Source organism: Carettochelys insculpta, chromosome 6 (genome assembly GCF_033958435.1).
Source record: "Carettochelys insculpta isolate YL-2023 chromosome 6, ASM3395843v1, whole genome shotgun sequence".
Lineage (NCBI taxonomy): Eukaryota > Metazoa > Chordata > Testudines > Carettochelyidae > Carettochelys > Carettochelys insculpta.
Window position 1 is genome coordinate 56346760 of NC_134142.1, and position 288358 is coordinate 56635117.

Genomic DNA, 288358 nt, shown 5'->3' on the forward strand with positions numbered 1-288358 from the left:
GATTCACAACAGGGCTTTTCCAAGTGTGTACTTCCATAATAATATTTTCAGTATTTTATGAGTATTGTGCTTTTGAAGGTAGAGTCATGGATGAAGGGATTGCATAGGGATTACTTCGGAATCTTTACATAACTATTGACTGACTGGAGGTCAGAAAGTATTTTACACAGACATACAGCAATCCTGAAATCATGGACTTCTACAAGAAATCTTCAGAAATAGTGTGATTTAGGGGATTGAGATAGATTATGTCCCTCTGCTATTGACTAACTGTTGACTATTTGATATCTATGCCTCAGTTTCCCCCAACTACAAAATGGAGATAATTATGCTTATTAGCTTTTGTAAAGCATTTTAAGATCCTTGCATGATATGTGCTAAGTATTATTATTAGTATTACCATTGTAAAATATGAAAAACCAAAGCAATCTTCTAGAGGATTCATTCAGAGTTCTGTATTTAAGGGTTTAAAAGACACACACTGTGATCTAATGTATTATAGGAGTTGTACAATAGCAAGAAACTTACCTCCCTGTTTTATATATATTAGACTTTTCTAACAATTTATTGTGTGTGCCCCCAACAGCAATAACTATAATATGCTATACTTGGACAACTGCCAAAATTTGCTTGTATTTATTAATACCATCCTAACTATAACACATCCTAACTATAACACAGCTGGAGTTCTCTGGGTAGAACATACAAATTGTCACCATTTTAGACTTTGTTATGGACTGAAATTTTCCAACAAAGCAAATAGAAGATCAAATAATTTACCCATGAGCCAGAAGCTTGTTTTATTGCTTAGCTGAAATAAAAGGTTTCACCTTGATGAAACTCTTTGTACTATTCTTGAGTGTTATCTGGAATAGCAGAAGGATATACATGAATTTTCAGGTAAACAGAAATTAAAGAACTCATAAGTTATGCAATCAACATTAAAACAAATCTGAATTCAGCAAGAACAACTGTACATCTCTTCTTCATAGGCTTCAGAAGGCGTTAGGAAAGGCTCATCATTGACCGAATTGTTCTACCCTATTCAAAAAGGTTACCCTTTGTTTAGATTTTTTTGTGAGTTCACTGCATATTACTGACTGGGATGCAGGCTGTTATATCCAGAGGTCTGAACAGGAGTCAGGCCTGTAGTTAGAACTGGAGCTGATAGCCAGAAGTCAGAGCCCAGGAACATAGGACCAGATTCATTGTCCGTGCGCTTCAGCTGAAGACAGGAATCAGAGACAAGGGCTGGGACCGTTTCTTCAGGTGTGAGGCAAGGCTATGTCTAAGGCAGGAGTAGGACTGGGAATAAGCAGGCTTAGCACCAGTCATAGCCATGGACAAATGCTTTGAGCAGCCACGGAACTGCTTTTGCTGTAGAGTTTAATAGCCAGTCTGCTGACTCTTTCAACCAAGCAGACACTGTACCCAAATTAGGCAGACTACTAAAGGCCTGATCCACCTGTTGGGTTGCCCTGAGATGGATTCTGCTGCAGGCCCTGATTCCATCCTGTTAGTGTGTAGGATGTTCAGAAGACTGAAAAGAAGGCTCACACAGGCAGAAATGATGCATGCTTCCCCGAACTGGTTCCTCAGTGGTGTATCTCAACCCATAACTAAAGGCAAAACAAAAAAGCAGTCCAGTAGCACTTTAAAGACTAACAACATAATTTATTAGGTGATGAGCTTTCGTGGGACAGACCCACTTCTTCAGATCATTGTTTTGATAGTATATAGACTAGCACAGCTATCGCTTTGTTACTATATAACTAAAGGCAGTGTTTGAGAATTGGAAAATAGTTCAGTTTTCAGACTCAGGTACATTCATTTCTTGATCTTTCTACTGAGACTTGCAGCCAATGTGACAGTAATTAAAAGTGTTTTTCTTAAAAAGGTGGTCTGAGCTTATGAAATTATCAAAGGTCTCTTAGGTTTCTAAGGCTCAAAGGGGCATTGTATTTGATAAAGTGGGTCTGTCCCATGAAAGCTCCAAAATATCTGTTAGTCTGTAAGGTGCTACAGGACTTCTCATTGTTTTTTCAAAGGGACATAAGCTCCTATGCACCTGTCACCTTTGAAGATAAGACTGTCACCTAAATCATTTAGAATGGGGGAGGGAGGAAGGTTAACTCAGTGGTGGTTGGTTTTTGTAAACCCAGGGTTGTGAGTTCAACCCTTGAGGGGGCATTTAAATGGTCTGGGGCAGGTTAGATTAAATATATATCTGTCAGAGATTATTATAGGTCTTGCTGTGAGTGCAGGGGACTGGATTCAATGACCCCTTGAGGTCCCTTCCAGTTCTATAAGATATGCACATTTTAGATAAAATTTTCAGATGTGCCCATTGTCTTAATATCTGGTGTTCAGGACCACCAATTCATTTCCATACACTCCTGAATAGCCATCTGTGATGGCAACCACTTTCAGCCATTATTTATCTATGCCATATTGGTGACCTAGAGGTGGAAAGCTCTTTTTCTATTGCAAGTGCCCAGAGCCATCCAGTTCCCCAAGTGCCTGTATTGTAGCTTACTAACATGGATTCCTGTAAATAAGATGACAGGCGTGCCATCAGATTGCATGTAGTTATTCGCCAACACCTCCTTTATCTCCCTCCTTGAGTAAGCCAGAGGTGATTACAAGTGTTTCAAGAAATAAGCCTAGCAGAGCCTAAAGTGGAGCAAATTCACAACGGTACCTTAGGTGGTGAAGGGGGCATTAAAATATAAATAGAAAGTACAGCATCAATTCTAAACAAATGCTCTCAAGATCTTTGTGTTCATTGACAGCTTCAGATGTTCAATGTAAATTAATTTCGCTCTCCATACCACAGACTCTGTGGTTTGTGGTGGTAGTGTTGCTTTTCTAAACTTTCCCTCTTTTTCCTCCTAAAGAGGAAGCAGTGCCTAATTTAGATGTATGCTTTTGCTTCCCATTACTATGACTGTCCTCAATAGTTGATGGTCACTGTTAACAGATTTTATAAATATATCTTTGTATAACAAGGTAATATTATAAATAAAAATCTAAGTTAACTGTCATTCCTACCTAGTCTCATAAGCACACAGGAAAAATGATCAGCTTTAACCTCTTGTGGGGAAAAATACTAATGCTATTCTGAACTGATATCTTTTATGTAATAATTGATTTAGGTGAAACTCACAAGATTTAGACATTTGTTTTGAATGAATCATCAGAAGTATAGCAGGCTAATCCAGATTTCTACAGAAAGGGTGAACTGGTTTTTATTGAGCCAGATCATTTTTAAAGATGGAAATGGTTGATTTTTCTATTACTTTTCATGTGCACATTTCTTTACATCCTTGATCACATTGGAAGCAAAATGTACAAAAGATACTTCTCTTTGGGTGCGTCTACGCTAGGAACTAACTTTGACATTAACTTTGAAGTTTGGGGCTACTTTGAAGTAGCCTGCAGAGCATCTGCACATGTTTTCCCTTACTTCAAAGTTAACTTCAAAGTAAGGGAGCCCAACTTCAAAGTCCTTTCTCCATTTCCAGGAATGGAGTAGTGCCCTACTTCAAAGTTTAACTTAAAGTAGGGTGTGTGTAGATGCTCAAAGTAAACAACTTCGAAGTTATTTTTGTAGTGTAAACATGGCTCTGAGATGTAAGTACTGAAAGTACAAATACCAGAAACTTCACAAGGGAGCCTGGCTTTACAAATAGAATAGGACCAGATACAACAAAGCATCCAAACTTCAGGGTGCTTGTATACCCACTGGGTCATGTGTTCCCTATAGCTCCATCTGGGCATGACCCACAGAATATTGGAGGCTGTTACACCTCCAATTACAAGTGCTTGGCTCTTTAGCTGAAGAAGAGCAGACTCAAGTGTTTCATGCTGGAAATCAGTCCTTGGTGTGTTGGCCAAGATGTTGGCTTTCATACTTGTGCTAGCTGAAGTTTTCACCTTGAAGTAATAAACTCATGAGGCAAATTTAAAACCTAATTCATTTTATGAAAGAAATTTAATTAAATAGATCTGAACTGAAACATCATGAGCAGGAGACAGATTTTTACTTCTCGTTAGTTTCATAAACGTTTTACCCACTTTGAGAGCTCTAAAACAGTACCAAGTTACAAACATCAACAGACCAAGACCTCCTATTTTTGAGGTGCCTTTATCTTCTTCTTTTTTTTCCCTTCACCTTTCTCCACAACCTATCCATCTTTCTTGCTTCCTTCCCTCACTTTAACTGACATGCTCAAATGTACTTTCAGCTTCTGAATCCACTCATCCCCCTTCTGATTCTCAGGGTCCAGATCCAGTGAATTCAATTATGTATTCCTAGAACTTAAATCCCATCCTTAAAACTTCCTATCAGACAGACCACCAGGTTCATGGCATTGAGGGCTTAGTGATTCCTGGTTGTCTTTTGTGCTACTTTCAGTTTTCATCACATGTGAATTTTCCCCATTTCAGAAACACCTGGGAATAAATAATGTCTCTTCTACCCAGGGGAATCTCAGAGGCACAAGCTTTGCGAACAAATAACTGCTTAGCAGAAATTGTTGTTATGGGTGATATTGTGTTGGAGATAACCAGAGAAAAGAAGGAACGTGCCTGGGGATGCTGAGGGAAAAAAATCTCTCATCATAGAAGAGGATGCTTATCCAGTCCTTAAAAAGTATGGATTCCCCAATGGACTGAATTTATGGCTATTTTTGAACTAGCTTACCCAAGCCTAGTCAGAAGCTGTGATCTTGAGCTGTTGCAATTTGCCGGCTATTTCAGCCTTGATGAACAAGCCCCTCTAGCTCACTTGGCAAAACTTACAAATAAGGGAATTCACTGCTGCTCATCTGCTGGCCTTGGGACAAAAAACAAATATGAAAGCTGCCAATATTTTTATATTTGCTCAATCTGTTGGAGTGGGACCAATGCAATGACACAGAAAAAGAGTCGGAGCCCAGAGCAAAAGTAACATAACTAAGGTGTTAAATGGATTGGTTCTACAAGATTTCTTCAATGACTTTAATGGAACTTTGTGAACTATCTGTGGCAACGAGTTTAGCCGATGGCTTTCAGCCTTTTTTTTTCAGTTTCCAGATTGTTTGCTAATGGATTTGTTAAATTTATTAGTTATTATGATTGTTCAGGAACTCACTACTGAACTGTTTATCCCATATAGTTCATATTCGTTACTGCCACAATGTATTGTCCTCTCTCCAGTCACAGGATATTGTCTCTGTAGTGTGAATAGTTGACTGTAAGTACAAAACAGGAGGAAAGGTGTGATCTTGGCATAGGAGCAGGGTGAAATCTGGAATCACTTTGTGATATTTAGAGCCAGGCCAGGAGGATCAGAACCTGTTAAATTTTATCCTTTCCAGTACAATGGAAGAGGGCCTTGCCTATGTGACCACTTCTTGAAAAAAATAAAGTAATTATGGGCAGTGAATGGTTTTAACATGTGTCTCAGAATCTTTTAAAGCACTTGTGTATGGTGCCTACATGTGCTGTCCCACCCCTACTGACTGAACTCATGTCCTCGCTTGGTTTATTGAACTGCCTTGCTGCTAATGCTAAAAGGGATTGTAGGTCCTAGCTACAAAGGGTTCTGTGATACAGCTTTGTCCATTTCACTTAACTACATTAGGAGCCTATCCAAAATCTGCTGAATTGCGTCAGGAGTCTGGGGATCATTTCATCAAGTCTATCCCTCTGCTATTTTAATGAAGCATTGTTCTATCTGTAACATTCATTCCTGGTCATTCATTCACTCACTGTAAGGGAGGATAGCTGGGGGCTGGAGAGTGAAGGGGGCAAGGAGTTTATCAAAAAACCAGATGCCATGGGTTCCCCTCAGGCAATCACTCATCACCAAACCAGCCAGTGTCAACCAGACTACCAGTTCCAGCAGCGGTCCAAGTAGGCCCTCAGACCAGGGGTGGTCTCGGGGAAGGTAAAAGGAGATATTGCCCCAGAGCCTGCCATTTCAAATGGCCTGAAGCTCTGGCTTCCACCATAGGTACTTTCTGACCCAACCTCCCAACCTTCTGAGGATCCTCACTAACAGCCACAGTCTATACCCCAGGAATACCAGTCCTGGAACCTTTCCTTGCAACGAAGCCTGCTGCCAACTTTGTCCGCATATCTTCTCTGGAAATACCATCACTGGAACTATCCAGGTTACTCACAGAATCACGGGCACTTTCTCATGCTCCTCCACTAACATCATATATGCCATCATGTGCCAACAATGCCCATCCTTCAGTCTGCATAGACTATGGATTACGCCCTTTATAGTTTCAATTGAGGACTTCATTTACAGTGTCTACTGTGACTATGAAGACCCACACGAGAGTGACAGTCCTTGCTGCATCTCTTGAAGATGTGGTGGGTGTCTGGCAAGTCCTTAGCGTGCTTTCAATGCCCAGATGCTTTGTATATTGGACAGACTTCTAACTCCCTTAGACAAAGGGTTAATGGGCACAAAACAGACATCAAAACACTCCAGATCCACAAACCAGTTAGTCAACATTTTAATGGAATGGGGCATTCTATTAATGACCTAAAGGTGTGTGTGTTACTGAAAAAGAACCTTTGCACCGTTCTTCAAAGAGAAACAGCCGAGCTGGCTTTTATATTCAAATTTGGCACATTAACACGTGGTTTAAACTGGGACGGGAACTTTCTGAGTCACTATAGGGGCTTGTCTGCATACTTAGCTTAATCTAATTCTTGACCTTCCCCCACAACCCCTGCACCCTCTGATTTGCTCACCTTGATTATCTTTTTCTGATTTGTCCTCCTTGCTTACTGTTTTTGGTTCTCTGTGCCTTAAATATTGAGTCTGTTCTGGTCTGGCTATGGTCTGAAGTGGGTCTGTCCCACGAAAGCTCACCTAATAAACTATTCTGCTAGTCTTTAAAGTGCTACTTGACTGTTTTTTTTTCTGATCCAAGTGAGTCCAAGCATTTAGCACTCAGAACCCAGCCACCCATGTTCTGTCAGCCTATCCCCAGTGAAACCTCAACTGCTAGCAACCAACCCCGTGCATCCACTCAACTCACACAAACCCACCCTAGAGCAATTCCAGCCAGCTCATGACTTCTAGCTATGCCAGGGCTCACACCACAACCCCCCTACTTCATCCTCAGCTAGTATACAAGTCAGAGTTTTGTTCCAGTGAGAAAAAAGAAATAGCACTTTCACTTTTTTATTGTTTTCCAAAATGGCTGGATAAAAACCACTGTTTTTCATTTGGCACCCTTTATTTCTACTGTAGTAAAATAGTAGAAATATGGGATTTTTCCTCATCAAAATAAAAGAAAGAAAATGTTCAAAATGAAAATGGAGGAAAATTTTGAATGAGAACGGAAAATGTTCACTTCTTTCTAATTTTTTATGCACTATAATTAAACTTTTTGATCTGTGCTGCTTGGGTGCATGCTCTTAACCACCCATATTTCTAGAGCTGTGTGAACAAAGGATTTGCCATTTCACTGGCAATTCGAAAAAATAAAAAGTTAAACTGAAAATGATTTTTTTTTAAATTTGCAAACAGAAAAGTTACATAGAAATGGAATCAATAAAAGTCTTACTTTGACCCCAAATGAAATATTGTGTTTTGATTTAGAATATTTTTGACATCTTTGACTTTTTAACAATTAAATTGAAGGAAATTTCTAAATGAAAAGCTGTTTTGAATCAAAAATTGAAATGTTTCATATTACATTTTTGAATGAAATGTTTAGATTTTTTTGTAATTTTTCCCTGACACATTAGTGAACTCTTTTGGTTCTGCTGAATCTGTCTCTTTCACACCTACAAAAAGCTTTTTGGCTGAAATATTTCCTAAGCTTATGTATAAGTATGTTTGAAATGATTAGATTTTATCGGTAAATGTTGATTTCTCCATACATACACAAATAGAAGAAAAACATTTACATCAATAATAACTGAAATTCACAGAGAGGCAAAGACAGACATGCTGCTTGAGAACTTGTAAGAATTTGATTTAAGGATATTTACTTTGTGTATTTTGAGATGTGATGATACAGTTTGTATTTTAATGGTTATAAGCACATAACATTTTTGAATCTCATGTTGTAAAATACTGTCTTGTATTCTTCCCCTCAACCATTTTCCGATTTCTTTGCAATTTGCCACAACTGTGAAAACTGAAATTGATAAAAATTGTGGTGGGGGGGGGATGCTTCAAACACGTAATTCTGAGCAACTGTGAAAATTTACTGAGAACAAAAATTTATATTATCCATTGAAATTATATGTAAAAATCAAATTCAGACAAAACTACATGTGTGTTTCTGTAGTAATAGCCAAATAAATGTTAAAGGCTAACTGAATAACCAGTTGGAGGGGCAGATGGGGGTGGAGTGGGAATAGGGAAATACAACTTCATGGAATTGGTTCTCCTCTTCCCACGTGCATGGCAGCAGCATAAACAGTATCTTGGCTTAGCTCTACTGACTGCAACTGAGGAACAATAGTCTGCTACCAGACTATGAGCCAACAGCAGGTAAATGCCCTCCTGAAACAAGAAAGAAAACCCAGGAGGATATCGGAATTCCCTACACTGATCCTACTATGTATCATCCATGCTTATGAAATAGAAAGTCAATGAAAGAATAATTTGGCCAAGTCTTTATCTCACTGCTACTTTAGTGATCTTCTTTTGAAAGTTCTTTAAATTTTCACACCACTATAATAGGGAAAAAATAGGCCTGAAATCCAACTGATAATGGAGAAAAACCAAATGTTCTAAGAGCAACCTGTCCATCTTTTCCTGAATAGCAGGGACTCCCTTAAATCTGTGTTAGATTGAACCTGTAGAAGGTTATCCTTGGCACTGGCAGCCTTATAACTGAACTATATTTTCACCTGTCAAAAAATCAATAAAATATACAGTACTTAATCTTTAAATGTTACACTATTAGGATCATTTTCTGATCCCTCTGGATTAATGCATCATAAAATAGAACATTCAATTTTACATGCATAAATTAAGTGTTTTTCAACTTACAATAATGAGGTAGAGCTGGCTCATACAACTTTATAAACTGGTTGATATTAATGTATTGTTATCTGTGAAGATACCTTTGGGAGCTGCCAGGGCTTTTCTTGTGCCAGTACCTCCACCGCTGTGGCTGTGGGATCCCAGCTGGGGTGCAGACCTGGCCGGGCTGGGGAAACCCTGCAGCCTTGGGCCTGGGAGCCAGCCAGGGCAGAGTCCTGCCAGGAGCTCCAGCCCTGGGAACACAGCTGGGGGTCAGGGGGACCCAGCTGGGGGATTGGAGGTCCCTGGCAGCCCCACAGCAGGGAGCCAGCTGGGGTGCGGGACCCTGCTTGCAGTCCCAGCCGTGGGTGTGTGGGTGGGGTGCATGGATGTGTCACCATCTCCTCTCTTCTTACAAAAAAATCACTGGTGGCTGCAGTCCTTCATCAGACCAAACAGTTGATTTCACTGGGAATTCTACCTCAGCAATGACTGCTTATGTGACCCCTGAACAACTGCTCAGTCTTAGCCTGTGATTATTTCATGTATTAAAAGGTTTCCCAGAAGCCTTCCTGACTCTTCATTATTCCAGTTGCTTCCCAGTATTATAGAAAAGAAGACACATTGTAAAGAGGGCCATGTTAAATTGCTCTTCATTTCCTGGAAAGACAAGCAGAAAGCATTCCTCTTCTACAAGATAGCCGCTGATTCCAGACATACATCTTATAAGAGAGCAAAGGGAAGAAGTTAGCATACTGTATTTTAAAGTTTGATGGCAAAGATCTGTCAAACAATTTAGAAATAATTAATGTCAATAAATATGCAGTTGCTTGAAACAAATAGAATGGGAATGAGGAAGGGCACTACATAAAGTTTTCCCCAAATTAAACATAAGTTTAAGCGGATGAGGCAAATAAAATGGGTTACTTCTGAAGCAGCCGATTTCCAACTGAGAGAAATGGGTTATGCTCTCAGAGATTCAGGCAGAGGAAGCAGAGCCTTGTGGTTTGGGCCCTCATCTGAGAGTCAGTAAATCAGTGACTAGTACTTTGTCAAAAATTTTCAAAAGTAGCCTCTGATTTTTCAATAATTGGAAGGAGTTGGTGCTCACTCAATACCAGTGAAAATCAGGCCCATGGCATTTCAAGTTGGGCAACACTGGAACACTGCAAAGCAGCTGTTTTTTATGAAAATGTCTTTAAACCCTCTATGCTACAGATACACACTTGCAAACGTAAGGTCAGCTCCCAGGGGGATAGAGAAGTGTGGCTGTGAATACATTTATGAATGGCCTGAGGTATCACCATAGTAATTTCATGGAAAATTTAGTCTGGGCTCAGTGTAAAACACTCTGGAAAGCCTTTTGGTGAATCTAGAGAAGACTTGACATTTTGTTCTGAAAGTGTCATTCATCAGACCTGAATGAAACAGTTCACCAAACTGAAAGTTAAAAAAACTCAAGTGTGTCTGAAAAACTTTTCATTTTTGGTGAGAGTAATTAGAAAATACCTTGCATCATATTCCTCATTATTATCCTCCTCCCCTTGGCCTTAAGACTTCCTCTAAAAATATTATGTAGAGGATAGATTTTTTTATTATTATTTGTACCCATGTTAGTTTATATTTTAGCTGTAAATAGAAAAATACTCGAGTCAATGACAAAGACTGTGGAATCATTACAAACTCAAAATAAATCCATGAGGGTAGGCATTGTTGGTGTAATTATTTCTAGCCATCCTTGTTTTTACTTGCCAGTACATCCCTGTAGTCTGTCTCAGACCCCCATGTTATCAAAACTAGAGTGACTTGCCTGAGTATAAACATGATTCATGCAGAGAAAGCTGTAAAATACAGGGAAATGGTGGCAAAGGCTGACCTGCTAACAATTACAGTCATTTGATTTGAGTGATATTGTGGGGTTTTGGATATTTTTTCCACTCTCTCCTCTACCTGCCTCCTAGTGTCAAAGAAGGAGGTTCTCTTCTCCTTTGCACTAATCATCTCTGACATGCTGTTGGCAGCCTTATCCTTCAGGTTCTTTGCTTGTATTCTAGAACACATTCACCCCATGGGAGAAAAAGCAAACATGATGTCTTTAAAAAGGAAATCTAAAAATATAGCTAGGAGATACTTGTCTGTATTCAATGCATTGGCATCTGCTCTGTATATAGGATTCCTTTTACCAGTGCATTTACCAATGTTTAAGTGGGTTACCTAATTTCTAAGGCAGTAAAAGGTTTTGTTTAAGCTAGGGGTAAGAGGATGAAATTATGAAAAGATAAATGTGGCCTATTGTGAGGGTTTGTAATGGCAAGATCTAAGAAAAGGTGCAAAATGTGTTTATTGAATGATGCAAACCACAGTGCCTGCAACATTTAAAACAATACCAGGCATAGTATTAGAAAATAAAGTAAATGGCATAACCTTGTTTTGCCAGAGGATTGGACTCGATGACCTAATAGGTCCCTCAGTTTTCAGAATGGGAAGTAGGTAGAGAAATGTACACAAGTAGGGAAAGTAAGGCAAAGCAGGTAAGTGTCTTGAGTGGTGTCACAGAAGAAATATCAGAGAGGTAACCGTGTTAGTCTGTATCTTTGAGAACAACAAGAAGTCCTGTGGCACCTTATAGACTAACAGATATTTTGGAGCATAAGCTTTCCTGGGCAAAATAGGTGGGTTTTTGCCCATGAAAGCTTATGGTCCAAAATATCTGTTACAGAAGAAATAGTTCTCTCAGTCAGGATTCAAATCCAGATATCTGCTCCCTCCATTAAACTGTTCCTCTCTATAAAAAATATAAAATCTAGAAATTGCACCAAATCTTGCTATGCTAAGATTAAAAGGAGAAAAGAACAGTGGATGAAATCCTGGTTTTACTGAAGTCAGTGGGAGTTTTGCCTTTGACTTTAGTGGAGTTTGGATTTCTTCCTGTATTTTCAAAGATCTGTGTAATCTGAATATCAGTTGTAGTCTGCTCCTTAAATTTGTACAATGGAACATACTTCACACATTGGCAGAAGTAGGAGTTTACTTGCTTCTAATCCACAGGATCAGACACTTGGACTCTTTCTTCCCCAATACATTTTGGTTGAATATAAGGATATTTGGTTCTTACTTTGGGGATAGGTTTACTTTACTGGGGTCCTTAGTGAATAATACATCTAAGCCGTGTCTACACGTGCACGCTACTTCGAAGTAGTGGCACTAACTTCGAAATAGCGCCCGTCACGGCTACACGCGTCGGGCGCTATTTCGAAGTTAACTTCGACGTTAGGCGGCGAGACGTCGAAGTCGCTATCCTCATCAGGAGATGGGGATAGCGCCCTACTTCGATGTTCAATGTCGAAGTAGGGACCGTGTAGTCATTGCGCATCCCGCAACTTCGAAATAGCGGGGTCCGCCATGGCGGCCATCAGCTGAGGGGTTGAGAGACGCTCTCTCTCCAGCCCCTGCGGGGCTCTATGGTCACCGTGGGCAGCAGCCCTTAGCCCAGGGCTTCTGGCTGCTGCTTCAGCAGCTGGGGATCCATGCTGCAGGCACAGGGTCTGCAACCAGTTGTCGGCTCTGTGTATCTTGTGTTGTTTAGTGCAACTGTGTCTGGGAGGGGCCCTTTAAGGGAGCGGCTTGCTGTTGAGTCCGCCCTGTGACCCTGTCTGCAGCTGTTCCTGGCACCCTTATTTTGATGTGTGCTACTTTGGCATGTAGACATTCCCTCACTGCGCCTATTTCGATGTGGTGCTGTGCAATGTCGAAGTTGAACATCGACGTTGCCAGCCCTGGAGGACGTGTAGACGTTGCTACATCGAAATAAGCTATGTAGGCTTCACGTGTAGACGTAGCCCTAGGCTGGCAAAAAACATTTACATGTAGTTTGTTTGTGTCCTTCTGCTCTCCTACTTGTTTATGTTCATTCAGAAAACATGTTAACAATATAGTGAAGACTGATACATTCAGAAAATAACCATTAAATACAGGTATATTGAAGAATACTTCTATTTGAAATTCCATTTCTAAATGCAGTAATAATCTGCCTAGTAGCAGTTGTTTGTGTGTGTGTGTGTACATAAAAATATCTATATCTGTATCTATAGATATAGATATTGACTTAAAACATTTATAATTTGTTTTTACATTAACAACTATATTTTTTTATATAGAAGAGTGCTTTTGAATCTATGTTGATTAATTCCCAGGAACGTAAATGTATTTACTGACATTCTTTTGTGTATCTATAATTTATTATTTTGTCATGAGTGTGTGGCTACAACTGATCTGAAACGTTTTACTTTGCAAGTAAAAAAAAAATCCAAACTGGACAAAGAAGAGTTCATCTGTATAAATAAGTGATTCTGTCCTGTCCCTTCAATTCTCTTTCCCCTTCCTCCAAACTCAAATAGAGGACTTGAATTTAAACCCTCCTGTGCCTCATGTAATTATTTACACTGGAAAGTAGGCACAAACATCATGGAGCTGAGCACATAATAGGGCTGAATCTGACCTTCTCCTTGCAGGGGGAATCACTGTGCTAGAGGTTTGCTGGAAAGATCTTGTTAGGCAGAAAAGTAATTTGGAATAATGTCATCTCCATCACAGGAGGAACAGATACTTCCTCTCGGTCACCTGCATTCTCTTTCTTACTGGGCTGGTCTTGAATTCAGATAATCTGATTTGCAAGCATGCCAGTAGAAGGCTCATGGCCCATCCTGCTGTACAGTCTGGAGACATGGCCACAGTAGAATAACCACAGACTTTGGTAGATTTGGCACTTATGCAATATAAATGTACGGTGTGGAGAATAAGCAAGATGTTGAAGGCACAAAGAACACTTCACCTCTCTTTAAGGAGAAGCACCCATCAAGATCCAGGATTTAATGGCTAGCAGCTCCATGGAATGTAAACATGGGGCAGAAGGAGTGCTGCTGGAAGCACAAATGGGGGACTCCCTTTCTCTAAAGTCATTTACATACTTGCTATACAGAAGTTAAGAGCTCCGTGCCACAAGGGAGGAGTAATATGGGCTGCATTGGTTAGCTGTGAGTTCTCCTGAGTGAGACGTCAAACTATTTCTGATCAATACCTTGAACAGTGCTATAGGGAATGCGTACTGCATTCTTGTAAACCGACAAGTATGCTGTGGCACCACCCACGGTAAGGCACTGAGTAGCTGAGATTTATTTTTATTTATTTTATTTCTGTATTTCATATCTTTGTTACAGGGCTACCTGGAGGACCCCAAGTAGGATCATTCTGCTAGGCCATGTGCAAAACCCATACAAAGACGTGGTGCCCAACTGAAAACACCTGGCATTGAAAAAAACAAGTGTCTATCTATCTATGTATCTATCTCAACTCTTCCCAGCCCCTCCTCAACCAGCTCCTCAATAGTTGGAGATTATGACTGATTAGGGTCTTTAGGGAGAACTTGATGAAGGGAAGGGGCGTGGACTTGTAGAGCTGTGTAATGGGCTTACCATGCACAATGGTCAGAAAGTTCAGAGACATTTGCATGAGAGGCTGACAAATGGGTGGATTAGGCTGACATCATTCCTGGAGCAGAGAAGAGGGATGATGCAGTGAGACCCTTCTTTGTATGCTCAGACACATTTTTCTGTCAGTGGCCGGCCTTGCCCTCATTTTTCTTTCAAGTGCTGTTTTAATTCCTCAAACCAAGCTGTTGCCCCTGGCTAGTGGCAGGAGTGACTGAAAATCATGAATTGGCCTCTACACACTTTGTTTGCATCCAACTTATTATATTTTTGCCAGCTTTTATGTTCTGGTGAAACCCCCTTTTTTGTGTTACAATACATCCCTATCCTCCTGTCTTCTCCTAACTCTCAGCTCAGTGCAGTAGTAGCTGTGTGTTCATATTTCTGAACCTGGTGCACATTTATCTGCATTGACTGGAAACCTCTACGGATGTGAATCATGTCCACAGTGCTACTGCCTTGGCTGTTTGTACATCTTTTAGCTGACTGCAGGATTGAGCCCTAAGTGACTCAGAAAAGTCTGTTGTGTAAAAATCAAATGCATACTTTCTACTTCCAAGTCCAGAATACTCCCCTATTGCATATGTATTCTCTAAAATGTTTTTCCAGATGACAAGGTGACAAGCACTTTTAAGCAGTATGCAGTACAAATTAAGTCTTTTTTTTACTATTAAGGCTATCATTATGAAACATCTAAGGACTAAATTTATTCCAATAATCATTACAATGATGAAAAAATTCCTTGCTTCAATAATTGATTTATACTTCATTTAAATGTACAGAGTAGTACCAATATCTTTTCTTATTAGCTCTAATGACAAATTTTAAACTAGCATGACTCTGAAATAAAGATGAAAATTTGCCTTACAAGTTATTACATTTAAAGGGATTTAATATTTAATATTTAAAAATCATTTGATGTAAATAGCCATCATGAATCACTGCAAATATGCTTAGATGTAATTAAAGTTTTTTTTTCTTTAGCTGTATCAACTTGTTTCATAACAAACTATTTTCCTTCCTCTCTCTTTGAGATGCACAGGTTACATTCAACATTTTTAATTGTGGAATAACATTAGTTTTCTTCAGAAGCAGAGTTGGCGCTTATTCAAATGTTCACTCTTTTATTTTATTTTATTTTATTTGTGAGAAGGTAGGTGCAGTAGCTAATTTATGTTTTCTTGTTTCCCTGTTTATGCAGCCACCTACATAAATTTTGTATTCCCAAATAGAGGAAGACAGAAGGTACATAAGAATCTGAATGACAGGTAGCTATGAAGATTTTAACATATTTCAAACTAAAAACTTTTGCATGCTTGAAAATCTATTCTTCACTTGTTCCATATTGCCAATTTTGCTGTATGATATTCAAAGACACAATTTATGTGAGAAAAGACACTACAGGTTTGGCCACAAGGCAGCTAGCTAACTTTTGAAACACACAAGCACAATTGCTATTTACATACGACGAAAGTCCCAGTTCAAGTGACAACTGTAGTAAGGTATGGGATGAATGTACACTGAATCCATCCAGTATATTTGAAAAGCAATTCAGATCCTGATCCAGCAAGGTACTTAGTTACTGAACAGTCCCACTGTCGTGTTTAAAATTAGATGTGTTTATATACTTTGCTGAATCAGGGCCTAAACTGGGACAACCCATGGTCAATCACAAACAGAATATAAAATTACCAGGCCACCAGTACCAGTGCTGGGCAGTTAGTTCAACTTCATTAGCCCATCAGTAAAAAAATGCGCACAAAGCCAAGAGAAAGACACAGTCACATGTCTGCTTCAGAGACAACATAGTTTCATTTCTGACTGATTAAGAAAATTTTCTCAGTTCCCTGCAGCATTGTCATAACTAGCTAAAGACTTTATTTCCGTACTGCTTAGGAAAAAAATGTTGACATGAAAGACCTGAATCTCTTATCACTTAGTATGATGTAAACTGGGACTAGTTCCATTAATATTGGCAAATAAGACCAGATTAGGTTTGCCAATTTTTGTTAAATGTATTCCTGAAGATTTCATCATGGCGGTATCTATACTAGCACGCCCCTTGCAAAAGGAGGATGCTAATGAGACACTTTAGGATATGTTAAGGAGATGCTGCAATGAACATGCAGCTCCTTATCAGCATAATGGCGGCTGCGGCTCATTTTCATGGGGTCCTTTTCGAAAGGACGCCACACACATCCAAATCCCCTTATTCATATAACCAAATAGGAATAAGTGGATTTTGAAGTGTGTGGGGTCCTTTCGAGAAGGACCCTGTGTAGACAAGCCGCTCGCAATTGAAAGTGGCACTTTCGAAGTGCCACAGCTGCCATTATGCTAATGAGGCGCTGCATATTCATTGCAGCATCTCTTTACCATATCCCAAAGTGTCTCATTAGCATCCCCCTTTCGAAAGGGGGGTGCTAGTGTAGACACAGCCTGTATGACATACATTTTAATAAATTATCTTGAATTCCTGGAAACTCCAGCACTATCCTGGATGGTTGGAAACCGTAGATCAAAAATCAGGTTCCATATATTTTCAGTTTAGAGAATCTTGGTGGCTGAATTCACACAGTACTGAAAAGTCAGTTGTTCGCAGAAATGAACTCAGTTGATCTCAGTGGCAATACAACTTCATGTAACAATCACTGCTTAGGTAACACTAAGTATTATTTACAAAGAACGAATGAAACTATTTGCATTAAAATGACACTATCTACTTTTTAAAGTATTTTTTCTCCATTTATTATAGGTATTTCTTTATGGAACCATCACAGCTACTTCCATGTAACAATTATTTTCCTGTATTTTTAATGCAGCAGACACCAGCAAAACCATTTTTTGTTTGTTTTTTTGCCTGGGCACCAATAATAGCATCAGGAATTTGCATTAGGCATCACATAGCATTCAAGCAGAAACTCTATTTTTCAGTAATCTAAAAAATCCATGAATGACATTAATTAGTATAGTGGCAGACTAGTTGTTTTCTAAAGGCTTGATTCACAAAGTATATATGTCCACTATTAATCAATCACTACCTGTCATACTTACAATTTTTGCAATGAGTTCCATTCACTCTAACAACATTAGTTTAACAAACAATATTTCTGGGATTTAGGTATGGAATTGCACATAAATGTTTCGAAAACAGTAGCAGAATGCAGATTGGTGATCACCGCGTCCATTTTCCCCTGAAACTTGGAACTAGTCTTATTTTGCTATGAGTTTCCATCTTATGCAAATTTTAGAATTATAGGGTTTTTTTTGGAATGAGATTTATTCTACTTCTAGTGAATTATTTAGTTGAAGTAGAAATAGGACTGTACAAATTTTCTTATGCAAGTACTAGTACTCTCCCCAACTGTATTTAAATTGTAAGGTCCAAATCCAATCTCCAACTAACCTATACTCTCTCATTCACTATCAAAAAGATGGCTCCTCTCCTGTCAGTCCACAGTACCAGTTTGCATCCCTCAATTCTTAAATTCCCAAGCAAGTGCCTCTGTGTTTTCTCCCATGCAGCCCTTTACATTGTGGACCAGCTTCCAGTAAATATTTGCAAAATGAATTCATTATCCTCCTTCACAAACCTCCCTAAAAATCTCCTTTCCCATGAAGCCAACAACAAGTAGGCTGCTTGTGAGCTAAAATCACTGCCTACCACATTAACTTATATTGTTTCATTTTTCCTGTTCACCCCCATCTGTCTATATGCTGTTTTATCTTGCTGTGTACTCCAAACATAAGCTCTTCAGTTCAGGGACTCAGCATTTGTACAGTGCCTGTTATAATGGGCTCCTGAACCATGGCTGGGGCTCCCAGACACTATGGTTGTGGCCACGCTTGGCCAAAACTTCAAAATGGCCGTGCAAATGGCCATTTCAAAGATTACTTATGAGGCACTGAATTGAATATTCAGTGCCTGATTAGCATTAGGACGCTTCCAGCAGCAGCACTTCGAAAGCGCTGCTTTTGAACGCACATAGCTCGGCATGGCTACATGGGCAGCTATTCCTCCAGCTGAGAGGAATAAGGGGATTTCAAAATGTGTGGGGTCCTTTAGAAAAGGACCCCTGTGTAGCCACACAGAGCTGCACGCATTCAAAAGCGGTGCTTTCGAAGCGCTGTAGCTAGAAGCATTAATGCTAATGACGTGCTGAATATTCAGTTCAGTGTCTTATTAGTAATCTTCGAAATGGCCATTAGCATGGCCATTTTGAAGTTTTGGCCAAGTGTGGCCAGGGCCTATGATGATTATGGTAATTTGTAATATTTCCATAAAAAGTTGTGGAAGTATAGGCAGAAGAGATATTAATATTTTGTTCCAAGCATTCACTAGGCATGAGCATGTGGACACAGAAGTCAGAAATATGTTCAGATTAGCCATCAGACAAGAACATTATTCCATTGCCTTTATATATATGATAAGTATTTCTGTTTTAGGTTACCAGCAAGGAGCCATATAGGAAGATACAGCCGAAAGAGAATTTACTGCAGAAGGTTATACAATGGAACTTACGGCTATTTGGGCATATCTGTAGAATGAATGACAAATGAAAAATCAAGGCTGCTATTTGGCACAATGGACAGTTTGAATAGGAGAAGAAGATTCCACAGAGAATGGGTAGATGATATAGTAGATTGGTGTGGAGCTAGTTTACAGAAACTAAGCCACGCTGCACTGGTCAGGGAAAGATGGAAAGAAATCATGAGAAAGGCATCAGACACCAATGGGCTCTGAGTCCATGGTTGTTGTTGATGATGATGATGATGATTTCTGTTTTAATAAAAGCTTGCAAATGGAAGATGATCATGGGCAAAGCATAAGAAAAAAATCTATATAAGAGAAAATGATCCATGTTGACAAGTAACATGAGAAAAGAGTAACGTGATACTTGCGTAACACATATTGAAGCATATATAACAAAGAGTAGAAACAGCTGAAATGTTTACTATATCATACGGGATTAGTGATGGGGAAGATCAGCTTCATACTGGCAATGAGAGTGTTGTGACCCCAGATGACATGCACCCAGGTACCCTTCAGCTAAAGTCAGAAGAAGGAGGAGACCTAGCCCAGTTGAAGGCTGACCAGGAAGGAGAGCAAGTTTCTGTTGCTTCCTCCATCATTTCACCCTAGAGCCTAAGGCAGCTTGGTCCCTGAGCAAGTCATTTCATACATGGGATGTATAGGCCTGTGAAGACCAGCAAGAAAGGACTGGCCTCATTGACAGAAGCCTGGAGCACATGAGTGTGGCCCTGCTGATGAATCTTTAGATTACCCTGGTTTTCAGTGAACTGTTTTTCTTTTTTTTTTTTTGGACTCTTAACATCCTGGAAGCCAGTCAGGGATCCACAGCAAGGGAGTCATGTCCTGATGGGCCACATGGTGATGCCACCGAGAAAACCCAGTTTTCAGGATTATTTAAAAAATCTAAAAATAATGGCCAAATGCATCCCTGTTGTTATTTTAGTCCATTGTTTATATTACAAAATTATCACTTTTTGTAATTAATTTGTAGATATCTTTGAATTTCTATTTTCCAAAGTAAGAAGCACAAATTCACAATCTTTTTAAATAATGAATAATATTTTTAAAATATAAATATTGTAGACCTTATTGGAAAGATGAAGCCACTTGTCTTTTTTCAACTCATAAGTCTAGTTAGAAAGTTGAAACGTAGATTATGTTCATTAAAAGATTTGCCTTGGCTAACATCTGGTGATGTGGTGGGAAGTTTTCAAAACATGGGCCAACATGGTTTTATAAAAAAAAAAATCTGGAATTCATAGCTTTATGTGATTTTTTTGCAGAACCAGGTGAAACTCATTGCTTTTGACTAGGCTTAAGAAAATTAAGGAAGGAATGGAAGTGAATAAAATGTTTAGATTGAACTCCTGCACTGATGCATCTGAAAAAGTAGATCTTTGCCCACATAGTTTATGCTCCAAAAAATCTGTTAGTCTATAAGGTGCCATAGGACTTCTCTTTGTTTTTGCAGATACAGACTAACATGGCTACCCGCTCTGATACTGATAAAGTACTTAAGGAAATTTTAATGTGTATTTAAACTTTCATCTGTAGAAGCTTTCAGATCACATATATGTGTAACGCTGCCAAACTAAAGTAAGGGGAAAATATTATAGTAATACTTAAATTAAGTTCCTTTCTGCTTTTGCTGTGCCTGAACATAAATACATTTAGCAGCATATTATAAAGCGATCATTTTGTGTGATATATTTTATTAAAACAACGTAACAGTTAAAACCTATTTCAACTGCAGTATATAGGTTTGACTTGATAAAATAATTTGAAAGATGTCAACTTGAATCACACAACAGTGATTATTTACTAAAATAAGATATAGACACTTTGATTCTAATAAGAAAATGCCCGGCCTGAAGTCACACCTTCATATGCACCTAACAGTGCTCTCATTTTATCATATTTTAAAAGTCCACACCTCGTGTTTTCTCTTTCCTTATATGGATGGTGCTAATGGCACACATAGTAAACCTTCTATTAGCTTTGTACTTCAATAGGATTTGTTTAATTTCAGCTGTCAAACACTATGGAGGCCCCACATATGCACATTTTTTGATAACCCCAGGATTTAAAATACATTATCAGTATGATGGCAGACAATGTTTTCCAAACAATAGTATTCACTGACTATGTTCCTTCCTAGGATTGATACAAATCTGTGCTTGTGAAATCCCTCATATTTGTCTACCACAATTATATGCATGTTACCAATATATTTGTTGTAAAAGTGCATTGGTTGGGTGGGGGACTAATCCAGGGTGTTGGCAATGTGATAAGTAACATGCTATCTACAGCTCACTTATTCAAATTGGACTCTCTGTACGTCATTACCAGATGATGGTTATTCAATGCCCAGTCTTTGTTTTAGTGGTTTAGCACCCATGTCATATATGAAATATCTACCAAGACATCTAGGTCTTAACCCGTAGACTTGACCCTCCTCAAACAGAGGTTCTCAAACATGACCTCTTCCTGACACCAAAAATTACTGCATGATCTCAGGAGGAATGACAGAAGCATAAACTTGTCTGGGCTAGTGAGCCTGAAGCCAAATCCCAAGGGCTTCAGCATGTGTGGGGGGGGAGTGGGGGGGTGTGAGGCTGTAATAGCAGCCCTGATGCCCAGGCTGTAAGTCCTTACGATTTGGCCTGGGCAGTGTGGCTCAGGCTTTGGCTCAAACTGTGGAGCTCAGGTTTTGGCTTTGGCCCAGATTCCAGCAAGTCTGGCATCAGGTCTGACAACCCCATTACCACAGGTTCAGGACTCCCATTGGTGTCCCAACACATAGTTTGAGAATCACCACCCTAGAACAATGCTGAAGTAATCTGGTGGCAGTTTGGGAACCACTGTGATTGCTTTTGGTCAGTGCAGCTGACAGACTTGCCAGGCCCCTGGGCAAGATGGGGTGTGGGGACGCTCCATGCCTTGGGGAGGGGCAAGCCTTGGGCAGTAGGGGTAGGGCTGGGCTAGCCTCCCCAGACAGCCCTTCCACTTTTCCCAGAGTGTGCCACCTCAGTCTCTGGCAGCGATTTAAAGGGCTCTGGGCTCTAGCCACTGCCACGGTATTGTTGGCAGAGGCCAGAAGCTCTGGGCCCTTTTAAATTGCTGGGCCTCAAAGCAGCTTCCTCCTCCTTCCCCATACCCTGTATGGACAGGCCTGTCTTCTCGCTACCATTTTTCCAGAAGACGGGAGAGCCATGATTTACATTGGGTGCTTCACTGAGACTACCAAACTAAGTTTATATTTGATTTAGGACAGACTTAAACCTTCCTGTGAAAGAGCATTTAACTGAAATTTCTGTGTAACCTGGCTGCCAGCAAAGCTCCTTTCCTCTCAAAACTTTCACTTTTCATTTCATGGGTGCTGTGTTACAGTATATAACAAATTTTAGACTTTGCCTCAATGTACTATTCAGTTATATCGACCTAATATATTTGTGCTATTTCCAAGTGCAATATGCAATCTGACAAAATATTACTTGTATAGCATAATCATAATACACAAAAATAGTATTTAACTCTGAATTTACTCTTTTTACATTATATTGTATTTCCAGTGCCAATATTTATATTGCCTCCTCACCATGGTTCCTGAGCACCTGACATTACGCTAATGTCACATAATAACTGTAATTATAATTTTTAAAAATTAAAATAATTATCTTGCATTGAAACATTGTCAGTTTCAGAATGCCTGACATCCATACTTCTTAGACTCTGACAGATCTGACTAATCTGTTGTTATTACAGCAGTTAGGTTTGTTGATGTCTGATATGGTTTTAGCCCATGTCGGTCATTCAGTAGTGAGAAAACAAGGTTTTCCCACAGAATGCTTCTGATAGAAGAGAATGAAAATATGTCATCTGCCCTTAGCAAAAATAATCAAAATGCCTACTTACAAAATATATTTTCTAAGCCTTCCTTTTCTGCACATGAAGAACCTGAAGGTACACTGTAAGTCATCAAAAGGATCTTACCATCTAATGCAGTACCTGAGAAGCTTCCAAGAGTAGAAGTCTAGTTACTAATATGGGGCTGACTACACAAATAAGACGGTATAATAGAAGTCAGCAACCTTTCCAAAGTGGTCTGATGAAATTTCACCTTTTGACTTCTCTGTACGGGCCAAATGCTGGTGATACTTTTAAAAGTCACCAGTAGTCCTGCTTACAACAGCTTCGTTAATAAATGCATTATGATTCAGAGCTTTACCATTTAGGTAGTGGTTGGTAGCATTAGCTAATCTTTTGTTAATACACAGGCAGCATGGCTTTAAGCAAGCTCATGGCTGTATGTGGGAGGAGGGACAGGGCTGGGCTCCCGCCCCACATGCTGATGAAAATCAGCTTGTGTTCCACTCTTGGCACCTGTGCTGGGCGTTGTTGACCCCTTGTGCTATACTATTTGGAGCAGCGGTGCTACCATTTTTTTAATTTAATTTCTGAAGTAGGTTCGTAATTCAACAGTCTATATCTATTTCGCAAAGCACTTAAGCACATGCTTAAATTTAAGCTCACGGTAAAATCCCATTGAAGTAGTTTCTTTGCTGAATAGGCACAGACCAAATAAAGCATGTATTGAAATGCTGTGCTATCCAAGGGTCAGATGTGTCCAGAAGCCAGAGCACTATCAGTTCTCAGCTGGTTGCTCAAACACTTAATACAAATGCTACCACCTGAGAATGATTACTGCACTTCCAGTTGGGGAACAGGAATGACCGGCACAGTTTGTCAATGGAAGATGGTAAATGTTCAGCTTTTCTGGTGTGTGGGATGTTTGGTAATATATCTGCTTTGGTATGAGAAATCAAAACCACTAGCCTTCACCATTTTGGATTTTAGTCCTGAAAATAACACACCCTAGCTGCGTCTGCACGTGCACGCTACTTCGAAGTAGCGGCACCAACTTCGACGTTAGGCAGCGAGACGTCGAAGTCGCTAACCTCATGAGGAGATAGGAATAGCGCCCTACTTCGACGTTCAACGTCGAAGTAGGGACCGTGTAGACGATCCGCGTCCCGCAACGTCGAAATTGCTGGGTCCTCCATGGCGGCCATCAGCTGGGGGGTTGAGAGGTGCTCTCTCTCCAGCCCCTGCGGGGCTCTATGGTCACCGTGGGCAGCAGCCCTTAGCCCAGGGCTTCTGGCTGCTTCTGCGGCAGCTGGGGATCTATGCTGCAGGCACAGGGTCTGCAACCAGTTGTCAGCTCTGTGGATCTTGTGTTGTTTAGTGCAACTGTGTCTGGGAGGGGCCCTTTAAGGGAGCGGCTGGCTGTTGAGTCCGCCCTGTGACCCTGTCTGCAGCTGTGCCTGGCATCCCTATTTCGATGTGTGCTACTTTGACATGTAGACGTTCCCTCGCTGCGCCTATTTCGATGTTGGGCTGAGCAACGTCGAAGTTGAACATCGACGTTGCCGGCCCTGGAGGACGTGTAGACGTTATTCATCGAAATAGACTATTTCGATGTTGGCTGCACGTGTAGACGTAGCCCCTCTGACCCTAGAAGAAAGTGGATATTTTTAGTATTAATGAAATCTGATCACCTTATACTGATGAGAAACTTCTAAGAGTAACACACAAATGTGCAAGTTACCATTTGGTTCAGAATGCCATGCAAACAGACACTTTTGGGAGGCTGTAAAAACTCATTGAGATGTTGCATATAACCCATATCTAATTGTCATCTATTCCCTACTTCCAGTGCACTTTTGCCTTTTTGTGCTCTTGCTACCTGTAAAAAGTGAAATTGAATATACAATATTGATCTGGCACTTTCAAAAAAGTGTTCTAAAAGTGTATTTCAGCATGTCTTTTTAATGATTCTAGAGAGAATGGCATGTTTGTGACAGGTCTGTATTTTTTTACATGTTTTGAATTTGATTCTGAAAGTGCAGTGCTCAGCTTTTTCAAGCTGAATTTTATAGGTTCTGTGACTTTGTTTTTCGTTATGGTAAATATAGAGTATACATATGTTGTTTTCCTTTGGAGTCTCAAAAAACTATAATACAGTCACTGAGAAATGGAATATTTTATCCCTACAATCATAACATTCTTGGAACAGAAGAGTTCAGTTTTGCATGAACATTTTTTCATCTTTCCATAGTTGCAAATTTGGGTCTAACCCACTTTTGATGTTACAATTCTGAAGTCAAACCCTTAACAGGCATAAAACTATCAACACATTGTCAGCTCCCAAGTTATAGTTTTATGATGTAAACCACACTGACCAAGAAGTTCCGATGATGCCTTTAGCAACCTGAAGGTCATGCAACAGAGCACAGTATGAACTATAGCACCTGGCTTGCATGGGATAAACTTTAAGGTAAGCATAATACATGTGACTTTACATACTTCTATCAGCTGAAAGTGTTCTTTTAGCTCATTGTACAGTATGTCAGATAAAACGGATTTCATGATCTTTTGTATAAATGCACATTCCAACAGTCATTTCAGACGTAATTTATTTCTTTAGAAATTCATTCATCTTTTGGTGCCCTTTTTAACCATTTTGATTTGACCCAATGCAAGCTAAATTCTGTGCTGGGATACATGTGCATAAGTCCCATTTAATTCAGTGTGGGGTATGTTTGTGTACCATATCCAAAGCCCGAATTTGGCTTAGAGGTATTTGTGATTCTCTCAGTGCTGTGTTGCAGCACACACCAGTCCATGATTCTGGAAAATCATTCTTCAAAAGCTGTGTCTCACTTAATAGAAAGTGGTCTTTCCAGTTGAACTAGAGATGCTTGTTTATATTACATCATTTCCAGTTCATTTGCCCATTGAAACATCTAAGCTACTTAGATAGCGTTTCAAAATACAAATGCTTTTGTGATTTGTAGTATTGGTTGCAAATATACCGTCCCTGATATCCTGCTAAGGAATCAACATATGTGTGTGATAGTCTGGGTCCTACCTGCTAATCTGACTCGGCCCATTGTAAAGGAAAGAGTCTATCAGACAAGTGCAAAGTGGAACTAAATGCAAGAAGAGGTGCCCCACCCTGGGGTATTGTAATTCCCCCCAAAATTGGAGAGTGGAAAAAAATAAGAGAGATTTAAGTAATGTTTGTGGTGTGACAGCATGTTTGTCTCTTGGTAGCAGGGAAAGATGCCGGAAGGTGGTCATTCTTTAGCTCTGCTGCTCTTAACACTGACGCATTCCTAGGAGACAGAGCAAGGAATAGCAAGCCCAAGGAGAGGGGAGAGAAGAGTGAACTTGCTTTTGAATCAGTGTGGCTGGGGACAGCTGTGGGGGGACAGGCTCTGAGAAACAGAAGAGTTGGAGAGGCATAAATAAATAAAGTGTCCTACTTTCCTCACACTCCTGGGTAGAGGGGATGCAGGAGGCAATGCCCGGTAGGGGCAGGGTTTGCGGGGGGATTGCTGCCCCTTCTTGCCCTGCCCCCAAATGACACACCTGCACACACATTGTGAAAAGTTAGAAAGGAAAGAGAACTTGCATAGTAGATCCCTGTAATGCTTTAGTTTGCCAATATGTTTCTTGACCGTTTCCTAGTCTACAATGAAACTGAAGAGTTGAGTGTTCTTTCTCATTCTAAAATAAACAAGAAACTATTCTAACCATTTTCACTGCTGCTGTTCTAAGGACATTGCCATGGGGATAGAATGGCATACAATATATCTGAACAAAAAAGTATGAAGGATGGGCAGAGAAAACTGTGCCATTGGTTGAATTTGGGAGAGGAACTGAATCACTTTGATCTATAAAGGAGAAACACTAAACAAATGAAAATACACAGAATATCTTTTAAATGCCCAATTGTGATTATGAATGTAATTTTAAAAACTAGATTAGTAAATACTAATTCAAATATTACATCTCCTGACCAAACTTTGAAAAGGCTAGTTTAGTTCTGAGATACTTAGATCCATCATATTTACATGGGATAAACATGTTAAGAAACTCTTCCTGCTCCTTTAATTAGAAAAAAAATAAATAAAATCAAAATGAAGGGGAATGAATTGGAATTTTAGCTGGTTTACTCTCTAAGTTGCCATACTTTACCTGCCAACAAGTAAAACTCTGGTTTCTTCAGTTTCTATATCATTTTATTTTTAATTTTTATTTCCTTTTTAAATTCCCTCCACATAACTAATTCAGCAGCACCATTGCTCTGTGCCTCTCGCTCCCCTTGATGATGGCAATGGCTCATCACCAGCTGCTGCACAGCTAAAATTGCCTTCCTGTTAGCACTGTTTGCTTTTGATGCCTCCTGAAAGTGGTACATTTTGTTGTATGTCGTGTCAGCGTTGTTACACTTACATAATGTACTTAAGTATTGTTTAGATTGACACAGTGTTAGTACTAAACTTGAAAATAAAATGTCATTATTGGCAAGAACAGCTGTTTTCATGCACATCATTTTCTGAGCTTCAGTTTATTAATCAGGCTAAACGGGAGTTTTGTACACATGGTAGTTTTATTTCTTGAAGTATTCCATGGACTTCAGATTTCCATCATAACATAATTGAGTAGTATAATGTTAGATGTGATTAAAAACTGTTTATTCCGGGTTTGTAATTGATTTAATTGTAACATCTAGAGGGCTGCAATTTTGAAAAGTTTCAGCCCTGATTGCCTATTATTCACATGACAACGCTGAAATAAAATGACACTCTGATAAATGAAAACATAACAAATAACCCTTGTGGTTCAATAACATTTTGAAAGAAAATCAGTAGATGTTCTACAGAAATCACCTGCAGAAAGAAAAGCCCTTTTAATCAGCCTTTGTAAAAACCTGCTCAGAATGACTATAAAATTGTTGCGGAAACTATTACAATTTTAATAAACGCTCAATAGAACTATTTGCTTTGCTTTCTACCGTCTGAGACTATACCTTGTGGCTGAAGTTTTATGGGAATTTCACCAATATTTCTCCCCTTTTTTGGATATTAACAACAGGGGACAGTTACATAAAAATATGCTCCATTTGCTTTGCCATGTACACTTAATTAAATCTCTACATTCATAAGGGTTAAGGCTCAAATTCTGTCCCCATTGTTTATAATGGGTAACACCACTACTTAAATGTAATTTGGTTTTCAGAAATGTGCCCTAGGGTGCAAACAGAAGAAACTCATTAGCTTCCATTGGCATCCCAACACTCACATGGGCAAAATCTGTGGGGAAAATTTGCTCCTGTGTATCTATTAATTTTCATATATCCATAGTATTATCTGTATTAATTATAGTCAGTTGAAAACTCTGTGCCTGCATCAGCTGTCATTCATGTCAGTTCCATGCCAGAGTAATTTCATTGGTTTCAATAAACTTACTGCTGATTTACATCAGCATGGGAGCAGAATCAGGCTTCTGTTTTCTCATTTTATTCTGTTATTTAGGACTGGAGCCTTCCTGAATGCAATGGATGGGGTTGCTGAAGATGGGGCTTTATTTCAGTAATGCTGACTCCCAGCATTCCAAGATCACATGAGGCTTTAAAAAAATCACAAGATTGGTTTAAAAATAATGAAATTCTAGTTTTGCTTTCTGTATTCTGAGCCTATAAACTGCATTTGGCTCATAATTTCCCACTTTTCAGTCCCATCTTTCTTTCTTTCTTTCTTTTTCTTCAACGAAAGCTGAGATTCTAACATAACCACTAGATTTAAAGCTGAAACTTTAAGAAAATACGCAGTTACTGTAAGACTTGTGACGTAATGATGAGAGGTGGCAACACCGTATTTCTAAACCAATCACAGGAGAGAGCTGGGACTGTACAGGGGCATAATGCTGTGGTCAGTACAAGTCACAAGGCACTGAGCATTTGGTTGTGAGAGGTTCTCTTTTCTTACATAGACACACTAATGGCTGTCATTGACTCATGGTTTTCCAAACTATCAGTTTCTTGTAGGTGTAGTTAGCTAAGCACACCTACATGTCCTGGCTAGCAGTCCCTAACCTGAAAGTGGCTGCTATAGATACCATCTGTAATAACTGTGTCCACATGCATTCTCTCCCCACCCACTTCAGCCCTCACCTTCTTTCTCTGCTCAGCAGCACTCTTTCCCCTGTTTAGCCTAGTTCTGAGCCCGGCACACATTGCTCCACACTCCGAACAATAGGTGCAAAAGCTCTCAGTGAACCGAGAGAATAAGTAACAAGGTACCCAGGGGGAGTTACTTCAACCCGCGCTCCCAGCATTCCTTGGACCTAGAACTAGATACACACTCTGGAGAAGCCAAAACCAGGAAGATGTCTCCCCTCCCCTTTGCCATGTAACATTGGAGTAAAATTGCTACAGGCTGGATAATAAGAGCAGGAACAGCTAAAATATTCATACTTTGTATTTTCAAACAATTTCCTATAGGTTAGACTGTTTCTACTCTGTGCTGATTGGCTATTTGCTCTAATCCTCACCCTGACCTCACAGCCTCAAGACCTCTGCATCACTCCCCACCTGACATGCTTAACCTCTTCTCCCCTACTTGGATTATTTCTTTTGTATTTAGCTGAGCCACTCCTAACTAAGCTGACCTCCAAAAAAAAAAATCATGGGACTCACATGCCACTTGCTGCATCACATAGTTGACTCTGGTTATATGTCCTACCCCTTTTGCTCCCATGTCTGTCTTTTCTATTTATTTGGTAAGCATTTCATAGCAGAGATTGCCTGTTACTCTATGTTTGTACAGCTCCTAGCACAATGGCATACAATTCTGGGTTGGCTTTTAGGCACTATTGCAATAAACATGATTAAATATAGTAACTAGACTCACTACAGAACTGCTGAGCACATACTGACTTCAATGGCATCTCTGCAGTTCACTCAGCTGCTTGCAGGCTCAAGCCCCTTAGTTTTGAACATTTCTTGTTGATTAAATGGGTCTGTTATTATGGGGAATCAAGAGTTACCATCTATTAGGATAATGATATTGAACCAGCCTGACTTGTGTAGCATCACAAATCAAGCTATATGTCTCGAAAGAGCTGAATGGTTTATGTGAGTAGATTTTAATTGGTTTTATGAAGCATCTTGTTAATTTTTCTAAAGTAATTCTGTTGAACATTTTGTGTAGGATTTTAAAGATGTTCTGCAGAATTTACTTTGTTTAAATGAGAGAGAGATTTAAATCAGAGAACTGGTTGAAGATTCCTATGATTTATGTAAAACTTTGATAGATTTACCATGATTTATGGAATCTTTCTAAATCCTTTTCTTCTTTACAGGGATGGGGTTCACAACCAGAGGATCTAATAGAGGCTGAACCCTTCTAGTAAGGCAGTCTCTCATCCAGCAACATCCGAATCAAGCATGATCTTAGTTAGCTGTACAACCGCTTATGATGGGAGTGGCCGAGTTTCCTGTGGTCCCATAAAGTTTGTTTACAGCCAGGAGGCTTGGATCTCAGCATAAGTCCTTATAAAACATGACAATGGCCACACTGTGCCAGAGCAAAGGCCCATTCAGCCCAGTATCCTGTCCTCTTACAGCAGCTAGTGCCAGATGCTTGAGAGGGAATGAACAGAATCAAATGATTCACTCCTTATCATTCAGTGTCAGCTTCTGGACATCAGGGGTTGCATCCCTGACCATCTAAGCTAATAGCCATAGATGGGCCTAGCCTCCATGATCTTATCTAATTACTTTTGAACCCAGTTATATTTTTGGCCTGGCAGTGAGATGCAAATAACCCTTCCTCCATACTATTAATAATTGTATAGGCTCATATGGAAGCTCTTCCATACCTCTAATCATCTCATTGCCCTTCTGTTTCCTTTTTCCAATTCCAAAATATATTTTGTGAGATGGGCTGACCAGAAGTGCATGCCGTATTCAAGATGTGGCTGTACTATGGCTTTATATAGTGGCATTATGAAAGTTTATTGTCTATCTCTTTTCTAATGGTGCCTTGAGATGGCTGTATGAATAACTGGAGTACAGTAATAAATAAGAGTATGGGATCTACTCTTTCAGGGATTGTTACAAACATAGGAATTATTTCTAGAAATGCCAGGATTTTCAAATAAGTTAGGGCCCTCATCACCCTTAGATGTATTTGTTAATTAGTGATTGTTCTGAATGAATATAAAGATTTGTTATTAACGATGAAACTTGCAGCACTACAGATAAATCTGTCTGTGCTATGCTTTCTAGTGTAAGATGCTATTTTCGGTTACTTATAACTAGACTTGGAAGGATTAGATTTTTATCAATTAACATTGATTTTCCCATACACACAAACTTGTAATATATATATATAATGATAGAAATTTAGCAATGGGAAAAGTAAGAAAATGTGTAGTCAGAATTCATTGATTTAAGGATTTTTTTATTTTGACATATGATATTTTGGCAATTTTGGTATGTGACATATGGTGGTATAATCATTATGAAGCTTTAACTTGCTGAATCTCAGCATCTACCATCATAAAATAATTATTGTTTGATCCCCTTCACTTAATTTTAACCAACTGAAAGTTCTTTGGCCTTTTTTTGGTGGAAATAGAACTTGTAAACTGTAATGCCCAGGAATATGAAAGTACCAGTTTCATGCACATTTCTCTAGGCCATTTGGCCTCAGTAGAGCAATGGTATGGTAATACCACAGTCTCTTCTTTCTCCTCACTGAAAATTCTGAAGTGCAAATTTCTACATGATTATCTTTATATGCCTTTATATCTTTATTTTTGCTCTACTAACTACCAGGTGACCAAATAGACACCTTGGAAGGGAAGAAAGAAGACTGCTCAGACTGGGTCTTCCAAACCCTTTGACTAGCAAAATAGAAGTAAGGGATTGAGGAAGAACCCTAAAACTAAGAACTATCTTATTAAAATGATGTTATTCAATTAATTTTATGCCTAGTTCTGAGTCTACATTCAGCGGCAGGTACAATCCACTGCACTCACAGATCAGAATATATGCTATCAGAAGATAATGCTATTTCTCCAATAATCGACTGCAAAATGGAAGAAGTAGAAACTGGATTAATACCCTTTAAAATGGAGATTAATTGATTTTTAATTAGCCTAGGGTTTGAGCTAGAGTTACTACTGTTTTATTCCTCCCTGTCTCAGCCCAAAATGACATTCACTGTAGTATTAGAAAGGTACTAATTGGTAGTTCCATTCACCTCTGTAGCTTTACAAGTAGCACTGGCTGCAAATCCTTTAATGGATATATAAATCAAATTTTGGTCTTCTAAGAAATCACACAGTTGAGGAAGGACTTTGGAATCCTGAGTGGTGAGGCACAGAGGACTTTGGAATCCTGAGTGGTGTTCATAAATATAAAGCTACAGCTCCAATTAGAAACTGGCACAAATGACTGTAAATGCTGAACAGTTGAACTGCATATAGGCTGTGTCTACACTACAAAAATAACTTCAAAGTTGCCTACAAAAATAACTTTGAAGTTGAGTGCCTACACACTCCCAGGAATGGAGTAAGGACTTCGAAGTTGGGTTAACTTCGAAGTAAGGGAAAATGTGTCTAGTCTCTCTGCTGCTACTTTGAAGTGGTGCCTAACTTTGAAGTTAACTTCAAAGTTAGTTCTTAGTGTAGATGCACTCAAGGGTGCGTCTACACTAGCTGGCTACTTCGAAGTAGCCGGCACAACGTTGAAATAGCATGTGTCGCGTCTACACGTGCCGTGTGCTATTTCGACGTTGAAATCGACGTTAGGTGGTAAGACGTCAAAATCGCTATTCCCATCCAAAGAGGGGAATAGCGCCCTACTTCAACGTTCAACGTCGAAGTAGGGCATCTGTAGACGATCTGCGTCTTGCTGCTTCAAAATAGCAGGGTCCTCCAAGGTGGCCATCAGCTGAGGGGTTGAGAGACGCTCTGTCCAGCTCCTGTGGGGCTCTATGGTCACCGCGTGCAGGAGCCCTTAGCCCAGGGCTTCTGGCTGCTGCTGCTGCAGCTGGGGTCCGTGCTGCATGCACAGGGTCTGCAACCAGTTGTCGGCTCTGTGGATCTTGTGCTGTGCAGGGCAAGTGTGTCTGGGAGGGGCTCTTTAAGGGAGTGGCTTGGGGCTTTGCTGGCCCCTTATTTCGACGGGGAGAGCTTGTGTGTGGGGATGTTCTGCATTTCCTTCCGGGGCAGCTCCTTTCAATGTTCCCCATTGCTACTTCGACATTGAATGTCAATGGCACCAGCCCTGGAGGATGTGTAGACAATACGTGTCGAAGTAGCCTATTTCGATGTCCTAACTTTGAAATAGGCTACTTCGACGTAGTGTGCTAGTGTAGACGTAGCCCAAGAGTAGTAACAGAATAGGAAAAATGTATGGTCACATGACTGTCCTGTTGTATAGGAACTTTGGCTGATATTAAAAGCTTTATTGTACATAGCAGATGCACTACATTACACAACATTTGAAGTGTGACACTGATTCTGTTGTGGAAGCACAGACTCTCAGAATCTGCTTACTATGGCTTATCATGCAAACATTTATTTTTGTAGACTTGGAATTACAACGTCAGTGCTCCCACTCAACAATGAATTTCATACTTCAGAAACAAGCACTCCCATGGGGAAAATGTGGAATTGATCCCCGGTACTATACATTAAAATTAAATTGAGCAACATGTGCCAAAGGTATGTCAAGCCACCAAACAAAAACAAATGCATTATTATTATTATTAAATACGAAAAATATCAAGGGGTGATATCTTAAGCAAGTGGCCTTGTTTAGCTCACAAAGGCTATGTCTACACTAGCCAAAAGCTTCGAAATGGCCATGCAAATCGCCATTTCGAAGTTTACTAATGAAGTGCTGAAATACATATTCAGTGCCTCATTAGCATGCAGGCGACCGCGGCACTTTGAAATTGACGCAGCTCGCCACCGCGCGGCTCATCTAAACAGGGCTCCTTTTCAAAAGGACCGCAGCTACTTTGAAGTCCCCTTATTCCTATGAGCTCTTGAGTTATTAAGTTTTCTACTGAATTGGAAAAAATGCCTCTTCTTGGTATTTTGGTTGCTGACCCCTGGCCTAGAGTCTTAGATGAAGCAAGCAGTCACCAGGGTAATAGGCTTAGGGACTAGAATTAGGCAGAGGGCAGGAGCAGGATAGGGTAGCCAGAGATGAGACAGAAAATCAAGAATTGGGCAATAGGATCTATAGGAGCAGCAAGCCAAAATCCATCTTGTTGCAAAACTTCCTGTCTCTTTCTGGCTTAAACGGTGTACTCAGCCCAATCAGGGATACTGGAAGTCCTCCAGCTGGGTTCCTGTGGGTGGTACCTTTAGCGGAGCATAATATCATAGGGCTTCTAATTCTCCAGTCTCTAGCAGAGCCACCCAGTGGAGTCACAGATGCAGCAGTGGTTGAATGGGGCACATTCAAGACCTTTAAACTCTTACACACACAGTTTTCATTAACATGAACGAGAGGTTGGACACACACAAAGAGCAGAGTAGCAGTTTAAGTGGTAGGATGGCTTGCTGGGAGAAAAGCCCTCTGACTCCCTCCATTGCTGAAAAGGGAAAACAGAAGAAGTGTGCCTACCTGCTGCCAGATTTATTTTGTATGATAAGCAAACTGGCCTCCTTACAGGTGAAAATATGAAAAATTTAGAATAGAGGAAGCTCTTGAGTCAAACATAGCATCATCCTGCTTCTGTAAATTGGTTTTGAGCCTACCCTCCTTTTTCAGTGCTGTTCTGGTCTCATCAGCTCCCTCTGACACAAGAAGACAATTGCTACAGATCTTAAAATCAGATGTCAGCCCAAAACTACATCAGAACCAAGTAACAAAGGAGCCAAAGTAAAGATTAATATTTACAGAAGATAATTCATTTGTGAAATGGATTACTACATGGAAAACTGGAAGCAATAGACTAGCCATCAACAGTTTTTTAACAAGTGTATTTTATTCTTTTTGGCTACATCTATACTACACATCACCGGTGGTGTGTTGTGTATGGGTATATCTACATACGGTAGAGAAAAAATGGCTGAGCACCCATTGCAGTGTGTAGGTATCAGTGAAAGGTGAGAAAAGGCTCTGGGAGAAGAGAGACAGCAGGGACAGGTGAAGCCCAACTGTCACCGTGCACTGGGAATAGACTGCAGCAATAAAGAGCTGATAGGCATTTTCCCATGACTGGGCTCTTTCACTGTGGCATGGGAAAACCCCAGCAGTGGAGAGCCACCAAAGTTTTTCCCTGCTGACTGAGGCTTTACCTGCAGTGAAGTGTCCAGTAGTGGGCAGGTAGGGGGAGGTTACACTGTGAAAAATAGCACCACAGACAGGAAGGCCAAGCATGGGTGGGTAGTGTGTGTATATTATGTATTTACATACGTACCCACATCCTTCAAGCATGTCATTGCTGGATACATGGACTGTAAGATGGATAGAAATCTGTCTAGATGGTCTGGCCGAATGGGTAGTGATCAATGGCTCAATGCCTGGTTGGCGATTGGTTTCAAGTGGAGTGCCCCAGGGATCAGTTTTAGGGCCTGCTTTGTTCAACATCTTTATTAATGACCTGGATGAGGGGAAGGATTGCACCCTCAGCAAATTTGCTGATGACACTGAGCTAGGGGGAGAGGTAGGTATGTTGGAGGGTAGGGAAAGGGTCCAGAGTGACCTAGACAAATGGGAGGATTGGGCCAAAAGAAATCTGAAGAGGATCAACAAGGACTTGAGACAGAAGAATCCCAAGCATTGTTACAGGCAGGGTGTCAACTGGTTAAGCAGATGTTCAAAAAGGACCTGGGGATTATGGTGGATGAAAGGCTGCATATGAGTCAACAGTGTGCCCTTGTAGCCAAGAAGGCTAACAGCATATTGGGATGCATTAGGAGAAGCATTTCCAGCAGATCTAAAAAAGTTATTATTCCCCTCTATTCAGCACGGTGAGGCCTCACCTGGAGCATTGCGTCCAGTGCTGAACACCCCAGTGTAGAAAGAACGTGGATGCATTGGAGCAGGTCCAGTGGAGGGGAACAAAAATGATTAGGGGGCTGGAGCACATGACCAATGAGGAGAGGATGAGGTACTTGGTCTTATTTAGTTGGCAGAAGAGAAGAGCGAGGGGCAATTTGATGGCAGCTTTCAGCTTCCTGAAAGGGGGCCCTAAAGAGGATGGAGAGAGACTGTTCTCAGTAGTGAGTGATGACAGAACAAGGAGAAATGGTCTGAAGTTACAGAGCGGGAGGTGTAGGTTGGATATTAGGAAAAACTATTTCACCAGGAAGGTGGTGAAGCATTGGAATGCTTTACCTAGAAAGATGGTGGAAGTCCCAGCTAGATAAAGTCCTAGCTGGGATGATTTAGTTATGATTGATCCTGCTTCAGACAGGGGCCTGGACTAGAAGACCTCCTAAGGTCCCTTCCAGCACCAGGATTTGATGATTATATAATTCCTTATTTGCCTGAACTATGCTTTGCTGCTATTTATACGTATGCTAGAAAAGCGATGTGGATGGCTCCAAAATAAGTATGCAGTGTCGATATACCCTTACAAAAAATACATTATTAAACATGTGCTAGGTATATTGCTTGGCCTAGAAGAAACAGATACTTATTCCTTCTTTCCAAAATTCTGTTAGTATGAAGTTCTTGTGCAGTCATTGCTGTTCTCAGCCATCTTCCTTGAATTATGGAGACAGATGACACTGCTAACATGGAGAAGCAAGTTTCACTGAGAATAGTAGTAGAAAAGTGTACTGCAGGTGGTGATGCCAGTTTAACTAATATAATTATTTTTGCTGGACAGTTTGAAAAAAATGTTTTTCCCACCCCACAAAATATTAATAGGAAATTTTAGGGAGGCATAGTTAATAAACAAAAACAAACCCAACTAAAATATGTTTTCATTAAAATAAAAGTTGGTTAAAATGACATTTTCCATTACAAAAGTTATGAAGGAGAAAATTTTAACCAGCAGTAAAAGGAAGATGAATTAGCATCAATTATTCACTTCACTGGATCTATTCAAGGAGGAAGGTAGTGCTCAGAGTGAGCAATCTGCCCCGCACTAGGGAACAGTTTCTGGCTACTGAGATTCCTCTGGCAGCAGGACAAGTGTGCTTCCAGTATGCAGAGGTGGTCTGAAGGAGATGCAGGAGCGTACACATTCCCCATATGACATGGAACCAGTTTCATAGTGGCTCTTAGCCCCAGCTCACAAAGTGAGGCGATGACAGATCCTCAAGGCCTATATTAATGCCCTCTCCTCCCAGAAGATGCCAGGTTTGGACTGTACCAGCCCAGAGTAGCTCTGCAGCTGTGCCATAGCCAGAACAGGAGAATTCTTTCCACTTCTGGGCAGCCCAGCAACAGAAGCCTGGGAGATCCTTTTGCTGCTAAGATTTGTGTTTGTGAGTTTTTGGTGCGTAGAAAGAAGAAATTGTACTACGATGGTGATGCCAGAGACCAAATGGCCTAGAGAAATGAGAACAGAGCTAGGAACTCCTAGGGGTGGTTAGTTCCTAAATATTATTTCTGCTTTCCCATGAATGACCTTCCTAGTCCTGAGTCCTTTGTAATGCTCACTGACACCACACCATTTAAAATTGTGAGAATATCGTCATTAGCTTAGCAAGAGCAAAATCAGGTTCATAATTAGACACAAATTCTATGTCTACACAGCTGTTTAACACCCATTGCTGATTCTTGTCAGCTGACTCAGGCTCATGGGAATTCAGTCTGTGAGTTTGTAAAATTGCTGTCTATGAATGTTCATGCTCCGTATGGAGTTCGAGCTCTGGGACCCATGAGATGGGAGGGTATCAGAGCCGAGTCTCTGTTTACTTAGAAATGTTAGCCCCAAAACCCAAGCCCTGCAAACCAGAATCAACAGACCCAGGCCAGCTGTGACCATGCTGTGAATCTTTTATGCCAGTGTGGACATACTCAAATAGGCTAAATATAACATTTAACTCTTAGTTTGTTTCTGGCTGAACTGTAAGTCTAGGCTTGCCTATTGCTGGAACAATATGTATTATAGTTCAGAGTTTGTCACCTGAAATGGCTTGAGCTTAATTACCGTACAGTATCTGCTGTAAAATAGAGAAGGATGGGGGTTTAGAAGAAGGAAACTAAAGGCTTGTTGGAACACAACAGGAAAACAAAGTAAGGAAAAATTCTAAGATATGGTACATTTACACATTTAGAATTCATCTCTTTTTAACAAACTCAATTTAAAGCTACCTTTTGTCTTTGATTGCAGGAAAAGAACAAGAAATTAATATTTTTGTAATATAGATGTCATTTTATATTTCATGCCTGACACTTGAAAATGTGGATTAATTTGCAAACAGTTTAGAGAGGCAAACTATTGAATTGGGTCCTCGAAGATTTAGGATTTGTCATCTTTTAAAGTTGACACCCAGTGAGAGCTTGTCAATTACAAAGAAGTGAAATGAAGTGAAAATAAGTCTCATCTTCATCTTCTCGTTATATGCTTGGTTGGTTATAGATAGACACCATTTATAAGCTCAGAACAATTATTGCAAAGTTACATTTCACCTTAAACCAAAATTATTTATTATTTTATTTTATAGCACTATGATTTAGCAGTCATTGTAATTTTCTAATCTTATAACCCAAATAGTCTATCAGGAATGATGCAGACATCTCTATAGTAGGTTAAGAATAAAAAATTGTATATATCTTGCAAGTGTTTTTTACTCAAAAGTGAGAGTTTCTTTTGTCATGAGTTATTTAGAATGTTATCATTTTGTAAACATGCAACAGCATGTAATTTAGTAAACATATTAAAATATACATATATTATAGAGGGAAATGACAGCGTTAGAAAACTTTTCTACTTTTACAGAAACAAATCAAAATTTTCCTTCGGCTTCGTTGTGTATTATATTACCACCATTTCTGCTTTTAGATTTGATTTTTGAGCAGCGTTTCTTTCTGCTCTTTCCATTTGCAGTGATTCGGCTTTTCTGAGGTTTAAAATGTTCTTTTGGCTTTGTCAGGCCTCAGAAGAGTGTGTATGGAGGCCATATTTCCTGAGCATGCTAATTAACCTTTCTTTCCCTTTCAGTTTCTCCGTTACACCATTCATAGTGTTGGCTATGAAACAGTTAAACTTAACTGGATCACTCTGTTTGTGTATACTTTGCATTTTATAAAACTGCTATACATAATGCTAGTACATCAGAATATCTTTGGTTCTTTGCTAAAGGTTATTTTTGAGACTGAACAACATATTCATCATTAGATTCCTGAAGTCTTATTTCCTTTTAATAGGCATATATTTTTACAGCAATTGTCTGCTCAGCTGCACTATTTAGCTTTAAATGAGGTATGTTATTTTTAAACACAATCTTCCAGCAGGATTGACTGATGCACGAGGTAGTCCAGTGATTTGCCCAAGGTTTTAAGTCCCGGCTTGACAAAGCCCTTGCTTGGATGATTTAGTTGAGATCATCCCTGCTATGAGCTGGGGGTTGGACTTGGTGACCTCCTGAGGTCTCTTCCAACTCTGTGATTCTATAATTCTAAGGTTACACAAAAAAGTCATTAGCTCAGCTTAGATAAGTACTAGTAACCTGGTTCCTACTTCTTTTTTTATAACACCCACCCACCTAATATGGAGCATATAATCTAAACTCTCACAAAGGCAACACTTAACAGCATTTTTGGAAAGTGGAAATTATCCTTGACCACAGTCAGCATTTAATATAGATGCATTCTATAGCATATATTTAATAATACATTCCTTGGTGTGTACATACAGTACTATTACCAGTGTGCACAGCAGTTTCAGATGTGGTTGATGTGAATGTTTGGATGACATTTAGTTTTTCTGCTGCATAGTTGTTTCATATTACTGGTAGACAGTTTGGATAATTCTATTAGTTTGTGCATTACGCTTGCACTAGGCAAAGCATGTAAAATCCATTCTGCAATTCCCATTTTTGTTTCAGTAATCTTACTCTTCCCTAGTAAATACATTTTGGTTGTACTGTTTAACGATGTAGCAGAAATAATTATTCCTTTTATTGCAGGAGAATGCTTTGATCTATCTAAAAATTTAATTGCATTTCACTGAGTGGTTCCTCTTTTCAATTAGGTGCATGTATGGCATCTACTAAGATTTTTCTTTCATGTTCTTTCATTTATTTTAAGTAACTTTTCTGTTACAACAACATACTGTACTGTACACTAGAGATTTTATCACAGTCTCAGGTAGCACTAAACTTCGGGTGGCTGCACACATATCTGATTTCCCCCGTCATTCATGAAATGTTTTAGCAACTTTGCCCTTGATTGTTTTAATTATTTCTTTCCATTTTGTGATAGACTAATTGATAGTTTGAGTTGTATTTCTGCCTTGGAACAGAGTAACTCAAAGACCAGCAACAGTGACAGAAATAATATGACATGTTCACCACATATAGCAGTTACTGTAAATTAAATGTTGTAGTCCAGATTGCTACCTCTGTTGATTGGTAAAACCTGCTGGAGTAAGTAAGGAAGACTATTTTGTAAGGCCACCTTAGGTTGTATTCTAAAGTTTTGTTGATTTCTTTTTAATTTAGAAAAACGTGAACAAGGAAACCATAAAAAGTGCCCTGTTAGCAAAGAGAAAATTCCAAGAGAAAAAAGAAAGAAAAAATCAAATATATTTTTAAAATATACAGTTAGGAGTACATTGTCATAATATTCTTACACTGTAGAAATCAGTAGGATTACTTGTGGAGTGAGGTATAATTTATAGTTCACCATAGCCAGCACAAGCTTCTTGTCTCTCTTCTGGTGCAAATGCCTCTACTAAAGTAATTTTTTAAAATAAAAGGTGAAACTTACCGCGTTTGCTAACTTAAATGCTAACTGAGAGCATAATGTACACATTGTGTATATGTACACTTTGACAACTGCACAACATGAGATTTAATCAAGACTTCGTGTTCCTAAAGATTCTAGTTCTCCAACCATATAGCAGAGAAGATAAAAAATGTGACAAAGGAAAGCAGTACTGCCATGTGACCAGAAAATTGGGATTACTTAACATATAAGGGGCAGGGAATACTTTCCAGTTGTTCAATACGCTGAAATTGGATCACACAAAACCTTCCAGGTAAAATTCATCCCCATCTAGATGGCTGCATGCTCTGTTTTGAGGAGATAAATCCTGCATGAATCTTGTGCTGACGCTCTGCAAAAGGCCAAATTTCAACTTTATAGAATAATTTCAATTAACAAAGACCTCTGGAAAAAATCTGCTCATCAATAGTGTGGGAAGGAAAAGAGAGCTAAAAAAGGAATGAAGTCACTCAAACAAATCAGTGAATGAAGTGTCCAGGCTGGCGGTGTTGGCAAAATGGGATGGGTGTGCCATGTTATGTCAGGAGATTATGTTTCTTACAGAGGAACAGGTGGAATTATATGGATTCTAGTATGCCTTGTGTTACTCAAAATATATAGAAACTCCACAGGGCTGGAAATGTTTTAAAGTGCTGTATACATTAGCAATACTAAGCTAACAATGAAGAAGAAGAAGAGGAGTAGGAAGAGAAGTAAATCAAATGAGAGATGAAACTTGCTGTACAGGAGACTAAATGGTAGGTGACAATGTTGAGCTGATGGTTACTGGGATCACCTCCCTGATTGGGTGTGCAGGCTATTCTTAGGCACAATTTCTGTGTATATGTGTATCTGCATATACACCTAGCAGGCCTCAGTGATAGCTGGAAAATTAGCCCTTCCCCATTGCTTGAAGACATGGAAACCTTGGCAAAAGATGGATAATGGTCAACTGTAACAAGGTCAATATTTGTCTAACTCATCAACCTAGAGGCTTATATAAACACAAATTGCCAGTCAACATCAAGCCTTACACAGAAAACATGAAGACACCTGGCACTGAAGGGCTGGGAGATTTAGTCTGTACTAGAAAATACACTTTCTTCAAAAACTTGGGCTATGTGACTTTTCCTGTCTGCACACAACAAACATGACATTACATGCAGCCTCAGGGACATTTGCTGCTTCTGGGAGGTTGGGGACAGTGACAAAGCCATTTGAGATGTAGCTAGGCTTGAAAGATTACCTATTTAGAGGTAAGTATTGGCAAGCATCAATTTCACTGCCATAAGGAGATGCTATATTTAGTAGGGTCCAGCAGTGGGTTAGTTCTGGCTCCAGTATTAGTCCATATTTTCATTAATAACTTTGAAAATGTATATGCATACACTCCATTCCATTATCAAAGGATGCCTCAGTGGAAAAGGTTACAAGCACTTTGTCATAGTCATTCTGAATTGTAATCCCTTTTCTTCAAATTAGAGAACTGGTCTAAAATCAATAAAACAAAATTAAAAAAAAATAATTTGAAGTACTACAATTAGGAAGGAAAAATCAAATGCACAACTACAAAATGGGGAATAACTGATTAAGTGCTAGTATTGCAGAAAAGGATCTGGGGCTATTATGGATGGAATATGTGAATCAACAATGTGATGAAGTTGCAAAAAGGTTTAAGGGGAGTATGTTGGGGTTGTCTGTAAAATATACAAGGTAATTGTCATGCCCTACACAGAATTTGAGAGGCCTCAGCTGGTATAAAGTGTCCAGTTCTGAGTGCCACACTTGAGAAAGCATGTGGGTAAATTGGAGAGAGTCTAGAGGAGAGTAACAAAAATAATAAAAGGTTTAGAAAGCCTTACCTGTGAGGAAATGTTAAAAAATAGGTCATGTTTAGACTAACGAAGACAAAGAGAGGGACCTAGTAAGTCACCACATACTTAAGGGCTCCCATCAAGAGTAGAGTGATCAATTGTTCTCTGTGTCTATTTAAAGTAGGATAAGAACTATGGTGCTTAATCTGCAGCAAGGTAGATTTATGATGGATGGTAGAAAAAAACCTAACCATGGTGCTGAAAACAACACAATCTTTCGTTATGGGTGGACATTTTAATATGTATTATTTTACCAGCAATACTTAGATATAGGGCTAGTTATTACTCAAAAAATACAGGATTTCCATGCATTATAGCACCTATAACTGGATTATCATTGGAAGGATGTGATGCTCCCTATCTATGCACAATTGAAGCATATGTGAAGATCAAGGCCTTGATTAAAACTGTTTTAAAATTGTCAGTGCAACAGTTTTTCAATGGAATACACTGATTTGCCAGAAAAAAACATTTTCCCTTCATGCATAAATTTTATTGAAGATCTGATAGGAAATTATTAAAATGTTTCATTTTCATAAAAGCAAAACCTATATTTTAATTTACATACAGAAAGTTCTGTATATTAAAGTCAAAATGTTCTTCAAAAAGATTAATTTCAGTAACTTTATTTTTTAAATTTTAATTTCGCAGAACATTTTGACTTTTTGTTGTAATATGGAATGGAAGGAAATCTTAAGATGTCAAAATTTCTTGTGGAATGATGTTCCTTAGCTTGAGCAGTTCCAGCCATGTCACTGTCTCTCAAATTATAAAAAGCAGTGAGTTTCTATGACTTTCATAAAAATGGCAGCTTGACTAGCTGTTGCCTTCTGGCCAGACGGAAACAGTGATGAATGCACTGTCCAAAGCACTTCCCTTAAGAGAGGTGCTGTAACATTTAAAAGAAAACCGTAATAGTCTTACAGGGTTTTAGAAGCATCCTATACTATTTAATAAAAACTGTCTCTCTATTACAGAGTACTACAAGATGTACACAAAACCTACAGACAGGAGTTGATCCTTGAGCACTTTGAGCACAATGGATGAAAAGCAGTATACAAGAGCTAGGTAGTATGGTACTATTTAGTAAACTCTATAGATGTTTAGATTAACTTCTATTCACCATTACTGAATATCTATGTAAACTTACTATTTTTGTAACCTACACATGGAGGCTACATCTACACTACAGCAATCTTTCAAAAGAAGTTCTTCCAGGAGAACTCTTCCTAAAAACTTCTTTTTAAAGATCACATCCACACAAAAAAAGTCTATTGATCCGCTCTTTTGATAGAGAGCATCCACATGGCTCTAAAGAATGGGCCAGGGATCAAAAAATCTGGTGCCAAGAGGACTGTTCCTTCAAAAAAAGGGCCTGCTGAGGGTCTACCCACTCTTTTTATTTGAAAGAAGCTTTCAAAAAGAAACAGAGAGGGAGCCGTGCTAGTTTATACACTGTCAAAACAAAAAGCAGTCAAGTAGCACTTTAAAGACTAGCAAAATAATTTATTCGGTGAGCTTTCGTGGGACAGACCCACTTTTTCAGACCTCTTTCAAAAAGAGGCGCTCTTCCTGATCCAGGAGCAGAAGAGGGTTTCCAGAAGAAGAGCCACATTCTTTTGATTTCAGATTGAAAGAGTGTATTTTGTGTGTAGACGCTCCATATGTTCTTTCAAAAAAGGGCTGGGTTTTCTGAAAGAACTTGCTAGTGTAGACACAGCCCATCTGAGTGTAGTTCACTGTCCCATGTAGTGGCACCTAGATCATTTACATAGAGAAACAAGTTTCCTCTTCAGCCTTAGCTGAGAGGCACCTGGCTTTTACCTCAAACTGTAGAGGCTTCTGCACTGTACTCTGGAGGTCCCAGGCTCAAGTTTGTCTGTGAGTAATTATGCTTTCATCCCTTGTACATTCTAAAGACCTTTTCCATGTTTTGTAATACTTGCACTCATTAATTTCTGGTTTATAAAATTTTGCTGAAGTGACCCTAAAGTAAGATCTTTGGCTGCCACTACGTTAGGTGCTATTGGTGAGCTATGGCCACAAAAAACAAAAAAAAGTCCTGGTATAAGATTATAAAATATAGCAATAAAGCAACTATCAAAGAGAAGCATAAGTTTACATCTTAGAAGAAATGGAAGCAGTTCAGAAGCCCACCATATTTTTCTTGCACCTGATAGAATGTTTCTTATCTTATTTTGCTGAAATAAGATCTCCTAGAATTTTACACAGAAAACTCAATCAGATCTGAAGAAGTGGTTCTTACCCATGAAAGCTCATTACCCAATACATAAATGTGTTAGTCTTTAATAGTCTCTAAGCTGCTACAGGACTGCTTGTCTTTTGTGAAGCTACACACTAACACAGGTACCCTTCTGAGAAAAATTGATGATTTACAGTATAAGTGGAAAAAGTCTTAACACAGGTGTGCATGTGTGTGTGTGTGCATGTATACAATATAGTTCACATGCTCTAGTTATAATGAAAAGGAGGTGTAATATTTCCCTTTTTTGGAATCGGGTATGTTAAATATTTTACAAAACATTTTATCCAATGCTGCAAGAGTGTTATATATTAACTTGTTAAAGTGTGTTCCTTATATGAACATATATTTGTAATTTCCCTCCCCACTTTCAATTTTCCTTCCCAAATTGCAAATTAGGCTTCTCAAACAGCTATATATTCATGCAAGTATTATTTACTTCTTGATTGAAAATACAAAGTCATTTCTATTTATGAACATTTTCTTATAATACAACCTGGCATTTCTCATCACTATGGCTTGCAGTCTAGTCTTATAAAATTTAATGGATGTCAAAAACGAGCCCAGTATGAAAAATAAACAGACAAAAGAGAAATCCGTTATATGTGAACAAATGTCACAAAAAGGTCTCTTAAAGTTAAAAATCCCTGTGGAAAAATAGTTTGGCCTAGACCAGAAGAAACACCTTTTGAAATATATAGCCAAGGGAAAGCACAGATCTCTTATCTTTTGCAGAAAGCATCTTGTATTTCGGTGTCCTCCCAAACTATGCTTCAATTTTATTAGAAAAAACCCTTCTTTTCCACTGATTTTAGACAGATTAACTAGCCTAATTGGACGTAAGCTGCTGTGAAGAAAGAGGGGAAAAAAGGTGGAAGCACAGGCTCTCCAAGTCCTCAAGTCACATCCTCCTGGTTGACTGGTCTGCTTAGCCAAGCTGAAACTGGTCTTATTGTCATGTTGGGTGCATTAATTGGAGTGCAGACTAATTTGCAAGAATGCTTTAGTGCCCTTTAAAAGGTGATTTAAAATTCAAAGTGATAGAAATTGTATAAAAGCATGCTGATCTGATAATTACCCAGAATTCAGTTTGACATTTCTTCTATTTATCTGTTTTTATTGTTTAGACTTTGAGTATACTGTGAAAGACTTAAGTGTGTGTGTACAACAATACTCTATATACCCTGCAATGGTTGCTAATTTCCTTTCAGTTTAGATGAGAGAATTCAGTGAGCATAGACTCTTGTTGCTGGTTAAAGTGTGGAATATTTTTGCTGTGAAAATATAAACTAAGGAGTATATTTTCTGTGTGATATTTCAATAATGATTACAGCATTATGTCTGTCTTTGTTTCAGCCACATAGCTGAAAACTCACTTTCCAGAACATTCTTACAGACCAGGGCTATTAATATGTCAATAACATAGACAATGGTAATGAAGACAATGAATTTACTCTTTTTGAGCCCAAAGGATACAAATAATTTGAGCAAACTACGAAGGAGTAACTTTACACACCAGTGAATTCCAGCCACTTCTGGGAGTGAAGTATAGTAACAAACAGAACAAAACAATATTTTACAATGGTTTAGAATGGAAAGTTGCAGGTACTTTAACCATTAGAATATTCTTTGGTAAGCCACATGTAAAATTACCAAAATTAGGATTTAGCCAGGGCAATTCAACTAACAGCATTCCTCCAGGTTAAAAAAAAAAAAAGACATTGTCTCTTCCCAAAGCCCGGAGAATAGATTCAGCCCTCGTGTGCAGTAAATGATTTGAATTCCCAGTGAAGTGCTTGCAGCAGAAGCATAATTCTGTCTAATACCTCCGGCAGCACAGCACCTTTATGTTGAGGATTTAATGTTCTTAAGAGGTGTTGCTTTTCCCTCTGGGGCAGTATCATTAAACTAAACCTGACTCAGTTGGAAGAGTATGGACTCCTGAATAGCTGACGCTACTTCTTGGAACACCTGGAGGCAGTGTCACAACAAGTCCTCTCACTTGAAGGAAACCTCCTGATGCAAACTGGTCTCACTAGCTCAGTAAGCATTGTTCTCAAAAAATTACTAACTAAATATAACTGCAAGAGTATATTCTGTCTGGGAGACCCACCTGCAACTTCACTGAAAATAATGGGCTCCATGATAAACCTTGCTGTGTGCCCATGCCAGGAGTAAGTAGGGGGAAGGCATCAGGAGACTCACCATACATCTCTCTGTGCTGCTTTCACTGTATGAATCTGTACCAAGTCGACAGCACCTGCAGCCAGGCTGCTACTTCACAGACCACACAAGAGTGGGCAAAGGCAGGAGCTCTCCCTGCCCATGCTTCTGCCTGTACCTTGAAACCAGTGCAGAATATTTTTCTTTTGGAGCAAATTTGGTTCCTGTCCTCCTCTTGCAGTTGTACAGCTCAGGGGTGCTCTCTACAGTGCCTGGCTTGTACAATGACAGCCCCATCCAATGATACCAATTGGTGGTAAGTGAGGGGATCGTTTTAAGACGTTGGTGTCAAATGGGCATAACCAAGAGGTGGCCCTGGTTTGCAGAACTTTCATTACTGGAGATGGGACATGCAGAAGAAAGAATGTAGTTTGATTTTCAGATCCTAGTTTCATGATGTCTGGGTCTCGTCATTTAGTTGTCAATCATGCAAATGTAGAACTGGAAGGAGCCTTGATGGATCATCTAATCCTATGGCTTCAAAATTTTCTAGAACACTCCTGACTGGTTTTTTTTTTTCTGTTTTTGTAAATGTCTGATGACAGAGATTCCATGTACTCCCTAGGTCTTTTCATCCGGTTTTTAAGTTCCCACTCAGTTGAGAATTTTTCCCTAATGTCTAACCCAGGGATAGGCAATAAGTGGCCTGTGGCCTGTGGCCTGGACATGATTTACCATGGAGGGGCAACAAATGAGCCCTTGTGGACTGCCAGATGCTTTATTTACCTGCGTATCTGTAGGTATAGCCACTGACTGGTCCTATTGGCTACAGTTCTCTGTTCTCAGCCAATGGGAACTGCGGGAAGTGGTGCATGCTTGGCCACCATTTTCTATAGCTCCCTATCATTGGGAAGAATGAACTGCAGCTAACAGGAGATGTAAGCAGCTGTACATAGGGAAGCTCAGGTAAATAAAGTGACTGGCAGCCAATGTTGGTGAATCACATCTGGCCCATGGATTACTGATTGCTCACCCATTGTATAACCCAAATATCCCATGCTGCAATTTAAGCCCATTACTTCCTGTCCTGTCCTCCAGGGAGCAGAACAATTCATCACCCTTCTTTTTATAACAACCTGGCTGTGTCTCCACTAGCATGGCACTTTCAAAAGGGGCAAGCAAATAAGGAAATTGAAAATGTAAATGAGGTGCAGATTTACATATCTGACTCCTCATTCGCATATTCTCCTTTCGAAAGAACATCTTTTGGAAGAAAAAAAGCAGTGTTTGAGTCAGCCATTTCAAAAGAACTGTATTCCTAGGTCTTTTAGGAATAACGTTCTTCTGAAAATGAGGTTTGCTTTTGAAAGACCCACGTCTACACTGCTTTTTCTCTTCAAAGGAGAATATGCAAATTAGGTGCCAGGCATATCAGTCATCACCTCATTTGCATTTTCGATTTCCTTATTTGTATGCCTCTTTCAAAAGTCCAGTGCTAGTCTAGACACAGCCCCTTTTGCATACTTGATGACTGTTACCACGTTCCCCCTCAGTCTTTTCTCCAGAGTAAAGAAACCCATTTTTTCCAACTCTTTCCTCACAGTCATGTTTTGTAGACATATCATCATTTTTGTTGCTTTCTTCTGGACTTCCTTCAATTTGCCTATAACCTCTTCCAAAGTGTGGCGCACAGAACTGGATGCAGTACTCCACTTGAGGCCTTATCAGCACTGACTAGAGTACAAAAATATACTTCATGTCTTGCTTTCACCACTCCTGTTAAAATATCCAAGAATAATATTTGTTTTTTTTTTAAAGTACCACTTGTTGACTCACATTTTGTTTCTGATTCAATATAATTCACAGATTCTTTTCCATAGTATTTCTTCCTATGTAGTCATTTCAAATTTTGTTTTTGTGCAATTGGTATTCCTTCTTAAGTGTAGCTATTTTGTGTTTGTCCTCTTTCAACATCATCTGATATATTTCAGACTATTTCCCCAGCTGATAAAGATCATTTGGAGTTTTAATCCTCTTTTCTAAAGTGCTTACAATTTCTCCCCACGTGATATAGTCTTCAAAATTTATAAGCATACTCTCTATGCCATTATCCAAATCATTTATAAAGTTACTGAATAGAAGCAGATCCGGGACAAACCTCAGTGGCACCCACTTGACATGTTTGATCTGATAAGCAGGTAAACAGTGACACTGTGTCTATACTACAGTGATCCTTCAAAAGATCTTCCAGAAGAGATCATCCAAAAAAACTTTTGAAAGATCATGTCCACACACCCAAAAAATATCTCAACCATGAAGTCCCTGCTCTTCCCAAAGAAATGGTCAAGGATCAAACAATCCAGTACCATGACAACTGCTCTTTCAAATGAAAAGCCTGCGGAGCATCTACATGGTTTTTTTTTTTAAATCTTTCTGAAAAAGGTGCTTTTCCTTATCTGGGAGAGGAAGAAGACTGATGGAAAAAGGGCTGTGTTCTTTGAATTTCAGATTGAAAGAGCACATTTTGTGTGTAGATGTTTGTGAGCTTTTTTGAAAAAACTTGCTAATGTAGATGCAGTCTGAGAGAAAACCACAGAACATCATGATGTTATTTTTAGACATATTTCATAGTAAAACTTCACTTTAAATAGTGAAATACTGTCTTTTGGGTGATAAAATAGTTGAGTCAATTTGGCTGAGTCAATTTAGCATTTATATGATGTGTTATGTACATTCTCCTGGACTCCTACAGCAACTTTTTCCTCATTTTTTCTATTATGGTGCACCTGAAGAATTTACATAAAAATGTAAAGAAGGTCAATAGAATAAAAATAATCTTGGCTTATTTCTACAAACTATACAACAGCATTTAGAAAAGGACTTTGAAAGACTGACATGGATCTTAATGCTCAAGATATTTTTCCTCAGCATTTGTTTCCTTCCTTCATTTCATACACTGGGTGCATTTGCTCTTTTCACTTTTATTTAATCTGTTCTAAAAAAAAGTTTATCACAGCAACCTTTCTTACCTATAATGTGTCATTTGCTCTAAAAAGCATCTTTTTTGCTTTCTATTCCCTGAAGCTACATCTACGCTAGCACTCCTCATTTGAAAGAGGCAGGCAAATGAAGGAAATCAAAAACATGTATTATAATTATATATTTATATAATTAATAAAATTATATCATAATTTATAATTAATCAAGAATTTATTCTTCTTTTAATACTTTACTTTCTGCCCACAAGTAATTCCAGGCAACTGACAATAAAACCACATTGCATGATTTCAAAACATAGCAAGCAACAAAATTGAAGCTGTGTCTACACCAGCATTCCTCTTTCAGAAGAGGCGTGCCAATTAAGGAAATTAAAATATCCATTTTATTGGGTCTTAAAGCCACCATGACTATTGATTATCCAATAGCTTGAAAGCATCTATTTTATTTGAAAGGGACTTCTCATGCCTGAGACAATGGTCCTACTATATTTTTATTTTCAATTATTTAACGAATTAACATTTAAGCAAACTTTTTTCCTGTTTGGGACTAACCCTGCCATGGTATTAATCCTTTAAAAAGGTATAGCTTCACTTCAGATCTAAAAGATCACTTCTTTATAAGTGTATAACATTTATTTCTTTGCCATATATAATACAATCTTAAATAATCCATATAAAATAAAGAGTGGAAGGTAAAAGAAAACAGCTCTTATCCAATAAGGAATTAGAAAGTCTTTAGTAAATTATATAATTTCAGAACAGTTGTCACTTAAAAGAGTGACCTGTGTTGTTGTATTTTGGTACAAAAAATACAGCATTTACACACTTCTAATTTATACAGGTTTTTGGTGGAAGTCAAAGCAGAGATAGGGTTAGAGTTAAATTACTGTAGGATTTATTATGCTCTGGTGAGAAGAAAATGTGGGAGTTGTACTTATTTATTTATGATACTATTGAAAATGTTGTATGTATTTGTATTTATCTTCCTCAGGCTAAAAGTGCTGCTGTAGAACTCTGATTTTTTTTAAAGCTACCATAATTAAGCAAACATTGGTATGAGTGAGAAGTGCAAAATAGTGTTTAATGGATTATTCACATAGATCTCTAATATTGTCATGAACTGAAATTTCAGAAAAGCAAGTTTGAAACCAGTTAAGTGAGAGGAAACTCGGGCACTGTACTGATATGATTCAGTAAGTCTGAGTTACCTGCTCCCTTACAAAGTTAAGACGCTGTAGAAACTCTGGATCCAATCCTTTGAAATGGAGAGTGCCCCCAACTCTTAAAAAGTGGAAGTGGAGAGCATTTGTACCTTCTGTATGTTTGAACATTAGCACTTAAATCTTGAAGTGATTATTAATTAACCCAAAGGAAGAAACACCACATAGCACACATGGCACTTTTAGACTAATATTCCACATGAAGACGGATTACAAGTGATCAGGAATACCATTCCTGATATCACCACAGCCAGTCTGGTGTCTGACCTCTGTAACTTTGTTCTCACCGACAATTATTTCTGATCTGGGGACAACTTATACCTCCAGATTAGTGGAACTGCTATGGGCACCCGTATGGCCCCACAATATGCTAATATATTTATGGCTGACCTGGAACAACGATTCCTCAGCTCTCGTCCCCTATTACCCCTCCTCTACTTACGATACATTGATGACATCTTTATGATTTGGACCCATGGTACAGAGACTCGAGAAGAATTTCACAGAGACTTTAACATCTGCACCTCACCATCAACTTATGCCTCGACTACTCCACGCAAGAGATACATTTCCTTGAAACTACAGTACAAATCAAGAATGGCCTGATTGGTACCACACTCTACTGGAAACCCATTGATCTCTATACTTACATACATATTTCTAGCTTCCATCCTGCATACATAACTAGATCCATTGTTTACAGTCAAGCCCTTAGGTACAATTGCTTTTGCTCTGATCCTACTGACAGAGACCGAAAACTCCAAGATCTTTACCAAATATTCATAAACCTGAATTACCCACCAGGAGAAATAAAAAAACAAATCAACAGGGCCAGATGAATACCCAGAGACCAGCTACTCCAAGATAAGCCCAAAAAAGCCAAGAACAGAACACCACTCATCATTACCTACAGCCCCCAAATGAAAACACTGCAACGCATTATTAAAGATCTACAACCTATTCTTAATCAGGATGCCACACTCCAGAAGGCCCTAGGTGACAGGCCTGTTCTCTCCTACAGACAACCTCCTAATCTTATGAGGATTCTAACCATCAATCACAGTCTATACCGCAGGAACACCAGTCCTGGAACTTTTCCTTGCAACAAAACTTGTTGCCAGCTTTGTCCACATATCTATTCTGGAGATAACATCACTGGACCTAATCAGGTTATTCACAGAATCACAGGCACATTCTCATGTTCCTCAACTAACATCATATATGCCATCGTGTGCCAACAATGCCCAGATGCTTTGCATATTGGACAGACTTCAAACTCTCTTAGACAAAGAATTAATGGGCATAAAACAGACATAAAACCACTGCTGATCCACAAACCGGTCAGCCAGCATTTTAAAGGAGTGGGCCATTCAGTTAGTGACCTGAAGGTTTTTGTCTTACTGAAGAGGAATTTTCACAACAAATTGGAAAGAGAGGCTGCTAAACTCTCTTTTATATTCAAATTTGACACATTAACACGTGGTTTGAACCAGGATGGGAATTTTTTAGGTCATTATAGGGTCTCTTTTGCATACTTGGCTTAATCTAATTCTTGACTCTCCCCCCTCCCCCTGACCTTCTGCCCCTCTACTCCCTGATTTACTCACCTTGATAATATTTTTCTGATTTGTCAATCTTCATTACTATTTTTCATTCTCTGTGCCTTAAATATTGAGTCTGTTCTGGGAAGGCTATGATCTGAAGAAGTGGGTCTGTTCCATGAAAGCTCATGACCTAATAAATTATTTTGTTAGTCTTTAAAGTGCTACTGGACTGCTTTTTTGTTTTCATAGTATATAGACTAGCATGGCTTTCTCTTTGTTACCACATAGCAAATGTACTGTACATACATACTTAATGCAATGGGCTGTTCTGAAATTTGCAGTTAAGGTGTAGTGTGTGTGATGATGAAGGGCACATAGTGATAAGACACTCAGCCTACAGCTGCACTACTGCAGAAGATCAATCCTTTCAGGGTCAATTTTCCCTAGTTTCTTTTCAGACATGCATGAAACTGTACTTTCTGGGGTCAAAGTTGATCCCGAAACTCCTCATGAGTGGTGAGAATTAAGAGAGGTCAACTGGAGAAATGCTTCTGTTGCTTTCTTCCTGGTAGACAGCCATTGCAGTCGACTACTGATAAGTCAATTTTAGCTACACAATTGGCATAGCTAAAATTGCATATTAGCAATCAACCGCTATGGCTAGTACAGACATGCCTCAGAGCAGGAGCACATTATATGAGATATGCACTGGGTGGAAAATATATCCCACATTATTAAAAAGAAAGGATTACAAAGAAAAATAGATGACATTCTTAATGGTTGTATGTGACCTTTCACATATCTTTGTGGACTTTAATGGGGGTATGCTAACTAAACCTGCTGAGGAGCAACCCAAGATTCTTCTAACCAGCATCCAGGGTGTAGGACAAAAATCAGTGTATATAATAAGGGAAATGTAAGAGATTTCAGAGTTTGTTTAGTTTAAAAAAGCATCCAAAAGTTCAGAGTCTTATGCAAGGTTTATTGAAAAAATGTTTGTTTCTCCTGAGAATAGATTTTCTTATGAAATTTCAGCACTTTTGGTTCTATCACAGAAAGCAACTCATTGCTAAGAAGCCCGTTGCTTCTCTTCACTAAACAAAACAAACCTTTTTTTTTTTCAATCTTCTTGCACAGGTCATATTTTCCAGACTTTCAATAATTTTTGTTGCTCTCCTCTGGACTTTCTCTAATTTGACCACACCTTTCCCAAAATTTGGTGCCCCGAACTGGACACAATACTCCAACTGTGGCCTCATCAGACCAAAGTAGAGTAGAAGAATTATTTCTTGCATCTTGCTTACAATATTCCTGCAAAAAAATCATTCATATATAACTTCTGATCCACTGTTACCCCCTAGATCCCTTTCTGCAATACTCCTCCATTGGCAGTCATTTCCTATTTTGTATGTGTTCAATTGATTGTTCCTCCCTTCACTTTGCATTTGCCCTTACTGACTTTCATCCTATGTATTTTAGACCATTACTTTAGTTTCCCCAGATCATTTTGACTTTCAATCCTACACTTCAAAGCGCTTTTAACCCTCCCACTTTGGTTTCAGCTGCAAACTTTATAAAAATGCTCTTTATGCTGGTAGCTCACTAATTAATGAAAATACCCAACAAAACTGTGGGACCCCACTTGATATGCCCTTTCAGCTTGACTATGAACTATTGGTAAGTACTCTGATTTTATGGGAGAATGATTTGGATTTAATCTATAATATACACTTTTTTTGTAGAAAGTATGTGACAAGGACAAACTGTATGAATGTACGATCAAGTGTCTAAGGGTTTGTCTACACTTACAGTGCAGCAAGGCTGCAGATATCCAGCTGGAGCACTTAGTGATGATACTACCTATGTGGAAGGGAGAGCTTAACTCCTAAGTGTGGGTATTCTATCTCCTCAAGAAATGACAGCTACATTAACAGAAGAAGCCCTCCCATTGACATGGTGCTGTCTAAGCCAGGAGTGAGGTCTGACATATGTTTGTAGCTGAGATCAGGGCTAAGAATACAAGAGAGTGCTCAGCAACCAATAGTCAGGACTGGCATTTTGTTACTCATGCAACTGTCTACCTCCCATCATGTCAAGTTTAAAACTGCGGCAAATCAAATAAGCAAGTGTCTTCAAGGTGAGAGATCAAGGACATTAAGAAAAAAGACTAACCAGTCATTTTTAGGTTATTCCCCAAGAAGTCTTACAAGGTAAAGGAATGTGTTAAACTAATATAAAATTTCACTAAAAGGTAAAGAAAAAATGCTAAATTGATATGAAATTTTACAACAAGCCAGGATGAAGAAGTCAAGTTATAGCATCTGTAAGAGGTGTGCCAAGAGATGCAAAGATGTTTAAAGATATCTGCAGCTATTGTAAAAGTGGTGGACTGAATTATTTTCATATTTTAGTCTAAAAAGAAAAAACACTTGCATAACACAGTTTTGTAAATGTTTAACATATTATGTCAGGCATGGCTACGTAAGATCACAGAATTTGACAAGTGATATAACTCCATAAGACAAATGCAGTATGCCAAAAATTAGCAGGTACTGTGTTCATCTCTGTGGAATATGTGGACTTCTTGTATTAGCATTTTTGGTTGATTTGTTTTTAAAAAACAGAATATATCTTTCTACCTATGTTCAATAAGATGCATGCATAGCAACTAAAGTAAACAACACTGGCAAGATGCCCTTTACTCTATGTCTATTCTACTTACTGGCTAACTCCCAGTGGCACAGTAGAATGGAGTAAAATATGACACAGCAGAGGCAACTTTTGAAGGTATTGGCATTGGTGGTCATAAACATATAATTTACTTAGATAACGAGTTAATGTTACCTGTAGAGTGCTAGGTCGAAAGCTCATTGAAGTTAATGGAAAGTGCACTTTGTTTCAGCTAATATTTGCAGAATTTCCTATAGTATATATGTGTATATATATGGAAATAACTGAATCCATGTAGCTTTTCTTTTACCTTAGATATAATTGGACATTTTTAAACTTACTATTATAATTTTGAGTGAGCTGAGAAAAAAGGGCCAATTGCCGTGATTAATATTTTAGAAAATATAAATACAAAGATTTTCAACCTTCCTGTAAAAATCCTACAATCTTCCGCAGATATTACAGATAGCATCAAGCCCAACTGATGGATAATTTGATAATTTAATTACTATGAAATGACTACAAAAGTACAGGCATATGTTAATATTAATGATCCAAAAGTCAGAAATGGAATATGTTAATGAGAGAAAAGGATTTCTGATTAATTCCAACTTGTTCAGTGTCTTGCATTATTCAGTTTTACTTTTCAAGTATGGCTAGAAAATTGGCTAAGAGACAGATAAGAAATAATCTACAGAACATTAGATGGGCCACACACTGAAGAGTAAAACCATGGGATCTCTTTTGGAATACACTGGTGCGATAATAGGGATTATTGAAGGCAATGAGAATTGTTATTGATATTTCCTGGGAAGCAGAATTAATTCCAAAGCTAGTAAGTATGAAAGTTCTTTCTTTGGAAAAATATAGCAAACAACAGTGACTAGCTAAATCTCCTGTTCACAGCACATATGCGTCCCGTATAGATGGATTCACTGCTCTTTCATTGGTTTCCTTTTGTTTATGAACTGGCTTTGAGCAGGCTGTAAGATGAGATTGAATCTGATTCTCTTATTTAAGATGGTGTCAGTCAGGAGTAACTCCACCGAACTCAATGGCACCACAACTCTGTGAAATGCTGTGGTATAAAAGGAAGAAGAATCAGGACATGTGTAAACCATATTTTTATGCAGTAGTAATGTGGGCTGATAGGACTGCCTATTAGTAAGTTTGCCAGACACTTCCAATGTTATATCCCTTTTTACAGCTGTTCATAACTTTGCCAAAGTTTAAATATTTTGTTTTAAATCTTCCATGCTATGTCTACTGCAGGATGAATTTTTGAAAATTTCAGTCAAAGCAGTAGTAATTTCTGAGAGTGAGGCTAGGCAAAATACGTTGTCTTGTGTGTGGTAAAAATTATTGAAACTGTGTCTTTCATATGCTATGCTGCCTTGTGTTTTGGAGCCAGGTGGAAGTCTTTGTATCAGGCATACATTTTGTGATCTCTGGTGAAAGTCCACCCTAAGTTTAAACAAGGCGTAAGCCTTTAAAAATCACAGCTAAAATGTGCAAAAAGTCCATTCTCGCTGAACCTCCCACAGCTCTTACTGAAAAAGTTGTATAGACACCGCCCTACGGTATGACTGACGAAGCCCCATCCCCTCATATCCCCTATGAGTCACTGGAACAGGTATGAACCTTACCTACAGAGAGATTATGTTTCATGCAAGATCAAAGAATTCTCAGAAGGTCTCTTCAAATAATCATCACTCACTGGTGCTCTGGACTGGGGTGCAATCAAGTCATCTAATTTGAAAGTAGGTAGTTTGTCATTAGTGTATTCTTAATGAATCACCTTCTGGCACCTAGGCGGCATGGAAGAGGAAGCTGCCTGATTTGAATGCAGAGGGGACAAAAGCTGGACCTGGAGGAGGAAAAATAGGAGTCCAGAGAAGCTGGGCCTGAGCGACTTGGGAGAGAAACTGTAACTGGGATTTGGAGAGGGTGGAGACTGGGAATGGCTGGGCAAATAGGTGGCAAGCCAAGGCTGACTGTAATGGGGTCTGGGTGAGGTAAAAAAGTGGGACGTGGACAAGGATCCACTTCTCTGAAGAGGAACATTGAAGCTGGCTATGGAGATAGAGTGCCAGTAAGAAGCAGGGATTGGCTGGTTAAGAAGACTGGAGACAAAGGGTTGAGGTGAGAGGCAGAAGCTAGGACTGTCTGGGTAAAATGATTGGGACTGGGTCAAAGAGCCATGTGCAGGGAAGGGAAACATGACTGGGACAGGGACAGATTGGAAGCGGGGAAGGTATGGTCAGAAATCTCTGCCCACTGTGCCCACAGCATTTGGAGTGAAACCCAAAATTACAGAGTATCACAACTCCTCCATTATCAGCAAGGATTTGTGAAACCTACTGGCCTAGCATATCTCATCTCTCACTAGTGCCAGTATGTACAGAGGATGACAATTTGCTGTTACCATCAGTTATTCTATTAGCTCAAGTAGCAGAGGTCTGTTTGGTGTAGCTAAAGGTTTCAACCCTTTGGTGTGACATGTGACATGCAGCTAACAAAGTGGGTCTTTGCCCATGAAGCTTTATGCTCTGATACACCTGTTAGTCTATAAGGTGCCTTAGGACTTCTCATTGTTTTTGTGGATACAGACTAACACAGACACCTCTCTGATACTTACTACATGCAAAGAGCATGTTAAAAGAACACTAAGTTCGAAATGTCAAGCAAACAAATGTTCAGATATGCCAGAAGTTCACAGGAGGAAGAAGAATTGGATTCCTATTAAATTAAAAACACTGATATTTCAGTTTGATATCAGAAATATTAATAATGAGAAACATCATTGCTGTGCAAACAGTCCATTTAAGGAATTCAAGGTGGGGAGGGAAGAAGACATAGTACCAGATGATAACAAATGAGTGCTGTCGGAGATAAGGGGGAGTTGTTAACCTCTCTACCCACTCTGGGTAGCTCCAGCTAGCGCTAGCGGAGGCAAGGCTCCCACTCCAGTCGTTCGGATCCTCAAGGACCTTAGGTGTTAAGGAGGGACAGCGGAGACCCAGCGATGTCTGGTCGCCCCGCCCCTCTGCAGACCGCCCCACCCACCTCTGGCAGGAGGACCTGGGGTCGTGGACGTACCCTTAGCGCTGTGAGATGGAACTTTCCCCCTGGCAGACAGTGGCTAGCTACGAGGGCGAAGTCAAGGCAAGGAGGGAGGCTTCAGGTACAAACTTAATGAAATATTTATTAAAAGGTCAGCAAGGGGCTGACAAGCAGCAACACTCAAGACAATTATAATAATGATATCTTATCTAAACACTTACAAATAATATTAAAAGATCCATGAAGTTAACCTGTATTTTGTGTTTATTGAACCGGAAAGCAAAGGAATAAGGTTAAGAAAAGACTCTTAAGGTAAGAGAGTAAGGAAGGTCTGAATTAGTTTGATTCCGAGGGGGAGAAGGGCGCTACTCCTCCTCCTATACCCTCTGGCCGGGTCACTACTCTGGCCTATTGGAGGCCACAAGGCTATACCTCTAAGGCTCCCTTACCAGCTGGGTGAGTGCACCTGGCCTCCCCAGCTGGAGCTTGGAGATGAGGATAGGTAAAAGGAACAGGATAGGTGCAAGGTAACCGGGGAACCGGGAGGCTATACCTTCACTGTATTGGCCCTCCTGTAAAAAGGTAAGTGTAACTAATTTATTAACTGCTTATCTAATCCTATAACTAAATAATTAAAGTATAATTGTTAACTATTGAATCAAGTGTGTAGCCATTGAATATTTTAGATTTGGGTGAATTAAGCCCGGCCCTGGGGTCGAGCCCCGGGTGCAGCCCTTCCCTGGCCCTGGAAAGGGCGCGGCTGAGGTGCGACCCCCAACCTCCCTCCTGTAAGGGGACCCAGTACCCAAGCTAGTGTAAGAGAAGAAGTGTCTGTAAGCTCCATGTAAAAAGGTGGGCTGGTGAGCAGAATAACTGGATGAGTCCAGTGAATTAGTCGCGATCAGGTAAGTTGAGGTCCAATCCAGTGGAGTCATAGATGGCAGCTGGTGATGACAAGATGGCAGTCCCAGGTTCCATGACCGGGCACGCAGTACCCGCCGCCTAATGGTGACGGGCCAGTTCGCCACCCGGTCACTTCCTCGTGAGGCCGCTTGCTGCTCCTGGCGGTGATGAAGGGAAACGCTGCGGGCAAGCGAAGGCACCGCTGTGACAGGGCGGCGCTGAGTGATTACAGGTCTGCCCAGGTGAGATCAGCTCTGCTCCGATGAATCTTCGCAAAGCCTTCGCTTGAGCAACTAGCCTGAGGGCTGGTGGATGCCACAAGTGGCCAGGTTGTACAGGTGACAGAATCCTGTCTGTCCCAAGGGCCGCAGAGTGCTGTGCTGCACCTGTTTTTATTCTGTGTTCTCATACATTATTCATTAGGCAATTTAAATATTCATGATTCTACCTGTGGTTCTCAACCAGGTCCTCCGGGCCGTGGAAGTTACTAGAAACTCCCACCTGCGCCCAATCAGAGGCCTGGATTTTAAATCCTGGATCATGAATTATTCATGAGTTCAGGTTACCGGAGAAACCTACTGACACAGAGTGACCGTTGCAGGGGCTGCTAAATGGCAGCCTATGTGACTTTAGATTTTACCTGTACCTGTACTGATGTTTAATGGCCAAAGGCTTGTTTCCCCTGTCCTACAGGGACAATAATGCCCAAGGGATAAAAATCCCTGACAAGGGCCTGCTAGGGACATCCCTACACTAGAAGAATCATACGCTGGGGAAGGCTGTTCAATTTGGACCCTTTTTGTCACCATAATGGAACAAAGGGGACAGAACACACCTAAGAATCCAGCTCTGGTAGTTAAAGACATTTCTTTAAAAGAATAGTCATTGAAAATATATTTCCAGCACTAGAAAAATTGTTTAATATGACTCATAGTTCGGATAGGCAATGATTAATTAAAATAAATTATCCTTTTGTAGCCCCCGAATTCTGCACAATAGCCTGCAGTAAAAGCAAACTGTACTGACTGGTAATGTATGGAAGCAATTAAGAGTCTTTCTTCCTCCAGCAGGTCTTAGCAAGGGTTAGAATTTTGTTTGAATAAAGATATCAGATGATAAAGGCAACAGTGCTAACAAGAAATTGAACAAATTTTAGTTATATCTATCCTAGAGTATGAAAACAAGTGGAGATATTAGAAATCAGTACAGCACTAAGGTCCAGTCCTTCAGTCCCCTCGGACCATTGCCTGGTCAATGATTACAGTTTTAGTTTTCTAATGTAATCAGGGAGTTAAACGATTTTTATTTTCACATTTGTAAAATGTTATTAGTTTGCAAAATCTTCATCCTAAGATTTTGCATATAGGGGTATGGAGATTTCAGTGGGAAAAAAGTCTCAGAGGGCTAATTGTGTTAACGTATATCATTTGGATATAGGAAGAAATGGGAATCCTTTGAATTTCTTTTGTTTTGCTTTTTGTCAAGACTTTGCCTGAACAACTCCTTTCATCTAAGCTCTGTCCAGAGTTGCATTCCTCTTTCGAAAGAGGCATGCAAAGGAAGGATATCAAAAATGCAAATGAAGCACTGATTTACATATCTGGCACCTCATTTGCATAATCTCTTTTCAAAAGAGTTTCTTTCCAAAGAAGAAGTCAGTGTAAATGGGTCTCTTTCAAAAGGAAACCCCATCTTTGAAAGAACCCTTTTTCCTATTTTGTTTCAGAAAGAAGGCGTCTTTCAAAGATGGGGTTTGTTTTTGAAAGATCTCTGTCTACACTGATTTCTTTCGTTCGAAAGACGTTCTTTCAAGAAGAGATTATGCAAATGAGGTGCCAGATTATGCAAAATTAGGTACCTCATTTGCATTTTTGATTTCCTTCATTTGTATGCTGCTTCTGAAAGAGCAATGAAAGTATAGACACAACTCTACAGTCCATAATAAAAAGATAGTCACCTACTACTACTGTGGATTACTGACTCTTGCAGAGTGGTATTAGCTAGTAAGATAATGGTAACACTTTGACATAAGAAAGAAGTCATAAATGCTTTCTTAATATTTATTGATTACAAGATGTAGCTATGCATCTTCATAACTCTGTATACACATGTAATAAAGTGCACTACCAAAACATTTGTCATAAAGGATGCTATTAAATTGCTTTTTTAAAGAATGTTATAAGAAAGCAGTTCAACAGTGGCTCAAATCTGCAAGCACTTCAGCCTCAAGTAACTTTATGCACATGAACAGGCCTATTGAAGTCAATAAGTAACGTTACTCATGTGCATAAGTGTTTGCAGGAAATGAGCCAATGAATGCACTAATGTAAGCATTACGCAAAGTGCTGTTGAGTTTTTTTAGATAATAATTTGGTTAAAACATCCTGGGAATTATTGCGTATCAATAAAATTCAATTTTTCATTTTTTTAAAAGAAAAAATATTACAAATAGACTCTTAATATAAAGTAATAAAAATAATAAAATAAATTAGTAATAAAATCTCCCAAACTATTTAGGCCACAGAGTCTAAGTCTCCAAATGTACCTTTATGGATAATAAAATATAAAAGAAAGTATAATTTTTATCATGAAATATAAATGACCTTGTGGCCTGAAGGCATAACCTTTAACCTCTAATCCCTATGGTAAGTGAGCTCATGCTCCCCCACTGCCTCGAATTGTATTGTTGCTGTTAGGGAATTATTACTCTGGGGAAAATGTCTTTTCTAGTGGAAGAAGATGAAGTTGGCAAACTGAAATGTTAAATGGTAATGTCAACACTTTCATCAGAGTTACATGCTTCATGTTAATAACTGTGTTTACCAACCAGTCTGAAATCTGCCCCTAGCCCAAACGGTTGATGATTTGATTCACATGAGTTAATTCTGCACTAACATTTGGTCCAAGGATACTCTGAATTTTGTGAAAAGTGACTGTGATAGAGTGGACTATATTTTATTTAACAGTCATTCAGATTATAACATCAATAATAATACAATAGAACTAATGATATAAATAACTTGGAATTACCAAAAATAACAATGCTAACAACCTAATCATTAATGAGAATTACCAGCCGTGTTACTATAGAAACAGAACTGAAGCAAATTGAAATTATGTGTAATTTCTCATCCCCAAAAGTGACACATATTATATCATTACCATATTAATGATATTATTACCAAAAATGTATTAAACTGAAAAGCTCCATACCCCAAGAAGATACCTCCATACTTGCTGTTGATGTAGTGTGGCACTCTAAACATGAAAAGACAGAAAGTTACAGCCCAACTGACAAATGTGAAAAATAGTGGTCATAGGAAGGCAATCCTACATCATAGGCTGATGATTGGCTGATCTCATGCCAGCAGCCAAAGTCAAGCTTCAGTTGTAGGATACAATGGAGGAAATCAAAGTTAAAATTTGCACATCTCTGTCCTTTTCTTATCTGATCAGTTGCAATTGCGGATATGAAAAGCGGAGTACAGAGCACATTTAGCAGGAGTAGCAGAGAATTAGTAGGAGAAGCAGTTGGCAGATTTCTGGGAGGGGAGGGTTGTTTGTGCTAACATTTCCTTCAATTTATATTTAAAAGCCCAAACTGAGCATTTCTCTGGGACTGAAGGAGGAACCGTGTGATGCTTTGGGATAAATGTACAGGAAGCATTTTAAGTGAGGATGAATCCGGAGGCGGAAAATGAAAACAGGGAAAAGCCAACCACAGCAAAAATGAACCCCTGGGTACTGTACAAGCTGAGTAATGTCAGCAACTGTAACATCCTCTTCTCATATATATCCTACATTCACCATCAGAGTCTCAGTCCTGCATAGTGCTAGCTCTCTGGACTAACTCAGTGAAGGGTTTAACACATATGATGTGAAATATGGAAAAATCCCATCATTCACATGCTTAACATATGTATTTACCCGTTTTGCTGGATTGGGCCAGAGATCTCAGGGCATTGCAGGGTCAAGCTCCATGAGATAAGAAAAATTATGGTAAGGGATCCTATTTCAGTGCTCCTCTCTGTAATCCCTTTTTCTAATATGCTGTTCTCTTCAGAGAGGTGGAGCAAAACTCAATACACAAAACCCAGCAATCGTAGCACAGCAGCTGCGGAGGTGTGTGTGTGTGTGTGTGTGCACACGCACATGTGTGTGTGCGCATGCAAGAGTAGTGGGGTGGTGGTGGTATCAATAAAGCCTCTCACAGTAGAATGGGAATAAAGAAAATTCATATATTTGTAATCCTTATGTATCTATCGTCCATATGTAATCCCAGGCAATGGATTTGTTGTTATTCTTTTACTAAGTTGTGTTAAGGTTCCTTCATAGCTTCATTCAATGGGGACCTTCTGTTGTGATAGAAATTACATAGAAAATTAAAATGTTGACTTATAGAAGTTTCCAAGCTCATAACATCTGACACACCCTCTGCCAGCATTCCTTGCCTGTGCCAGAGGGTCATTTACTTCTGTACTTATGTTTTCACAAATTGTCATTCTCCTCATTAACATTGCACTCACATAATTTAAAAAAAACTGTATCAAATCTGTAATGCTAATTAGGTGAATACAAGATTTTACCTCCCCAGTTACCTCAGAACATTTTTGTTACCTTTGTCCTTGACTTGTTTCAGTTCAGAGTTGCTAATATTATCAACTTACACTTGTCATTCCTGTGATTTTATGACCTCATCCTTCAGCACAGAGTGCTGAAGAGGCCTTTGCTCTAAAATTGGTTGCTTAAGAGCAAGGAGCATGAATGTTGTATATCTGATACAAAATGGTGAAAATTGCCAGTGCTGTGAGTGGAACTATGTTCGTAAAAGACAATAATAATGGCTTAAATGGAGCATCAATCCAAAAGATACCATTAACTATGCCTAAATGAATTTGCAAGGCCGTTGTTTTTTTTTTTTTGGATGTGGCAGAGATAATATAAAAAGGGGCACAATTCTATGTCTCTCTTTTTAAATTTATTTTCCACAGAAGGTCTGCCAGTTTGTATGCAGACAATCTTTGAAAAAAGAATTTGCAAATAAAAAAGACATGTTTAGAGAGATTATACAATATATCTACAAATGAAGATGCTGATTGTGATGAGATAGACCAATTATACAAAGCATCCAGATGTTTTCTGCTGAAAGAATTACAATTTCATGTTTTAATATGCCAGAAGATTTAAATGCAACTTGAGCAACCGCCCTCATGCCTTTATTTGAACAAGTAAATGAAGCCCTTACAGTTCTGTCTGATGCAACAAATGTTCAGTTTATAAATGCATTGTCTTCTACATTTGGCATACCACATTACTCAGCTTCTAAGATTATAAATTATGCTATATCCAGTAGATTTTAGATGATGATCTATAAACTTTACATATGTAGAGGAACTGCAGTTGTTTTCCTACAGTAGTAAGCTTAAAATTAATGAAAGACAGCTTTGCTTCCCAAAGTGAAGTTGATCTATTTTATTTTTCTGTTATACTATTGACATTTCTCACCATTAGCTCTGACCCTGGAAAGCAATGGAGTAAAGTGAATGAGAAAAATGTTGCTATTGCTAAGCGCACAGTAAGAGAAGAAGCCAACAACCCAGGCCCAGAACAAGCAATCAACATGTAGGATTCATTGTGCACTACCAAGTTGTGAAAATAAGATGGGGAATGAATGGAACATTGCCATGAACAGAATTTGGAAAAGAGTTGTGATGACTGACACAGAACATTATTTGAATGAAAAGATTACAGCTCAGGAGACATTTTTCATGAAGACAGTTTTCGTGCTGTATTCTTCCACCACTGCTCTTGGCCACAGAGCCAAGTGGATAATTAATGGAGCAGCAATTTCTGCCCAATGGCATAAACACTTGGTCAGTCTCTTGAACAAAATTTTGAGTTTGATTAACTCAGATCTGCTGTTTGCATCTCCTAAAACCATATCTGTGAACAATAATTGATTTACTCAACTGCCCAGTTGGCTCTACTGTACATTGAGGAGCACTTCAGTGGATAAGTGCTTCAGATAGACTAGTAATTCACAGTGAATGACTGACAAAAAACAGAGACTCCTGCTCTGGACTTTTAGGATAATGTTACATAATCAGAAATGTCTCTTTTTAATGAAAAGCATTTTAAGAAGGTCTAAATCATTACCTCAGACCTGAATCCTGGACTGATGAGATCACATGAGATAGCTTTCTGAGGCAATGGTAAAGCTAGAATCTGTTGGCTAGTTAGCCCTCTTAAAGCAGAAAAGAGGACAAGCAGACAGATAGCTGCTCAGATGAAATGGACTCTAACTCACGTCCATGTTCTAAAGTATATTTTCTGCTTGCTGTGTCTTTTCTTCAAAGACAGTCATTATAAATATGTGCAAATAAGCTGATTTCTTGTCCTATATTTTAGATCAATAACTATTTTGGAAGCTTTTAAAATGCCTTTTAAAATAAAATTTACACTAGCAACTCCTTCTTTCATCAAATGAACTGATTTAAGCGTGCATACCATTGCCTTTTATATTAGTACCCTGCTGATGCCAAGTAAATCAACCACTATGATTCACCTGTATGAAATGTGCAGTCAAAGCCATGTAAAGACTTGTTTCTAACTGATAAAACTTCCATCCACAGTCGGATCCCTTGCATCAGAGAGGCTCAGTTTGTTTTTCTTCTACTGACTGAAGCTTCTATTCTTTACTTAGAAATTTAATGGAGAGGGTAGACACATTTCCTATTTGGGACATTAGACTCAATAAAGCACAGAATACTAGGTCAGTGTGAAATAAGTAGGGAACGCATCCATAAAATGAAGGGAAATAGATAGACAGATAGATAGATCTATGAACATATATTTTATTTCTATGGACCTATTTCAATCTTGCAAAGCTATCATTAAAATTTAGCAGCACAAGCACCAGATCTACTCACCAACCCTTTAGGCTACTCCTAGATTACAGCAGTTTGTCAACAAAAGTTTTTGTTGGAAGATATCGTCTAACAAAACTTCTGTCAACAGATCGCGGCCAAACAGCCAAGTGGATCACAAGAGTAATCTCTCAACAAAACAACCAACTGGAAGCACATCAGACAGAGGGCCCACTCGAATGTCCAGATCTGCTTTCTGTTGACAGATCTCTGTCGACGGAGGTGTTATGCCTCATCAGGAGTGGAAATAAGACTGTTGACAAACATGCTGCATTCTGTCGATTTACTGTTGATAGAATGCCTTGGGAATCTGGATGCCTCTTGGGTTTTGTCAACAAAATGCCAGTTTTGTTGACAAAACTATCTAATGTAGACATAGACTTACTGTGCTGATAAATGATAATAAGGACCTTTTTGTCCTTATTATAAAGCCAATGCCTATCAATAGTTAAAATGGATTTTATTTGCCCACTAAGAACTTTTGACTGCAGTTCCAGACTGTTTCGAGTCCTGGACTTTCAACATTTTTATGCCATTTCTACAATGACAAAACACTGAGGTTGCAGAGCCAAAATTCTGATGTTAGGAAATGCCAGTTTTGCTGTTGCCTGAGAAATGTTAATACTGCTTCATTGTGTATGCATTATGGCTCATTTTTTAATAGCAGTCTCACATGCCAGTCTTTTCCACAACATACCTGCCATCTTAATTTTGATTCTAAAACATTTTGAACATTAGCTGCCTCCCAAATAATTGTGAAATGTCTACAGCACTTTCAATGTCTTGCAGGGACTTTTTGTTCAGTGTTTGTGCAATTCCTAGCTCTATAGAGTACGATCCGTGAATAGAGATTCTAGGTACCACCACAAAACAATTCAATTAATTACAATTCTAATTAATTAATAGGTAGCTGTAGTACTTAAAATAAAATTTGTTTATATTTACCTTTTTCATAAATCTTGGAATCTACCAGAACCAGCTACTTTTGATGATATGGTTTCAAAGGGCTTGTTTGTGTGGGTGTTTCAAAATGGATCAAATTGAGATAATGTGATTTGAAAACACTTGCATACACTTGACACAACCCATCGCTATGCACTAATTCAGCTTTTACAGGAAACTATGGAATCTCTTGCAAAGTGGATGATGTTTGCTTGGAATCAGATTGCTTCAATCTTTTGTTTGTGGGCATGGAATAGACATGTATGACTTTTTGCACACTGTCTTCAGCCATCCCATAGTGCTTTTCAGGTTGACCATAACTGACCTGTCCATTTAATGTATTTGTCCTCCTGGGCCTGGTGTAAAGTTTCCAAGACAAGATTTTCTCTTTAAAAGTGGTTCACTGTCAGATTTCACCTGGTATATCCAGAATCTGAGTGTATCATATTCTAGTAACATGAGGACTGCAGTCAGGGAGCCCCACAATGGCTGCGTCTACACTAGCCAGCTACTTCGAAGTAGCTGACACAACATCAAAATAACGCGCGTCGCGTCTACACATGCCAGGCACTACTTCAATGTTGAAATTGACATTAAGCGGTGAGACGTCGAAATTGCTATTCTGATCAGAAGATGAGAATAGCGCCCTATGTCAACATTAAATATCGAAGTAGGGCATGTGTAGATGATCCACATCCCACTACTTCGACATAGCGGGGTCCTCCATGGTGGCAATCAGCTGAGAGGTTGAGATGTGCTGTCCAGCCCCTGCGGGGCTCTATGATCACCGTTTGCAGCAGCCTTAAAGCACCATGCACCTGGATTTCCTATGGCAGGAAGCTGGGAGCGTGCAGGCAGCAGTACATGCACATGCTAGCCCTGCACGCCCTTCAGAGGCCCCAGATCTCCCAACCAGCACCATGGCATCCAGCTAGCCCCCTGAGTTCCCCAAAGGCTCTCCCCTGAGGGGACCCAGGGACCCCTGGCAGCCAAACAGGGGGTAAAAAGCAGTGGGGCCCCTCCTGGTCACTGGCTGAGCTCCGAGACCTGCTGGGGCTCTGGAGTGAAGAGGAGGTGCTCCACGTGATGAGGAGCAAGTGGTGGAATGCAGAAGCATTCACCTGACTGGCCATGGGCCTGGCCGCCCAGGGTCACCCTGCCCACAATCGGGATCACGTCCAGAGCAAGGTGAAGGAGCTGTGGTAGGGTTACACCTGGGCCCAGGACTCAGTCAGCCAGTCTGGGACTGCCCCTGCTGCTTGCCCCTATTACAGGGAGCTCAGGGCCTTCCTGGGCCCATGGGACACATCCTCCCCTCCCCCCGGCCACACTGGACACCAGACCCCAGGCATTCCAGCAAGCCTCAGAGCTGGAGTCCAACCCAGAGGCAAGCCCCACACCCAGGATCCCACCTGAGGAGCCAGCCCTTGGGACAGTGGAGAAGGGGTCTGGCAGCAAGGAATGGGGGGCTTCTCATAGACCTCCCCTCTTGGAGCACCAGCCGGGCATCTGCCAATCAGGGTTCCCCGACCATGGCACTGGTCAGTCAGGTATGTACTCCACAGGGCACACACCCCTGGACCATGGAACAGGGGCACCAGACATGACCGGGGCCCCACACACTCCCAGCAGGCCCCGACCCACAACTGCCCAGCCACAGCATGGCCCCAGGACAGCAGCATGGCCATCAGCACCTGTCAGCACCCACACCCATGGACAGCACTGTGCCGTAACCCTGAGGGGGGGACCATGCAATGGGGCCACCAACAGGGACACCACACCCACAGATGGGGGATGGAGACCCAGGGATAGAGATGGGGGGCATGGGCCATGGGCCAGGGTACAGTACAAACAGCCTTCCCCTCCCCCCTCCCCCTTTCTGCAGCCACACCGTCCGATGCCTTAGGCAGCCAAGCACACTCCATTGCCCCTGAGAGCCTGCCAGAGGTCAGGCACCTCCATCGCCTGGGGACACCTCTGAGGCCAGGACAGGCACGCCACCGCCAGACCCAGGAGATGGCCCCCATGGACACCCAGCCCTTGGTGGCTGTCTGGTGGCAGGCAGAGGTGGCCAAGGAGAGGCTGCAGTTCGACAGGGAGGAGACCACCTGGCACCGGGCAGCATGGCAGGAGGTCATGGGGGTCTTCCGGGACATAGCTGGGTCATTCTGGGAGGCCGTGGCCCAGCTCCACCCCCTGCTGCCCCCCCCCACCGCCCTCCCTGCAGCCTCACCTGATGCCCCACCAAGCCCCCTCCCTCCCAGGCATCCCTCCCTCTTCAGCCTCACACCCAGGCCCCCACTCCCTGGCAACGCCCCCCAGTGGGTGCATGCCCAGGCCTCCTTTCCTCCATGACTATGGCCCTGACCATGGCCTTTCCCACTACAAACTGGTGGTCCATGGAGCCGCAGCTGTCTGGAGTGGCCAGCTTCCAGACAGCTGTTGCGACCCTTTTCTCAACGGGGAGGACGGGCCGTATCTGGGTGCCTCAGTGCATGGGTTAGCCACTGGCAGAGCTCCAGGAAGGTCTGCTGGTGCATGCGGAAGTTCTGCAGCCACATGTAGTCGTCTCATTCCCCCATGACCAGCTGCTCCCACCAGTCAGAGCTCATGGGGTAGCTCCAGAGGTGGCAGAGCACCCATCGGGGGGAGGAACAGGGGAGCCTGGTGGTCGGGGACATTTCCATCTGCCCACGGGGAGGGCTCCCATGCCAGGAGATGCTGGGTGGCCTCCTGTGCAGCACCTAGCAGGGTCATTGCTCCCTGAGTGACAACCTGGAAGGCTTCCAGATGATGTTGCTTCTGAGGGTCCATGGCTGCTGTGACTCGATCTGGGAGAGTGTGGCTAGCTCTCTGCAGACCATGTGCTGTGCAGGCAGGGTTTGTTTGGGAGGGGCTCTTTAAAGGAGTGGGGTGCTGTTGCCCCAGAAGGGCTAGTCCACCCTGTGACCCCATCCACAGGCTTTCCTGGCCCTTTATTTTGAAGGAGGGAGCTTGTGTGTGTGTGGACGCTCTATTTTTCCATCTGGGGCGGCCCCTTTAGATGTTCCCCATCACTACTTCGATGTTGAACATCAATGGCACCAGCCCCGGAGGATGTGTGGATGCTACGAGTTGAAGTAGCCTATTTTGATGTCATTTCTTCAAAACAGACTACTTTGACATAGTGTCCTAGCGTAGACATAGCCAACATGTTTCACACTGCTGCTTGGTATTGCGCTGAAACACAATTGGGCTAGATCTCATCTCCATGGCCATCTGAGGAGAAGCATTCATTGAGGATATTCCTGGGGCCAGCCAATTTTTTATAGATTTGCAAAGTTGATATCCATCAATAGCTGAACGCAAGATGGTTAAAAAAATGAGCAGCTCAGGGGAAGGTATGTTGAAATGAGGGATAAAGAGAGAAAAGTGAATAGTTGATACCTGACTTGTCCATTGTTTAATGACCTGGGCAGGATTCTACATAATTACAGTGTGACTCATCTCTGGCCTATTGGAGGCCTGCGGCCTGCATTCTTCCTGCACTGAGGACAACTAGCTTGACCCACTGAGGAATGAGCAGGAGGATGCCAGATAGCAGTTTTACCCTTCCATCCAGGATCTTATTGGGACTCAGAACCCCAAATGTTGGCCAGCTGGATAGTCATTCCCAGTCCCCGATACCTGCCCACCATGCTGTGACCAAAGAGTCAGATTCCCTGGAAGGAACTGATCTTTACAATTTATTATTTATTGTTATTGGGGTTTTTAGATGTGAGCTAGGAGTACCTGCTGTCTCACACTCTCCCACTTTCTGCTGCCTCAAAAATGGCACCTGCCTGCCCCTGTGGTCTGTATCTTGCCCTTCTCTGCCCCTCTTCCACAGCTGATTTGTACAGCAAAAGTGCTCATTGGCACAAAACTCAACAGTTTATTAAGAGAGACATTTCTGACAGGAAAAGGAATTTGGTCTATTCTTTTTTTGTTTGTTTGTTTACATGAAGCATGAGTGCACATTGCCTTGTGAAGACACACTCCCCACTGAGGTACAAATGTCCACAACTTTCTCCATATCTTTATGGGAGGTACAAGAGGTTAGGACTAAGATGTGGCTCTGTTTTGTTTAGCATGTTATAGTGAATGCTGCATGTTCATACCCACTAGGAAAGCTTGTAAACCTCTTGCTCTCTTGCAGCATTTCTGGGGGTGACAACCCAGTAAATAACTTCATAACATATTTCATTGGTCTTCCATTTTGCCTTTTTGAATCAGACCATTCTTTGCTTCCCGGTCACCTAGCTCAGCATAACATCCTGCAGCATCCCTGAAAGTTTTGAGTGTCAGCACTTAACCCCAGCAACTTTGAGGTCAAGATGAACAAAACACAAGGTATTTATTTGCCTGTAACTTTCTGCGCCCCCTCTACATTATTGTACTTGAAATGTTCTGACTGTTGAACTTTGAGATTTGTTTGCACTTTTGCAATAACTAAACATTTGTATATAGTTGGTTATGTGAGAAGATTGGTTAGTTAAATGTGTTTCCAAATACAAAAGTATTATTTTTCCATTGGTTTCATTAAAACTTTATTATTGTTTTTTTATTGTTCTCTCATAATAAGACAGTGTACAATACATCCATTATGAACCATCATTGCATTTAACGCAGAGAATCCTTTAAATAAAGGCAAAAAAAAAATCATAGGGTTTTACAAAAGCACATTGGCAACATTTCATTTTTATTTAAAGGATTTCCTGTATTAACTGCAATGATGACTGCTAATGGATATACCGTGAACAGTTTTCATTATGAAAGAACAATAAAAAAAACAATAACGAAGTTTTAATGAAACCAATGGAAAATAATATCCTGGATTTGGAAACACACATCTAACTAACCAATTTGTAAAATAAACAAATATACACAAACCATTAATGAGTGGAGTAGCACAAACAAAACTCACAGTGCAATAATAAGAAGATTTCAAATACAACAATTTTTGGGAGGCGTATAAAGTTACAGGTGAGCACATGGCTTGCCTCCAGCTCTTCCTGTCACTTTGGATTTTGGAGGTTAGTGCTGAGGAACCATTTGCTGACGTATTACAAGGCTCAAAAGAGCTGGACTCCCAGCGCAAGTGTTCTTGATGTGCAGTGGTTGGACCTGAGAGATAAACAAGAGCCACTAAGAGCACAACTGGAGAGATGTGGCAGTGAGGGTTTACTGCTGGTCCTTGCAGCCAACATTCACCAGGGCTGAAGGCCAGCTGGATCTCAAATTATAGGGCACCATGGCCTCCTGGCCTAGCAGGAGCACATTTTGCAGGAGGACTTTCTCACTCAGGATAGCATCCAAGAGATGCCTCTGCATCTCTCTTTTTCCATTTACTCCTTCATCATGGTAATGCTGTTGCTGGCCCCAGACACTCTCTCCCTAGCCTCTTTGACAGTAACATGATCTTTTTTGGACAGCTGCTTTTTTTCCCTACTAGTTCTTATGTTCAGGCTCCTTCTCTCAGCCTGCTGGATTTCCCACAAATCCACTGCTGTGAATATTCTCTTTTCTGCCCTGAGATTTATCCTGTCAGCAGCAGATAGAGGCCGTGTCCTTGACCACATGGCTGTTGTAAGGGATGTGGCTCTGGGAGCATGGAAAAAAACTATTGCTTTTTGTTCATATCCCAACCATATAATGATAGCAGGTTTTGTGATAGTATGTATGTGATGGGTTTGTGACATGAATGCAGGTGTTTTCAGACTGGAACAACTTAATTTCATCTCTTTTAAAACCCTTGTGTAGGCAAGACTTAGAGGCTACGTCTACACGTGCACCCAACTTCGAAATAGCTTATTTCGATGTTGCGACATCGAAATAGGCTATTTCGATGAATAACGTCTACACGTCCTCCAGGGCCGGCAACGTCGATGTTCAACTTCGACGTTGCTCAGCCCAACATCGAAATAGGCACAGCGAGGGAACGTCTACACGGCAAAGTAGCACACATCGAAATAAGGGAGCCAGCCACAGCTGCAGACAGGGTCACGGGGCGGACTCAACAGCAAGTCGCTCCCTTAAAGGGCCCCTCCCAGACACACTTTCATTAAACAGTGCAAGATACACAGAGCCAACAACTAGTTGCAGACCCTGTATATGCAGCACGGACCCCCAGCTGCAGCAGCAGCAGCCAGAAGCCCTGGGCTAAGGGCTGCTGCCCACGGTGACCACAGAGCCCCGCAAGGGCTGGAGAGAGAGTATCTCTCAACCCCCCAGCTGATGGCCGCCATGGAGGACCCCGCTATTTCGATGTTGCGGGACGCGGATCGTCTACACGTCCCTACTTCGATGTTGAACGTCGAAGTAGGGCGCTATTCCCATCCGCTCATGGGGTTAGCGACTTCGACGTCTCGCCGCCTAACGTCGATTTCAACTTCGAAATAGCGCCCAACACGTGTAGACGTGACGGGCGCTATTTCGAAGTTACTGCCGCTACTTCGAAGTAGCGTGCACGTGTAGACGCAGCCAGAGTGTCTGTGAAACTATGAAGTGGTAGTAGTTGCACCAGTTCAGGTTAAATTAGTTCTTGATTGTAATAACTTAGTAATAGAGTATATTTATGCACATTACAAGAGAACAAAATTAAGGTTTAATGGGAAGGTATTATTTGCATGGGGTGATAGTAAATCAAGAAGGAATATATAATATAAATGAAATGGCTTTATTTTTCAATTGTACTTTTACAGATGTACTTCTTGAGTGTTTTTATGAAATATTATTTCAGGTAGATCCATTATTCTGTGCAGATATATTTTACCCTTAATTGATTGAGTAGATCAGAATACTCTATTTTCTTTACCTTTCCTTGTAACAATAGTATTAAAGTAAGTAGTAGTTATTGTTTGTTCATCTTGATAGTCGTTACTGAGGTGTTCTAGGGACTATCTAGTTTTATAAAAAACATTAAAACTATGCAAAATCAAAGGAAACCAAAAACTATCACACAAATAGCTAGATTAAAATATTTTAATTAGATTTGGGGAAGACAAATTGGATTCGAGAGCATGAAAATTAATTCTCAGACCTCATTAGGACTCAGAAAAAAATAATCAAAATAATCTATTTCAAAAATACTCAATTACACTTGTAATGTAGTAAAAATAATATGTCAAGTACCATGGTCGCTGTTAAAAAAAATCAACATTTGACAAGAGACTGTCAAGTCTTTTCAGTTACTTCCTAGCTTCAGCATATCACATATTACTGTGTGACATAATAACTTAACCTGTAAATGACCTTCTAACACCAAAGAGCCTGTCTTTATAGTCAGTGACCTAAAATGGAGTTCTTGTCAATTGTTTAGTTGCCTATATCAGCAATCAGAAGTCCTATGTATATAGTATTGTTTGGAGAATGTGGAAAGTAGGAGCACTACCCATATCGGTGGTTGTTTTCTCATTATATTAAGTTTTTCACAATGTTAAAGAGTTTTACTGTGGTTTGGGGAGGAGCAATGGTAAAGTTTGAACTGGGGATCTCTAGCTCAACTGTGAAAAGATGAGGACATACCTGTAAGTTTTATGTATAAGTCTCCTAATTCACCAGCTCATATAAATTGAGTGAATTTTGTATACTGTGGTCTTCCCCTCAAAAAGCTACCATCTAATGTAAGAAAACACCAGAGGCGCATATGGCAAACATTCCAGACTGGTTCGATTTGAAAAAATCTAACCCTTGTATTCTTTTTCTGACAAGAGAATAAAAGCACCACAAAAGGCCATTTTCATTTTAATCACCCCACAAATATTTTTTTTCTTTCTGCTGACTGCTGTTAGAAATAATAATACCAGATATCAAAGAAGGGGAAGAAACGTGTTGGGCATGCTTTTAAAAAAAGAGACATTATATTGTATGATCCAGATTCTTATTTTCTTTTCCCAGCTGGTTTTTATTTTAAGCACTACTACAGGGATAAACTTAATAATCTCTCTTTTCCACTCCCAATCAGACAGTCAGACTTATTCAGTGCCAAGAGTGATCTAGAAAGGGCACAAACAGGAGGTTCAGGAAAAATGAGTGAGGCAAATGAAGGAAGGAAAGGGTCATTGTTCCTGAATAGCGCAAGCAGTGATAGAAGTTGTATAACAGATCCTATGTAATTGAATTCTGGATGAGACAAAGTTCAGTTATGATAGTTCATTCTCTCACTCACATGCTTGCTCCTGCTCTCTCTAGGTCTCCAGGGTCTTCATTGTACACTGGAGGCAAGGAGCCAGGCCTGGCTTAGATTATTTAAATATCACAAGTTGGCAGGATTTTCATTACATCCCAGTCTCTCCCTTTCATACTAAACACTATATATCTAAAAATTTCAGATGTCCCTGGATATACAATAGCCTGTGTGGTGTTTTAGTAGGCAGTAGATAATCGGGGTCAGAGTAGGGCTGATTGAGAAAACCCAATGGGCTTGATTTATGCACCTTCATTCTCCGGTGTAAAACTCACTTCAAAGTTCAAGAGAACTATTCAAATGCCTTTTTTACTTTTGTGTTAAGAACTAAGAATATGTAACTTTGTCATCAAAGAAGCTTGTGATATTGAAATGAAATTAAATTTGTGCTTAAAATGCCTAGACAGTATACAAGAGTTTCAAAAACAACCCCCAAAGTTCTCTTCTCTTTCTTCTTTACTGTAAGCAAAGGACAAGTGACTGCTATCAATGGAGCTTATTAAAATCCTGTAATATATTGAAAATGAAATGCATTGTGACTTAGTTTTCATAATAATGACAACAAATACACTGCCTTTCTTTCTTTGTTTTTCTGTGTCAAAGACATAAACTGTCTTTTTGGCATCACAAACTGTGAATAATGTATGAAATAAAAAATCTATGCAAGATAAAATAGAGAGAATCTCTATACTGATACAGGGTGCCCATATGTACCTGCTATTGTAGAAGTCTAATCTAAAGCCCATTGAAATCAATGCAGAGATTTCCATGGAATTCCGATGGTTTTGGACAGGTCTCAGATGGACGCATACTGACCTACCAAACCCACAGGAACAAAAATACACTTGCCAGTCTTGGCTAGTCTTTACTTTTCCATACCTATCTCTTCTGGGACTAAAACCAGACTGACTTTCTGATTGGGATGGCTTTTCCCACTTGGTCAGGCTCATTGAGGAAGGCTCAGATTTCTGTATATTCAACTATAGTACTAATACAGCAATTAGCATTACAGAGAGCTTTATCAGGTAACCGCCTACTTTAGGTGGTTATTCTGCTTTTTCCATTGTTCTCTGTTTGCCCATTTTATGGCATTTTGACATTGCAGGCCTCCCCCTCACTTCCAGGGAGCAGAGAGAATTGCCCCGCCCCTGGACAAAAGTGGGGGTGGTAGCTCCACTGGTGATTTAAAAGGCCTGGGGCTTTGGGTCTTTCCCTCCTTTATCCCCCTGCCCATCGGCAGCCCTGCCTGCTTCTAATAAATTCCATAGGAATTTAGCCCCCACTCATCCAAATGGGCTACAGACATATGCAATGGCACTTGAAAGCAACATATTTGCACAAGACTCCTGTCCAGAGCTGTGGAAAAACTAATGAGCCAAATATGGCCTAAGCCAGAACTGCTGGTGGCTGAGAGGAAGTAAAACAAAGAGAAACAATTAGATTTCCGTAAGAGGATTCTGTCCAGTGGAAATGTCTCTCAGACCCCCATAAAGTGTTTGTTTGAACCCCTAGCAATTCAAGAAATCTCACTTATAACACGTAAACCCCCAAGCATATTCCTAGGGAGGAGAGAGCAACAGCTCCGGTGGTGTCAGAATCACCTCAGCTCAGCAGGTGATCCTTCAACTGCCTGACACAAGAGGAGTGTACATATCAGATGGCATTTACAGTCCCTTCCACACAGTCAGAGGCTGTGATGGTGGGACACCCTCGAAACCATATGGAGATTAGCGTCGCAAATTCTGATTGGATGTTCCTGGAGGTTTCATCATATGACATAATTCCTTCATTAAAGATTCATCTTTAATTCTTGGAGACCCCAGGACACTTGTGAAGGAATGGCAAGTCGAACAGAGCTACAAAATGTTGAGAAAGAGGACTGCCTTCTCTCTCTTGCTCTCACACACATCTGCCAGAATCTACCACTAAGGGTCCTTCATAGCTCACTTATGCCCCACACTGTTGAATGAGATAGGTGTTCCGCATTTGGTTAGCGTTGACACTTAGTCATACAAGAAATTATAATGATATGAAATTATGTTGTTGAGCTTTCCATATGATGAGGCACTACTTTCTAATGATAATGTATGTAAAGCCACACTTTGAAGTCTCCCTCTGTGTTATGACATATATGGTTGTATGCATCTGTAGCAGAAAACCAGAACTGACATTTAAAATATTGTGTACTTTCATACAGTATTCTCAGTGAAATTTAAAATTTTGTATCCTCTTAAATATCTGAACAGGAGTGCTACATAAATTCAAACTACAGTGGTACAAAAACTTTTAATTTTTAAATCGGCTCCTGGCCATTCAGTTGCCCAGCAATATCTTTTCACAACACTCCTGAAAAAGGAGTTGCTATACATCAAAAATTGCAAACTTCAGAATGTTTTAATAGGATTTTTTTTCCAAGTAAAATTTCAAATTCTGAAAAGGAAAAGGCTGAGGTATTCATTTTAATATAGGATCATCCACAGTTGGGAGTTCTTGTAGTTATTTTTTAAAACAGTACCACTTTCAGAAATTTTAAAAAACTATCTACTGTAGCACTACAATGAGAAGCTGAGACATTCTGACAGGTGACTTCTTGATATCTCAGATAATAAAACATTTCTAATGACAACTTTATTCACAAAGTCAGGGAAATTAGATTTTTTAGATCATCTAGGCCATCTAAATATGAGGGAAATATGCAAGGAGATGTTACGCATTGTGTGAATTTGAGCTTATAGAAATTAAATTTATTCTGCTCTGTGCCCCCTGTACCTTGAAGATATTGGGTTGAACGAAGCCAACTTTCACAGTTTGCAATATCCATGGAAGGTTCCGGAACAAACTCAGTAGTGATGTAAATATTGAGGTAGATGCTGAGGCTAAGAGAAATTGATCAGATGACAGTTGCAAGTGGGAAATGAGGTAAAGTAATGCAGCTTGTGCTGATTTGGCATTTGATAGGGCATAAAGGGATAACATACACCCTGAGATGCTGGAAAAGGGATGAAGCAGGACAAGCAACAAATGGGTTATAGCAAGATTCCCACTTTAGCTCTGTAACATCCCCAGTGCTCCTTCGATCCTATTCAGTCTTAGAGTATTTCGAAACAAAAAACCTAAATGGGACAATTATTTCATACATTAAAGGAAATATCCAGATGTATAGATGATGAACAGCATGTAGACATGCAACTGCACATGAGAATACCCACTGGCCTTAAAACACGATCAGTTTATAAATATAAGTATGGGCCTGCCTCATGAAAAACATTTAATAAATTTAGCTCAATAACGATCTTAAAAGTAGTACAGAATATCATAAATATATGTAGCACATACGTGATGTAAGCGGGCTAGTCTACTGCCTTCAGTGGAAATGTACTCCCTTACACCATGGCTGAGTTTGATTCATATAGAAACTTTAACCATGGGTCTTAGGCTTAATAGGCAGGCAAAGGAAGTAACTTAGGGTTTGTACAGAGCAAATGTTCAGTCAGTATTTACGTTAAATTCATAACATTTAGATACATTGTGCATTCATAGCTCTCTAATGCCCAACATGAATGTTAAATCAAACATTGGTGGAGGATGGTTTTTCCTAGCATATTTTAAATTTCTACTGATGAATTTCATATCTGAGCTTAAGTATAGACTAGGTCAATTTTATACTGACTGTACTATATGGCTGCATCTACACTACAAAATAACTTCAAAGTTGCTTACTTTGAAGTATAACTTCGAAATAAGCAGATTCAAAGTAGAGCATCTACACATAGAAAGCACCTGGCTTACTTCGAAGAAGGCTCCCCCCCTACTTCAAAGTAAAATATCTACACACTCTTAGCCCCTACTTCAAAGTAAGGGGCCAGGAAATGATGCAGGCATGGGGTTGCATGGCTAACAAGGCCTTCCAGGCTTTCAGAGAGCTGACACCTTAAAGGGCCCCTCCCAACACCCCCACCCTGCACATGCTCAAGGTTGCCAGGCTGTGGACATCAGCAGAGCATGTGCTGGGGAGAAAAGCTGTACATCATGCCCGCTCCCATCCTCCCCGAGGACAATGTCCCTTTCTGGTTGTCCTGCTCTTTCAGCGTTGCGGCCGGGTCACCCACATGGGACCCAGCCTGCAGGCCCTGGCCACAGTCCTGCTGCCCCTCTCCTAGACGCACCTGATCTGGCACCAGTGGGCCTTCACCACCAGCACCATGTGGTGGAACTAGCTTGTGCTGGAGGTCTGGGATGATGAGCAGTGGCTGAGGAACTTCAGGATGACCCCCCAGACATTCAAGGACCTCTGCCACTGGTTTGACCCAGTCCTCCAGCACTGGAACACACGGATGCGGCCAGCACTACTGGTGTGGAAGAAGGTGGCCATCGCATTGTGGAGACTGGCCATACCTGACAGTCTCTGGTCTGTCGGCCACCAATTCGGTATTGGCAAGGCCACCATTGGCATAGTACTGATTGAGGTAAGTCTGGCCCTCAGCACAGACCCACCCTGGGAGGGGCCACTGGGCAGGGGGAAGGGGTCCCTGGCAGGGTGAAGGCAGGGGGCGGGGGAAAGGGCCACTGGTGGGGAGAGGGGAAGGGGCAGAGGGAAGAGGGCCCCTGGCAGACATGGAACAGGGAAAGGGGATGGGGGGTGGTCCTGATCAGTGTTCATGGACATGTCTTCCTCCCGCCACCCACAGGTCTTCTGAGCTGTCAACATAGTGCTCCTATAATGCGTCATGATGCTGGGGGACCTGGACTCCACCCTCACCAGGTTTGCGGACCTGGGCTTCCCCAATTGTTTCGGAGCCCTGGACGGGACATATCATAGAATCATAGAACACTAGGACTGGAAGGGACCTTGAGAGGCCATCAAGTCCAGCCCCCTTCCCCAATGGCAGGACCAAGTACTATCTAAACCATCCCTGATAGACATCTATCTAACCTGTTATTAAATATCTCCAGGAATGGAGATCCCACAACCTCCCTTGGAAATTTATTCCACTGTTTGACCACCCTGACTGTTAGGAACTTTCTCCTAATGTCCAACCTGAACCTCCCTTGCTGCAGTTTAAGCCCATCACCTCTTGTTCTATCCTCAGAGGCCAAGAAGAACAAGTTTTCTCCTTCCTCCTTACATATGTGGTGATCCAGGCTGTGGACCACAGTGGGGGTGCCTACATTAACAGGAAGCGGTACCAGTCAGTGGTAGTCCAGGCCCTGGTGGATGCCAGGGGCCATTTGCTGGACTTGTGCATGGGGTGGCCAGGCAGGGCACATGATGCCCAGGTGTTCCAGAATTCATGTCTGGGCTGCTGAAGGCAGGACGGCACATATGTCCTCCGTGTTCCCTCCCCCATCCTCAGGTGTGTGGGTTACAAGGCTGTTCCAGGGGGCAGGGTGGCGGCTCTGGCCCTTGGAACATCCCGCTTACCCGATACATACCTCCTAGGGCTCAGGCGAGGCAAGGCGAGGCTCAATGACACACTGCTGGATGTCCTGGAGGGGAGGGTGATGACAAGGGTCCCATTGCTGGAGCGCTTGTCATTGCCCTCAGTCTCAGTGGGCCACTCCTCATGAGGGGGGCTGGTGGTGCGGAGGGACCTGCCTCGTCCTCACTGTCTGATGCTGCTGCCAGTGCAGTCAGGGTGGCCTCGGGTGGCAAGGCTGCTGGTCAGCTGGTCAAAAGCCTCAGTGTTGCATTTCTGGTTGCTGCTTTGGTGAAGGACCTTCTCCCCCAACCCCCTCACAGAGCAAGGAAGTCCTTCAGCTCGGCCTCAGACCAGGAGGGTCCCTCCTGGCACAGCCCTTGCTCAGGCACTGTGAACCCTCAGGCTCCTCATCTTGTGGCACAGTGTCCGCTTCCCTCCTGGGGTTGCCGGTGAGCTGCTTCCTTTAAGGTGGCAAGTAGGGACCATAGAGCCCTGCCTGGGCTGGCCAGACTGTCTCCGTCCTCTGGGGGGGGCCACCTCCTAGGCAGACCCCTTACTTTGAAGTAAGGAGTGCAGAATGTCTACATTCACTTTACTTCGAAGTTAAGCTTCAAAGTAAGCCACTATTCCATTCCTGGGATTGGAGTAGTGACTTTGAAGTTAGCCGCCCTTACTTCGAAGTTAACTTCAAAGTAAGGAAAAGTGTGCGTAGACACTCTGCAGGCTACTTCAAAGTTATTTTGTAGTGTGGATGAAGCCTATGGGTAGTAAATGAGCATCTTAACTAATGCAATGCTCTTTTTTGTTTTAGTTTTAATGTAGTTCTTTGTGGTAAGCTTGTTTTTTATAAATGAGATGTGGACATTGGAATTAAAACTGAAACACTATTAATACTCACACTCTTTATCTTGCTTTATTACCAGTGCATTGAATATATTGTACTATGCAAGGAACTGTTATTCACCATGCAAGTCTGAGATTATATGCACTAAATCTACTTTGCAGCAGGTAGGTTTAAGTCATAATGAATGTGGAACACAGTTAAAGTAATTGATAACACATCTATAACAGCATTTCTGTTTTTTAAAGTGAAAATTGTTAATTGTTTCTACTTAACAAGCAAATATATACCCCATCTACTGGTCCCCAGGTCACAAAAGAGGGTTATCCTGTCACCACCACTGATTTTTGAAAAGTGTGACATGTATTTAGTTGTCAGTTCCTATCAGCAGCATTCACAAATCAACATTACATCAGTAGCAAAGCACACCATTTTATGCTCTTTTTGAAGATAATTAGAGTTCCCTTTTGTTGCAAATAAGATGTAAAACAGCTATAACTGCTAGTGAACATGATTAAAGTAACCTCTATAGAACCCCATTATTCTAGACAGATTCCTTCAGATGCATAATTTCCCCATTTTAAGAAAACATAATGCATGCATATAAAATTCAAATTGTCGAGACACCTCTAACAAAAATTAGTTCTCTATTAAGGCATTCTTAGTAGCTGGGTAACATGTAAAATTCTTTAAGTGTATTTTAAAATAATCATGAAATAATAGTACGTGTCATGAAGGTAAACATTTTACAGTGAGAGGTTTGTTCAGAGAAGAGCTGCATATTTAACTTTTATTCATAAAACTTCCATGTTAAACGTATGAAGAATATAAACTATGCCTAGATCATACACACTCAGAGACCTACATGCACTTATCTGTATTGGACTGCAGTATATACTTCACTCACATATATACAAATATACATATATATACTATTCACATACTATATACTTACAAAGGTTAGCATGTCCTTTTATTTTAAAATGCAAGTCATAGATGAAATATTTTAATTAGAACTCATCAAATTGTGTAAAAATTTTGTTCATGAAAAAGTATTCATCAATTGATGGACAATATTCATGACTAATTTATTTTGCATAAATTGAGCATCTAGAGAGCTCGTCGAATAGTGGAAAAATTGCATGTGAATAATTCATTCAGCAAGTGAGGGGAAAATTAATCAATAAACTAGTGAATATTAGTTTCATTATAATCCTATTTTGCCATTTTAGCAGGTACTGTCTTTTAAAAAGCAAAATAGCTTTCAAATGAAATACTTGTGCTTCAGTGGCTCATGGAAAGGGAACTTCTATATATATGCTTAAAACATTTCTAAACCTACGGTATGTAATTATTCTTAGGCAGAAGATAAATTCTCTTTATTGTAACCATTTTGTATGAAAATGTGTTTGTGTGTGTTTGGATGTAGTGCAAGACTCTGCATGATAGGGCCTGATCCTGAAAAGTGCACAGCACCTCCAACGAAGTGCTAAGCACCATATTTTTAAAGGTGTAGAGGGCATTCAGATCTTTGCAGGATGAAGTGTTCTGTGGTTCACAGAATCGGGCCCCTGTTAGTACTTTACCTCTCTATATTACAGATAGCTGTTTATTTGAAAGAATTTAATAAATATTATTTTAGGTGGCAATAAGCTTCAATCAATACATTAGACAAAGATTGTCCATATAGTGACCATCTTTTTTTTCTGAATAGCTATAATTACACAATCAAATCCTTGGTTTGCTCTGTTGGGTACCTCAACATCTAAAGGAAATGTTATTAAAGAACTTACAAATGAATAATCATTCCCAACAACTCACAGCAGCACTCACAGCATGAAAGTGTAAGAAACAGGGAAAGTTTTCAAGTAGGGGACTGATTAGGATGAGGATGACTCTCTGTCAGGAGAATGCATTGTACAAGTGTCCTCAAGAGAAAAAATTGTCACCTGAACCTCCCCACCCCCAAACTCCCGCATTATGAGTACTATAGAATTGTAGATTGCAGGACACTGATCTTATTAAGAACTAATGCTAATTTGCACACTGTCTCCTGCTGAACTAGAAGCAAGTTTACCACTGGGTTTGTTAATTTACACAGGACACCATTATCTTTGGTTGGACTTAATGTAACAGAGTAGAGGTCATTAACTGCTGGGTTCATGATTATCCAGCATGAATTACAGACAGTATCACAAAAATATATTTATTCTTAGGCTTCATTTCTCCATATGTGATTTTTTCCCCATTGACATTTAATTTCTGTTTCAAAACCCTGCACATTATACATTACATGTGCACATACACAAACTGTTTTGGGATTTCTTCATTAACGTTTTGGAAAAATAGTGTAGTTATAAATAACTAGAAATAAAGAGCAACATTGTGATCTCTGCATTTCATATGGGTACTGGAATCTAATTAATATTTTTTTTAAAAATCACAGTACTGTAGCATTTATAATTGCAGTTTAAGCCTTTGATCACCCATTTTAGGCAAATCACTGACATGAACTGGTCAGTTTGGGGAAATTACATGGGCTAGTCTCTGCTCTACATGGATTTATATAAGCCATTCATCACACTTCTGAACCTTGTATTATACCCTAAGTTGAACAAAATAATTTGTTGAAAAATGCCTACACAAAATCTCACTAATATGGTCATTTTAAACTTGGGTTAAATAAAGGCAAATGTTCATGCAAATACAAGAATTAGGAGTTAAATCAGGATGCAAATTTAATAGAAATATATGCATTTTCTGGCTAAATAAACACATTTTCATAAAGATGCACGTACAATCTATTTTATTTAAATGGAACCAAGCAACTACGAATTCATTTACAATGTTTAGATCTGTACAAGCACATTTCTAATAGCAGGGAATGCTTTTGTGTCTCTACATGATACCTTTAGAAAGAGGTGGATTTTCATTTATTTAATGCAAATATTCATACAAGGTAATTTGCTTCGCCCTATATAGAGCATGTTTTCATGGAAGCTTTGTGGCAATAGGAGAATAATACGACATAATTGTACAATAAATGGAATGCTGCCATTTCAAAATTGCTATGGTGTGGTGAATAAAGAAGAATATAGGAAGAATGAGATATTATTTGCAGGTTTCTGAGGTGCTTTGCTTATAAATAATTTCATTCTAGTTTTATGTGTATTTTTAGGACCATCTCATTTTTTGTACTAGAAAAATACCAACCAGGGAAGACATATCTGATCTTCTCGGAATACTTCTCAAGCTGTGGTTACTAAAGATTATCTGCATTGTTATTGGAGCTATGTGAGCTATATGCTGTAAACAGTTTTTCAATATATTTAGCTCCTGTTCCCTATTCACAAAGTCTTAGCAAACAGGATTTTATACGGGTTCATTTTTCTCATCTGGAACCCTCAGGACCTGACTGGTGCCAGGCGAGAGAATTTACTGGATGACAGGTCAATATTTTCTAGCACATTACCAACATGTCCACTGATTACTGGGCTGTTAGAAGACATTTTGGGGGGAAATTAAGCTAAATAACAACACAGAACACTGAGACCAAGAACCGGTGGCTGTAAAAAAACTTTATGGGATCACAGCAAACTTGGCCACAGCCATGATAAATGGTCGTCTGGCCAACCAAAATCATGTCAGATTACAGTATTTGCTGGATGAGACTGTTCTGAATTAGAGAGGTTGAACCTGTACTTTCAAACTGATCATTGTTTAAAATTATGTGACTGCTTTAAACAGAAATATTAGTCTGTGATTTGCTGTGAAGTATTAGGTAAGACTATTGTTTTGATTATTCACTAGTTAGAATTTGTTATTTACAGGGACATTTTGCTCACCAACTAACATGATATTTTTCCTCTCTCTGGTTGGATCATTGAAATTAATATAAATAAGAGAGGGTGTGAATACAGTGTTTTGTGAGACGCGCATTTTCAGGCAAGCATTCATACACTTTATCTATCCTTAAATAATCTGGGTACAAAAAAAAAATCTCTTGGAAACATATTTTGTGAAAGGGAAAAACATCTTTGCAAATAACATCAAATTCATTTTGTAGCTTAGCCCATGAAGCTTAGGCCCTCTTACAAGGCCAAACATAGGGGACATTCTACAGTACAGAAGTGGTAGTGCCATGGCGTACGTTGCTATGGTCATTCTGAGTAGCATCCAACTGGAGTTCCAAGCAGGACTGTCATAACTTAGCCTATGTCTACAGTGAACTTTACAGTGAACAGTACAGCAAAAGGTCCAGTTTAGAAGGTTTGAAACACAGCGATACCTTTAGTACATTAACCCATCACTGAGCATGAGCTGATTACTAAAAAAATGAAGAGATATAGAGCAGCAAACTTAAAATTTTCCCACCGAGCTTAGTAAGAAGTTACAAGCATCTTCTACTATTCTCCAGATCAGGTATTTCAACTGTCAGTAGTCCATATTGATTGGGTGCAGATATTAGTTACTTTGATGTGTAGCTAGATGCCCTTAAGGATAACTAGAAGTTGAAGATAGCCTACACTTTTGCTAAGAGAAAAGTAACTCCCTGTTGGCCTGAAATAAAGCACATGCAGTAAAGAGGAGAAGGGGATGGGACAGGATTTAGCATTATAACCTTTTTTTTAAATGGAAACTTGTACACCAGTATGTGATAAAAAAGAATGGGGTTGTCCCATTATAAGAAGACAATTTGTCCTTTAAGTCTAGTATTCTTGTCCTACAGTGATTAATAAACTGATGCTTGAACACAACCTATTAATCATAAGGCCAGTTTTTCATAGATTCGTGGATTCCTAGGCCAGAAGGTATTACTGTAATCATTTTGTCTGACCTTCTGTACACAACAGGCCATACCATGTCAATATAGTATGATGTGGAGTGTAGCAGTAGAGAGAAATGTCTTCCCAGTGCAGGCAATTGGTTTAGAACTTGAATTATGAGTTCTGATTACCCTTATCTTTGTCTGCAGCTACAAATTTTATAGCATAATTCTGTCTGATTGACATTTCCATCAGGGTGTTGTGTAAGAAAATCAAGAAAGAAGAATTTTAATATTATAGATTGGCTAAGAACTGAACACAAACCTAGTCTACTGAAGCACCCTAGTCTCCTTATTTTTATTCTTCTCCCCTCCCCTCAACCTCCCTTTTATTTGTCTCATACACTTATTAAGTAAGAACTTTTACACTGTAATGTCTGTGAGGCAGGATCTGGTTTTGTTACTTCTTTGTACAGCACCCAGCACAAAAGAACCATGACTGCAAAAGAGCAAGGTTGGGAAGGCCACACTACTTAAACACATGCTACTCTGGCTCACTATTAAAATGGACTTTCAAAACCTCCCTATAGCTCAGTGCTCATCTCGTCTAATAGCTCTTGGGGGTAGCTGGTTGATTAAATTCAGTAGACAGTCACTTCACTTCCACAGTGGCAGAGGCTGTCCTCCTTTTGCTTTATAGCTATTACTCAGGACACAGCAGGCATCTATAATCATTAGGATATTTTTCTTACTGAGATCTAAGCTCATAGTTAAACAACACCAGCACCCCTTCAAATAGCCAAGGACACATTCCAGTATAATTGTGCTCTTTTTGGAGCCTGTAGTTTAAATGTTCCTGGGTGCTGTTGAGATAGCCAGTGATTTGCTGTGGCTTCATGAACCACAGGAGCAAGGACTCCCATGAGCACTACTGGCATTTCAAAATTTCCAATGGTAACCTGTTGGTGGGGAAAGAAAGTATCTGCCTGCAGCTTTCTGAACAGTCCTATAGTCTTTGCATTCTTTTCTGATATACTTCTTTCCCCTACAGTCTCATCCCTGAAATCTTTAACTTAAGTCAATATGCTATAGGAAGCCAATAAAGAGCCAATAAGCTTATGTTGGCAAACACTCATTTGGATTGCTACGAGAAGTTCACCTAAGTATGGTTCTAGCAGTACTGAGTCTATAGCATCTGCCATTGTATGCATTTCTAGTCTTTTTAGGCACTGAGCTACAGCTGAGTAATGACCCAGGATGAAATGACTGGAATCAGCTATGTAGGTCTCTGGAGCTTCCCTTCAAGCTGTCCTGTGTAGTGGCTTTCCTGACATCATTCTCTCTAGCTGCTTCCTCAATAGGGCTTGATATACAGCCTTGACTTCTCTGGATAAGAAGAATGTTAGGCACACATTCAAGATTTCTATAGCCCATGCTCATGGCTGCCCATTCAAAAGCTGCCATATATGCCTCAGGTTTGTGATTGAGCCCAGTGTGCCTAATGGCATGCCAGGTTGTGCCTCTGGGTTCTTGGGAAAGGTGGGGCAAGCAATCGCTGGATCTGCAATCCTGGTACTGTTGTTGTTGGTGTTGCAGCTGGAGTACCTCAAGAATTACTACTTCTTGTTGCTGTGATGTCCACTTGATCTCATTGCATCTCAGCTAGTAGCCTCTGGATTTTGATTGAGACCTATTGCTGCTGAGCTAAAAGACTTAGGCTGTGTCTCCACTACAAGATAAAATCAAAGTTCAAGGAGTTAGTTCAATATTAAAATGTCACTGCCTTCACAGTTAATACTCTTATCTTGATTTATTGAGCCATAATACCAATTACAAAATATCGATGTTACAGGACAGGTATAGCATCACATTCAAACTAAAATCTCAAATCAAGGCTAGTGTGGAAGTGCCATATCATTAATTCAAATTTATTAGCCTCCAGAAGTGTCTTGTATGTATCCCACAAAGCTACTGGGTCACCCTGCATGTATGGCCTCTTTGTTGTATGCTGCTCTCCATCCAGGTGTGCAGGAAGAAGGTCACAGGAAACCCGCAAGGTTTTGATAGAATTTGAATTTGTATTTGAATTACAATTTGAATTGGAATTTAGCAGCCCAACCCTGCAACTATAAAGGGTGCCCATTACAAAAAAATTCCTTTGCCTATCGCATTGCAACACACCACATCAGCAGCAATTGCATTGTTAGCCCTCTACAGAACTCAGGGGAGTGAGCTGCCTCATGCTCCTCAGGGTCACAAGACAGCCCCAGCATAGACACACTAGGAGGTTCCGTATCTTATTGCAATTTGGGGAGACCAATCGGCGGTGAGTAGGCTTCAGGTGCCCAAGAAAAATGCTGCAATCTATGATCAGATGTTGCATCAGATGAGTGCCTGAGGTTACTCCTGAGACTCAGTGCAATGCTGGGTGAAGGTGAGAGATCTCCATAGGCCTATCAAAAAGTCTGGGAAGCCAGCCAGTGGTTGGGGCAGCTCCACAGACCTGACGCTATTATCAACAGCTGCACATGCTTAGGGGGAGCAACTCCACCACACAGCCTGGTCTGAATTATGACAAAAGTGGAGGCCATGGTATGGAGTTTGGGGTGAGCCTGGAGGAACTGGGTCACCCAGAGGAAGAGGTCAATGGAGAGGAGGAAGGGGGCAATGAACAGGGGACAGAGGAAATTGTCCCAGACAGCCCCGAGCTCTTCACCATAGACCTGGAACTGGTCCCCTCCACAGCAGGCCCCTCCATGGTGTTTCCCTCTATGCTTGACCTCTCCACAGCGGTCCCCTCTACGCTGGTCCCCGAGCCTCCTGGACCAAGTGGTTCAGATGAATATATATTCTGCATGCTAGAAGCAGGTTGGGATGGGGATAGCCATAGGGTTGCGTATGGGTACAGGGTTGCCAGCTATGTTTCTGTGCCCCTCCGAACGGCATGTTAATCTTTCTTGGGATGAAGCCCTTCTCTTTTCTGGTGATCTCCTTGAAGGCCTTACAAGGCACTCTTGTATTTTTTTCACAAGGTTCTTGGGCAGGCCAGACTTGTTGTGGCTTCCATGGTAGCACACCTTGCCATGCCAGGCAACCAGATACTGACACTCAGCATTTTAGCAAATTGTCCAGGCTTTTGGTCACACAACAAGAATAATTGTTCTTTCTCCATATCTGTTAGTTTTGGGAGGGTGATGTCTTCTTTGGCAACCTGCAGAAGCACAGGAATTTGCATATGTTTTTTTTTAACATGCTTCCTGCCCCTTCACATTTGCCTCCAGCAGCCAGCAGGTGCTCCATTCCCCATCCCCCAACGTGGTTTGCAGGCTCAGCAGGGCTTATCTCTGCCATGCCCCTCTCCCAGCCAGTGTTCATTTTCATTTTTCAGGACCCTCTGGTGCCACATGGCTGGCATGCACTGCTGAGTTTCCCCTACCATGTTCCTTTCCAACCATTTTCTTTACATTTCCTTCTTTGTACATTGCTGCTGTAATCAAACCCTTCTTCACCACCCCCTCCACACGGCTTGATCATTGGGGAGGATTGCTCCAGGAATGGCTGAAAAAAATTTCTCTGCCAGATGACACCCCAGGACACTTGGCCAGGACACCTGGGAGCTACTCCTGCTTTGCAGCCCTCCCCTTCCCCCGGAAAGCAGACAATTGCTTATAACTTTCCGTGTCCACAAAGAAATGTGCTGGATAAGTGATGGCAAGTGACATACTGTGAAATGCTCGCTTACTGTCCCATACTTAGTAAGCCATCAGTACCCTCAAATAGTTAACTTTCCCTGATAGTAGACACAGAGACCCCTTCATTGCGCTTCCAAACACATTATGGGAATAGTATCTTTATTTTGACTTTCATTTTCCAGAGCCAATACCCAGCATAGCAGAGAAGAACAGAAGACAAAAGAAGTGCAAAGAAGAACTTATCCTGCAGCATATGGTAAAGACTGAGGAAGAGCACACCAAGATGACAAAGGATGCTGCTCAGTGGAGTCATAGTGCAGCTAAGTAGCATCAGAGTCAATCTGAGCTTAACCAGAGAATGCTTCTTTTCCTGGCCACTTAAACATCTCGGCTACGTCTACACGTGCAGCCAACATCGAAATAGCTTATTTCGATGTTGCGACATCGAAATAGGCTATTTTGATGAATAACGTCTACACGTCCTCCAGGGCCGGCAACGTCGATGTTCAACTTCGTTGTTCAGCCCAACATCGAAATAGGCGCAGCGAGGGAACGTCTACACGTCAAAGTAGCACGCATCGAAATAGGGATGCCAGGCACAGCTGCAGACAGGGTCACAGGGCGGACTCAACAGCAAGCCGCTCCCTTAAAGGGCCCCTCCCAGACACAGTTGCACTAAACAACACAAGATCCACAGAGCTGACAACTGGTTGCAGACCCTGTGCCTGCAGCATAGATCCCCAGCTGCCGCAGAAGCAGCCAGAAGCCCTGGGCTAAGGGCTGCTGCCCACGGTGACCATAGAGCCCCGCAGGGGCTGGAGAGAGAGCATCTCTCAACCCCCCAGCTGATGGCCGCCATGGAGGACCCAGCAATTTCGACGTTGCGGGACGCGGATCGTCTACACGGTCCCTACTTCGACGTTGAACGTCGAAGTAGGGCGCTATTCCTATCTCCTCATGAGGTTAGCGACTTCGACGTCTCGCCGCCTAACGTCGAAGTTAACTTCGAAATAGCGCCCGACGCGTGTAGACGCGACGGGCGCTATTTCGAAGTTGGTGCCTCTACTTCGAAGTAGCGTGCACGTGTAGACGCAGCCCTCCTCTCCACAAAATAAAATCATTCCTTTGAGCTCGGTGTAATTTCATGGCATGCAGTAGTCGGGTGGAAAATACAAATCAAACCAGGTGTGTGTGAGAGGGCTGAAGGCACAGCTGCCCACTGATTACTCCAGTGGTAATCAGTAACTCCAGTGGTAACTCCAGTGGTCCCCAGCAGATGAGCAGCTGAGGGAACTGGGTGGTTGGGGAAGGGCTGAAGGCACAGCTGCCTGCCACATGTATTCTACTTACTGCAACTTAACCCCCTCCCACCAAGTAAAAGCATTCATTCATTAAGACATGGTATGATTTATTGGCATTGTATCAGAGAAATACACTGGTAGCATGTGAGTTACAGATCATTCATGCAGCTATTTTTAAAGTGTCCCTTATTGCTGCTGCCTCAGCATGGCTAAAGGTGGATGGTTGTGTAGGCAGCTGCAAGTAAGCCCTGCCTATGGCTTCTGCTTTGGAATTCCAGATGGATGGGAATGTCTCCCACCTAGATTCACATATATTGTGCAAAATAGTGTACACTGTAATCATGGTGGGGACATTACCTTCAGAAAGGTCCAAACATGTCAACAAACATCTGAACCTCACTTTTAAATGGCCAAAGGTGCATTCCTCCACCATTCTGCACCTGCTGAGTCTGTGATTAAAGTTTTCCTTGCTGGGGTCCTGGGCTCCTATGTAGGGCTTTATAGGCATGGGAGCAGAGGGCAAGCAGGTTCTCCCAATATAACAATAGGCATCTCCATATCACCAATCGTGATTTTCCAATTGGGGAAAAAAACCCTTCCAAGGAGCTTTCTGTGCAGTCCAGAATTTTGGAAGATGCCCACGTCATGAACCCTCCCTGATCAGCCAACGTTGATGTCAGCGAAATGACCTTTGTGAACTACCAACCCCTGCAACACCATCAAGAAGTACCCCTTTCATTTTATATACTCAGAGGCCAGGTGGTCTGGGGCCATGGTGGAGATGTGCATGCCGTCTATTAACCCACCACAGTTAGGAATCTCCTGGGCAGCAAATGCATCCACTATTGCTTGTACACCTCCCAGGTTCACAGTCTTCCTGCAAAGATGCCAACAGGTTGTATGTGCCACCTCCTTCACCACAGACCCCACTGTAGATCTGCCCACTCCTCACTGATTTGCCACTGACCGATAACTCTCAGGCATTGCAAACTTCCACAGTGCGATTGCCACACACTTCTGAACCATTAAAGCCAGACTCATTCTTGTGTCACTGTGCTTCAGGGCAGGCACCAGCACATCACAAAGTTTCGCAAAAGTGGACTTGCACATACGAAAGTTCTGTATCCACTGCTGGTCTTCCCAGGACTCCAAAACAATATGGCCCCACCAGTGTGTGTTGGCCTCGTGAGTCCCAAACTGCCACTCCACTCTCAGCAATGCATCCAGGGCAGCCAGCATTTGTGAGTTCTTGGATGGAGGTTGGGAGATTTGCTCTTTCAAAACGTCATCGTCATCAGCAGCAGCAGCACCATTATGATATTGAACCATCACTGAGCTTTGTAATTGAAAGAAAAATTGCACAACAGCCAGCGTGGTTGCTGAAATGATGTGGACTATGAGTTGAAGTACTTGGGAATCCATGCTTGTTCTGGAATGCCACAGCAAGAAACGGCACAATCTCCAGTTTGTTTTTCGCATGGTTACTGTCACTGTGAATTCCGGGACAGTACTTGGAATTCAAACATGAAACACTCACAAGCAAATGGGGCTATGTCACTGTGGAATAGGCACCCACAATGCACTGCTCATGCTGTCAAACCTGCATGGGGCAGTGGGGATGCTGAGACTTGACATGGAAAAGAGGTAGGTCAAATTTCAAGAAGCTTTGTAGGCACTTAATTAGAATTCATAATATTGTGGTTAAATAATTGATTTTATTAAAAATCAAATTTAGCTCGTAGTGTAGACACAGCCTTAATAACTCCTCCATTGTACCTGGTAATAAGGGAGGGCTGATTTTGCAAACCAACTCTGGTCCCAAGTTATGGGAAGTTGGACTCATCTCTTGAGCGTCCCTTTGCGATTTGATAGTGACACTGCCATTCTTTTCAGTTACCAGAATCCCCTGCAGGCTATCAGCATACATCTCTGGGGCTTCTGTGACTCAGAGCTCTAGCCTGGTCAGACCCTCTTCTAAATAAAATTCAAAAGACAGAAACACTTCCTCTTCCTTTAGGGTCAAAAGTAGAGTCTAATCCTTTCTAGGTTATGTTCCCTCTTTGAGACTGAACTGAACAGGGTTCTTAGTGTGACTCTGCCACTGACTGTGGCCAGTAATAATCCCTGTCCTGGCTTGGTTTCTCAAGCTACAGCTTAGAGAGAATCTCTCCAGCAGGGCCTCCAGTAGGGGGCCTGAAGGCCTGGTACATCCTGTCACAGAAAGGCAATACAGTAAGGAAGTAGGTCAAGTAGCCATGGTGAGGCAGATCTATGCAGACCTGCAATGTGATTAGCCCTTGTTAATGTAGGTGGGGAAAAGCAGATAATGTAGTCCTGTCATATGATAGCACTTTTTTTTTCTATTCTACTGGCATCCCAAGAGTTAGACATTTTAAAATCTACAGGTCTAAAAGAGCTGACTGAGGAGCTCACTGGACTATTAGTGTTGATTTTCAGCAAGTCTTGGGGCAATGGGGGAGTTTCAGAACATTGCAAGAAAACTAACATTGTGCCAATATTTAAAAAAGATAAATTGGAATGATCCATGTAATTAAAGGCCTATGAGTCTGACTTTGATCCCAGGCAAAATAATGGAGCATCTGATAGAGAACTTGGTTAATGAAAATGTAAAGGAGGCTTATATAATTAATATTAATCAACGGACATTTATGAAAATAGATGCTGTTAAACTAACAAGATATCTTTTTTGATAAGGTGACAAGCTTATTCAGAAAGGTAACAGCTTTGATGTAATATATTGAGCTCTGTAAAACACTTGACTTGGTACCTATGACATTTTGATTTAAAAACTAGTAAGGTCTAAGTCTCAGAGAGGCAGCTGTGTTAATCTGTATCTTCAAACACAAATAAAAAAACCCAGTCCTGTAGCACCTTAAAGATTGCCGATGAGCTTTACACTGAAATTTTAACACCAGATTACAAAGGGAGACATCTGAATTAGAATTTATTTTCAAGTTTGATACTTATCACTTTGGACTCAACAAATATATCAATTATCTCTTACATCACAAGACCAAGTTTCCCACCTTTGATATTCTCAGTGACTGCAACCATCCCACATAATAGATACTAGCAGAGGATTTTTTCTTTTTCCTTCCTCACATTCCTTCCACCGTATCTAGCTGATTTAGCAGGGGCTTTTTTTTTTCTTTCATTTTTTTCTTTCACTTTTTTCCTATCTTTTTCTTTACATTCTCTCCCTCTCAATAATCAGTTATCAGCAGTCTCCAGGTCTGAAGAAGTGGGTCTGTCCCATGAAACATCACCTAATAAATAATATTGCTAGTCTTTAAGGTGCTACAAGACTGATTTTTTGTTTTTTAGAAAGATATAAAATTAACTTGGAACACATGAATCAACTGAGCAGGAGCTTCTAGGGCAACGCTATGGCCAAAAGGCTTGATGTGATTCTCTGAAGCATAAACAGCAATATTTTTAGTAGGAACAGTGAGATTTTTATCTTGTATTGGGCACTGGTGTGACCACTGCTGAAATGCGGTGTTCAGTTATTGTGTTCACACTTCAAGAAGGAAGGAGATGAATTGGAAAAGGTTCACAGGAGAATCCTGAGTAAAGAATTAGAAAACCTGCATTACTGTGATGGACTAAATAAGTTCAAGTCTTAATTTAGCTAAAACAACATTAAGAGGTAACTTGATTACAGTCTGTAAATACCAACACGGAGAACAAATACTTTATAATGGCCTCTCCAGTCTATCAAAGAAAGGCATAACATGATCCTATTGCTGAAAATTGAAGCTAGACAAATTCAGAGTGGGGAAAAGAGTATACATTTTCACCACTGAGCATTATTAACCATTAGAACAATTTACCAAGGGCTGTGGTGGATTTTCTGTCACTCACCATTTTTAAATCAGGCCTTGTTTTTTTTCTAAAAGATCTGTTGTAGGAATGTTTGGGGGTAAACTCCTGTGGTCATTGTTATACTGAAAGTCAGGCTAGCTGATTACCATAGTCTCATCGGGCCTTAGAATCTCTGAATATATGTATGTTTGGTCTTGTATTGGAAAACAATCCTGAAGCATTGTTAAAGTTGTTAATAATGGAAAGAACACATTTGCCTGAAGGAGAAGGTGCAGATGCAAAGGGACATGCTAGGGACACAGACAGGCTCCAAGCAGCAAAACTGAGATCAGGATTTCCAAACTCTTCAAAGTTTTGATGGCATTTTGATGGTGTTTGTAATTCTGTTTATGGTTTGGGTCCAGCTCTGCACTTGAGACAGTTAACTTGGAAGTAGGATTAAAATGAGAAGACAGAAGAAAAAAAAAACAGTAGAGAAATAGGTTCTTAACATCTCAAAAATCCAACCAATTGCTCAGTATTTAGATTTGTTGACTTTGGGAGCCTATCTGTATTTTCTCATGCCCTTTCAGATATTCACATGGACAAAATGAATCAAGGTGCATTATATAGCCTAAATATGTCCTTGCCCATCAAACAAAGGAATGTCCAGGTTAACTGAACTGTGCTGAACTGTCATCAAGGCTTTTAGTGACCACAACCATTCCGATACTGATTTGAAGAAGAAATTCATCCCATGCCATTCATTTATTCAAATCCTCCATTTCAAGAGCAGCAATTCATAACTGATCTTAGAGGAATCTTTGACGGAAAAAAGGCAGGAAATGCCACAAAGAGATCTAATAGCAGAATTGTTCAATTTACCACATAAAATGGCCCTATAAAGACTTTTCTGGTATTAATAGACTCCAATATATCTGTGGTTCCCTGGCAACATGAGGCATAAGACAGAGTGCCCTCAATACTTCCCTTTTTCAAACACAGCCAAATCTGTTTTGCTATGGTTATTTGACCCTATAAAAATGCAAACTGCATTGCTGGCCAAAAATGATTGCCAGAAAAGCTATATCCACCTTGTGTTTGTGATTTTAAATATAAAGAGATTATTAGAAGCAGTGCTGAAGAAGTGTAGGAAAATGCATAGGGACATCGGGGGAGTTGCAGACACATTTTGTTCCATTAGACATGGACAAAATAAATAAATAAATAAATAGGTAAATAAAATTTCTGACATGAGAACTTGGAAAATTATATTACCATCCATGAATGTAAACATAGAGGACTTGAGCCAAATGATTTATACTGTAGCACATGAGAATGACATCATTCTTCATATGCAGGAGGAGACCGCTGTACCTGTGGAGGAAGTGCTGAGAGGATGTTTACACAGTATTTAAGTTAGAGCTTATTTGAGAGAATGGAAATTTGCAAGTATTAAACCCCTTCACCTTTTTTTATTTAATGTCCATTTTCTTTTTCTTGCAGCTACTTTCATACTTGACTTCTACGAAATCTCCAGAGGAATCTTTACCTACAAAAGACTGATAAAACAGTAACAATTAAATTGCTCCAGATACATCAGCTAAATTTATATAAGCATCACATTTTGCCACCCCCATTCAATATTTACATTACGTAGAAAAATGTAAGTTTAATTGCTGCTGTCTTTTGGCTTCAGTGACCTATTGCAAACAGTTATATAAGTTTACCATATCATTAATTGTGAGCTTAAAGTGGTGCTTTTTAAGTATAAAAGATGACATTTTATATAACATTATCAGCATTCATGTTAGAAGAGTGTAGTGAAGATTTGTTGAGAATGATTTTAACTCTAGTCACTTACAAATCTGATGCTTACTGACATAGTGCCCTCAAGTAGTTACAGTAGATAATAAAACATGCAAATGTAATGATAGCTTTGTTATAGATGAAGAGTTAGAGGGGGAAAGAGTTTTGTAATAATTATAATACCTATAATGAAACCATAATGTTAGTTTCCCCCCATTTAAGTTTGTTAATTTATTTATTTAAAACATACTACTGGAAAAATGTTGAAGGCATGATTTGAATTTTAATGAAGATTTTGCTCTGCATCCAGAAAAGTATACTGCATGGTGATGTGAATAATCTGTTGAGTTACTTTGAGAGATAGCACACACACTGAATAAAACACGAGTTATTGTGTGACATCTAATGGCATTTTGAGATATATCACTAGATCTGGTCAAATTATCCTTTGCAAATAAATTAGTGAACGAATGTCACCCTTTTTACTCTCCCTGAAATCATTCTGATCTTTGTAAATATATTCATTATTTCAGAGTGTTTACAAACAATTTATATAAACAATGTTCATCCTATCTGGTGCTCATTGACTGTGCATTTTGACTGTTTGCTGAAAGTTGATTGGTCACCTAAACCACATAGCTTTCTTTCTGCTCTCCAATTGCTTGACCAAACATTTTAAACAGAAAATTTCAGTAAGAGATGAATAGTGAATAGGCAACTCACTCCAGATTGCATATGATGTTAAGCATCTATACAAAGAAAAGTCAGCCCCTATAAACCTTCAAATGAACAAAAAGCCATTCACACAAATATTTTGAGATAGGGAATAAAGTAAGACTGATATATGTTGGTTGCACCAAAGATCTATTCAGAATTTCAGTGGAAGTTTGCGAACCCTGAGTGAAATCTTGGTTCCATTGAACTCCAACTGACTTCAGTGGTGCAAGGATTTCAACATCTGTCCTGAAAAGGAAAATTAAGTGGATGCTGTTTGTTTCTCTGTAGCTCACCTTTCCCTCCCCCACTGCCTTTCACATAAAACAAAACAACAGTCATATAGCACTTTAAAGACTAACAAAATGATTTATTAGGTGATAAGCTTTTGTGGGACAGATCCACCTCTTCAGATATCTTCAGACAGATGTGAAGAGGTAGGTCTGTCCCACAAAAGCTCATCACCTAATGAATCATTTTGTTAGTCTTTAAAATGCTACTTGACTGCTGTTTTGTTTTTTTAGAACACAGGCTAACATGGCTACTTCTCTGTTGCCTCTCAGGTAGGTAATGATACTATGCTGGTCTTTAAAAAATGGATTTTTTTTTCAGTAAGCAGCTGGAAATGAGCACATTGGCACTTGATTTTAAAAATTAAGCCTGGATCATGCAACATGAGATGCATGAGGGACCCCCTATGGTCTTCAGTGGAACTCTTTATAAGTGTCCTGGTCCACCCACACAAATCTGATGGCAGGATCAGCCTCACATTTCAAGACAAAATATTCATCAGAAGAAGGAAATCCATCAGTGCTTTCTTGAGCAAAGTGCATCTTGTTCTCTCAGTTTGTGTAATGAATCACTTAAAAGATTTATTTGCCTATGCATCTTTGATTTTTTTATGTATTCCACTTTCATCTCAATTCATTTCTATACCATCTGGATTTACTCATTTATGCTTTCATATCCTTACAATCATTTGCCTGTGTTGCCATTGTTTGATAACTTGTTAAAAATAAGGTTTGAACAGGGAGTAATATTTGACTATAATTTGAACTGGAAAAAAATATTTGAAGCAAGGTGCTTTTCAATTCTGGGAGCAGAAACATAGGGTAAGATACTAGCCCATACTATGCAAGCTTACCACAAGGGAACCGGGAAGGTACTGCAAGTGGACAGCTGAGAATTTCCTTAGAGTAGAGGGAAATCAGAACTCTGATGTAAAGCCAGCATGGTCAACATGAAATTACTCAGCTCAGGTAGAATGCATGAGGAAGTGTAGCCAGAGCACATGGCGCCTGGGCAATCTCCATTCCTGTGGAATGCCCCTTTGGAAACTCTGACTGTTGAATGTAATTTAATTACATTAAAGTTATACTGTAGTGAACTAGGCAACCAGAAGGCCCAGAGATCAGGAGAGCACTTCCAAAACCACCCTTACACCATTTTCTCTCCTGCCCCTCCTCTCAGCTACACTGAGCTCAGCTCTGGTGCAGATAAGGACTCAGTCCACAATGTTACTTGTATCAGAGCTAGAAACAAATTGAAGTGTGGCTTGGTCTGCACTAGGGAGTTAATTTGATTGCAGATATGCAATTCTAGCTATGGCTATTATGTAGCTAGAATTGACTTATCTACAATCGACTTAACTGGCTGTCTACATAGGAGAAACTCCCCCACAGACCTCCCTTATTTCTTCTGATATTGAGGAGTACAGGGGTTGACTGTCAACCCCAGATAGTTTGATTTTGCATATCTTTGCTAGGCTTGCAAAACTGAGCTTCAGAAGATCGACCATGACCAAGTCAATCTTCCCAGTAATGTGGATATACCCTGAGTGTAATAAAAAGTCATAACAAAGTTATCTGAGAAAACGGGTGTGCAAGGAGGAGCGAATAATAATGAAAAGTAATTCTCATGGCACTTTGTATCAGTAATGGGTGCATGTATGTTATTGACTTTGAGTGCAAATAAGTGGTTACTCCAGTTTTCAAAGGTTTTAGAACTTATTTGGCATAGTTTGCTGTGATTAATGACACGGAATCTCAGCTCAGTATAGCATGAATCAGTTAGGTTGGGTAGAGAAAATTCATATGAAAGAGCAACTGATAAAATTAATAATTCTAAGGTTTTCTGAATTTTTGACCTTTATAGATTCTAGTGGGGACCAAATCTTACACTCAGGCAAAATTTCCTTTAAGTTCAATGCAGGATCACCTTCAGAACACAACAGAGACACTTAAAAAGCAATTTGCTTTCTATGAGCTCATGGAAAGATATCTTGGATTAAATCCTGTCCACTTTACTTGCATGCAAAAATCCATGTAATTTACGTGAGACTGTAGTCAAGTAAGCAATATTTGCTCTTTTTAAAAGGATCTACTTTTTAAAACCAAGCTTAGAACATTAGAAATGAACTGTAGATAGGTGAAATCAGTGTAACCAGTCATATACACAAGGGTTTGAAAGACTGATCTGTTGATCTATTTAAAAAGAAAATAGTGTCATGTTTATCATCCCGAGTATGTTTCGTGGAGAAAAAAATTAATATATTTTAGAACGCAAAGAGTCTTGCTGTATATTAATTATCTGGCATCATAGCTCATTATGAGGATTTATACACCAAAAGACACAACCATTTGCTACAAGGAGTGCATGTGTATTTAAACACTGGACATTTCCTTTCTCCCCCGTTAATAACAAAAAGAGCCTAAATGCCCTTTTAGTTTCCAACACTTGTGATGAATTATTTGTAAATGTAATGAATTACATTACTAGAGACCTGTCAAATTATACATTGATAATGAATTTTTGGATGCATCTGCTATGTAATTGTTCCCAGCAGATGTATATTCATCTTCACCTGGCATTATTTTCCTGATTTTTGTTTTTTTATTATGCATTTTTATCATATCATAATTGTTACAGCGATCCCTGTTCCTTTGTTGTAATCAGGTCCCTTTAATGGTGTTGCACATTTTGAACAAAAGAGGAGGGGAAAAACACACAAGGCTGTTGGCAAAACAAAACACTGGCCTTTATTTGTTACTTTGTAACTGCCTGTTTGGCCTCAGAAGGTTGGATGGTGTTGACAGGGACCAGTTGTTTTCCTGAATGTATCTGCCAGCTGCTGTAGTTGTGTATTCTATAACATAGTAGGTGAATAAATGTTAAAGGCTGCTCCGATGACAGACAGGTACATGCTGTTTCTTCTTAGTGTATCTGAGATTTTAAAAAAGATAAATAGAGCAAATTGGTAGCATAAAACAGTCTCTCTCTCTCACACAATGCTTACAAAATGCTCTCAGTGAAAATATCTGTCATCAGTTTATGGTTACAATAAGCAGTCCTGCTTTAATTGTGTTTACACAAAGTTTCTGTATAATATGCTGTTTGCCATCTATAGTCATTTTTACTTTGCAAATCAAACTGGTCTCTCAATAACAATATTTGAAACTGCTGCCAAAACCAACTGATCAAATACTGGGTTCATGTGTGCACAACTTATTAGTTTTTTTACAGTCTAACAAATATATTTTTAAAATTCAATACATCGTTTACAGTGTCGGACCTGAGACAATATTTTACTTTAAAATAGGTCTTTATTATTTGTTTTTTTCTGCTTAATTCTCATTTGAGATATATATTGACACGTAGCAGCTGACAGGGGTCTCTCTCTCTCTCTCTCTCTTTTCTTTCTCTCTCTAGATTGAAGAGATCTGTTGCCAAAAGATACAGAAATTGTGCAATGCATTTGCATATCTGTTGCTGACAGTTCTGTCTGGAGAGGCTTTCCCAACATTTGGCCTGTCTACACCTCTCTTCTTGCTCGTGGAATGAGGATGACTGGGATGTCTGCAGACTAGCTTGCAATCTAGACACAGCCTGAGAGCATATCACGTGAACAGATAAAACAGTCAGGCTACGTCTAGATTGCTGAGAATTGTCAGCAAAAGATACGCAAATTGTGCAATGCATTTGCATATCATTTGCTGACAGGTCTGTCGGAAAAGGCTTTTCCAACTTTTGGCCCATCCACATAGGACCAAATGCCAGAAAACCCCTCTTTTGAGCCATCTCTTCTGCTTCACTGAATGAGGTGTACAGGGATGTCAACAGAATGCTCCTAACCAGTAGATCTCCTCTGACAGATCTGCAGTCTGGATATGTCCTCTGTTGACAAAACTTCCGTCGACAGAAACATGCAGTCTAGACATAGCCTCAGAAACAGATGTGGTTCTGAATGTCATGCAAGTCAAGGGTAGTCATTTCCAGGGTTTTGGTTCATTCCAGTCTTGAAAGGTGGGACATCAGTGAAATTTTGATCTAGGTCTGACTTTCTTAAAATTCGAGCTAGCTTGGCTGCAAACAGATGGGTTTGGGCTTATTGCTGATAAAAAATCTAGAATTTAAAAATTGTTAAAAAAAACCCTTCCTTCTCCTCTCTAGTAGTCTGAATTTAGCAATTAAATAATCTGTGACTGCTATATTCCCATATGCACCATTCTTTTGTGAAAAAATCTGGAAGGTACAGATAAATGTTCATGCTGATTGGGCAAAACTCATAGATGCTTTATAATTTATAATGTTTTCTCTTTGACATTATGTTACACTGTTACATTCTGGCCATCATTATAATCCTTCATACTCTTGAAGGATATTCAAAATATTTGGCTTTCTAAGATGAGTTTATAGTGCAAGGGTACTGTATTTAGTGATCTTTAACCATCTAATGAACTGCTATGCTTAGAATAAATGGTATCTACTTTTTGAAAGTTTGACTCCAGTTTCAACACATACAGTGCTCAAGCTATAGTATTGCTTTCCTTAATTTTCAAATGCAAGAGAGATGCTAAATACGGCATCACAGGAAATGTTTGTTTGTATTAATCTTTTCAGGCAGGATGAGAGGATGCGCCCATAGAAACAATATCCCGTGAATGCATATCATATTGCACTGTAATCACTTTAAATTGCTGGAAAGTGTCCATTATGTTAAAAATAACGTAAAAAAGCAGATGCTTATTTATAAAGCTGAACAATAATAATATTGTAACATTCTGTACATGTAGTGGCTCTTACCAAAAAGCACTCCTAAAATCATTGACAAATTAAATTTCACAGCTAGGCTGGGCTACATTCTGTGTTCTGTCATACTAGGACAAAGCAATGAAATTGATGGACTTCTTGCCGCTGTTCATTGGCATAACCAAAAAAGAAACACACACACACTCACACCAATCTGGCCTAATGTGAGGTATATAAATAGCACTAGTAATTTTGGTCTCATTTGGGATGTACCTATGGTAAATGTGTAAATGAGACATACAAGTGCAGTCATTGTGTTCATCTATGACAATCTCTCTACCTATGTAGCTTTGTAAGAATTCTAATAATAATCTTTATATTAAAGCAATGTTTTCATCTCTACTTATAATGTACAACTTTTTCCCTGTTCAAACTTTGGACTCTGGATTTTTTTCTCCAAAGGATCTGCAGCATAAAATTATGTTTATTCCATGGCCAGCTGAAACAGTAAGAAACAGTATACCTGTGATGCTAAATGTATTACATTTAATCTTTCCTTGGACTGGATACTATCACTAGTCTGATGGTGCAGAATTTCAAAAATAATCAATTAGCTTATCCTTTAGAATTAAAAATCCACAATTTTCATTTATTTGGAAATTTTTCAGTTGTCAAGTGAAATTTGGCCATTTCAAAAATGCTAAAAAGAAATATCAAGTGGCTCCATTTACAAAAGCTCTAATGAAATAAATGCTACTTTCTTGATTATGCTAAACCAATTAAATCTAATTTCTCTCCTGTTTTCATACATAAGCAACAGCTGTACATGCCATCCACGGGTAATTGATTGCTTCTAACTGCCTGCCAATGAAAGTGGTATTTCTTTAAATTGGTGGCATGACATGAGCCATTGACTATATCAGAGCACATCATACGATGCAACATGTTCTGACAACAGACTATTCATGGTTCTGCAACACCTTCCTCTCTACTCTATGCTACAAAGGTGTATTTTGTTAACTCCACTCAGTCTGCTGGTAGAATGCTTACTGGTGCCAATTGCAGGTCAGTGCTTGGAATTAATATGCAGTATGTCTTAGAGAGCCACAACAGAGATCACAGGGTTGCAACACAGAGCAGAGTACAAAACAAACGTGGCACTCTTTCATTGCATGAGTGCACAGAGCTGCAAATAGCAGGAAGCTGTTGATCTTGAGGAGTGATTCACTGTAGAGAAGAGCAGGCAGAAATTGTACCCCTTGGCATTCTTTTACAATGCTGCTGAATGAGAGCAGCTTTAAACCAGAGCTGGAATTTCATGGCAGCGCTACTGGTGGTCACCGTCTAAGGGAGTCAGCAAATTGCTTGGCTGTCCTAACTGAGCATCTTCAGACTTCTGTGGGAATTACTACTTGCTGGCTACTGGCCTCTCTGGAGATAAGGTGTCTGGGGAAAAATGTACCACAAATTTTCTCTTGTTGGGTTATTTACAGCTTGACACTTCTTTGGAATAATTGGACCATGCCCAGTATGCCTTTTATAGAAATGCGTTTACATGACACAGACAGCAAAATAGCCCCACGGCTGATAGTAACAGATTCTCTTCCACCCCCGCATCATTTCAGACATTCATTATAAGGATTGTCTATAACAAGAGATTATTTCTTCCTGAATTTCCATTAGGGAATAAATGGAAGATGTTTCGGGGGAAATAGCTTTTATTCCTTACACCTGAACTTCAAAAGAAGCAATGTATGTACTAAGCCTTTGTGAAAATAACAAATAAACAAGTCTTGTGAAAATGTCAGAAATTGTAAGCTTTTTTTTTTAAGGTTACGTTGTTTTTCAGACTCAAGCCACAGAGGGTTAAAGCTCTGAATCTCTTTGTCTTGATATATTCTCTTTTAATCTGGATTTCCAGGAGATAGATAGATAGATAGATAGATATTTAAGACTGTAATAAAGGCCTGATTCTGCTGTCGCTTAGAATGATATAAACCAGGAGTAAATATATGAAAAGACAGTAGAGGCACACCACTATAAAACTGGAAAGGTGACAGAAAAATTAGCCTATAGAATAAAATCAAGATGTACCTTGGAAATCAGTAAAGCTGCAGTGCGAATTTGGGTAGGGCTTAGCCACAGATTTGTACAACTCTCTTGGTAAATCACATCAGACATGTGCTTTCTGTAGTTTATATGTGAATTATTCCCTTCTTTAACATTGTGGGCATTGTTTATTATTATGAGGCCATTAACCCTGTATGATGTAGATAAGTCTTTTACTCGCCAGTTTGCCTTTACAGAGCATACACTGTCACATAAGTACCACTGATTAAATATATTGTGACAGCAAAAGCAGTATTAAACAGGACTCGGGCATGGAAAGATTTTGGTTCATGCTCCTTTGTCTACACAGTGCATTTTCTGTCTCTAGGGTCCAATATTCATTGCTTCATCAAGTAATGGGAGTTTTGTTCTGTAAGGAGTACAAGTTCTGGCATCCCTAAGATACTTTTAAAGGCATGATATTCTTTCTACCACAAATAATTTTATCAACATTTTGTCTAAAGAGAACTTGGATTTCCATAAAAATTGTATTTAAAAATCATATTACAGGTTAAGTTTAGTATTAGTGCTCAGGGTGTCTTGATTCTTCAACCACAAATATCAAGGTTTTTCTTTTAATACAAGCAATAAAACCAACCTCTGGCCTTCCCCATGACAAGCACTGACAGGCTGGTCTTTCTGAAACTTTGTTTATATCAAAGAGTATAATAGCTATTTTGGTAGCCTGTGTATGCCTCTGTATGTATATATTAATTACAGGACACATGCATTCTAAAAATATACTTACTTTCACTATAAATTATCCTCTGTGCACACAGATAAGCCATTGCAATTTAGTTATTTACTGTGTATTACAAGAGCTGTAAAATGCCACTTTCTAAGAATACAACTGAGGCTTAAGTCAGCATTTTTATGTTATCATCTGCACTGGGAAAACATTAAAGGCTCAATATTTAATAAACATAATAAACATCCCCATGAAACAAATTGTTCATAAACTACCTGTTTAATTTTTCAGGGTTTCTGAACCACATATTTTCTTATTAGTTGTGAGCCTGCTGGGTTGCAGGATAGATAGGGCCTGTCAGGGATAGAATATAATGTAGCGGTTTTATGAATTATTTCTGTGAGGAAAAGCCTATTATAGCTGACAAGAGGATGATGATATTAGCCCATCATCATTCAGATGGCACCACCCTTCCCCCTTTCATCCATCAGGCCTCTTATATGGAGGCTGAAAGCCATGCAGTCTTTGCATTGCCAACACAAAGACAAATACTGCTCTTTTTCTGAGTCCATGAAACATTTAGTATTTCATTTTGAATCATGGCAGATAACAGTAACAAATGGCCTAATGAATCTCCCTTATTGTCCCCTGTGAATCTGAAGATGAGCTAAAAGTAAAACCTGTTTCTTTTTTTTGGACATGCTCATTTGGTATGAAAAGGTTTTTGCTGCTTTCTAAATAGAATTGCTGTACTGATGAAAATTAAACCAATAAACAAACAAGTAAAAACCCAGCTGCCTTGCTTGCAGACCCCTTGTCACCTGTACCTGATGGTAACATTTTGGGGAATGATTTCACATGACATTGACACAAACATTTTAAAAAAATGTACATGATCCCATGAAAGATCTGTAAAAGCAACAACACAGATACATAAATGAAGTTCGGTATTAGGAAATAATGGTAATAAGTCTACAGGCATCATGCATTATAGACCTCATTAATGAGTTTTTGTAATATTTAAAAAGAAAATACATTAAAAATGCCTGAAGTTTTCAGCAAGAATGTGGCACAATCTATATTACTTTAAATAATCTGATTTTCAAAACACATTTTTAAAGGGAGGAAATCTTTGAATATGAATAAAACAGAGAATTTTTCCCCCTAAGATACCATAAGAACATATTGTGTATCATGGGTCATTTGCTCACAGAAATACTTTTAGAGGCAAAAAATAACAACATGGCTTGAAATAGTTTAATGAGCATTCTGTGGCAAAGTTTGCGCGCTACATAGATTTTATCCTTTATTAATTGGTTAAATGAGATAAGAACTTTTCTTTATCCATGAAACTAACTCCAACTGCCCCTGTGTTTGTCTGGTGATGAACTTGCTCTGTGATGTTAGCGGAATCTAACCAAAATGCTCACTGGTTGAAGTTAACAGGATTTTGTTATGAAACAACATTTTATGTTGGCTTCCCCTTAACTGTAGAATTGATTTTGAGCAGGTACTGATGCTTTTATTGACCCTGTTTACATATCATCCTGCTACTTAAGCTTTGTTTACTCTGGTGTGTTTCCACATTCATATGTTACCAGCCCTTCTGCAGTTGCTGTATAAGCAAGTGTTTGCTCTGGGGCCGCTATAGAGTGGAGTATATGTATTGAAATCCATTTAATTTAATCCCTCTCCACTTTTACAATGCACCTTTAAAAACACTTTTTTCTTCAAAGTTCCTTTTAGAATGGCAAATAGTGACACCACATTTTTCTCTCCCTCCCAAATATCTTGTTTCTTCTAAAATTGCTCTCCTAACCCTCTATCCCATTTGTTTGGGTGAGCTTTTCAAATTGTAAGCAAGAATTACTTTAGTCTGCATTATAGAACCTCAAGCCTTTTGAAGGAGTAAGGAGGAGTAGATCTGTTACAGAAATGCTATACAATTTGGATTATAGTGTTACTACACTTTCCAAACTGGAATTTTTACTGCTTTTAATGTTAATATTATTATGTTCAGCACATATATCAAGAAGATAGCATGAAATAGCTATGGTGTTATTGGATAGGGGTTTATTCTCACTCTCTTTAACAATGTGATTAATTGAGATTTCCTGTTCAGTAATGTCTACCTTGTTCTCTCCACACACCACCCAAGTTTTCCTTTAGCACAGCACACAGCAGTTGAATGGCAGAAACTGCTTTTCATTTATAAGAAAAACTTGTGAAAAGTACAGCAACAAGAGGCGCTTGTTTGGGGTTGTCAGTGAAAATCATCATTATCAACAACAAGAACAAAGGGCTTGATTTATTTTTGCCCAGTTCTGTTTGTGTCTACTGTAGGCACATGTGCTTTTTTGACATGACAGACCATAACGACTCTTTCAGAGCCATTACAGTTGCCAAGTAAATCCTTCTTAGTTCAAGTACATATAATTGATTCCCATCCACCATAATAGCTCCAAAACCAAGGTAATACCCTTGCCAAACATAAAACAGTGGCACTACTGATGTATAATAGTAGTCGGTTTTTACTAGCATGGTACTAGAAAATGATACAGTGCTAACTATGTGGCTCTTTTATTTGCTGATTTTTCTGTGGCTTCATACTAGAGCAATAATTCCACAGTATTACAGTAGTCCACAATGGTGAGGTGGTACAATTCCTGCACATTCCTGGCAAAGCTGTAAATCCAAAGGTTCCTCGGTGGTACTCTTAATAATCTCCACATGGGACTCAGATTAAACACTTGATTGTGAAGATAGCATGGCTCACTTTAGCAGGGCTACTTGAGTAAAAATTTATTCTTGTCAGTTAGGGCAGAATTGGGCCCATACCTTTGCCAATGCTTTGAATATTATAATTCAGTTATAAGTCAGAAAGCTTCTAATACAGTTTAAATTACAATTAAAAGGATAATAAACCCAGATTGTGCTATATCAGCCATAGCACACAATGAGGATGGTGCTCAGATGGACTGCTTTGGGAGGGATGATGCAAAATTCTTTTCCTATGAAGCCTATTGTGCAGGGCGGGGGTGCGGTGGGACTGTGCAGGTGCTGCCATCTTTCTAATGAAATAGATATTTGGCATGTCTGAAGCTAGCTGTAGAGAAGTTAGGACCATAGACCTGCTCTCTTCCCTCTCTGCACATAGGCTGCTTGGTGTGCAGAGAGATACAGGTTATGCCAACCTTTTTGACAAAACAGTCTGCTCCAGTCACCATGTCTGCTAGATATGTCTGCTATAAAGGGGCTGTTGCAACTCTCCTCTAAATGGAGAATACAAGAAGGAAGTAGGGCTCCAAATTTTCTATATTGCCACCATGTTCCTCTCCTAATAGAAAATAGAAAAACAAGGGAGGCAGGGTTATTATTTTTGAAGAAAAGACAAGTTTTTAATATTTTTTGTTTTGAAAGAGTTTATGTTGTGATGATAAAAGGTGCTGTAAACTTCTCAGAAGCTAATGTACCTTCTGAAAAGAACTCTCACCAGACATCTTAGAAATTTCACGTAACGCTTATATGTTAATAATGTCTTTGAATATAAAATCCAAATTAAAAACTGGAGCTGAATAGAAAGCTTTTGTTAAAAGTAACATTTTGAAATGCTGTCAGTAACTATCATAAATATTTGAGAAGTTAATATTTTAATCTTCAACTATAGCACTGAAAACATTTTTAGTGACAGACAGTGCTTCATTAATAGAGTTCTGTATGTCTAATTGCTTTAGGCAAAGTGAGTTGCATTATTTTGACACATGACATGCAATTAGTACATGGTCACACGGCTAAAGGGAGATTTTACACCTTTTTTCCTTCTACATTCAGAGTGAATAATTAGCATATTTTCTCTGCTTAGAATAATCATCAGAGCCTCAGATCAGAAATTGCCTAATGAGGTAAAATTCCAGTTGTTGACATTAATACGTGACATTTTTTTTCTGTTGTAAAAGTAAACCTACCACTGCCACTTCATTTACCCTTTTCAAGGTGTTCTTAAGTTTCAGCATGAAGATTTTTTAACATGAAGCTGTTGAATAACTGACTCTTTTGAAAAGGGAGCGATGAATGATTGTTTTATATTTCCTAGTGTTTGCTTGAGTAGTGTTATTTCAAAAGACTAACTTTGGTCATAACATCAAGCCATGAAAAATACCTTTTTTCAGTTGTCTTAACACAAAAGGTAAACAGTGATCACACAGTTATTGTATGATTTTTGTGCAACATTTATATATATATACACACACTCACAAAATTAAGTTACTCAGCTGAGATATTTTATAGCATATTTCAATTTGAAAGTCTATTAATGAAAAAGCTTTCACCAAGAAAAAAATTGTTTAGTTTTTTGATACAGGAGAAACAAAACATAGTTTATTGCAAGAAAATTGATCTAAATGAACTTATTAATGCTTAGAGTTGATGACGGCTACAGTTATAGACCTGCTTATTAGAGACAATTTAAGAAATGTTGGCAAAGAAAATATTAAAGAATTCTTCTGTACATCAAGTTTTTTTCTTTTTTAAGTCACTATCTCTCCTAAGTATCTGTGGATTGCCTGTTTAGCTGAGTTTGCAAGATGGATATCAGCTGGATGGTTTGGGGCTCTGAATCCTTCACTCTTTACTCATGAAAAGTTTCTATTGAAGAATTTTGCCTGAGTTGGTGGGTCAAGGACTGAGCCTTTAAATAAATCTCTTTTGTTTCTTTCCATGGCAGAAAACATAAGTACTTCTGAATACCAATGTTTTCTGAATAAATCTGTGTGTAAAATTCATATATTAAAATAGAGCAAAGGGGAAAAGAACTTGAAATCTGAGAGAAGTATTCTATAGCAGGTATAAACAGAGCACCTCAAAAGTATTTGCTACTTTAATACTGCTATTCTATTGTATGGGAAGGCTCACTCAAGAAATGCATCCAAAATTTAGATGGGTGTACACACACCCGCTTCTTTTGAAGGGGGCATGTTAATGTGGCAATTCAGATTATGCTAATGAGGTGCTTACATGAATATGCAGAACCTTATTAAGATAATGGTAGCTGTGAGCTTTCAAAGTGCTGCTTTCAAAACACACGCTGCCTGTGTAGATGGGGCCTTTTGAAATGACCCGCTGATTTCAAAAGCTCCTTCTTCCCATTTGGTTTTGGAAAGAAGGGGCTTTCAAAGTCCTGGGGGTCCTTTTGAAAGGCTTCTGTCTACACGGGCTGTGTGTGTTTCGAAAGCAGCACCTTAGAATTGCACGCAGCTGCCATTATGCTAATGAGGCACTGCATATTCATAGGAGCACCTCATTAGCATGTGCTGAAATCTCTCATTACCACACCGCTTCCAAAAGGAGGGGCTAGGGTAGTGTGGCCCTATTGTTTTGCTTTATTAATAAGCAAACACAATGCTAATAACATTAACTGTAGTCCCAATCTTCTCTCCCAGCATGGTTGTTTCTGTTTCTAGGGTTCTTCTTCTACAACTGCTGCGGGCAAAACCTGCAGCAATCACAATTAATCAGCAGAACTCATTTTGCATCTCCATATGTGGTCAGTATGGTCTCCACATGACCCTGACACTGCTACCTGACCTGAACTCCTTTTCTGGCCAGGGAAAAAAATCCACACCAATCTGCGAAGTAAGGCCTCCAAGTCTAAGTGTAAACTCCTGTAATGTATAGATTCTTACGTTACTGTGATGAGGACAAATATTGGGGACAAACACATATGTATATTTTCACAATGACCAAAATACTGCAACTTTTTTCAATTGAAATAGGATGGGACAGAAAATGAAAGGTGAAGAGTTGGTTGGAATCCCTCCTTATTACTTATAAAAGAGAGTCTCCTAACTGTCCATGGCTGAAATTCAAAAGCATGGGCCTAATTACCAGGGCCTGGAGTCCAACAGAAGGTGCTATACAAAGAAATCCCTACATGTCTCAGAGATTTCGTGGCTATAAACCCCACTGGCATAGAAGAGACGACTGAGAGAAAAGGCATATTCTCCCTCTTCCAATCACCATTTTACACATCATTCATTTTCCAGCCACCACACTGTCAGACTGCAATTATTTTATCCCACTCCAAGATGTACATGTGGAAATAATGCAGACCGTTCTGTATTCTGCATTGCAGGGCGTACTCATGGTAAGTGGATCTGGTGGACTCATTACTATGATTTAAGAGCTCACCTTTCCTTTGTTTGTTTGCTTTGGTATGTTTATCATTAGACCCAGACCATGCATGTCATGATTTCAAGACAAGGTTGGACTGACCAATTGCACCAGTTGTAACAAAGACTGTACAGCATTGGCTGGAAAGGAGTGCAACACGGCTTAGTGTGTAAAGTCCCATCATGTCAACCAGGTAGAGTGAGAATTACTTTGTTACACTGCTGTGCTGTGGTCTTCCTTGTTGTAGTCATGCACTGATGGCTCTAATATTGAAGGAAAGAGAAGAAGAAACTATAGGAGACCACATTTCATCTCCTAGCTGTTTGAAGTGTTTTGCACTCGTTATTCCACATATCTTTCAGTGCATTTTGGAATTGTACTATATTTCTCTCTGAAAATATGCATCTTCTGTTAAGAAAAAGACTTTTCTAGGCATGTCCTGCAAATTTACTCTTGCAATGATTGGCAAGATGCAGTCATTCAGGAGCAAATCAATGGAAAACCAAATGCCCACACATTGCATTACTTTACCAGAAGCTACCACATCAGAGTAGGGCAAACAGCAGTGTCTCACAAGTCCAAAACACCAAAGAGGGTATCTTAGGGATATTTTAGGCAGTGTGTATCCACTAGATCTTATTTATTATGCAAAAGGAAAGATAGATTGTTTGCAACAGTGATTAAAAAATCATGCGTTAATCCCAAATGTACGAAAATTCTTCTACCTAAGAAATGTAGCTGAAGACAAACTTTCAAGCTGTCTGAAATCAAACTGTAAAAGTATTATAAGGGATGCAGGCCCCATTCTCCAGCTAGGACTATGGGGCATTTTTTAAAGTCAATTTGCTAAAAAATTGGATTTGGATAATGTAGATATTTTTCAACTACTACACTACTAAAGTGCACCACATATATGGCTTTCTTATTAGTGATGAACATAGTCCATTATTACTTAATTTACATGTGATTATCATTGCCATTGGTTGCTAGTATTTGAAATATTAGTGGACTACTAGCTTCTAGATGACCTCACTGAGACCAAGGGGAGGCAGATTTCATCACCCCTTTCATGGTCTCAAGTAAAAAATTGGACCCTCAGCACACATTAGGGCATCTCTCAGAGGAGTAACTGAGACACGAGACCACTTCAGCCAATTTTCTTGTCATTCTCATCTATTCCCCTCAGTCCTCTGGCATATAAGCAATATATCCCCAACCTAAAACCGTAAAATAATTCTTTATGGCGGAGTCTTCTGCAGAAGCAGTGAAGAGTTTATGGTTCCTACTCCATACCTGGCATATAGTTTCTCCCTGCTACTCCTCTGGCAGGCTTTATACCTGCTCTTTATCCCTTGCACGCTGGCATAGCCAGTACAAAGAGAATGTTGAATGTGTTCCTTCATATTCAGCTAAAACACAACCCCAGAAAAATGGTGAGTTGTACTAGGGGATGCCTAATATACTTGATCTTAGGTCTTTGAGTAGAAGATTAGGATTGCAGATGGAGGGCAAGTGATGGATGCCAGAGAAGCCATGCTGTAACTAATTCTGCTGCTGCCTCTTTTGGTGTCATCGCACAATGTCATTTTCGAAGAAGTTTCAGGAGGACCGAAATGAAAATAGTGAATATCGCCTCGTGAATTAAATAAAAGTCTAGATGAAGATATGTACACACATATGTATTAAAGTGGTCTAATCCCCCTTAGTACTTGTTTGTACGACTGGTTTGAGGAATAGTGCTGCAAGCACTTGATAAAGATTAAATTAAGCATTCATCTTGCAGAAGACCCTGAATTATAGTTCCTGTCTCACTCTCAAGTTGTCTTGCTGATTAAGCTGTTCAGAAGAAAGGTTGCAGCAGTAACTAATATAACATACATCTGTCACTTTATTGCTTTCTGATTCCCCCATAGCTTCTCTTTATGCTCTTCTATACAGTGGATGATGAACTTGATTATGGGTAAAACACAGTCTGGGGCAGATACTGTGAATCATCACTTCACGTCCTGCATGACTTCTTTAAATTGCTCATAGCACCAATGAGTTAGGTATGCAATAGATGTGCAGCTTGGCAGCCCAGGGCTGTGCCATCTCACTTTGTGGGCAAAATATCTGCAACATACACTGCGTATGCAAAGAATCAGATGTTTATATGCTCATGACTCAACCAAGTAAAACTGAATTTCATTGGACATCCACCCAACAATGGCTTTTTCAAAGCCAGGTTTCAAAATTCTAACACAATCAGATGAGACATGAGAGGTGCTGAATGCAGAATCAAATACTTTCTTTTTCGCAACACCATTCTCCTCATGCTAACATACTGCTCAACCACTTTAGTGCAAAATTTCTCTCTTTCTCTCTCTCACCCACACACCACTTACCACTTGTATATCAAGGCTGAGATTTACCAGCCTGAAAAGTGAAATCTTTAGAAATTTCAGCCCAGAATCACAAGACACTTCTAAGAACATATCACCTTAGAGATTGAACCCCAATAAGAAAGTGAAGAAGGAGAATTAGAATACTTTCTTATAATATTTATCTCCTGGCTCCTACAGTTGTCAAGAATAATCCCTGCAGTGTATAGATAGGTAAATAGATATACATATACACACACCTTTGAGACTGTTTTTCTATCATGTCAGTACTGCCATCCTTTAATATTCCTTAGAAATCAGTGTTACTTTAAAATACACCTGGTAATACACATACATCAGCAAAGCAATTGTGTCCTGTGTCAGAATGCACCTGGAATATTGCATAGAAGTCAGGTGGTTAATTCTGAAGACCAATGGCCGGAAAAGCAGGAAACAATGTTAAGAAGAACTGAAATACTGATATTATCTCAGTCTGGAATTTCATTATTTTTAAAAGTAACAAATTCATATTTACAATATTTCTAGTTCCCTATGTTGACTCCTGTCTGCCACAATTGTTAACTGAATTTATACTGTAGTTATCTCAACCAGAAACTTAGATGGTTATGACTTTTTTTTTGTTTCAAAAGTCACAATTGATAACTGAAGGGTCTATTTTGCTCACAAGGAGCGTGTATAACACTAATTAATGGGTAATGGGAGTGACAGTCATGTGCTGAGAGCAGAAATAAAAGCTTAAGATTTCAAGAAGACAGTTTTTAGCAACAGTAACAATCATTATGGCCCTGATTCAGCAGTGTTAGACCAATGCTGACTGCTTTTGAAAAGCCCACCTTTGCAAGCTGAGCCATAAAGAAAAATGAAGAGAGATTTAAGTAAGAGAATGTTGAAGCCTTTCACAATAGAGTAGGTGAATGCATTCAATACAGAAATACATTTTAACTGAGCTCCTCAAAATTCCTGTTTCCTCTGAGACATTCTCTTGTTATTTCTTACTCTGCTAAAGATACTAAGAAAGATGACATGATAGTGACACCACAGCTACTACGCTCATTGCACAACATGCAGTCCATGATACCTGGTGTTACACAATGGCTGTGTCTACACTACCACCTTCCTTCGAAGGAAGGATGGTAATTAGGGTGTTGGGAGTTTACTAATGATGTGCTGCCATGCATAGGCAGCACTTCCTTAAGCAAATTCCCTCACCCCCCACACCACGGCAACTCCGAAGTTTTAAGCTTCGAAGTACCGGCACGTGTCCAGCCGCAGCGCACCCACCGGTACTTCAAAGTGCTGGGGCAACTTCAAAGTCCCCTTACTTGCTCTGGCACTTCAAAGTACCAGCGGGTGCACTGCAGCAAGACACGTGCTGGTACTTCAAAGTTTAAAACTTCGGAGTTGCTGCAGGGGAGAATTTGCTTAATTAATTCATTAAGCGGCACTTCACTAGTAAACTCCCACACCCTAATTACAATCCTTCCTTCGAAGGAAAATGGTAGTGTAGACAAGCTCAATGATTCTTTTTGGAATACCTTTGGCTGAACCATGATGTACCAAGAGAGTGCATCAGAGAAGAAAAAATTTAGTTAAAACTAACTTCTGCACTCACTGCTACTCACAGTCTGCTGAATGCCCCTCTTTAATCTGAGCTTATTTGGTTGTCCGCATTTTGTTCTTTACTTTTCACTTTCAAATATTTGCCCTGAAAAGTTAAATCATCGTTCTATAATACTCAAACAGGCACAGATTTATATAGTTTGGATTTATTTTCCTTTTTCATAATCCATCAATTATTTAAGGACAGGTTTTCTGTTTTGTGCTTGTGTACTTGTGACACTTGCAGACTAATTGCCAGTTCACACAAAAGCCCCAAGGCCTCACTGACCGTGGACAAATGCATAGCTGGAAGCCTGTGTATTGCTGTTGTTAAAATAGATGTTAAGTTTATAGGAATGTGTTTACGGTCTGGACTTAATGAAATGCTTGTGAGTTGATACATCTATTATACTCTCTATACCCTATGTTACAAGGTACTATTGCAGTGTTTGCTTTGAAGCAATAAAGGTATTTATTACGAAGCTGGAAACCCACATTGTCAGGAGAGAGGCATTAACAAGTGTGAAATACTAGTTTAACATGTGAGGTGTTATTTCCTGCCTAACAAAAGAATCCATGTAGATGAAAGGGGGACATGCAAAACACTCATTCCATTAGAGCTTTAACATTAGTGGGGCTAGAAGGGAGTAAAAATCCCCTGACCAGAAAGAGCTGTATCACTATACTGCTTGGAATTTGGAGAAAGCATTATTTCTAAGCTTAAGAAAGTGATCCCAAGGGATCTAGATAATTCTAAGGATAGTGTGATGGGCCTCACCTGTTCTTTATTAAAATTTGCTTATGAATATACATATGCATAACTGAAAGATGGTTTGGACAAATACCTCATGCAGCCAGCTTTAATGTTACAATCTGCTAGATCTGTATATTCGGTACTGGAGGATGCATAATTATTCTATGCGAAGTTAGAAATATAAATTGTAAGTTTGTTTACTTTTTAAATGTGGTAATGAGAGCCATTACTCCTGCCCTACCCCTAATGACTGGGTGATCAACTTAACGACTTGTAAACAGTCATATTTGTCCTGTGAGACTAGAAGTTGGTTGGTGTAAGAAATACATGTGATCACACCACCTGGTAATGAAAGTCATTTTGGTCCAGTATTTGTCCATGGAATGGGTGGATTATAGAACAAAGATTTTCCACACTCTGAAAAAATACTATTTAAGCAATGGGAAGCTGACAGTTCTTTGTTTTCAGCCTGCTTTGGAATGTGCCTGACACACGCTAGTAAATAAAGAGGTATGAAAGGATGTTGACCCAAATCAGAGAAAAAGAGCAGCTCTGGGTTGAAGATTTTAACTGATAAGAGAACTGCTTTTTAGGATGAGAATCTGTATGTAATAAGCCTCTTAGGGTAGTTAGAACTAGCTATGCATTTTCTTTTCATTTCATTTCAGTAACTTACTTTGATCTGCAAGTTTTCACTTACAATCACTTAAATCCTACTGTTTATGCTTAATAAAACTCTCTTTATGATCAAGCCCAGTGTAAGTAACTATTACCCAGAGGTGGCACCACTGTGCACATCTCCCTTTAATTGATAAAGAGGGCTTATCTGATGAGCCCTCTCTGTGCAAAACTTTTGCACAGGGAAAGATAGATTTATTTGGGGGGGTTGATCCCTTTTGGAGGATGGTTTGCTGGGCATTGAGCCTTACAGCTGTATCATCTGACAGCTGAAGTACATCAGTGTTTGCAGTGATCTGCTCTGCTAGGAGGAGGTAACCCCAATTCTGTGCCTTGGCTGGGGGAGACCAGAGGATCTGGTCCAGCAGGACAGGGTAGTGGGGGTCCCCAGAGAGCAAGAATCTGGGTGTCAATGCCATGATGAGCACATTGGTGAACATTCCAAAGGGGTCTTCTGTGACAGCACGCCATCACACATATACAGATCTTCCATATTTCAGTAGCTTCCACTTGACTGTAACTCACCTGTGTGGACATGCTTACCTACTTTAACTGTGTAAATGACTAGTTTATTTCTTTTCCCTATTTAGTAAAACTTTAGTTCACTTTTTAGAGGATTGGCAGTAAGTATTGTGTTTGGTGAGAGACCTGAGGTCCAGTTGACTTGGGGTAAGTGACTGATCCTTTGGGACTGGGAATAACCTAAATATTGTTGTAATTTTATGGTGTAAAGAACCATCCAGAACAAAAGCAGGCTTCCCTGTATGGTAAAATAAACCAGAGTACCCAGGGCACTGTCCATGATAGCATGTTAAAGCTGTTAGGGTGCTTGGGGAGCTTACACTTGATTGGTGAAATCTAAATGATGGAACACACACCCAGTTTGAGATTTATGCCCTCATTTGTATCAATCTGCCCTGAGGTTGGCACACCTTTGTGAGCCACTTCCAGTCAGCATGACAGTATTTAAGAAGTTTTTGTTAAATACAGTGTTTCACTCAGTAAAATCTTTTTTAACAAACCTTGAATAATTATTTACCTTGATCATTTTGGAAACTAGCCATAATTCTGATGAGTGGTTAATTAAAGCTTCCACAGAACTTGACAACAATGCTAATAAAGCCATTGAAAAGGTGTGAGTAGTTGATCTGACTTGGAAAAGCTGATGTTATTTACAAGAATAAATAACGATATCTAATCTCACTTACATAATTATCAGTGATGGACCAACATCAAAAGATGTGAACGTGCTGTTCAACTGTAGCTGAGACTCCCAAATATGTTTGTATATCTAGAGGCTACCTGAATTATCCACTTATCTGAATTGTACATGTAGTAGTTTTCTATACAGAAGGAGGACTGAATGGGTCCCAGAAACTGGAATAATCAGTGATACCAGAAGAGGAATGTTTATGTTACGGATGTAATGGAAGATATGCTGATGCAGATGGAGTTGAAGGTGTCCATTTGCTTTCAGAAATGGCGGGAAGGGACCTAGTAAAGCTGGAGGTGAACTCCTAGAGGTAAATGTGGAGAAAGAAAAGAAAAAAAAAGTGTCACGGCTGCTGTTGCTTCAGCCTACCCATGGTGTAGCTGAACAGCTGCTACTCACTCTTCTAACTACTAGAACTGATCCCCACATCTTTTTTTTCAGTGTAACCTCCAGTCCTTCATCCTTCTGATGAGGCATGTAAGGCCAGACTGTGGATGGCTGCTGCATAGTTGGAAGGATGCACATTCTGACCTTTCCACAAACTCACTGTCCTACTGAGCATCCAGATACAATTGTAGTTGCTGTCCCTTCTCTGATTTCAGCACATTGACTGCTTCTTCCTCTGGGGCATGAGTGGCTTTGCCCCCCTATGATAGATTTCCTCCAAAATCTCCTTTTGGGGACACACCCCCAACACAGCTGGTTCAGTGAAGCCCTTCAATGAGAAAAATTCCATCTGCTTAGTATTTCCTAGATGATTGTTTCTGCTTATGTTAGATTCAGAAAAGTGTATCATGCATTTCTGTCAAGAAGAGAGAGAGCAGACGTTCCTGCTATGCTTTTCTCTTGTGATGTTTATTTTCACCAGTATGAATAGCACAGACTGATTTTAATGTGGATACTAGCACTGAGGACGTTTCATCAGCGATCTTGTACACAGGTGGTTACCCCATTGTATAGATGCACATGTACCCTGAATAGCTGATGTTGAATTGCAGTGAGCTGCTTGGCTAAGTACTATAGTTATGTCACAAAGGAAACCCCATTGTCTGAAATTTTACCACACAATGTATGGGCGGAATTATCCACACATGCACAAAACCACAAACATTGCTAACCTGTGACTCAAGCTAGCATGAATGCTATTTCACTGTCTCTGAGAAATATAAAAGAATCAAAGAACCAGTCAGCAGCATGGGAAATGGTTTTTGAGCAATGTCAAGCAAACATCTTTTAATACTATCCAACATGCCTGTTCACTGACTTGATTTATAGGGAGAGAGGAAGCCAGAGACATCACTCTCTCATTTTTCCCTACCAAACTGTCTCCTCTCTGGCTCTTAAGCTGTTCAACAGCTTCCCACTCAGAGAAATTATTTTTCTGTGGTTTGCGTTATCAATTTCTAAACATATCGCCACATGTTGTTTACCTTGGGCACAGATCTGAGACCTTTGTGAGAGCCTTATGGACTCCCCTCCCCTAGGATTAAATCACTGTGCTTATTGCATTGCATGATATTCATACTGAATTACTTCATGTATCAATTATTGTATAACTGCTATTTTTATACCATGGGATAATGATATGGAGTTTCCACAGCATCCAAAACAGAGCGCAGAGCAAACAACACTGCTGTCAGCTGAATGTGAAAATGAAACACACTGGAGCATTCAACAGCTGTGACATCCATGAATGTAGAGCCAATACTTACATCATTATGAGAAATGATACAGTTTGTCTTATTGACAAATATTGTACAAGCTGGTTGTACAGCATCATAGCAAATCAGAAAGGTACAAGCACAGGATAATAGGCCTAGATCATAAAGGAAGTTTCTTTCTTGCCATAAAAGCTTTAAAAAAATTATTTAACTTTTTTGTTGTGTTCTTTTTGTTGCTGATTGTTTGCTTCATTGACAGTAAATAGTTGTTTAACAGTACAGAAATCACCATAACCAGTTTTTCCAGGCTTTATTCTCTGTGGCACCGCAACTTCTGAATTGTTTTCATCAGTGCAAACAGAGAGTAAAATGCCACCATCCCAATTTAGTAACATTTATATACACTTTGCACTGCTTCAGGTAACTGCAAAGGGTGCAGTGCAATGGACAGTCAACCCAACAATGTATTGTGTAAGGGAATCCTGTTCTGATTCAACCCCACTTTAAAACTGATTTAACATTTAAATAGACTGTGGACAATTATGCTTGCTTGATTTCTGCAGCACCCTTATGTGTACAGTGGAAGTCCTGGAGCCATACAAGTGTGTTCCACACCCAAAGAGTTAAGTTTAGTAGCACAGTAATGTTCAGTGTAACACACAGTTGCATTCATTAAAAATAGTACCTATATTTTAGAAGGTGATAGTAACAGACATAATACTAGTCATTGATTTTATAGGTTGAGTTTGTATCATAATATATTGACATCGTACTTTTATACAAGACTTGCTTGAGGGTGTAGCTGCATTCAGCATTGAATAACAGGCTAATAAAAACTGTAGCAGAAACAGCTTTACGACCCTCCATTGACTTGTGTTTTACATTATATTGTCTTATTGCAGACATCTGAATTAAAGGTTAACAAACACTATTTAATGGGTTGTCGGAATGAATGTACAGTGCATGAATACATGCCTAGCAATGTCTATCAGTTATCACACTATATGTGCATTGTGATTTGGGTTAAGACAAGATTGTAAATGGGTGATGGCTCCTGACTGACTCTTTTTAGTAGTATAAAATAGCACATTTTGTTATACTTCCTCCAATTAAGTGCATATCTACCATTAAAGCAATCTGTCATCATTTTTACACTGGCATTAACTTCTACAATGTCTCCCAGATGCTTTGTTCTTCTTTGAAAATTAGCAGCACGTACATTTATATAAAAACTATGAAATGCAAAATAAGGAAAACAAGTGTAAGAAGCCATCATCTGTAAATTATATAAATAATAAAAAAGTGGTTACAGAGGAAATGTGACGGGTTTAAAAAGAAAAAGTACAAAGTACTTAATCTGCAGAAATTGTACAGTAATAAAAATATACTAACCATATAAAATATAAATTATTTTTCTCTCTTTAGTAATTATAAGGAAATATGGTTTACCATCCTATAAAAATGTACTAGCTGAACAAAAATATACTAAATTATTTGTCTATCTATAGTAATTATCAGGAAATATGTTTTACAATAGAAAAATATACTAAGCCTATAAAATACACTAAATTTTGTTTTTAGCTATCGTAATTATTAGGAAATATGGTTTATAATTCATACAAGAAGCATTTTAAATATGGTAGGGCTCACAACAACATCAAAAAATGAGATGTCTTTCCTTTCTATGTTCAAGCAGGATACATTTACTTTTGTTGGTTCCAGTAAACAGGAGATTACCTGTTAAGTACTCTCTCTGCAGTGAACCAGATTAAAATAAATTATGGGTGATACATGAAAGCATCAGAACTTTTCAAACAAGGTTATTTATTTCTTGATATTTTCACAGTCAAATTAATAGTAGTATGTCACACTGATAAAGTATCAGCTCTAGTAGCTCACTTTGTTAATGTTACACTATATATTTTCTAAATATAGTTAAATTGTCCTTTTAAATCTAATTTTAAGCTATATAAATGAAATATCCTGTTTTGTTAAAACCTAGATTGTACTTAGTTCACCTGTATTAAAATTTAAATTCATTTCAACTGAAATGTGGTAAATGTACTAGAGTCTACTTAAAATATACTGCATTCGTATCACTAATATGTATGATCGGTAAGATTCATCAGGAGTAAGATTTTCAAAAGCCTATACATGATGAGGGATCCTAAATCTAAATTACTGAAGAGATATAAACAGCTAGGAACATCATTGTCTTTGGAAGTTATTCAGTTATAGTACTGAGCAAAACTGTTACTTATGGATTACTTTTTTATTTGACTTGCTTCTTTAAATATTTTTGTTAAAAGTATTGTGAATCTTGATCCCACAACACAAGGCTCTTTTACTGGCATTTTTGAACCTGTGGTACTGTATTGTTATCTCATATGAAAACCATCATTAAAGTGGCTCTTTCATATTGTTATTCAGTATATATAGAATGGTTTTTTTTCAGTGGTGAATTGGTGTAAGAATTACCTGATGTCACTAGTAAGTTAACTCACTGTATCACGAGACAGAATTTACATAAAACAAATTGTGTGGAGACTAAATGTTGAGTTGAGCTATGCTTCTGATTCAGAGAAGAATAGTCATGATACATTTTACATAGGCACTTCAGTTGGGATTTTCTCAGAATCTGTACTTAGCAATAGGCCATTTTGCGTCCCTAAAGGTTATTAGGAAAAATAAGGCGCAAGACCACAAATGTCCCCAGTCTGAGACTAGTTAATGCAGCAGCTGCAGAAGCATGTTGATTCCAAATGGATACAAACTGGTTGCGCACTGAGTTGACCAATATTGGACATGGGCCAAAGTATGCATGGAGATAGGGAAAAGAGGGTTCACTATCAGCTCACATTTTGAAAGTGTGAAGATATTCAGCAGGAAGAAACACATGAAAATGAGCTCCCCAGTCCTTCTCTAAACAGCCTTATGTAAATCCAAGGACGTACTCTTACACCTGCCTGGACTTCAGGATTTATTGCTCCATAAAAGAAGATGGAGCCCATATTCATATGGGTTTTTTGTGGGAGGGGATGTTTCTGAGGAGGCTCTCACTCCCGCTTCCTCCACCCCAAACAAAAAAGTGGAAAATCTTTAGAATGGTCTGACACATTTCCTTCCTTGTGATATATTCTTGGTTGTCAGTTTAACAGCCAATGTTCCAGAAAGTATTGTCCCTTTCCTCCCCTGCTCTGATAGCAATGGAGGTGCTGCCATACTCAGTGGACCTCCTGATGTTATTTCATGTTATGACATTTATGCATATATTTATGCATCATTTTCTGGGAAGAAGCAAAAGATGAACAATTATATACGTCTTGAGTAGACACCTGTGGGAGTGTTTTTACCTAGCAAGGAGGTATAACAGCCCTTTATTTTCCTTTCTTAGGCTTGGAAGAGCTCAGTTCCCAAGTACTCTTCCCCCATCCTACCTCCTTTAGCTGAAGAAATCTGGAAAGAGACTCAGCAGGAGGAGCTGTTATCTGTCTGGGAAATTTATGGCACTCTCAGCCTGTCTCAGAATAGGAGTGGCAGCACCAACCCTAATGTGAGGATTATCCAAGCTGTGAGCCCATTATTCACCTCCTTTCTTCTATCAGGACACCTGTCCCCAGGATGACTAGGGAGAAGAGGGGAAACTGTGACTTCCAGCTCTTTCTTCTCTCAGCTCTCTCTTACAGTCATGGGTCCCAGAAACATATCCTCTCCCACAGACGACTAGGCAAAATGCCAAGAAACTGGGCAGGCAATTTGTCAGGAAGCCAGGCAGGTTTGCAATGCAAGCCCTGCCTTTGTCTTATCAGAAGTTCAGTGAAATCATGTTGACTCCAAGAAATATTCTGATTCAGCACATTTCAGAAACCAATTTTTCATTGGAATTTTCTGCCCAGTTCTATTTTGCTTTGATGTCTTCCCAGCAATCTATCTGCATTGAGCTAGTGACCTTTGAGAGAGCTTTCTTGTAATATTAATCCCACAAGACTGATGTTGATCTACAAAATGGCCATCAACTTTGTATAAAACATCCCTGAAGATGGTGGCTTGACATGAGTACAACAACCTAGAGCATCTCAGTGGGTGTGAAAGTAATGGGGGAAGTGTGGAAATGCAGTTTGATCTCTTTTACTAAAAATTTAGGGGTAGTTAACCCCTCTTCTCTTTCTTGGAGTTTAGCAGAGTTCAGCTTGCAATCCCTTACTTCATATTTTTCCCTGCTCTGGCTCTTGAAACGGAGATACTCTTCAGGTAGAAGAATTGAATTGGGATCAAGAGAAGATGCTGGTTCCAGATTGGGAAGTGTATAAGATGCCAAGTCTTCTTATCACTAGGGTGGAGCAATATGAGCTCCTGAAGGGAGCAGAATTACCTTAGCAAGGACTCTCTTATCTGCTACGCTTCCTCTACAAAGAGATCTGTGCACTTGGTAAATTCGCTTCAGGGGGCCAGAGAGGGGAAAATGGGCAGGCATTTGTGAATCTTCCCCACTTTTGTGGAGTAAGGGAGACCCTGCAACCCCAACTCTCATGAATCAAAATGGCCACTCAAGTTGCTACTACCCTCCTGGCATCTATGGAGGTGTGTGTGGGTGGACAGTGTGGCTAGGAGCAAAGTGGATGTTGCCCAACTTAGTTCCATTGGCTTCTAGACATGGACACTTTTCAGATTTATCCTTTTGTTCTCATTCTATTCCCTGGGTCATGTGCTGTGTGCCATATGATGATGTAAAATTAACTGTTTTGATCACATAAATTCAAAACCTGTGACTCCATGCCTTCACCTCATTTGGTGAACAAACTCTCTAGCTGTGATGGACTTCAGTGTGTCACAATTTTTTGACTACCTTATTAAGTAGTTTAGGATAGTCCACTTTGTTTCTTCCTGTTGTGACTCTATGATGCATTGCTTGTTGTGAATTATTTTAGAACACAATCCTCTATGAAATTTACCTATCAGTTTTCATAATTGGAAAAATATGCTTAAATATATTTTACCCATGTTACAGACTTTTCAGAGCAGATTTCCAGTGAAATATACAGTTTCTGAAGCAGCTCCACTTCCTCACTGTCACATGTGGAAGCAAGGCATCTAGTAGATCATCTGACCAAATATGACTTCACGTTAGGGCAGAAGGAGGATATAGTTAACATCACTTTTTCACCTGCCCATGGTCTTTTGCTTTTGGGGGTGGGACTTATCTGCAGAACATGGTAACCATTAAAAAATGAATATAAAAGATCAGCCCATCACTGTGTGACTGCCTGTGAAATCCTTGAGGCATTCATGCAACTCCATTCCATTACACAGATAACAAAATAGGCAAGGACCAATTTCTCAAAGAGGACCATTTTGGAGCTCAGTCTATTCTCCGTACACAATATCCACATCATATATGGTTTGAAAGTATTTGTTTTTACATTTAAATGAGCTATAATCTAGAACTCTGAAGTGGTGCTGAAGCCTGCAAGTGAGGCTAAAGATTGGTACTCAATATGAAAAAAATGCCTTTTTTCCCCCATAGTTCCAGAAACACTGCAACATGCTTATCATTGCAGCGTTCACTGGTTAAGTTAGTTTCAACACCTTAATGTGGTGTTTCTTGGTGAAAGCTACCAAATGACAATGTCTGAAGCGATGTATTGATTTTGCATAGGCAAGTTTTTCAGAAATGATAAAGCTGTTTAGCACATGGCAAAAATCAACATTTTGCAATATACTAGTAAGAAATGTTTTCACATGACATATGCTTAATTGGCAATGTGCCTCCCAAGTGACTGTGATAGTTTTTTTACATTTTCATTTGAAGTTTTGCTGACCAAATCAGTCCTACACTAAAAGCTGTGCACCAGTAGCAATAACCTACATGCCCACAGCTTGTTTTACACAGCGAATTCATAAACAAAATGCTCCTGCATTTGTAAACATTTGTATATACAGTAGAGCATCTAGTCTGCCTGGTAGAAAGCTTTAATCTGTAATTGCACAGGTCATGATTATTGTTAGATAAGACCAGTGCCTTTTTTGATCACCCCCACCCCATATGGCTGGGGCTGATGAGGTTCCAGTACTCAGTATGAGAGAAGGAAGTGGCCATACAAGAAGTAGTGAAGTCAGCCCACAAATAAATACTCGCCTCTGTGCTGAAGAACGGTGAAACATGTTTCAGCTCTTACCATGCATGCTGTTAACAATATGACAAACCCATTTGACCCTAAATCACACCCAAAGGGTCATATCAACGTATCTAATGGACTGTGTGTAACGTCAGATGTACATGAATCACTATGAAAAATAGCAGACATTAGCGAAGAACAAAAATAGAGATCTGTGAGAGGTGTTTTTGATTCTGCTGGGACATGTAGCTTATGGAGCCTAGACAAGAAAGCAGGCATAAAAATATTTGCTGACCTGACCAAGAAGACCAAATTTGGGTCTGGCAAAGCAGGACAATTACAGCAGCTGTTAGTCCACAAGTTTCTGCAGAACTGTCTCTAGCAAGATACAGAAATGATGTTTCAATGGCAACTCTTACTCCCCACCATTTCCTATATAAACTCTGGGTTCTTAGATAAGCTTTCACGGTCTATGTATCTGGTGAAGTGAGTCTTGTCCCATAAAAGCTTGTGCTCCAATAAATCTATTAGTCTGTAAGGTGCCACAGGACTTCTCTTTGTTTTAGTGGATACAGACTAACGTGGCTTCCCCTTTGACACCTGGATTCTTACTATCCACTACAAATCTGAAGAAATGTGTCTTACCCATGAAAGCTCATTACCTAATAAATAAATTTGTTAGTTGTTAAGGTGCTATAGGACTCCTTGTTCTTAGTCACCCAATAGGACTTGTGCCTAAGTCCTCCTTCCATCTGGATGGAACAGTGAGAAGAACAGTGAGAGAATTTGGGTACCAGTCAGAAGCTCTGACTAAAAGAACAAAGAAACTACAGTGTACATGAGAGATGCTATGACTGTCATACAGATGGTCCCTGGAGATAAATTCCACACATTTAGTGAATTGGGATAGGTCCTAAAAATGATTTGACAAACCTAATTCTGTAATTAAAGTCTCTGACAGACATGAAACTTGAAAACTGCAGACAGACAGAACTTGACAGGATCTAAATGTCAGATAATTGGTGGAAACCCTACACATCCAGGGGAAGAAATTGTAGTGTGGTATCCACAGAGCAGTCACTGGTGAAATTCCTCTGTTAAAATATAGTTCAAAATGCTCCTGAGAGTGTTGGATCATATCCGATACAAACTCAACTTTCTGGAGGCCTTTCCAATGGTGAAGTAGCAAAATCCATCATTTTTAGGGGTGTTGAAGAAGAACAAGTCTTGTACAGTACTTAGGAGGAAGCAAACACAGGGATACTGCTGCATGATGGATGTGACAATACACTTTTATAGGTCTCTTGTTGTCAAAGAAACCATAGTAATTATGTCACTTGATACAGACATTTTGGTCTATGCTGTTCACTACTTTCTAAAAATGGAGATGGTACCTCTCTGGCAGTTCCACAGACCTTGATTTTAGGCTTGTGGGGCTTTGTCCAAGGGAGTCTGAGCATTTTGCAAGACCTTTCTTAAACCTGTATCAGTCGGAGTCATTGCACAACCAACTGTGTCTGTAGTCAGAATAATCTTCCCTGAACAGAAATGTGTACATGCTAAAGTAACAAAGACTGTGGTAAACAACACACTTTTAGACATTATAATGGTGGCCCAGATAATGATAATGATGTTGACTAGAAATGTCCCAGGAGTTATTACATTTCAGTGATTCCTGTGCAAATTTAAAATTATATTTTTTAACCTCTTAGATTATTGTTGTGATGCTTTGAAGTCTCAAACAAATCCAGTTTTATGTCTTAGAATAATACACAGAATTATAAAACTAACAAAAGAATACAATATTTCAAAGTGGTCATTTAACGTGTTGATGGTATCATTGTATATCCCCATTCCTATGAAAATGTCTCCAATGGACAACTCCCCATTGTCCCTCATCTTAAAGTAGACAAAATGGCTGCATCTACACAGGTACCTTCTGTTGACAGAACTGGGCTTTAGTCGACAAAACTCACTGAGAGTCTATAGTTAAAATGCTCTGTTGGGAGTTTGTTGACAAAACTCAGCTGTTCAGCCAGCAGAATTATATCTCTCCCCGTTCAAGTATAACGCGCCTCTTGACAGTGTTGTGTCGACAAAACAGCCGTGTAGACTCTCCAGAGCACTTTTGTCAACAGGGCTTCTGGTTCACCGAGCAGCCCTGTTTGCAGAGCTTCCAGTCAGCCATTCTGTTGAGAGAGGGCCAGGCAGTTTGGCTGCTCTCTGTCAACAGAGTGGATTGTGCTTTCAATCAGCTTTTATGTATAAATGCAATCTGTCGACAGAATTTTTACCGGGAAATCCCTTCCAACAGTGACTTCTGTTGACAGAGGCTTCTCTTGTAGACATAGCCAATATGTCTTTAATGGATGTGTGGTGTGTGAGTGTGTAGAAGTAATAGGGTAATTTATACAAGTAAGTGGTGTCCGCCACTTGCCAAAGTGGAATAAGGCCACAAGCAAACATTACTGTATTTTTGCTTAGGATATTTAGTGCATCTTGTTTATGACTACTGAAAAAATCATTGAGTGCCACATGAACATGGAAAACAACAATATGACAGCAAAATGGAGACACTATGTTTCATTTTTATTATATTAATTATATGCATATCACAGCATACAGAGGCATGTACATGAAAGGGCCAACTAACTGATTTCAGCTGTAACATGTTGTGTTGAGGATGTGGTGTAACAGTCAATAATAAGTGATTTATGATCAGCTTCAAAAAGTCAGGCATCACATTCTACTGACTGACATGCCAAATGCTTGGCAACTTAAGAAATTACAGGCAATGCAAATTGCTATCTTGCTGCAACTTCAATTAAGCATATTTATGTTGATATAATTAAACTGCAGTGGCATCTGAAATTTATCAAGCAAATGATAGACCTAATGGGGTGTCTGATTAAAATTGTAAATGATTTTTGAAATTGCATTTAGTAGCTTCTCATTTGTAAAACATTGCTAAGTTTACGTGTTATCTATTTTATGAATTTGATTTGTTTTTGTTGTCTGGAATTGATAGATATTTTTAGCATTGCTTAGATTTAAGGGATAACACTGGATTACAAAACATTTTTTATTTGAAGGATATGCAATTAGTAAAATATCTGCTACTATTAAAATATCTCACAGACTGCCCAACTGGTGGATTACATGACTCCCTGATTGCCACGAGATTTCAAACATCCAATGGCTCTGCAATCACATCAGCCAACTCTCTCAGCATTCTTGGATGCATTAGATCTGGCCCCATGGACTTCTACATGCCTGTAATTTCTAAATAGTCCTTATCCCATTCTTTCACTACCAAGAGCTGCTCTACTTCTCATACTCTATTGCCCAGTACACGCAATCTGTGAAGACCAAGACAAAAAAAAGCATTGAGTACTTCAGTTTTTTCCATATAATCTGTCATTAGGTTGCCTTCCCCATTAAGGGCTTATCTGCACTTCCGTGGAAAATCATCACACTGAGGGTTTGATTTTGTGTGTGTGTGAAATGGAGCTCTCAGGGGTCATAGTCAACCCCTGTACTCCTCATGAGATATGAGTAAGAAAGATTGACAGCAGAAACTTTTCCCATGTTAAGACAAACAAGTTAGCCAAGCACAGGTACGCAATTTGGTGTAGCTAAAATTGCGTATTTGTGGTTGACTTCTATGTCTAGTATAGACTTAACCTAAGTCAGGGATCTCACACTTTGCCTGATCTTCTACTACTTGCTAACATACTTGTAGAAGTCTTTTTTGTTATCCTTCACATCCTTTGCTAGCTGCAATTCCAGTAGTGCTTTGGCCTTCCTGATTACACCCCATATATTCAACCACTACTGTAAGAAATATATTTTACAAGGAAGATATGAAAAGCTATAGCAAAAAGTTCACAATATTGTGGTTAGCTTCATAGATTCCAAGACTAGAAGGGATTATTGCAATCAACTAGTCTGACCTCTTATATAACACAGCCCAGAGAACTTTCCCAAAATAATAACTAAAGCATATCTTCTGGAAAATAAAATGACATCCAGTTTTGTTTTTTGCAATTGCCAGTGATGGAGAAGTCATTCGTGAGTCCAGAAAATTGGCTAAATAGAAGTGATTCTGCTTTTTTTTTCATAATCTTAGATGAAAAAAAGAAAAAAATTATTGGATTTTTTTTATTTTAGGAGCTGAAGATTTCAGTACTGACCCATAAGAAAATCAGTCTTAGAAAAGTCTTTGCATCTTACTACAACAAGCATAACGTCACGTGATTTGGAGTCCGGAAGACCATTCTTCCGGAATCCAAAATGCCATATAGAAGCATGGCCATGAGGGGACTTCTGGAAGGAAGTCCTTCTTCCGGAGGCCCCTTCTTCCCAAAAATTTTTGGGACTCCAAATCATGTGACATTATGCTAATGAGGCACAGGAAATTTGCATCCATACCTCATTAGCATCTTTCACTCTGTGTATTAGCATGCCACTTCTGAAGGAAGTGGCCTGTGTAGAAAAGTCCCATGACTCTACCCAAGAGCTACCATTGCTAAACGAGATCGGGAAAAGGAAGAGGCACAAAAAGAAAATTATCATATTTAAAAGTTAGATTTCTTATTCCAGGATCTGTCCCAAACATATTTAAGGTTTCTGTGTGACATGTCTCTTTTTGGTAATTCACGTTGGCTATGTCTGCACTAGAAGAGTCTGTCAACAGAAGATACTGGCGACAGTGAAATCTCGATAGAACCGCTGTCAACAGATTGCATCTACACACAACTTGCTCTGTCAACAGAGAACTGCCAGACTGCAGTGCCCTCTGGTGCTAGAAAGCGGAATGGCAGATCTGAAAAGAGGGCTTCCCAGCAATCAAAGTCCTCTCTGTCAACAGAAGTGTCTACATTGCACTTCTGTCGATAGTACTCAGTCGAGAGATTTCTATGCCTCAGATTTTTGAGGGATAATACTGTCAAGGCAAATGCAGAGTTCTGTAGAGAATCTCTCGACAGAATGCTTTAAGTGTGTAGATGCTCCCTGAGTTATGTCAACAGAAGGCCCTTCCGTCTACAAAACTCTCTAGTGTAGACCCAGCCATTGTGTATCACCATGTAATGGTACCAGTCCAGGGATGTAGATCATTCACTTTAGTTTGACTAACTACTCTTTTAGGTTAGATCTCTACTAGGCAAAGTAAGTTGACTGCAGATATGCAATTCTTGTTACAGCAATTGTACAGCTAGAATCAACATATCTGTGCTCATCTTACTTGGCTGTCCTCTCTGAAGAAGGTCAATGTGAGAGTTTTAAGGCAACCTCTGTACTTCTCGTGTCTTGTGAGGAGTACAGGGATTAGCTGCAATCCCAGAGAGGTCAATTTTGCACATCCCTAGCAGACATGTGAAATCAAACCCTGGAAGATCGACCCTGACAAGGTTGATCTTCTGGACTAGTATAAACATAGCCTGAGAGTGCAGAGCAGATTGAAACATTTCCTCTTCTGAAACCTTAAATGAAAGTAATTATGTAATGGTTTCATACATCCCTACAGTTATCCTCTTTCAACTATAATGAAATTATTAAGGCTTTAAAAAATACAAGTTTTGATATATATGAATTGCCTAAGCACCAAGGCCTTTTAGAAAAGGTAGGACATGGGGCTGAGAATAAATACCTCCAAGTCTAGAAGCTAAGATTTGTCAGGCTTTTCAAATAGTCCAGAGGAACTTGTGTTTCTGAAGTTTTTCACAAGACAGTATCACTGATGCAGCTGAAGACAGTTTTCTCTTGTCTGTGAATGTATTATTTAATAGTTGATATTAATATTAATATTTGATAACTATATTTTATTTTGTCAGGTACAGTAGTGAGAAAATAAAGAACTAGATTGAAACAACACCTGTAATTAAATGAAGGGGGGGGTGTGTGTGTGTAAAAGGAAAGTCAACAGTGAGTAATGTAGCTTTGGACAAAATTTTGTAAATGTTTAATGATAATGCTAGCCTCCTGGGTAATATTGTTAGGCAAAGAAGGAGACTGTAGTTTTTTTTTAGATTAGTGATAAACAGAAGTTAAGTCTGATATTTGCAATCAACCATACTTGTGTTTTCAAGTTAGTAAAATATACCTGTTCTGAAAGAGGGCAGGAAATAAAAGGCACTGAAATCAAGTAGAATGTTATCAGAACACATGATCATTGAGTGCAATAATCAGAATAGTAACTGTTTGTTCAGTAATGCACAGACACAGCTCAGCCATACGTGCAAAATAAGGAGAACAGAAATGGACAATTTATACAGCTGTTCCAGTCTGTTGGAGAACAACAGTTCTTGGAGTGACTTTGCATTTCATGGCAAACTGTTAAAACAAATTTAAAGACTATCAAAGGATACAGCAGGACTTTGTACAAACTATGAGAATTGTAAACTGGGCTTTTCAGCAGCTAGCAGAGTACTGACAGAGAAATTGCAACTTGAGTATGCAAAGTGCAAAGTTAGCCAAACAGATGCACTGCAGACAGGCCTGTGGAAAGCATCTTGTGGAGGGTAAGTTACCAACAAGAGTTGCCCATGATGAACTGGTATGTAATAATTGACCAACATGTCTTGTGCTTTAGCTCTGGCCTGTTTTCCCTCTGTTTTGTTACCCCCTGAAGAGCTGATAAACAGTGGTCACCAGTGAGGCTGTTGTCTGAGGGACTCAATAAAAAACTTATATAAAGCTATCTTTACAGGAGAATAGTTAAAACTAAGTATTATGTTTATTGTGATTGTGTTGCATGATTCTAACTCTAGATAGTTACCAACCAATTTTCTACCATTTGTTTGCAAAATTGCAGTCTAATACTATATTGCCTACTTAGATTTTATAATATTAATTCACTTTCTTAGTAATAGTCAATAAAATTCTATAAAACCAGACTTAAATTTTGATCCCTTTATTGAAGTTAAGCAATGAAACAAAGAATCCTCAGAAAGGTGGCACCGGTAACCAGCTAAGCTGCTTGCTTAATTAAGATTCACTTGGTACACTGTGTTTCATACCAGAAACACATGAAAGGTCCTTGCTTTTTGCATGAGGAGCCAGAAAAATGCCTACTGAAGTCGATGAGCATCCTTCCATTGAGTTCAAAGGGCTTTATAGGAGGCTCTACATTTTTATAATGTTTCCAGCTTGCGCAAGACATAAAGGTTCTTGTTTGCTCACAGTGATAATGTAATCATGCTTTTTTTTTTTTGTGGAAAAACAAAGGTACTACTGGCAATGTTTAATTAAATGCAGCATGTGCCCTTGTCTTCTTGTGACTGCATCTGGGATTAGCATTACCTAGTCCAGTGTTTCCCAATTTTATTTGACCACAGAACCCTTTTAAACTTGAAAGAATTTATGGAACCCCAAAAAACAGTCTTACATATGGAGACGAAAAAAAAATAGATCACAAATAAGTAAAGATAATAATAAACAAATGCCAAACAAGGTCATGAGATCAACATTTAGTTTAATTGAACATATTTAAAAACAAAAATCACATTTAATTAATAGATTTAATAGTGAGTACAGGGATTTCTGGTGGTCTAAACCGCAATCACACCACTGACTGACTGCATGTGCAGCACTGACTGGTGACATCGTTGGCCCCCTCTCTGGCTACGTTGGCATTACACAGGGACACTTATCATAGCAAACACCAAAGAAATCTGTTTTTAATAAAATTCATAACTGCTTAAATATTAATTTTTTAAAAAATCTTAAAATGTTATTGTAACGGAATTCTCTCACAGAACCCTTATTTTTACTTCACAAAAGCCCGGGGTTCCATGGAACACCATTAGGGAAACACTGGCCTAGTCTGATGCCCCTTTCCTTAGGTCATTTGCACTGCAGTCCCTCACGCTGTCACAATGCTCCCTCTCCAAGGCTTGCCCCTCTGGCCAGGTCACCCTAAAGATTGCCTCTTCCAGGGCGACAGACTCACCAGAATAGTTCCATGGGTACCTATCCAGGTAGTCTTCCTATTTCAGACTCTGCCACTCTCCCCACAGCTGGTAGGCAAACTCAAGCCAATCCATTACTCCAGGTTTCAACCCAGGAATCCTACAATAAGAAACCAATGTTAGCACATTCTTAACCCTTCTGGCTGCTTCCTATTCTAGCTTCTGCAAGCTTTCTTCTCCATCCCTTGGTGGCAAGTTAAATGGGCCCCAGGTGCTTGACAGCCATGAATATTCATGGATGGGTGCTCAGCTCCAGCAGTTTTTGGAGACCCAGTTCTGAGGGTGGCTGCTGCCTCTCTCCCCAGAGGGTTTGAAAGCTGCTTCCTGCAGAGAGGTAGGGTGAACATCCATCCCATTTTTGGGGAGACAGTACCATATTTGGTGGGACAGTCCCATATTTGGGATGCCAAAAAGGTGTCCCTACTTATTTTTTAGAAGGGCTTAATTGTCCCTATTTACCATGCGAGGCACTGTATTTGCCATTTGGAGTGGAAATTCATCAGTACATGAAAACACTCGCATAGATACAGACAAAACAAAATAAAACAAAACAAAAAAGCAGTAATGTAGCACTTTAAATACTAACAAAGTAATTTATTAGGTGACAGACCCACTTCTTCAGATCTGAAAATTCTGAACTTCTAGAATTTCCTGACTTCAGAATTCCCAGATCTGAAGAAGTGGGTCTGTACCACAAAAGCCCATAACCTAATAAATTATTTTGCTAGTCTTTAAAGTGCTCTTTGATGAACACAGTGAAAGGAATGCAGTTAATTAAGACTTGTGCTGTTCCATTACAATTTTTAAAAGAAACAGAAAATGGTCAGTTCTTGCTTAAAAATATTTCAAGTATGTGGTCAGTGGAAACCTCCAGATCCTAGCGTGCATATATGCATTTTCAATATGATTGTTGACAAATGTATGTAGCCAGCACACCTGCCCTCTGAGGGGACACACATGCATAACTCTGTTACTTAAAGAATATGTAAACAGTTTCAAGCAGAAAAAAAGGCAGCCTATCCAGCCCCAAAGTAATCTTATCCAAAAGGCATCCAGAGGACTGGTTAATAAAGAGGCCATAAAGCTGGCTTATAAATATACCCTTTCTTTTTTAAACCATGCCTCCAAACAACTAGCATGTCTTTTCTGTTAAAAAAACCCCATCATTTCTGGCACTCAGTAGTCAATTTAGGAGTGCTGAGACTAAAGAAGCAGTATTTCTGGAATAGCAATAATAGACTGTTACCTGAGGGGACCTGGGTGGCAAAATGTCTGTTCAATTCCTGGCTGCCTGGAAACTCTAGATAACTTGAAGATAAACTTTAGTTGGCTATATGCAACACAGCAAATCTTTCACAGGTATAAATGGTCACAGTATCATTGAATTTAGTGAAGCCATTCACCCTAGTAGAGGACCTGAGCCAATATCTCTGGCTCTAAGTGCAGGGTGGGGCTGGGGGGACCCTTCTTTTTTACAATGCCTTCAAAAAACAGAAATTGGCTTAAAGTGAAACCTTGTATTCAGAAACCTTTCAACTTTGTAGCTTTGTAAATGTGAATCTGTATCTTGCATCCAAATTTTACAGTTGCCCTTCCTCCACAATGGGCCCAACTAAAGCCTGATTTGTGTCTGATATGTAGTTTATAGGATCCAAATGTTGCAACTTAAGGCCATATATATTTAAAAAGCAAACTAAAAAGTCACTCCAATCTGTCACTACAGTATAGTTTTGGGAGAGACAAAGAGACAGAGAAGTGACCCTCAAATATTTCTTTCACAAATGATTTTTTTTTCTGAATGCCTCAGTTGTCAATAGGAAAAGAAGCATTCTGCTTATACATTATTCTCAGTTAATTTTTCTCAAGAATATATGGATTAGATCCCTAAATGTTGCAATTCACCATCTCTCAGCTACATGTCCAACACACTCCCTCATTCTAGCCTTTATTCAGTGGTGTGGAATTCAAGAATTCGTGTCCCACAAATTTCTTCGCTTCCCCTACAGAAAAATGACTTTCTGACAGGAAAGTAAAGGGAAGCTTTAGTGTGCCCCTACCCAGCAATCTGGAAGCATTGTTTCAAGCACTCTGGAGATGGTTAATCACCACGGGGGTTGTGTGGAGGAGCAGCATTTGGGAAGCTCTAGCTGGTGTTTCCTACCCATTGCTGGACCCAGCTGCTAGCCCCAGCTCAGCTGGGAGTGAGGAAAGAGGAACTTCCTCTTCCATTGCAAAGACGGGGTCAGGGCTGGATCAGCCCTACTACCATAAATCTCTCCCAGATGTAGATAGCTCTGCTCACATACCCTACACCCATACTCACATCCCTGCACTCAGACCTCTCTGTGCTCAGCCCGATGAGCTCCACCCCCTACCAACAGGACTGCCCCATCAGAGCCCCATTGGAAGGAGCCCCAACCAGCAGCATCAGGACCCTCACTCCACCAAAATATACTTCCCCACTACCCGACCTCTCTGCTGATTCCAATCCACCTTCACCTGGATCCCCAAGCAGAGGCTCATTGACCTTGGCCCCATGAGCACCTGATACCCCTCACACCTGGAACCACTGCTAAGCTACCCACACTCAGATTACCCCTCCCACCCCCACACATTAAGCTTCTCCACACTTGAATATGGCTGAGCTGACTCTGCCTGCCCATACGTGCTGTGCCCAGCAAGGAATGGCAGGGCCCTGTGGTGTTTCTGAGACCCACCCAGCCCATGTTCGGTATCAGGGTCAAGTTCAGCCTTGCCACCAAATTCATGTCCTGAGGGGTGAAAAGTGGGGGTTCTGCCTTGTGAAATCCCATCTTCCTGCAGCCAGTGTTCTGTGCTCCCCACTGCCATGCTGGAGCCCACACATTTATTTACTGACAAAAATTTCAGAAGTTTAAAACATTGTGTGCAGAATTGGTTTTATTGTTGTTGCAGAATTCCCTCAGGAGTCTCCTAGCATGCATGATGATGTGGTGTTTCAGGTATCGTGGAAATTACTGAAACCTGGGTGCTCAGGTTAGTGAACTCTGCTTTTATTAGTACATAACAGGTGGTACATTCCAGCAAAAGAGGGGACAGCCAACCACAATGCTGAAGAAATCTAATATGTACACACAAAAAAGTAATCATGTGTGGGATACCTTCTCTATGTGAAAGATGCTAAATGAATTAGCTGGTCTATCTTTTCCTATTTATAACCAAACTCCACTTGTGGAGTAATTATGTTGCTTAAGTCCACCAAGGGAAACATTACAAAATAGGTAATCTGCACTTACACCAAAATGGTGCAAAATAACCGTTTAACTACTAATACAAACCACACTCCAGTTGCATTCAGCATGTGATTAAGATTACTAGATTCATACAGAAATGGCTTGCCAAATTAATCTTTAACTCGGCACCTGCAGTGATGCAAGAATAACATCTGAAAAAAGTTTTCCCACCCATTAAAGCATTTCAACTCAGCCCTAGGATCTTTTAATCTCAGTTAACATTTACATTCCCCATGAGACTTTTTACTGGGGCTAGTTGCTCATTTGAGTTTAGATATGCTTTGGTGACTGTCCGATCTTTACCAGCAGACCAGCTGAATGTGGGTAAGAGGGCATCTTGCCTGAATGAAGATAGATGGATAGATAGATGGAAGGAAGATAGAGCAAGTGGAAGGGGCGTGGCCAGGCTGTGTGCTATTGCAGATCGTGACTTCTAATGTCTAGGTCACAGGACGAAGGCAAATTCTCTCTCTTTGTCTGTATGAGCACATTGGCTGAAAGCCCTGAGCTGAAGACCATGAAAGGGGAGAGAGTTAGGGCAACAGTTCTAAAGAAATTCTGACTTGAAAAGGGAAATCCCTGTGTAATCTCATAAATAAATATTTCTGGATTCATTCCTTCCTCTTGGGTCTTCACTCTGCAAATAAAGAATATAGCTGTCCTTGAGTTGTCAGAAGGTCCTGATTTAACTCTTCCATTTAGGGACAACTGGGGGAAATTGTCAGGTCTGGAAGTGAAGAGGGTCATCAAAGTGTCAAGAGACAATGTAGCTAAGAAGCTTTGAGGTTGAGTGCTGAGATTATAACATCACATGCCTTCTGACTCTCCATGGCTTCATCATCTTCACACTGCTGCCTCTGAGGAGGCAGCGTTTAGGAAAAAAACTACACTGGAAGGAGGATAAAGATGAATGCCACAGGCACAGGTGCATGGCGCCTCTTTTGCTTAATGCACAAATGGTCAAATCTACCAATGAGTTCTTTTGAAACATAAATACAGTCCCCCTTGCTCCACTCTTTAATTTCAAACAACAGAACTGCACCATACAAATTAACTGGTGAATAATGATCATAAGTGGTTAAATTGCTTCTGATGTCACCTGTTCAAGAATTACACAAGCTATTGACTTGACCTGGAGAATCATAACCAATGTTCCCTGTAAACTGAGTGTTTGGACAGCCATCCAGGAGAGATTCAGGTGCCACCCAGCTGATTAACAGATCACCCACAGCCAGCAGCATATGTTTCTACCTGTGGTGCACATCCCGATAGGCCTTGGTGCACATAAAATTTATTCCACTCATAGAGGGAAAAACTAGAGGAACTTCGATCATGACAATTAGTAAATAGCTTCAATTAACTGCTACCTATTTTAATAGGTTTTCAATTTATTTAATAGTTAAGTAAAATGCAGTTTTAGGTGGACAAAAATGAAAAAAGATGAGAGTCTCAACACAAATTTATTAAAGAAACTAATACAAATTTTAACTTGTAAACTTACTACAATCTTTCCTTGTAAATCTTCAGAAAACTCCCTCAGAAATGGTATGCTTCAAATTGTGTGCTGCTCTATTTTTCATACAAATGGAGAATCTGAATCCTTACTTAAAATGAAAAATTCAAGATAACCTGCACCCTGGAGTTACTGTGAAGAGTATGGGCCAATTTGCAATGTATGCAACCTGTATGTGATCTGCTTATTGGGATAATTACTATGTGGCTATATTGGTTTACTGTTTAATAGCAGGACTGCTGGGAAACTCAGGAGAAGGCAACACAATAGTGGTAGATAAGTAATCTCCTGGGTGACAGTGTTCATCAAGAGACAATGCCTGAGGTGTTAACAGGGCAGATGCTACTTCCAGATTCTAGACAAAGTCGTGTATTAGCAGCCTGGCTTGGTCATGTCTGGAAGCCGAAAGAAGGGAGAGCGAAAGGGAGAGGGATTCTCATGGAAAACAGATGTCATGAGAGACTGGCTTTACTTGAAGGTCTGAAGAAGTAAAATCTGCCTGACCCACTACCACATGTGGTAAGGCTTAGTGTAAGATAGGTATGCAGGACACGTAAGGTTGGACCTTCTGGGTAACAACAGTTGCTACGTAGGGTACTGTAGCCAGAAGCATAAGAGGGTCCTAGAATGAGAGAATCATGGGGCTGAGCCAGGGGAGGAGATGAAGGCCTTACACCTGAGAGAATGTGCTTAGGGCAGAATAGAGGAGTGAGGTACAGCTAGCCCTGTAAATGTGAGAGTTTACTACCTGTGCCTCCACAGTATTGCAGTTCAGATTTTAATAAAGATGTTCTTTACTTTAAAATTCAAAAAGGATTTGAAAAATGGGAAAGAGAAATCATTTGCAGGCTTTCTTCTAGAAGAACAGAAATACTGTTATTCCATGGCTGTAATGAATGCTAAGGAGACAAACACGGCCTCATTGCCAGAAAGAAGGGGAAATTATCACTTGATAATACAAGTAATTATTTTTAAAAGTTTTTAAAAAGATAATGGTGAAATTAGCAAACAAAATGTTGCAAGACAGTGTTGAAATTTTAATTGTTTTTGTTTTAAAATAATCCTCTTTAGCCCTTATTAACGATGCAGTTGAACAAAAATTGGCTACGTCTACACGTGCACGCTACATCGAAATAGTCTATTTTGATGAATAAGGTCTACACGTCCTCCAGGGCTGGCAACGTCGATGTTCAACTTCGACGTTGGGCAGCACCACATCGAAATAGGCTCTGCGGGGGAACGTCTATACGCCAAAGTAGCACACATCGAAATAAGGGTGCCACGAACAGCTGCGGACAGGGTCACAGGGTGGACTCAACAACAAGCCACTCCCTTAAAGGGCCCCTCCCAGACACAGTTGCACTAAACAACACAAGATCCACAGAGCCGACAACTGGTTGCAGACCCTGTGCATGCAGCATGGATCCCCAGCTGCAGCAGCAGCAGCCAGAAGCCCTGGGCTAAGGGCTGCTGCACACACTGACCATAGAGCCCTGCAGGGGCTGGAGAGAGAGCGTCTCTCAACCCCTCAGCTGATGGCCACCATGGCGGACCCCACTATTTCAATGTTGCGGGACGCGGATCGTCTACATGTGCCCTACTTCGACGTTCAACTTTGAAGTAGGGCGCTATTCCCATCCCCTCATGGGATTAGCGACTTCGACGTCTCGCCGCCTAATGTCGATTTCAACTTCGAAATAGCGCCCAACACATGTAGCCGTGACGGGCGCTATTTCGAAGTTGGCACCGCTACTTCAAAGTAGCGTGCACGTGTAGACACGGCTATTGAGTATTATATCATAAATCCATGTCGTAGTTGCTGTTCTGATATTACCATCGTTCCCTTATCTCTGCATATTCTTATATAAAGATCAATGGTGTTAACTGTTAGGGGCTTTGCTCTATTCTGATAGCAACATAATATCTTATTCAATATGCCAAGTCAGTGCATCAGTCCTCTGCATTACTCAATTTTCCTTTACTCTCAGTGAGAAACAATTCAAAGGGTCCAGACCAATTCTACCACCTAAGGGGACATGTTGCAGCAAGCCGCCACCACCAGCTAATGTGAATAGTACTGCTGACTCCAGTTTCTCCAACTATGCCAGACTGTTGCTTAAATTCCACTGACAAGGACTGAAACTGCTGGATTGCCATCTGGTAATATTTCTATTGGACAACAAGGCAAGTTGAATTACTGGATTATATGTAAAGTTGGGCAGCAAGATGAAATGGGGAAAAAGAGCTGTGGTTTACTTTCCCAGAAATCACACTAGTGATCAACACTAAAATCATGAAGCTAAAATATCCAGATATTAATAATCCCTAGCTTCAAAATATTACTTGTAGATGCTAGATTTTGCTTATAAAAGCCAAACCAAGTAACTAAAACTTTTTAATGAATTAAAATGTCTTTAATAAGTCCAGAGTCTGTCATTCTAATCTAAAAAGCTGCTAATTAATTTAAAGATAACATACAAGCCTTGTTTTATGTAGCATGTCAGTAGAAGCAGTCAAAAGAGAAGTTTTTGCAGTTCTACTAGAGGTAGTAAATGCCAGACTCACAGAGACCCAGGGTTGTATTCACCAGAAAATCCTAGAACAAGCACAAAATGAAAAGACATGTTTTCTAAGCATAGTCAAGAGGCTGTGTTTAACTCCAGACGTAACGTAGGTACCCAAAGTTTAAAGCTATAGAGCTGTTGGCTGGTGATAAAGTTACTACAGTTGTATATTTTAATTGAATATAGTTTGGGTAGCAGGAGAGCATAAGAAAGCATAAGAAAGCACCAAAAGCTTGAATTAGAGATTAACAAGGAATGGTAAAATGCTAAACTTCATATAAAATATAAAGACAAGCTGAAGTTTATTCAGACTTCTTTACATCACATGTGATAACTCTTCACTTAACAATACATGGGGCTTTTTTTCTGGTGTAATGCACTAGAATGCAGTTCTGGCACCTTTTTTCCACTAGAACATCAAGAAATTATCACCGCTGATCCTCCAGCAGCGCTGGGATGGGGGCATTAAAATTGAACACCCCAACCTCTATGAGAAATCATCAGACTTGAGTTCCAGCACCCTTTTTTCAAGGAAAAAAAGCACCAACAATACATATGCTGATTTTGACCTTCAAGAGGTGTGGAAGCAGCTTATTTATGTGCTTCCTGAATCCCCTAGATATACAAACTCAGTGATTGGATATTATACACGATCACTACAACTTCTAACTGTCCTACAGATAGGTCTGTTGGCAGTCTAAAAGGTAAGTAAGCAGGTTAAACCTGTAAATACTGCAACACCTCCACTCAATTTCTAAACAGTATTTTGTAACTGGGAGAGGAATATTGTCCGAAATGTCTGCATTTTTAATTGGATCCCACCCTTGCCTCCTCTGCCTGTTCTGTAGGGCCCAATCCTGCATTTCCTGCATATTCAAAGTTTCCACAGAGACGGATGGGGAATTTGGGTGTGCAGGGAATACAGGGTTGAGGTTTTATTGCTTTTAACTGCTGTAGTACTGGTTTTGTCCCTCTCTCAGGACTCTCTGAGATTTTGAAAATTGCATGTGCTCTGGTATGAAGGCCATTGGAGCAGTTTGAGGGCTATGTCCATTCTGTCTCCTACTTATTCTCACCAACGGAAAGTTTATTCAGTTGCATATTCTATCCCTGGGTGCTTTTTTTTTCTCTCTTTAACAACATGGTAATATCAGGATATCAGTGTAAATACACATGCAATTGTCAGTTAACCTTATGCTATTATTTTCAGAGTGCCTGCGGCAGTGTATCAGTACTGTCAGAAGGAAGAATAACTCAGAACAAGGCATTTCCACATTCTTTGCCATGAGCCAAGACACAAAATGGGCTCATTATCAACATGTGGTTGTCTGCAGTTCAATATTAATATGTCTTCAGCTTATCCAAAAAGCACTGCATATTTGTGTAATTTAGTGAAATGTAAACATGCATTCCTGAAGGAGCAACGTGCTGCCAAGCTAATGAGATTTTTTCTCTTTAATCAAGTGTGAAGAATTTTTGTGTGAAACAACTTTTGAGGCAGTCATTGGACTCAATTCAACACTGGTGTAAGCAAGTGCAAATCTATTGGCTTCAAAGGAATTGCAACTGCTCATGACAGCTGTATATTTGGCCAAGTGTTGCTCAGTAATCATTCATGTAATATGGTCTAGAACTAGGTAGGAGAGAAGAAATCCCAAGTTCTAATTCTTACAGCTGCTCACTTGCTGAGATGACTTGTTTTAAATTCTTTATGATGCTTACTGGGTCTGGCCAACTGCATCCCAGGTGTAAGTCACTGTGAAGCTGGCCTTCCATGTCACCTGTAAAATGGTGATGTTTATACGCACTTACAGGGATGCCATCCATATTCATTAGTTTATGCCTGTATGTGCCTGGAAGTTGTTAAAGCTGTATAATGTAAAATGTCCACCATATACATATATCCTCTCTTGATTCATGTATAGGGTAACAATCTGTCCTGTTTTAGCCAGGACTGTTACTTTTTTTAGCTCCCTGGAGAGCATCCTGACATTTAAACAAAAAACAGGATAATTGTCCCGTATGTTGCAAAGCAGGGACCTGACTTTTAAAGAGACAGTGCTTTAAGCAGCAGGAACTGTCTGTTTAAAGAGCCAGCTGGAGGAGGTGTGTGGGCTCTTTAAACGGGTTGTTTAAACACACTGTTGCCAGCAGCCCCTGAGGCAGTGGAGAGGTCGGGAGGATGGAGCACAGAAAGGTTGTCAGAAGCCAGAATTGGGCTGCTGTGCGCTCTTTTCTCACACTGCCTGAAAAAAGACAGAGGAGACTGTGTCTCAGATAGTTCCCATCACACATATTACTGGAAGGTAATAGAATTGTAGTAAGGAGGTCAGGGGCCTATGGTGGGGAACAAGGAGGCAGCCACTTGAGGTAAAGGAGGGGCAGCTGCTGGGAAGTTGCACTCAGCTTGGTAGCCCATAGGTAGCTCAAACAGGCAAGTCTCTGGAGTAAAGGGCAGCTTGACTCAGGCCAGGGGTTAGATGGGGGATCCTGGGCTTGGAGGAGTCCCATGAAGGGTGTGGGACAGGGCTCAGGAAGGAACGGAGATGGGAAGAAGGGGGCAAGGAAGGTGAATCACAGATAAGGGCTGATAGGCCTGGATTAACTCTTATAGAAGTGAGGGCTATTAGATTTTGTGAGACTCCCTAGGACTGGGGAGAGCACAAAATCATGAGTTCAGAATATGGAAGCGGGCTTGGCCAGGAGGCTGGAGTGTGAGATGGGGTGAGGATGCTCCAGCTAGGAGTGCACGCTCTGAGGTGGTGCCTGGGTTGAAGAGAAAGCTCCAGGCTGGGGCCCAGTGGTTTGGAGTGTGGGACAGGGCTCAGTATGACCCATTGACAGATGGGGCAAGAGGTTAAGTGCTTAGGACCCCAGACAATTTAATATGGCCTTGGAGCCCCATAAGCTTTTAATTTGTTCAGGCAGGTGGAACGCCGCCTTTGGTGAGGCTAACCCTCTGCTTCATTCCTTTCTGCCCATGCCTTCCCTCAAAGGCCACAGCCACACAGCCCCCGCATTCCCCCCAGCTTTGAAAGGAAGAGAAAAAAGGTGAGGTGATGGGAGAAATAGGGTGGGGGTAGGGGGTTTGGCTGCTCCACTTTGCATAGGAGTTAATGGCTTAGAAGGGAAAGAATTTCATTTACAACATAATTCTTTGGGAGTTTTGTTCCTACTGGAAACTGATCAATTTTTCTTTAAATAAATCGTGCGTTATTTTACTAATTGATGTGTGGTAAATTAAAAACTGGAAAAACTTTACCATGGATCCTGTTATTTGACATTTCAATTAGAGTTGGATTTCCAGATATGTGATTTCCATCAACTTTTAGCATATGTTTGGGAGGGGATATTTGCACCATTAGGCTGCACCCCTTATCTTAATCTGGCCCTGCCCTGGGGAATGGAAGAACTACCTAGGCCAGGACTGTAAGGTGGGAAAGGAAGAGGTGACCCAAAGGCAGCAACTGGGAAACAAACAGGCACCATGTGGCCTGGGCATCTCTGGTGTGGAGGGGGCAACTGAGCCCAGTGGCTAGGTGGGAGATTAGGTCACTGTTTGGGAGAGAGAAACGTATGATGGGAAATTTCAATAGGAGACTGCAGGCAGAAACATCAGGGCAAGGGGCGAGGATTTCCAAGCCTTTCAGTGCTGAACCTCTCATGGGGGCTTATAAATTACAAGCTCTGAAAATCCTGCTTACAGAGTGGGGTATTAGTATGTAGGTCTGTTGTATACAGACTGGTGGCAGGTTGGAAGGTTTGGGAATGACTTTGGTATAGTGTGTACGGATATTAGAAGCTATGCTGTGCTGTATTGAATACAGTGAGGTATTGAAAGGTGTCAGGTATGGAACAACACATTGTTTTGCTTTGAAAGCTTGGGGTATAATTTACCTGTTGTAAATCCACTGATTTCAGTGGTGGGAAAGTGGCCTGCTAGGCTTTATTCTTTTTATACTGATGCAAAAATACCAAATGGCTTACATTATTCCTGCCCCCCAGCCCCCTCACCTGGCTCCTGCCCTCCTGTACACACACCCAGCCCTGATTCCAGTAGCTCACTCCCATACCCCTAGCTCCTGCTCTGGCTCCTCCACCTCCCTGTCTCACGTTACCAGTCCTCACACGACCAGCTCACACTCTGGAGGACAGCAAGTTGAGGACAAAGCACGCACTTCTACAGAACAGTAACTACTTAATTGTAAATATATATTTTGAATTTTTACCTAATTCTGTGATAATAATGCAGGATCTCTTTTAAATGGGTGCTCAGTCAACGTAATGTTATTTTGAATGTTTGCACTGCACAGATGTGATGGATTGCAATTGAACTCACTTAACTCGAAGCAATTTTACCAGGTGTCCTGTATTTCACATAGGCCCTAGCTACCCTAGCACCCCGCTTTCAGAAGGGGGATGCTAATGAGCCACTTCGGCAGATGCTAATGAGATGCTACCATGCATATGCTGTGCCTCATTGGCATAACGGTAGCTGACAGTGTTTCGAAAATGCTGGTATAGATGGGGTCTTATCGAAAGGACCCCTGGATTTTGAAAGCCCATTCTTCCCATTTGGTTTTGGGAAGAAGGGCCTTTCGAAATCCAGGGGATCCTTTAGACAGGCCCTCGTCTACACTGACAGTACACGTTTTGAAAGCAGCACTTTCAAAACACATGCAGCTGTCATTATGCTAATACGGCACTGCATATGCATGGCAGTGCTTCATTAGCATCTGCCAAAGTGGCTCATTAGCATGCCCCTTTCAAAAGGGGGGTGCTAGGGTAGCCACAGCCATGGGGAACTATGGTCACCCTATTCATGTACACAGCTCCTCATGACAGTAACAGGTGATACTCATGGGCACGAAGAGGACAGTAATATACACATGGACTTAGCATTTAAGAGCCTGATGGTCTTCCCAAGGAAGGCACTGAAAATTTGTTCTCATTATAGTTCAGGTGTGAAGCCTAAACAGAAATGCAGAACGTCCCAGAAGAAAGAACATATAAGCACATGAGATTTCACATTCATTATTTCAGACTCAGTATATACAGATTGTTTGGCAAAATCCCCAAAGCACCCCAGCATTTACATGTTGACTTGGAACACACCAAAATGCCATACATGTTGAGGTTTTACCTGTCAGTAGTTAAAATCTTCCTATGTAGACGTGTGGAGCTAGTTCTTTTAATAATACACTTAATCATGGAAGATGTCTGTTTAAGATGTCATTTCAAACCTATAATTTGAATGGGATATTTACTTCTATTTTCTATATTTCTTCATCCAGTAAGATGCTATTTCCATGTAAAGTATGATAGGTTTGACAAGTGGTGCTCAAAGATAGAATCTTACTGTTCATTCAGAGGTGATTAGGATATTCTTGTAATTTATACTAGTTCTGTGCTAAAAATGATGGTAATATTAACTATATTAGCACTTATCTTTTCATCTGTAGGCCTCACAGTATTTTGCAAAGTTAAGTAAATATTATTTCTCCCTATAAGTCAGATGAGGAAAATGGTATAAAGAAAGAGTTAATGACATACCTAGACCAGAATTTCTGATGAGTAGCCTACTGTCTTATCCCATGGTGGTAGAAATCTAGCCATAAAGCAGCCCCAGTGGCCAGTGAAATCATAGCAGGAATAACAGTGACGAATCCTAATTGATAATTTTTTGTGATTTTTTTCTAATCAGTGATCTATTGGGTATCACATACACATTTAATTATACCTGAGGAAAATCTCACTACATTGTAGATGCCTTAAAAACTATTTCTCATTTTAAAGATATCAATAACCAGTGTCTGAGAGAACAGGGTTTTGCAAGCACTTATATAAAATAAGAAAATTGATCCGCAATTTACAAACACTGCATGCAGTACCTTTTAGAACTGCTTTCTATAACAAATTGATTTATTTATACCTGTTGATTACCAGTTGACTACAAGTTATACAGACATGTTATGACATGGTTCTTAAAGCATGTACATTCTATTTGCAAATACAGGACTTGCTACATTTTTACTGTCAGAGTGCACGCTGATCTCTGCAGTTTTTTTTTAAACATCCTCGCATGACCAGCATGAGAACTCAAGTGCCTCTGAGACAGCATCATTTTGACTCCATGAGCATTCTCAACTATGAATAGAATTACCTACCTGTCAGTCAGTCAAGGTGTTTTAAAATACCTGTTCTCCAAAAGCCTATATGTCATCGTAGATTTAACAGTACTAGCAGCGTTCTCTGTGTCAAACAATGAAGCAATACAACTAATTAACACTCACAGGGGAATCTGAAATAATGATCCCTCTCTCTTCCTGGAGCCAATTACCCCAAATATTCAGATTAGCTACCTACTATTTCTCTGAAAGAAACGTCTTGATTTTTTTTTAATTTAAGGCATTATGTAGCATGTAGTATCATGTTATATGATGTTATGTCACATCCTGACAGCTTACAACTAGGCATATGCTGAATTTATTGGATGGTTAATACCTGCCTGAATTAACAAGACAACCAACTTTCCAAAGGCAGGAAGTCGAGGAAATAGCTACAGTTCCTCCTGCCTTTTCAGTAGAGAAAACACATCTCATTTCATCAGCCACAGTGTTCATTATTACTTCTCATTAAGACATATTTAAGAACACATGGGATTTTTTTTCATTTAGAAAGATAGTTACTGCACACAATATAATTGAATCAACCCAAACATACAAGACAATCCAACCATCCAGCGTTGGAAGTCCTTCCTCAGGAAGATGGTACTTCCAGGAATGTCATTATAAGCCAAAATGTGTTTAAATTGAGGGCTTGTTTGGTTTGGAATTGTTTAGTTTGGAACAGAGAAGATTGAGGGGGGACATGATAGCAGTTTTCAGGTATCTAAAACGGTGTCATAAGGCAGAGGGAGGGAACTTGTTCTTCCTTGCCTCTAAGGATAGAACAAGAGGCAATGGACTTAAATTGAAGCAGGGGAGGTTCAGGTTGGACATTAGGAAAAAGTTCCTAACTGTCAGGGTGATCAAACACTGAAACGAATTGCCAAGGGAGGTGGTAGAATCTCCAGCACTGGAGATATTTAAGAAGAGGTTAGATAGATGGCTTTCAAGGATGGTCTGGAGGGTGCTTGGTCCTGCCATGAGGGCGGGGGGCTGGACTCGGTGGCCTCTCAAGGTCCCTTCCAGTCCTACTCTTCTATGATTCTATGATTATGAACTGTAATGGTATTCCCAGAAATTTGTCCCAAATCTGTTATGCGGTAATTCCAGTAATGACCTAAGAATCCTTCTGGTGTCCTAACAGAACCCTTCTAGTGTCTGCTGGCCAAATATCACCTCCTCTATAAAATGATCAGTTAGATTAATTAGATGGAAAAAACAATGGTACTACAATGATTGGCATAGTAAAAGAACTGGGTTCAGTTCCTTCCTGTGTAACAGAAAGCCCGTATGACCTTGAACATATCACTTCGCTTCTATAGACCTCTGCTCCCCGTCTGTAAGATTATGGAACCATAAAAGTGCCTAATACAGATGATAGCAATATAGTTTTAAAATGCAAAGCTTCAACGTTCTAAAGTCCTAGTGAAAAGCACTTCAGCACATACTTGACATTAACCATGCAGGTAGTTCCAACTGAGTTCAGTGGGACCCTTCTGGTGCTTAAATGATTTGCTAGCTCGCAGCGTAAAAACAAATGAATTCAGATACAGGTACTCTGGCAGCTGGCACTCTGGGCTGCTAGCAGGAGTGCAGTTAGGCTGTATACTTATTTGTTGTTATTATTTAATGTATTGAGCATTGGAAATATTTTTCTTGACAAAAATGGATTTGTATTTTTTTCTGGTAAAAACAATTTCAGCCAAAACCTGAAATTCCCTTTCTCCCCTCCCACCACCCCCCAAAAAAACCAAGTTTTAAAACCCAATCTTTTTTAAAAGGAGAATGTATGTCATTTTTAACCAGCTGTAATAAGAATCAGCATGTACTTTACAATCTTCCAACAAATAAGATAATGTGACATGAGCCCTCAAACTAGTTGCAGTATAGATCAGACTAAAGGTGAGTGTCTTGAAAGACCAGATACCAAATTCAGAATCTCCCCCCACATTCAGCAACTCTTAAAAAAATCAGATCTAAATCTTGATGCAAACTCTCTTTCCCAAGGCTGCCTCTTAAATTCACACACAGTAAGAATAGAGGAGAGGCAAACAGTCCATGATGTACCACAGACAGCTGGAGATGGTATAGTACAGAAGTTGTGGTATATTGGGAAAGCTTTGAAAAACTTTGCTAGTGATTAATTTTCATTTTAGTGGAAAGTTTGACATATTGCATATGATATAAAGCTATGTAACCCAATGCACCTGGTTCATTTAAGAAAATATTTCTTTCTGATGGAAAACATAAACTCATAAATATTCTTATTCCTGCTACTGGGTTTGAATTACTGCACAACACTGTTATCTGTATGTACTTAAGAGTTTGCCATCTTTCCATTATGTTATGAACTTCTAGTTTAAAGTGTAAAACTTCTGTCTGAGATGGAACTTTGCAAACATGGTGTCAACCTGTGCAACACAGATATGCACTTACACATACACATGCATATTTGTGAGTGCACATGTCGGTGGCAAGTACATTGGCTCTAAAAGTTGGAGGTTGAATGGCATATGTATAGAGCAAGAGCTTTACAGCTAATATTTAACCCATTTGGGGTTTTAATTCAAAAATAATTTCCAGGGCAGCCTTTGAAAACAAAGTATTTGGACAGTTTTTAATTTCCTTTCTACTTATGCCTGAGAAAAACTGACAAAGATTGACAGAGGTAGTGACACTGGGGTGACATGAGGCTGTCAAGTGAGAAATCAGTTTAAGAGAAAAAAAAATAGGGAAATGTTTTGAATGTCTGGGGGATGTTTCTAGGAGCCAGCCAATATAAAAAGCCCCATGTCATTTTCATCCATACCCACTGGCAAAGCAGTACTGTACCTTAGGGGGGAAATGAGCGATGTTTTGTATTTTTACTAAATAAATCAGGGTAGGAAAATCTCTTTAAAATGGCTATATAGTCCACATTTAAAACAATATGATTTTGAAAGAACTTTGATCCACATGACACTTTTACAGTGACTAGAATTTTATCGTTTTCTATCATTCTGACACCGCTGCCCAACTCTGATTTACAACACCCCACCTATGTTCCGTGTTTGTCACCTCCACCAAGACCCTCATTTGGGGTGTATAGTACCACTGCTCTGCTGTATTGCTCCATTCTGCAGTACTTTTGTTATACAGGCAGGCCTGCACCAGGCACTGGAGAGAAACCAACAAATTCCTTTTCACTACTGACATAAACTGAGACTGAAGAACCTACATTTCTACTAATAAAGGGATTATGTGTTGTGCTACCTAAATTGTATTATTAATTACTCACTATTTGGACCTTTCGGAACAAGTTACATGTAAAACTTTGTGTAACTGACATGAGTTCAGCCTGCTCTGAACTTTCCAACTGCTGGAGTATCTTACTACCAAGCTGGGGACTAGACAGCTAGATCCAGAATTCTTTCACTGTCTTTATACATAACAGGTTACAGGCAGCTGTTTACTGGCTGACAGTGTAACAGGAATACTGATTTGATACAGCTTCAAGACATTGCTGGTGCTCCCGCAGCTGTCCTCTTCTGAATTGAGAAACTTCCTTGATAGACAATGAAAACAGGATAAAAAGAAAGAAACGTATTGGTTTTATTCATTCTCCTTCTGCATCACATTACCAACATTTAGGTGACAGAGTATGTGGTATAACAATGTACTTATAATGAGAAGTTCCTCTAATATTTCAGATTTCTGAGGCTTATTAAAGAGATAGCAGTTTTGTTTGTTCATTTGCACAGCACCATTCACCACTATGACAGTGTTCCTTTGGCATCTCCCCTTTATGTTCTGTTTTACTTTTGTTTTCAAATGTAAGCATTGTTCCAGAATTGCAGTGGTCTTCAAATAGCAATAGACAGCGGAGGCTGAAGCAGATGCACAAGCTGATGCACACACATTTAGTAAACAAAATGCTGCGGTGCAATGAAAATGCCCCAGGTGAGTGGTGAGAGTGTTTGGCTTCTTTCAGTACACCAGGTATGCTGCAGAATCTTTGGCATGCATGGGCGGCCAGAATCAGTAGCTTGTTATTGAGTTAAGAGGACCAGGTGTCCCCACTGCTGGCTCACTCCAGTTCACAAGAAGAGAGGACAAGGAAAACAAGAAATTCCCATGCTGATTACTGCTGTTGTTGAACGTATCATCTCTGTCCTTACTATCTCAACAGTTGCGGCTATGATTACAGCATTTGCCCCTACAACCTCTCCTGCTCAAAACAGTTTGCTCTACAATAGTCTTGTGCTGGTTTTCCCTGTTGGCTTATGTTCCCTGAGGTGCTGCTCCTTTCAGACATTGTCGATGTCTATGAGCCAAGTCTTTTGTTGTATTTTCCTGTGTAAAAATGTAAACCCTATGACAGAGTTTGTGCCGCATATTGTCCCCTTGTAGAGTTGACTGCTGTAGGAGGTCATCGATTTTGTAGCTGGTTTTTCAAGAGCTGAATAATTATATAAACATTATTACCGTATGCATTTATTCAGGGTGAGATAAGGGAAAACAGATCTCGTGCTTCAGCATAGAAGGTGATCTCCTGCCTACAGGGGTCAGAAAGGACAATATTGCTCAATCTGAGTGTGGGGATTATGAGATACTGCTGACTACCTTTGAATACATATGTACTGGTTACTGCAGAATGCAGAAGATGGTACCTGAAATAAATATATGTTGGAAGAGACCTGATTTGCTTGTGCACCGTTTGGTAGCTATGTGCGTCTAGAATTCTAAAAAAAAGGAAGTGTGTGGGCTTTTCATTTTCATCTTTATATTGCAGTTGTATGTTGATTACTAACATTTCAATAAAAATATTTAAAAGCACATTGTGCCCACGAAATGGCTGACAGATGGAGAGGCAAACAAGAGTCCTGCATGATGTAAAGTTTTAAGTGATTTATCTTGCTCAGGCTACATATTTAGTGCAGCTAACCTCTTCAGTTAGACTGATACAGTCATTGTTTCAGTGCTTGTCCAAATAGCCTTTTATGTTGCAATCAAGTAACAGATACAAGATTGACAAGTTACAAAGAAAAGGAGCTTTCAGTCAACAAACAGACTAAAATCCATTATTGTGGAGTGTACACTGTGTCTTGGACCTGTAAACACATCTTCATTGATCCCATAGAAAGATAGAAATATCTCCCCTTGTATGGTTCAATCAAGCCCCTTTTCACAAAGGCAAAGTGCAAACAATATTGAAAAAGCAGAAAGAGACTGACATTACAGTCAAACAGTAAATAATGGCTGAGCTCAGGAAACCTATCTATAACACTTCAAACTCCTGTCAGCTCAGATAAAATGTATAACCTCTCTCTTACAACCCTAAGAAAGATCAAAACATAGGTATCGTACATTCCTCTTATTGTCGTCCTCTCTTTACCAACTGACCAAATCAATAAGAACATCATTTTTTAGTTTTGCATTTTTATGAGTGTCTTGAGGCTGGATAAGTCCTTTTTGAGAAAGCTCTGCTCTTTGAATGTCTTTTTATTCACATTCTGTTTTAAAAAACAACTGCCCCAAAAGTGTTCAGAATATTTATAGACAAAGTTTTGTGAAGTATCTGGTGTTTTGGTTCTGTAAAGATAAAGGGAGAGAGGACAGTAGATATGATGAGAATGTTCTTTGTAATGATCTTTTTTCTTTTCTTAAGACTGTGTGATATTACTAGATAGTTTCATTAGTAGTAAAGTGTGTACTTGCAGATATTTAGGATAATCTATAACCCAAAATCTGCACAGAGAATGGAATTTACAAAGGGCCAGCTCAAAGTCTCTGCATCTATGCCCCACTTAGACCCTATTTAGAGAGCTTAAGAAGAAATGAAGTATTACACAGGGTTGTATTTTATCCATACAATTACAGCAGACACTAACATGAAGATATGTGTGCCCAGAGATAAACATGGCACCAGCCTATGAGAAGATTAATCTGTTATCTAAAGTTAACACTATTCACCTCAAATTATAACCTAGCTGTTATGAGCCTGATCCTCATTTACTAGAGAAGTGCAAGGGGGCCTGAGTGTAAATGGTAATCAAACTCTACCCCTAGAGGCTGGATTTTTTGGGTGGGGGGAGTGGAATGTTTGGAATTGGCCATTTTTGGTAGAAATCCAGTGAGAAATTTCAGGAAGCTGTGATAAGATTTTTTTTCTCCAGCTACGACAAAGGACTTATAGGCCACATCTACATGAGCAGTTTTTCTTGGGAACACCAGCCATTTGTCAGAAAAAAAAAAAAACACGGAGTGTCTACACAGCAAATGCACTTGGTTGACAGTTTGTTGCCAAAACCTGGCACATCTGCCAGCAGCATTATACCTCTCCCCCTTCGGGTATAATGCCTCTCTTGACAGTGTTCTGTCTACAAAACAGGTGTGTAGATGCTCCGGCGCCCTTCTGTTGACAGACAGGGCTTCTGGTTCACAGGGCAGCCCCATTTGCAAACCTTCCAGTCAACCTTTCTTTCGAGAGAGGGATGGTCAGTCTGGCTGCTCTCTGTCAACAGAGAGGATTGCTGTTTCAATTTGCTTTTGTGAGTAGATGTGATCTGTCAACAAAAGTTTTGCTGGGAAATCCCTTCTGACAGTGATTTCTGTCAACAGAAGCTCCTTGTGTAAATGTGGCCATAGTGAATGCTTCATAAAATTAAGGCAAGGAGCTGGCTGACCATTTCAGAAAAGAAAAATAATTAAGAATGTATATTAGCTAAAATGAGCACCAGGTCAATGTTCACTCACAGGTCAAATTGATCAAACGTCTTTGATAACTGTGGTTTCTATTTTGATTCTCAGTAGCGTTTTAAAGATCTCTGTAAACCAGAAGTAGTGGAAATCTGGAATTATTACTCTTTTATAAAATTTCTAGTCCACTCTTTGCAGAACAAGATGACTTAGTTGTTTAAATATCTTTTCGATGAACATGTAGCATGAAATCCTGGCTCCATGTGAGTCAATGATTCAATGTAGACAAATGATGCTGTTGATTTCAGGGAGGCTGAGATTTCATTCCTAAACTTTTGAGTGCTTATCTGAGGCCAGTAAGGCGGTATCTTGTACTGGAGCAAGTTTTGTTGGTGGGAAAGACAAGCTTTGAAGCCACACAGGAGCTCTTTCTAGCAAAGGCTTACATCTCAGCAAAAAACAAGGTGGAACCAATTGGTTAGGGAAGCAGTTAGCACATCTTTAAGAGACCATTCAAGGTAGTGGCCACTGTACTGAAATAAAAAAGCAGATGACATGGTCAATAATCAATCTTCTGAGCCTTTATAATCTGAATTAGTCCCTGATCTTTCTTTTCTTGAATTTTGCCATGGGCGGACAGCAGTCTGAGGGAAAAAAAAAAAACTGCTTCCTATTCTTAAATCATTACTGCTTAGCGAAGCTTATTAATTCAGCACCAATACTTTTACTACTACGAAAGGGTATTTTGTCTCCCACTTACTTTCTCTGATGGCATGGCCTTGGCAGAACTCTAGGTCAGCATTTTTTCTATACTGGAGTTCTCATAAAGCATGACAATTATAAAAATTCTGTCTCTATCTCATTTTTAACTCCAAAAAGTAAGAATAGCAGAATTATCTTGCCTTAAGGTGTCTTCACACAGGGATTTTGCAAGCTCATTCATTGAAGATAGTGGTTTCTGATGATTTCTATATAGAAGTCCTGTAGATTTTTTATGGGTAGGCTGTCTACATGGTATATGTATTAGCAAAAGCATTTTCCTAGGAACAACAGAGGGTTCCCTACATTTTCTAAAGTCCTGATGCAGGAAAGCATTTACACATGCGCTTACCTGTAAGCACGCAAATCATCCCGCTGAAATGCTTAAATTTCATACTGGATTTACTGCCTACAGCTCTGGATCTCTGCTAAGTGAGCCATAGTCAGTCCTAGTATAAGTGGAATTAACTGCATTGACTTTTCTGGAGAAATGATCATTTACCGGGACTTGCTGTGGAAACACTTGTCTTTCACCATCTGTATAAAGTTGTGCTGTGAGGCGATCCTCATGGTCAGAGAAGTTGTGAGACTTAATTAATGTTTGTAGAGTGCTTTGAAGATATGAAGGGCTATTACTTTCAAGTCTCATATTATTATAGCTCAATTCTGAAAATTAACCAAATGAAAATGGCACCTCTTACTCAGATCTCTTGATGTCTATTCAATCACCTTTGCTTATGCCATTGATTAAAATAAGTTTTTACCACTTACAACTGCTATTGCCATTGCAAAGTCAACACAACTCTGGGACACTAATCTGGATCCTATTTTCTCTCACATGAAATCAACAGGGCTATTTTTGTTTTCCTTGAGGAAACTTTTATTATTGAAAAGGCCGAAGTCTTAGGACAAGGCATGTCTTAGGACAAGGCGTGTCTTAGGACAAATTTACTTCACTGATAACCTGAGCAGCATGATCTGGGAGAAAGGAAACAATGAACAGTCAATTTACAACAAGGCAGAAGGCAAAGTTTGGTGCCCAAGGACTCTGTAATAAGATTGATTTATTATATTTATTGACATTTTGAAATGGGGAGCTGACAATGAGATGGCAAGATTTTCAGGTGACAGAAAAGGTCAATCACAACTAGAGAAGAATGTGAGGACTTAAAGGGGACTTAACAAAATCAGATAAATAGGCATCACAAATGCTGACTAACTGTTGCTGACAAATTCAAAGCAATAGTTATTGACCTAGTGGTGCATATTCTTACGCTCTTAGTTAACTGTACTAACAAAGGGGAATGACCTGTTCATCAATATTGGGAGTATAATGAAAAGCTCTGTTTCCGTAACATATGCAGAGGTGTTCAGTGAAAGGTGATATTTTAGGTCAGAAAATGGCTGATGTAGCATTTTTATATACCGTTAGGATGTTCTGGAGCTTCTCAAAGGAGACCTAAAAGATCTGGGTTCAGTTCCCAGCTCTCATGGATTTCCCCTGTGATCATGAGGGAGTTACTTAATCTCAGGTGCATCTACGCTAGCAACTAACTTCAAAGTTAACATCGAAGTTAGGTGCTACTTCGAAGTAGCCTGCAGAGAGTGTACACGCATTTTCCCTTACTTCAAAGTTAGCCGAACTTCAAAGTCCTTACTCCATTCCCGGGAATGGAGTAGTGCCCTACTTTGAAGTTTGACTTCGAAGTAGGGTGTGTGTAGACACTCAGCTTCAAAGTCTGTTACTTTGAAGTTGTACTTCGAAGTAAGCATCTCCGAAGTTATTTTTATAGTGTAGACATGGTCTCAACCTACCACAGCTCCTTGTCTGTAAAATTAGAGTTGTCATTCGTTTATCCACTCTTTTCATTTCTCTTTAAGCTTGTCTGTTTTTTCTCTTTAGATTCTAAGGTCTTTGAACAACGCCTAATACAATAAGCCGCTGATGTCAAAAACAGCTTATAGTCTCAGACAGGTAGCCAGGTTAACCTGTAGATTCACAAATAACAAGCAGTCCTGTAGCACCTCAAACACCCACAAATGTATTAGTTAATGAGCTTTCATGGGTAAAAAGAAGTGGGTGTTATCCATGAAAGCTCATTAACTAATATTTTTGTTAGTCTTTAAGGTGCTGCAGGACTGGATGTTAATGTAGCAAGAGTAATGATAATTGTGTGTTGTCAGTTAAAAAAGCAGCCAAATTATAGGGGTGTTTAAGAGATGGCTTAGAAAATTATACCTAAATACCGTGCGTACCTACTGTACAACAATCATATGTCTCTTGGTACATCATAGAATTGTTTAGTCAAAGAATTACATGTCTATGGCCTTTTGTCCTGCAGTTTCCTTAATGTCAAAGGTTTTTTCCTGTTTCATAAACACATGTGCACATGGGGAGAAGTAGTATACTATTAGTATGGGTAGTGGGCATTCTGGGAAATCTTAAGTGCACTGTGACAGGGAGGCTTTCCCCTTTAGGGCTGGAAAGAGGGGGCCAGCCAACCTTACTGAAGGAACTGCTGCAGCCCACCTATGCTCTACTAACAGCCTTGATTTGGTCTGCTTAAGGGCAGCTGATACACTCTCTCAAAGGCATCAGGATGCAGAGAGGGCAGAGATCTAGAGACTATAGTGAGTCAGAAGCAGGTTCCTGATCCTAGCAGGGTGTTGAGAAGTCTTCAGTGAGGTAAAGCCTGGGAGTGACTGCTGAATGGGATGCAGTTTTGGGAAAGAGGGCTGGGAATGGGGTCTGAAGATCCAGTGGGTAAGGACTACATAAACTGGATCTCAGAAGGGAATATTCTAATTTCTCTGGCCTAAGTGGGTTACTCAGGGGCCCTGAAAAGGAGAAAAAGCAGGACATGCAGAATGAGTTCTGGCCATAAGGGGATGCACAGGCTAACCCTGACACAAAGCACACCCTGCAAACACACAACTGACTTGAATAAGCACCATCGGCAAGAAATGAAGTTTGGTTACAATATTTGAACCATGAAAATCATTTCATTAATGATTTGTATAGATAAAAATAAGTCTCCAGTAGTTAATGGAAAAAAGACGGAGGGGGGCAGAAATAGGAGAATGCTTAGCAAATTGTAACCAGGAATCTAGAATGAAGATAAGGACATTTTCTTTCACAATTTATTTATCTCTGTGAGTTACTGGGCATGATGCAGTAACTACTGATTTTAATTCTGTGACTTCTTGTGCAGAAGATCCAACTGGATGACCTTCTGGCCTTAAAATCTATGCATCTGTGAAATATTTTATAGTTCTATTATTATTATTATTATTATTATTATTATTATTAACTTACCCATTTAAAGTACTATTCATTCCCGAACAGATAATAATGGGTGATTTTTTTTTGCTTATAAGACAATATATTTATTAAATTCAATTACTTTCCCTTACAGCTTTACATTAAGAGCAACTTCAGATTGAGAGTAGCTTCTATGAAATGTAATCATTTTCCCCAGTGGCTTACATGGTAAAGGCATGGCTATTAAAAGAGGGCAGTAAATAAGAGGTGACAGTTTTTACTGAAAACCATATGGGAAAGGTAAGACAACTAACTCAGAGTGCTTTTAATAGAGTAGGTCTTCTAAATGAAGCTTTATAGTACACCTGGTTTTATTTTCTTATTTTGTAGCATGTGTTCAAGCAGTGCTTTTGTTCTAGCTGTAGTTTATATGCTGCTGTATCTCTACTTTCTTGTATCTAAAGCAGTAGCACATCAAGCTTATTATTGGACATTCAGTATAAAAAAAGATTGTCTTGTTAACAAGAGATGAGGTAAAAAACCTCAGGTCTAAACCACACATCCCTAGAATGTGAATGACAGCTCCTGGAAGGTGAAGCTGGATCTGGATCTGAATTTTGCTGTGGCCCTCTTCTGTATTAATAATAAATCTCCTGATTATGCTAGCTAGGACATACTGCCTACAGTTACACTGTAGCAATCTGTCAACAGAAGTCACTCTCGGAAGAGATTTCCTGACAAAACTTCTGTCAACAGAGTGATGCCAAACACAAAAGCCAATCAGAAGAGCACTGCAATCTGCTCTGTTGACAGAGAGGCCAGACTGCCCAGCTGTGCAGTCAACAAAACAGGCTCCTGCAAGTACAGCAGACAGGGCTGTCCGTTGTTCTGGATGCCCCGTCTGTTGAGGGAAGGCCCCCCCGAACATCCACACAGCCTTTTTGTCCACAGAACCTATCGCCAAAAGGTGCTCTTCCTCATCTGGGAGAGGCAGAAGGTTGTTGGCAGAAGTGCCAACTTTTGACAACATACTGTCAACAAAACACCTTTTGTTTGTGGACATTCCACCAGTTTTGTCATCAAAACTCACTAGTGTAGCTGTAGCCCCTGGATTTAAACAGCAGGAATTCCTTTTTGCGAATTGTGGTCCAATTTTTGTTGAAGAGCAACATCCTTCATGTTTCCTTTAGTCAAGATGCTTTTATTAGGAACTTCTCAATTTTCAGAGGGTTATTACTTGGCCACACAAATTCATTCTTTGCTGAAGTGAATTTGGTTTTGTAGCAGGTAACAAATAATAAAATGGATTAGTCATCTTCAAGCTACAAATAGACAAGTAGAAATACATGGTGTACCTTTTAAACAATTTATTTGATTTAACATTATGATTAAAAAATATGTGTAGTATTAAAGTGTTGTATGGCATCTTATGCTACCCCTGCTTTGACCATACATTGTCCGTTTAGGCCTCTGTCCTGCAAACAGAACCACGTGGGCAACTCTTGAGGAAACATATGGTTCTTTTTGCAGGATGAGGGTAAAGCAGGCTGTTAGAGTCTGCGAGCTGTTTAATTATACATTTATGAAGTGACCATAAAGTAACCGTGACAATTTAAAAACAGAAATCTGGCAAGAAAGTGCACTGTAACTCTACTCCCTTTAGGTGTGTCACAGCAATATCTTACATGTAGTTAGAACTTTTATTTATTTATAACTTTATTGTCTGTTCTGTAGAATGTGCTCTGGGATAATATGTTTGCTTCAGTCTTCTTATTACAAGTGACCTTTTAAAACCATCTTCCTATTTAAGCTGTCCTCTAAGGAAAGAATTTGTGTTATCTACTCAGGGTCTGATCCAAAGTCTGTCACCTCATAAGGCCAAGGATGGACGGGATTATGGGATTCACTTCAGCACAGACCTGATTAGGGATAATTGACTTTATTAAGCTTTCTACTCCATGCTACTACAATTTCACAGGATACATATTAGCAAGCAAAAAGCACAGAAGGACAATATACTCAATGGGATAAGAAGCCCTTTGGAATACTCATGTCCCTTTCTGCCATGGGGAATCCCGGTCCTGGAATGCCTTACACAAGGACCACAGCAGAAGTGGCTCCAGTTGGGGGAATCTGGGGCACCCCTAAGGTTAAAAGCCCCTGGTGACCTCACAGTGATTTTATCCCATAGCTGTTTACTGGGTGTGTTCTCAAGAGGCTGAAGCCAAGATTTCCCTGTTTACTGGTTCCGTAGGTTCCCAGCTCAAATGGCTATCTGGTGTCCATGTTTGTAGGGGTTAAGGCTGTAACAGGCTGTAACACAGAGGTAGGAACTTGTTTGTACTACAGGAATGGAAGTTTCCACATTTGCTCTCTGAGGCCTGCAGGCTGCTTTTTAAGGCCTTCAGGCCTGCAGACAGGCCTGCTGGTGTGTTACATGACAAAGCCCACTTAAGTCAGTGGCTGACTTGACTTTAGTGGGCTTTGAATCAGGCTCCAAGAGAGCAAAAATAGAATCAGATGACCAAGACAACCAACTGCGTAATGTCAATAGCAAATTGTGAATGATGAATACTGAAAGCAAGTGCTGCAGCAATGCACAAGTAGGGTTGCCATATAAAAAAGAGAACACCCCTGAGAGGGAGTGTATTTGTATCAGTATCTATCAACTCACATTATATTAATGTGTTATAATATATATAGCACATTAATAAAACATGAGTTGGTATATACTGATACAGATACATTTCCTCTCAGAGTTATCCTCTTGTTCGAAAGGTCAGATATGATAACTCTATTGACTGGAACATGTTTGCATGAAACATTCACTGAATAATTTCAATAAGCAAAGCCATAAAATTTGTCTGGATAACTTATGGAGAGAAAAAGCACCAAATTTATTGAGTAAGCTCTTTACAATATTTAGGTGGCCATCTCTCATAAAGATGCACTGGAGCAGCGTGACAATAGAATTAAAGTAGAAAAGAGTGAAAAATGTTCTAAAGTATTACATGTATATGCAAGTTTATGGAAAAATTACTGACAATGCATGAACAATATCATATGATCAGATAATTATAGCTATTTTCATGCATATGTGCAGAGAAAATTCCATGTGCAACCTTGAAGATCATATTCCCTGACTTCTCAGGGCTTGTATTTGCATAAGAGAACTCTTATTTATATGAACTATTATGAATTCAAAGCCACGTGTCGTCCCACTCAGGTGTGTATGTAACATGTGGTGTTACATGATGGGTTTATTGTACATATTTGCAACAAAATTAAATTCAGGATCATCAAAGGTCAATACAATAATAAAATAAAATGATAATACATTTTTGTGTATAGACAGCCATCCCTGTTGAAGTTTGGGTGAGATGATTCCAGTCATTGAAAAGAAGTGCGCTGCACTCCTGAGCTGCGTCTACACGTGCACGCTACTTCGAAGTAGCGGCACCAACTTCGAAATAGAGCCCGTCGCGTCTACACTCGTCAGGCGCTATTTCGAAGTTAACTTCGACGTTAGGCGGCGAGACGTCGAAGTCGCTAACCTCATGAGGAGATAGGAATAGCGCCCTACTTCGATGTTCAACGTCGAAGTAGGGACCGTGTAGACGATCCGCGCCCCGCAACGTCGAAATTGCTGGGTCCTCCATGGCAGCCATCAGCTGGGGGGTTGAGAGATGCTCTCTCTCCAGCCCCTGCGGGGCTCTATGGTCACCGTGGGCAGCAGCCCTTAGCCCAGGGCTTCTGGCTGCTTCTGCGGCAGCTGGGGATCTACGCTGCAGGCACAGGGTCTGCAACCAGTTGTCAGCTCTGTGGATCTTGTGTTGTTTAGTGCAACTGTGTCTGGGAGGGGCCCTTTAAGGGAGCGGCTTGCTGTTGAGTCCGCCCTGTGACCCTGTCTGCAGCTGTGCCTGGCATCCCTATTTCGATGTGTGCTACTTTGACGTGTAGACGTTCCCTCGCTGCGCCTATTTCGATGTTGGGCTCAGCAACGTCGAAGTTGAACATCGACGTTGCCAGCCCTGGAGGACGTGTAGACGTTATTCATCGAAACAGACTATTTCGATGTCGCTACATCGAAATAAGCTATTTCGATGTTGGCTGCACGTGTAGAAGCAGCCCTGGAGTACAAACGCTCACCGAGCCAGAGTACCCAGCAAGCGCTTAGAGAGGTCAGAAGAACAGTACAGCAGACAGCCAGGCGCTGTGCCAACAACCACTGGCTCCAGCTATGCAGCAGCATCCAGACCTGTGCCAACTTTGGTAATCTCAGAGGAACGTACGAGGGTATGAAGAAGGCATTAGGACCCACCCAGAACAAGACGGCACCTCTGAAATCCAAATCTGGTGAAGTCATCGCTGACAAAGCCAAACAAATGGAGCGCTGTGTTGAGCACTACTCCGAGCTGTACTCACGCGAGAACGTTGTGGTTGACGCAGCCCTCGATGCCGTCGAGCTCCTACCAGTAATGGACGAACTGGATCAAGAACCGACTGTGGATGAACTGAAGAGAGCCATCGACAGCATTGCAGCAGGAAAGGCCCCTGGTCAGGATGGTATACCACCAGAGGTAACCAAATGTGCCGCGGACACACTCCTGGAACCCCTACATGAGCTACTGTGCCTGTGCTGGAAAGAGGGTGAGGTTCCACAGGATATGCAAGATGCTAGCATTTTAACGTTGTATAAGAACAAAGGAGACAGAAGCGACTGCAACAACTACCGTGGAAGCTCCCTCCTAAGTGTCACTGGTAAACTGTTCGCTCGCGTCATCCTTGGCAGACTCCAGAAGATTGCTGAGAGGGTGTACCCCGAATCGCAGTGCGGATTCCACGCAGAGAGGTCTACCGTTGACATGGTCTTCTCTCTAAGGCAGCTGCAGGAGAAGTGCAGGGAGCAGAGAAAGCCACTCTACATAGCCTTCATCGACTTGACCAAGGCTTTTGACTTGGTCAGCAGGGATGGTCTGTTCATACTTCTTCACAAGATAGGCTGTCCTCCACGGTTACTCAAGATGATCCAGTTGTTCCAAGAAGACATGAGAGGAACCATCCAATATGACGGCGCTTTATCGGATGCTTTCAGAATCAGGAGCGGCGTCAAACAAGGATGTGTGCTTGCTCCAACATTGTTTGGGATCTTCTTCTCACTCCTCCTGAAGCATGCCTTTGGATCTTCAACAGAGGGCATCTTGCTGCACACAAGATCCGATGGGAAACTGTTTAACCTTGCAAGGCTGAAAGCTAAGTCTAAGGTGCGAGAAGTCCTCATCAGAGACATGCTGTTCGCAGATGATGCTGCTGTAGTGTCTCACACAGAAGACCAGCTTCAAAAACTGCTGGATCAGTTCTCCAAAGCGTGCAAGGACTTTGGGCTTACCATCAGCCTAAAGAAGACAAATGTACTCGATCAGGATGTTGCTGAATCCCCATCAATCAGCATTGACAACTATACGTTAGAGGTCATCCACGAGTTCGTTTACCTCGGGTCCACCATCACTGACACCCTGTCGTTGGACACTGAGCTAAATAGGAGGATCGGAAAAGTGGCCACAACTCTGTCCAGACTCAGCAAGAGAGTGTGGAATAACAATAAGCTGTACACTCACACCAAAATGCAAGTCTACAGAGCCTGCATCCTCAGCACCCTCCTTTATGGCAGCGAGACTTGGACCCTGTGTGCCCGCCAGGAAAAGAGGCTGAACGTCTTCCACTTGCGCTGCCTCAGGCGCATCCTTGGAATATCATGGAAGGACAGAGTGACCAACACCGCCGTCCTCGAGCAAGCTGGAATCCCTACCACGCACACCCTCCTCAGGCAGCGTTGGCTCCGCTGGCTTGGCCACGTCCACAGGATGAACGATGGAAGGATTCCAAAAGACATCCTGTATGGTGAGCTAGCCTCTGGCAAAAGACCTCCCGGACGCCCCCAGTTGCATTACAAAGATGTCTGCAAGAGAGACCTCAGAGAGGTAGACATCGAGCTGGACAACTGGGAAGAACTAGCAGACGACCGCAGCAGATGGAGGCAGGGGTTACACAAGGGCCTTCAGAAGGGCATTATTTTTAAAGTTAAATCTACAGAAATAAAATACAAATGCAAATTAGTGTATTGAAGTGCTATTCCCTATCTTTCTTCAGAGGCAAATTTGGAAACCTTAACGGCAAAGATTTTTTAAAAACATCTTCTCCCTATTTGAACTAATTTATCTTAATTACTTGACGCCCTTTGCTCTCTTCCCTTTTGTGCAGTCTTTGATTAACCGCTAACAAACCTGCTAGGATTTTAGACTCCACTCACTTTCATTGTTCAGTGGTATGTAACTAAAGACGTGGTAATGGATTTAGGATATTCCTCCTGAATCAGTGCTGTAGACTGCATAGTACATACAGCATGCTAACCTCTGGGAGACACTGAGTTGAAGTAATTGATAAACCATTTTTGCTAGGTGATGTTCATTTGAGGCATGCTAGCTACTATGCCAGCAAAGCTTGGGTAGAGTGCTGGGAACCAAGGAACCAGAAAAATGGATTGGAATTTCAGATGTTATCCAAGAACTATATCACTCCCAATAGCTAGTAATACAAAAAAAAACCCTGTAGTTTTCCTTCTGTAAAAAGTATTAATAATTTGTGATCAAAAAATGAATCAGTAAAATTAACCTAAGCTATCAAATTTGATTTATTTGGAGGTAAACAACATTCCAAGAGGATTTAGTGAGGTTGTTTGGCAAAAGGGTATGTCCAGATTGCAATATTACATAGATTGATCATCCAAACATTTAAAAACTCTTTCATCATGGGCCTGAATACGAAAATGACAGCCTTCCTTTGGTGACCTTAGAATGTTCAGCTATTTGTTAGGGGCTTTCTGTACTCAGTTTCACCTTCTGTCATGCTGGGGTTAAACAAATGACAAGTTGTTGTTTTTCTTATTTTTAGATTAATATTGAACCACTGAAGTGTAAATATGTTGGGACAGATCCTTGGCTGGCACATATCACTGGAAACAATTGAACAAAGGCAGGTGCATTACATCACCTGAAGAGCTATCCTGTGAATAGTGCTATGGTGTTTCTCACTCTCCTGTATCATATCTGGCTAGCATGTATGATCGGTATATCACAGCATTGTCACTATATTGCTCCTTCCCCCTTTAAATAGGTATTTATTCTCCTTTGTAGCAGATTTCCCTTTCTTCTTTCTTTTTCCTCATTTTTGGCAGTTTGAGAATTTAGTGAAAATCCAAGCACGTTTATGAGGAGCAGATTTGCAGAATACTGCAGTCTGACCGCACTGTGACATATAAGAGCTACATTTTGAAAAATGGAAGCTCAAGTTCAATTTTATATCTCTAGTTACACATGCCACTAACAGGTGTTCATGCAAATGCAGTAACTGACAATGTAAAAACATCTAAAATGGTACCTGAGTAAAATGAAGAGAGGTAATTAATTACATGTGCAAATGGCAGGGTGCAATTGTATACAGAGGCACCTTTTCATAAGATTTTGCCTTTTTCAGAGGTTTTGTTCCTCATCCAGGCCAGTGTTCTTCCTTCTGATTTAATTTAATTTAATGTTGAGAGAAAAATGAGTGGCCACACTGGCAGTATATTCTCTCCTTTTATTTACCACATTGACATAGTTCTTCCTGTCTTGGGTGAAGATGGATTATTAGCAGGACTGGAAGCAAAATTTACACGTGCATATCGCAATTGAGATCTCAAAAATAACATTGCTCTTCATTGCATATCCCCAAGCAAACTGTTTCTAATTACTGCTTCCAACTACTGTGACTGTGTCTGAAAACCATTATGCATCAGTTGTGTAAGAACAAACATGTGCTTGGCCTCCTGTTCAGAAATCACAGCCTCACATGGCATTGGCCTTATGGTTCAGAGAGTGGGGCAAGCTGGGTTCCTTCATAAGCCCTTGGGAGGCAATAATTGCTATAAAAGCCATTAAAACAATCATGTGTAAAATGCAATTGCCTTCGAGACAACAAGTGAGAAAATATGGTGACAAATATCTAAATGTCCTATTTGAGTGTTTTAAGTCATTAAAACCTTCCTATAAAGAGAACGAGAAGGATGTTAAAAGAATTTTGTTCATTTTTTAACAACTTTAAAATAATATTTTAATGTTTTGGTGAAATGATACAGGTTTATGCTGAATTGAATTTAGTAATTTATTAGAATGGCCTAATATTTAAAAAAATGATTTTCCTCTGAAAGAATCATGTAATGAATTTCATTGGTACTTTGGTCCCTTCCTTCTTTGGTAGTTTGGTTACAAAAGACAACTGTAACTACGCTTTTTATTAATTTAGTTTACAAATGCAAACATAAAGATATAAAAAGAAACACTGATGAGAACAGCAGCTAGACTTTTGATATTAAATGCATTTGGTGGCTTTGTAAAACAATTACCAAAATTCTTTCATTCTTTCCCTAGAAAAATAACAATTCTTATCAAGGGACGAACTGGGCATACGTAAAGGTTTGAATGCTCTTGCAAAAGTTTTAATGTGCTTTGATTAGGAATCAAGAGTAGATTTTCCTATAGCATAGAATACTACATAATTTTAAATGTATGGTCCAAAGTTTTTAAGCATTTTCTAAATTGCACTTAAAAATTACCTCACTCATTAGTGTACATGAAAAATGTTTAACATTGATGTGACATATTTTCCCCAGGATTTATTTGTCAGAGTTGTTTTTAAAATACTGCATCCCAATTTAGTGCTTGTAAAACCATGAGACTAATAGCATTGACTAAAGCCAGAGACACTATTACTGGAAAATGGTTCCTATACATAGATACCATAGTATCTAAATCAGGACCTGCAGAATACATACTATTCCAATGCTGGGTCTTTCAGGTGGAAAAATGAGACTTAAGAGTCAAAAATACTCATTTACAACTGTAGCATGAGCTAGCATTTATGCTGTCTGAAATGTTTCAGAGACTAATTGGTATGCCACTAGCTTCCTAAGCTACTGCACCTCTTGGTTCTTTTTCTTATTTTTCTTTTGAAAATGGGGTTCACAAACAACTGAGTAGAACTGCGCTGATTTACACCAGTTGAGGATCTGACTCATTTTGCAGGATCCGTGGTAAATCCATGTCATATACATTGTTTTCACCTCACCATCTGAGGCTGCAAACTCAAGAGACGAGGGAATTGGGCAAACCATTCACACTGCTATCATCTCCCTCAGCTTCTACAATAGTGTATATAGATTTTAAACAGCCCATGCATAAACTGCCATTCTGTTAAATGCTCAGGTTCATAAATTAATAGAATTTAAGGCCAGAAGTGACCATCAGATCGTTCATCATTCAGTCTGATTTACTGTATAACGCAAACCTTTATATTCAGCCCAATCACTTTTTTGACTAAAGCATAACTTGTCTTTGGAAGTCTGGCTATTGTCAGAAAGGCATCCAATCTTATTACAACATGTCAGGAGATGGATTGTTCCCCACTTCCCTTGTGAGTTTGTTCCAATGGTTAGTTGCTCTCACTGTTAAAAGTGTGGGGCTTTTCTCTATATAATCTGAATTTGAGTTTTAGTTTCCATTCACTTGCTATGTCTTTTTTCCAACAGGTCCAAGCACTCTTTAGCATTCCTCATTTTCTCCTAACGAAGGAGTTATACAACATTGTTTTAAAAAAGTGTACACTAGAAATCTACCTAGTATTTTAGTAACCTGTACATAGCATTCCGCTATGGCCTCACCAATGCTGTATACGTAGATTATCACTTACTGGCCGTATCAGCTCATGGGAATAAGGGGACTTTGAAGTAGGCAGGGTCCTTTCGAAAAGGAGCCCCGTCTGGACGAGACGCGCGGCGGCAAGCCGCGTCAATTTCGAAGTGCCGCTGCCACCCGCATGCTAATGAAGCGCTGAATATGCATTTCAGCGCTTCATTAGTAAACTTCGAAATGGCCATTTGCGTGGCCATTTCGAAGTTTGGGGCACGTGTAGACGTAGCCACTACTTCCTTATTTATATACCTAAGGATCAGATTAGGCTGGGACAGGATATATTCGTTGATGCAGAACACCAGGTTTAGCCCCTAGTGGGTCACTGACACATTATTTACCTGCACATTCACAGATATGACTGCTTGCACTCCTGTTGGCTGCAGTTGGTTCCCGGCCAATAGGAGTGGTGGGGAGCGGTGTCCTAACAGTGATGGGGCCAGCCTGGTGATTGGGAGGCCTGGAGGATCAGCCCAGCACTCCAGGAGGCTGCTGGTTCAACCAGGAACTAGGATTGGCCTAGTGCTCAGGGACCAGGGGAGCAGCTTGGTTTGGTCCTGGGTGGCCAGAAAGGAGGGCCCCTTCAGTCTTTTCCGTTTAGTGGGAGGCTCCTGGACTCTGGCATATGGAGGGGCAGGGTCTTGGCCAGAAGGGGCAGGGCTTTCAGGCTTGCCTCTCCAAAGCAGTGGTTCATCCACTGCCAATGTGGGCTCCCTTCCTACCACAATCTCTGATGTTTATTTCTATTTCATCCTCATTGAGGTCTTCCTGCTTCTTTTTCCTGTTGCACTTCATGGCACTCTTATTTCCAGAGGAATTAAACATAATTAAAAAATCCTAATCATCTGCACATTCCTTGAGAGCAGCATCAGCCACCTCATCTTTATTGATGACAATCTACAACTCAAGCTCTGACCCCATGAGGTGTTTCCTTTATTTCTAGGTCTTCTGTTCAAGGTCAGGAAATATAATAAAATATATCTATTTTTCTAGCAACAACTGCCTTGGGGCTGCAGACAGAATCACCTGCTTGGATGGTGGATTGTCCTTGGGTGGGTGAGGCCTCTTGATAGGGGTGCGCTCGTGAAAAATGTCTTTATCTTTTGAAAATAAATAAGCACATCTTGTGCTCTGGCTCTTGACTCTCCTCATTTTGCAAAGAAGCCCTTTGATACCGCCACAAAACAGGGAACTCAAGTCTTTCTCAGAGGCAGAGCTGCTCTTACAGCAAACCAATAATAAATGTAAAGGTTATTTGGCATCTCAAGTACCAGGGAAACATTAGTAAGTAGAAGACATTTCAATCTGTTTCTCCAGTTAAAAGTAAAATGAATTAAACTACAGCAATAAACTCCAATCACTGAGTTCACTAAGGTCATGGAAAGATTAAACAAATCAAAGGCCATTAAGACCTCCTTCAGTTAACAAAGACACTATTACTGTGTCTACACTAGCCCCCTTCTTTGAAGGGGGCATGGTAATCAGCCTGATCAGAGAATACTAATGAAGTGTTGTGATGAATATGCAACGCTTTATTAGCCTAATTCTCCACACGGCAACTATGAGGTTGCAAACTTCAAAGTGTTGGCATGCCATGTAGCTGTGGGAACTTCAAAGAACCAGTGCAACTTCAAAGTGCCCTTATTCCCCTAAAGTTGCGCAGGTACTTCAAAGTGCCCATGGCTATATGGCATGCTGACACTTTGAAGTTTGCAACTTCAAAGTTGCTGCAGGGAGAATTAGACTAATAAAGTGCTGCATATTTATCTCAGCACTTCATTAGTATTCTCCGATCAGGCTGATTACCATGACCCCTTCGAAGGGCCAGCCTATGTGATGGGAAACTGGGTGGCTAGGATGAATTCCTCGGTTTCCCAAGTACCCTAACGACAGCTTCTTTCCTGCAGTTCTGTGAAGATGTAGTAATAAGTGTCCTGTGCTTGGAGATCAGGTGATATAAAATGAAGGAAGCAAGTTATATGAGGTCCCTCAACAACATTTAGGAGAATGGCCTTTTCTAATGTGGAGGCTCTATCTCATTGAACATTATGAGAATGGGAATTTTGCCATTTAATTCACTGGGTGTATCATCCACAGAATAAGGTCCAAGATTAGTTTCTTTTGCTAATAGAAAAAAAAGTTCTTTCAAGACCTATGCTAGTGGTTCTCAACATTTCCATACTAACACTTCACTGGGCTCTCTTCCCATCCAGTGGGAATTATTCTTCCATTTGGCAGTGCTAAAAAAAACAGAATGATAACAACCCCTTACATTTTCTGACACCCCCCCACAAAGGGTGGTCATAACTCCATAGGTTGAGAACCCCTGCCTTCCGCAATACCTTTGCAAACAAAGTCCACCCCCGCTTTTTTCCCCCATTCTTGAGCATTTTGTCCAGCTGCAGCCTTCATGGGTCAGAGATACTGGCAGGTTTGTGAAGAAAGTTGTCCTTCTACATAAAATTGTAATGAACAACTGCTAACAATAGATAGTTGGGTTCCTTTCTCCTCTTATTACCCTGGACCTCACAGGACCTTCAAAAGATGTGGGTAGGCAATTTACATGGAACTGATATTTTCTTTTCTTTCAAAATAGGGTTACTAGTGTTTTTATTATACTGAATGTCCCATATTCCAGTGTATGTCTCATTGGGGGTATGAGAAACAAGAGCTGGATGACATCACTAGAGTCTATTAGCTCATTAAAACAACTAGCTAAGTGGGGACTACCTAGGGTCTTCTGGCCACTTAGGTTATCATCAGTCTCTTGAGTGAATGGTGACAACTGAATGCAGCGGGGGTAGATGGTGCCATTAAGCTAGGACAGTGCAATGTGGCATAGCTGGCTGTTTTATCTGCTGTCTCCCTGTTCTTTTAACTCTGTCATTCTATACACCCATCAGCTTCCCCACCTGCTGCAGGGAATGAGGAATTGTGCGTAGGACTGGAACTCTCCCTTCTGTGCCATGTAGTGCAAGGTGCACGAAGCATTAATCTTTACATTGCCACATTTTACCTTCTTTTTAGATTCTACTCTGGCAACTGACTTTCCCTCCCTGTGCCCTTGATGGAAGGGAACTAATAATCCACAGAGCACTTTGATTTATGAGAAGTTGTAGAGACCAAAACCAAAACCAAAAAAAAAAAAAAAAGCGGGGGGAGCATTACTTTTTCTTTATCCACATTAACTTGTTCACAGAGCTGTGCTGTCTGTAAATCAACTGCATGCAACCCTTTGCACTATGAATTTTCTCTCCAAAGTCAGATATAAACTGTACAGTGTGGCATACATTAAAATAGCTTTAAAAAATTTCCCAGAAGCTTCAGGAGATTCTTTGGGAGCATGGCTGTTTAGGGTCACAGCACAAGATAATGGGGTTTGATTTCATTGTAAGTTTTCCAAAGTCCCCCCTTGTTTTAATTTGAACATGCATACAAGAAGTTTAAAGGGATTATTTTCAGCATTAGTTCTGCATTTCTCAGCATTAGCTTACTTTATGATAATATATACTGTCACATAACGTCTAAATGGAATAAATTGGCAGAATCCCAGGTAAAATGCTGTTAAGTGTTATACAAATCCTAAATCATTCAAATTTCCATTTCCCCCCTAAACAGAAACTGAGAAATGCTTAATGGTGTTCAAGTTCATTTCAGCTATTTAGAACCATCCAACCAGCTCTCCTTCCTCAGTATTTTGGATTTTTCTCTGACATTTGAGAAAACTAACCAGATTTTGTATTGATGAATAATCCTGGTTTAAGAGAACCATCTGGCTAAAGCAGGGGGAATAAACAAACCTCTAGTTTTACCTCCATATATCAGGATTCTGTTTCATAGTCTGAGAATTCAACAGCCAATCCCAAAATGCATTGAGATACTCACATGGAATTTAATGTTTTGATATAAGAAAGAAGCACAAAGTTGGACACCACTTCTGCAGTCTAAACTAGAAAGAGGCAGCTAGTATGCATTTTGTTCATGGTTTTATTTTGGCAGTTTTTATGACAGTGAAGATCTCTTAATTTACAGTTATCTTTATCACATAATCTATATGTGCATATACAATGAATTTATTGTTTTCAACCTAGTCCCTCATGGACAGTAATCTACATCAGAAAGACAACATACATAATTTACCTAAATTGGCAATCTCTCCTTAAAAGAGTCTTGCTTAGAACTGACCAGAGCAACCCCATAGCTGAATAGCTTTCACCCCATCCCTGCTGCCTCTGTTTAAACATGTGGTCTGTCCTGACTGAAGCTGAGGTCAAAGGCAGGGCAGTGCAAAGAGCTGTCACTAGCGTGTCCATTTGCTCTTTCTCTAGTTTGAGAATGACTATACAGTCATCTGTGTTAACAGCCCTTGATAATACCCTGAATGCTATACTTGTTTAAAAATGTGTTTCTCATATTATTTATACCCATGAATGCTTGTTCAGTTACATGTATCTGCAAAGCACTAGGTGAGTGCTAAATACTGCATAGTTATTATATAGGCAGTACAATCATACAAATAATGATATAGCACTATTAAGTGTATAGGATGCTTTGTAATATATAGAATGGTCCAAAGAACCAACCTGTGCCATTAAAACTTTACAGTCTCCATGCTACCCTCATAAAGGGAACCCTTACGTGGGGGAAAAATGCAAGTGAAATCTCTATATCTGAAGACACAGACCTCTTGAGCCTATTTTACCTGTGGAAGGTATTGGCATCTAGGAAGCATTGCGGTATAATCTCCCAAGCCACATGAGTGAAACTGAAGAGAGAGAATCAGATTTCAAGAGGAAACTAGTTAACGTAGGGACCAGAACAGGCGTTAGCAACCAAAATAGCACGAAGAGCCATTTTTTCCAAGTTTGGTAAAAAAAATCAATAATTCCAGAGCCTCAATGTATGTGACTACAAGATGGTCCTTAATAAATAATGTCAAATCATACTTTTTGTAACCCCTGTTTTAAGAACAGTGCACACACAATGATTTGCAATGTGATACATGTTTACTGCAGGACAATTCACAAACTTTTTACATATTCTCTTTCCTTGCACTTTACGTGTGTTTTTGTACCACTGTCTTCCTGACTTTCATTCCTGAGCCTACTTTAATTAGTGCAATTTTTAATTTATGTTTAATTTCAGTTTTCTTTCTTAAAATGTGTGTTGCCCTTCACTGAAGGAATGCTGCAAGCTTTCTTTTCCTTTTCAAAATCAAGATTATTAGTAACATGATCAAAACACAGATACAGTACCATATCCCACAATGCACTACACATATTAAAGGGGGACTTATCCAACATTTCAAGATCATGTAGCATTTGCTCATTGTTGGTCTTCTAGCTGTTCATTGTTTATTGAAAATAATGAGGATTTTTTTATTTTTTACTTTCCAATTATAGGGTTGGGAGCCACAAAGTCTTTTAAAAGCCACATATGGCTCTGAAGCTGCAGGTTGCAGACCCCTGGACCAGTGATTCAGGAATGCAGGAATGGGACAAGTTGTGGTGCCTCAGCATGTGATTCTGGCCTCTCAGCATGTTTAATAAGGCTCTGTTTAACATAGCCTGCCTGCTTGTCATATCACCTACTGATAGTGATGAAACCCACATGGAGCCCCAGAACCTGCAGGCAAATCAGGATTTATATCAGTGGCTCACAGGTCCACCACAAGGAGAACCTGCCCTACCATGCTGCTCTAAGATCTCCCCCAACTGGTAGCACATCTGTCAAAGGGAGCCATGCTCTCATTTAGATGTTTTTCTCCTCATAGCTGTATAGGGCCGTGTCTACACGAGCCCCAAACTTCGAAATGGCCACGCAAATGGAGATTTCGAAGTTTACTAATGAAGCTCTGAAATGCATATTCAGCGCTTCATTAGCATGCGGGCGGCCGCAGCGCTTCAAAATTGACGCGGCTTGCCGCCGCGCGTCTCGTCCAGACGGGGCTCCTTTTCGAAAGGACCCCGCCTACTTCGAAGTCCCCTTATTCCCATCAGCTCATGGGAATAAGGGGACTTCGAAGTAGGTGGGGTCCTTTCGAAAAGGAGCCCCGTCTGGACGAGACGCGCGGCGGCAAGCCGCGTCAATTTCGAAGCGCCGCGGCCGCCCGCATGCTAATGAAGCGCTGAATATGCATTTCAGCGCTTCATTAGTAAACTTCAAAATGGTCATTTGCGTGGCGATTTCGAAGTTTGGGGCTCATGTAGACGTAGCCTAGGACAGGAATAGAGGCAACATTGAAGATCATAATGCTATTTTTAGCAACATCAATTCTTCCATGGATTTCTGATGAGGAATCCCAAAGGAAAAACTTGATCTGATCTCCAGATCCACCCCGAAAGTCAACAAGGTACCAAACATATGAAATAGATGGCATCATACTTGCAGTAGGTGACATCCTATGCTGGCTTATCCCCAAAAAAACCTACTCTCTCCCCTGAGTCATATCACAGAGGAAATCATGAAGCTTTACAGATGCATTTTAATGCTTGATTTAATTTGTCTGTTTAGGATTTTATACTGTCTTGGCAGTAACTGGTTTTTATTTGATCTTTTAGGGTGAAATCTAGTTGCCATAGAACTGAGTGCAAATCTCCTTTCACTGAAGTCAGTGGACCCAGGATTTCACTCTTATCGTTTTGTGCTTTCCAGGTTCCAGAGTTTGGAGGCTCAAGTACTGAATTGTATAGTTTTAAACTTTTTTTTCATAGACTATGCAAGCTAGATTTAGTGTACGTAAAAATAAATCCAAGTAAAAATGTAATTTAAGTAACAATACAAGGTGTATACTGAAGGTACTCTAAAGTCATGTGGCTTTAAGCAGATGTAATCCATAAAAGTATTGTGTAGAACATTGACAAAAATGCACTGTACAAATAGTTGGAGGGAGATGCAATCAGATCATAAATAGAATGACTTTATTTACTTGCAATAGTCCCTGACAAATTGCAGTCCATAGGAAGAAAATCCATAATTTCAAACCATTTTGCACAATTGACAGCCCCAGGAGAGGCAAAGATTAAGGAACAGAAAGACTCCCTAGCTTGCTAGTGCTGTTGTTTTCCCTTTGCTTACAGTCATTAGACCGAAACTGCAGACTGTATTATTCAATTAGTGTATATCTTTGGTAAACTACCTTGAGGTGTCTCGATATTTTTTTTAAAAAAAAATGCCATGTAAACTGGAGTTGGTGTTGCACCAGGGATTTGCGTGTTATTGCACTTAGAAAGTTATTTGTATGGCTCCATTCGATGTGTAGTACTTAGAAAAATTTCATAGACCATGCCTAACGTTGAATCCTTTTGTTGTCTATAGCACACAATATTTAATGTAAGTGCTTTCTTTATACCATTATGAACAAGCATGATGACCTGTGGCACTCAATTATTAATAATGAGACTGTCTTAAAAGAAGTAGACCATGGAACATATTATGTTTTTTCTTGGAGAAGAACATTCAAGATCACACATTTTTTAATCAAATCAGGAAATGTCTTTTTTTCTGAATACAAACTTTAGTTTGAATACAACTACAGCTAATACAGCATTTTTTCCATTCCTAGTCAGAATGGTCTCCTCATATAAGCTATGTCTAGATTACAGGGATTTGTCGACAGAAGCTTTTGTCAGAAGATATCTTCTGCAAAACTTCTGTTGACAGATAGCAGCCAAACTGCCAAACGAATTGCACGAGTAAGCCACACTGTCGACTGAGAAAGCCACTCTGACGACTGAGAAAGCCAGACTTCCCTGACACACTATCTGTAAAACAGCCAGCTGGAAGCAGAGCAGACAGGTCTGCCCTGTGTCCTGGAAGCCCTGTCTATCGACAGGACATCCAGACTGGCTTTCTGTCGACAGAGGCATTATTCCTCATGGGAAGCGGGGTACAGCTGTTGGCAAAAGCGCTGGGTCAACGGGCACAAAACAGACATCAAAACACTCCAGATCCACAAACCAGTTAGTCAACATTTTAATGGAATGGGGCATTCTGTCAATGACCTCAAGGTATGTGTGCTACTGAAGAGACATTATTGCACCGTTTTAGAGAGAGAAGTGGACGAGCTGACTTTTATATTCAAATTCAGCACATTAACACATGGTTTAAATCGTGATGGGAACTTTCTGAGTCACTGTAGGGGCTCGTCTGCATACTTGGCTCAATCTAATTCTTGATCTTCCCCCCCACCCCTCCACTCTCTGATTTGCTCACCTTGATTATCTTTTTCTGATTTGTCCTCCTTGCTTACTGTTTTTGGTTCTCTGTGTCTTAAATATCGAGTCTGTTCTGGTCTGGCTATGGTCTGAAGAAGTGGGTCTGTCCCACGAAAGCTCACCTAATAAACTATTTTGCTAGTCTTTAAAGTGCTACTTGACTGCCTTTTGCATTCTGTCAGTTTACTGTCGACAGAGCACCTTGGGAATCTGGACTCTCTGTAGCTTTTCTCAGTAAAATGCCGACAAAACCCGCGAGTGCAGACATGGCCATAATAGCAAAAGATGTAAAATCTGTCTGTATATCTTAAAATATACAGGTTTAAATAGTCCATAGTATGTTACAAAACTAGAAGAAAATATGGATATGTCTACACAGGCATAAAAAAGGTTGTCTGGCCCAGGCGCCTGACCTGAGCTCATGGGACTTTGGCTCCAAGAATGTTTGTACAACAGCTAGTACAGAGATCCTCTGATCTTCTATTTGGGTTCCTCTGGACACTAGTGGAATGAGACAATAATATTTATCTCCAGGTACACTGACAGAGGGGGGCAAAGGAGGTAGTTGCCCAGAGACCTGGTGATTCCAAAAGGCCAGGGGCTCTCTAGCTGCTGCAGCTACAGTAGCAGTGGCTGTGGCTGGAGCCCTGTGTCCTTTAAACTGCCACCAGAGTGCCACACAGCAGACTCTGAGCTGCTCTGAGGGCTTACTGAGCAGGTGGGGGGCAGGATGCCATGTACTCCAGGAGGCGCTGAGGGCTGGCTGCCACACCAGCCCTGCCCCCTTCCACCTGAGGCCCCGCCCCTTCCATGAGTGTGCAGTCATCACTCCCCATCTTGCCCAGGAGCTTGCCAAGTGTTTCAGCTCCCCCTGATTATCTCTTGCTTAATTCCCTCATCCAAAATGAAATATAAAATTTAGAAAACACAGAAGCATAACAAACTGATTCATTCTTAGGTGGCTGGTATCCTAGGGTGATATAGGGCACTCTGTCTTTGGCTCTGGAATGGCACTAATCATGCACCAATAACTTGCTCATGCTTATCCTCCTGTGGCTTAAAGACTGCAGAGACAGAATAGAGGTTCTTATTAATTATTATTTTTATTTCCCCCAGTGCCACGTTGTTTTATGTATTTTATTGAAAATTGGTCAGTTAAGATAAGTGAAGCCCTAATGCCAATCTACAAAAGGGACACTGTGGAATCTACTTGGAGACAATAAGAAGTCCCACAGTGAGGTTTTTTTTTAAGTTAAGACACTTAGAATATAGATTGCATAATGCTCATTGTTATGTGGATTGTATGATTTCCATATAATGCTGATTACAAAAAACTTAGCATATAATATTAATGAAACAGAGCATATAAATCAATTTCCCAGAAATAAGAATTAATAGAACAAGCACTAACATGTTAATTTCTTCAGGACAACTAGAGTAACACTTAAAAACATTCCACATTACAAGATAAATACACCGTTCATTTTCACAAATGGAGTCTGTTTCAATTCTCAGCTGTTGGATGAAGATTTGACTTGGAGCAAAGGCAGCATAATTGGGTAACAGCTGAAATGCACTTCATTGGAGAAGGGCTGAAAGATCCATAGCTGGATTTCCAGGAGTGTGAATTACAATTCCAATAATATCAGAAGGAACTAATTCTATTCTTTAGAAGTGAGGACTTAAAAGAAGTTTTAGGTTTTCTTATTTCAAGCTTTAATTGAGATCTAGGTTATAACTCATTTTCATCCCTGAATGGGTGGTAAAAACATACACAGCAGGTAATTCACACTACCTCAAAAACTGTTGGTGCTGTAAGAAGACTAATCAGGGTAAGCTTCCAGTAGCAAATTATCAGCTACAAATTAAAATCTTGCTTCGTGTCTGCTATAAGCAACCTTTTTTTCCGTCCAATAACACATACATGTCAATATTAGTAACAGTTGGATTACTGGAGGATTTGAAGATTAGGGTTTTCTGCTTTGCCGTATTCAAGATATCACCAAAAGAGTGAGAAAGGAATAGCCCTACAAGACAATGTTAAATATGGGAAGAAAATGTGAAGCTTTTTTTTTTTTAAGTATTTCACATGACTGTTACACTTTTGGATATCAAATAGTCAAGTAGCACTTTAAAGACTAACAAAATAATTTATTATGTGAGCTTTTGTGGGACAGACCCACTTCTTCAGACCATAGCCATACCAGAACAGACTCAATATTTAAGGCACAGAGAACCAAAAATAGTAATCAAGGTTGACAAATCAGAAAAAATGATCAAGGTGAGCAAATCAGAGAGTAGAGGGGCAGAAGAGGTGCGGGGAGTCAAGAATTAGACTAAGCCAAGTATGCAAAAGAGCGCCTATAATGACCCAGAAAATTCCCATCCCAGTTCAAACCATGTGTTAAAGTGTCAAATTGAATATAAAAGAGAGTTCAGCAGCCTCTCTTTCCAGACAGTTGTGAAAAATTCCTCTTCAGTAAGATGCGAACTTTTAAATCATTAAGAGAACAGCCCACTCCATTAAAATGCTGGCTGACAGGTTTGTGGATCAGGAGTGTTTTTATGTCTGTTTTGTGCCCATTAACTCTTTGTCTGAGAGACTCTGAAGTCTGTCCAATACACAACACATTTGGGCATTGTTGGCACATGATGGCAAGTATGTTGTTAGTTGAAGAACATGAGAATGTGCCCGTGATTCTGTGAATAACCTAGTTAGGTCCAGTGATAGTATCTCAAGAACAGATATGTGGACAATGCTGGCAACAGGCTTTGTTGCAAGGAAAAGTTCCGGGACTGGTGTTCCTGCGGTATAGACTGTGGTTGTTGGTGAGAATCCTCATAAGGCTGGGAGGTTGTCTGTAGGAGAGAACAGGCCTGTCACCTAGGGCCTTCTGGAGTGTGACATCCTGATTAAGGATAGGTTGGAGGTCTTTAATAATGCATTGCAGTGCTTTGAGTTGGAGGCTGTAGGTAATGACCTGTTCTTGGCTTTTTTGGGTCTATCTTGGGGTAGCTGGTCTCTGGGTATTCATCTGGCCCTGTCAATTTGTTTTTGCATTTTTCCTGGTGGGTAATTCAGGTTTATGAATATTTGGTAAAGATCTTGGAGTTTTCGGTCTCTGTCAGTAGGATCAGAGCAAATGCAATTGTACCTAAGGGCCTGACTGTAAACAATGGATTTAGTTATGTGTGCAGGATGGAAGCAAGAAGCGTGTAGGTAAGTATAGCAATCAGTGGGTTTCCAGTAGAGTGTGGTACCAATCAGACCATCCTTGATTTGTACTGTAGTGTCCAGGAAATGTATCGCTTGCGTGGTGTAATCAAGGTGTAAATTGATGGTGGGGTGCAGATTGTTGAAGTTTCTGTGGAATTCTTCTAGCGTCTCTATACCATGGGTCCAAATCATAAAGATGTCATCAATGTATCTTAAGTCGAGGAGGCGTAATATGGGACGAGAGCTGAGGAATCATTGCTCCAGGTCAGCCATAAATATATTAGCATATATGGGCCTACAATATGCTCATATATTTATGGCTCTTTTCCATACTTGGTTTAATCTAATTCTTGACTCCCCACGCCCCACCTCTCTACTCTCTGATTTGTTCACCTTGATCATTTTTTTCTGATTTGTCAACCTTGATTACTATTTTTGGTTCTCTGTGCCTTAAATATTGAGTCTGTTCTGGTCTGGCTATGGTCTGAAGAAATGGGTCCGTCCCCAAAAGCTCACGTAATAAATTATTTTGTTAGTCTTTAAAGGCTACTTGACTGCTTTTTTGTTTTGATAGTATATAGACTAGCACGGCTTTCTCTCTGTTACTTTTGAAAACGTGTTTGGGGAATTTTGAAGTTGTGAAGTAAACTGACAAAGAGGCAGGGTATTTTAACAAATAAATATTTATTTGCTTTAATTTAAAATGGACCTCTTTAGGGCTTGATGAAAGGGGTAGCATGCCTGGGAAACAAAGACTGCTTCTCCTTTCCCCTCTATACTCACACACAACTATCCTGGCCCTTACATATATATAATATGCTGTGGCACTCTGAATCTTACAGCCTTCTCCATCCCAAAGGAACTGTTCCCCGGTGGCCTGGTGCCTGTGGTCTTCCTCTCTCTACAGAAGGTGTGGTAACTGCCTTTACCACATGAGCCCCTCTCTCTCTCCCTACAGTCAGATTAGTCAATAGATTGCAGTCTTCTATCAAGAGTCCTATAGTGCTTTGGCAATTGGCAAGCAAGTCTGCTTCTACATCCAGCAATGTCCCACCTAGAAATAATATGGACCTACCTCTCCTCGGACTATGGCACTGGTTTCATTTCTCCCTCCCCCTTGCAAGCTCTTATATTTAATCCTTCTCCTGCACCTCTCATTGCCATTCAAGTGTTCACTAAATTCAAAGTTAAAGGAAAAGTTCCAGTAACACTCTTACTAGACAGGGAGGTGATATGGATGGCCAAGAAAGCAGAGTGGTTTGAATATGTGTGAGATGCAGTATGGAACTTCATTCTTTTCTATTTTATAGTACAGCCTCAAAGTTCACATATTTTGGGGTTTCGGTCCTCTCTCTCCTTCTTTGGGGGCCTTTATTTTTAATGAATATTTCAGATAAATTTATATAATAGTCTGTTGTAGTGGGGAGTCACTAGACCAGGCGTGTCCAACACACAGAGCCCGCAAGCCAGAATCTTGCCCAGGAAGCCTTTTTATCCAGCCCACAGAGCTGGCAGTTATGCCATTTTTAAGAGGTGGCTGGGCAGCACTAAGCAAGATGTGGCTCTTTAAGGAGCCATTTGCAGCTCCCGCCTCTGCCACCTGACTCCTCCTCCAGCTCCCACACAGTGTGGCAGCAGCAGAGAGAGGCAGCAGGGGATATGCACATGGGAGCTGCATGTGGCTCTTTGAGCAATGAAATGTTCAGAGATGTGGGAGAGCTATGTGCCACTCTATGCATGTGTCCCTCCCCAGAGCTTGGAGGGAGAAACGCATGGCATCGGTGATGGAGGTGGCAGCAGCAGCAGCAGCAGCGGCGGCTCCTGTAAATTGCCAATGTTGGATTATAGCTGGGGGGCGGGTAGCCTGGCTCTGGAGGAGGGTGGGCAGGATTGGTTTAAGCAGAGGGACTCAGGGGGTGCCTGGCTCTTAGGAAGCAGGGATTGGGTTAAAGCAGGGAGGCTGGGGGCACTTGGCTCTGAAGAAGAGGAGGGGGGAGTTGGATTAAAGCAGAGTGCTGAGGTTGCCTGGTTTTGGAGGAGGGGAAAGGGGATTAGGGATTTTGCATGTCTGAAAATTGTGGCTACTGGGAGTCCTTACATTTTTTTTAAAGGGATACTTTATGAAAAAAGATTGAAAAACACTGGAGTAGAACTCAATTTAATTGGTGTGATGGCCGGCAGGAGGGAATCTAGCTGTTAAACCAATTAAACTGACTCCTATTCTTTCAGCACAGCAGGGCGCTTGGAGCTGCCCCTGCTGTGAAGTTCATTGGGGCAGTATGAGCACTGGAGAGAGCCATGCAGCTGTGGTGAAGAGGAGATGGCCCAGCAAAGGAGCACCTGGGGGTGGCAGCACATAGAGCTCCTGGGTAAGTTAGTCCTGGGTTTGGGGGGGGCAGTTTGGGGTTGTGAGGGGTTTAAGCTTGGGGGCAGGTGATGATGGCAGTGGTTTGGGGCTATTTTGTGTTCAGCCCCCGGAACATGTAAAAAATTACCATGTGGCCCCCAGTGAAGAAAGGTTGGCCACCTCTGCACTGGACACCAGTCGTGGCACTGTTACACATAGTCTGTCTGGTTGTTTTTAAGCAAACAGCGTACAGTCTTTGAAGAAATCCTTGTATTATTTGTTTTGCGATGTCATTTTGGGGGGCAGGGAAGGTGGTTCATGCAGCTAGAGAGTTTGCCCTCTGCCTCTTCCTGGACTCAATTCAGAATGCAGATTGGTTTCATGGAAATAGAGACTGATAATGGGGCTGAAATGTCTGAGAAAAGGGAGTGCTTGCATGCTCTTTGTGATCACCTCTGTTCATGGATTCATGTATACATATGAGTAAATAAGTTAAAATAAGAAAATTCCCTGGATCTCTCTTGCAAATGATCATTTTGTTTCTGAGTCCTGTAGGCCCTGATTCAGCAAAGCACTTCATCATATGCTAGCACTTCGCTGAAATTGATCCATATTCTGTAGCACAGCATATATGATGTGCTTTAATTAGAGGAAACTGATAAAATGAAACCTTATCCAAACCTTAAACAGAAGATAAGCAGACATGTTAGCACCAGCAAAGACTTTTCCCCCCTCTATTTTTCACTTTCCAATGCTTTTGCACTATTTCCTGATCAGACTGACTGTGAAAGCAGTTAAAATATCATACCAGGGGTCATACCTGAGTGATTTTCCTTACATCTGGAAGGAGGAAGTGACAAAGGTCTCCTGAGATTTTGAGCCAAATTCAGTGCTGCTGAAACATTTTTTGTAGTGATGAAGACAGAAGTCATATATTTGGGTTGTTATTACAAGTTTAACAGACTCACAAATAGGAGGGTGATATGAAGACGTCCTGCTCCTTATTGAGTGACTGCCAAGAGAAGACTAATTCAAGAAAGTGGGCACAACAGCATCCCTCGTTCCAGCAACTATGCCCATGTTTATCAGGCTAAAGAGATTAATTTACTTCAGGGTGCTTCTTTTAACCAAACTTCAAATGTGTTGAAGTTTGCAAGTCTCTACTGAGCATGAAAGAGAAGAGATGTCCAAACTGGTTATCTTACAGTTGGGCTCCAGTGTATCCCAGGTAATCAAAGAACCCAGCAATGCTGTAACATCTGAGTTTTATTTTCAAGGTTCCTAACTGTTCCCCCTGAAAGTTAAGTTGTACATGAATGCTCATTAAATCCACTAAGATAACTGTTTGATGTGTTACTCAATAGATGAAACAAAACGGTTCTTTAAAAATCAGTTAAATTGCTTGGAGGAACAACAAATTCATACATCAGCCCATGCTTTATGTTCAAAAGTGCAATTTACAGGGCTAAACTAAAGCAAATGTCATACCTTTAATTTCACAAAAAGTTATGTACAAGTCTATTATTCAAAATAATCACATAACTGGGAAATTCACTGAACAGCTACCTTTCTGCTCAGCAGGGTGCCATTTTATAGACTTTAAAATTCACTAAGTTCAAGCGGCTTTCATTCTCAATAATACATGTGCTAAATATGTCACATTAAAAGTGCTTTTGGCATGTAAATGATCCGTTTTCACATAGAAATGCTTTTAAAAGAATCTGAGCTCACTTTTTTGGAAATTATAAGTGCATTGAATTTCATTGTCCTACAGAACCATGCAGAGTTGATCGAAGTGAACTACAATGACAAACCAGCCCTTGTCAGCCCTTATACTTATCTATCATTTGAACTGTCAGAAGTATATATAGTTCAGTTTGCTGCTACATATTTTCTGCTCAGTTCAGGAAAATAAAATTTGGTATGTATGGGGAGAAGGACTAGAGGTCTTTTCTAGGCCTAAGCGTTAGCACGCAGTTCTGTGGATAAAAAGTTGATGTTTCGCTGCAAGACTCATGGTTACATGTTAAACTGATTTCCCAAGCTTGTTAATTTTTTCATAGAACTTAGCAGAATTTCTACTATTGCTATAATACTGGAAGATAAGCAAATGTCTTACAGGCGATGTAGGGTGCTTACCCTCCAAAGGACAAATTCTGCATTCTTATGCAGAATATGAATAAAACTGTAGGCATAATCACTATCTCTCCACGCTTCATTATTCTAATGCATAGTGAATAGATTCTCCATACAAGGTACACTGTAGAGTGAGATTCCTTTATGATAACTTATAAATTGATTGTATCTATTTCCTTTCTCTGGAACTTCACGTAAAGGAACTTGATAGTATCAGCTGTATCCTGCTTTTAAATGCCTTTTGTTCTTTCTTATTACAATAAGCAGGGCAACTTGAAGACAGTGTGAAGTCATTATGTTTTTTTTTTCCAGTTTTACTATAATAAAACGCATGGCTTTAGGACTTCACTAGAGATTCGTTTATGAAAACAAATGGTCAACAATACTTAATTCTTTCTTTAAACATTGGAACAAAAGTTGTGGGATGCTTAAAATAAATGGAAAGACTGGTAGTAGGGAGGAAAAGATTAAGGATGGTGAACAATGATATGTTATTCCTTGTCTACTTTAGGAAATTAGGTTGGGATACCTACATTGCTCAGACATGTAAAAAGCTCACACACCTGAGCAGCACAATCAAACTGACCTAAACCTTGGAGTGGAGACGGTGCTAGGACCATGGGAAAATTCTCCCAGTGACTTAGCTATTGTCTCTTGTGGAGGTGGGTTCCTTATGCTGGCAGAACAGTCCCTCCTGTTTGCATAGATAGTGCTTTTCCTGAAGTGGTATGGCACTGTAACTGCTGCTATCTAAGTTTCATCTAGTGATGGTTGATACCTTATCTCACGCCATATGAAAACATGAGGCAAAAAGGATTTTTGTTCTTCCTGTTCGACAGGGGACTAAGTTTCAATCTAGGAAACTTAAGATATTTCCATACTATGTGTATGTGGTACCTAATAGCCAAGTCCCAGTCTACATTTTCCCAGAGGCCCAAGAGGAGAGGAAATATGGCATTTTCACTGCATGGAGATGCCAGGCTTTAGAGAATCCATGTATGTTCAAAGAGTCATTGTGCACTCTCCGAAGACAGGCTACTGAGCTCGATGGACCTTTGGTCTGACCCAGTGTGGCTGTTCTTATGTTCTTAAAAGGAGAGCATCATGGGTAGATTAGGACTGTGTCAGTATGTCCATTTACATCATGAATCCACTTGGCATGTGTGATGGCATGTCCACTTCAGATTCTCACTGAGGGACTTAAAGGAGGCCAGAAAGGCCAATTAACCTGTGAGGCTGACAGCTGAGTGGAAAACCTTCATTAGGGCAAATTCACTGATTCAGGAACAGGTAGGATTTCTAGAAAGCCAGGGAGCAGATAAAAGGAATGGGGCTGCAGAGAGGGAGTCTGCAATCACTCCCTGGGTGAAGGGAGGCGTGTTTGGGGGCTATAGAGAAAAGTAGTCCACAGTTGCTGCCTGGGATAAGAGGGTAGAGAAAATGACCAACCCCAGAGAGCGGGAAGTGCTGGGGTAGGAAGCTACTTATTGAGTAAGCAACAAGGTTGGAGATTGAACAGACTTTGGCTGCACACTGTATGGTCCCCGGGCTACAGCTGGAAGCTGAGGCTAGGCCCAAGTTCTCTACCCACCACTGGGAAAGTGTGGCACCAGTGGGTCATTGAGGGGGAAGACTGCCTGGGCCACTAAGATTCCAGATGCTCTGGCCTGATATGAACATCTGGAGAACCCTCCTACAGCAACTTGGTTCCTAGGAGTAAAATGAGGGAAGTCAGGGGAAGGAGGTGAGGACACAGAAGACAAGGACTGCAGTCAGAAAAAGACTGGGTCACTGGGGGCAGGACAAAGATGTGAGAGGTGTGTTATCATCCAGCTGCATGATGGGGCCATACATAGGTAAGCCAGCATTCACCAGAGAACATGATAAAAAGTATTTCTTCAAGGCTTCTTCCTACTGGGCTCAGCTTCTTCTCCAGACTTTGTGGCCTGGTACCTGGGGTACTTGAGGAAGATGAGGAGAAGCTAGCGAAAACGGTGCGGGTGTTAAACGAAGAGAAGCTGTACGGACTGATTGTGAACACTGATAAAACAAAAACAATGGTGTCTGGAGATAAGGAAATAGGAAGGAAGATCAGTGTGGATGGTATTGAACTAGAAAATGTAGAGAAGTTCCCATATCTGGGAAGCAACATAACATATGATCTAGACTGTAAGAAGGAAATAGCAACTAGAATAGCAAAAGCAAAAGCGAGTTTGAAGGCAATGGATAAGATCTGGAAAAGCAAAGCAATTAACTTAAGAATGAAGCTGGGCATCTTGAAAACGTGCATATTCAGCAGCATGTTGCATGGATGTGAGACATGAGTGATAATGAAAGATTCGAAAAGAAGAATATTGGTGTTCAAAAGCAGTTGTTATAGAAAGATTCTGAGAATAGGGTGGATGCAGAAGGTCACCAATGAGGAATTATATAGAAAGTTATAGCCGAAAAAGAACTTGCTGCAGAAGGTTATAAAACGGAAGCTACAACTATTTGGACATATTTGCAGAATGAACGATGAACAAAAAATCAAGACCCTGGTATTTGTCATACTGGACGGTTTGAACAGGAGAGGCAGACCCCACAGAGAACAGATAGATGATGTAGTAGATTGGTGTGGAGCTAGTCTACAGAAACTAAGCCACTCTTCACTGGATAGGGAAAAATGGAAGGAAATAGTGAGAGAGGCGTCAGACACCAATGGGCGCTGAGCCCACGGTTATTGATGATAATGAGGATGACCTGCGGTACAGTGCAGCTCCAGTTTCATCCATGGAGTAGCAGTCCCTCTTCCCCAAATTTGGCTCAGATGTCCACCTCTGCCCCATCCATGTGACAGATGGGAAGCTGCACCAAGCCTGAGCTGCACTGAGGCCCCAGGTACGAGAATGCAATGCCTAGAGCAAGGAGCTGAGCACAGCAGACACAAGACACTTTAATATATTCTGGTGACCCATTTTGATTTGTGACCCACAGGCTCAGATACACTGAAAAGCTCTAAACTCACATATCCTGAAATGGGGTGCAGATTTAAAAAACGTGGCAGCCTTATGCATTCATCGTTCACATATTCCAGTCCTAAACAAGTGTAGTTGTGCCACTTTTCATGGGCACCAGACATATCCTAAATTTCCACATGGAAACACCAGGTAGGATGAAATAGCAATGCAGCCAGTAGGATTCTACAGAAATTACTCTAAAATCCTATAATGTTTAACAGACAATACCCTTCTTATGTGTTTTAACACTCTGAGAGAGGCCTGTGGAATGGCTATAACTTTTAGAAAGTTAATGATTTTCTAATACATTTGTTACAACTTTAATAATCAGCGCACAGAATCCTCCCTGATGGAGGGTCAGAAGGAAGCATAGCGCAAAATACCGTATTTTATTTTATACCTTGCTGGGTTCATTCAGTGATCTCTATGTGTAGTCAACATCCATGGACAACACGGAGATTTGTAACACTCATGCCGCATGTCCGGAGAACATTAATTAGATTCATTCATTATTTTTTCATTTGTAATAGATGTAACATTGATTATGTTTAATAACTTGACCAAGTGTAATGTCATACAAATTTTTAAACCTGTACTAATTCTATGTAAAGTATGTGATGTCCATTTGGTGTTTGCAAGCTCATTAAACTTTGGATTGAGCCTCTAGGAGCCCCACTCTATGGAATACAGCACCAATGGCTACTGGAGCCCTCTGATGCCATTTCCCAGCATGCTTGGAGTCAGTTATGGGCAAAGAGTGGAATAGAAAGTGCTGCTAAGGCTAACAGGGAGACGTCTGTGTGGCATGACTGGAGAGGAACTGGACAGCTCCGAGAGTCTCTAATTAACTCCACCGCCCCACAAAGAGCAGGTCCCGACTGGCACAGATCCGACATGACACTGGTTACTCAGCTGAGACATCCACATTGACAGATTTTTACAGGTGAACCCTGTAAAAATGTGAGACCTGAAGTACTTGCAAACTGGAGTACTTCTTTGGTACCTTCTGTCTCTTTCACAGCGGGAAAGATGAATGAGTTTAGCAGAATAAGCTGAATCCTTGGGGAAAGCCGGGGAGTTTACCCTGGGTTATTGGCTACATGATAGGCACCCTGTAAGCCCTGCACTAGATCCATCTAAAGCACACAGAATGGGGATGGCAAGACAGATAGTGCCCTTCTCTGATGTTATATTTTAATAAAGCTGTGGCCAGCCAATTAAAATACATTCTCATGATTATTCTTTTTCATGTTCATGTTCTGATTAAGTCCTGAATGTCTTTTATCTACCATTTGTGCAGTACAGTTCATAAAGAAATAATTAAACCACAGACAGCTCTGCCAAGCAGATAAAGGTAGGTCAAGCTACTTTGAGGTCCTTGAGATCCTAAAGCTGAAATCATTCCAGTAGAGACAGTCTTGTATTCCTATATGTTACTGACAACACAATAGAGAGATGTACACCCGAAGCAAACTGCAAGAATAAAGGAGGAATCTTTGTTATACTGTGTTACGGGGGCAGGGGTGCATGATAAAGGAAAATAATGCTGATGAATGTACAGCAACTTCCAAGCCAAGTAAGAGGTATACACTTAACAGAACTAAAGCTCAGGGCATTAAAACAATTTCAAGACACTGTGCATATGTCTATGGGTATGCTCAGGTCAGCTGTCTTTGGCTGCAGGGCTATAAAATTGAAGCATAGTAGATGTTCAGGCTCAGATTAGAGCCCAGCTATGGGACCTTCCCCTGTCACTGGTTCCCAGATCCTGGACTTAAGTCTCAATCCAAATACTTACACCTCAGTTTTAAACCCTGGAAGCCAACCCCCGAGCCTAAATCAGCTGACATGGACCAGCTGTGAGTGTGTTACTGAACTGGAGACATACCCTGGAGATATTATCTATAAATCTTTTCTTTCTGTAGAGAAACAATGAACAAAACTCCCAAGAAAGCTAACATTTTTCATCAGTGGTTTATGATGGTATCACACGTTCCTCCTTGTCAAGAGTAGCTTTTTAATAACAGAGACGATAGCTTGAGAGGATTAATTGAATTGATGGTGTTGCTGACCTTATAAAACAGAATGTTATAGCTCTGCTGATGTCTGAAGATCTTAATTGCATATAAACAATTTCCTCTCCATGCAAAAGGTTGCCAGACCTTCAGTGAATTACAGAAATCTTTATCTTAGATTTTTTTTCTCTCATCTAAAAGTTTTAATGTACCTGAATGGAAGCTGATTTTTCTTCATCTCCTATATTTTCAGTTGTTCTCGGCCCTTCCTTTCTATGCAGAAATAAGTCTGAAACTGAAACTTATCTATCATTTATTTAGTGTCAGGGGATTCATCAGTTATTAGAGTTATTGTTTTATTCTTCATTATTTCCAGGATACAGCCACCAAAAGAATTTGAATGGCATGATAAGGTGTTAGCTAACAGCCAGCATGGATCTGTAAAGAACAAATCAGGCCAGACCAATAGGATAGCTTTCTGTGATAGGATAACAAGTCTTGTGGATAAGGGAGATGTGGATGTGGTATACCTAGACTTTAGCAAGGCATTTGGTATGGTCTCGCATGATCTTCTTACCAATAAAGTAGGCAAAAACAAATTAGCTGGGGCTACTATAAGGTGGGTACATAACTGGCTGGATAACCATTCAGACAGTAGTTAATGGTTCAGAGTCATGCTGGAAGGGCACAACAAGTGGGATTCCACGGGAATCTGTTTTGGGACCAGTTCTATTCAATATCTTCATCAACAATTTAGATATTGAAATAGAGAGTACATTTATTAAGTTTGAGGATGATACCAAGCTGAGAGGGGTTGAAACTGCTTTGAAAGATAGGCTCATAATTCAAAATGATCTGAACAAACTGGATAAATGGTCTGAGGTAAATAAGATGAAGTTTAATGAGGACCAATACAAAGTACTCCACTTACGAAGGAACAATCAGCTTCATACATACAGAATGGAAAGTAACTGTCTAGAAAGGAGTACTGCAGAAAGGGATCTAGGGGTCATAGTGGACCACAAGTGTGATGTTGCAAAAAAAAGGAAACATGATTCTGGGATGCATTAACAGGAACACTGTGAGCAAGATATGAGAAGTCATTCTTTTGGTCTACTCAGCCCTGATTAGACCTTAATTAGAGTGCTGTGTCCAGTTCTGGACATCACGTTTCAAGAAAAACATGGAGAAATTGGAGAAGATCCAGAGAAGAACAACAAGAATGATTAAAGGTCTAGAGAACATGAGTTATAAGGGAAGATTGAAAGAACTGGGCTTGTTTAGTTAAGAAAAGAGAAGACTTAAAGGGGACATGATAGCAGTTGACAAGTACCTAAAGGCAGGTTACAAGGATGCAGGAGAAAAATTGCTCTCCTTAGCTTCTGAGGATAAGACAAGGAGCAATGGGATTAAACTGCAGCAAGGGAGGTTTAGATCGGCCGTTATGAAAAAATTCCTAACTGTCAGCATGGTTAAACACTGGAATATATTGCCTAGGGAGGCTGTGGAATCTTCATCGCTGGTGATATTTAAGAGCAGGTTAGATAGACATCTATCAGGGATGGTCTAGATCGGGAACATGCCGCTCCAGAGCCTCATGCAGCTCTTTGAAGAGTCACTTGCGGCTCTGAGTGCTGAATCCTCTGAGGCTCCAGACACTGGAATTAAGCTTACCATACATCCAGTTAACTCTCTGTCCAGCTGGGCTTTTACAAAATCTGAAATTATCCAGGATTTTGCTCAAGCTTCTGGAAACTTTTTCTAAAGCCCTGGAATTTTTCCCAGGGTTGTGTTTGCCTCAGATCAAGTTACAGCTGCTCCAGCTAGTTGGCAGGCAGCAAAGTCAGAAACAGAATGGGCAAGAGCAGAACCGTGCTAAGAGGTAGTTGGAAGGTTCCCCACTCCATTTTTGCTTAGGGAAATAAGATCTGTGGGGGTGGGTTCAGGCTGGGAGTGCACCCCCCCTACCCGGCAGTGTATTTGCAGCCCAGCTGTGAATTGGGTGACCAGTGCAGCCACTCCTGTCTGTGCCATGGTGAACAGCCCCCTTTTGCCTGAGGGGGTGGGGAAGCAGGTTCAAGGTGGGCACTCAGCCCCTCCAGCCAGCAGTATGTTTGCAGCCAGCCATCCCAGGCATTGGCACTCACCAGCCTGTTAAACGCTCTCCTTGTCGGGGCAGGTTCATCTTGGGAGCACAGCCCAGCAGGCAGAGTGCTTGCGGCCCAGCTGTGAATGGAGCCAGCCTAGGGTTGGGAAGAAGCAGTTACCAGAGAGGCTGCATTGCTAGATACCACATGGAGCTGCCCTGGCCTGGCCTGGTTGCTATCAGAGTTTTGGACATTGCGCTCAACTTAATTAAAACTGAGATTTTCCCAAGCTATGGACTCAGCGGAGCAGAAGGGAAGAAAAGAAGCATTCAGCTGGGATGGCAAAAGGGTGTTCTCATTCCCTGTGGGCTGTTGGATTCTCTTCCTCCTACTTCTCTAGGTCTGTGATGATCTAAGGCTTGACCACCATTGATGGACTTTCAGTTTCCCTTCATGCTCTGAGCTGTAGGTCCCAGCAACTAGGATGCTTCAGAAGCGAGGTTGCCATAGGCTGCTAATGGGGATCAACCACATAAGTTTTGGTTCAATCTCCCAATATGTCTGTGAGACAGCAACTGTTATTAAACCTATTTCACAGATGGGGCAACTAAGGGTGAGAGAGAGCCAGGCCTCACAAGTGCTGCAAACGTGCGTCTGAAAAACAGGCCTCAGCTAACTCTATTTTGCTGCCAGTGTGCTTTGAAAACCACTCTCACTCATGGGCTGCGTCTACACGTGCACGCTACTTCGAAGTAGCGGCAGTAACTTCGAAATAGCGCCCGTCACGTCTACACGTGTTGGGCGCTATTTCGAAGTTGAAATCGACGTTAGGCGGTGAGACGTCGAAGTCGCTAACCCCATGAGCGGATGGGAATAGCGCCCTACTTCGACGTTCAACATCGAAGTAGGGACGTGTAGACGATCTGCGTCCCGCAACATCGAAATAGCGGGGTCCTCCATGGCGGCCATCAGCTGGGGGGTTGAGAGATACTCTCTCTCCAGCCCTTGCGGGGCTCTGTGGTCACCGTGGGCAGCAGCCCTTAGCCCAGGGCTTCTGGCTGCTGCTGCTGCAGCTGGGGGTCCGTGCTGCATATACAGGGTCTGCAACTAGTTGTTGGCTCTGTGTATCTTGCACTGTTTAATGAAAGTGTGTCTGGGAGGGGCCCTTTAAGGGAGCGACTTGCTGTTGAGTCCGCCCCGTGACCCTGTCTGCAGCTGTGCCTGGCTCCCTTATTTCGATGTGTGCTACTTTGCCGTGTAGACGTTCCCTCGCTGTGCCTATTTCGATGTTGGGCTGAGCAATGTCGAAGTTGAACATCGACGTTGCTGGCCCTGGAGGACGTGTAGACGTTATTCATCGAAATAGCCTATTTCGATGTCGCAACATCGAAATAAGCTATTTCGAAGTTGGGTGCACGTGTAGACGTAGCCATGGTGTGCCATTTATAGACTTCTGCTTAAGCTGAACTTATGAAATGCTGGAAAAAGAATGTATCACCAGATGTCTCAGCTTCTGCTCCAAGCAGGATGCTTAGACCAATGATCGCTTTCAGGGTATTGGACAAGCTGAGGCAGGGAACAAAAAGTGGGGCCCAACATAAAAAAGTTTGCTAACACCTGCTGTATTGTATGCTCCTAAATTGACCCCTTTTGGATTGCCAATTAATAGCTGGTACTCATTGCAACTAGGTACGACTAATCTTGGAGCCTACTAAGACTCTGAAAAGGGTTAAATATTGACATGTATCACATTACAAATAATTGCATGTGCACTGCTCTTAAAGTAGGAGTTACAGAAAGTATGGCTTGATGTTATTTATTAAGGACTCTCTCGAATTCATGTGCATTGCGGCTCTTGAAGTATTGATTTTGTAAACAAATTTGAAAAAAATGGCTCTTGCTATTTTGGTTGCACACTGCTGGTCTAGATGGTGCTTGGTCCTGCCGTAAGGGCAGGGGACTGGACTTAATGGCCTCTCAAGGTCCCTCTCTGCTCTGGTGTACTATGATTCTATGATTAGCCAAGTAATAACAACATGAGTTGTTGTTGGTTGGGCAAATTGTTTACCTGAATTTGGAAAAATGCTACAAAATCAGAGCCTGAAAAGGTGTTTTAGAAGAGTCCTTCTGGGATACTTTCTAATATTTTAAAGTAGAAGTTTTCAAAATAGCATATTTTATAGCTACATAACCACAGCTGTGTTATGGTAACTAATTTCAAATGAGCACTAAACAAACGAAAAGTGCCCAGCATGGTGTGGGCACTCGTTGTGACTCCATAGATAAAACTGAGTTGAGTTTTACACTTAATGATGGGATTCAACCTCATCTTTATGTATGAAGAACACAGCCTATCTGCCCTAAACTCACAGCACATGCTCTTTGAAAACTGAACACATTTCCTGAGAACTAACCAAGGTTTTGTTAGGAATCCAGCTGACAACAGTGTTGGTGTTTCCATATGAGGCAATTTCTCACTGGCTTATTTTAAGTGTTCTAACGAGCTATGAGATGGCAGTATGATCCTGGAAAAGAACAGGTGAATCCCCTTGGCCCAGGGGAATCCTAAGTGGTACAAAGCCAGCACAATTGGCTATATGCTTACAATCTGTTTAGGTACTTGGAATAGAAGAGAGTGGATGTGCCAGGGCAGAAGAGGCAGGGTAGAGGGACCACTTTCTCAGCTAACTACTTATATTGTAGGTTCTTTGGGGTAGGGACCATCTTTTGTTCTGTTTGCACAATGCTTGGCACAATAGTTACTGGAGTTACTAGGTGCTGTTGCTATACAAATAATACAATTAGGACTAATTACTGTGGTGTGCTGAAGCCAGTATTGCTTAGAGTTGGAGTTTTGTGTGAGTGTGTATGTGTGGGCACAGCTGCTCCTGGACCTTCAGTTTAGCACCGCCTTTCCACCTCTCTGTTGTCTCAGCTGCACTGAATGTGAACTCAGCATACTGTAAGACTGAGCCCATTGTCTTTCAGATCACATGTAAAAATAAGCTCTCAAACACTTGCATACATTAAACATCCTAGGGCTGTTTTTTGTAATAGTTGGGTTGTCAATTTCTGTGTCATGTTGTAGTTTAAATCTGGGTAATTGTTGAATTCTGCCTAACCACATTTTTTCTTGCTGTTAGAATTGAATGTTTATATTTCCTCACTTCCTGTTTGAAGCTGCTGAACCGTGTTTTTGCAGGCTGGAAAACAGCTGCAGAGCACCACCCTAGAACTGGCTGATTTTAATAGTGGTTAAATATTTCTGATATGGAGAATATTATTAAATAAAAATGACATTCACTGAAAGCTCAACTCACAAATTTTTAACATGGTGGCAATTTTTGTGTTTTAAAGTTACCCATTTTAAACTTGTTCTTCGAGCATTTGCCAATAAGGAAACAGGTGTATTTTTAAATAAGTAAGAATGTTAAAAAGGTTAGAAAATGTTTTACCTAGCATAAAGAATATTCCTTCCAGGTTATAAGTGGTTTGAAGGTACCTAAACATTTTCCGGTGAATCTGTTTTGAAATACATTATTTGCCTGCTTTCTGTTTGCTACTTGCTGTATAATGACATCTGTTGGAAGAGGAAGGTCACTAGTAAAAAGGTGTTAGCAACTGAGATACAAATTGAAATCCAATCTGGACAAACGTATGTTCCAATCGCTACCAGTTACTGCCTGGAAGCATGTGCACTAGATAGATAGGTAGGTGGAAAGCCTACAAAAAATTGGTATGTAAAACATGTGGGAAAATGATATTTAAAATTACTAGATAAAGCAAATATGTTCTATGGGCTGCAATTCAAGTAAGTTTCCACAGAAGTATTCATCAGTGGTGGGGGCAAATGGGGACTTTGTCTACCTGGTTTACATATGAAGATGTCATTGCTTCTAAGCAAGGTCAGAGCATTACAGTTAAAGATGTCTGTTTGTTTGTTTATATCCTTATAGACCAGAGGTGGGCAATAGTGTTTGATGGGGGACCATTCCAAATTTTGGTCAATAATCAAGGGCCACATTTTTCTGTGGAGGGGGTGTGGGATCTGAGATGGAGCTGGGTACAGAAGGGAGTTTGGGGTATGAGGCCGGGGTGCAGGAGAGGGTGTGGGGTCTGAATGGGGTTTGGTTGAAAGAGAAGGTTGTGACCTGGGAAGGGAAATAGGATGCAAGATCTGCAAAGAGAAAATGGGTGCAGGGGATGATTCTGACTGGGGGATGGATGCAGGATGCAGAGCTTAAGAGGGAGTGATCTGGGACAGGGCATTGGGGTACAGGGTCTGGGAAATGTTATGGGTGCAGGAAAGGATTCTGGCCTAGGGGGAGACATGTAGGAGTGAGTGCAGCATCTGGGAGGGAGTTCTGTTGCAGAGAGGGTGTCAGAGGCAAGCTCTGACCAAGAGGTGATTACTTGAGCAGCTCCTAGCTAGCAGCATTCTCAGGCAGTTTCTCTGACTGCCAGCCACCCATGTGGGTCTCTGCGCTTGTGGAAGGGCTTTGCACGCTGTTCTTGACACAAGCAAAATCTTTCAGCTCCTACTGGCTGTGCATTGGCCAATGTGAGTTCAGAAATGGTGATGCACTTCTCCTGCCCACAGCAAAATCACTCGCTCCCTTTGGTCCATTTCCAGCCAGTTGGAGTCAAAAGATTTTTCTGGGAGCAAAACATGAAGCTCTTCCTCCTCTGCAGCTGTAGGGACAGACCACAGGACAGATTAAAAGGTTTGGTGGGTCGGATCCAGCCACAGGCATATATTACCCTTTTCTGTTATAAACCCTATAATCCCATCAAGGATGGGAACACATTGTGCTGCACAGACATATCGTTTCACTGAAAGTGCTTACGATCTAGACAAGACTCACAGATGGTGGAAAGAAGGAAGATATTATACCAATGAGAACTGAGGCCCAAAGAGACTTGCCCAAGGTAATACACAAGATCTATGGCAAAACAGGAATTAAGCTCAATCCCCTCCTGTGCCTGAGCCACAAGATTGGTAATGTGAGGAGGAAGACAGTTTTCTTATATGCTTGGTGACTGTTATTTCCCTTGTCAGAACTATAATGCAGCTACAGTACAGAACAGGTAATAGATGAGTAAAGCAGGAAATGGATACAATAGCTCTGTGCCCTCTAAGGGTGTGTCTACATGTGCATGTTATTTTGAAAAGACAGGCCCTCTTTCAAAAGAACAGAGGGAGTGTCTACACGACCCATGCGCTCTTCCAATTGGAACTTGGAAGAACGTGGCCCAGACATCAAAAGCCAGTCCTCGATCCCTTAGTGGGAAGAGTGCCCCACCCTGGCGACAAACTATGTTGAAAGAAGAAAAGTGTAGATGCTCCATGGCCTGCTCTTTTGAAAGAGGAGTCCTCCATGGCGGTGTCCAGCTGGAAGGCAGAGACACCCTGCCCTGCAGAGCAGGGCTCTATGACTGACAAGTCCAGCAGCTCTTAAAGCTGCACAGACCCAGAAACCCTGTGGCAGGAAGCTGACAGCAGGCGAGATGCGAGTGCGCAAGCTGCCAATAGCACGCCAGCTCAGCCTCATCCGACAACTCCAGATGCCACGTGGCCAGCGCCCAGCAGCCTACTGAGCCCCAGAGCTCCCCTCAGAGACCTTACAGGATTTCCAGGAGCATGCTCCAGGGAAGAAAAAAAGGGCCCCCTCCTGGACAGACCCCAAACTCCAAGACCTCCTAGGTCTCTGGAAAGATGGGTCAAGCGAAGGAATGCTGCAACCTTCACCCATCTGGCCCTGGGACTGACCAGCCATGGCTACCCAGAGTAGACCCCGGATTAGGTCCGCAGCAAAGTCAAATAGCTCTGGCAGGGCTGTGCCCAGGTCCGGGATGAGGCTGGGTGCTCAGGGGCAGGTCCCACCACCAGCCCCTATTACCAGGAGCTCTGCTCCATCCTGGGGCCCAGCACAGCTCTCCACCCCCAGGGGTCCTGGATACCTCTGCAGACCAGCCCGATCCAGAGGGCCTGGAGGATCCAGAACCAGCCAGGCCAAGCTAGGGGGTGGACACCACCCAGGACTGGTCCAGTGAGTAGGGTGTCCTCAGCACTGACACCCCCTCATGGTCATCCAGCCAGCCCATGGGAGCTTGGTATCACTGGAGGTCATCAAGGAACCCCCGGTAAGTGCATGTCGGGGATGGCACCCTGGCTGGCAGGGCAGGGACGGAACAGCCACTAGTGGGCCATGCATGAGCCCTGAGGCCCAGGGCCAGACACCCCAGCCAGCTGTGGCCCACGGCACATCCCTGGTGCTCACCCATGCCACCCAGCACCCAGACGAGTGGATAGCTCCAGGCACCCAGACACCCAGTAGGACATATGCAGGCTGGCCCTCACCTGGGGGCTGGCCCACCCAGGTGGGAACCTCCGTGTGCACCCGACACCACATAGATGCTGTGTACACCACACCTGGGCCCTGTCTCACCTACTTGAGCACCACTTTGATGGTGGCTTTGCCCATCCCAAACAGATGTCGCACTGAGCAGTAGGAGTCTGGGGTGGCCAGTTTCCATATTGCGATCGTGATCCAATTCTCAAGGCGGAGTGCGGGCCACATGGTGGTATCTTGGTGCCTCAGTGCCAGCCAGTGGCATAGCTCATGGAAGATGTCCTGGCTCATGCGGAAGTTCTGCAGCCATGTGGCGTTATCCCATTGCCCCAGCACTAGTCACTCCCACCAGTCTGCACTGCTGGGGTGGCTCCATGGGCACTGGGGTGCCGGAGAGTGGCATACAGGCTGAGGTCCACATCCTCGGGGGGGCACTCTGTCTCCCAAAGAGGAGGGGGTTGGCTGTGGTGACCGTGCAGACAAGGTGGGCAACGGTGTCCACAATGTCTACATCCTGTGGCAGAAGCAGGGTATCATTGGCCATGGTGCTGCTGCGCTGGGTTCTGTGTCGCGGCTGGCAGCTCAGCAGGCCTTGGCTCATGCAGGGTGGGAGAGCTGGAGGTGGCTAGCTGCGGGCCCTGGAAGGGCTTGGCAGCCATGCGACTCCCTCCAGGGCGTCTGTGCCTCCCTTCTTTCACAAGAGCACTCAGTCACATGTGGATGCTCCCTTTTGAAACAATGGGAGGGATTGTCAAAAAAGGGGGTTGCACCTGCAATCTGCCTTAGCTGGTCATACACTTTTGAATGCCAGGATGTCGATTCCTGGCTTTTCGTTTTGTGCTTTCGACCATGGGCTCCCATGTAGACACAGCCTAAGGCTACATCTACATGAGAGACCTATTTCAAAATAGCCATTTTGAAATACTATATTTTGAAATAACACATCCAGGCACAAAATGCATTTTGAAATAGCATTTCCAAGTCCATAGCACTATTTTGAAATAGTGCCATTGGAATGCATTATGGCGTATTTTGAAAAAGGCATTATTTCTCAGGGAATGAGGTTTACTGGAATCAAATTACTGCACCCGTTAGTTCAAATTTATTTCAAAATAGTGTGTGCATCATTTAGACATTGCCAAAGTTATTTTAAAATAACTGCTGTTATTTTCAGATAACTTGGCCATGTAGACACAGACTAAGAAGGAAAGAAATTGATTTACTATGACCACAGAGAGAAAAATGTAGCATGAGCATTTTTGGAGTCGTTATTAGGTAAGTGTACACAGAGAAGGGTCTAGCACTTTCCATCTACAGTCCATTATACCCATATTTATCTCCCAAATATTTGGGTTTTTTTTTGTTTTTCTTTCTGGCAATGTGGTGAATTCACTATATTCTTATAACTACATTATGTGCATCATTCTTGTATCACCTCTGCGAATGCACTATTTTCTCTTTTCATGTTTTCAACCCCAACTTCACTACTTCTTTGTTGAATAGTTATTTGGTAATCAGGGAGCCGCAAAAGGTTCACAGATTAAGTTCAGTTTAGATATAACTTCCTCCCACCCCCAATAACCAAATTTTATGGAATTTAATTTTGTAATGTCTTTTTGAGATTGACTCCATTCTTCTTTGATCGGCAAGTGGCAACTCCAGCCTCTCTTTTGATCCTACATCTTATAAGTATCATTCTTCTTGGAATGCTCTAATTTTCTCTTTTCATGTTTTCTGATCAAACTTTTCTACCCCTGCTTTCAAGGGGAAACACAAGGCCATTCATTTGCCCTTCTTTCTCACTTAGAAACCATTTCTTGTGGGCACGAAGGTTTGGGGCTCTCTTCTGTTCTGGTAGTTCACATTTGAGAGGCATGGTTTTTGGTGTCCCTTTTGATGCAGTGGGACAAATCCTGTTGCCAGCAGCAAGGAGCTGAGAAAATATACAGTAGAGACCTCCCGCTTATGCCACAGCATAGCTCCAGATCCAGAACTGTCTGTGGAAGGCACTTCAACCCTATATCTGACATAGACCACACAACATATTATGTGGCCTCCTTAACATGGAGAGTAGGAATGATTGGCAAGTAGTGGATCCTCTTGCACACTCATGCCCTGCCTTCTCCTGTCCTCATGAGTGACAAACAAGGAGCTTTTATGGGGTGCTGTATATCTTCCCAAAATCTATAGCCCCTCCCTTATATAGTAGAACTTTACCCTTCAGGCGCACTTGCCCTTCTGAGGCCACAGGAGGACTGGGTTGGTTTGGCACCAAGAGCTTCAGTGACATTCTTCATGTGAGACAAACAATTAGCTTGTAAAAGTGAGTGTAACTCTTCTTGCGGTGAACTAAGTTCTGTACCAAGTGAGCAAGGAGCATTTTCAGAGTTACTGAGTTACTGCCCTGGCTTCACACTGTCAAGTTAACTTTTAATAGACGCTGCTATGTTAATATTTTTTATTAAAAAAGTCAGCAATATACAAATAAACGGACTGCATGGTTACCAAAAAAAAAAAAACCCGATAGAGTGGAGCTTAAGGTTAAACATTAAAGGTCAAAACTACGTAGGAGAACAATAAACATCTCAGTGATGCAGGAAACAGCATAATGAGGAGAATATATACTACAGTACCAATACGGGAGTAGTAAACACCACAGTGGTATTAATCAAGAGGGATCATGGTTTATGACTGGATAGACTGAGATATAAGCATATGTAGTATATTTTTGCCTTTAATACTTTTATTTACAGCCACTGGAATGAATATTTAATAAAACAATTAAACACTTCTCCTTTCTAAAGGACATTAAAAACACAGAGGGCGAAGGCTCATCACTAGTATTTCATACTTGCAGGAAGACATTATTATTTTTATATCAAGCCTGAAGTATTATTGAAAACAAATAGAGAAACAAGGACTCAAAGCACTTGGATTTTTCTTACACTGCTTTCATTTTCACTCTGTGCTCTGTAGCAATGAAACAGCTGATAGATTAAGATTCCTAAAATCATGTAATTTGTAATATTTCCTTTAAGAATGACTTTTTCCATTTGGTTGTTGAACAGACATTTGTTTTCTCTTTTGTATTTTTGGTTTCTATGGTGTGGTGGGATTGAAAGGTTCCATGAAGCTGTCAATTTAGTTGACTCCATTTGATACTTCCCTTTCTATTCCTTATCTGTCACTTACAGATGTGCTCATTCCCTAAGGTCACTTGTTTTTTTCCCCAAAACAAATGAAACAAGAGTAAAAAAGAAATCAGGACCCAAAACTAAGAACTAAAAAAGAAGAGAGACAGAAAGAGGCAAAAATGAAACCACTACACCCATGATCAGGAAGTTTGTGAAACATCTACTTAAACAATGCTGAATACTGCTAGCCCTCAACTTCGCACAGCTGGCTGTGTTTAAAGACCTGCAGGAAATGATTCAGCATCAGGCATTTCCAAAGGGCAAATGGTGGAAAGTCCTTCAGAGTTGAAGGTGTGTTGCTAGAGGACTTGGGTGGTACACCAATTCCGCAAAGTGGCCTTGATCTTTCCTTTATAGGAACCACCTGAAAATAATTTTAAGCCAGCCAAAGGTGACAAAAATCCTTCTCAGGCAAGCACTCTAAATTTAGAAAGGAAATAGAGTTAGGTCATCTCAGACTGGTTGCTTGTGTGCTATGATAATCCTCCTAATTTTATAGACCTCTTATAAAAAAGGAAACAGCAGAAGATTAACAGAAGTGGTTTGCTCCAGTGGGAGCCAAGAAAATATTGTTTACAATAAACAATCCAGATTTTTCTTGTGTGCTTTGTAAATGACGCAGATGGATATTTAACCTCCAATCAAGAGGTTTAGCCTTTAAAATGTGAGGCATGACTTTAATCAGACCTTATCAGCCATTTCCTAACTAGTCAAGGAAGACGCTAAAAGAAGCTTTCCTTTTTCAAAGCTTTGCTTGGAGGGCTCTTTTTAACTCCCAAACATTAAAGAAATAAGTAGCCAGTATTAAAGCTAAGAGTGCGTCTTTTCTCTTTTTAATATTGAAGAACGTCACCTTAAATTCACGTTTTTTGTTATAAAAACAAAAATGCCAGTGCAGATTTGGAGTCTAGTATGAATATTTCTTTTCCAATGAGACAGTATGTTCAGAGGAATATAGTACTTGACAATCCCTTGCAAGCGGAGAAGTCCATTTTTCTCCAGTCCTAATATGCTGTTGCCTCAGTGTAAAACAAGAATTGTCATTTCACAAATGAAGTTTCCCAACAGAGTCAAGAAAATCATTTTTAATTACTCTCAGGGGGTAGCTGTGTTAGTCTATAGCTTCACAAATAGCAGTCCTGTAGCACCTTAAAGAGAAACATATTTATTGTTATTGTTATTGTGGGAAAGACCACAAAAGCTCATGACCTAAGAAATTTGTTAGACTTTAAGGTGCTACAGGACTGCTTGTTATTTTTAGTTACTGCATGTTTAAAGCTTCTAAAGAATAACAGATGGGGAAAAAAAGATGGGAAAATTGAAAGAATTACAGACAAACCTTGAATTAAATGCTATCTTTTTGTTTGTTAAATATCAAGTGACCTAATACTGTGAATTTTAAAACACTTTGGCATTGTTTAATGAGAATTAATATCATGTGTCCATTGACATTCTCACCAATTTAGGCCACTGCTGATAGGAATAAGGAGATTTCAAAGTTGGCGGGGTCCTTTCGAAAAGGACCCCCGTCTGGACGAGCCATGCGGCAGTGAAAAGCGGCAATTTCGAAGTGCCACAGCAGGCAGCATGCTAATGAGGCACTGAATATGCATTTCAGCACCCCATTAGTATTCTTCGAAATGGTCATTAGCGTGGCTATTTCATAGATTTCTCTTAGTGTAGACACAGCCAAAGAGTTCTATGTAATAATAAAAAGAACTCTACCATATTACAGTGTGTGATTTCAGCAAATGACATTATCATGTCTACGTAGGTTTTAAAGGTAAAACAGGATTAGTTATTGTAAATATTGTACACAGCATGAATGTTTTAGCCACAATGGATTTAAAGCTTGTACATCAGGAAAAGATGACAAGGGGAAGCTTTACGCCACAATCTGCAATAAAAAAACAAGTACTTAGTAACATTAATAACATTGACTTCTTATATTTCTGTGATGGAGTACAATACAGAAAAGCAGACCCTTCCCCAAAATAATTTTCCTTTGGGTTTACATTGTCACTAATAACTCTCCTTATTAGCCGGTTCTTTTCTTAGATGAACTCTCCCCCATCTGCTTTTCTGGGTCTGACCCTTTAAATTTCATGGCCTCAAGCAGTTGCAGCCCTATAATGGCCATTTTGGAGATTTCTGTTGCATTTTCTTTCACTGCCACAGGTTTGCTGCTACTGGTATGTGAGCTAGCTAGATTAAAGTTAACATGGTTATCTCTTGTACATAAAGAACACATATAATTGGAGATACACATCTCCTAGGACTGGAAGGGACCTTGTGAGGTCATCTAGTCTAGTCCCCTGCCCTCTTGGCAGGACCAAGCGCCATCACTGACATCTATTTGCCCCATCCCTAAATGGCCTCCTCAAGAATTGAGCTCATAACCCCAGGTTTAGCAGACCAACATGAAAACCACTGAGCTATCCCTCCCCCTTCATGCATATCAGTCACAGCCCCTGAATATGGCGTAGACATATCCTTAGTCATCTAGTGGGAGATCACGTTCAGCTTCCTGATCGCTGTTCTAACACCCCTAGGGCATTACACCAACGTCTCCTGCTAGCCTGAAAGGAACATGTTTGTAGATGGATTTTGTTGGGGTAGCCTTTGAGGTCTGAAGCCATCTACAGGCTGTATAATTGGAGAAACTGTTAGCAGATCCTGTCCCCTTTACAGTCTGTCAAGGGGTTTTCTGAGCAAACCAACATGAAGGATCTTGAAGAATTTGGGCTACTTGCAAATTACTTTTAAATGTTTGTGCAGCTTTAGCAGTGCAGCTCAGGGACAGCTCTTTGTGTACAGAGTGCTGTAAGGACTGTGGGAGGTTGCTGCTCCCATGAAGAAACTGGCTGCCTGAAAGCTGTGAACAATGGCAATATTTTAGTTACCACAATGAAAAAAAGTGGCATGTAATCTCCAGAAGCTTCTGTGCATTCTTATTACAATTGGTCTGGCCCCTGACATGCTGTCATTCACTCATTCATTGAATGTTTTACCTGCCCAGGTCAGGCTCATCTCATTTATTTAATTATCATTTCCCCTGTAGTTTTACAAGGTTTTTCTTTATTCTATATAGCATTATAGTTGAACTACGAAGCTTTGAATCAGTTAGACCAATGAATGATGGAGATAACATTATTGGATGATTACGCATAAAAGGGGTAGTACCATTTCTAGTCTAAACTTCTGTAGTAACCATAGGTTCTTCTGTGCTATGAAAATGAACCTTATGATTACTCTAAGCTGACTTTCACTCCTACCAGTGGAGCATAAAAGATACAACTTCACTGGGTAATCGTTAGTCACACTGCAACTGACTGCTCCATACTTTATCCAGATCTGTTGAGTAAAATACATAGCTATTAAGTACTCTTATCATTTTTCTATTTTACCTGAATCTGAAGGCTGAAAGACACCTCCTGGAGGTATTTGGCATAGTATACCAGAAAAACTCTGATCCTACTAGGTAAAGGATAGTATTTGTTGACCTTTAACCCTGGGTAAAGGCTGTTGCTTATTGGTTGATCCTGGATCTTTGAAAGGATATCATAGAAATAAAGTGCAACATGTGGAGCTAGATCTTTATCGATATCCCAGGGTTCTGTGAGAATTTGTAGAATTAGCTATACAAAGTCTCTGCAGGACTGGGAAAGAAGCAGTATGATATTGCGTTTTGAATTATTATTCTAAAAAAGTAGCTTTTTTGCAAATTGTCCCCAAACTACTTCCAGTTTTGTGAAATGCATTTATCTGAAATTCTCCACTGAATTAATAGTACAAATCATGTTTGATCATAGCTTTATTTTTAAAGCTGTTCTTTGTGAGCATTCAGCGTTTGAAATTCAAAGCTCCAGCAGACTGGTTAGACTGGACATGGGTCTCACAGCATGTTTCTACTCCTTGATTGGATAAACATGGCTCTCAGGATCAGGTTTCTGATATGACGATTAACACAAATTAAATTAAACTTTCCATAAATATTCATCATTTCTCAGATAAAATTCATAGTTTCTGCAGACAATCCTGACATTTAAATTGTTCACTGGGGTCTTTTGCTACACTCTCCCATTTCCCACCTCTGACATCACAAATAGTTTCTATTCTAGACCAGATTGTATGTCACTGTCCTCTTTCCAATTCCCACTTCTCTGTGTTGTCTACAAACAAACCTTCACCACAGTTCAGTTTTGGTGTTCTGCCTATTATACTGACCAATAGTGATTTACTTCAGTCCCCCGCCCCCGCCTCTCTGTATCCATTTGTATTCTCTTGTCTTATGCTTTATTTGGAAGCTTTTGAGGGCAGAGATTCTTTTTTGTTTTGTGCTTGTATGGTTCTTTGGATAAGGGGGGTCATGGTCCATAGCTAAGATTCCTAAGTGCTATGGTAACACACGTAATTAATAACATATATTATTCACTGTTTCCCTTGGGTCTTTCTTCCCCCTCTTCCAGCGAAAACATGTGCACCATCAGTTTCCCCCGGCATTCTAAGTGACCTAACTTTGGTGTGTTGAAGGCCTTTGGTTCACACTGAATATCGTTAGAGCAGAAGAGCTTGTTATGCACATGTGACCTTTCACACCCATTTCCAAATATGAGGAAAGAGTGAAGCAGTAAAACATCTCCAAACCAAGCCGTCATAAGATCATTTAGAATTTAAAGAAGTCAAGGACAATACAGAGAAGAGTTTTTGTTCTGTTTCCTGACTTGTTATCCTGCTGTTTTGCTCACAATAAGTTCTTAGCAGTGCTAACTCCAAGTATTTCTAAAATTTAATTATCTCAGGGAGATAGCAGCAATAAAGTGGTTACCTCAGTGGTCAGATGCAGTATATAAAATATGTCAGTTAGGGGGGTTATGAGGCACTACCCACCTAACATAGGGAACAAACACTTAGGCTACATCTACACTTGCATTCCTCTTTCGAAAGAGGAATGCAAATGAGGGAAATTGAAAATGCAAATGAGGCAGTGGTTTGCATATTGCACACTTCATTTGCATAATCTCTTATCAGAAGAGATTCTTTCGAAAGAAAAAAAGCAGTGTAGACAGGGCTCTTTTGAAAATAACACCCCCCCCTTCAAAAGAACCCTTCTTCCTCCTTTGTTTGTGGGGTTTATTTTCAAAAGAGCAACCTCTACAGTGCTTTTTTGCTTTCAAAAGGATCTCTTCTGAAAAGAGATTATGCAAACGAAGTATGAGACATTCTAATCAGTGCCTTATTTGAAATTTCGGGTTTCCTTGTTTGCCTTCCCCTTTCAAAAGAGGAATGCAAGTGCAGATGTAGCCTTAATTTCTCTTTATGGTGAGACAGACATAAGTTTCACTAGTGTCTGACCACAGACTTCTCCAAACCTCTCTGGTTTGGCTTTTGATGCTCTCGTGCATAGGATGTGACAAGCGGTCAGTTCATTCTCTATTCTGAAAGAAATAGGAATATCCAAATTATGGTACATGTCTGAAAGACCTCATTACTGTGTGGAATAGCTACACACAAGAGCCAGATGCTGACCTTCCAATTTATTTATTTCTTTGTTTGTATATTTGTGTCCATTCAGGCCCAGATTGGGGCCCTGCTATACTACATACAGTAAACTCTGTCACATCTGGCATTCTATTATCCAGAGCTTTCAAATAACCAGCACTTTAACCATAAATAAATTTTAGTTAGGTTTTCCATAAGTACAGGATAGGAAAAATAAATACAAATAAATACAGCAAATATGGTATAGGTTTACAGTGTACAATATGACTACTGCCTCCAGGGCTTCCAGATATGAGTTTACTGTACATACAGACACACGCAATAAAAAAGGCTGCTGTTGCCTAGACAGTTTACAATCTAAACAGAGGTTGAGAGACAACAGGTGGATAAACAAATAACTGGGATGTGGAGGACAAAGTAACAGTAAAATGACCATATCTTGTATGGGAAGCAGCAGACCCTTCATATTCAGTGCTGCGTCTAGCCTGCTTAACCTTAAATGCAGGTTAACTTTATTTTCACTTCATAAATTTACATCAGTGACAGGGAGTTCAGAAGGATATTACAGCCCTTACACTCTAAGGATATTGTATAAGGACTTCTTCACTGTAGCTGTTGTTTGTGGAAAAACTGGGACCATATGGGATAAAAAGGACATTTGTGTTGGCCATCTTAAGGTACAATTATGGTAGCTAAACTAGCTCTCTTACACCTTTTCATTTTTCCACACATTTTACTCATTCCAGTAAGTAGATAGTTATATAGCTCCTCTTATATCTGAGCCTCTGGACTATGGGTCAGCAAAAAATTCATTTTGAAACTTCAAGCTATGTTTAATTTGCCGAAGTATAAAAAGATGCAACCCAAACCATTTTTTTTGTCACATTCATCACATTCATCTTTTAAACAGAGCCATTTTAAAGGAAAATAAAAATACCTTTGGGAGATAAAAAATTATCTGCTAATGTTCTTCCCAGAGCAAAATCTTATGATTGTTATAAATTCCTGAATAAGTAGGAATTTTTAACAGAAACAACAATACAACCTGAACTCTAGAGGTGTGACATCTTCTCCTAGTTTAATGAAATCAGTGAATATCACATCTTTTTTTAAATGTGTGCAACTTCTTAATATTTCAGCCCGAACGCCTTGATTCTTCAATTATTTTCATGTGTGAGGGCTTTCATCAGCATGGAATCCCATTAACTTACTTTCTAGGTTTGAAACATATTGCAGGCTTAGGATCTAAAATGTGTGTTTTACTCTTTTTAAACTCATGTTATCTCTGTGGTGTCCACATAGCCCTGAAAGAGTGAACTGGACTCCCTGCTGGCACAAGCATCATCAGAATTGTTAAGAAGTTTCCAGTATTTGTGGATGATGCCAAGAGCTCAGTTTATTTTCACATTTCATTTTGAGTTGTCAGTGCTCACACTTAGTAAAAGCATTTATTTGTAAAATTTACCTGGAAATCAGCAAGAAATGGTAAACATGGAACTCACAATATCATTTTCTCAGTCTTTTTTTTTCAGACACCTAGTCTTAAGTACATTGATCTATAAAGACATCTAGACACGGTTTTGACTACTGATGGCTGCTAATTCCTTTTAAGGGATAAGCTCGCTCATAAGGGCCGTGTCAACACAAGCCCCACCCTTTCGGAAGGGGTATGTTAATGAGGCACTTTGGTACCGGTTAATGAGGTGCTGACATGCTTATTCAGCCAGTCCCAAAACAAACTGGGAATAAGAGAATTTTGAAGTGTGGGGTATACTTTGAAGCGCCAACGTCTATACAGCCAGTCTGCTTTTCGAAAGCAGCACTTTCAAAGCGCAACTGGCTGCCAGCATGCTAATGAGACACTGAATATGCATGTCAGCCCCTCATTAACCTGTTCCGAAGTGTCTCATTAACATGCCCTTTCAGAAAGGGAAGTGTATATGTAGACATGTCCTAAATGTTTTAAAGTACTGTGTTAGTTAAGCATTAGACCAAGCCAATATGAACAGTCGAGTAAGAAAATATAAAATTTTCATAGTGGGTGGGGGAAATGTGGGAGGTGTCAGAGCTTCTGCAGTACAATTAAGTTTCTTTACCTGCTTTTGTTAAACTTTGTTCAGTCATTTTAAAAAAAGGTGGGCACAGAGAACAGAACAATATAATGAGCAAAAGCATGAGCGTAGGTACTTTTTGCATCCAACACAAAGGGTTTAGTCTGTTACTAACAGGACCAGATCTCTCTAGTCAGGATAACAGTGGCTCCCTAAGTTAACATATGCACTAGAAAAGCAGCAGTAGTTGTCATTATGTGAAATTGCAACAGGACCATGCACAGGTTCCCCATGCAGATCACCCTCCAGCAAAGCATAATGCAGGATCCACAAACTATCAGCTATAGGCTTGGAAAGATTCGATTTTTATCAGTGTGAGTAAATATTGATTTTTTCACACACACACGAAAAAATATTCTCATCAATAAGAACTGAAATTTAGAGATAGGCAAAATCAGAAAAATGCTGCTTGAGAACTTCTGAGAGTTTTATTTCAGGATATTTTCTTTGTATATTTTGATATTGGTGATTTGTATGTAAACACTTACAAAGTTTTAATTTTTGTCATTAAATAGTTGTCTGACCCCCTCCACAGCATCCTACAATTGTGAAAATCTAAACTGATAAAAAATAGGGAAGAAAAATCTTAAAATGCATAATTCTGCACAAATGTGTAAACTTAAATAGATAAAAGTCAGAAAAATATGCCTAAAATGCTAATATTATTCATTGAAAGCTATAATAAAATCCAAATCTGCCAAGCCTAATCATAATCAACAGAATTTGACATGTAATGCTGTGTTTCCTGGAGGGACAGTTGTTGAGGAGACACCAGTGAAATAAGAAATCTAAGTAGTTAGGCTGGAAGCAGTTCAACCACATGCACAAAGCAGTTCCGGGCCATATGAAGTTTTACTTGTTTAACTTAGCTTGTGCCCAACAGCATTTTTTGTGAATGAAACAAACACTGACCATAGAAAGGTGAGCATTAACTTGATGAGAGAGACAGGGAGCATAGGCCCATAAACAAATCGAAACGTCTTAATTCATATTTTACAGCAGGTATATTTAATTGGACATTATGGCTGTGTCTACATTAGCTCCCTTCTTTGAAGGGGGCATGGTAATCAGCCTGAATGGAGAATACGAATGAAGTGCAGTGATGAATATGCAGCACCTCATTAGGCTAATTCTCCCTGCGGCAATATTGAAGTGCCAGCATCCCATGTAGCTGCAGGCACTTCGAAGTACCCACGCAACCTCAAAGTGCCCTTACTCCTCAAAATTTTAGCTTTCTCCCCTTTCTCTGTCACTCTGGCACCATGACTACACTCAGGCCTGCTGATGGGAGCGTGAGACAAAGGGGCAGCTGCTGTGGACCCTTTAAATTACCATTGGAGTGCCACACTGTGCACTCGGGCAGTGCGTAGGGCTGACTGGAGAGAGAGGCACAGCACACTCCTAGTAGCTCTGAGAGCTGGCTGCCCTGACCCTGACCCTGACCCTGACCCTGACCCTGACCCTTCCAGATGAGGCCACTCTCCTTCCAGGAGTGCAGAGCTGTGTGCCCCTCTCTCTTGCCCAGGGATCCTACAAGGCTATCAGCTTCCCTGTCTACACTATTGTCTATAGCTTGTGTGAAGTAATCAAGTTAGTTACTTGTTGCTTACTCTTGGGGCAGTGGAAAAATATTTCATAGAAGTCTGAATAGAAGTGGAAACTGTTTCCATGTAATGAAGTTATAAAAATTGAACTTCCTGTGTTCTCATGTTTAAACATCTTTTCAATGACTTAATCTCTTATCTGCAGTGTGCTCAGGCATGTCCTCTTCATTGGAAAATGAAATACAGGAGCATAGGATTTGCCATAGTGAATTCAATCAGTGGTCTGTCTAGTCCAGTACTGGGTCTCTTACAGAGGACAGTACAAGAAACGTTACTGAAACTTGCTCCAAAGAGAAGTTGTCTTATGCTTCTGTGTATATATCTTAAAAAATAAGGGTAATTCTCCACTTGGAACACACATGTGGATGTTGTCATGGGAAGTAGAGACCTAGTCTGTGACTGGCAGCAGGGGAAAAAGGGGCACAGCTGTTTGCAGGGGTAGATGTGAGTGTGTTGAGCAACTCAGCCCAAGGGGAGTTTCCCCCACAATGTCTCATGAGAGGTTGTCAGAATACAGTAAAACAGAGAACAAATGTGTATCAAAAAGAAAACTCATTTCCTCAAAAGCCCAGGAAAGGGGGAAGTGGAGTGAGAGGGTTACTTAGATATGCATGAGTGTGGGAAGAAAAAGGAGGAGGAAGGGATAGACAGTGGCTCATTGAGACAGGGGAAGGAACAGCCCTGGATTCTCTATCCATGTACATGTTTAGTCGCTTATTAAATACTATCAACTCTTGACCTTAGTGATACGTAGTAGGAATTGCTAATATTACCTCACCCACTTTGTGTCTCTAATATCCTGCAACTGACATAGCTACAATCACATTACATAGGCTACATGGTGGGTGCTATTTTGGGATACAAACAGTATCCCTAAATAGCAAAACCGCAGTTTTTCACTGAGCCCAAAACAGTGCTGATGTTTTGAGCATGCTATTCTGGTTCTAGTACCCCTCACTGTACAAGGAGTAACGGACCATTCAGAATAGTCCCTTATTCCGAAATTTGGTGACATATGAGCTGTGTCTACACGTGCACGCTACTTCGAAGTAGCGGCACTAACTTCGAAATAGCGCCCGTCACGGCTACACGCATCGGGAGCTATTTCGAAGTTAACTTTGACGTTAGGCGGCGAGACGTCGAAGTCACTAACCTCATGAGAGGATCGGAATAGCGCCCTACTTCGACGTTCAATGTCGAAGTAGGGACCGTGTAGACGATCCGCGTCCCGCAATGTCGAAATTGCCGGGTCCTCCATGGCGGCCATCAGCTGGGGGGTTGAGAGATGCTCTCTCTCCAGCCCCTGCGGGGCTCTATGGTCACCGTGGGCAGCAGCCCTTAGCCCAGGGCTTCTGGCTGCTGCTCCGGCAGCTGGGGATCCATGCTGCAGGCACAGGGTCTGCAACCAGTTGTAGGCTCTGTGTATCTTGTGTTGTTTAGTGCAACTGTGTCTGGGAGGGGCCCTTTAAGGGAGCGGCTTGCTGTTGAGTCCACCCTGTGACCCTGTCTGCAGCTGTGCCTGGCACCCTTATTTCGATGTGTGCTACTTTGGCGTGTAGACGTTCCCTTGCAGCGCCTATTTCGATGTGGTGCCGTGCAACGTCAAAGTTGAACATCGATGTTGCCAGCCCTGGAGGACGTGTAGACGTTACTCATCGAAATAGCCTATTTCGATGTTGGCTTCACGTGTAGACGTAGCCATGGAGGGCAGCAAGTTTGGAATAAGGTATTTCAAAATAATTTGCAAAAATTGCAGAAATTATTTTGAAAATAAATCACCATGTAGACGTAGCCTTACAGACCCCTGAGTTACAATTTAAGTCCTGTATCTTATGCAAGGGAAGCTAGTTTTGATACTTCTCAGGTAAAAAAGCAAAGAGAGAAAATATTTTGGAAGGAGGAAATAAAGCCTTTCAAATTGTTTTATATACCATAAAGATGCAAAAAGAAAGCATAAATCTGTTTCTTTTTGTTGTAGATCACCTTTAAGTAACTGTTGGATCATTAGATTACTGATATATCTCATATATACAAATATCCTGAAGCTCTTCTGCCCCACTGTTAGTTCTCAGCTCGGGATGAGAATTGCATTGCTGTTTGGTTTTTAACTTGTTTAATCAGTGGTTACGTTATGTAGCCTTGCAATAAATACAGTGGTAAATAAGCTTTGTTCCTATTTATTTATAACCAGTGGACATGTGGCTGCTTTAAAGGCACCAAAGGTTAGTTTTAGCCAGAAAGATCTGCTTCAGGCATGTTAAATTAAAAGAAGTGTTACAGCACTGTCAGAAGGAATGGTGTCTAGGCCTCTGTAGTTAAAGCAAATAGACACTGGTGGCAGTAGAATGTGAATGTGAAGACAACCTAATTTGTCAGGACCCAGTCAGTACATGTGGGGGACATCTATAGCAATATTGCTTCAGGTTAAGTAGTTGTAATGTTGGGAGGGGGGAGTTAATGGTACATGGAGTTAATAACTAATATTTTCTGTTTCCGATTTATATTCTGCCATGCGGAGGTAAATACTGAAGCACGGATGTGTTGGGAGTATTGAAGTACAGATACATTGCACGCATAAAACGTTTACATTTGCTATGGAATTAGTAGTTGCCCCTACAAAGCATGCATTTGTGTCCAAAAGTAGTAGAGGTGATCAAATAATGCAAAAACACTCTCAGCAAATCTCTATTCACATTGCAGCTGGCTGTTTGGGTCATCCAGGTGCATGTTCTTTTTTATTCACTACTCATGTATGTTTGCTCATTCAGATCTTTGTCTGAGTGAATGTTTGAGGAATGGCTGTCCTTGGTACAAATGCTTGTGTTCACGCTGCCTACATATGAGTATTCATTACACTAAATGTCTGCTCACATGGTCTCCATCACTGGTGTAGTCTCGTGGCACTTTTGTGGTGGTAGGGAAATAAGATCCCAATTATTTTACAGTTGGAAAATAAATACCAGACACAAAGTAGATCAATGACTTACTCAAAGTCATGCATGAAGTTTGTGGATAAACTGGAAGATAATGACTCCAGCTCCTTTGCTTCCCAAACCCCTGTCCTTTCCACTTGTCCAGCCTCCTGATCTCTTCCTACTTTTCTGTTCACCATTTGTTGCTGTGCGGAAACAAGCCCCTTTCCCCCCACCCCTCACAACTCTCATTTTAACAGATTTTATCAGACTGTATTATTTACTCACATGAAGTAGAATTTTCAAAAGTGCTTATGTGACTTAGGCTGTGGCCACACTTGGTCAAATTTCAAAATGGCCATGCTAATGACCAAATCAGAAGATACTAATGAGGCACTGAAATGAATATTCAGCACCTCATTAGCATGCCACCAGCTGCGGCACTTAGAAAGTGCTGCATTTCGATCGCTTGCAGCTTGTCTACACGGGTCCTTTTCAAAAGGACTCCACAGACTTCAAAATCCCCTTATTCCTATCAGCTGATAGGAATAAGAGGATTTTGATGTTTTCAGGGTCCTTTAGAAAAGTACCCTCATGTAGATGAGCAGCGCACAAACGAAACGCAGCTCTTTAGAAGTGCCGTGGCTGGCGGCATGCTAATGAGGCACTGAATATTCATTTCTGTGCCTCATTAATATTCTTCAATTTTGCCATTAGCATGACCATTTCCAAGTTTTTTATAAGTGTAGATGTAGCCTTAGAGTATAAGGTCACTTTCAATGGGATGTATGCTCTTATGTCACTTAAATACTCCTGAAATCTCACATAAATCTTAGTTCAATAAGGCACTTGCACACACATCTGAATTAAAGCATGTAAGTAGTTCCACTGATCACAACCATGTGTAAAGCTAAGCACATGCCTAAACACCTCACAGAAATTCAGCCACAACAGGGAATGCCTTTAGTACAACTCCAAGCTGTCCTGCTCCAGGGAGAGAAGAGGAGGGAGAAGTGTTTACACTTTCCCTATTGCATTCATCACTATTTACTTTTTTTTTTTAAAACTATAACCCAAAAGATCCTATGACTGGTAAGATATAACAAGTGGGGTCCTGCTGGGGTGTTTCCTATGTCTGGTATAGTTCCATATATTCACTAATAACTTGGATGATGGAGTGGTTGATATGAAACTGGAAGGGTTTGCATGCACTTTTGCATTCTATCCTATCCTTCCTCTTCTGTAATCAGGAAGATGCAAAATACTGCACTTAAGAAGGAAAAATCAAATGCACAACCACAAAATGGGGAATAAGCAACTAGATGGTAGTAGTGCTGAAAAAGACCTGAGGGTTATAGAGGAGCACAGAGTGAGATAAAGTGATATATTTGCAAGACAGACAAATATTATTTTGGGATATGTAAACAAATATGTCATACGTAAGGCATAAAAGGTAATTGTCCTGCTCTACCAGGTACTGGTGGAGCCTCAAATGAAGTATTACACCCATCTTTGGGTGCCACATATTAAGAAAGGTGTGGACACACTGGGGAGAGTCCAGAGAACAACTGCAAAAATTATACGAGAATTTAGGAAACCTGACTTATAAGGAAAGATTTTTAAAAATAGGGCATATTTAGTTTTGAAAAAGGATGGGGGAAAAGGGTGCAGAGGGGGTAGCCTGATAACAGTCTACAAATATTCCAATTAGGGATTCTTGTAACTGAAAGCAGAATGAGTAGAAATGAGTTTACTCTGCACCTGGGGAAATTTAGGTTGATACTTAAAAAACATCTAAAAATAGATAAATATTAGCCGTGTCTACACGTGCATGCTACTTCGAAGTTGCAGCACTAACTTCGAAATAGCGCCCGTCACGGCTACACGTGTTGGGCGCTATTTCGATGTTAACATCGACGTTAGGCGGCGAGACGTCGAAGCCGCTAACCCCATGAGGGGATGGGAATACCTCCCTACTTCGAAGTTGAACATCGAAGTAGGGCACATGTAGCCGATCCGCATCCCGCAACATCGAAATAGCGGGGTCCGCCATGGCGGCCATCAGCTGAGGGGTTGAGAGACGCTCTCTCTCCAGCCCCTGCAGGGCTCTATGGTCACCGTGTGCAGCAGCCCTTAGCCCAGGGCTTCTGGCTGCTGCTCCGGCAGCTGGGGATCCATGCTGCATGCACAGGGTCTGCAACCAGTTGTCGGCTCTGTGGACCTTGTGTTGTTTAGTGCAACTGTGTCTGGGAGGGGCCCTTTAAGGGAGTGGCTTGCTGTTGAGTCCGCCCTGTGACCCTGTCTGCAGCTGTTCCTGGCACCCTTATTTCGATGTGTGCTACTTTGGTGTGTAGACGTTCCCTCGCAGCGCCTATTTTGATGTGGTGCCGCGCAATGTCGATGTTGAACGTCGACGTTGCCAGCCCTGGAGGACATGTAGATGTTATTCATCGAAATAGCCTATTTCGATGTCGCTACATCGAAATAATCTACTTCGACGTAGGCTTCACGTGTAGACGTAGCCATTGAAACAGACTTCCCCAGAAGGTTTCAAATAGTAGGTTAGACAGGTCAGGTGTGGTCTAGGGCCTACCTCAATTGGTGGGGGAGAGGAGTTGGTGGACAGGATGGAGTAGATGACCCCTTGAGGTCCCTTCCAGCCCTATATCGTTATGATTGTGTTGCTTAGCTGACTAATCCAGTTTAGGTTCATACACCATAAATACGAATAGTAAAAGCCAATAGGGAAAATGACTATTTTGTGAACAACTTTATGCTAACATTTGTTCATTCTAACTACTCAGACAATATTGACAAATGATGAGGAAAACAGGACTTTATGAGCAAAGAGAAAGGACTTGGCTATTGGACTGGTTACAGCTATCAAGTACTCTTTGTCCAGCAGATCCAGATTTTGTGGCACTAGCTCAGAGATGGTTTTGACTGCCACCTGGTTTGTCCTGTTGGGTTGGTGATAATTAATATTCACACCACTTGGGCATGAGGAAGGCATAGATCTTCAGGTGCAGCCAAGGAATACACAAACTGACTAGTGTGCACGCTTGCAACACTCTCTTAAAGCTCATTTTGAACCCATGATGTATACAATCAGTTTGGGGATGGCTCTTAACTTGCACTGGCTGTGAATAGCTTTAGGAGATCCAGTGAAGATGCCACAGAGCCCAGAGAAGTCCCAATCATGTCCCCTTTTCCCCTTTTAGCTGCATAGGGGGTGACTTTAGAGTTACTATGCTGGCCTTACACCTCCAGACCCCAACACATAGAGAAATCCAATCTTTGTTTCAGAACTGCCTTCCACATTCTGTAAAAGAGAAAACTAAGTCAATAATTAAAGGTTCTGTAGTTCTCATGCACCCAGCTACTTATTACATCAGGTTGATTTAACTTATGTTAGTGAATAGGAGGCAGAGAGATCCACAAACTGTCCAAGAATTCAGGGAGGCATAGAGGTAGATTAAAGCCATCTTCACTCCTCACTTCCCTGCACCCAAGTCAGTTTCTGTGCCAAAAGAATCCAACCTCTGACCTCCCTGTGCACAGAACTATGGCATCCCCATTGTGATTTGGAATCATTAAGGCCACATCTACATGGACAGCCTCTGTCGACAGAGGTCACTATCGACAGAGAAACCTGCCCTCTCTCGACAGAATGGCTGACAGGAAGATCTGCAAACAGGGCTGCCCAGGGAACCAGAAGCCCACTCTGTCGACAGAAGTATCTACTGGAGGGGTGGGGAAGGGCTCTGTTGACAGGGGCGTTATACCTGATTGAGAACAGGGATAATACTGCTGACTTTACAGCTGAGTTTTGTTGACAAACTCGTGACAGAGCACTTTAACCACGTGCCGGAGGGGTAGCTGTGTTAGTCTGGATCTGTAACAGCAACGAAGGGTCCTGTGGCACCTTATAGACTAACAGAAAAGTTTTGAGCATGAGCTTTTGTGAGCACAGACTCACTTCATCAGATGCATCTGATGAAGTGAGTCTGTGCTCACGAAAGCTCATGCTCAAAACTTTTCTGTTAGTCTATAAGGTGCCACAGGACCCTTCGTTGCTTTAACCATGCAGACACTCGTCAAGTTTTGTTGGCAAAAGCCAGTTTCATCAACAGAAACTGCCCATGCAGACACGGCCTGGGGCTCTACATCCAATGTAGCAATTGAGTACTTGGGAGAAAGTCTATCACCATTCTATTGATACATTCATCTAATCCAGATGTGTTGCTTCTCAGTTAATGAATATCAGCCATGTTGTCTGCTACCGTTTAATACTTGCTAAACCATTGTTACCCTGATTTTTGTTGGAACAGTCATAAGCAAAGTCCATGTCTTATGAGCAACCAATAGTGATGTCTTATTTTGAGTAGAAGTGAAATTACCTCACCATAATTTCAAAATAGGTAAACTATTTGCTTTTTTAGAAAACAATAAATGTTTTCTCTGGCCAGGCATCAAGATTAATCTTTATATCATCAAATTCAAACATCTGATTAAAATCCATACTATGTGTGCATAGCACTCACAGGTCTTCATTACCTGAAAGATGGGACTCAGTGTTAACAGGTTCTGACTACAAAGGCTTAGTAGCATGTGCAAAGAATGTGGTATACAAACACAGCTGTCTTAGAGACCGGGATTTCTTTATGTTTGCACTGAGAAGCAACTTTTCAGCCCATTTGGTTGAATGGCTGGTGTGCATTTTTAGCTTGACCTTTTCTTCTCATTGCAATAACAGAATAAGGAATATGTAAGTTGGAATATGTGAAAAGCATATAGAAAGATACAGGCTTATATGAGTATTAGCAAAGCTTGTCCCAGAAAACAGTTAAAATAGGCTGAATTTTATACTTTCATGTGTTCACATCTGTCTCTAAACATTTTATCTGAAGAACTGTAAGCAAATTTCTATGTTTTACTCTTAAATTCTAGCATGGTCCTCTTACATTAAGACTGAAATGAGACCTTGTAGATAGCTTGTTTGTGGAGGCTTCTGATGAGTCTCATCTAACTCCTCTAACTCCCACTGAAGGATTTTTCCATTGATTTAAAGACCCTGAATGTAAAGTTATTACTAGAGAAATATATTTAAGAAAATAGACTGTAGTCTCATTTCCAGTTTTATTGCTGCAGTAGCCTTTTTGGATGTCACAGAAGTATGTGGTTAATATCTGAAGATTCCTTCCAAGTTCTCATTTTCATCTTTACATTTAGGCTGAATGCTCTCTGCATGCAAAACTTATACCTTTGGACAAACTCCGTCCAACAGAGTATGCATATAATCTTTCTTTAAAAATGCTGCTCCCTAAATCAACAAGGGGATGCAGTAGACGCTTATCAACTTTTCCCTTCTGTGCATCCCCTCTTCCTCACAGGTAGTCTGTCATGTTCCTCAGCAGCACTGTCCTAGAAAATAAAGCTCCTTCAAGGAAAGCTTCTACAAACCTGTTCTGACCACCTGCCAAATATGTATTTCAAATGATAGGTTGACCTGATAAGGTTTGAACAGGCCAAATCAGATCCTACATAACTTTAGGATTACCATCAAGAAACTAGTTAGTTTTGATACAGCCCACTAGATGATGAACAAATATTTGTACATTTCCCCTTTAGGAAGAGTCTCATATTCCTACAAAAAATATAGTTATGATATAATTAGAAAATAAACACAAATGTTATTAATAACACATCAGAATAATAATAATGACTTCTGTAATGGTACAGATCAAGATCTTCAAACCCCACCTCCTTGTTTCTTCAAAAGGCTTCATTTTCTCCTGTCACTCAGACCACTCAGTTACCAGCAGCATAAGGCCAGTAGGTATGTTTGTCATCTCACAGAAAATGTTCACAGAATCCTAGAATCCTAGAACTAGAAGGGCATTTGAGAGGTCATCAAGTCCAGCCCCTGCAGTCATGGCAGGACCAAGCCCCATCTAGAATATTCCTGACAGGTGTCTGTTTAACCTGCTCCTAAATATCTCCAATGATGGAGATTCCACAACTTCCCTAGGCAATTTATTCCAGTGTTTAACTACACTGACAGTCAGGTAGTTTTTTCTCATGTCCAACATAAACCTCCATTGCTGCAATTTTTGCCCATTGCTTCTTGTCTTATCACTGGAGTTTAAGAAGAAGAATTTTTCTCTCTTTTTAAATACTTGAAAGTTGTCATGTCCATTTCAAGTCTTCTCATCTCCACCAAACTAAACAAACCCAATTCTTTCAGTCATTCCTTATACGTCATGTTGTCTAGACTTGTAATCATTTTTGTTGCTCTTCCCTGAATCTTCTTCTATTTCTACACATCTTTCCTGAAATGTAGTACCCAGAACTGGATGCAATATGCCAGTTGAGGTCTAATCAGAGCAGAGTAAAGCAGAATTACTCCTCACGTTTTGTTTATGACACTCCTGTTAATGCATCCCAGAATGAGGTTTGATTTTTTTTTGATCAGCTGTGTCACACTGTTGACTCATATTTAGCTTTTTGTCCTCTATGGCCCCTAGATACCTTTCTATAGTACTCTTCCTCAACAGTCACTTCCCATTTTGTATCTGTAAAACTGATTGTGGGGTTTTTTTTTTATGTTGACCTTCTTCAAGTAGAAGGAACATTTCTGCAGTTCCAGAGGTCTTTTGCATAGATCCTGGTCACCAACATTCTCACAAACTCTTCAGCATCCTAGCAGGCTGTTCCAAACTGATGTCCAGGCTATAAGTACGTGTTATCTAATATACTTAATGTCATTGTTGAAAGTATCTTGCTTCAATGCAGAATCTTCCCTATTGAAGAATGAGGAAGAAGGACATTTTTCAAAAAATGCAGATCCCATGATATCCACCAAGCAGGCATGTTCATTCCTGTGACAGATCTCTTCCAATTGCATGGCAGTATGGCTTGAGTGAAGCCACATTACCTGGAAATTATGGAGATTATGCTTCTGGGACAATCTTTCGGGGAAAGAGGGCTCCAGGGCAATCAGAGGAACAGCATATATTGCTGTTTTAGGCTTTCTGCATTTTCTGATTATGAACTCAGTGATGGGTAAATCTTGGAAGATTTCAGTGCCAAATATTTTCACATCACTACAAATTACATCAGTGGAAAAAAGAGAAAAGGCAAAAACATCAAGCAGCAATACCATCTCAGGAGAGCGGGTCATAGGCAGTCAAACCTCGTGGTTGGAGCCCAGCCTGGGTTCAGAGCCAGGAATCAGAGCTGAGAGTCAGAACTGGATTACGTTGAGTCAGGGAAGGCGGGAGTAGGATTGATTCCAAGGCAGAAGAGAGACTGAGAAAGGACTGAAATTAGCCCATGTTCAGGCCAGGGTCTAGTTAGAGTAGGGCAAGTATAGGAAGACAGACACTCCATAGACACATGCACTGAGCAGGAAGTGATCCTCCATAGGCTGCTGAATGTAAGAGCAAGCCACCCTGACTACTTTAGCCAATCAGATGCTTCTGCTGTGGCCCACCTGCTCTCATTGGCTGCCTGATAGTGTACATGCAGCAGCAGGCCCTTATTTCTAACACAGTAAGGTTGCCACTATACAACAAGATAAAATTGAATTTAAAGGAGTTAGTTCGATATTAAGCTGACACTATCTTTACTGTGAATACCATTAGCTCAGATTAGTGACCCCTAATACTGGTAACGAAATGTCAATATTACTGGTTGGGTATGCCTCAATTTTTAATTTCAAATTTCAAATAAAGGCTAGTGTGGAAGCGCCATGTCTTTAATTTGAATATATTAGCCTCCAGAAGTGTCCCGTACGTATCCCACAAAGCTAAGCCGTGACTCTCCATGTATGGCCACTTCCTTCTCCACTGCTCTCCATCCAGGTGCACAGGAAGAAGGTCACATGAAGCCCGCAAATTTTTGATTGAATTAAAATTACAATTTGAATTCTGCAGCAGCCGGGCCTGCAAATATAAAGGTCTAGACAAGCAAATGATGGGACTGGGCAGAGGTGGACAGGTTTGATAGCAGAGCTGCCCACTGCTACGCCAACATCCACAAGGGACACATGGCACAGAGAACCCAGGCAGGTTTGGGGGAGGGCTGAAGGCACAGCTACCCACCATGATGCCAACATCCACAGTGGAGGCACAGCTGACAGAACTGGGCAGGGGTGGACAGGGCAGATAGCACAGCTGACCACTGCTATGCCAACACCCACAGAGGATGCATGGCACAGGGAACCCAGATAGGTTTGGGGGAGGTCTGAATTCTGTCACTGGGTGTTCTGAATTCTGGGACAGTGCTGTGCATTCTGGGATTTTAACATGAAATACCCACAAGCAAACAGAGCTAACCCACTGTGAGATACATACCCACAATGCAGTGTTCACGCTGGCAAACTTGCATAGGGCAATGGGGATGTAGAAACTCGACACAGAAAAGTCATGGGTCAAATTTCAAGAAGGTTTGTGGGCACTTAAATTCGAATATCTAAGAACAAGGTTAAAAATCAAATTTATTCAGGTATCTTTTCAGTTAAGATAATCACCATGTCTTTACAGTTGACAAAGAGAGAGGATTTGCCCTTCAAGTCAACCAAAAGTCTACTGCTTTAATTCTGTATTGCTGCCTCTCTCTCTCCCTTTTTTTTTTTTTTTTTGGCCTTTAGCATCAATCACAGTGTTTACCAGAGAAAATCCAAAACCATACAGCAAATACCAATTCAAGACTTACTTAATCTATAGAAAAGTAACTGAGATTGTCTTTGTACTTGACTGAAGCACTGTGGGGAACTAAGAACTAGACTGACAAATTAGACAAAAGATATTACTAATCCTATTCACTGTATACTGTTAAATATGTATGAAGTGGATTTATAACCAGTTTCTGAACAGTTACTTTATAATCAGCTTCATTTGTAAAGGAAAAAAGTAGAACAATTTTACTGCAGACTTTCTTCTGTGTTTTGTTTCCAAAGTTTCACATTCATTTACCTGTGTTCCACCCCTCACTGGTAGAGGAAATACCACATTAGAATCTGCCCAGTTGCAGTTTATTGACTCTATTAGAACCACATTGTCAGAACTTGCCATTGTCAAGAGTTTGCCTCACCTGCCCAAACATCAGCTTAAGCAAGTGAACAGATACCTTGAAACCACAATCCTTTTAGCCCAAATGTGTTAAGTATAAGCACAGGTAAAAATGGCAGGGACAGATTCCTATTGTCCATGGTTTGATCAAATATCAAGATGTAAGTATTCACTCTAACTTTCCATTTAAATACCAGAGTATCAAAAAGAAGAATACCCCATAAGTTAGGCAAATAATGTGTTTGTGCGTGTGTGCAGACCTGGATATTATACATTTATAACATTTTACATATGCACATTATTAATTTTAGGTTATTATCCTTTAGTTCTTATGCAGACAAAATTCTAATCAATGGAAAGATTCAATGGGCTTTGGATCTGGCTCACAGTGCACAGTGTTTTATAAATGCACAAAAAAGAGGGGTAATTTTTTTCAAAAGTGATTTAGGAGCCTATGTTTAAAAATCAGTGGGCCTTAGGTTCCTGCATCATTTAGGCCATTTTGCTCATGGTACCTCCTCTCAGGCTTTTATATAGATGCATTTGCTATGCAGTGCCATGGGGGGCAGGGGAAGTGGGAGGGGAAGAGAGAATCCAATGGTTTCAGTGATATTCTGGCAGAGATTTAAATTGGTGTCTGTCAAAGTTCAGCCAGATGAATTAAAGTCATCAGTGCAAGCACATTTTTCACAAAATGCGATACTGCTTCTTTTCGAAGCAGAATCTCTATCACTAAATCAGAAACAACTTAGTTTCCCTGAAGCAGACCCATCTTGCTTCATTTTAAAGAAAATTAGATTGACATACAGTATCACCAAAATATATTACTGCTTTACAGGCTATTCCAGGTAGTTCCGAAAATAGGGAAAATGTGCAATTTTAGGTTCTCATCCAAATATCTTTGGAATTATTCTTTACAATTTGAACCACTGTTTCTATATGTACTGTGAATAAAGGGATGTGGGTTCCATGGATGCTACTTTGAGTCATCTCAAGAAATGGCAAAGGAACTGGTCTTTGTATCTCTTCAGTAGATGGGGTATTGTACAGTCTTCATTGTTAACATGGCATATAGCCCCAGAATCCATATGACATCTTGAAACTTTCTCTAAAATGAGATTACGTAGAAACATTTATGGCTTACATGATTATGCCTCCAAGACATGTAATAATATTTGCTCCATTTCTTTTGTTTTCCTGTTAACATTTTCATTTAAAAGTTTTTGATAATTTTCTGCTATCTCTTCCTTCTTTGTGTTTTCATGTACTTCTTTTGCAGATAATCTAGCTGAATTAAATGAAGAATAAAACTGTATAATACAGTCTTATTATAAGCAGAACAAAATGAAGATGATCTGATGAGATAAATCACTGAAGGTTAATAGCTTTTTTAAAATCAATCTTCCTTACAGAGGAAAAGGGTAAATGGCTTAGTGGATGAAACATTGGCCTCTCACCTTTGTGACCATAGTTCAAGTCTAAACTGTGAGGGTCTGAGTTACATGAGTTTATTGGGCTGAGATCAGTCTCTAGTGGGCAGGAGTCTGCATTACAAGACTCTTGCGTGTAATTTGCCATACAGGCGGTACTGATGCATGAAGTAAGTATAGACTGGATGTAGTGAGATTGACAGACTGGAATTAATACCCCTCTAAGCAAAATATGAGAAAATTCCCACTGAAGCCTCTTGAACAATATCTGTACTGTGGATTAATTAAGGATGTTAGTTTCCAGAGGTGCTTTTGGCCTTTTGTCAGTCATAAATATAGTCCCATATTTTTAACAAAAAGTTGCATATTTTTCATATTATTTTGCATAATAGTTGACAGATTAGAAGAGAGCTGCAATAATTGTAACTGATCATTTTAATAGCAAGTTCAGTCAAAGGTATAATTTATTGGAGCTGTTATTTAAAAGAATAAAATAATTGAAACATCAGTTAGAAAGTTCAAGCAAAAGTGGAGGAAATGCAAAGCAACATTTTAGCATAATTTATTAGCAAGCTAATCAAGTTTTAATCAGATACTACTCTATTAATGTATGCATTCCCATCAGTCATATGCATGCAATGACTATTAAATGGACTTTTTGATTTAGCTTTAGTGATATACTTTTTATAGAAAAGTGTACTGCATTTTGAATAGACTAAGAGTGATGCAAAACTTTAAGCTGAATGAATAGAAGGGGCACAAGAAACTTCTTGTAAGGAAACTGCATTAAGCTTGATTTTATAAGTAAAGATGTGTTTTCATAGTATCCAAATAAAAACAGAAACTCTTTATGATATGGGGAGAGTTATTTGCTAAGAGAAAACGATGAGGACTCCTCTTACATGAATCGGAAAGGATAGTGCTTTTTGGTTTATATGGATGGATTTTGCAACAAAATGAATGCACAGCTCTACAGCACAGGTGTGTCGTGTGTGTATAAAATCTAATTTTGTTTATTAAGACACATTCACATGTTGATTAATAATTGATATACATATGTAAAATAATATATATGCCAGAACTTAAGAAGTGGCTTTATGCAAAAATGTTTATCCTCTCACAACACTTCCATACTCATCCCGGTGATTTATTTATGATGATTGTTTACTGCTAATTCAAGCCAACTGCAAATCCCTTTGTTTTGATCAAAGCATTTTTTCTTGCCCAGGACTGATGGATGGATTTGTCATTTGTGAGGTAATGTGTTAAAGGTCATGAGTTAATATGCCCTTTGGAACTTGTTTTTCCTCTCATCTTCCTTTTCCAAATGAGCAGAGGGAAAGCTCCATTTCTTTGCAGTATCCTTTTGTAACTAAATTTAAAAATGTCTATATGTGTGTGTGTTCATATATACACACATAGTCATCTTTAAAAATAATTTTATACAAAAACCTTTCTATAACCATCTATTGCTGCATGAATCAAGTCTTATTATTATCCCTTTTAAATTAAACTATCCACAAAACATGCATTTACTTTCAGTTATAGAAAATGCTAATAATGCTTTTAGAATGGTCTTTAAAAAGTCTAATTATATCATTTAAAAACTGAGAGACCAAAGGGCAAGCTAAATTCTCCTAACATAAATCAGACTTTTTTTATTTCAATGACTTTAAAAACCTCAAATGCAGTAATTTTAATAGCAATGAAAGAATGAATAAGTCATAACTCCGCCTGATCACATAACTGTCTATAACTGTTATTAAATGCTCCAAAATAAGTGAACTCATTATGTTTCTGCACTGCTTTTAGCTAATCTAAGATTCCGCTCACTTAATCATGCAGAAAAGGCTTTAGCACAGTTTTAGACCCTCAGCAAGGTCACTTCAATGCCTTCCCCCCACCCGCCCCGTTCTGTGCTGATCATTTAAGAACAGTACTTTGACCTGTAACTGATGATCTCTCATATGAGCGTGAATGTTTAACCCCAAAAGGGTTATGTTTCAGATGTACATTTGTACAGCCTATTGTCATATTTGCTGCAAACTAAGCCAGACACTCTTTTCAAGAAAGGAGGAAATGCATGTCAGAATTTATAAATGTTGTGTGCCTGATGAAAGCACATTTTCTGATACCTTCAGAAACCAGGGTAGCGATTTTTTAAAACACGTGATCCCACTATGAACTCTTTAATTAGTTCTAATTGGCTTTAAAGGCATAGTGATTAAATGCTGTTTTTACTATCTGGTTCTGTCAGGCAACATATAAATCTAACTTGTAAAATTTACCTAGCAAAATAATTGGCTTAGGCAGAATAAATGGAACCCACTTAGGCAGCCCTTACCTACAGTAAACATTATAAATGCATCGAAACGTGGGGAATAAACATTATGCCTCATTCTGTGCATGATGTCTATGCTGCCAAGCAAAGAGTTTTTAGGCTGCATCTATGTTATGAGCTGCCTCTGTGATTCTGAGCTCAGGTGTGTGCACCACTGCCCACTGAGGAAGCCCAAGGATAAATAGTAGTGAAGTCACAGGAGAACCAGCAGTGGTAATGGTGGTATGGCTTAGCTGGGCCAAGTACTGACACACCTGAATCCAGTGGACATGGACTTAGCATGGCTGTGCCATGCCCTTGCTGCCGTGCTAGTATTTATACTCCCACTAGCTCGCAATAAGCCAGTTGGGAACTATAGCTACAACTTATAGGGTGAACATAGGCAAATGTCAGGAAAGAGCATCTCCAGAAACTGCTACTATGGGTCATATTCTTCTCTTCTGCAATCCAATGGGAAACAAATCAATAAGAACAAGATAAGGCTGTCTAAGAAATTAATTATAGATTAAGGCTGCCAAGCGCCAACACTTGTGCGCATGCTTAACTTTATTCACCTGAACAGTCCCGCTGATCTCAATGAGATGTCTTTACATGATTGAAGTTAAGCAAATGCATACATGTTTTCAGGACTGGGGTTTACAAGTCTAATCATGTGAACAGTCGTTGCCTGGCACAGTAGTTACTGCTCTGAGTACTCTGATGAAAGTCTGGTACTAAGTGCTCATGACAATCAGCACCACTCTGGTAGGGTTTGGAGGAGCAAGACATAAGGGTTCAGTTGTGACTTTTCATCACAGCCACTCACAGGAGATCTGTCTCAGGGCTTGTGGAGCAAAGCTACTCGGTGCCCTTTCAGGGAGAGCAGCTTTTGTTATGTCCTGTGCAAAGTCAGCTCTGCTACATGATGTGGAAGAATTTGGTCCTGGCTTTAGAGCAGCAGAATTTTCCTGTTGCCCCACTCTGTTAGCAAGTGTTGGAACCCAGCACGCTATTACAGGTTATTTACAGCTCACTTAATTACAGCTTCCCTTCTGAGAAATGAAGCTGAGACCTGGGACACTTCTTGAGAGAAGAAAATAGTAGAAGCAGCAGGCAGAGTGGAGAGTGCCTATAGCTGTACTTTCGATCTGCCTTTCTGTCCGTGAGTCAGATCCCAGGAGGAGCAACTCTTTGACTCTGGGCTTTTTAGCTGGAGCTGAGTGGGAACTCCATCTTCCAGACTTTTGGCAGGCTATCATCATTGTGGGTTCCAGCCTTGCAAAGTCCTTGCTCCAGGTTTAGGGACTTTAATTCTGCCCAGTCCATGCAGGTTCCCTTTGGTACCTCTTCCCCACTTGTGCACATATGCAAGGAGGGCCATAAAAAGCCCTGTATTATGAATGTGGATGTTTCCGGGCACACTATAAGGTGAAATTGACCCTTAGGCACCACATTGGTGACCATAAATGAATAGTTTAAGCAATATTAATGTAGTAGTAGAACTTACTTTTGGAGAAATCTGTTGTTTTTTATTTGTAATACTTTAAAACAAAGAGGGGTCATATTTTAACAAAAGGCTGTTTGGGAATTAAGGGGCTGTGGCATGGGTGAAGATCTTTCTTTTTCCCTTTACTTTAGGCTTAACACTATTAAAAAATAAAATTAAATGAATAATTTAAATGTAAAGAGGAAAAATGGAAATATGAAGAAAATAAATCCTATTCAGTGAAATTTACCCAGCTACACCCACAGGTGTGCTGCATTGAGTTTGTGTGGTACTGGCACTGAGACTGAGCACCAAAGTGTGAATCCAGTAACCTTTTTTCCACACAACACTGCCTCGGGCTGCTTCAGCCATCGTGGTTGCTATGCTGCTGACTAAAGACATGCATCAGTGCTCTGGCAAGGCTTGTATTTTTCCTGTACGTTTTGGTGAATTTCACCCAAAATGAAATTGCCATTTTCACAGTGGTGTGATCCCTGGCTGTTGCTCAGCATCTCTTGAGATTAGGCCTATGATGACGGTGATTTAGAATGTACCGTTAAGGCACATCCATGAACAGCGAGTGGTGGAGAACCATTCTACCTGGGGGAGCAGGCATTCAGGAAAGGATTGAGACTATCAGTTATACTCTTACTTCTTAGACTCCCCGTGGTACAGCAGATCCGGTAGGTGTCAGCATCAGGCCCATCTGGTTTGGGATGATGGATTCCTCCAGGGACAACTGAAGGTAGCAGTTTCTACACTCCCTCAGACATGGTGACTGAGACAGTCCCTATTCTTTATATGGTGACACACAGTTGTTGAGGGCCAGGGCTTATTGCTTAGAATAGAGTTACAGAACTTGGATTGTAAAATCTTCAAGGTAAAGACTATCTACTTGTTGTATCATTGTACAGTGACTAGCACAATGGGGCCCTGGCCTCTAGGCACTAATATAATAAAAGTACATTATAATAATAATAATTAATAATTGCGTCTGCTTTGGCAAAGTAGCTAGAAACAATATGGCCTTCAATGTTGGTGCAATGCTTTGACATCCCAAGACAAAAGACAACTTAGAAGAGCAGGAATATTGGAAAGATCTTTCCTCCACGTCATTGTACTTTGATACATGATGAATGAAATATATTGCTGATTTTACAAGACCCCCAGAAATTGCATCCCATGCATAATTCCATAAGGGTAAAGCCTGTCCATTTTCAAATATGCACAAATTAATAAAAACAGACAGGAAAATAGCTATGTGTGGGTATTTATAACAATCTCTTGATATTATTAGCTCGGGGGCAATTAATATTGAATTAAAATGTAATTTGTGGCTTGCGTTATTTAAAAAAATAGTTGACTTAGTTTTCCTTTTCTCATTTTAGATAAGTAGTGTACAAACACAGGTTCAAGAGAGAGAAACTCAGTTCAGCCTGAGAAAGGAAAGGAATTTACCCAGTTCTCTCTGGAGGGTTGTTGTAGACTGCATTTCTTTTTCTTATTTCAGACAAAGACCTCAATACGAAAACAAAGAGGTAGAAGCTGAACTGTGTGACTGCAGATTTGTAGAGCCCAGTAACGTTGCTCTTCAGTCCTGCACTCTCCCTGTGAAATCAGGCCACAGAAACACTTAAACAAGTCAGGTTCATGCAGCATTGCTCTAACTCTGATAAATTGTTGTGACATCATTGTACTGCCACTGGGCAGTGCCACAAAATCACTGCTGTGAGGAGAAAATCTTACAAAAAAAAGGTGTATGCTCTCTCTCACAAACTGAGTACTTTTTTTACTAAGAAAATAACATCCAGCTTCTTATTAACAGCAAAAGTGACATCCTCAGACTGAATATACAAGAGCAAAATATTACTACAGGTTGAACCTCTCTAGTACAGCACTTTCTCATCCAACAACATCCATAATCCAGTATGATTTTAGTCAGGTGGATGACCACTCATCATGAGTGTGGCCAAGTTTCCTGTGGTCCCATAAAGTTTGTTTGCAGCCACCAGTCCTGGCTCTCAGTGTTCTGTGCTATTATTTAGCAGTAATTTGCCTGTAAATGTTTTTAAGAGCCCAGGAAGCGTTGGCAATGCTCCTAGACAATATTGACCTATCATGGTCTGGCAAATTCTTTCATTCAACACTGGTCAGGGTCAGGTCCTGAGGGTGCTGAACTAGAGAGGTTCCACCTTGTATAAGGATAACAAATGAAAATACTTAATAGAGATGGGTATGAATCAAAACCCCAGTGTAAGGACCCTGAACTTTTGAGGTGTTCCATATCTGGGTCTGGAGCCTTTATAATATGTTCCATCTTTATAATTCAGCATATCAAAATGCAGAATTTTGGAGTGGTCATAATCCATGTTTTTGCAGCTTTGCATCACCTCTGAGATTTACAAAATGTTTCTAAGATGATCCATGGGTAATTTTACAAGCAAAAGTGCTGGATTCAGTTAGCTATGATTTGTGAGGTACTATTATACATGCATACTTGGCCATCTGCCAAGGAGCAGTGATCATGTTTGTAAATCCCCACAGCTTAACAAATTTTAGCAAGAACTGCTATATGTAAAATGTGCTATAAAATTTTATTAGTCATTCATTATTCTTTTTTAAAAACTTTCAGTCGCTTGGTCAGGTAATAGCAAATAATGCTGCATGACTTGGGCAAGCATTCACACACTACACAGAGCTAATATCAAATACTTGAAATAAAAACTGACCAATCAATACATTGAGAATTATTTCTTAGAATAATTTTGCAGGTACTTGCATCTAACACACACATTCACAGAAATCAGGTTTGACTCACTCAGGAACCAAAAAAGGGATCCCTCATTAAATCTGCAGGCACATTGCCATTTACTTCATATGCACAGAATCAAGCCCTACATTTTCAAATAATGTTATTTTTTAAATTTAACCAACTGGGGCGGGGGAGGGGAAACCTGACTGGACAGCAAGATAATTACTCACAACTTTTTCTGCTAACTTCTCATAAAGCTTCTGAATAGCAGAGCAGGGGCTTCATTTCAGAAAAATTCTGGTGGGGCAAAGTTTGCTGGCCTAAGATCTGGGCACTGAGAGTGGGCAAACATGGAAGACACAGTGGAGCATATAGTCCTCTGGAAAGCCTGGAAGCCAGGAGGGCAAATGCCACCTTCCCCCCCACACACCCCACATAGCATGTTTCCCCTGTAGGTGAACCAAATAAATTCCTAAATAGCCAGTGTGGGAATTTTTAAAAATACTTAAATTTGACATATTTTTCATACTTTCTTTTTCTGTCACCTTTCAGGCCAATGACAGTATACTTTGTTTGGAACTGTTACATCTTGCTTACCGTGCAAAATGTCTGTGTGGAAAATATGAATCCATATAAAAATGGACCAGATTGCAGGTCTGCAAGCATTCAAAACTCCAACCAGGTCCATCAACACTTGTGTGAACACTTCAAGCAAATGAGGGGCTCAGTTTTAAGTGAATCTAGGCAGATTTACAGTTTCCATGCAAACCTCAAAAACCAGATGATACTGTCATATTTTGTATTTGTTTACAGCCAAAGTATAAAACAAAGCTCAGCAGATACAAACCTATGTGGATCAGAACCAAAGAAAATATTTAAAGGCTCCCTGAGAAGTGAAACCTCATCATTCTAGTTATTATAACATTGTACAATCTGGTGCAACATGGTACAGTGATCTGAGAACAGTATTTTGGCATTTCCACTAACTACTGATCTATTTTGAAACATTCGGAGGATAGAAAGGTGATCAAGAACAGTCAACATGGATTCCCCAAGGGCAAATTGTGTTTGACCAACCTAATTGCCTTCTACGATGAGGTAACTGGCTCAGTGGCTATGGGGAAAGCAGTGGACTTGATATACCTTGACCGTAGCAAATATTTGGATATAGTTTCAGTATTCTTGCCTTCAAGTTAAAGAAGTATGGTTTGGATGAATGGACAACCAGGTGGATAGGAAGCTGGCTAGATTGTCGATCTCAACGCATAGTGATGATTGTCTAATTGGCAGCTGGTATGAAGCAGAGTGCCCCAGGGATTTTGTTCAATATCTTCATTAATTATCTAAATGATGGGATGAATTGCACCCTTAGCTAAGGGGCAGTTCTGCAGAAAAGGACTTTGGGGTTACCGTGGATAAGATTGAGGGAAATGATTATTCCCCTCTATTCAGCACTGATGAGGCCACATTTGAGTATCCCATCTAGTTTGGGCCCCCACTACAGAAAGGATGTGGACAAACTGGAGACAATCCAGAGGAGTGCAATGAAAATGATTCGTGGACTGGGGCACATGACTTGGGAGAAGAGGCTGAGGGAACTGGACTTATTTAGTCTGCAGAAGATGAGAGTGCATCTGATAGTAGCCTTCAGCTGATTCATGGACGATTCTAAAGAGGAAGCAATGGTCTGAAATTGCACTGGAGAGGAAGTCTAGGTTGGATACTAGGGAAAACTACTTCAGTAGGAGGGTGGTGAAGCACTGGAATGGGTTGCCTAGAGGAAGAGTGGACTTCTCCATCTTTAGAAGTTTTTAAGGTCAGGCTAGACAAAGACCTGTGTGGGATAATTTAGTGGGGGTTGGTCCCATTCTGTGCAGGGGGTTGGACCTCATGAGGTCTTATCCTATCCTAATTTTCTATGATTCTACCATATGGTCTGAGTTTGCTGTTCAGCACCCAAAAGGTACTTTAGCCAAAGTGTGACTATTCTTAATTGAATGGGGATAGTAAACTGAAGGCAAGATGACAACGGGCAAAATAAATATATACCAGAATTACAGGTTAATGGGCAACAACAACAACAACAAAAAAAGCTGAATAAAGTGAAAAGAAGATACAGGAGCAAAGTTGCTTAGAGACCAAATCATCTGATGGAACTTCCAGAATTTTAGAGATCTTATACAAACAACTTACAAGAAACAGCACAAATACCTTGAAATAAGAGAAAGAGACAGAGAGAGATCGGGTAGGGATGGTTATATTTTTCAAGCATAGACCAACATAATGTCTGACATGCACTGCAGACAACTGTATATTTTAAAACTGTCAGTCAAATGGTAAAGATAAGACAAAAGGAATGTGTCTTTAGCTGTGCCCTGTAGGTTTCTAGGCTTGCACTCTGACAGGCTCAGCCATGGGGAGCAAAGTTTTGGAGGTGTCTAAGAGGATATTCACCTTTGTGCTTTTATTTTAAAAAATGCAAGTGTCAGAGCAAAAAAAAAAATCTTATTAGGAAATCTTTGACTAATTCTGATATAACTGAGGTAATTATCTTAATTATGGACTAATTTATTAAACTAATTTTTGACATTTTGGTGTCTGGCTGAATGGAAAATTATGCAAGCCATAGGAGTATGGAGAGTCCTGAACCCAATGCAGACCAAACCCAAGTAAAATCCAGTCACCAGCACAAAGCCTTTTTTTAATACCATCTTACTTTGGTATATCTGTATCATGCTATGAAATCAGTATTTTTTATTACTTCTACCAATTTCTCCTTTAATAGGTTAAGTGATTTTGGTGAATAAGGTTCTGCATTGATCCCTGGGTGAGCTATAAGTTATCCACATAACAGCTACGTCATGAGAAATGAATATTGGTTCCTCCACACTGATCCATCAGTGCGCCAAAGTGTTGGCAGTGACAGTTTCAGTTAGTGAGAGTACTGGTTTTGTTGGTCCTAAATATTTGCTAAATAGTTTGGGCTATTACAATTATTTCCAAAGTGTTCACTTTTACCATTCTCTGTTTCTTATTCTTGGTGTGTGATGAGTTTATCTAAGTCACATGTTATACCTTCTCTTCTCACTAAATAAATTTAAACTTTTATGTAATGCATCTCCTAGTGTGCTTTTTTTTGGACTACATGCCCCCAAAACCCTCTCTATTTTTAGCAAACAGTTGCACTAATATCTAATGGTCACTGAAAAGCATACAACACATATAACACCACCAAAATAGCAGAGGAGCTAAGTCAGCCTTTTTCTTTGGGCATATACTTTCAAATCTGTTTTTTCGTTACCCAACCATTTTCAAGTGACAGTAAATCTGTCTCCTTACCTAGGCTGTTCTGTTAGTCTCTGTGCTAAGAACTCTGACAACAGTGTTAATTGGTGCAAATTGTGATGGAGTATTTAGTGATGTGACCACCTGTCCATTAGGACCTGAAATAAATCAAGCAAGGTGACTCTTTGATGGTCGGAAATAAGCTACTGGAACTCCACTTTCTCCAGTTAAACCAGTGTTTCCTTTTCTGGAATGCTTCTGACTTCAATTGTCTTGACCACCTTTCTCCAGGGAAGGAATTTGCTATAAACAACCACAGAAGTTTTGGTTAATTTTTAAAAGTTTCTTTGTGTTTAAAAGAAAAATCACAAGGATTATCATGCCCTTACCAAGAACAGAATAGTTATTTTGTTGAAGACAAATGATCTGTTTGTTACTTTTGAATTTTACCAGGAGTTAGATGATCTGTGATGCTATTGTAAATCTGCTGATGAGATCAGAGTCAGTTTTCTGATTTGAAATAAACAACAGACAGATGCAAAATTTAATCATCACTCCGGTTCTGTTCGATAACAGTATCAGTAGAATGTGTTGGAATGTTCACGTAAGTGTGTTTAGAACCAAAACTCAGAGTTTTCAAAAGATGCTGTCTTTCATTTATGCTGGAGATCATCACAATCCTCTCAAACTGGATGTGAACGGTTAGCAAGCCAGAGTATTTACACAATCACCTTCACTCTTGTAGCATTCACACTGTTTCTGCCTGCCACAGAAAATTTAAACAGGATACTGCAGCTGCTGTCAGATCCAAAAACAAGTGTGTCCTTCATCATGAGCACCTAGCAGGAATATCAGGCAATGTGTGCCTATCTTTCCAGTCTGTGCCACCCTATAGCTTGCAATTAGCTGATACAGCGGGAAAAGGATCTGCAGAACAACCAGAAGTGCTAGTTCTTCATGTAAGCTGATGGGAGACGAGTCTTTAGGGGCAAGTCCATTTTCAGAAACTGAAAGAGCTCCACACTTGTATATGCCGCAGAAACACTGCAAGAGACTCTGCTCTTCCAGATTTAGTCTGATAAGCATGTAACAAACTAATGTAACAAAATGCAGCAGTCCTCCATCAACCCTATAGTCCAATGATGTCAAATGTTATCAGGCCCCAGTTCTGAACTGATAATGGAACTTGGGGGCTGACTGTCAACAGCTTTGCACTTTGTATGGTCTTTCCAGTTTGGGAGCATTTTGCACAGCTGCAAATGACAACATAAGGTCAAATCAGGCCTGTTGTCAGCTTTTGTGTAGCAGAGAACTTTTAGAACTCTGATGTTATTCTCTAGTGTATTTGCTAGCTATGTCAAATAACTTTTCATCCGTAGTCAGTTGAGTTTTTGGTAAAAAACATTCTTCTAACCAAAGCAAATTTGGGACTGTAGTCATTTTAATTTGTCTCTGGCCATTGTACCACCTATGACATATACCAGTAAAACTGCATGCAGCTGGCAAAGTATCATTTAATGAAACCTTGGCAGACATACTGTAATGTTTATCTAAATGAATCTCTCATGCCTAAATGGGTAATATTGAAACAAATATTTGTGTGTTTGGGAGAGATTCTCAAGAGACATGCACACATAAAATGGAAGCCTTCTGAATAATGAGTGACAGTTTTTTAAAGGTTAATATTTTCTTTAATCTATTTCCATAACAGGAGAGGAGAGAAAAATACTGTGCTAAGCATAAGATGTGCTTTTGGGATTAGAGAAACAATCTCCGCTATTATGTATATCACCGACCATGGGGAAAATATGGATACCACAAACAAATGTTATTACATTTAATGAAATATAGCATTGTCTTAAATATTTTTCTCTGTTATTAAAAGGATTGAGGATTCTGTGGATTTTTCTTAAGTAAAACTGCCCCCATTGCTGGACTAGGCACTGTGATTGTCATGTAAGGTAATGAAACCATTAAATGCACAGTATTAAGAAGAGACAAGATGCAATTAGCCAAGAAATTACTCTGATCTCAGTGACATTTTCAAAAAATCATAATACAATATACATTGCAGGACATGATTGACAGTCTAATCCAGTTTTGATGGAACATAGTCCACATACTGTGAGTAAAGCAGTACATGACCAGATAAAGCTCACAGCTGTGAATCCCTGATATGTCCTTACAGTCTTGTCACCCTGGAAATTCCTCAGGTTTAAAAGATGATGAAAGTATCGACCATTAATGACAGGATCATCTCCTACCCTGAAATAAAATGTACTAATCCCTTTTGCTAGGTCTATGAATTCCTAATATAAATTATATAAACTCTAGTAATTCATCTCTGTTAGCACAGTTGTGTTTGGAAATTGTACAGCAGTCTTTGCCCTATTTGAAATGCTAGATGAAAGCAAGACATGTTCGTTTAAGCTGCAGCATAAAGTAATTTAACATAGGAGGAAGAGTAACTTCTGGGTAATGAAGACTAGATATGTAAAAGAAGGGTGTTCTAAAGTTCTAAAGTGGCCTGCTGAATTTACCCCTGATCTTAGAAAGAGGACCAAAACGTAAATATAGAAAGTATGGCTAAATGCAGGTGCTTTTGTTCGACATTTGTAAGATGATTTCATGATTGAGTCATACAGAATAGATGTGTCAATGTCAAAGAAACACACAATGACCATTTATGTCTTACAAATTATTTGGATGGTAACCTATTCATCATTTTAAAATCGTTGCTGAAATGCAGTAATATGGATCACACTGGATTATGCCAGGGGAAAACAATTTTAAAAAATCCCTGTGAGGTAACATTTAAAAATACATATTTGAAATATAGCAATCCATTTTAATAACACATCACATAGAGTTGTACATACCTCTTGTCTCTGCTCAGGCTCCCTTTTTGTGCTGCAGTTTTGTGAGACCAAATAATTGTGGGTGAAATGGGGTTGTTAGCCAGCCAAGCGATTTTAATTGTGTGCCTGGAATAATTTGCACTTCCAAGTAGCAGGAACACGAATGGAAACCAGGTTTTAAAGAAAGTGCATCTTTATATGAAATGAGGAAGAGAAATAGATCATATCTCTGGTTGGGATATCTTCTTGCATGCACATAAGGATCATGGATAGATGTATACCCAGTAGATTATACTGTACATAAAGAGAGATAATGGACTAGATAAACGGTATTTACTCTTTCAAAAACTATGTTTTTTTTTTAACACTCCTGAGGAAGACTGATGATGATGGCTCTTCCATATTCTGAATTGGGTCAGTAAATATCTGTTGTAGACATCACCGTATTACACACACACACACACACATGCACAAAGTGAAGCCTGATGTTACTGCTTTCAGAACATTTTAGGAAACAAAACAAGGGAGATTCAGTTCTTTTACGTCTGACTAGCATTGCTGTTGCCAGTTATGTTCAAAATTATTGGAGTCAGATCAAAAGCTAACAATATACAGAAGTTACCCCAACTTGTGGGATTAAAGATATCCCACAGTCATGATGGGTTACAACTGATTCAAACTCTTCAAACTTAAGCAGGTTCCGACTGAAATATGAGTCAAATCACAACTGATTGCATGCCCTTCTGCTATCACCTCAAAGAACTTTAAAAAAAACCCGCAAAAAAGAAGAGGTCTATTTTATGTTAGTTACTTGAAAAATTAAAATATGAATTCAATAGCAAGTGTCAGACTAAGTCAACTTTGAAAGTCTACCATAGCTCACATACAAGGAGGTGAATAATGGATCATGCCACTTATGACTCAGACTTTAAAAAATATTACATTTCCATTCCAAGAATTTGATTGTATTCAATCTGGGTTGCAGCAGGAGTAAATCCAACTGAGGAACTTTTTGTTAATATTCAAACGGAGCTTGTCAGGACTTTCTTTAGAAATTTCACTATTAACTGTAGTTTAATGTTGCAGAGATCCTTTTAACTTGAGTCATAAACATCTTTTGAGAATTGTTCTTAATTGGGGCTCTATTTGCAGTATATAACCATTTTTTCTGAGTGGTGCTGAGCGTCCAATAACCCCATTGACTTCAGGGGAGTAAGAAGGTGAATGATCCGTCATTCAATAAAAATATTTCATTGTAACGATGAACAGTTTAAGTCCTATTTATATTACTATAACTAACAAATTTATACAGAGACAAGAAAATGGGGTGGGAGTGTGTGCCTAACAGCCAGGATCATACCAGGTAGCAAGCACCCTCCCCTAAGTTGAAGTCAGTGGGAATGGATGATGTTCAGTGACTTTCAGAGGCAGCTTGGCACCCAGTAGGATCTGATCCAATGACATTTTAAAACACGACATACACATTAAAAAGCACAGCCATTTTTAACTGTTGGAGGATATCTCTTGCTTAAGCCTTTAGTGAATTATTTCTAAATACTGGAGACAGATCTGCTGCAGGAAAGCTTTACCAACCCTTTTGTGAGTCAGATACAGTGCAATCTTCATTTGCCACTAAAACTGGTTCTGAACCTGTTTTATGTGTTAGTTTTGCCTATACAATTCCATGACACCAGGATCCTTCATTACAAATAATAATAAAGTAAATATTAAAGGATGCTTGATGCAAAATTAGAAAAAAATATCAGTCAAAACTCCTGCCTTTTAAACCTAGAGGGTTTTTTTGTAATCCAGGTTCTTCTCAATGTGAGTGAAACAAAGAGAACAATTTTTAGGGTTTATGTGAGCAGTATTTTTATATGCAATAAAAATACAACTGCTTTCTTTCTCTGTGCCTAAGCATGATTGTTTCATCATTTAAGGTAACTGAACATTATTGACCAAAATAATTTAAAATTGTTTTTTTATTATCTTCAATCTCTAAAAGAACAAATACTTTACAGCCAGAATTTTATGGTGCCTTCTCTCTTGCCTTCCTTATATACAGCACGATTGAGAGTTCTTTTATAATTTAGAGAATATAACAAAAAAGAAGATGGCTCCAATTTTAAACTGGTTTAAAGGTAAACAAATATGCTTGAGCATTTACAAAAAACACACAAGACTACCCTGACATTTTGGAATTTTTCCTGGGTTTCTTGCACTTTGCCATTTATATTCAATTTACAGGCAATCAGCTACAATTTTGGCACAGAACGTGTTGTATTATGGGACTGATTCCTTTGAGAAAAATCAAAACTGATGATGCCAACAAGCTCAACATGAGCAATGTGACCATAACTGCTACTATTTCGCAGTGTGCAAATGTAAGGGGGAGTAAAGGGGGGAGAGGGAGTAGCTAGAGAAAGAAAAGAAAAAGGAACAAATAATCACCTCAGTAACAATACTGTTAACAATTCAAACTTTGAGGTTGTTATATGTGTGAGATGCGTCAGTTTTTAGTACTTATCAAGCTCATATATTATGCCTAAAATTGTGATAAATATTTTAAAATGATATAGTACACAGTGAAGGTTAAATATTGCTTTTTATCATGAGTACCTTTTTTGATTGTTTACTTGTTTTCTTTAGCCAGAAGCATTTCTCTTGGGTTTTTTTGTTTTGTTTTGTTTTGTTTTTGCTTTGTTTTCTTTTGTTTTCTTTTTTATCCTACAGGATTTTGTTAAGATAACTGTTTTACTGACCAGTTCTTACCTTGCAAGAAAATTCACAGAGGCAAAAACAGCTTTTTGTCAGATCATGAAATAATTAGTTATTGATTTCCTTTTTCCTTTTGTAATAATCTGAATTTCTAAAATCAAGAGCCTGATTGGAATGGAGATTTCTGATACTTCTTTACTCTAAAGGATTTTAGTGTAATCGAACTGACTGTAAAGTAAATTGTAGGATGTTAAATAATCATTCAGAAAGCAGCGTACAAAATATCTGGTTTGCTTAGAATACCCCAGTACAAATGTTGTTCATTATTTTGCCTAAAAAGCACAGAGGTTAATGTATTCTGAACTGTCTTGTATAGTGAATCACTTATTACACAAACTCATCAATGTTACATTTGTGAGGGGAAAAAAACTAGTGCAGGTCTCTAGTCAGCACAGGCTAATATAGTGCTTTATGTTTTCAAAGCAATGAAGAAACATGCAAAAAAAATCAGACATATGTAAATGAATAATGCTTAGCCAAATATGTAAAGAATAAACAAATCTCAGTCCAAAGGGTTGTGAGTTGATGCTGCTTACAATTAACAAGCATTCAGTAGATCTCCTGAACACTATTTTGGAAGAGCAGGCGCATGAAATCATGTTCACTTAAAAAAATGTTAAATATTTTTCTGTCAAAATTTCAAATAGCTTTTTGACAGGTTTCTTATGGTTAATTAATTACTTTCATTTGCTCTAAGTTGTATACTTGAAGATGAATAGTGCATGATAACAAGGCTAGGCTGTATGAGGAAGACCTTTGGTAGTCTATACAGTGTGCTGTCTCATTACAGAACTAGCGATCTGCAGGAAGCCTGACATTGAAAGGTACCGCACGTCCCATAACGCCCTCCCCTAACTGAGATGATTGTAGCTTCTTCCTAAAAGTGATGATTAGGAGAGAGAAAAGCAAAACTGAATGCTGTATGAATATTTCATGTAAATGTAAGCAGGCACTTACTGGACGTAGACCTTGATTGATGCCAGAGTGCTTCTAAATGCCTTGACATTGAAGGGTTTAGACTCCCCTTTCCACAGTGACTGCTTTGAGAGCTGCAGTTAATAGTGGAATATAACTGTATTTAGCTGAAGAGCTCCTTATTATTGGCTGATATTAAACAAGACCACAGGCCATGGATTTGAGTAAGTGAATCTAGATAAAAGAGTTAGTGGAAATCTAAAGGAGATAAGATAGTTAAGTTTCTTTCTCTCCTCATACCCCATCCACTCCACCCTCCCCCCATCTCAATTGCTTATTGTACTCTTAAGTTCCCTCTCCTATGCTGAGGCGAATCAACAAAGCGCTGAGGAGTAGCCACAAATTGCTTTATAATGCTTACCTACTAAAATGACCAGCAAATGACCAGAAATGTAAAAAGATGGAGGCAGACATCTTAAGAAGGGAATGAAAATAAATTTAAATGTTCAAGGGGAAAATAGCATTTTTTCCAAATAAGTGTTTTAAACTATCCCAAATTATAGCTCAAAAGAAAAATCTATGACTTTACCAAGAACCGACTTCTCTACCATTTCACAGAACAACAACTATTTGCATTCATCTCCTAGATGAGGGCCTGAGTCTCATACCCTGGAGTTTTGCCACTGAAGACAGAGCAACAGAGCCTGGCACCTGATGCATACTTTTACATGTGATCGAACTACTTTCACATAATTTGGAAGCTGAAATCAGTGGTATGAAAGAATTGTCTTTCAAAACCCATCTCATGAAGGAGTGATCTGTCACTGGAAGCCTTTGGAACTATCTTTTCATGTTGATGCCCTAAAATGCATGGGGCTTGGATTTCCCCAATGATCTTCAGGCTCTGTGTAGCTCTAGTGTAAGTTTCTCCAGTTGGCGTAAAACATATAAGCCTTCCCCATTTTTATGAGCTCAGACGGTTAATATGGCTTGGTCCATTAACACTTATGTAGTAAGTTCAACAAAGACTTGTTCAACAAACACTTGATTGAAGTCTGAATTAACCCCAGACAGCTACAGAACATACCCTTTGGGGGCAGGGCAGGGGAAGGCTTGATTTTCATAATCACAGTTCCTCCTTTCTGGCTGAGGCTGAAGTGTGTAAGGTTGAGTCTTACAAAAGAAAGTTCAGGAAGCTAAAAGGAAAAATAATGCCTGATTCAAAAGCGCCAAACAGAGACAAATTACACCAACTAAAAAGATGTGCTTATTTGTTCTGAAGTACACTTAATGGGCATCTTAAAACAGGGTCTTTGGCTATGTATAGGGTAATTGACTCAACATAATTCAATAATCATGGATTATTATTTTCACTGTGACCTCTTCCTTATGTGTTACTTATAAGTAATCTGGAGTGTGTTCACTGTAACTTTCCAGGTTGGGAGGGGTGGTCTTTGTCTGGCTAACTGGAATAAAGGTATGTTTCGTTTGTAAAAAAAAAAAAAAAAAATACCCGATACCATGTGGGGAGAAGAAATTTTCACAGGGATTTACAGGAAAAGTAGAAGCAGTTGGGGCCAGGTCAGAAGAAGGGCCCTGCACTTTCCTTCATTCTGATTGGATACATGTGGGATACATGCCAGCCACTCATGAAGTTGGCAGAAGGACTAGGTTTATGACTGACCTGCTATGAGCATTATACTAGTTGCCCTTTTCCTTGAGGATTAGGAAGGAATTTCCTCTAAATGCAAGACTGAGGTAGCATGTGGGTTTTCCATCTTTCACACTGCACATCTGGATTGAGTAGGGCAGAGAGTTTGTTGTAATGTCACAGCTTACTATGTAAAACTTGTGGCAGAGCTCCATTCAGGTACTCAGTGTAATAAAATGGATTGGGAAAGGATTTGAAAGAAAGCATCCATAAGAGAGTGAGGAAGGGTATTTGGGGTGCCTACCTCTGGAACCCTGGGGATTTGACCCTCTTCCTTTCGTAGCCCTCTTTCATCTCACGGAAAAGGAGACAACGTGATCTGGTTGCATAGTTGCTAGAACTAACAGCTCTGGCACTCCCTATCTTGAAGGAGTCTCCATTCTAAACAGGGTTGACAGTTTGGTTCGGTGTCTCTCCGCACCTCCTCTATGCAAATAATTATTTAGAAATGATTAAGAAAAGGATGATGACCAGATCATGGTTGCCAGGTACTCCATATATTTAAATTGAAGAAAGTTGCAGCCTAATGAAACCACATCCATTGTCTTCATCTTTCTTCCAATGTGTTCAGACAATTTTCTATGAGAAAACACTATGAAATGAATAGAAAACAGGCCTGCTGTTATTCTCCTTTGAAGTCCAAGCGAGATTTCCCATTGATAGTAATGACAATAGCATTGGGCCTGATATATTATCCACTTTGTCCTGGTATTTATTTTTTATTTTAGAAGTTTATGTAGCACATAAAGATTAATGTGGAGAAAAGTGAGTGGTAACTATAAGGGGAAGCTATAAGGGTTCTCAAGTGGCAGCTCACCTCTGTAATGCAATTTTGTTTTTTTCCAAAAAATACTCTAAAATTGCTGCTCTCTCTGTGTGAGTAAATAAGGTCCTGTGCAATTTCAAGCTGAGAATAGTCCTCATGCGCCTGTTCATGCCCACAATTGATTTTGTCTGTCACTGAGCTGCCCATACATTTTGCACACACCAACTGCTGTATGTCCCTGATGCCCAAATAAAAATGTCATGGGACAGTCAAGTTAAGTTTGTACAAGTGGATCAGGTCCACAGACTAAATTAGCACAGTAAAACTGAACAAAAGAGTGCCTGCAGGAATACTGCAGCCCTGTCTGTTTCTAGTGAAGAATACAGCATGCTAGTAATGGGCACGAGAGACAGAAGGAACGCAGGAATAGGAAGCTGCTTCAAGCATCTTGAAAGAGACAAGTTACTGCATATGGGATGCCTTTGTTATTAAAATTAAATACAGATTTAATCTAACATTTCTTGGTCAGGCATGTAACAGACTTTAATAGTTGTAAACTTAAACTTGTGTCTTGTGGACATTAAAGCTAATGCTTTAATTAAGTTTGGATGCAGCCTATTACAATGACTCTTGTGCACTTGAGTGAAGCAAACTGGTGAGTCACTCCAGTACCTGCTGGATCTATAGTAGATGAGTATTCAGGAAAAAGCAGTAGAATTTTGATGCCACAGTTAGATATTTATGAAAAGAGATGCACTGAATTTTATCTCAGTAATACAGATCAATTTTCAGGACAGAGTTCTTAACAGTGTATTCATAGGCTGGGTACAAAACCAATTTTATCTGCTTCAGTGGTGTGTGAACTGTATAAGGATAGACATCTCTTTACTCTTTGATAGCTTGTCTTCCCTGGTGACCATTTATGCGTGCTCTTGTAAATATACATATTTTACAGAAAAAGCTCTTTAAACTATCCTTTGAGATGACCTTGAAGCAGGAGCATTTGAATCTTCCAGGAAATTAGCAGCAAAGTGTGTTTTGGTAATGATCGGTGGGGTGGGAAGTGCCACTCAAAATGGTAGTAATAATCAGTGCAGCCAGCTATTTAATACGACAGGTCTCTTATAAAGTCAGTTTCTACAGGAAATATATAAGAGTTAAAAATACAGCCACCTTCCCTACCCTGAAAAATCTCTTAAGTGCTGAGAAAGCTTTGAAAAATTCCGCCTGGCAAGGAAAGGTCATTGCTTAAAATAATAATAAAAATAAACTCCATATTTCTTTTAGCCAGCTGGACTCTTAATCCCTAAGAAAGCTTAATTAATATCAGTGGAGAATACAATGAAGCTATTTTCAAAGTGATACATTGGAGGCTCACAAACCTTAACAGGACAAAATTTGAAAAATGCTATTATTTTTTAATGTGTGGTAGTTCGGCTTTTTTATTCCCCTTCCTCAACCTCTCTTCTCTTCTCTTTTCCCCCACACTTGCCCAGCCAGCCTTCAGCTTGCTTCCCATGTACATGCCCATGCTCAAAGATTTCCTTCTGCTCAAATACTGCAAATCCCTTTGCCTATGCATGATGCTTTGATTCCCCGACCCACACGTGCTCTCTCCAGCACACACACACAATAGCAGAGCTACCTGAACACACCCCCTTTCCCAGAAACCTCAAAAAACACATAAGCATATTCTTAAATCCACATTTGACCTTGCCCCGAAACTTACACGTGCACCACATATATGTGCACATACCTATACACACAAATATACTCACATACACATTCAGTGCTCACAACATGTACATGTACTCATTCTTTCATCCTCCCAAAATATCCATATATTCCGTACATCTACATGCATATGTAAACACACACTGAAACACAAATGTTTGTGACATGCCTCACAAATCCATACTTTACATGCACACATGCACACAACCTCCTCGTATTATCCCCCTAAAGATACACGCATGTAAGCTCTCATTACTCACACACTTTCCCATAATAGTGACTTTCACCCTTTTTTTTTCATTTGCAGAACCCTAAAAAATGTGAATGGATGTTTGAACCTCTTTGGAAGTCATAAATGTATCCTGCAGACCCTCAGAGTTCTGTGAACCACAGGATGTAAACCATTGACCTATGGTATGTACATCTACGTAAGGGATGTCAAGCAATTAAAATGAATCACAATTAATTGGGCAATTAAAAATATTACTCTTGATTAATAATAGAATACCATTTATTTAAATATTTAGGATGCTTTCTACATTTTAAATCTATAAACTTTAATTAGAATGCAGAAAGCAAAGTGCATTGTGCTCACTTTATTTTTATTACAAATTGTGACACTATAAAAAACACCAAAGGTATTTTTCAATTTACCTAATACAAGTGTTTTAGTACAATCTCATTATTCTGACAATTGAACTCACAAGTATAGAATGATGTACAAAAATAGCAGCATTACAAATAAAACAATCTAAGTCTACTCAGTCCTACTTTTTGTTCAACCAGTTACTCAGATAAATGAGTCTAATTACAATTTGCAGAAGATAGCACTGCCTACTTCTTCTTTATAATGTCACCTGAAAGTGAAATTAGGCTTTCTCATGGAAATGTCACCAGCATTGCAAGATATTTATGTGCTAAATGTGCTAAAGATTCATATGTGTTTCTTGCTTCAACCAAAGTGGAAGCCAATTACAGTAATAACTCGTGGCTTTATGTGTTTGTCCATACCAAGTCAGTCCTTTACCTTTACCAAACTATTGCTCCCTCCACTTAGAAGGGTGATAAGAAACAAAAGCCGGGAAAACAGGTTAAAGATGGCACTTGAACTAGAACATAGTGCCTCTGCAGCATGCTTGCATGAGCTAATGGGAGCCACTTTGCAGCCCTGCATGGAGGTTGGGACTCCTGTTGTCAGAGAAGAGCAAAAATAGGGTCTTCTTCAAGTAGCAGAATAGTCCCTCAGAACTTTGTTGACTTCCAGTCAGAAGTTCATGCAAGAGTTAGAGCCCCTTTTTGTAGAAACAGCAGTCAGACCCAGGGTGTGTCCACACTAGGAACAAACTTTGAACTTCAAAGTAGGGAGACCAACTTTGAAGTCCTTAATCCATTCCTGGGACTAGAGTAGTGCCCCACTTTGAAGTTAAACTTTGAAGTAGGGACTATGTAGATGCTTTACTTCAAAGTTGCTTACTTTAAAGTTGTACTTTGAAGCAAGCAACTTGAAAGTTATTTTTGTAGTGTAGACATAGCCCCAGGTATACAAGGAGATCTCATGGCTGCATAGTTCCTTCAGAAGATGAAGGGGTCCCCGGAAATATGCAGAAGGGTCATCTTTCTGAACTATTTCCCAGGAATCTGTGTCCCTGGGACTTGATTTCCGCAGTGTGTCTAGAGAAGTTCTCAAAATTTCCATGACTCTGCTCCCTGTAGTGATCCCTTAAAGGGTACCTTATGGAGTTTGCAACACATTTTTTTTTCCTCCTGTGAACTTTTCCATTGGAGGAAACAATCCAAACCACAGTATTTAAATAAAAATAATACAATTTGCATTTTTTGAATTGTAGTTGTTTTTCCTCCTTTGTCTTGGTTGTATCCTATTTTCCCATCCCTGCTACAGTCCCAATGTGTGATGAATGATCAGTTCACTTGCAGAAGCCTATGTTGATTCAATTCACTGTAGAAAAGAGTCCTATTTAAGCTACCAGGGAAGCCAGTAAAGAGTGAGTCTCAAACTGGTTGATTTGCATAATGAAAAGTAGCTCCATTCTTCCACTGGAGCTAAGACATTTTATAACTCAGTGGATTTGTTCAGATGATAACATACAAAATGGCTCTTAGCTTATGAGAACCACATGTATCAGTCTAGAGAGAGACCTAACCGCCAAATATTCTGAGCAGAAAAAAAAGAAAAAGGTTAAAACCATGTATTTGGCTCAGGTATGCCTCCAGTGAAATATTTCGTATGCCTAAGTAATTTGATGTAAAGTATATATGACTTGTATTAAAATGCTACAGCGCATCTTGGTATTTGCAAGTACGGATGCCAAAAGATATAGGAGTCAGTCAGCAAAAAGTCTTGTCCAGAGGCTGGAGAAGAGTTTTACCATACTACAATAGTTTACTTTGCTTTTAAAGGAAATTGTGTGATTAATTTCATTGTATGTGCATGAAATTAATGTTAGAATTCACTCCAACATGCATTTAATGGGCATTTGTCCTGAACTTGTAAATCAGGATTGTAATTGTTTTATTCATAGACACTAAGTCCTAGTTTTAAATGGAGCCTCCGGTCTGGTTTAACTTGACACTGAAATCCATAACAATACCTGCTGAAAGGCCAGGTAGACTTAGACTCCTCTGTGGAAAGTGACATAAAGGGAAGAGAAGTCGTCACTCTTGTGTGCACTGCAACTGAACAGTATTCAGCCACAGGGAGTTACCCTTTATTGAATTCAGTTCCTGTTCTCCCCCAAATATTCTGTGAAAAGCTCTCATGCCACTCACAGCCTGCTCCAAAGCCCTCTGGAATCAATGGAAAATCTCTCGGGGGAAAAAATATAGCCTCATTGAAGACAACAGCAGAGCTCTCCCTGAGCTCAGAGAAGTCAGGATTTCATCCCATTGGCTTCAGTGGCTTTGAATCCAACCCTCTCAGTTCTCTGCTGAAGCAGAGTTACTTTGGACTTACACCGCAGTACATGAGAGCAGAATTTCAGTTCATGACCTGAAAGCTAAAAAATACTTTTTTATTCATAGACCATTTTGTTCTACAGGCACACATGTTCATAGAGTTTGTATGCTCCATAATTAGAGAACTAGTCAGAACCAAGCCTCTGAAAAACAGAGGTGCATTAAATTTACATAACTAAAATAAATGAACACCGTGTAAAATTAAAACGACAATGCTGCTTTTGTCATCCCTGTTTTCAGATGTTATCAACAAATAATCTAGCTATAGAGCCAGGACAGGTTTTGTTCACTAATAATTGCTTAGATTATCACAGACTCACTAATCATTGCTGTGTTATATTGAAATTTGCTTTTAATCCAACAGTACTATATTGCTAATGACTGAAACATCTAACAGCAGCATCCTTCCTAATAGCAGAGAAGTGACAGAGAATTGATTTTAATTAGCTTCCAGAAATAAAAAAATCCATTGTTCAAGTCATATGCAAGCCAAGCTATGTAAGAGGTTTACAGAACTAACTGGGCATTAGGGACTTGACTCCGTTTTAGAAACGTATTAACTGTTTGCAATAGAGGTGTAAAGGATAGGTCTCAGCTATAGGTAGGCATATACCATTATATACAATTGTATACAGATATACATTTGAGAAATACAGAGAAAGTTGCATGGCGAAATTCTGGTCTCTTGAACACCACCCATGTAAGACTGTGGGGGTTGGGATCTGAGCAGGCAAGATGATATGACAAGTACAGCTACTACTGTAGCCTATGGTCTGTAGTGATGCCTAACATTCTGCAGTCCTAAAGATGATTTTTCTTCTAATCAGTGGAAGCCTATAATAATGGACCCACTGGTCACACCTGCACCCCTATTAAGTCCCTGGAGCCTCTGCCTGCTGGTACAGAGAGTTTTGTACTATCCAAGTGGTCTCCCCACTACCCACATCCAATAAAACTATGCCACATGTAGAGAGGGGATTTGAACTAAATTGACGATTTTCCTTTTATGCTCACTGGATTATAGAAGCACCCTAAGATATTGTCTATACGATGCAAAATAGTTTTCCGTATAACTCTTTTGAAAAAGAATTTTAACTGTTGTGAAACAATACTCCGTGCCAAATCCTCAGTAAATTAAACCTAGAGCTTTTTAGGAATCTTTGTTTTTATCAATTGGTTATCAGGACATCTAGCAGATCTCCATGAAACTTCCGCTTTACTGGCAGTACAATGCACATTGTTAGGCACTCAAAGTTCTCATTAAAACTTGAAGAGGCATCTTCTTTTCCCTGCTGATCACCCACACTGCACAATGGGTAATTTGACCACACAGTGTACTGGATAAAGAATCTCTGAAATATGCAACTGGGCACCAGTAATGTGGGCAATATTTGATGGATCTGAGTGCAGGTTTCAAAGGGTGCTGGGATTTCCTTTTAGGGACTTTTGTGCCAGTGTGAAAATGAAATGATGCTTTGAATAGCAATGAAGAACACCAGAGAGGCAGGATCCTCTACCATGTTTTTCCACAGAAATGCATTGGTTTCCCTGGACAAGCCTGAAGAGCTGATTAAAAAAGAACACTTATGCTTAAAATCTTGATATTTAATACTTCTGATGCCCCAAAAGCTCCAGGCTTTTAGTTTTGTTTTGTTTTTTTCCCTCTGTATATTCACAAGTGAAGAAGTTCACCAGAGCTGTGTGAAACATTTGTATGGAATATGAAAGCCACCTACAAAGAGTCTGGGTTCAAGATTCATTACATGTGTTGTCCTTAGCCCATGACATTGAAAAGGGTCAGAGCTATGGGCTGTTGTAGAAACTGTTCACACACATTCATAACTTATCTGTATGTCTCTCAAAATAACCAGAGAATTTACATGTCCTCGAGCAGGTATGTAGGTTTGATCCAATGCCCCGAATGCCTAAATGTGTGTGTGTAATGTGTGTATGCTTGGTCTTCCAGAAATTTCTGAATTTTGACACAAATAAACAATCTGCCATTTACCTTTTGCTAACCAAATGCAATTTGATATAATAAACCATATTGTATCCAAAACTCTCTCTACTCATCCTCTCCTAGGTTAGGCTGTAATTTTATCGACACTTTTTTACCCAGATTGCCATTCCAGTCTGTGGCCATTTAAACATGGCACAGCTAAGCTGATGCAGCCTTAAAATGTCCATTTTGTAAATGCCTGCTGATTGATAGCACTCCTTCCTGTTCCAAATGGTAAATACTCTTTGTTCCTGCTATATTTACCCTTTCTTACCCATTCTCACACCCCCTGCCTATTGTAGAAATCAGGCTTACCACCAAAGGGAGTGGGTAAAGGGGTCATTGCCCTGGGGGCAGGGCCTAGCAATTCAAAGGGGCCCGCGGCTCTTGACTGCCAGCACTGCTAGTGCAGCAGCAGCCAGAGCCGAAGCCCCGCTTTGAATTGCTGCTGGCCAGCAAAGACGCTTGGGATCCCTTTTGCTCTTTGCTGGTTGGTTGGTTTTGCGTGGTTATGTGGATGGGTGGCTTTTATTTTCAGTCTTAATGTATTTTGAACATGACTAACTTGTACCAAAGTTACACATATCTTTATTTGGGGCTCTGAAATGAAGAGCCATCCATGGGTCAAACTCAGCTCTCTCAGCCAGATTGTGCCTTCGCCCAACTTGGATCAGACTCAGCACGTGCTCTGCGAAGGTAGCCATGGCAGAATTTGGCCTGTCTGATCACATTGGAGACAACTAAGAACAGAATTTAGGCATTTTTTTCTGTTTGCAGTAAATCCTGGTATAATGGTCACCTGAATAGTCAGACCTATGGTCACCCCTTTTACTAAGAGCAGAATGCCCATTCTGTCCATTCTATCCGAGCACTGTAACATGGATGTTCTCCTAGTTTACAAAACTCAGCTGCAGTCTGTCATTTTTCCTGTGTAAAGATCCACAGAAATTATTTTCAACAGTGGTGCAAGGATCATGCATACTTCAGGCAAATTTAATTACATGAGATGTAGGGGTTGAGAAAATTCTCAAAATTTGCAGCCCCTGGTGTATACCACAGGTAATATTGTGATTTTTATAGAAGTAAGCTTATTTTAACCTTTTACATGGACAAGTGAGCATCCTCTTTGGTGTGACATTTTAGATCAGGGCAACGTTAAACAGATGAGAAATTTAAACAATGAAAATCAGGGGGGAAAAAAACCTCCGCGTAGCAAGAGTTATGCCTTTACAAGATTTCAGTATGTCCCAGTTACTTAGGGAAAATATTAGGAGATTAGCTACTGACTGGCCTATTATACATCTTCAGCATTTCATTTTCATACCTACCATAGGTCTTTAAAAATTAAGGTGCTGGTTAATTTTTGTTTGTTTAATTCACAAAGCAATCAAGCCATGTTAAGGCTATGGCATTTGTTCCCCCTTCTGATGTATGTATCCCATTACAGGCATTACAATCTGATGTGAGCAAAGCGTAAAACCTCTGCAAACACTTGGAGAGTTTTAATTATTAGTTTTTATTTAGACCCTAAAAAGATAACTGATAATGTAACATTTTGACACTGTATGATATAAATTACAACTTCAGCTTTCAGGACATGATGAAGGTATATTTTTCTCCAAACAAGAAAAGGGGATTTGGAACACAAATGCTGAATGACCCTTAAGCACAACCAGTACTAGTGGACAACACAATAATTCAGTGCAAAGAAACTGAATCTCATGAAGCTTTCAACCTTTGCAACCTTTATTTTATAATACATTTTTTCTTTATCATATTCTAATACCTGGCTTCGTACCAGAAAAGTGAACTATTAGGATTCTAGCCTTCAAACCATCATGGTCTCTTAATGCTGTCTCTCCGTGGGATTTACCCTCGGCAAGTAGGGAACCACCAAAGACAGTCTGAAAGTTAAAAATAGGTCAGGCTTAGGTTTGGAAGAGGGCAGGAAGCTTTTTCTCTACACTAGGAAAGTGCTGCATATTCAAGCAGGTATAAAAATCTTAGATGTTTAAGAAATCAGTGCCCAAGGACAGCTTTTCCTTTGGGAAATTAGAGACTTGGGTGAGCAGAAGGAGGGCTGAGGTGGGACCACAGGATTGGCCTGTACTACATGGTGTTGAACAAGGACCTTCTTGTCCACAGTGTCGTGCTTAAAACATCTTTGTGGACATAATCGCCCCCATGAGTCAGGGACAGCATGCTTTTGGCGGGAAAGATCACTGTGAGGAAAAATCTCCTCAGACACATGGAGTTTCAAATTGTCATAGCCTGCCAGCTGGCAGTGTTCCAACAGTCACTTTTTGACCGTTAGCTCCCCCGGCAACTTGAAATCATACATATTCATGAATCATGATTTGCATGCGGTACCCTGATTGGCTGGCTCTGGAGACTTTCCAGAACCTTCTGTGAAAGTGAGGACCTAATAGAGAACTGTGCCTGTATGCTAATTCCCTCCTAAATATGCATGAGAACATTCTATATAAGCAGGGCTCGCAGCCCATTCTGCTGCCCTTTACGAGGAGGCGTGGCTCGGACGAGCATCCGCCAGTCCCCCAGGCTAGCCTGAAAAGGCAAAGAACATCTGAAGCGCAAGATTGCCCATCATCTGCGCCCCAGGAGAAGTGCAAGATTTCCCATCGTTCGCGCTCCTGGCAAGCGGGGTCTCTGGAGATAAGCTGCTAGCTGTCGAACTGGCCTGCCTTTGGCAGGTACTGCGCGGTTGGCAGTGACTCCCAGAGCCCGCCATCTTACTGGACGTGACCAGTTCATCGAACATGACCTTTTCAACCGGACGTGACACACTTATCAGGACAAGTATCTCCATTCACAGGCCTGTACTTGCCACAGAGCCACACCTATCACACCTCACGCCAGTCAGTGGCATCGGGACCCTCCGTGAGGGAGTGAGGTTGATCCCCTCACTGTGTCCCTGCTTGATAGGGTAGGGGCAGTACCCGGGGGCCTGACCCCAAGGCCGAGCCTTACAGGCCTCTGGCTGGACCTTGATCCAGAAACAGGACATTTATAAGCTTGTCTAATTTGCAGTCGTCATTGTTATTCTATTTAGTTGTTAGTTATAGACACATTTAGGAGATATTCCTGAACAGGGTATTTTAATGTCATTTAATTAGTTAACTTATTAGAACTGTTGGTATTATTAGAATTGCTATTGTTAGTTGTTAATGATATTTGCCCACAAAGGGATTAGTAGCCATTTACCAGCCACATATATCTATATGCACTAAGGTGAAGGCATGGCCTCCCTTTTCCTTATTATACTTTTGGGCTCGATAGAGAGAAAAATCCTCCATCAGGACCATAACCAATATACGGACCAGGCTAGCAGCCTGATCTCGGCAGGGGTGGGAGGGATAGCATCCTCCCCCCTCCTCAAGAGTACACACATATTTATATTTACATATTTAATATTTATCTACTTGTTATATTTCTTCGACTTCCTTCAACTATCACGTCACTTTAGTGTCACCATGAATACCGTGGCTGCCATCCACGTAAGTGGGTACTGTTGTTGAGTAAACCCGTGCAATACTGTTCTATTCGTCTTTTAACAACCAATAAATTTATTGTGAGTGTTTTCACAGAAAAAGTCTGCTCATCTGGCTCGTTGTTCCTCCTAACTTCTGCTTGTCCATGGGGGTTCGGTGGGGCAGTGTCAACCGAGTGTGCACCCCATCATAGGTCTGCGGGGGTGGGTCTTGGGAGCTTCGGTGAGGAAGGCCTAGCACTGCAGTAACAGTTGTGGTCTTGCTAGTGTACCTCCCTCTGCATTCCATCACACAGGTGAGGATTTCTCCCATTTTCCCCTCTTACTCAATGCATGTTTCCATCATCTCGCCTGACTACTCATGCAGACTGCTCAATTTGCCTCTCAGTGCATACAGTGTGGATTCATAGATTCAAAGAGTTGTCTTAAGGAAAAGACACAATAAAGCCTAATACAGCAAGGCTCGGTAACACTTTTGGCAATATTCTATGGTGGCAGAAACCTTGATTGTTGTGAAAGAGCAGTAGTATGGAAAAACAAAGTGGAAAATTTTAATATGGATCTGCTGGATAAGATGGTTTCATTGACTTAATGCTACGTTTTAAATACAGAGGGTCAACGAAACATAGCATCAAACTCTAGCAAGTTGCCTAAGGCCTCCCATCCTCTCTAGGAGATATATGAAGAACAATGTAGCTTACCATGTGTGATCCTGCTTTAACCAGTGTCTGGATTCTGCTACTTCCAAACTTGTAGACACTTCTGCATCCTATAAAGCTGCCACCTCTGCTATCTTTGGCTTTTAGTCCCAGCACTCTGCCTTTGCTAGTTCTTCAATATTCCTAGACAAAAACTATGTCAGAATGAAGTTAAACTTTCAGAGTATGCATCAGTAACCTAGGATTAAATACACTGCAGTGATGTAATTAACCCAAAACCAGCCTTTATAAGCCCAGGATGTTCAGCATTAAGGTTAAAGTGATAACCAGTTTCATCATGTTATAGCCAAAAGCACGATCAGTGTTTGAAATCCCACATTAAGTGAAAGACATATTTGATTTTTTCCCCATATTGTTCAGCTACAGTGTTACGTAGGTTCCCTGACTGAGCATTTCCATACCTTTATATGTTTTTATTTCTTTTTAAATTTAACTTTTACTTTGAATTTCCTGTATCAGAGGGTTAGCTGTGTTAGCCTGTATCTGCGTCCTTGTTGCACCTTATATACTAACAGATTTTTTAGAGCATAAGCTTTTGTGGGCAAAGACCCACTTCGTCAGATGCATTTCTTGAATTTCCTGACTTTATAACACCTGGTTTGGGAATAACCGCAACAACTTTGTAATGTGTTTTAACTTAAATCACTAATATTTACTCCCACTCTAGCAAGCCAAAGGCTTTACACAATCCAGTGTCTGGAATCTGAAGTCAGCAAAGTTCAGCATAAAAAAGCTCCATTTTTAAACAGAGAGTGAAATTAAGCATTTGGAACAGATCAGAGATGTTGCGGATTCTCTCCAATGTGAAGCCTTTAAATTAAGACTAGATGACTTCCTGAAATGTTCCAGTTCAACCATAGTTTTCTGGGTGCAGGAATTACTGGCTACAGTTCTATGGGCAGAGGTCAGATTAGATCACTGAAAAGGTCCTTCTGACCTCCAAATTTGTGAATCTATAGCTGTGTCTACACGTGCATGCTACTTCGAAGTAGCGGCACTAACATCGAAATAGCGCCCGTCGCGGCTACACGCGTCGGGTGCTATTTCGAAGTTAACTTCGACGTTAGGCTGTGAGACGTCGAAGTCGCTAACCTCATGAAGGGATCGGAATAGCGCCCTACTTCGACGTTGAACGTTGAAGTAGGGACCGTGTAGACGATCCGCGTCCCGCAACGTCGAAATTGTGGGGTCCTCCATGGCAGCCATCAGCTGGGGGGTGGAGAGATGCTGTCTCTCCAGCCTGTGCGGGGCTCTATGGTCACCGTGTGCAGCAGCCCTTAGCCCAGGGCTTCTGGCTGCTGCTGCTGCAGCGGGGGATTCATGCTGCATGCACAGGGTCTGCAACTCGTTGTCGGCTCTGTGTATCTTGTGCTGTTTAGTGCAAGTGTGTCTGGGAGGGGCCCTTTAAGGGAGCAGCTGGCTGTTGAGTCCGCCCTGTGACCCTGTCTGCAGCTGTGCCTGGCACCCTTATTTCGATGTGTGCTACTGTGGCGTGTAGACGTTCCCTCGCTGCGCCTATTTTGATGTGGTGCTGCGCAACGTTGATGTTGAACATCGACGTTGCCAGCCCTGGAGGACGTGTAGACGTTATTCATCAAAATAGCCTATTTCGATGTAGGCTTCATGTGTAGACGTAGCCTATAAGAGTCAAATCTATTGAGTACAAAGACCAAGCTTTGAAGGATGGGGTGAGCACAAGTTAAGGGGTGAGGATGGTCAGGTAATGGCCTAAAATTAGAGAGCGACAGCCAGGAAAGAGACTAGCTTGAAGGATGAGAAGCGAATCTTTTTCTATTGCTTAAATCTTTCAGGAGAGACTAGTAATTTCTCGTAACTGTAGTATCTTTTTAATATGAAAACTATGTGTGCGCTTGCATTCATAGGAGAAAGATTGGAACTAACTAAAAAGTTCCATGACACCTACAATGCTTTGATTCTGCCATTGTTAACAATATTCCTTCCTCTTGGCACATGTCTCTCCAATGCTAGACTATGTCTGCACTAGAAGCATCTGTCTGGAGAAGTTACTGTTGGAAAAGATGTTCTGACAAAACATCTCTCGACAGATCACATCTACACATAAAAGCAGATCGATTGTTTGATCCACTCAGTTGACAAAAGGGCCCTCAGAACATCTACATAGCATTTTTGTCAACCATTTCTGTAGACAAAATGCATTTTCTGTGTAGATGCTCCATGAGTTTTGTTGACAAAACCCCAGTTTTGTCTACGTAAGTCTTTAGTATGGATGTAGCCCAAGAGTCTGGGGTGTCTTGTGTGAATGAAAGTGCAGTTGGGACTTGGTCACATGAGTTCCATTGCACATGGGTGGACAGATTCTCTTAACTTTTACCAGTTTTACAATAGTGTAACTCCTGTGGCTTTAGCAGAGTCACTTCGTATTTACAGCAACATTAGTGAGGACAGAATCAGATCCAGTATATAGAGGGTGAGATACAACTGCATCTAGCAAAGGGATTATTCTGAACTAAAGAGAGAGATGTTTAATAAAGCAGGCGGGGGTGTACTTTACTTAATAAAAAGAGCATATAGAGACCCTGACTGTGGCTAATGTGCATAAAAAATTCAGCCTGTCAGATCCTCACTTTTCTAATTCAGTAATCTAAATAATTTATTTGACATTTTAGCTCAGGATGACCTTTCTGGGGAAAAAATTACTGTTTTAAACTTTTAGCAAGTGCAACCACTGCAGCGGATTGCTGTTGAAGTCTGCATTTTCCCAAACGAGCAAAGGTTAATTTTGTACAGCTCGAACACATTCCTGACCCTTTTAAACAAGTTCACAAAATGTCATTTAATTTTTAATTTAATTTCAATTAGATTGTAATATTTGTATTGAACATTGTTTTTTTTCTTTTGTTTCTATGTCACAGAAGCCCTCTCCTGTATATTCACATGCATTTAGTCAGAGGCTTATTTCAACCATACCATGTTTTTAAAATGTACCTTGCTACCAAACATTGCTTATAAAACAAATTCCATAAACCACATGAAAAGATGTGATGGTTTAACAGGGGAGTAGGTTAAGACAGCTGCTAGTACAATAAAAGGGATGCCTATCCAAGGTTCCTGTTCCCAGATTGGTCATCAGACTGAAGAAGTTGGCTTCTGAGCTATGCCACCAAAAATTAGCTTATATGTCTCTTAATTCCATTCCCCTAACTAGAAATCCCCATATTTTGCACAGATGATTTCATTGCTTCTCCTGAAAGACATTTACTTTACTCCCTATGTTGCCTGTTTCTGATAACTTATCTAACTTCCTGATAGGTCACTAAAAAAGTCTTTCAATATGAGGATGACTATACCTCCCAGTTGTACACAAGATAGACTATAATTCTATCCAGGCATTCATGATGTATTATTAAACATAGGAATCTGTTGGAGCTGCGGAAAAACTGTGGCACCATTGGCAGCCACTGGAGGACCTAAAATGCCTGGAATCACCTGAAATCATGATGCTCAAGCCTCTTTTGTGATTAAATATATGCAAGTTCTAGTTTTTCCCACAGATTACCAAAAGAACATTTTAAAAAAAACTCAGTGTTACAGTTTCAGGGTGACATTCTTCTACTTATGCGGCCCTCTTTTTTGGAGAATCTGGGCACCTCAGAATCTTTAACAACAGCCCAGGATGAGGAAGGGATGTAATGTTATCCTCATTTTAGGAGGGGAACTGAGGCACGCAGAATAAGGTTATGTCTACACTAGCCTGGAAGATTGACCCACTGGAGGTCGATCTTCCGGAGTTTGATTTTGCATGTTTGGTAGGGACATGCAAAATCGACCTCCCAGGGGTCACAGTCAACCCCAGTACTCCTTGAAAGATGTAAGAAGCAAGGAAGGCTTATGGGAGAAACTCTCCCATCGATCTTCTTCAGCAGGGACAGCCAAGTGAACCGAGCACAGATATGTCAATTCTAGCTACTCATTTGTCATAGCTAGAATTGAATATCTGGAGTCTACTTACTTTGATGAGCGCAGACATAGCCTAAGTGATTTCATCAGGGTGTGGCAAAGCAGAGTGTTGAACATCAGCTCTTGGGGTCCAGGCTGATGTCCCAATCACTGGATACCATTCTCCTCCTTCACGTAAGGTTCAGGAGTCCTGATTCATCTCTCTCTTACATTAGGTACAAATCAGAAGTAACTCTTCTGAAGTCAACAGATTTACATGAGTGTGAAACTGCTATAACACTGATGGAAGAGGAGAATCAGTCACTTTGGCTGCTGAACTGTGTTTTATTTCTATGCCTGGATCTCCCACTGACAGCAGTGTATACTCTCCTGCTGTAAGAAAAAAAGGGTGCAAAAAAAGTGAGGTGTTCAAATATTTCCCTCAGGTATGTCTATAAAGCAAGTGGGGAGCATAATTCCCAGTTTGGGTAGATTAGCTGTGCTTGAACTACTGCTTAAAACAGCAGTGTGGCTGCTATGGCATGGGTGGTGGCTTGGGCTACCTGCCAGAATACAATTCCTCTCAAACTGCTGAGATACTTGCTCTAACTGCACTATAGACATCCCCCTGGGGTACTAAACTCAGGCCAGCCTTTCCTCCAGGAAGGAACAATCCCAATACATCATCATTTGTATGGTAATGGGCTTCCCAAGGTGATTTGCAGGTGAAAATTGTTAGAGAAAGGTAAGTAAGTGGAAAAGTGAAAGAAAGTGCTCTTGGTTGGGTACCCTCTGTAAGGTCACACTTCTAAGCCTTTCATTACAATCACAAGAGCAGAAATGTACTCTTGTAGTCATATGACTCCAGGAGCTGGGATTAAAAGTACATCAAACGTGGAAACAGTGTTACCAGCACTTGCAATAAGGGAAAAGGGGTAACTTTTTACTGTTTATAAAATGGACTCTAGATTAGCTTTTTCACAAAAGTGAAATTGGGCTGGTTGGGTTTATAGTAGGCACTTAGAACTGCCTTGTCACAGTATTCCCATATGCACACATTTACTATGGAGACAACAAAATCTCCTACTGTTGCTTCTTTCTGCTGCTCTGGATGATAATCATGCACTGAATAGACTCTTTTTCACAGGGGGGAGTGCTAAGTATTATCCTCATTTTACATTAGAGAAACTGAGGCATGGAAAAGCTACATGATCTATTAGCACACGGAGGCACAGAATGTGGTTTTCCTGCCTGACAATGCCCTACTTTAACTCGGAGACCCTGCTGGCAGACCATGAGGGAAGGGAGTCTAAATTCTCCCTGCTGCAGAAAGTCACAAAAGAGAAACAGCTGCTCCTCCATAATGGAATCAGCAAAGTGGTTCAGAAAAGCCAGTCTGGGTTTGTCAGAAGTGCTGCATCACTGCCCTGCAGGTGTTGGGGGACCACACAATGACCCGCAAACCCAGGTGCAGAGACAAATCTTGTTGGCACACATGGACCACAGAAAATATGTTCTGTACTGTAACCTAAAAATCAGTTTCTCAGGAAGACTTGAGAACCCCTGCAGTCCTGTCAAGTGTGATGTCAGCTTGTATGTCTTCTGTGCAAGCATCAGTCAGATGAGGCAGGCCTGCCCATGGGCTAGTCTAACATAAGCAACCAACTTTTCAAAACAGCTACTTTGACTATTCATGGAGCATCTTATGCACTGCCTATGCCTGTTCCATCTGACTTGCCATTTACAGCCTTCAGTCGTCTTCCTAAGCTCACAGCAGGAGAATACAAGGCTGTGCAACAAGACACTGTGTTGATAGAGGCAAAATTAATGTGGAAGGGAAAGTGATACACAACAATATATAGCTACCTGAAGGCCAAATTCAACACCAACCCTTGCAAAAGAATGGTCTGAATAGAATCAACTTTTAATTTTTTATTACAGGTAGACAACGTGATTAGCAGTATATTTTCCATATTGCCGCTTCACGTTTTAACTCACGCGGCTAAAGGAATGAACACATGAACTTCTCAGATAGCAAGTGTAGTTAGGCACTGTTAAGGTTATAGTCGTGTGGGGGTAAGTGGGATCATCATGTTGAGAGGTAAGCTATAAAGCCGTGGATGATGATTATTTTGCTCCTCAAGAAATGATTTACTACTATCTTGCTTTTTGTTTTTTAAATTTCACATCATATTCCAGATCAGTATTGTTGTCACACTGAGAAGCGGACCAAAGAAAACTTACAGAGCAGAGAGAGACAGCTTCCCTCAAACTGCTCGGACACTTTGTCTCAAGTGCAACCTAAACAAACCAAATTATGGATCAGAAAGTAGTTTTCATACCTGTATGGCAAGGTGTGGCAGTGATTGTTGTTGTGTAGACAGCTATCCAGTGACCCATAGTCTCAGACTGCTAGTTTATGTAACTATTGCCTCTGAATATCTGCCAAATGTCCATGACTTTCAATCACTACACTCCTGTGGTGTATTAGACTTGGTGAGCTAGAGGCAAAAGCTTCTTTTATTCTCTTAACAATCCTCTAAGCCAAGTATGTCAAACACACAGCCAGATCAAATTTTTTTGTGGCCCGTGACTACATATTTATAAAGTATCTACATGTGGTCCTGTGGCTCCCGGAGCCTTCTGGAAGGTGTAGTTTCCCAGCTTGTCCGCCAGTGGTTGACTTCATAGGATTGCATGGAGGGGTTCTTATTATCCGGGTACTCAACTTCTTCCTGCCCCTCATGTCCAATCACTGCGGGCTGCCACTGTAGTCTAATGCACAGATTGGCGAGTTTGGACTGGAGGGCATGTTGGGTGAGGAGAACAAGGCCGCAGTTGGTGGTAAGAGGGGTTCAGCCTGGCTGACTCCTAAACAGGAGGTCCATTCGGCCCATATGGGCTCCCCTCTCTCCTACCATCCTGGGCAGCATTGAGGGCAGAAACCCCAGGCTGCCTCCACTGGGCTGAGCTCCTACCCCAGGAGAGGCAGGGGTCTCTACCTTGGCAAGAGGTCTGGCATGGGGCCCTGCTGTCCAATTGCATCTGTAGGGGTGGAAGCACTGAGTTCCCAGGAGCAGGCCCCTCTGCTTGGGGGTACTGGGTTGCACCAGGGCTGGATACAGGAGGTGAAAGCTCGGCTCCTGGGGTTCTTGGTGCTGATGAGCTTTGTGCCTGGCTTTGCAGGGAGCCTGCTGTTGGCAGGGCTGGATGGTGTCCAGGGGTTTGCCAGGGTTTTGACTAGATCCAAATGGGGGCATGTGAATGGTGGGGGGCAGGGGTTGTCACTTGCAGCAGTTGAGATGAGCCAGCAGGTTTTGCATCTTTACTGGCGGAAGCTGGTGCCACTTGGTACAGTCATGGCCTGATCTCTGAGGAACTCACCTCTGAGGTGGTTTGGGGATAGGGTCATTTGAAGGCCAGAGGAAGGATTTGGGAAAGATTTCTTGTTGGAAGAATGTACTTTCTGAATGTCCTACAAATATTTATATAGGTTTTAGTGTAGGGCGGTGGGTGACACCTGAGGGGGTGATCAGGAGAGTTTTGTTATGCTGAATTCTTTCAGGGAATCCTGGTGGCCTGGCTTAGGGTGCTGTCTGCTTCCTTGGTGGAATGTCCTGATTCGGTGAGATCAGTGTAGGTGTGTTAGGGTGTATATCCCAGACTTTCTTCTCAGAACGTACTCTGTGACTCAGGTGCCACTGTTAACTAAACGTATCTGCACAAACACTTCCAGTTAAGCAAACTGTTCAAAACAGTTCAACACTTCAAAGTGCCCATGGCCACATGGCATGACACTTCAAAGGTGCCGTGGGGAGAATTTGCCTAATGAAGTGCTGCATATTCATTGCAGCACTTCCTTAGTAATCTCCCATCACCCTGATTACCATGCCCCCTTCAAAGCTGGGGGCAACTGTAGACGTAGCCATTAAGTATTAAATTCTCAGTTTAAAGTAATGTACTATATTCAACCAAAACCTGAAAAAATATTACAAAATATGCCTAAAACATAATCTATAATAATAGTTTATGACTTTCTGATAGAAGTACATTTTCTTTGGTGGCACTGAAAGCTATCAGTTTTCATTTGCATGGCCCTCAGTAGGCTTTGATTTTGACATGTTCTGAGCCATCTAGTTCCCTATTTGTTGTAAATGTAGGAATGACAGCATGCTCTGCTTGGCTACGTCTACACGTGCACCCAACTTCGAAATAGCTTATTTCGATGTTGCGACATCGAAATAGGCTATTTCGATGAATAACGTCTACACGTCCTCCAGGGCTGGCAACGTCGATGTTCAACTTCGACGTTGCTCAGCCCAACATCGAAATAGGCACAGCAAGGGAACGTCTACACGCCAAAGTAGCACACATCGAAATAAGGGAGCCAGGCACAGCTGCAGACAGGGTCACGGGGCGGACTCAACAGCAAGTCGCTCCCTTAAAGGGCCCCTCCCAGACACACTTTCATTAAACAGTGCAAGATACACAGAGCCAACAACTAGTTGCAGACCCTGTATATGCAGCACGGACCCCCAGCTGCAGCAGCAGCAGCCAGAAGCCCTGGGCTAAGGGCTGCTGCCCACGGTGACCACAGAGCCCCGCAAGGGCTGGAGAGAGAGTATCTCTCAACCCCCCAGCTGATGGCCGCCATGGAGGACCCCGCTATTTCGATGTTGCGGGACGCGGATCGTCTACACGTCCCTACTTCGATGTTGAACGTCGAAGTAGGGCGCTATTCCCATCCCCTCATGGGGTTAGCGACTTCGACGTCTCGCCGCCTAACGTCGATTTCAACTTCGAAATAGCGCCCGACGCGTGTAGACGTGATGGGCGCTATTTCGAAGTTAGTGCCACTACTTCGAAGTAGCGTGCACGTGTAGACGCAGCTCTTATGTGCTGGGAACAGCCGTGCACGCTAGTGCTAGAAAAACAGTGTTTAAGAAAACTGGTGCCCCTTTGTACTACTTTTGTCATAATGGTTAGCTGCCTGAGCAAAGCTCAAAAATGCTCTTTTGAACCTTACCTTCATATTGTAAGCAGCTCCCACTATATGCTTCTGCTGTAGGTCACATCAGTCTTTTTCAACAAAGTTTCTAAAGTCTTTTGGCCTAAGTGATTTGTTTCCTGCTATTTTTCTCTCCTATCTCTTGCTGTGCTCTTGAGTTAGGTGATAATGTCATTTAGCCAACAGATGACGATGTTTATTTTGGTGTTGGTGACAGACATCTCACTAGCCTCTCATGAGGAAGAGGGTGAGAAGGAAGTATTGCATTGCAACAGGCTGAGCTGGGTGTGCTCAGGGAAGACTGAAAGAAAAGAGCAGGTTTTTTGAATTCTTGTCTCCAAATGTTAGCCATGGGACCAGACAGCGCAGTTCAGTGATGAAAATGGCATCAGTGCTTACTGTCAGTCCTGGGGTGGGAGCAAAACATCAGACTTTAAAATAACATTTCCAAAGTTGTGTGCGCCCCTCCTTAATGGCAGGGTACTCCTTTAAGTAGTCAACAATAGGACTCTTCTACTGATGCCACCCCCTACTCTGATAAAAGGGGAAGACAGCGTACCCAGCTGGCATGTGAAATCAGGGCTGGCGGGAGGAAAGGAGAGAGAAAGAATAACTAAGCTGCTCCTGGTTGTGAGGTCTTGTTCAGATTTGTCTGCATTCCTTGCCTACATATAGCACGATCCAGTGAAGTAATCAAGCTGTAAGGAGTTTATTACACTAACTTACATGAGCATGGTTGAACTCCTGACTTTGATGAAGATTGCTCCCTTCAGTTTACCTGGTATTATTGCTAGATCCACTGCTTTTTGAGCACAGCTGTCCCAATTCAAGACTCTCTTATGGTGAGTGGTATGTAGAACTCACGCTGATACTGCATAGCTGATTCCACCAAATCATTAAATCCATTATTGCGTGTAGTCATTTGCTGGAAGGCATAGCATTCATCTGGACACAGTTGAGCCTCTGGTGTAGGATATAGGCGCAATGAAGTTATGAATGCAGGAGAAAGTATAATAAACACCTATGTACTATTATGCAACTTACTTTGCTTCTTAATAGATGATGTAATCTAACAGGAATGTATCAGCCTGCTGATGAATGGGTCTTATCTGTTACTATTAGTGGCATTGTGAGAATGGCTTCAGGAAAGACACACAAGTTGGGGCTAACCTTGTAGATAGCTAAAGCAAATAGACACATGAGATTCTGGGATGCAAATCCTAACTGCAACTGTGAAGTCAACATTTTAGCAAAAAGTTGCTATTTACTTTTGAATATGTAAATTTACAACAGCCACTGACTAAAGTGGAACCAAACATTCGGAACACGTCTGAAATTTAGGAAAATTTTGATCTAAAATCCGAATCCAGCTTCTGTGGTTTAAGTCTTCCCTCGTGTTTACATGCCTCCACTGCAATAACTTAGAAGCTGTTTCTTGCACATCAGTGATCTTAAAATTCAAATTTACTCTGAAAAATGACTATACAAATGATATCACAAGGTTCCACATTTATGACTGTTTTCTTAGTGTTTTCTTAATGTGCTTAGTTCATGAATAATTTTTTTTTAAGTTGCCTTCAAACTGGCTTATGCAAGGCACGCTGGGTTCTTTCCTTCTTATGCAGAAATTGAGAGATTTGCAGTTCAAAGTATACTTTCGTCACAGGTGTGCAATACACCATCATAAAAAGATGCTTTCATTGATATCGATGCAGTCTTACTGCCTTCAAAGAGAGAAGTTTTGTCAACAGAGTGCATGTCCTGACTGCAGTTCTGTCCCAGAGATCTGCTGGTCAGAGGCATTCTGTTGGCATCCCTGTATGCCTCATTGCACAAGGAAGGGATGTCTCAACAGAGGAGGCTTTTCCAACATTTGGCCCCTGGTTGATAGGCCAATTGTTGGAAATGCCTCTCCAAACAGAACTGTCAGCAAAAGATATGCAAATGAGTTGCACCATATAGGTGGCAATGTCTACCCGGAGCAATGCTGCCAGCAGCATGATGCTAAGAGAGTGCTTGAAAATGCAAATAGATGGCCATTTGCATAGTCATGCAGCTAATTGGCATACTCCCGTGGGATCATCCTGCTTGCAGAGGCTGTTGTTGTCAGAAAATGCACTGTGTAGATGTGATTCTGTTGGCGAGAAGCCCCTTTGTCAGCAGACCCTTATACTCAGAAAAAATCAGGGATGAGGGCCTGCCAAAAAAAGGGGGGTTTGGCCAACAGAACCACGTATACACGGCATGTTTTCTGATGACAGCAGCCTCGGCCGGCAGGGTGATCCCACAGGAGCATGCAAATTAGCCAAGTGATTATGCAAATGAGTATTTTGAGAGCCCTCCTTTACATCACACTGCTGGCAGCATGGCTCCATGTAGATGTAGCCTGTATCTTTTGCTCACAGTTCTTGGCAATCTAGACATAGCCAAGAATATGTGCATAAGTTGCATGAGTATGTAGATGCTATTTTTTGCTGTGACCAACACAAGCTGATACTGCAAATCATAAACCATCAGACCCTGCACTGTTTCTTTGGAGAACCACTCATTTCCTACACACTGAAAAAAGTTTCAAAATTATTTTCTCTTTCAAAGTAAGGAGTTACATTTTGTACTTAAAAAAAAAGTTACCTAAGATTTCACATTGTGCACAGAATCATTCACCATGTGTGTGACTTAAGATGTACCAATATAAATAGATGTGAAACAGACTTCTTACAGGATGGCCCACTGAGGTCATAGATTGGGATTTAGAGCCTATCAACTCTAAACTGCCAGTTTAAATTCAGTCCAGATTGGTAGAGATAACCCACCATACAGCTGTGTGAAATGAATTTAGTGATCTCTGCCTAGCTTCCACGAGCAAATAACTGTGTGTTTCACACACAAACATGTGATGTTTTACAGCTTTGGGCATTATTTCATAGCTTTCTTGGCAATCTGAGCCATAGGACTGAAATGTGCAAACATACTTGAAATACACTGCAGTATCTAGATGTGGTTCCTTCAGGAGTGGACTTGATGCTCTGTGAAAGGAGAATGCCAGGTACTGACGAAACAGAAGGCTCTTTCTGCAAGGTTGTCACTGTGTCATTTTCACAAATACTGTATTCATATGCACAAACTGAAACAAATTGTGGACTGTACTATCACCCATACCATGTAAAGCTGGAACCATTACATGTGGTCATGACATGAGGCATGACGTGTGGGCAGGACAAACCCAGAATAGTGACCTCTGTCCCTTGAAGGTGCATGGGATTGTGTGCATAAAAACACACGTGGGGGGCATTGTTCAAACAGTTGTGATCTAGGATGAAATGCTTTTCTGTCCCCTTTGTGAGGTGTTTTTTGTGTCTGTGTACATGTGTGTTCTTTTTCACTGTCTGTGTGTGTGATGGGACAAGTATATTCCTTCAGATTTAGTTTACCTCAGGTTTGAAGTAGACTTTCAGTTTAAAATGTTTTCTAGCTGAAAGGAGCATTACAAACAGGATTTTCATCCAGTTTTGGATGCCTGGCAAGTGCTTTTGTGAAGCTCTGCTAAATTATTCACTACCTTACTTGTAATCAGAATATCTAATCCTCTGTTTGATCAGGAGCTCGATAGGTAAAGAAGACCACTGGAATGGAGCATTGTGTTTAGACTTGTTACAACAGGTCAGAAACCACGCAGCAGAATTGAGCACAAGATTGCTATTAGAAGAAGAAAGGTAGCATCTTAGTGTGCAGTGCTTTCCAAATGTCATTAAACCCACTAATGAAGCAAAACTAAAGTAGATGTCTCCGGTATCTATTTGTAGTTAGCTTGCCACCTCTGCAATTTAATAATAGAAGAGAGTAGATTCAAAATAACAGTAGAATAGAAGATGAAAACAAAACGTACAATTAGTAGTTTCAGAAATAAACTTTGGTTTCTTTTCCATCTTCTCCTCCTGTCTCCTCTTCTGTGGCAGCTTTATTAGATTTGAGACACAGAATTGCCTTTAGTGCCTAAAGAGGACAAAATCTGACTATTTCATGCAGCAGCCCAAAGGCATTGCTTAAAAAAATGCAGTTGGCAACTTGTTAAAATTCCACAAGAAACTCACCTGTGTAGCAGGGAGTGTTTGCATCTCATCTCTTCTGAAAGGAAAAGAACAAAATAAAACAAAACCAACCAAGAGAAAAAACCCACCAACCAAACAAACAAACAAAAAAGGCAGGCAAACAAGAGAACCATCACATTTGGAGAAGACAGATCTTACCTAAAGACAATAGAGACTCCTTCAGACTGAAGATTTGCAGAATAATTTCTGCTACTTACAACGAAGCAGCAGTGTTTTTTGATCCTCTATGAGTTCATTCCTTGCAAACCCCAACCTTTGTTTAAACACACATTTCATTGAGGTTTGCTGTTTTGTTTTCTTATTTTTCCAGCCAGAAAATGTACTGTTATGCTGTAAATGGTTTCTTACTGTCAGACTATTTTCTTCCTGTTTTCGGAGGCCTGAATTTGCCTTTGGTCACACTATTTGCTCCTCTATGGTCACCTCTGAGAAGATTAACCCTTTCATTAAAAAAAGCTTGGCCAGGGTCAAACTACCGCCTGGCTCTGGACTCTTACATCCCTTTGATCTCCCAGCTATGGAGAAATTATTAGCAAATTCTAAGCCTTCCCATGTGATTTGTTTTTGTAAATTTGTAGAAATTATTCCTAATCCTATTACGTGGCCTAGGGCAAACCTGCATTAAATATATGAGACTTTTTGTTATGTGGCAGATGGATAATAAAGGAATGCTGAATGCAGCCCCATTCCAAGTTATGGGAATCTGGATACTTCATCAGCATTCGCTTAATCCTCTGCCATGGCCTACGCCTTTGATGAATGCTCTCATTTATGACCACTGATGCCACTCACTTAATTTCAGAGGAGAAAAATAACACCTAGCTGTTAATGTGAATATTTGAGTTTATGGCTGTGCAATGAATAATTGTGACATTATCAGGGGAACATCTTCTTATACATTATTCACTTGTATAGACCACATTAACCAGAGAAAGGAAACTTACAATTTTGCATCCTCCATCTTCTTTGGAAGGTAGACACCATGCAGACAAAAGTCAGTGTCTGAACCCAAATTCTAGCTGACAATGCGTATCAGCCCTCACTATATTTTTCTCATTGTGGTGCCAATCTCCTATCTCACCAATGACATTTTTTCAAAGAAAGAGTAGATTTCCTAGAGACTCTACCCCATGCAACTTCCAGAGCTTATGATCGAATAGGAAAACATATCCCTCCTTTTTGCTTTAGCACTGTTGCCGTGTAGGATGTCTATAAATTTAGGATGCAAATCAAGTTAGCATGCACATTACTTTTGTACTTCATAAAACCCAAGTTTACTTCTGCTAATAATTTTCCTACCAGGCTCCTTTAAATTTAGGATTAAGGTGGGGATATTAAAAATTCCCTTTTGCCCTTTCTTTACAATCTTCAGCCTTCTCATTTAGATGCACACATTCACGCACACAAAGCACATAGTGCATATTAAATTATTTGTTTTACACTCAGCTATGTGACCTCAGATAGCATTTACTTTAGAAGGTTCTTACTACAGCTGATCTTGCCTTAGAAATCTCATTTCATACAAGGGAAGACATGATTATACTGATAATCTGTAATTTTGAAATTCATTAATTCAAAACAGCTATTTAAATGGTATGTGTGTGCATGTGGCTACATTGCTACATTTTAAGAGCAGAATTCCCCTAAATGTAATTTAGCCCCCATTTTAGCAAGTCTAGTCAGTTTGGCTGATATTTACTAGTGGCACAATTTCTAAAAGTACTACTCCTTTTGATTCAGAGCTTTAGAACTGTGAGGTAGATTGAAGCACTGGTAAATCATCAGCATGTGAAGCTTGTATGGATTTAGTAACCATAATTAAAAAAAATAAGTTGAACATCTTTTCCTTGTGGGAGTTTTCACACACGGTAATTAATGTATTGGAATCGACTGAAGGAATAAAAATAAATAGTTTGCTCATTTATAGTACATTTGCATACTATTTTTTTTTAAAAAAAATCATTTTAACGTATATCAGAGCTTCAAAGTGAATGTAAACAGGCATCTCATGTAGAGTAATTTCTTCAGTCACTCGACTCTGTACTGTCACCAGATTTTACACATGCTGTACAAGTTGAATACAAGCTTTTGCATGCAAGTTTTACTACTTATGTGCTTTATGTTTTCAGACATCTGTCAGAAATGAGAACTCAGCAAAATTATCAACATTTTATTGAAAAAAAGGGCTATCTTGATGTTGGCACTGTGTCTTTATAGTTAAGGTGAGTAGGGTTTTTTTTAAATAGTAGAAAGAAATGTAAATTGTTTTGTGATTGTGATCGTAAAGTGATACAATGATGGAAGATCACGGCTTAATTGACTTCAGTGTTAACAGGACCTGGCCTTAATTTTAACATCATAATGAGCTGAGCTAAATTCCTCTCACCCCTGAACAGCCAATTCTGGTGTGACTTGTTTCTTCTGATAATCAGAAATGTAAAATGTTCCACAAATCCATATTTTATTACTATTACAGAACTGATTTAGGTTTCAGATTGTTAAAAATTCTCCAGAATCCAAATTCAGCTGGTTACCCTTTATTTTCAAAAAAACACCATATCCTAAAGGATTATTGTAAATTTACAAAGCTGGAAGACAAGCATACAGCATTCTATTATCAGTGGTTTAACCCTGCTCCTCATCTTTAGGTACGAACTCCTTTGATTTCCATGAGAATTTTGCTTCAGTTAAGGAATTCAGTAATGTACCCAAAATGATCAACTCATACATTCTGTAGGAAAACGTTTGCCAGAAGGAAATCTAGGAACAGAATCAAATCACATAACTCAGACCTGGATTTTAAACAGTGCAAAGTTAAGGGATTTTTTGCAATGTTTCTACATTTATGTATAATGTTCATATATTATGTGAACTCTGTTCTCTAGAGTCCACTTCTCAATATTATCCTTTGCTGATACATTACGAAAATAAAGATTTGACTGCGTATAAAAGGGCCAGTATATGGGGCATGTGGGCAGAAGTTTTAAAGCAGTGATGACCAATAGGCCAACTGCTCAATACACCCATTAATATTAAGTGAAGTACAGATCAAGCCATCATTATAAAGATCATTCTCTTTTTGCATAAATTACACAATGGAAGATAGCAATACAAGGGAATAGAGGCAATGTTAAAATGTTTTTGAGTTAACTGAAAACTGAGATCTGTAATTCATACATTCTCTGTTAGAAAAGACATTTATTTTTAAAGCTGACTGGTGCAAACTAGTACTTTAAAAATATATTATTTTAAACTCCCCTTAAGTGAATTTTAAATAAAGCCCTTTCTGAAGGCACTATGGTGTGTGGAATTCATTATTTTCATATCTGGAATAAAATGATAATGAAAACACCAATGCTGTGTTTCCAACAGTGTAATCAGAGGCGCTTGCTACAATATCGACTACAAGGGAAAGCAAGGACAATAGAGTTCAGAAAAATATCTTCAGCCAAGTTTTGGTTGTATTACACTGGGCACTGAAAGTAAAATAAAGATGGCTTCCGGTTATCATTCAGAGTTTTTATGATTGTAGCCTAATTCCCTCCAAACCTTCTACACCCAGAGGTTGAAGTGTTTTATTGGAAAGCAAGACACAGGAACAGATAGCTTCCTCTCCTGATTTCTCTTTCCAGCGTGATTGGCTTTGAAACATGCAGTATATATCAAGTGAGATAAATTATACTTTGCTGAAATGTTGCCTTGCTAAAATATGCTAAGAAAGCTGTGAACAATATTTACAAATAGTTTAAGTGTCACAACAATACTCCCACCACTCAGGCTTTCATCGATTTTCCTATAATAAGAGTTGTAATAAAGGATACCACTTTTAAGTATTATGAAAGTATTCTTTACAAAGAAACATAATTTGGAGAAAATCTCTAAAATCTATATAAAAATAATTTTCCAGATCCTGCAGTCTCAACTGTCAAGAAAGCAGCCACAATTTCTCTTGTCTAAGAAGAATCAGCAGATTACCGTACTGTGATTGCCTATATTTGTTTTTTTGCTCCCAGGAAGTTAATTTACCAACATATCTCAAAACTGAGACTCTACTATTTTAAATGGTTGAAAATCTGTAGCTGTAAATTAATTTAAGCTGTGTCACAGGAAAGAGAACTACAGTTATTATTACTTTCAGGAGTTGTTTTGTTTTTAAAGCCTTTACTCCAAGAGCTAAATTCTGCTCTTTATTACCCCAGTATAAATGTGCAGTCACACCGCTCAAGCTGTTGGAGTGACTCCAGATTTACACCAGTGTAACCGAGAGCAGAAAACAGTTTGTGACCTCAAAATGATGCATTCTAGCATTTTAAAGTCACTCCAGTGAATTAGCTTCTTTGTATACAAACTTTTAATTTGAAAAAACCTTCAGAGTACAGAAATAGAAACAGGCAAAATCAAGCTTTTTCTAACAATGTTTATTTTTATTCATTATTTTAATAGAAGTTGAGAAAATCATTGGCACATACTTAATTCAATATGACCAGCTTCATCCATTGGCATCAGTAGAATTACAGCTGCTGAATTTGATTCAGAAAGTTACTATAGCTGGCTGTACACAACACTTGGATTTGACAGAAGCGCAACCGTGTTATAGGAGTATATACTGGAGAAATACTTAAAGTATATTAGAAAGTATAGACACTGAAGTGGATCATTATTTTCAGTCTAAGAAAGCAAGGTAGACATTGAAAGCTCTTTCTCTAGTTGGTGTTTACTATTATTTGTTAACCAAAAGCAAATATAGTGTAATCTTAAGTATTCTTGCTCCACCTTTCAAACACACTGCCCTCTTTTCAACTAAAATGAATCTATAGATGCAGTGACTTCTTTAACCCGCCATTCTCCTCTTTCTGAAAGTAACACTTTAATTGTGAAAAGAAAAGCCTAAACACCCGGACCACACCAGTGTAAAGAGCTATAAACAGACACTGACAAAACACATTCAATCTGCATTTTTAGCCTCACAACAGCAGATAAGGGCCAGGTGAAAAAATAAGCTAATTTACGACAGCATCAAACTACATAGAAAGACCAATCTGCATTTTCCATATTAACTTCAAGAACTAAAACAAGGCTGCCTCCGCTCTGTCAAACTCATACTAGTGGAGACATGTTCTCCCTTGCTCCCTCCCCCACACCCCCCAACAGACAAGCAAGTACTATAAGATGGTTTGCTTTGATGAGTAGGGAGGAGGGCTTGCTGGGGTTTTGTTGATTGGGGAGTTTATTATGTTATCAACATTTTCCCTTAAATCATAAAGATTTGCATACTATTAGCAGAACTTCCAGGAGGAAGTGACACTTGAGTTTAATGTCATGTGCAAAGAATTCCAATAAGCACGGAAAACATTTGTTAGGATCAACAACCAAGAGGTTTGGGATGGAAAGGACTTTGAAGGTCCTTGTTTAATATGACATTTTCAATCTAGCTACAATTGTTTTTAGCCCATTTGATATATGGCTATACCATAATAAACATAGCAATAAATATTACATTTATATTTCATCTTAGGTGCCTGTTTCACTCCCCCATACCAAGCACATAGGGTGTGGTTTTATAAGGGTCGGATTGTAAATAATCTGGTTAACTACAAGGCTAGGGGTTCATTTACAATATAATGGCAAAGTGGTAAACTTCAAGCCCCCAGATGACTTCTCTTGCCTCAAAGCAAATGTCTTTGTCATTTATTTTTATTTGTTCAATGAAGAAATTGCATATACTTGCTGTATCTTTAAGGATAATTTTTTTATTGTGGTGTTTTAAAAGAACTACTCTGCAAGGCTTACAAGCTGCTGGATAAAATTCCCTTGTTCGTTTTTAAATATGACATTCTGGGAAAAATATTTCTAGCTACATTGTTTTTCTACTTATTTGGAATTAGAAAGCAAAGTGTAATCTAGAAGATCAAATATGAGTTCTTTATTAAAGCGGCACCTGCTAAGTCTGATGTTTTTAAAGGCCTGCCAGTATTTCCATTACGAAACCCATTTTTCAGACTTTGAACACTTGCTTGCAGGCACACCAGAGTGAAACTTGGCACTCGGGATTACAGCCCAGGAGCAATTTGTGCTGCTGTTTACAAATGTCTTTTGGCATTCATTTTGAAAAATAAAAAATTCTCCATTAAATGGTGTAAGGCCACTTGGTTATTTAAAATGCACATGGGTGTGGTATTAAGATAAATGCTGGGAACACTGTTACAGTCTCTTGCTGCAGTTTGAGACAATATGTTTATTATATTAGGTCAGTATGCAATACTGTTGTCAAATAAGTGGTTTATCTATTTGTTTAAAGCCTGTCGGAAAATATTTTGTATTTTCACCTCAAAAAAAGTTTCTGACAGAGAATAACATGTTTTTTAAAATTATATAGATCCACACTCAAGTGTCTGGGCTAAAAGGTATGAAGTAAGGTAAATACTGAGTTTTTAAAGGTTCCTTAAATATTTTTACATATTTACATATACCTTCATCATGCACATACACTTTGGCAAGCATTTTTGATTCTTTATTGTTAATTGTTAATTTTAACTTTATAATAATAAAGCAAAAATACCATATATGCCACCTAATGTGCTGCAAAACCAAGGCAGAATAGGTTGAACAAAGAATACAGTGTCTGCCTTAACTGAATACCTCTCCTCTGCCATCTCATTCTTTGAATGCAGGTTTTCCTGTGATTTAATTATTTTGTTTATGTGAAAGAATTTTTATTTGCTCTTTATATATAAGATTAGTCCATTAGCAGATCATGGTCTTTCTTAATAGTTCAATCTAAAATTTACAATACCTTCTTATATCCTCAGCTGGGACAAATCTGCAGCTACACTGGAGCTATTAACTTATACTAGCTAAGAATGTAGCCTATTCTCATTACAAACATGGTTCACTAGCGGATTTGAAGAAAGAGATAGTTTGAAATAGTTTGGGAGCAGTTATGAATGCGCTGCCATTTACCATTGTTGTCACATGTCTGCATGAATGGAACCCTGCTACTGCTTCCTTATTTTTTTTAACAGAAGTAGAATCAGGTAAAAAGCTGAGTGATATTTTGTAAGGTTCCTTATTTAATTGGTTGTCTTACATTTATGGGAAAATAGATGTCTGAGAAATAGAGGAATTGCAAGTTATCTGTTCAAAATGTCAAAAATAAAAGAATAACACAACCTTAGGATTCCATCTACTATCAGGTCACTTTACGTTTAAGGGTGAGGAACCCTTATGTTGCTCTGTATAAGCTCCAGAAATAATTCTTTAAAATAGTTCTCTAAATAATACGACTCATAATGTAGAATTGCCCTTCATTTCTGTAGTTTCTGTCCCCCACTCGAGGGGACGGAGCAAGAATCTTGAATATGGGGATGTGTGTGTGGGTATAGAATCATACAATTCTAGGTCTGGAAGAGACCTCAGGAGGTAACCTAGTCCAGACCCCTGCCTAAAGCAGGACCACTCCCAACCAAATCACCCCAAACATGACTATGTCAAGCTGGGACTTAAAGACCTCTAGGGATCTGTATCTGTGTGTGTTTTAAAGTACTGTGCTTTTTACTACTACAAACTTAAGTTGTAGTCCTGGTTTTCTGAGAAATCAAAGGCTATTTAGAATACAATAAAGAATAAAAGTGTGATCAATTGTAAGAAGTGTTTCTGTGAAATCTGAACAAAGTGGGAATCTGAATTGCAGTCCCAACTATTTATATAAACCATTACAAAAGGAGTGCTAAGGACCATTATAGTACATGATTTCTTGAGAATAATAGAAATGCTCTCTCTCAGGTATTTTTTACTTAAATGGAATAAATGTTTGAGAGAGATGGAGTTCACCCATTGTAACCTTTCACGCCACTAATATTAGTATTGTTAGAACTTTATATATTTTAAAAACATTCTAAAACTTATCAAGAAGTGTCATGTTAAATCTTGCTATATCTGTCGTTTGGCAGTGCTTTAACGACATCAGTGTAGAATTTCAGCATTCCTACACAGAAAATGCCTGTCATACACAAACAACATTATGGCACACTTTTAGTATAATATGCCTGGAGTAGCTCTATTATTTAATGGTGTGCTTTTATATTGCTCAGGTAAGTTTTTACAAGAAAATGTATCTATCACATACGTGATGCCTGGTTATAGGACCAGTAAATGGGATCATGCTTGATGTGAGAAAGGTGAGCATGGTATAATCCCTAGTCATCATGGTCCTGCTCCAACATCATTCTATTCAATGAAATGGTTCCCATCTATTTATTTCAGTGGAAACAGAAGCAGTGTCTATGGCCCCAGTTCAACAAAGCACTTACATGCTTATTTAAGTCCATCCATTTTCAACTACAGGAATTATATTTGTGCCTAACTGTTTTGCTGAATTGTGGCCTATGGGCATAATCCTACGTCCTTTACTCAGGCATAATTCCATTTGACATCAAGACTCCCATGGGCGTCACTGGACATTTTGACAAAGTAAGTAAGGCCTGAAGTAAGGCTCAATGTTTCTTCTTAAATCTCAAAGTAAAATAATGAGAACAGGCCATGCTATTTTGTTGTAGTTAATGGCATTTCCCAGGCATGAAGGCTGGAAACCACGTTCCACATCAGCAAAATGGGGGTCAACTGTGGAACGCGAAAAAATACTAACTTCTGTGAGAGTTGTGCCCCAGTCAGGATATAAGACCAAGTTCACTGTGACTGATGCTGGCTAGTTGAAATATTCCTAACTTGTACTTCATGAAATTGAAATAACAGTGCATATTAGCACATGAAGGGTTACACTGGACTTTGAGGGAGCATGTGTCTCATTACAGCATACAAATATCAATGCTTATGCATGTGAAACATGCACATAGAAGGGGGAACACATTATTAATAGCAAATAACATTTGTACATACTTCCCTATGCCGAATCTAAATCCCCTTTGCCCCATCTCACAACCCTTAAGGCCCAAACAAGTTCTGTGAACTCTCTACTAGTGCACAAGATTTAGTCCATGCAGGCTTTCGCTCATCATTGTATAAATGCACATAAAACTGACTTAGAGAATGAGAAGTGTATGAATGCCATTACTAAAGCTGTTAAAATGTTTAATTTTTTAAATATAAAACACAATGTTTGTCATTTAAATTTAATAAGACTTCATGTGTAAGGTACACAGGGTCAGGGCTTTGGTCCTTAATGAAGGTTAATAAATAAGAAGATAGAAGTAGATCTCAGAGTTAGTCATCAGAGAATATATCTCCTAATAATGACAGTAGTTTCACACATATTAATGTTGGTAGATTGCATAGGAACATTATAAATTACTTAAACCCAATGAAATACTTCTCTTGGACATCTCAGTGCTGTCTTGAGTATATAAGACATGTTCCTTGGGGTGGGGAAGAGTGCTTTTAAATCCTATTAACTACATTGGAAGTTGAGCGTGCACCTATCTACTCCTGAAGTCAATGATAACATTCCCATTAACTTCAGTGGTGCAGGATCAAACCAAAAATCAGACCTCTTAGAAACTGTTTATAAGCCTATCACAGGGATTTAGCTATTCAGCTTTCAACAAATTAGTTTGAGACTGAGGCCCCTACTTTTGAGTAGAATTGTACTTCATTTTAATAATAGTTATGAGTCAACTTATCCCACAGTTATTTAATACCAGAAATATATGAACAAATTTTATTTAACACAATTATACTTTTGAATCTATATAATTCTTTATGCACATTTTAATATTCTGTAATACATTTGTGTATTCTTAATTTGGGGCTAAATTCTCTGAACTTTTGATGGGGATTTTGCGTGTTCAGATAATGTAGATTCACTTAAGTTGAGACCTTTTGTAGGCCTCTGATCTTTGAACATAAGTTATTTATCACAAACATACACCACTGAATAATAACAGATACTGTGCTGTGCTCAATGCTTATTTGGCCTTCAAGCTATTACTAGTCTCTTTGTTGGACCAGGTGGGATGTTCATGTGAACAGAAACTCTTCAGTCTAAGTACAGTATATAGTACACAACACACCTGGCCTATGTTTGGAAAAGAAAGTCTCTCTTGTTTTGTTGCAGACACAGCCACAGAGAGCCAAGAAAACCTTAATTTACCCATTAAAAATATAGGCCCATATTTAAGAGTCATCATCAATAAAGGAAAATATACTGAATCATTTGAAGTGCCTGCTAATCATTTAATGTAATAAATGGAGCAACTCTAATTATCTCCTGAGGAAGTGATTTCACACTAAAACAATGGAAATGAAGAGGTTACTTCAGGAGCATTATCCACAGCTGAAAATTACTCATGTGAATCTAGAAGATATTTCATATAAATAAAAAGGAATGCTCCTTCCTTTAGCATATTCATTTAATGAGAAATAATAAATTATATGAAAGATATTTTGTGACATGCACACAGCTTCTGATGATTTCACAGGTACAATTATACAACCAAATTGATTCCTTTCACTGAGACAGTTGTTAGCGCAAGATCAGTGCCTGTCATAACTGCAGGTTCTTTATGCAGGGTATCTGAACAAAGCAAAGAAAAATATATTTGTCTATAAGTCAATTGCAGTCTGCATCATATAAATGTGTAATGCTCTTTCACTGAGGTCTTCCTTTTTAAATGGTAAATAAGAGTCATTTTGATTTTTTTTTTAATAAATCCCCTGGGAGCTAATTTTGGAAATTGTGGTTCATTTTTAACCAACAAAGAAAAAATGAAGCAAACTTTTAAATAACATATGAAAATGTCTCAAGGAGAGAGGGTTACAAGTGAGCTCAATGATTAATTCCCGCCACACAAACTGATTTCACTGTAACCTGAAATGTTTTCTTAAATTATGTACAGAATTCTGTTGCTCGGATGTTATGTGTCTCCTGGAAAAGCACAGGACATCCTCATAGGCACTATCAAAAGCATTGTACTCATAGGCATTTTAAAAACACATCCACATTAAATAGAATCTAGAGACAGTGGTTGAGCGTACAATCCTTTTTTATACTAGATAACAAAAATGAGTTTGACTTGTTTTAAAACCTTTTTCACTTAAATGGTTCCAAATCTAAAACTAAAAGACAGATAATGTGGATTGAACATTTTCCACCTTGCTTTCAGTTTTGTAAAGAATAGCACATTAGAAGCACTTTCCTTTCTGTATGAATCACATTGAAATACTAGGAAAAAATCCATCTGTTTTTGGCTAGAAATTTAACAGCATGCTTTCCAGAACTTCACATTCATCTTTATTAATATACCAAGTGTAGCTTGTTCACATTTTTTGTCCATTTGAATGCCATACTACTCTACATGTGATTAGCTAGTCAATATTACTCAAACTGGGTAACACTTTAGAGAATATGACTATTGGATACAGTGGAAGATAAGCCCAAATTAACGCACAATGATTCTAAAAGCATACATAGAGGACTTTAACTTTCTGAAGGTCTGCATTTGACTTCTATATTTCACAAGGGAATACTTAGACAATTGCTTTTATCATAAGATTACTGTTCATCATGTACAAGAAAACAATTGTTATCAGCTATGAACTTAATTGGAATCAACTATACCAGTCTTTACAGGAATTTACCGAAATGTCTGCCATTCAGAGCTGGCTTACCATAATATTCTCTATGGAATAGTTGACCACAGGATTCTCATTCACAAACAGCCAGGTTAAACAGTTAAATGCTAGCAAATCCTGCATAGCCCTGTGGGAAATTTCACTTTAATCCCGAATTTATAAGAGGACAATCAAAGCCCAAAGCCTGGGTAACAAATCTGATCCTCTGTTGCAATCTGTGTCCTCATGGGAAGGAAAGAGATGCTCCCTGTTCAAGCCTGAGATGGATAAATACCTAAATGATGAGATAGATGGGGAATGCAGAAGAAGCGTCTGGCTTCAGCCATTCGCTTCCAATTTCACATTACATTGTGAAAGGCAATTCTTGTGCAGCTCGGGAACAGCCAGTCCTGATTACTATAAGTTGAAGTGTGGCTTAAGGAATGATTAATGACAGTGTCAGGAGAAAACAAAGCACAATGAGAGTTATCTCTAATCCACCTGCTTGCAGATGCTATAGTAAGGGAATGAAAATGGCCCCGGCGAGCCCTGATAATAAAAAAATCAAAATAGAAAGGTGCAAAGCTGTAGATACGTATTAATCTGATATATAAAAACTAGGTTTTAGCTTGAATAAAGCATTAGGCATGAATGGAGCCCCATAGGTGATAGATATTAGAGCATAGTGGACTTCACATTGTCTGTATTTTTTAAATCAAACAGAACGGTTCCCTTCAGTATTGCCTTTGACATTAATGGGTTGGTATTTGAAAAGTCACAGTTCACTAGATGAGCGGGCTTGTGAGTTCAAGCTCATTAAACAAAACCTCTTTTTTGTTGTTGTTGGTTTTTAAAAGTGACACCACACCACCACCTTGTGGCTTTTTAATGGAGAAACACAGATGGGAAAATCAGAGGTTCCCATTTACAAGCAGGATTCACCCAGGTAAAACATAATTATTAGATCTATCTCCCCCACCCCACCAAACACAGACGCATGCATAAGTTAATATAGTTTACACAATACAGCTGAGAGTAGACAACTTGATTACTTGAAATGGCTTTTTGGAATGGGGATCAGAGCTACTTAGGCCATTCCAGTTACAGTTGAGCTAATTTAAGTCTACAGCTATCACAGAATTAAGGAGCTCGCTGATCATACTACAGTGGAATATGCAAAATACAATATTTTATTGCAACTTTTCTTCTTTCACTCTGGCCCACTCAACTCTGCAGCTTGAAACAGGTTACCAGATATCTAAGAGAGAAGAGCCAGTAAGGTTTAACACATGGAACTCTGAGGGCATGTCTGAACTGCACGCTGAGCCTAGTCTCTGACTCAGGTTTGAGCGAAGCTCAGCACAGAGCCATCTGTCCACAACTCAGAGCCATCTGACTTGGGTTTAGTGAGCACTGGGGACCCTAGGTCCTAAACCCTGTTGTGGGAGAAAAGGAGAACTCCAGTCTCACTGGCTACATCTCCACTACAGAGATCTTTCAGAAGTAGCTTTTCCAGAAGATATTTTCCAAAAGAACTTCTTTCAAAAGAGTACATCCACACACAAAAAAAAGTGGATCAAAAGAGTGATCTGCTCTTATGAAAGAATGGACCAGGTATTGAAAAATCAGGTGCCATGAGGACTTCTCTTTCGTAAGAAGGGCCCTGAGGAGTGTCTACACACATTTGCTTTTGAAAAAAGCTTCGAAAGAAGGCATTCTTCCTGAAATGGGAGTGGAAGAGCACTTTCAAAAGAAGCACTGTATTCTTTCAAGTTGCTTTCAAAAGAACACTTTTGTGTGTAGAAGCTCCATGGGAACTTTCAAAAGAACTTGCTAGTGTAGATGCAGCCAATGAGGCTTAAGTCTAAGTCCTCTCATTTTGCAATGTGGACACAGGACAAAGCACAGATTTCAAGTCATAGTGCAGCTCTGGAACCAGGGTCTTGCAATTGTAAACCCAGATTTAAAATGTAATGTGGACCGTCAAGCACATGCTTGGAACCAGTGAGTTCACAAACCCAGGTGCCACAGTACCAGGATTACAATGCACTGCAGACTTACCCAGAAACATTGCCTTTTATTTCTTGGCCCAGACAGGCTATGCATAGTCATGTTAGCTAAACCGGAGTCCAGTCACTAATGGTGCAAGTACCCTATTTGTTTTCAACAATAGTGTTACCATATGGCCTAGTTCTTTTAGTTTCCCTTTGTTAATTTCAAAAAGAAACTGATGTATAATAGTCACAGTTGCAATAATACTGTTTTTATTTGATACAATTGCTCTAAGTTAAGACATGAGATATATTTTTTCAGAGCTAGCTAAGTGAGATAGATGCCTAAACTTCACTGACCTTAAAGAAAACTAATGTTTGGTATGTACCTAAGTAATTACTGAAAATGGAATGTAGGCTCCTAGGAGAACATTTTAGCCGTAGCTATGCAATACTGAAAGTTCATGATGAATCACCAACTGAAGGAGAATACATCGGGAAACCAAAGTATAAGTTTAGAGAAATTACTTCTACTTGCCACCAGGGTAAACATTTTAGGGTGAAATCCTGGGCCCACTGACATCAATGGCAAAACTCCTATTGATTTGATTGGGCCATGATTACATCCCTGCTGGTTTCTCATTTTCTCAATATGACCAGCAGCAAGTTAAATGTTAATTCATATTTCATGGAAGTATTTTAATATTGAAAATCTAATGAAGATTTAGCACTCAGTTTTTAATGAGGCTGACATAACTGTCGAAAGAAAGCAAATACATTATTTTAATTAATATCAATTCATAAGTGCTACTGATTTATATATTAAACAAAGAGAAAGTGGCTTGTCATACACTACAATTTATTCTGTATTCACCCATCATTTACTCAGAATCTTTTTTTTTCCATGTGAAATGTATGATGGAACCTGCCATGTAGAACCGTACAGCTGCTGCACACACTATAAGTACTGTGATCACATCACCCTTATTTTCTTATGACGTGCCTCAAGTCAATTCCATGTGTGTCTCTGTCTCCACCTGACACCTCCTGCTATCAAATAATCATGCTGTATTTTAAGCTTAAAGCCTTTGTATACTGTATTTTAATGGCACCAGGGAGTCAGACATTTTGCTTGTTCTAATAAGATATTGTTATAATGAGAGAAGGACCTGAGTCACAAAATTTTTAATCTGGATTTTGAAATCAACAAAGTTCAAGAGTGCTTAGGTCTGGAATTTAGTTTAGTCTACTATAGCAATGGACCAGACACAAAAAATTGGATTCTGAACCTCCCTCCCCATCTCTCTTAAAATCAGAGGTATAAGATATGACATATTGGTACAAGCCCATCTTTAGTTCCAAATGTAATTATAATAGAGTTCAATGCAGCTGGGAGTCAGAGAGCAAGTGTTCTCAAATGCACAAGTGTTGCAAAAGAGAACTTAATTTGAAAAAAGATGAATTCTTATATTTGTGCAAAATTTGAGAGCAAGACTAAACTAGTGCAGAGTTGTATTGTCACATTGGTGGTGGGCTATATGGCTATGATGGAACGATGCCAAAACTGAAAAAATAAAAGTAGATAGTAATTTTATGTGAATTTCCTAAGAACTGGAAGTTCAGTTTGAGTAAATAAAGAAAATTTCAGTGACCCACTTCTCTGCTGATATTACTGTACTGAAAATAACGGGGCGACAGGGCACTGAGCATTTTTTCCAGATGCTTATCTGAATTTCTACCATTTTACTGAGCCCTCATCCTTGCTCCCCAACATTCTATCTTCCCCTCTCCTTTCACCCAACCGAAGCACAACTTTCTCATTTCCTCCAATCTCATTTGTGATATCAACTCTCCATTTCTTGACTCCAAACAAACATCTTGATCCTGCAATTCTGTCTCCCAATCACCATGATAGTCAGGCATGGAGAACTCCTGCTTTTGAGCTCTGCTTAGCTCTTTTATTTAAGACACATTAACTTGGGGGCTTTCCACTCCTAAAAGCATTGTTTCCCAAACCACTCTACCACAGCACCTTACCTTGAAAGGTTTTGAAGACAGCTGCTATCCCAACACAGGAGTATAGGCAATCCCCAAATGAATTTGAATAAAGGTTCATATCTTACTGTGGGTTGTTGAAGGTAACAAGTGAGAGTAGGTGGAAGACTTATCCACACTTTTCCAGCGCAAACTGGATTCAGATTCATTCTGAGAATCTGTCTGAGCTTCAAGTCAGCTCTATATATCTTGGCTTTGACTAAAGTGATTTGCAGATCCCAAGCTGGTGGAGCTCTCTCCTCTTTCAATAATTCAGAAAACATCTCTGCTAGTGATTTCTAAAGATCTTTCATGAGTATTACATCTGGAATGTCAGAAATCAGTCAAAAACTAATGTGGATACTTTGGAAAGGGTTTCTGGTCAATCTGTGCTGCTACTTGCAAACCAAAGTCTTTGCTCCAGCCACCCTTCAACTTGGGTAGAGTACAGATCCTGCAGAAATCAAGTCCATTTCTACTAATAAATTTCCCTTTACATTAAATGGATATTGGGTTTTTCGTTTTTGCTTTTTGTTCGTAAATTATTGTTGTCATGAACTGTTGCCGCTGTAATTATAGTGATTAATAGCTGCTTCTGGGAAGTAATTTATGTTGTAGAAATGGATGAAGTAGTCTGAACCATTGAGGAACCATTGCTGTGAATGGTTGGACAGTTATCCTATTTCAGTGATTTTCAACGTGCAGTCCCCAGATTCCTGGGGGATCCATGAAGGTATTACAGGGAGTCCATGAAAAAAATAAAAGATAAATAAAAGTGATAATAGAAAATACGTTTGAAATAAATTGCAAGGTTACAAACAATTATTATTTTTAAATTAAATATCTTCCAATAATGTTATTAATTATTGTCCGAAAATCTATGTTGTGGTTTCCTTCTTCATTTAATGAAGTGTACATAGCAGCTTGAATTGGCATTAATAGGGGTCCATGAACAGTTTGGTGGGTCACTGCGGGGTCCACAATTGGTTTAGAGGGTGTGATTGGGAGTCCATACTAGGGAAAAGCTTGGGAGCCACTGTCTTATCTGATATTACCACATAGCTATTTTGTAGTAAATCAGTAAATAACTTTTCGCATTATTCTGCCCTGTTTTCAGATGGAGTGTACAATGCTGTTTCTGCTGCAATACAAGTCCTTGTGCCTGATATAAGAAGATGTTCAGATTTCTGAATTATATGGCAGGCAGCATTAACATTGTGATGAGTGGTGTTTATATAAGCCCTGGATACATTTCTAGAATAATATGACTTTTAAGCTATCTCTGTTGACATGTGCTAGCGCACTGCAAAATAAAGGTTTGACTGTAGGTGTTACATAAAACAACATGGCACAGAAATAAGTTATGTTTACCTTAGTAATAATTCGGTTCCTCTACCTGGTTACTACTCCTGACGATGACTATGTGGAACAATAATGAGGAGCTATAGCCAATACTGTGATAGAATTATGTAATGAATCACTCATTACTATTCAGGAGGTGGCAAACATTTCAATAGTGTTTTGGTGTTGAGCAGTGTATACATTTGTGATGCACAGCTGTGAACCTTCATTAAATGCAGTGCAAAGTACAGAATTCTTGTGGCACTCCTGTTTAAAACCCAGAGACATAGAGTGCTGGTCTATATAGTCTTTGTATCAGTAGAAGTGCATCAGTTACAGGCATGAATTCTTTTTAGGCAAGATAACTATAAGAATAAAACCCCAAGTTTGAATCTAGTTGTACCAGTTTAAAGGTGCATTTACACCAATGTACCATATTCCCCCCATTTCATATAGGATTAGCCTATGCCATTACTAGAATATTTATTCCAGTATAACACTGCCCATACCATGTCGGGGAGGAAGTGAGGGAGGTTGTGCAAATTTAATTATGCAAGTATATTTAAAGTGGTTCAACTTGAAGTGCTGCAGTCCTAAAATACTCTACTTCCGTGGAGTTGGTGAAGGTGTTTAGTTTGGAAAAGCAACTAAAAAAAGCATATTGTGAGTAACTCAAATGCATTTAATATCTGCAAACAAAAATCAGTGAACACTCAGATAAATGGATTTTCATGCAATGTTCTTTTCTTCTTCCTTTGTTAAGATGAAACTCTTTTTTTTCTTTCTTTATTTTTTTTTAAAGCTTGTGGCAGATCTGTTCCTGGCAGTATGTTATGTTCACCCATTAGTTTATTTTTAAGACTAAGAAGAGATATTTCTACATTATAAATAATTTATAAACATAAGAACAAAGGGAGGCTGTCAGGGCTGCTGGTACTTTGAGAAAACAAAATATAACAAAAAAAGAGGATGATGAATTTATGAAGAATGTGATTTTATAAAGAGGGAGGGGGAACACAACTACTAATTATTAAATATAAGCAGCAGCCCCTGAAAAAGATAGGATTAGAGGGATATGTTTACATCTGTCTGTCACAAAAAGAAATGTCCTTAATGGTTCAGTAGACTGTCACAAACAAAACTTCTTCTAATGTTAAACTTGAGGGTCCCTAGCAGTAGGGAGAGAACTTTCTTGTGACCCATTCAGAAATAAAGTAATTTTTAGCAAGAATAGAACTGACATTTTCAGTGGATGCTCTAGCACTAAGGAATCTTTCTTGAGATGACATGCAGTTTTTCAATTATGTTTGAAACAATTTGGTATTACTGAAAGTTTATGAACTTTCTGTTAGTCTGGCCATGTGTATTTAAGATGGGATGTTGCTGCAAAAGTAATTATGGTGTGATAGCTTTGATACTGAGAATCCCTTTCATCATCTGGACATTTCTTTTCATCTATAAAAAGAAAACTCCAATAGGTAGCTTTGGTAATTCAAGATGCTGAGCCACATTTTCTCCTCTTTAAAGAAGCAGACGTTAAGATTAAATATAAGTGTACAAAAATAATCTCACACGTGTAAAATACATTAATAGAAAATCTTGTATATAGTGTTTGATCAAAGAGCCAGACCTGTGGAAGTGAAATCCAAACTCCACAGTTACCCTTGTCATTTTGTTTTTCATAACAAATTAATGTATATGGACTACATATCAGCACATATCATCAAAAAATTCTGGATCACTGTTTTGTAAGTACCTAAATTGTTAGGTACATCCATTCCAGTGAGGTATCTACATGCTGCTTGTAGGATCTGCAGTATATGTTTCCATGTTATCTGTTCTGGAATATCATAATGTGATTTATACAAATGACTGTATTAATATATGCAATGAAGTGCAGGAGAGTATTTTTAGTTTCCGCATTTTATAACAGATTTTTAAAACTGACAAGTTGAAATGCCAAGTACATTTTAGGGTACCTAGACTCTACCCCAGCCAACAGAGCAAGACTCAACAGCCTTTCTGAGATGGAGTGCTGAAATATGACCTTTTCACCTCTATGTACAGTCTGAGTGCTGGTGATACTTTTTAAAAATCACTAATAGTCCTACTTTGCAGTTTAGGTGGTGGTTGGTAGCATTAGAGGTCTCTATTAATCCACAGGCAGCATGCCTTTAAGTGAATTCCTGGCTGCATGGTAGAGGAGGGGTGGGGCTAAGCTCCCCCCTCGTGTGCTGATGAAAATCAGCTTATGTGACACTTTTGGCATCCATGCCGGGGGGCGGGGGCGGTCACTGATCCCTGAAATAGAGGATCATTGTCATCAACATTGGTATGTAACCTTTTTTTTTCTTATTTGCAACCCCCTACAATTTTTTGAATGTAGGTGTAGAACTTTTTGGAAATCTTACACTTAGGCTGCATCTACACTATGAGGTAAATTCAAATTTAAGGCAGTTACCTCAATATTACCAGGTAATATCTTCACTCTAAATACTATTAGCTCGATTTAGGGTGCACTAATCTCGAGATTACAAAATCTCACTTACCTGATGCGTATAGTGTCAAGCTTGAACTCAGAAGTTCAATTAAACACCAGTGTGGAAGTTCCACATCTTAAAATTGAATTTATTAGCTTCCAGAAGTGTCCCCTGTCTATCCCACAAAGTTATGCCTGCCGCACCTGGCTCACAGCTGCCTGCTACTAGAGGGAGCTGGGAAACTGACCAGGCTGCTGCACTCTTGTGGCAAGGGGCCAGGCACCCCACAGTCAGGTGGTTCCAGCTGCGTGGGACCAGGCACCCCGCCGCTGGGTGGCTCGAGCTGCTCTTGGGGCCAGGCACCCTGCAGACAGGTGGCTCCTGCCACAGGGGGCCAGATGCCCCTGCAGGCAGCCTAGGCCACCTGCGACTAGGTGGCCCCAACCAGCGGGCTCCATCAGCTCTTCCACTGGAGCTGGTGAGTGGCAAAGGTTTGGTTTCTTTTGGAGAGGGTTTTTTTTTTGGAGGGGTAGTGTTTTGGGGTGGTTGGGGGGGTTGTTTTCAGGAGGTTGGTTTTTTGGGGGGAAGCTGGGGTGGGACTGGGCCTGGGGGAGCCTGTGGGGAGGGGGAGTAAACCCTTGCATTTAATGGGCTATGGGGAAAAACGGACAGCCCTATCAATCTATTAAATGGAGGTTTACTGTACTGTGAAAGCCAGAAAATTGACCAGGACTGCTGTGCTGTCAGTTTCCTGGGTTCCCCAAACTGCTGCTGCACCTGGCTCAGAATGCAGGGCTGAGGGAACTGTGGGATAGGTTACCACAATGCACTGTTGCAACAGCCGATGTTTGGTGATTTCAGTGTGGAAGCAACATGTCAGATTTGCTGGGAGCCCATGGGAAGTGAGGATACTCAAAAACAAATTTAGAAAAAAAGGCATTATAAAATCAATGTTAATAAATTCAAATATATCTTGTAGTGGAGACGTAGCCTTAGTCTGCAGATGCCCAGCAGTTTGTGGACCACAGGTTGAAAACCATTGCCCTGCAATATCCAAGCAAAAACCACCTCCATATCTTTTGAGATTTACCCATCATTATTTTAATTTATCTTCACAGTATACTTCATTTCTTATCAGATTTTTCTGTGGGTTTCAAATACGCCCTGGAAGAGTAGGCCTCAATTTGCTTTTATTTACTGTTCCACAACTGGAATGTAGTACTTGGTCTGTTTTCAAAAATATTAGTGATTATGGATATCTGGCTTTGGGTACCCAACTTCAGACACCTAGAGGGTGGTCCACCAATTGGAGGAGGGCCAGAAGGGGCAACTGCCCTGGGGCTGGGCAATACAAAACAGACCAGGGCTCTTGGCTGTCACCACTGCTACTGTAGCAAAGGAGGCAGTTGGAGCCTTGGGCCCTTTAAATCGCTGCTGGAGCAATGTGCAATGCTCTTCAAACATCTTAGGGGCAGGGGGTGTGGCACAGTGCTAAGGGCTGACTGCTCCCAGCTCCTCTGCTTCTGCGCCAACCCCTGCCCGTCCCAGGAGCAAATAGGCTCCTACCCACCTTGCTCTGGACCCTGGCAAGTCTTTCAACCCACCTGCCCAGAGGGGCTGAAAATCTCGCTCTTTAAAAAGTCTCTGTTTGGACACCAAAATGTTAAGCATCCGAAATCTTAAAAATGTAGGCACATATGTTTCAGCATGTTGCACCACTCTGTATGCAATCCCTGCCTCTTTTAAAAGACATACATTTCTCACCACCTTCCTACACGCTTCCCTCTGTTACTCCCCATTTAGGAATATACACACACCAAGATGTGAATAATAATCTGGATTTCAGGTAATCTGAATGAGAAAACTCTTTTAGGCAAATTGCAGGTGCCCTTTCAACAGAATTGGGCGTGTGGGAGTAGAAATCTGTGTCAGTCTCCCTGCTTCTGTTTCCCCACTGAGACTGCATGGTGGGTTAGTGAGCTAGTTCCATCCTGGAAAGAGGTGGGAAGGTGGCGTGCCAGCCCCATCTGGGGCAGGCTGGTGGGGTGTCTCACTGTTGGATGGTCTAGGAAAAGGTCGCAGCATTAACAAAGCAATGAGGGTTTGCAGCCCAGGCTGCCCCATAGCAGGCTCCTAAGGCCTAATGGGGAGAGACCTCTTCACCAGCTAACATGGCAGTGAAAAGTCTGGGGGATAGGGGAACCGAGGTCAGAGGAATCACCTCCCTCTCTCCCTCCTCTACCTTAGCAAATGGCTCTCCTCATTTAAATCACATTACAATTAAGTGGTCAAGATTTGACCTTAGTCTCTACAACCCATTTGAATACATACATTCTGTCTGGCATGCAAAAAGACATTGGCATTGAGAGACTATACATAAAGGATGATTCATAATACTGGACTTTGGTAAGCAGTAATAAGATGTTTTATCCCTAACCTAGGTGTTCCTCCATCATTACCTGACAATTTCCTTCATCCAAAACTTCTTTTGCTGAAATATACCGCTATGTAACCCAACTAAGCCACAAAGACAACATAGAAAGCTCCCACTGTAAGTTTTGGAAATATCTCACTGCAATCCTGAGTGACTTTTCTAGATAAAATGAGATCCAAACAGTAGTATCCAGCAGACTA